The sequence below is a fragment of the Natator depressus genome, chromosome 2, assembly GCF_965152275.1.
Source record: "Natator depressus isolate rNatDep1 chromosome 2, rNatDep2.hap1, whole genome shotgun sequence".
Lineage (NCBI taxonomy): Eukaryota > Metazoa > Chordata > Testudines > Cheloniidae > Natator > Natator depressus.
In genome coordinates this window covers 8,341,424-8,629,781 of record NC_134235.1, presented here as the reverse complement: position 1 = coordinate 8,629,781, position 288,358 = coordinate 8,341,424, and positions in this window count along the sequence as shown.

The following is a 288,358-nucleotide window of genomic DNA, read 5'->3' as shown; positions in this document are numbered from 1 at the left end:
TAGATAATATTCAAGGTGTGGGCATACCATGGATTTATATAGTGGCATTATGAAATATACGGTCTTATTATCCATCCCTTTCCTAACAATCTGTTAGCTTTTTTGGTTGCTTCTGCACATTGAGCAGATGTTGTCAAATGACTATCCACAAAGACTCCAAGATCTCTTAATTGAGTAGTAGCAGCTAATTTAGATCCCATCATTTTGTATGTATAGTTGGGATTATGTTTTCCAGTGTGCATCACTTTGCATTTATCAACATTGATTTTCACCTGCCATTCATCAGTCACCCAATTCTATGAGATTCCTTTGTAATTTCTCACAGTCTGCTTTGCATTTAACTATCCTGAGTAATTTTGTATCATCTGCAAATTTTGCCATCCCACTTTTTACCCCCTTTTCCAGATCACTTATGAATATGTAGAACAGCATTGGTCCCAGTACAGATCCCTGAGGGACACCACTACTTACCACTTTCCATTCTGAAAACTGATCATTTATTCCTACCCTTTGTTTCCTGTCTTTTAATCAGATACTGATCCATGAGAGGACCTTCCCTCTTATCCCATGACTGCTCAATTTGCTTAAGAGCCTTTAGTGAGGGATCTTGTCAAAGGCTTTCTGAGAGTTCAGGTACACTATACACACTGGGTCACCTTTGTCCACATGTTTGCTGACCCCCTCAAAGAATTCTAATAGGTTGGTGACCCACGATTTCCCTTTACAAAAGCTATGTTGACTCTTTACCAACACATTCTGTTTATCTATGTTTCTGATAGTTCTATTCTTTACTATAGTTTCAACCAATTTGCCTGGTACCAAAGTAGACTTACTGGCCTGAAATAGCCAGGATTGCCTGTTTGGTCACATTAGCTCCCCTCCAGTTATTGGTACAGAAGCTGATTTAAGTGATAGTTTACACACCACAGTAAACAGTTCTGCAGTTTCATATTTCAGTTCTTTCTGAATTCTTGGGTGAATACCATCTGGTCCTGGTGATGTGTTACTGTTTAATTTATCAATTTGTTCGAAAACCTCCTCTATTGACACCTCAATCTGTCACAGTTCCTCAGATTTGTCACCTAAAAAGAATGGCTTAGCTCTGAGAATCTCCCTCATATCCTCTGCAGTGAAGTCCGATGCAAAGAATTAATTTAGCTTTTCTGAAATGGCCTTATCTTCCTTAAGTGCACCTTCAGCAACGAGATCGTCCAGGGGCCCCATTGATAGTTTGACAGGCTCTCTGATGCACTTAATTATTTTTTTTGCTGTTAGCTTTTGAGTCTTTTGCTAGTTGCTCTTCAAATTCTTTTTTGGCCTGCCTAATTATACTTTTACACTTGACTTGCCAGAGTTTATGCTTCTTTCTATTTTCCGCAATAGTATTTGATTTTCATTTTCTAAGGGATGCCTTTTTGCCTCTAACTTGCTCCATTTCCCAGATCTGAAGAAGAGCTCTTGAAAGCTTGTCTCTCCCACAAACAGAAGTTGGTCCAATAAAAGATGTTAATTACCTCACCCACCTTGTCTCGCTAATATCCTGCGACTGACATGACTACAACAGCACGGCATAAAATAATTAGGAGTAATTTTGTTTGTACAATATTGTTTTTAAAATCTTTCCTAGAAATGGTGTGCAAAGGAAAAAAGTTTTTTGCTCATTGGTTTGAGCTTCTTATTTTATTTTTGTATCTTCATACAACAAAGAAGTTAACTTGAGATGTGAGGATGTGACCAGCATTAGAGTGTGTGAGAGAAAATATATTAGTTACTAGTAACGACAGTTACAGAAATATGTCTCAACCGTAGTGGCTGAAAAGCCTCAGGCATCTCAAATGTCATACACATTTGGCAGCCCTGCCAAGCCTGTTTGCAGCCTAGCTGAGGTTGTATGCCTCATCCTGGCGTGCAGACAGAGCTGCAGTTGCTCCTCCAAGCCACCAGGGGCTGCAATGGTTTTAGGCTGTGGAGTGGCTTCTCTGCCTCCCCTCTCACTGCTCTCCAGCTGGCACCAGGCCAGCAGAGAATGCCCAGGTCTGCCTGTAATGTTGCTAGCTCAAGGCGGAGGGCTAGCATCTCACGCCCAGGGAGTGGCACAGAAAGGAGCGGGAGGGAAGGTATTAGCTGTTTCTAAGGAACTTATCACTGTGCTGTGCAAGCACTGAGGCCCAGAGTTTTATAGTTATTTATGCATCACTGTGCTCAGTATTGCAATGCCTAATTGATTTAGGAGTTAAAATCTCTTTTTCTACAGGGATTGGGGGCATTTAAGAGCTTAAATTACATGGACTGTCAATGGGGTCCTAAGTGCCTCAGTCCCCTTTGAAAATGAATTTCAGGATCCTAAATCATTTAGGCATTGCAACTCTGAGCCGACAACACCTAAGTACCTTTAAAACTCTGGACCTGTGTCTATAAAATGTGAACTACTCAGCTAACCTGAAAAAAGGTCTAGTCCCATTCTGGGCAGCATACAGAGGTATCATGGATGGAAATGGTAGCTCCTCTCTCTTCAGCCCTGCTGTGACCAAATCTGGAAAAACGTGATCATTTCTGGGCACCTCAGTACCAGAAAGATACTGATGAACTGGGAGGAGTTTAATGAAGAGCAACAAAACCAATCAAAGGGGCTGTCGAGATTGATTTATGAGGAAAGATTGAAAGATAGCTTGGCCAAACAAAGACTAAGTGTATGTCTGTGTCTATGTTGCATAATAACAGTCTATACAGATCTGAAGGGTGGAAACCGCTAGGGGGGAAAAGAATTGTTAATGGTACAAAAAGGGAATGTAGAGTTTGGGTAAAATATGTAACTTTGGCTAAAGCTGGTTCTGGTTCCACATACTGTGTAACTTAATACTTTAATTCATTCTGTTCCATCACAGAATTCATCAGATCCAAACTGCATTTGAATGAATGTCCATGGCCAGCACAAGTAATGAATTTGTGAACATAAAGAGTCAAAATTCAATTTAATTCACTGGATAGGCTGAAATAATGTTTTGCCATGATGCCTACAGAAAGCTTGACAATAGTTAGACAGCTGGTGCGCTGCCACGGCTGTCATGCTGACCAATATTTGCTCATTGTATCCTTGTGCTCCCTGTCTGTCTGTCTGGATCCACTTGGTGTCTCTTGTCTTATACTTGGAGTGTAAACTCTTTGGGGAAGGGGCCATCTTTTTTTTTGTGTGTGTTTGTACAGTACCTAACACAATGAGGTCATTGTCCATGACTGGGCCTTTTAGGTACTACTCTAATACAAGAAATGATAATATTCATCCATTTGTACCTGCCACTTTCAGAGGAGCTTCAATTAAAATGGTTGCTCACAAACTTTAAATTGTGGCCTTTAAGGAAAACACATATAGTTGAACCCCTAAATGTATATGGATCTAACCAAAAAATAGATTCTGTTGCTCCAGAATATGATATAGTCATGCATGTTTATAGGCACTAGAAGGAAAGTTGATGGCAGAAGAACACGAGGCACAAAAATAAGATCTTGGATGGATGATGTGCCATCCTGGGTGGATCAAAAGGTCTGTTCATCCACAAAGAGATTACCAGAAGATCATACAGAATGAGCTACCATGGTTGCAAACCTCCATTAATGGAGATGCCACATAAGAAGAAGATAGTTAAATTTTGCTTTTAACTTAAAGAGGAAGGAAACTTATATGCAAACTTTTTAATGGCACATGCATACAATTTTTGGATATTAAAAATGGGGGAGGAAGGTACAATTGCTCTAATCAGCCTTATCTCTAACTTCTCATCCAATTTCCATTTTGAAAGTCTTTAATGGAGAAGCAAGGCACGTTTAATTAATTGCAATTAAAATCTTCAAAGGAAATGGCAAGATGAAAGTTGTTTCTAATTACTGTATTATGATGTAAGCTTAACGACACACCAGTTCTCCAAATTTTATTTTTATTTTATTAAAATTTGATTTTATTAGAATTTGAGATGAGGAATTAATTGAATTGCTGCATTGATCCATTTTATTTTCCACCCTTTAAAATGTCCAATGACAAAAAAGACTGTTGAGGTGTCGAATAGTAATGAGGGCTTGAGAGAGGAAGTTGAACTGAAGATGAAAGGGCTAATAAAAATAATTTTAAAATACATAATGTGATGTCATGGTGTAGTTATGGCAGTGTATGTAATGGTAATATTCAATTTATCCCTAAATTAATTAGGATAAATGAAGGTTAATTATTCTGTTATTTATTTTTATTATTTTGTCTTCTTTTTCCTCATCTGTCTTGAACACCTCTGTTAACCTTCCCTCCAGGATCTCTTAAATGTAGTAATCACTTTTCTCTTCCCTTATAGTTTTCTTTGGAATATATAGTTGCATTTAATGCTGTCTCTGTATTATTTCTTACGGAGTATCCCATAGCCTGTTCCCTGTAAATCAAGATGGCCACTGTCACAGAGTGAGTAACACACACTGTACTCTCTTGAATAAGTTCTCTGTGTTGATCTCTTTGAATCTAAAAGGAAAAGTCATCAAGATTGAAAGGACATGTTGGCACTTTGTGTAATGTAACATAATGGCAAAGAACCCAACATAGAAAAGGGCTTCCTTATAAAGACAACTGGAAGCCATAAGACAATCATTTAAATGGTAGTGAAAGTGATTCAAAAATAAAGGAAATTGCTCTTGATGTTCTATTTTAAATTATAATTCCTTAGCATGTTGTATTCAGCAAGCTTATGGTTGCTAGTGGAGATGGTTGCCATCTCCACTAACAACAAATTTATTTGATTAATTTCATGATTTTTCTCTGTTCATGAATTGTCTGAAAATAGTAATTTCCCCCTAATTTCTATGTTATTTGGCATTTGCCAAATAATTTCAGTGACTAATTTTTGATCTTTAACATGTTTACCAGTAGCTGATTTGGTATTGGAATATCATGCTGTTGTGACTGACCATATAGTTCCGGTTGTATGGTTGCATTTTTTCATCGGATGAGCATAGCTCTTAGAATCAAGATTTAAAAATTCATGTTGAGGCCATCTCCACTTGTCATGCTAATTTATGCAAATTGGAATATTTTACATATACAAATAGACTGCAGTGATGCCCACTGATACTTTAAACTCCAACAGACTTCAGAGTGAGTTGCGCGTGCTTGAATCAAGGCTGAATTATTATGTTAATACATGGGGCTACAAGACTGATCATGCAGAAATTTGAATGGACAGTCCTAGAGAAGTTAAACAGTATTTAATCTATTTTACCCTTGGCATTTATACCACATTCATCACTAAGTATCGCATGCTAATTTTCCCAATTCCTGTGTTTCCTTTGTAGAGCCAAATCTACAGTTTACAGTCAAGAAGAGACAAATTAGAACCACCAGGCCCCACAGTCTTTGGGAACTTGGATGAAATAGGACTTGAATATGTACCACTCCTCACTGTTGTTTGCAAACCCAAAACCTAGCCAACAAAGTTCTGCAAAACCAAATCTATTCCAGTTAGTGTAATCATAGGGCTTTTGTGGGATCTTTGAATGCTGTGGTACACCAGTCCCTGGCAGCACACCAGGTGTCCCATGACTGAGGCAGGTGCTAAAGGCACTTCAGCTGTTAAGGATCTAAGTGCCCCTTGTTCATCATCTGTATGCATTCCCCCAACTGCTTCATCACCCTGCTTCACCCAAGCCAAACACCCTGGCTCTCCATGACCACTCCTCTGAACAGGCACAGAATCCTCCCTTTTTGCCCCCCTGATCTGGAGACTGCAGGGAAAGAGCAGTGGCAGATTCAGTTGCTACTTAGCATGTTGCAGGTGGACTAATTCACCTGCTATTTTCCCAGCTGGACATTTTAACCCCTTGGCTCCAGGATCTCCTGCCCTGGCCACCCACCAGCTCCTTCACTCCCTCAGGATTTCCAGGGGAGATAAATCCTCCTTGTGTGATGATGGCAGATGTAAGCATGTGGCACAAGCTTGAGGTGGTGAGTCCCGATTTACTCCACATCCCCAGGCATCTGCCTTTGTGGTCAATGTGTTGGTCAGGGCTTGCTTCCCAGGGAGCTGGGCTTCCCAGCCAGGTTGGCTGGGATGACAAATGCAGCTGCTTGTCCAATGTAAGTCGGTGCTTCCTTCCTTCTGCTTGTCCTGTGTCACCCCTTCAATCCCACTGGCTACCAGCTGACTGTGCCTGTCCTGGCCACTTCAAAGCTGGCCCAATTTAAGGCACCTTCCTTCAACTATACTGACATATGGGCCTAGCTAAATCCTAGTCAGCCAAACCAGCTTCATGCCAGCTCGTGGCTGAGCCTGCTTCAGGCTGCTCCACAGGCCTCTATTCGTGGACCCACTCTGATCCTGCGTGTTGCAAGAAACAGCTTACCAGCCACAAGAAAGAGCTGCTGCTAGAACCTCCAAGAGCCTGAGTTGAGCAATATTGTGTATAACACAACCTAGAATAGTCAGCACCAGGCCAGAGGCAGATCACAGTGACAAAAGATAAGGAAGCAGTCAGTGCTGCCTCCCGGTTTGTAACATCTCTCATATATGGAATAAAGATCTGTTACCATAAAGGCTCATGGACTTCTGTGTCTTATTGACAGAGCCAGAATACTGCCCTTGGGCCATTCATCTGCACTACTCCTTGGACATACTCCCTGTCCGGAGCTCTTGTCACATACTTCCCTACCCTGCCCTGCAGGCTCCTGTTGAAGGGCGTGTCCCAGAGCTACACAGGTGGCTGCAGCCAATTGCTTGTGCCCACATGGGCAGGGCTAAGCGAGCTTCTCCTCTGCAGCAGCATTCCTGTCCTCCAGTGAGAAGACCTCCTGGCAGTAGGGAGGCAGGGCGGGATTTTCCGCCAACTTTCCAACAAATTTGGGCTCTGAGGGGTGAAGAAGCCAATTCTTCCCATCTGCCTTCTTTCTAACCAATCAACACTTGAGGCATGACTTGCCACTTCACAGCCATGCTGCTAAAATGTGGAGCTGGAGCCCTACAGGAATAATTCCATTAGCTAGAAGAGGTAATAGGCTGTTATCCTCCATATGGACTCAGTGCTGGAGGCTGTGGTATTTCCCACATTTTAAAAACGTGTTACATTGGCATGGAATAAAACATCACCTGAAGTGAGCTATTTCCCCTCTCTGTTAATTCATGTAATCTAGAGTATAATTCACCAAAAAATTAGGGATTTTTCAAATCTGGGAAGATTATAGAATACACACAATCAGTGAATTGTATCATGGAGACACCTTCATGCATTCCCAAGAGATTAAAGACCATTCTGGATGCCCATATCTAACATTCTACCAATATTTAAAACTCCAACACTAGATTAATATTAATAGCATTTAGGGCATAGTAGTAGTGGAGAAAATAATGCATTAAATGAAAATCCAACAAGGGAGGCAAAATATCAAACAAATATCACAAGAGTAGATTTCCTTTTATTACTTTACAGATGAGGTACATTCACCACCTGTTAAACCACACATGCAATTTTGTTGAGTGTTAAATGAGATGTTGGTGGCAAAAATCCCCAGAAAGAGGAATCATGAACAATAGCAAGAACTGAAGAGAGAAAATGGACTCAAGACATGTCCAAACAACACGTGATAAAATAACAGTGAAGTGTCACATAAATAAGGTTAACTTCATAAATCTTTGCAATGGAAGAGATTGTGCTGATTTGTGTATTGTAGAAATAAATGCGTGGGTCTAGGATGAGTGGTAGTAACCGTGTCTGTCACATCAAAGAGCCACAGATGGTGAATGAACAGGGGCTCACATATGGTTGTACAGAAAGAAAGAAAGAAAGAAAGAAAGAAAGAAAGAAAGAAAGAAGAGCTATGAGTCTTCGTAAGCATAAAATGTGATTACGTCTCATTTATTTACCCTCTGGCTGAGCAAGGAAATGGGATGGAACATACACAGGCTTAATTATCCCCATCTAATCTGCAGTATCAACAGGAAAGGCTGAGCCAGATCCAGGAGAAGAAGGTGGAGGTTTCCCTGGAGGGTCTGCTGGAAGTTTGAGGGGTTTTGATTTTGTTTTGTCCCTAAATGCTTGGTAGTGCATTATCTGTACTGTGCAGTTGTTCCCTCCCTTGCTTCCAACCCACACTACTTGTTTCTAAAGAATCTGTGGAGGGCAGAATCAGAACCAATTCTCTTTGGAAACATAACTGCTCTCACTGGTTGTGCACTCAAAGTGTAGCCATAAAACAGTGTTTTATGAGTTCAGAAATAAATTGCAGTGATAGATCTTATTGCTGAGCATCTGACATGGCATCAAGGAGATGGTGCTAAGTGCAACCTAATGAATTAACCACAGGAGAAGAGCAAAAGTAAACATTGCTTATGAAAGATGGACTTGGGATTTTGGGCTGCAATGTTTCTCTTTGTCCATCCACTGACTACTCCAATGCATTGGCCATTCTCAGCTCACTATCGGACAAATAAGACCTCTTCATCACTTCTCTTGATGCTGAAAGATTCTGCTGAAACCTCCCCATGTTTGGCTAATGTGGGATGGCAAGCGAATTACACATTGGAAGCCTGAATTCCTCTTGGAATTGGAACTTTCCAGGGACTGTTGGCACTGATGTAATCACCTTGCAAATCCTGGGGTGAGTATAACCCCTCTTCTGTGCACTTTTACCAATAGCTTGGTGACCAAGATGAGGAATTCATCAAGGTAGGTGACTAATGGCACCAGCTTGAGCCAGATGCCATTGAGTATTTAAGCCGTGCTGGCTCCCTGTACAAGGTAAATTTCACCCTCTGTCATTGACCGGGACCCACATCGTAGGTAGACATGTTTCATACCGGAACCATTTCCAGGAATTACAGATGGTAGGAATCAGCTCTGGAGGAACCTCAGTCTTCCCATCTTTTCTTTCTATATTTTCTGTGTTGCTCGGCCAAAGAAGTACCGGATACTTGATATGCACATCACCCTTGCCATGTGAAGATGTGCCAAAGTGATTCCTAAATCAGCTCATGTCTTTTGCCACCACCCTTTCAAATGAAGCAGCAATTCCTGCTTTTGGGAAGCACCACGTGGCCAGCACAGGAACAGTGGGACAGTAATTACAGTCGCTCCCATGGATATTTAGCATTCCTCTTATCCAGCATTCGTGCATATTTAAGTGCTACGTGTTTTCTTTTAGGAATACACTGCTAGCTGCTTGCAGTACCCATAAACTGCTGGGAAGTGACAGTGCCAATTAATCTGCTAACAGATTTGTTGTTTAAATATTAACAGAATGTTAACCAAATGTTGGTGGCTGCACATAAATCCATTCACGGCTCCCTCTGCTGCAGTTCTGAGGATTAGTAGGTGTGTGAAGTTGTCACAGACACAGCAAGAGCAGCAGGAAAACATGAAGTAGTGACTTGCACCAACTTGCACCCTTGAGGAGTTTTCAGTTTATATCCCCTCTTTCCCATAGTATCTGAGCACTTCACAAAAGTGGCCAGGAATGGGGAACCGTGGCCAATGGGAGCTGTGGGGGTGGTGCCTGCGGATGGGGTCAGTGTGTGGAGCCACCTGCCCCCCACCCCCGAGGAGCCACTGCTGGACATACTGGCCCCTTCCAGGAGCAGCACAGGGCCCAGGCAGACAGGGAGCTGCCATAGCCCCGCTACGCCGCCACCCGGGAGCCGCCTGAGGTAAGCAGCGGCTGGCTGGAGCCCACAGAGCGAACCTATGCTCTGCTCCAGCCCTGACCCCACTCCTGCACTCCAATCCTCTGCCCAAGGCCTGATCCCCCTAAACCCAGAGCCCCTTCCTGCACCCAAACCCCTCACCCCCATCCCAGAGCCCTGACCCCGTCCCACAACCCACTCTCCTGCCCCAGCTCAGAGCCCCCTCCCACACCCTGAACCCCTCATTCCTGGCCCCACACCACAGCCCTCACCCCCGCAGCCCAACCCTCTGCCCCAGCCCTTAGCCCCTCCCAAACCCCTCATCCCTAGCTCTGCTGTATCACGGGAATGAACAGTTGTCTTCAATTGGGTCACCAGAAAAAAACTTTGAAAACCACTGGACTAGATGATCATAATGGTCCTTTCTGATCTTGCAATCTATGAAGGAATGATCCTGTGAGGTAGGAAAAGACTAAAAAAAAATAAAATAAAATCCTTGTTGTGTGCCTAATTTGTCAACCAGCTCTACAGTTGGGAAAAGACAGAGGGAATGGGAGGTGGAGTGTAAGGAGTTTTTAAAGGCTGCTGTATCCTTAAGGGCAGCTAATCATCACCAGGAGTCCTTACCTAGGGTTCCTCTGTTTTGGCTGTAGTGGGGTTCAGCAGCCTGGGTTCTTAGCTACTAACTGATGGAGCTGCCACATGACTGTTTAAGAGAGTCAGGAGCCCGACCTTACCTCAGTGTGTGGTTTGAACTAGCCCTGACCCGGTACTTATGCCTATGACTAGTCTGATACCTCATACATAAACTCTTCTGACACCTCCATAATGGATGAACCAACAAACAACAAAGACTTTATTTACCAGGGGAAATAGAGAGGAAGCATATGAAGGGAAGGGCCAGATGAATTTGGAGTGGGTGCATCAGTAACACCAGACAACCAGCAAGTAACACAACCCCCAGGGTGGATTTCCCTGAATTCACAAGTCCAGTTTATTGCACACTAGTGGGCTTCGTAATATGGAGGAAACCATGTACCTTCATGAGGTGTTGCAGGCCTGAAGCTGCTGGAGTGTGGTGAGGGGATGAGGCCGCTGAATCTCACAGGGGGCCGACTTCTCTGCAGCCCACTCGGTGTTACTCCAAGTGGAAAAATTCCCCATGGCATAGGGTGCCTTGGAGTTTCCACCCCGAGTAGTTTGGCAAAATCCTTTCAGGGCAAAATAGGCAATGACCCATGCAGGGGAGACAGTCTGGGGATCACCCGCACGCCCCTCAGGCAGGGGGAGACAGTCAGGGGATCGCCCGTATGCCCCTCAGGCAGGGGGAGACAGGGGATCGCCCGCGCGCCCCTCAGCCAGGGAGAGACAGTCAGGGGATCGCCTGCGCTCCCCTCAGGCAGGGGGAGACAGTCAGGTGATCGCCCGCGCTCCCCTCAGGCAGGGGGAGACAGTCAGGGGATCGCCCACACTCCCTCAGGCAGGGGGAGACAGTCTGGGGATCGCCTGCGCGCCCCTCAGGCAGGGGGAGACAGTCTGGGGATCGCCCGCGCACCCCTCAGGCAGGGGGAGATAGTCTGGCGATCGCTCGCGCACCCATCAGGCAGGGGAGACAGTCAGGGGATTGCCTGCACTTGGGTTGCTGCTGCTTTTTCATAAGCAGTTCTTGGCATCCTGTTATGTATTTAATCTTTTCCAGAGTTTCCATTTTCTGCTAGAGTCACTTTCTCAACCTTCCCTTCCACATTTGTAAATTTTTTCTAGCCTGAGCTAATTCTGCATCTTCCCCTTGAGATATTTCAGTAAGGATCTGAACATTTTGGGGGAGGGATAGCTCAGTGGTTTGAGCATTGGCCTGCTAAACCCGGGTTGTGAGTTCAATCCTTGAGGGGGCCATTTAGGGATCCAGGGCAAAAATTGGGGATTGGTCCTGCTTTGAGCAGGAGGTTGGACTAGATGACCTCCTGAGGTTCCTTCCAACCCTGTTATTCTATGATCTCATTTCTTGAGTAAGTCTTCAAGGGGCCTTTGTTGTGTACATATTCCCATTATATATTCAGGAACAGTGAACATGGATTCACCAAGGGCAAGTCATGCCTGATCACCTGATTGCCTTCTATGGTGAGATAACTGTCTCTGTAGACATGGGGAAAGTTGTGGATGTGATATATCTTGACTTTAGCAAAGCTTTTGATATGGTCTCCCACAGTATTCATGCCAGCAAGTTAAAAAAGTATGGATTGGATGAATGGACTATAAGGTGGATAGAAAGCTGGCTAGATTGTCGGGATCAATGGGTAGTGATCAACGGCTCTATGTCTAGTTGGCAGCCGGTATCAAGTGGAGTGCCCCAGGGGTTGGTCCTGGGGCTGGTTTTGTTCAACATCTTTATCAATGATCTGGATGATGGGATTAATTGCACCCTCAGCAAGTTTGCAGATGACACTAAACTGGGGGGAGAGGTAGATATGCTGGAGGGTTGGGATATGGTCCAGAGTGACCTAGACAAATTGGAGGATTGGGCCAAAAGAAATCTGATGAGGTTCAACAAGGACAAGTTCAGAGTCCTGCACTGAGGATGGAAGAATCCCATGCACTGCTACAGGCTGGGGACCGACTGGCTAAGCAGCAGTTCTGCAGAAAAGGACCTGGGAATTACAGTGGATGAGAAGCTGGATATGAGTAAACAGTGTGCCCTTGTTGCCAAGAAGGCTAACAGCATATTGGGCTTGAGACAAAGTTCCTCATCTACCTTGGTGGGTCTTGCACTTATTAGCAGATTTGCTCGCCTCAGAGATTCATGGCAGCCCTCAGTTTGGTCGTTTTCATGAAGCCACAGTCCAGGTCAACTCCTCCTGTGTCTGACCAGGAGTTGGGAGGTTTGGGGGGAACCCGGGCCCACCCTCTACACCAGGTTCCAGCCCAGGGCCCTGTGGAATGCAGATGTCTAGAGTGCCTCCTGGAACAGCTGTGCGACAGCTACAACTCCCTGGGCTACTTTCCCATGGCCTCCTCCCAACGCCTTCTTTGTCCTCAGTCCTCCAACAATACGCGTTCTCACTCTTAGCTCCTCACACGCACACCACAAACTGAAGTGAGCTCCTTTTTAAACCCAGGTGCCCTGATTAGCCTGCCTTAATTGATTCTAGCAGCTTCTTGATTGGCTGCAGGTGTTATAATCAGCCTGTCTGTCTTAATTGTTTCCAGAAAGTTCCTGATTGTTTTGGAACCTTCCCTGTTACCTTACCCAGGGAAAAGGGACCTACTTAACCTGGGGCTAATATATCTGCCTTCTATCACTCTCCTGTAGCCATCTGGCCCGACCCTGTCACAGGCTGTATTAATAGGAGCATTGCCAGCAGATCGAGGGAAGTGATTATTCCCCTCTATTCAGCACTGGGGAGGCCACATCTGGAGTATTGTGCCCAGTTTTGGTCCCCCCACTACAGGAAGGATGTGGACAAATTGGAGAGAACAGAGGGCAACAAAAATGATTAGGGGACTGGGGCACATGACTTATGAGGAGAGGCTGAGGGAACTGGAGTTATTTAGTCTGCAGATGAGAAGAGTGAGAGGGGATTTGATAGCAGCCTTCAACTACCTGAAGGGGCGTTCCAAAGAGGATGGAACTTGGCTGTTCTCAGTGGTGGCAGATGACAGAACAAGGAGCAATGGTCTCAAGTTGCAGTAGGGGAAGTCTAGGTTGGCTATTAGGAAACACTATTTCACTAGGAGGATGGTGAAGCACTGGAATGGGTTACCTAGGGAGGCAATGGAATCTCCATCCTTAGAGGTTTTTAAGGCCCGGCTTGACAAAGTCTTGACTGGGATGATTTATTGGGTGTTGGTCCTGCTTTGAGCTGGAGATTGGATTAGACGACCTCCTGAGGTCTCTTCCAACCCTAATATTCTATGATTCTATTATTCTAAAACTGATCCACATTGTTGAATTCTTTTTGTGCTGAAATCCATATCGATTAGTACATGCTTGCCACTCTATCTCAGTTTCATTAATCCCCCTCCTCTATATTGTATAATAATTAGATCACCCTAGGTAGCCAGGTGTCATCTAGGCCACTGAAGATAAAGATAAAATATTTGATCAAAGGTTTTGAAATATTCTTAGTATATCCAATTGACCCACCATCATATAAATAAGAGCATACTGATCTTTGCTTTGCTACAGCAGTCTGTTAACATATAACATATGCTATAACATATCCTCCTAGATTAGCCCTATGCCAAATCCTTTCCATCCAACCTCTTCTCAAACAGCATATGTACAATGTGCATTGCATACAGAAGGCAAAATGACAAGTTACAAAGTTAAACCAAGATGAAAGATCAGAAAAGTTTAGGAAATGTTGAAAAGAAAGTTCTAGGTTTGGCTTTGACTTGGAATCTGAATGTTGCTGACATAAGAAGGGTTTCAGAACTGAAATTTTGAACCATTGCTACTAAGAACCATTGCTCTGTCCAGGACCTGACAAGGGCATCAATCCAGAGTCACTCCAGACTTAAGTACTCATATTTATGAATGATCTTTATGGTACAGCAAAACTTCCTTTTTCTTAGAAAGAACATGGAGAGCCTCCTCAAAAGCTTTTTTCCTAAATACCTTATTGATCACTGTGCATTGCACCTCTTCAAAAATAATGTATCTGGCTGTTTAGTGTACCCCAGATGGGAGTAATATGGCATAATCATTCCCAGAATGGCTAGCTGGCTAGCATGTGGCTGGCTAGCAGTAATTCCAGGAATGATGTGGCATCACCAGTAGCAACACACCTGCCCTGCTGCCAAGCCACCTAATATGTCTTTGTACAGCGGATGTGCGTACTTTTCTTAACGACAGAACCCATTTGTGAGCAGACACCCACAGTACCTGCTGATGAGTATAGACCTTGTTTGCATCCTGAGGTCCTGATCCTACATCACTGACTTCAACGGATGCAGGATCAGCCCAGTTACATAAAGCAAGATACTAACTTCTTCAATAGTGTATGTGTGTGAGCGTGTGTATGCATGCACATAAATATGTGCATGGTGCATGTGTGTGCCTGCTTTCACATTTACTAATCTAAGATGTGTATATGTATGTATCATATAATCCCACTTTATGTGAAAACCTCAACACAGCTTTAACTATGAAATAGCTATCGTGGCCTCGATGGTATATGCATTTCTTTCTATCTAAAAATCATATTTTATTTAAAAAAATCATTGTACCAAACTTATGTTTGAAATTAAATGAAAGGGAGTTGCTAGCCAGAGATCAAAAAGCCCAGAAGAACAGGACAATGCATAGGTTTCTCTGGGCTAAAAGACAATTTGCCTCAAAAAATACCATAATAAGATATTGATTCCAATTTCTCTTATGAGATTAATATTGACTCAGGTAAAGCTTCAGTAAATAACATCTGAGACTAAAAATTCTCAAGTCTTACTTTCACATTAAGAGTCATAATTACAACTTGGAAGAGTTTATACACAGCTACACCTCTACCCTGATATAAGACAGTCCTTGGAAGGCAAAAAATCTTACCACATTATGTGAAACTGCATTATATCGAACTTGCTTTGGCCTCGAGCATTTCCGTTATTAATAGTCACTTCCCGCCCCCGACTGACCCCTCAGAACTCCTGACCCATCCAACACCCCCTGCTCCTTGTCCCCTGACTACCCCCTCCAGAGACTCCCCGTCCCTAACCACCTGTCCCAAGACCCCACCCCCTATCTAAGCCCCCCTGCTCCTTGTCCCCTGACTGCCGCCTCCAGAGACCCCGCTGTCCCTAATCACCCTCAGGACCTCACCCCCTGCCCAACCCTCCTGCTCCCTGTCCCCTGACTGCCCCAACCCCCATCCACACCCCTGCACCCTGACAGGACCCCCAAGACTCCCACGTCCTATCCAATGCCCCCGTTCCCCATCCCCTGACTGCCCCACCCCCAGAACCTCTGAACCATCCAACCCCCGCCCCCCGCTCCCTGTCCCCTGACCGCCCCCTGAGACCCTCTGCCCCTTATCCAACCCCTTGGCCCCGGCCCGGCACCCTTAACAAGCCACTCAGAGCAGCGTGTCAGAGCCAGACATGCTGACGCACTGATCCGCCAGAGCACGCAGCCCTGCCCCCCAGAGCGCTGCTTTACCACATTATATCTGAATTCATGTTATATCAGGTCGCGTTTATATCGGGGTACAGGTGTAATCATTTTTGTGAGAAAAATATAATTCATTCTGTAAAGAATCGAAGTGACTTATGTTCTTTCCTAGGCCGTCAAAATTTAGATATTTAAAGGAAAATATTAGGCTACATAATTTCCTTCTTTTTATTTTCTTTACATTTGCTCACCACATTTCTATTTTATTATTGTCATTTTGTTCTCCTCTATTTTAACTTGCTTCCAGTGGGAAGAAAATCCTGTCGTGTTATGATATATTGTCTTTGTTTAGAAACTATGCTCAGACATTTATTTTTAAGGGAGATTGTCCAATTTCTATGGAGGGGATTTCCTGAATCTCTTGCAATTGCTGTAACTTGTGATCCTTCAGTTTGCAAGGAACTGGGCAATTCTGACAATGTTTCAGTGGGAAATGAACACTTTGCACATATAAAAACACCTTTATTAATGTGTGCACGTGGCTGTTTGGGCTACGTGAAAAGCCACTGATTTTTATATATGTAGCCACATGTGGATGAATCAAAAACCCAAGGTCCTGACTAGGGATGGCTGAAATTTTTCAGCCAAAAATGTTTCTTAATTTTCATCTGCAAACATTTGGAAGTGTGATGTTCTGCCTGGTTTTTGCCTGTACAATATAAGTGAATGTCCTTTCTGCAGACCTGTTTGGTAATGGTAATATACGGTACCCTGCTGCAACAAAGGGCATTGCAGACTGAAGCCAAGACCCCTGAAAGCAGACAGGGCTCTGAAGAAGCGGTTACTTGATTGATTGTGAGCTATACAAGAAGTTAGCCAACTGAGGCAGGAGAATCTTTACTCTGAGCAACCCAGTCTATGATCTTTGTTGCTAGTCAACAAGCAACTGAAAATACAGATGGTGGTGATTTCCCTTCAGGAAAGCAGAACAGATGGTAGGACTAGGATTGTAGTGCCAAATTTAGAGACAAACACACAGTAGAAAGCTGCTGGCTAGAGAACTGAACTCGGTTGATGTTTGAACCCTGATGAGCTTGAAGGAAAAACAAGGGTTTGTCTTTCCCCATAGACCACTAACAATCTCTTGTCCAGACAGTCTGACTCTGTTGTTAAACTAACTCTTCACTGGCTGCAGTAGGTCTATCTGGAAGAACTTGTCTCCCTGGCTAGAGGCTATCCCAGGAAAATCAGTAGAATGCAACAGCTCTGACTCTGGAGTGCAGGACCACAAGCAAGACATTTACAACTCTCACTCTTAAATGATGGTCCTCACCCAGTCTGCTACCCAGCACACTGTCACAAGGGGGTCCCTGTTGTGTATTTGGTTGTGGTGGTAACAGAACCTTGTCGTTGCTATGGCAACCAAGTTAGATTATTAGGGGCTAGCCCAGCCAGTTTGGGCTGGTTTTTGGTTAGTTTAGTGTGTGGCAATAAATGGCTGCTTTTAAGGTTTACAGCTCTCTGTGTCTCCAGTGATTTTTTCCTAAAACTGTAGCCCCCAAGGCTATACCAACATGGCAACAAGGGTGGGATGTCTGTGCTGCCCCAGCAACAGAAGGAAGTAGAAGTCAAGGTACAAAACCAACCCCCTTTTTGCTGATGGAAGGGGGTGAGAACTAGCTTGTTTGCACTAACTGTGCAAACTGAAACTAAAACCATGGCTACACTTACAGGGCCACTGGAACCTTTTGAGGAGACTATAGTGCAATGGTGTGTATATACTGAGCGTTTTGAGCTTTTTGTTCCTGCAAATGACATTACAGAAGAGAAGAAGGTGCCAATATTCTTAAGTGTTGTAGGGGCTAAGACCTACTCCCTGCTACGCAGCTTACTACACCCAGTTAAGCCAGAGACCAAATCTTACAGAGACAGTGACAGTGTGGAAATCCTGGCGTCCCATTTTTCTCCCAAACCACTGGTAATTGCGGAAAGATATAGGTTCCACAAAAGAGACCAGAAAGAAGATGAAACAGCTTTACAATTTGTAGCAACTTTGAAAAACCTTGCAGAACACTGTGAATATAAGGAGATATTAAATGATGCCCTTCGTGACAGGTTAGTGTGTGGCCTGCATAGTGAAGCTATACGGAAGCGCCTATTCACAGAGGCTCAGCTTACCTTACCGAAGGCTGTGGATATTGCGGTCACCATGGAATTGGCAACAAAGGAGGCGCAATACATCGGTGCATCCCCTAAGGAGCACAAGGTGTCACAAGAACCTTCCAGCAAAACTGTGTGGAGTCAGGAATGTTACCGCTGTGGTAAGCCGGGTTACCAGGCATCAGAATGCTGGTGTCAGGACTTGGTGTGTCAACACTGGGACAAAAAGGGACACATTCAGTGTGCCTGTAAACAAAAGAAAAAGAGGCCTGTGGTCTGGATGACCAAAAAGGGAAATCTGCATACCATAGAGCAGACCCAGGATGACCAAGGTGACACCTCATCACAAGAAGAAGTGCCACTCCACGTTTTGTCTTTGGCAGTGGGCTCACATGAATACTGGGTTGTTGGATGGCAAACCTATACGCATGGAACTGGACACCAGTGCAGCCATCTCGCTGGTCTCCCAGACTGTATAAAGAAAAGCTACAGCATCTTCCACTTAAGGTAACAAAAACAGTTCTGAAGACATATACGGGAGAAGCTGTACCCATGTTGGGCACTACTGATATTAAGGTGGAGCTCAATGGACAGGCTGCTAAATTGCCACTGTTTGTGGTGAGAGGTAATTACCAAGCCTTAACGGGTAGGTCTTGGCTTAGGAAGATCCAGCTGAACTGGGCAGAAGTGCACCGAAAGACTAAAGAAGAAACCAGTCTGCCCGCTATAATAAGGAAACATGCTGCTGTTTTTGGAGAAGATCTGAGAAGTATGAAAGGAATCAATGTGAACATTAAACCTGACATTCAACCAAAATATCTGAAAGCCAGAACTGTGCCATATGCCATGAGGCTAAAGGTTGAAGTGGACCTGGAGTGCCTGGTCACAAATGGAGTCCTAAGACCAGTTACCCATAGCCCACGGGCAACTCCTATCGTTCCAATAGTGAAGAAAGATGGCTCCCTCCAGATTTGGCTCCCTCCAAAGTCACTGTCAACCCAGTGTTGTGTGCAGAGCAATACCTGCTTTGCCGCATCGATGATCTCTTCACAGACCTGGCTAGGGGACAAAAGTTCAGTAAGATTGATCTGAGTCAGCGTATTTACAGATGCACGTCGATGAAAAGTCCCAAGAGCTATTGACTATTGTGACGCATAAGGGGCTTTATTGATACTGTCGTCTACCCTTTGGAATAACGTCTGCTCCTGTTCTGTTCCAGAGGGCTATGGATCAGATCTTGTGTGGCTTGCCATGAGTCCAGTGCTATCTGGACAACATCCTGGTCACTGGAAGGAATGAGGAGGATCACCTAAAGAATTTAGAGGCTACCCTACAAAGACTGGAAGAGTATGGCCTATGAGTCCGCAAAGACAAGTGTGAATTCTTCCAGCCCTCTGTTGAATATTTGGGATGCATCATTGATGCTACAGGTCTTCGTAAGGCCCCTGCAAAAGTTAAGGCTATTGTGGAGGCTCCCCCTCCTCGAAATGTTAGCCAGCTTCGCTCGTTTCTAGGTCTATTAAACTATTATGAAAAGTTCATTTCACAGTTAGCCACACTGCTAAAACCACTTCACGAACTCCTTGGGCAGAACAAGTCCTGGAAGTGGACTGAAGCCTGTGATGTTGCATTTAACAAAGCTAAGGATGCATTGCTAAATTCTGAAGTCCTGACGCACTTTGATCCATCCTTACCTCTACAGTTGGCCTGCGATGCCTCCCCTTATGGAGTGGGAGCAGCCGTGTCACACATTATGCCTTCGGGAGAAGAGAGACCTATTGCTTTTGCTTCACGCACTGTAAGCAAAGCAGAAACTAACTATGCCCAAATCGAATGTGAGGCATTGGGAATGATTTTCAGAAATTCGGAAGTTTCATCAGTACCTGTTTGGATGAAAGTTTACTCTTCTCACAGACCATCGACCTCTGACTTCAGTTTTTGGACCCCACACAGGCATTCCCCCATTAGCTGCTAGTCGTATGCGACATTGGGCATTGTTGCTTTCCGCACACACATATGAAATCAAATATCGGAAATCCACTCTGCACGGCAATGTGGATGGTCTCTCCAGGCTGCCTTTGCCAGTAAAACATCAAGATATTGCCCAGAAGGAAATCTTTTACTTTGAACAGGTAGAGAATACACCCATCATCGCTATTCAGGTAAAGAAGGCAACTCGAGTTGACCCAGTATTGTCCCAATGTATGGACCTGGTGATGCATGGAACATCTCGACGAACCTCTCCGGTCTCACCCAACCTTGTTACTTACATGTCCAGGAGGATGGAGTTATTGATCCAATCTAGTTGTTTGTTGTGGGGGAGACGTGTCATTATTCCACCACCATTGAGATCACAGATGTTAGAACAGCTACATTCCGGTCACTGTGGAATAGTGCACATGAAGGAAATTGCATGAAGTGATTTTGGTGGCCTGGATTGGACAGTGCTATTGAAGAGAAGGCAAGAGCTTGTATGTCATTTCAGGGTGTGAGGAATGCACCCCATTGGGCACCCCTACACCCATGGGACTGGCCTGAAAACCCGTAGCAACGTATTCACGTTGACTTCGCTGGCCCACTTGAAGGAAGCATGTTTTTGGGGGTGGTAGATGCCCATTCTAAATGGCCAGAAGTCTCTATAATGCTGTCTACTACTGCAGAGAGTACTATCCAAAAACTATGGGGATTCTCTAGTCGCTTTGGTCTGCCAGAACAACTTGTGAGTGACAACGGAGAGCAGTTTGTCTCTCAGGAGTTTCAAAATTTTATGAAGGCAAATGGGATACACCACATCATTTCAGCACCATATCATCCATCCACCAATGGATTAGCTGAAGATTTGTGCAGACAATGAAACAAGCTTTGAAGTTGGCAAGGGGACAATTATTCATTCAAAAGTGTCTGGACACCTGCTTACTATTCTACAGAAACATAGCTCATGCTACGACCAAGGCATCCCCGGCCTTTCTAATGATGGGACAACAGCTGTGCACTTGCTTTGATCTGCTGAAACCTTCTGAACCCCAACAAATTGTGCAATGTCAGCAGCAAGATCAAGTCATTCAGCGTGAACCCAGAGCAAAATACCAAACCTTTAGCTTGGGACAGCTGGTTTTGTCTTGGAATTATACTTCTGGAGCTAAATGGGTCCCTGCCACTGTCCTCGCTCAAACAGGGCCTGTTTCCTACACAGTCCAGACTGCAGAGGATCTCACCTGACAGCGACATGTAGATCATCTGCTGCCAGGTCATGCCAGTCCTCAGGGCACATCTTCAGTTCGGTTGCCTGACTTCACCACTTCTGGCGAGACACCGAATCAAGTCACCTGTTCCTGAATTTCCCCCTCCATTACTGCTGGTGGCAGAGATACCCCCCTGCCCAGAATGAGCTGATACCACATACTCACCCATTCGCCCTGCAAACCCTGAGCCCATTGTCAGGCCTGCGCCCAAGACACTTTTGGGAGCAACAACACCAGAAGTCCGCTGTAATCCACCTAGAGACAGAAGGCCTCCTCAAAGGCTGTATCTTTAGCTAGGGTGAACCCATGGTTTTGGGGCAAAATAATCCCCGGGGTTTAACCAGGAACAGAGGCAGTCTACCCTCCTTCTCTAGTTTAGTGTTTGTTTTATTTAGGGGGGAGGAATATGTTGTGTATTTGGTTGTTGTGGTAATAGAACCTTGTTGTTGCTATGGCAACTGAGTTAGATTATTAAGGGATAGCCCAGCCAGTTTTGGGTGGTTTTGGTTAGTTCAGTGTATGGCAATAAATGGCTGCTTTTAAGGTTTACAGCTCTCTGTGTCTCCAGTGATTTCTTCCTAAAGCTGTTGCCCCCAGGGATGTAACACTCCCAGAGACAGACTGTTTGAACCAGTGAGAAAGATCAGAAGACTGAGGGGTCCTGTGTGACATATTTCCACGAGCAACTATTCTTTTCTATCTTATTCTACCTAGGTGTTTATCTCATACTCATCATCATAGTATTTGAATGCCTTCCAGTTGTGCAGTAAGTTGTGTCAGAGAGCCCCTGAGGCAGTGGGGGCTAGATACACTGGAGCTGATGCAGGCATGTGTAAGTCACACTTCTCTTCCTCCTGTGCCCCATTCACCTCTGGAGAGGGCCGGCAGTTATGGACGGGATGTGATGAAGCCGTGCTGCCCTGCCCAAGCACTTTCTGGCCAGCACTGCCCTACATTCCCCGGGTACAAGGGTCACCTAGTGTTCCTGTAACCTCCCCTGTTTCCGAATGGACATTCTACCCCAGGGTCCCATAGGCTACATCTGACCCTCTCTCTTTTAAATATTCCTTCACTTGCTGTTCTGATGTAAAGGGGGTTGCAACTGCAGCCTCTTCAAACAGGGTCAGGCAGGTTTTAAAGTATTTCAAGAGGGAGGGAGAGGTGTGTTCTGAGCACTGGACAAGAAGCAATGCTCTGGATTGGAATCTGACATGGACTTCCAACGTGGGCTCATCTTGCAGGGTTTCCCTCCCCATGGAGGTACTGTTCTGCTGTCTTCTAGGGGTACTATAAGGATTAATCAGTGAATGTTTCTACAACGATTTGAATGTGAGAAATATATAAGGGCTGAGTAGTGAAGTGACACACCCTCAGCAAAAAGAAAAGGAGTAGCTCACGAAAGCTCATGCTCAAATAAATTGGTTAGTCTCTAAGGTGCCACAAGTCCTCCTTTTCTTTTTGCGAATACAGACTAACACGGCTGTTACTCTGACACCCTCAGCAGGATTTGCTGGACCTGATTCTGCTCTCGCCTCAGTGGAAATCAGAAATTGCTCCACTGAGACCAGCAGATTTAGACTGGTGTAAAAGTGGAGTGAGATCAGACACAATGTCATTGTTTCTTTAACTGGATTTAATACCAAACTTTCTGTTCTCTGCAGCATCTGATCTTCTTTAGCAAAAGTTCTGGATCACACTTAAATAATAATCCCACTTAGCACTTGACACATTTTCAAAACACTTGACAAACATGAGCTAATTCGTCTTTGAAAACAAGCGTTGAGTTTGCTGAATCCAGCGCGGCAACAGAAATAACACAGAAGCCACAATCGTCTTAGTGCCAAACATCAGCTCCTCAGGATTAACGCCATTATAGTAAACAACAGACAAAATATCAGGGATTATGCTGTGATTCTAAAGTGTTTTACATTGGGACTAGGAGCAGTATTAGTGTGAAAAAAGACATACGTGGCAATAAAAAACAAGTGATTCCAATTATGTTAACTGCTATGATATAGGGAAGAAACCTGAATTGACCGAGGCATGGGCTAGAATGAGGCTATCTAGACTTCTGAGCATGGAGACCTCTGTTTTGCTTGCCTGCATTTGGGTTCCAAGATCTCACACTTCTGACCACACCACCCTGAAGCAATCCTTTGTACCAATCTTTTGTAAATATACCATCTGGTTAGAGTGGAAGTAATATTCCTCCTCTCTGGTGCTCATGAAAACCAAATGCCTGCATTCTAATGCTCACTGCACTCCTTCGTCTCTCTCCATTTGTACGACTTAAAGAGATACAGGCACTTTACAGGCAGACATAGTGTTATATTGTTATTTGGTGTACCCTGTACCAGTTCATGATGCTTGACAAAACACAGAAAAGATCCAGTCCCTGCACTGTGGAGCTTGCACTGCCACTGCAGAAATGCAATGTGTGAGACAATGGTACAGCTGCAAGGAGGCTGGGGAGACAACACTGGTGAGATCAACAGAGAGAGCTTCATGAAAGGGGCGGATTTGAAGGTAAAGGAGAGAAAGAGTATATGGGGCCTGATCTGAAGCCCACTGAAATTGATGGCTCTTGGTACATGGAGACTCGGGGATGTTCCAAAAGAAGCCATGAAGTTGAAGCTGGGGAAAGGCATCATTTGCCATGCTGACTATGATACAGCTGCTGTTCAAGGAACAAAATGACCATACTTACTCTTCTGCGATTACTACTACTAAGGCCAATACAGAAGTGGTAGAAAGGAAAAGCAAAGAAAGAGCCAGGCCCCTCGTGGCATAAAGCTATCAATATTGGTGGCCAAACAACAATGGATTATACTCTGGAGACTTCTATGAAGCCAGACAAAGCTCCTTAGATTTTTTTTAAAAAAGAAGAGATTTAGGTTCTGATGTTCTCTGCTGCTCATTTTCAAACCTATATATTATTAAACCGGCTCAGAAAATGACCTTTTTGATGCATCTTTCAAAGTAAGCCTAGCATTTTTGTGGGCAACTGTTATGAAAATGGCTGTACTGATGGGTAAGACATCTGATTTTAGAGTTATCGTTAATGAAGCTGCCTAAGGTGCGGATCCACTTTGTCACGAGGAGCTTCCAATAGAAATCTCAGCAAGAGCTCCAAGAGCCAAGAGTATTCTTTCTTTTTCACACATCATTGCTAGTAATAAGGGTCCTTCAAGGCAAGGGGAGGCCTCAGTTGCTATCAGACTATGTCCTCTGTGACACTAGTGCAGTCCCATTGCCTTCATTAGATTTGCACAGGCATAATTGACTGGAGCTTGGTGAGCAAGTCTATTGATGCATGGAAAGGAATAGAATGCAACTCATTCTTGTGAGTGGTGTTGGGGCCATAAGGATGAATTAAAAGGAGAAAAGAATCTGAAGAGACACAAGAAGCAGCTAACAAAGGATTATTCTTATACAGCCATTATCAGTGAGGAAGTTTATTTTAGGCATCATGGTAGAAAGGGTTTCAGTCCTATGAATCATAGAATCATAGAATATCAAGGTTGGAAGGGACCTCAGGAGGTCATCTAGTCCAACCCCCTGCTCAAAGCAGGACCAATCCCCAACTAAATCATCCCAGCCAGGGCTTTGTCAAGCCTGACTTGGGTCATTTCAAATTAACCTGGGCAAAAGGAGGCTGATGGGACTGCAAAGAGAGAATTCAGCACTTTGCAGGGCAAGGACCTGGGTGCTAAGAAATAGAATACCTTTCAACACTAGAAATCCAACCAAAACCCAAAGAGGTTTGGGTGTCATTCTGGAAAGGAGCCTGGGATGTCATAAGAACAACAGAGGAGGGATATTACTAAGTTAGGTATGGAATCCGGTTCATTTTCAGTCAAAGCACTTGCATCATTGTCATAAATATAAAGGGAAGGGTAAACACCTTTAAATCCCTCCTGGCCAGAGGAAAAACCCTTTCACCTGTAAAGGGTTAAGAAGCTAGGATAACCTCGCTGGCACCTGACCAAAATGACCAATGAGGGGACAAGATACTTTCAAAGCTGGAGGGGGAGAGAAACAAAGAGTTCTCTCTGTCTGTGTATTGCTTTTGCCGGGACCAGAGCAGGAATGCAGGTCAGAACCCCTGTAAAGAGTTAATAAGCAATCCAGTTAGATATGCGTTAGAGTCTGTTTTGTTTAAATGGCTGATAAAATAAGTTGTGCTGGATGGAATGTATATTCCTGTTTTTGTGTCTTTTTGTAACTTAAGGTTTTGCCTAGAGGGATTCTCTATGTTTTGAATCTGCCCTGTAAGGTATTTACCATCCTGATTTTACAGAGATGATTCTTTTACTTTTTCTTCAATTAAAATTCTTCTTTTAAGAACCTGATTGCTTTTTCATTGTTCTTAAGATCCAAGGGTTTGGGTCTGTGTTCACCTATGCAAATTGGTGAGGATTTTTATCAAGCCTTCCCCAGGAAAGGGGATGTAGGGTTTGGGACGATTTTGCGGGGGGAAAGACATTTCCAAGCAGGCTCTTTCCCAGTTATGTTTGTTAGACGCTTGGTGGTGGCAGCAGTAAAGTCCAGGGACAAAAGGTAAAATAGCTTGTACCTTCGGTAAGTTTGAACCTAAGCTGGAAAAATAAGCTTAGGGGGTTTTCATGCAGAAAACTAGAGTTCAGAGTGGGGAAGGAACCTTGACAATCATGTTTCTCTGTCACTTTCAAAGATCCCAAAGCAGAATGAGACAGAGAAGTTGGCGTTTCTATAGGGCCATTTTGCTGCTCCTTTAGGGCCTCCTAAGGGAACATTCTGGAGGAGTTTGGTTTGAAAGCATTCAGTTAGACAATTGAAACAGCATAATCTTTCTTCCAGGAACCAGAAATATGTTCCCCTGAAACAAAACAGGCCCTTGCCTCCATCTGGCAAAATATCACAGCTGTCATCCTGATGCCCTGAATTTCATTTATTCTCCTTCTAAACTGCACAGGTATGAGAAAGTGTCAGCAGCAAAGATGCAGGAGTTCAGATGCATACAGGCTGCTTTAGGGCTACCACACACAATTATAGGGTAGTCACAATGGTACACTGGGGAAATGGACATTTAGAAAACTTGGTGGCTTGAGGGGGAGATTTTCCCCATGACATTGAATGTACAGTCATTCTTATTAAGCATCATGGCCATCACACAATTCTGTGTAGGCCTTGTCTGAATTCAACTTTTTTATTTTAATGAACTCGTTCCCAATACGATCTTTTAAAAGTGTCCTTCCTCCAACTAAATGCATCTCTGTAATTATTTGAATGGGCTGGTTCCTGGAAGAAAGACTGTGCTGTTTCAATTGTCTAGCTATATCATTGATGTCTTGCATGGGAAAATCCAGACCCTTGTCCCCACAGCTATAGTGGGAGCTGGCTATCTATTTCCCCATGTCTTCTGGTGTCAGGCTTAAAATGGGAGCCTCTGTGAATGATCTTTTTTGGACTGATTTGGTCACAGACACAAAGGCAGCTGTGGTAGGTGTAAAAAACACAATCATTTTCTCACAAAAAATACATGGAAAAACCTTTGTGTAGAAGATTTATCATGTTTGGACAAAGCTCAGGATAGTTTCTGGGTACCCTTTAATGCATTACAATCTCATTTAGGTTATGAGTTCTGCCTAGAAAATAGGAAAGCTTCTTAGTCAACACAGAAAAAAGAAAAGGAGTACTTGTGGCACCTTAGAGACTAACCAGTTTATTTGAGCATGAGCTTTCGTGAGCTACAGCTCACTTCATCGGATGCATAGCATATAGTGGAAACTGCAGAAGACATTATATACACACAGAGACCATGAAACAAAACTTCCTCCCACCCCACTGTCCTGCTGGTAACAGCTTATCTAAAGTGATCATCAAGGAGGGCCATTTCCAGCACAAATCCAGGTTTTCTCACCCTTCCCCCCCCCCCCCCACAGACACACATACAAACTCACTCTCCTGCTGGTAATAGCCCATCCCTCTTTGAAACCTCTCTTTATAATGCGCATGATAATCAAGGTGGGTCATTTCCAGCACTAATCCAGGTTTTCTCACCCCCCCCACACACACCCCCCTCCTGTGTGTGGTTTTTGGAGGGGTGTGTGTGTGGGGGGGGGGGTGAGAAAACCTGGATTAGTGCTGGAAATGACCCACCTTGATTATCATGCGCATTATAAAGAGAGGTTTCAAAGAGGGATGGGCTATTACCAGCAGGAGAGTGAGTTTGTATGTGTGTCTGTGGGGGGGGGGGAAGGGTGAGAAAACCTGGATTTGTGCTGGAAATGGCCCTCCTTGATGATCACTTTAGATAAGCTGTTACCAGCAGGACAGTGGGGTGGGAGGAAGTTTTGTTTCATGGTCTCTGTGTGTATATAATGTCTTCTGCAGTTTCCACGATATGCTATGCATCCGATGAAGTGAGCTGTAGCTCACGAAAGCTCATGCTCAAATAAACTGGTTAGTCTCTAAGGTGCCACAAGTACTCCTTTTCTTTTTTCTTTTTACGAATACAGACTAACACGGCTGTTACTCTGAAACCTGAAATTAGTCAACACAGACTGCAATGTGATTAGTTTCTGGTCTTTTCAACACTGTAGCGTCCTCGCTGCATACTTAACACATACTACTTTGTTTCCTGATATGGACTAGGAACTGCTTTCAGATAATGCAAGATTCATTTCCAATTCTTTGCTCAAATAACCTTGAGTCTTTCAAATTTCAATGTTCTCCAAAAAAAACCCGCCCCCTCCAGTTCCTTATCTTGGCCTGAGGAGTTAATGGTATACATTTGATTGAAGAAGACAAGTGGATCTTAGTATGATGCATTATGTCATTTAAGAAAAGGCACAGCCTGGTTACAGTTGATAATCTCACTCTGATTTCATTAAGCCCCAATTTAGCACTTGAGAACAACCAGCTAACTGGATGCAGCCAATTCACCCCATTCAAAAATAATTCAGCCAGACAATAAGGTGAGCATAAAATGAGATCAGTTTCAAGGAAACCCACCAGCAGATGCTCAGAAGGACGTATCCTGCACTCTTGTTGCAGCTGTTCTTGAATCTCTCTCTCTAAGCACCTTCCTGTAGCATGACTCTGGTAAATAAATGTATGTATAAGAGCAGATTGTGGAGCTGTGTAGGGGAGCAATCTGTGGGTTCCCATCCACGCCTCACCCAAATACTCCATTATGGACAGCCACTTTGGGAGACTGCAAGTAGGATTGGAAAACACCCCCCCCCCCAGTGCAGTGCCCACCTCCCTCTGTAGTCCAGGAGCAGGATAGAACTGCAATCTGCTCCTATGTGGATCCTGGGGGAAGGGACACTCCACTGTATGTGGGAAGAATTCTGCTTCCCCCTCCATCCTCTTTCTTCTGCAGAGATCCCCAGCGCCCAGCCCAATTACAGGGGCTGCTGTGCCCACTTATGACTGTGTGTGTGAAAGAGTTTCATCACTGGGGCAGACAGCGGGTGTTTGCACCCAGCACGGCTCAGTGCCTTCCGGGGGGGTGAACAGGGAGAGGCAGCTGCTATGCACCCTATTAGAAGGGTGTAGTTTACACTTCTCTGTATGCCTTGCCAGCTTCATTGACCTCTGTGGGAGAGTCATCCCCTTCCTCTTCTCTGCCCTTCTGGGAAAGGCTAGCCCCAATGGAGGTGCTGTCTCTGAGCAGCTCTGGGATTCAGCGGGGCATGGGGGTTGCAGCTCCGGCCAGCCCCTGGACACAAGGGCAGGTTCTTTATGGCTGTTTGACATCAAGGGCATTGGCATCATGCAGCAAAGAGACTTTTCACCAGCTTGGGACTAGGCTCGGGGAGGAGATTGGGGACGAGGAAATAAAGGAGCCAGGTGGCTCCCCTGGAGGGATGAGGGACATGGAAATGGCAGGCAGGGTCCCTCTCTTTCTCCCTTCACTCCCTAGAGGGGAAGGGAACCCGCAGGGGGAACAAATCTTCCCATAAAGGGCTGATGGGGGTCTCCCCTAGCTTAGATATTCCTTCTCCCCTTAGATGTGGATGCTGCTTCACCTACTAGCAGGAAGTCAGGGATCCCAGAAACTCCTCAAGCAGATGCCAGTTCCAAATAAAAAGAACCACAGATGTAGTGCTCTACACTCCTGTTTATCCAAATGGCCTGGGGACATCTGAGACTTTTGGATAACTGGGCATTCAGATTAACAGAAGTGCTATTAACGAACATAGGGCTACATGGGGGACACCCTGTGGATTTGGATAACTAGGATATTCGGCTAAAGGGAATTTGGATAACTGGAATTATACTGTATTTTTACAGTCTCATGATTTTAGAGGCCCTGACTCAGAAGTTTTGAGCATTTAGACAAAGGGAAAGTCCTCTAGAGGTCTGACAATGCAGGCCCTGGTGATGGATGATATGTGCCATAGGGGTTAACAGTGGAGAACACCGGTTCAGAATTTTCCCCTACAATATATTTATTAGTGAATACATTTCTTTCTAAGTTGAGAGAGGCTCTAGCCTCAAAGTATTTATCTGGATTTCAGCTGGGAATTTGATTTGGCCCATTATAAAGACAGGGACTGATTACGATTCAGGTCTGCATTCAGATTTTGAATTAACTGCTCATGCTGAGGGATGTTTGGAGTTGTATTTCCTCCTAAATATAATGATGCTTACCTGGGACAGGAGCTGTCCTTGTGTTGTAGGTTTGTGTAGTGCCTAGGGCCATTGGGCCCTGATCTCTGATTGGGATCCTTAGCCATTAATTCAATAGAAATATAATAATTAATAATAAATACCTACTTAACATGGGTGTTAGGAAGCTAAATTAATTAATTAATGTTTGTTAAACCCTATGAAATTTTAGATTAAAACAGGTAGATGCTATAAATGCAATGCCTTGTTAGGGCCCAAAAACACAGATGACACCTTTGTAATCCAAGCTAAAGGCTATTAACATTCCTCTCATTACCAGATTGCACTTCATGCAGGAACATAAACAAGGCTTCGGCAAGCAACAAAAAGAGCCCAACGCAGCCACAGCGTGGCATGTCTCAATCCCAAGCAATAACCCTGCATTTCCTGAAGACCATTTCTGAGCTATACATAAAACACACAAAAAGCACATGAGCTTTACCTCTCGTTGTCACAAACGCATGAATAATGTATTTGCACAGCAAAGGACCTGGCACACTGAGGGCACGTCTACACTGGCAAAGTTACAGCGCTGGCAGTTACAGCGCCGCTCAAAAAGCACTGAAGGGAAACCACTGTTGTGTGTTCACACTGTCAGCTGCCTGCACAATAGTGTATTCACCCTTGGGGCACTTGCAGTGGTATTTGGAGCGGTGTACTCTGGGCAGCTATCCCACAGAGCACCTCTTTCTCTTCTGCCGCTAAGTCTTATGGGGAGGCGGATGGGGTTGTACGGCATCCTGGGTCCTATCCCAATGCCCCGTGAGGCATTCAACGATTTGTATACTGTGCGTCCTGCCTCTTCGGGCTGCAGGAATGGATCCCGAACTGTTGACCAGTATGAAGGATATAAATCTGATTTAAGTCTTGCGCATCATACTTTCTATTTAAGCAAGAGATACCACACACTACAAACTGGAGGCCAATGTTAAGTGCATTGTCACTTGTTAATCCTGAAGTTGGACACTGGTTCTGAACAAGACTGGCAAATGCTCACTATCTTTCTGAAAAAAACAGGTGACTGTCTAGAAACATGAGGTGCAACAGTGAAAGACTCAGCAGTTGAAAAAGTGAAGAACTCTGTCACCATATTCAAAAAATGTACATACGTGGCTGATGAATGCACCAATGCAAATAGACATCAAGTATTAAAAAGTAATTGTGTACGTTATCTTGATGTCTGTGGTAGGCCAGTAGATGCATTCTAGATGTTCAGGTTATAGAAGACACATCAGCTGCACCTGTGACATCTTAGAAGAGTTAAATGCTTGTAAATTGAACCCCAACCAGGTGGCTTCTTGTGCATTTGATGGAGCTACAAACTTATCTGGAAGACATAGTGGAATACAAGCTTTGCTCAGAGAAAAAATGTAACCCTAATCTCTCCCATACACACTGCAGAGGCTATCTACTCCAGCTAGCACTAGTATGAACTGCAGAATTTTCAAAAGACATTAAAAAGCCATAAATTTAATGGCTTTGTTATACTCTTTTTTTCAGCAAGAGTCCAAAGGACTGAACATTTTGGAAACAAATAGAAGATACACGGGGACTGAAGTTCAAATTAGTTCAACCTGGGAAAATCAGCTGGCTTTCTCATGAGTGATCCTTGGCTGTGTATTGTCTTAAAATTACTGCAACCATTATTACTGGCTTTGGAAGTATCTACCGAGATAGGACAGATCGAAGTAGTAAGGCTGGTGGACTACTTTTGTTACCAAGTTCAGAGAAGACTATTGCCGTTCTGTCTCTTGTAAGTCTACTGTTGAAACCATTTGGTTCATTAAACAATGCCATCCAGGCATCTGCTACAACAGTAGTAGATCTTTGTCTACCCTTGGATAGAAGCTACCCTTGGATCAATCAGAGATATCCATTGAAAATGTACTGGAAGAAGCAAAGACTTCAGTCTGGAAGTTGACTAATGAAGGCAAGTATATTGACTCTTTAAGTGAAGAGGACAAGAAGTGTTTGTTAAGCCAGCTGAAAAAGTACACAGACTTGATTCTTACAATAGCAATTTCTGGATCCTACTCAACCTCTACATAGTTTTTACAGATGCCTGTCTTATAAAACACCTACAATTGAGTGGAGTGAGGCACTACCAGCAATGGATGTGATCTGGACAGAACAGAGAATTTTGAACACAAAGTGGAATATCATACGACGAACGAATGAAGATTTAACTTCAACTTCTTCATTATCATCACTAGTGGTTCAACCCAATCTTTGTGCTATGTTTCCTGGGAAGAAAGAAGTAGGAATTCATCTCTTGCTACTCCCACTCACAACAGCTACAGCTGAACATTCTTTTCCCTCATTGAATAGAATTTTGTGTTCTGAAAGAAGTCGCCTTCTGCCTGATCATGGGCATATCATGAAGGACTGGAAGTAACGGACACACAAGAAGACACCAAAAAGTTGTGCAAAATTACAACAAGAAACTGAGAAGGATGTAAATGTAGTGCTTCACAGTAGGCTTGAGTAGCCAACTTTAATTTCTGGGATGATTTTAAAACATGAGATAAATCTAATAAAATGGTCGTGAAATATTTTTCAGTTTTTACTATGGTACCATACAGCCCACCTTCACCCACATGTCAGCCCTCACCCCCGCCCCCGTATATTCGAACATCCCCCCTAATTTAAATTCTTGGGGAAAACAAGGCCATGGGTGTTACAGGAGTTATACTTAAAAGTGATATAGCTCCATATATGGGAGGTTATGTAGCAAGTTAACAGAGCGCCGTCTACTGGCACAAAAGAATATGTAACTGTTCATAATTTCGTAGGACTACTAAAATGAATTGTTGCTGTGCACTGCAAATGGCTTCCATTGCAGAGCTCTTAACTCTGGGCAAACAGGAGCGGTGACAGCAGGCTTTACAGCACCTTGCAAGCAGGACCACCAATGGAAAGAAGAGGAAGAGAAGTATAAAGATACCATGTGGCCCTTTACCAGGGCTGGGTGAAATACTCACAGCTACATTCAAACTCTGTAAGACTTAAGAATTTCTTTTCAAAATCACAAGTATGGGCCAAATGCATGAACAGTCTGAAAAATGTCATCTTTCTTTCTTTCTTTCTTTCTTTCTTTCTTTCTTTCTTTCTTTCTTTCTTTCTTTCTTTCTTTCTTTCTTTCTTTCTTTCTTTCTTTCTTTCTTCTTTCTTTCTTTCTTTCTTTCTTTCCATAATAGGCAAATCAAAATGCTGGATCTGGAATTGGCAGTTGCAAAATTGGGATCCAAATTTAAACTTTTCCCAAATGTAGGAGGTTTGGCTTCAGCTTATTAGAGACAAAAGTTTCAGCTGTAAAGTTGAATCTGCACCTGACAAGCCTACCTCTACTTTGAAGGATAGTTAGAGCACTAAAGTTAGACTTAAGAGGCCTGTGTTCAAATTCCTGCTCTGGCACAGACTTCCTGTATGACCTTGGGGAAGTCACTTAGCCTTTTTTCTTAAGCTAACTTCCCTTCCTCGCACCTCTCTGTTAAAACACAGCTCCACCTTGCAGCAGTTTCCCTCATCACTGTTTCCAAATCTCTAACCCAGTCATTGTCCTTCCCTCCCAGACAGCATTGACCCAACCAACTTTATTTCCCATGTCATGCTTGTTTGACTTTGATAAAGCTGTTCCCATGACACCAGTAACAAAAATATGACCAGGTTCCTAAAAGGTATGTGTGGTGTTTAGATGTTTTTTGTAATTATTAGAATTGGGAGTACTGGCTGTTGGGACTCTGAAAGGACAGGAAACAGGAAGGAGCTGGGAGGAGTTGGGAGGCTGGAAGAGAGCTACAGAGGATGCAGCAGCAGCTTGGTAAAGAGGTTACCCCTTTGAAAATAAAGTCTTGTTGAAGCTTGTTCGTACCTTGCCTGGTTGATGGAACATTTTGGCGATGGATCTTCTGCCTCTGAACCCACTTGCACCCTTTCTGCAATGCCCAGGTGAGCCTCCAATTGCTTTTACTACGTGGATCCATATTTTTGAGACTTATCTGCTTGCAATCAGTGCTACAGAGATTTCTAGAGTAAGAAAGCATGCTCTGCTAATGCACTGCGTTGGAGCAGAAGGGCAGCATATATTTTACACTTTTCTCCTTGCAGATGATAAATATGAGACTGCACTCACTGCATTAAAGAATTTTTTTGTGCCAAAAGTGAATGTAGTAGCTAATCACTACAGATTTTGCCAGCGTGAGCAGAAACCAGGGGAAACTATAATGGAGTATATTGCTTCCCTGAGGAGTCTGATTGTAATTTGTGACTTTGGGAATATGGCAGATGAGATGATTAGAGACCAGCTCATTGCGAAAACAACCATGCTTCATATAAGAGAATGCTTACTTCTAGAACCACAACTTACACTAGAAAAAGCAATAACCATTGCTACTCAGATTGAGTCAGCTACAGCTGAAGCCAAAATAATGAGCCTGGATACAGGAGGCACAGTCCAGGCTGTGACTCCTTTGCAGAAAAGTTCACCACCACTGCAGACACACAATTGCAAGAGGAAAACTAATGAAAACCCACCTAATCAGCAAATTCATAATACAGTAAAAGCATGCTTTCGCTGTGGATCCCCACAACACCTTGCAAGCTACGGCAAAAGTAGCTCAGTGCAATCACTGGAAATAGATTGGACATTTTGCTAAAGTATGTCGCAGTAGCCAGTTCAATCAACAGGTGCATGCAGTTACAATACCAGATGTTACTGTGCTGAGTGTGGACAAAATCACTACTGCACATATTCCAGAACAGATAAAGTGCACTGTAAATGTTTCTGCCGTACCCTCAGGCAAACCACACTCTATTCAGCTAATGTTGGACACTGGCTCAGCAGTATCTGTATTAGCTGATTCCATCTATCTGCATTACTTTAAAGATGTGCCTCTTACTGAACCCAAACTTCACTTGGTGTGCTATTTGAAAAACCATATGCCAGTACATTGCTGCCTGCCAGTAATAGTTACTTTTGGTGATTGCTGAGTAAGTGCAGAGTTCTACATTGTCCACAAAGGCACTCCTATCCTTGGCAGAGATTTACTGGCTGCTTTAAATCTCAGGGTAGTTAATGGACGAATTGATCTTCCTCAGCAAAGCACTCTTGCCGTACACACACCAGTTTCAGCTGGGACCCAACACCAGGTTGAGGAGAAACTTGGCTGTGCTTATGGGTTTCTGCATAAAGTTAAAATGCGGAATAATGTGATGCCTGTACGACAGAAGTTACAGTGCTTACCATTTTCAGTTAGGGAAGCTGTTTCAGAGGAACTTAGAAAACTTGTTCAAAAGGACATTATGGAAGAGATCGACTCCTCGGAATGGGTTTCACCCATAGTAGTGACGCAGAAGAAGGGGGGAGGCATTCACCTTTGTGTGGACTTAAGGGAGCCAAATAAAGCTATTGTGATTGATAGCCATCCTCTTCCTCACATAGAAGAAGTGTTTGCAGAACTCCGTGAAGCAAAGATGTTTTCTACTCTTGATTTGCAAAGCGCATACCACCAGGTTATGTTGCATGAAGATAGCAGAGACCTCACAGCATTTATTACACATGAGGGACTATTTCGTTTTAAACGTGTTCCGTACGGTCTTGCATCTGCCCCAAGTGCCTTTCAAAAAATGATGTAATTGATTCTGAAGAATCAACATGGAGTTCAGTGCTATCTGGATGGTATTATCGTGTTTGGAAATACTTCTGAGGAGCATGACAATAACCTGCAGTCTGTACTAAACTGCATCAGTGCAGCAGGCCTCCAGCTCAATAGGTCCAAATGCAAATTTAGACAAACTGAACTCTCCTTTCTGGGGCATACAATTTCACAGAGCGGACTAAAACCTGATCCAGATTATATCCTGGCAATTTCAAATGCTCCTCCTCCAACAGATTTGCAAACCTTATGTTCCTTCTGGGGTCTTATCTCCTGGTATGCAAAATTCATTCCCAGTTATGCTTCTGTCATTGAACCGTTATGGGAATTACTATGGAGAAGTTCAACCTTAGTGTGGACAACGGATGCACAAGCTAGTTTCAAAATGGTGAAAGACTTGATTGTACATAGTCCAGTACTTGCACTATTCAGTCCTGCATTGCCCATAATTGTAACTACTGATGCTTCTGATTATGGACTTGAGGCTGTTCTCACACAACTGCATGAGGACAACACAGAGAGGACTGTTGCATTTGCTTCAAGGACACTAAGTAATGCTGAGAGAAAATATTCTACGGTCGAAAAAGAAGCACTTGCTTGTGTCTGGGCTACTGAAAAACGGAGAACTTACCTGTGGGGCCGCACGTTCAGGTTGCGCACAGACCACAGCCCTATGATGATATTGCTCACCACAAAAGGACTGGGAAGAGCAGGATACCGTATTGCTCGATGGTCTGCAAGACTACTCTCTTTCAATTATGAACTGGAATATAAGCCTGGAAACCAAAATGTGGTAGCTGATGGCCTTTCTCGCCTGCCATTGCCTTCACCAGATGGTCCACCGGAGGATGAGGATGTAGCGGTTGCACTTATTAAAAACACTCTCACTGCAGCTACAAGAGAACAATTTCAAGCTGCTTGTTCAGTGTGTCCAATTCAACAAAAACTACTGGAATTTCTGACAAAGAGATGGCCCAGTCACCCTAAAAACCTTGACCCAATTTTGCTGCCTTATTTCAGAGTTCGGGATGAACTTTCTTTGTTTGATGGCTGTGTGCTATGAGGTACACACTGGCTCCTTGTGCCAGAGGAATTACAGTCAAAACTCATACACCTGGCGCACGATTCTCATCAAGGAATTGTCCAAACCAAACAACGACTACGGGATCTGTATTGGTGGCCAGGGATGGACTCTCAAACTGAAGTACTCATAAAATCCTGTGTCACTTGCCAAATGCATGATAAGACAGCAGTGACATGTACCCCTCCATTACAGCCTGTTCCTCTTCCTGAATCTGCATGAGAAAAAGTGGCGATTGACATTGTAGGACCCTTTGGTACTGCTCCAATTGACTGCCGTTATGCCATCACTTTAATAGACTATTTCAGTAAATGGCCTTAGGTAGCGTTTACATCACAAATCTCTTCTGCTACAGTAATTAAGTTCCTCTCTTCAGTTTTTAGCAGGGAAGGTAACCCCAAAGAACTGGTTTCAGATAATGGTAGTCAATTTACTTCCCTGGAGTTTGAAACTTTTCTAGCACAGAGGAACATTTTACACAGAAGGTCATCCCTATATTACCCTCAAGCCAATGGGGAAATCGAACAGTTTAACAGAAGTTTGAAAGAGAGTTTGCAAACGGCTAAACTGGAAGGGCGATTGTGGATACCCTTCGCTACTGATTTCTTGCAAGCATACCAAGCTACACGACATGCCACAATGCAAAGATCACCCCCAGAGTTACTGCATGGGAAACAGATGAATACTAAACTGAACATTGCTTTGGATTGTTAAAGGCATGACCTAATGCCCCAAATGAGGATGATGTGAAAAAAAAACAGTTGAACAGAACCAAGCAAAGTCTAAGGCTTTCACAGACAAGTGGCGGGGTGCTAAGGAACCAAAGTTTGAGTGTGGTTCCCTCATTAGAATATGAAAACCTGGAATTGTACGCAAAGGGGACCATAAACTCACAGCTCCTCTTGAAATCATAGTGAAGAAGGGACCTTACACCTATCGACTTTCTAATGGGCGGGTATGGAATGCTTCTTATCTTGCAGCTGTCTATGCACCAAGAAGAGATTATGCCAACACTCAGTCTGCATTGGATGTCTTCACCGTCGTACCAACACAACAAGACATTGCACTGGAACTGGGGCTTGAGAGACGGCCTGTCAGACCCAGACGACCACCTGTCTGGACTAGAGACTATGTTATGTAGTATCTACAGTGTTTTCAGTGTCATATTTCTGCCAACAGTATAGTGTCTTGTTTCGTATTTGTTCCTGTGGTTAGAACAACAATGTTTATTTTAATTGGGAGAGTTTCTTAAGAGAGGAGGGAATGTGGTGTTTAGATGTTGCTTGTAACTATTAGAATTGGGAGCACTGCCTGTTGGGAGTCTGAAAGGACAGGAAACAGGAAGGAGGGGGAGGAGTTGAGGGGCTGGGAGAGAGCTACAGAGGGTGCAGCGGCAGCTTGGTAAAGAGGTTTCCACTTTGAAAATAAAGTCCTGTTGAAGCTTGTTAGTACCTTGCCTGGTTGATACAACAGTATGATACAAAACCCATTGGAACCAACAGAAGCCATTACATTTACTCCAGCAAGCTTTGGATCAGGCCCAAAGTCATGCTGCAGACAGTGCTCCCCTGGATTCTAGCAGGGTGGCAGTCTCCTTTTTCCCCTGCAGGGGTCAGGGACATGGAGGTGGTAGATGGGGAACAATGGTGGGGTGATGGAAGCTGGTATTGCTGAACCTGCTCTGGGGTTAGAAAAAGAATTTCAATCTCTGGGCCCGTCAGGCCAGCATTTAATGTATGTGAAGAAGCCACTGACATGACTAACAGCACTGAGGAGCCACAAAAGATTTCATAGTGGATAACAGGGATTACACAAGGTGAGACATGAAGAGAAGGAGAGAGGGAAAGACAATGTGCTGAAATGGGGGTAGGAAAGAAGAGTGAGGTAGAAAATGAAATTAAAATCAAATCATTTTTTTTACATATTTTTATTTAGCTGTTAAAAATTCTGCTGCATGGATGAAATTCATCCATGTGGAATGGCCCTGTTCCACACTTAACTCTAGAACTGGGTGTAGGGGGGAAACATTTCGATTTTTTTTTAATTTTGTTCTTGATCTCTAATATTTGTTAAAATAGATATTTGATATTTTGACAATTTTTGATCAGCTCTGTAGTTGGTGGGAGATTATGCAAACAATTAATTGGAATTTTTTATTCCTCTTCAAACTTCAAAATTCTATTGAAATTTCAAACTTGTTACCGGCTTTACTTTATTCCCACTTCAACCCGGTGGCTGCAATCCTGCAAAAACTTAAGTGATGAGGTATTTCCAGTAGAGATAAGGAGGTGTTAGTACCGTTATACAAGGCACTGGTGAGACCTCATCTGGAATACTGTGTGCAGTTCTGGTCTCCCATGTTTAAGAAGGATGACTTCAAACTGGAACAGGTACAGAGAAGGGCTACTAGGATGATCCGAGGAATGGAAAACCTGTCTTATGAAAGGAGACTCAAGGAGCTTGGCTTGTTTAGCCTAACTAAAAGAAGGCTGAGAGGAGATATGATTGCTCTCTATAAATATATCAGAGGGATAAATACCAGAGAGGGAGAAGAATTATTTAAGCTTAGTACCAATGTGGACACAAGAACAAATGGATATAAACTGGCCATCAGGAAGTTTAGACTTGAAATGAGATGAAGGTTTCTTACCATCAGAGGAGTGAATTCTGGAACAGCCTTCCGAAAGAAGCAGTGGGGGCAAAAGACATATCTGGCTTCAAGACAAAGCTTGATAAGTTTATGGAGGAGATGATATGATGGGATAGCCTAATTTTGGCAATTAATTGATCTTTGACTACTAGTGGTAAATATGCCCAATGGTTTGTGATGAGATGTTAAATGGGGTGGGATCTGAGTTACTACAGAGAATTCTTTCCTGGGTGTCTGGCTGGTGAGTCTTGCCCACATGCTCAGGGTTTAGCTGATCGCCATATTTGGGATTGGGAAGGAATTTTCCCCCAGGTCAGATTGGAAGAGGCCCTGGGGGTTTTTCGCCTTCCTCTGCAGCGTCAGGCATGGGTCACTTGCTGGAGGATTCTCTGCACTTTGAAGTCTTTAAACCACCATTTGAGGACTTCAATAGCTCAGACATAATTTAGGGGTTTGTTACAGGCGTTGGTGGCTGAGATTCCGTGGCCTGCATTGTGCAGGTCAGACTAGATGATCATTGTCACGGAGTGCCCGGGCGATGCTCTGGAACTGCTTCCCATGAAGCCAGTCAGGACTCTGGGGCAGTCGCCTTCCGGTGAGCAGCCTGTCCGCAGGGCAAACAGCTCACACGGCTTCCACCTTCCTGGGTCTGACCTCGGAGCATTCAGCATCCTCTGCCCCTCCGTGCGCTTCCCACAGCGAGTCCGCTCAGGCGGGGCTCCTGGGGAAGCCAGAGGGTCCTGCACCCCAACTTCGCAGTCAGATGGGACTCTCAGCCAGCCAGTAACACAGAAGGTTTATTAGACGACAGGAACATGGTCTAACACAGAGCTTGTAGGTGCAGAGAACAGGACCCCTCAGCTGGGTCCATTTTGGAGGGCAGTGAGCCAGACAACCACGTCTGCACTTCACTCCATGTCCTAGCCAGCCCCAAACTGAAACTCCCTCCAGCCCCTCCTCCTCTGGGCTTTGTCTCTTTCCCGGGCCAGGAGGTCACCTGGTTCCTTTGTTCTCCAACCCTTTAGCTCTCACCTTGCAGGGGGGAAGGGCCCAGGCCATCAGTTGCCAGGAAACAGGGTGTCAGCCATTCTCTGTGTCCAGACCCCTGCACACACCTGCCCTCTAGGGCTCTGCAGTGATCATACACCCTTACCCCACCACCTAGATACTTAAGAACTGCATAGGGGAAATTGAGGCACCCCCACAATATTCGGAGGAACCATTAAGAACAGTCCCACTTCGTCACAATCATAATGCTCCCTTCTGACCTTAAAGTCTGTGATTCTATGATTCTATGACTTAAGTTATGCACCTGTTGAGGCCCTGATTCCAGAAAGTAGGTATATTCAAGTCCAAGCAAGTGCTTAAATCCATTCCTATTCAGGAAAACACTTAAACATATGCTTAACTTTAAGCACATGGTTAAGTTCCTTTGACTTCAGTGGGACTGAATGCTTAATTACGTCCTGAATTGGGCCTATATTTTTGGTCTAGTATCGGGCTGAAGGAGATAAATCTGATTTAAGTGGTGGATAAGTCTTGTGCTGGTCCTCTAAAAATGCATGAATTTCTCCTCAGAAGAGTAAAAATCCACTACTGTTTCTCAGTTGTTTCCCTTTCAGGCATTTTCTTTTGCAAGGCTAATAAATAATCATGACTCTTTTTCACCCTCTTGCATTTTCTCTTTTACAAACATGTGGGCATGAAGGAGTTAACGGTCCTTACGGCAGTAGCTTGTCTTTTGCTAAGAAAGACAAATAAACACTCCATTTTAATGTATAATTTGCATAAGGCTTCCTTTAATTTGTTACTTTCATTATGGCAACAGAATGAAAACAACAGATTACACCAATAAAAAAATATACAGCAATGGCAGTACCCAGAGTCATTACACTGTTAACTGAATTGCATCTTCCTCATGGTCATTATTATTATTTATAAAGAGCCTTGTAAAAACCTCCAACTAGCACATTGGGAACGTTTTCAAACTTTACCAAGGAAAGGATAAAATACCAGAATGAAAGAGGACTCCAGGAGGGCTTGGAATTGATAATGAAATGCAAAGCAAAGGATAGGTCAGAAAAGACAGGCCAATGCAGACTACTTGTGTTCTTGTCTATAGTCATCCCACCATTATTGTTACCTGTAGTACTGTAGTGCTTGGAGGTTCCATCTGAGACTGACCCAGTTGCACCAGGTGCTGTACGTATGCATTATAAGACACAGTCCTTGCTTCAAAGAGCTGACAGTCTAGACAGGACAGACAAAGGGTGGGAGAAAGGATGTATAATTGTATAAATGGGGAGCTGTGTCACAGAGGATGAGGGTGAGCCAGGTGTTAGGGCTTTAGCCTGGGAACAGGGAGGCCCAGGTTTAATTCCCTAGTCCTCCAATGGCCTCCTGTGTGACCTTGGACAAGTCACTTAGCCTCTCTGTGCCTAAGTTCCTCATCTATGAAATGAGGATAACAACACAGCCTTACATTGCTATGATTTAAATCAGCAAGCAGGAAACCTCGACTATTTTAAATAATTGATTTTAATCTTGGTTTGCATTTTGTACTTTTCAGTTATTTTACCGAAAGCAAATTTCAATCTCATCAGCTGGTATAACCTTTAAAACATGTTGATTTGCAACTAAATATAGCTTTTAGACATCCTTTGGTACTTCTTTTTGCTAACCAGGAAGATATCATATATCTATACCCATTTATTTAAGCAATTACATAATTAAACATACATTGATTCAGATTCTAAATTTTTACATTTCTTCTTCTTCTTATGGGGCATCTCCATTGCTGGAGGTTGGCAACCATGTTCTATAGGTTTCTCTGCTAATCTCTTTGTGGATGAACAGCCCTTTTGATCCATCCAGGATTGCACATCATCCATCCATAAGAACATAAGAACGGCCATACTGGGTCAGACCAAAGCTCCATGTAGCTCATTATCCTGTCTTCCGACAGTGGCCAATGCCTGGTGTCCCAGAGGGAATGAACAGAACAGGTAATTTCTCCTCAGAAAAATAAAAATCCTCTCCTGTTTCTCAGTTGTTTCCCTTTCAGGCATTTTCTTTTGCAAGGCTAATAAACAACATCCTCTGACAAGGAGTTGCACAGGTTGGCTGTGCATTGTGTGAAAAAACTACTTGCTTTTGTTTTAAACCTACTGCCTATTAATTTCATTTAGTGACCCGTAGTTCCTGTGTTATGAAAAGGAGTAAATAACACTTCTTATTTACTTTCTCCACACCAGTCATGATTTTATAGACCTCTATCATATCCCTCCTTAGTCTTCTCTTTTCCAATCTGAAAAGTCCCAGTCATTAATCGCTCCTAATATGGAAGCCGTTCCATACACCTAATCATTTTTGTTGCCCTTCTCTGTACCTTTTCCAATTTCAGTATACATTTTTTGAGATGGGGCGACCACATCTGCATGCAGTATTCAAGATGTGGGCATACCATGGATTTATAATAGGCAATATGATATTTTCTGTCTTACTATCTATCCCTTTCTTAATGATTTCCAACATTCTGTTTGCTTTTTTGACTGACGCTGCACATTGAGTGGATGTTTTCAGAGAACTATCCACAATGACTCCAAGAATTCTTTCTTGAGTGGTAACAGCTAATTTGGACCCCATCATTTTTTATGTATAATTGGGATTATCTTTTACAATATATATTACTTTGCATTTATCAACACTGAATTTCATCTGCCATTTTGTTGCCCAGTCACGCAGTTTTGTGAGATCCCTTTGTAGCTCTTTGCAGTCTGCTTGGGACCTAACTATCTTGAGAAGTTTTGTATCATCTGCAAATTTTGCCACCTGACTGGCAAGATCCAAGATCTTCTTTTTTTGCCTCATGTTCTTCTGCCATCTACTTTCCCTTCCAGTGCCCATAAACATTCATCTACCGCTGAACCTCTTAAAATGTGTCTGCAAATCAAATCTTTCTTGTCATTAGATCTCTAACTAGCATTTGCTGAGTTCCAATCATCTCCAATATTTTTTTCATTGGTTACACGGTCCATGATATTTTCAGAATGATTCTATAACACAATGATTCAAAGGATTGTAATGTATTTATTATGTTTTGTAATGTTAGAAAATGGTGAATGACACATTTCTTTACCAGATGATAATTTCTTTACTCAGGATTTGTGTCAAGCAGCGTTTGGATGGCTATTGGAATTCAATTAAAAATGTACAAAAACAGCATTTTAAAATAGTTTTTATTAGTTAAAAAACCCTCTCCATTAAAGATGTCATATACATAAGCAAATAAAGTTAAGTTTATCAAAATGTGTTTTTCTTTTAAAACTAAGCTATTTATTAAACAGAGGAAATATGAACTGTAAATGAATTGACAGATTGCTTCTGGTCACCATGGGCCCAATTTTCAAAGGTATTTAAATACCTAAAAATGCAGAATAGAAACTGAAAGTACTTGTATTTGGAAAAATCTAAATAGCAGCATTTGCTCCATTGCAAAGACTGAAAATAATATAGATACTTAATGCAGTGCATGACATCATAACATATTTATAATGCTTGAGATCACCTCAAAAGTTAAATATGCTTTTGCCCTGATGCTGCATAGAATTAAAAAAGGAACTTTTAACTCATTAGAATTTGAGGAGGGCTCCTAGATGCAGCATTATTTATTTAAATTATTTTAATAGATTATCATAAATTAAGACCTTAATATAGGCTGACATAATTTCACATTTAATTTTAAACAAGCCGTATTTAAGGCATTTAATTTAAGTTAAAAAATAAATGTTAAAAAATCATTTGAAAAATAATTACAGATTTTTGTATGCACCCTGCTAAGTGACTTGGCCAAGGTCACCTTGTGATTCTATGGCAGAGCCAGGAATTGAATCCAGATCTGCGGCATCCCAGCCGGTGCCTTAAGGTCCACAAGACCAGGTTTCCTCTCTCCCTGGGCTGTGATATTTTCTATTAGTGTTGCTACTTATCCTTTTGAGATCAAAAGAGGACATTTGTAATGTAACCATCTCAAGTATGTAGACTGTATTATCTAAGTAATAAAAATACTTTGCACTTATATAGTGCTTTCCTTTTGTAGACCTCAAAGCATTTTATGAAGGGTGTTAGGAACGTAGGAATTGTCATGCTAGATCAGACCAGAGGCCCAATTAATCCAATACCTTGTCTCTGACGGTCATAATTACCAGATACTTCAGAGGGAGGCACAAACTCCATATTGCACCTTTAAGGAATAAACTGCCTATCTGGGAAGTTTCTTTCTAGCCCTTGGCTATTAATGCTTACCCTAGTCCCTGAAGCATGAGGAATTACAAACCAATTTTTATGAATTTTTCACCCTATCTAATGTAACAATGGAGATGCTCTTTGTCCATATAAATGTCTAGTCTCCTTTTCAAATCTGCCAAGTGTTTGGCTTTCAGGATGTCTAGTGGCAATGTGTTCTGAAGGTAAAGAATGCACTGTGTAACATACGTATTGTTCTCTCCATTTCACAGAGTGGGGGAGAATGAAGGCCCAGAGAAGTCAAATGAACATAAAAAACATAAGAACAGCCATACTGAGTCAGATCAGTGGTCCATCTAACCCAGTAACCTATCTTCTGACAGTGGCCAGTGCCAGATGCTTCAGAGGAAATGAACAGAACAGGGCAATTATTGAGTGATCCATCCCAGCTTCTGGCAGTCAGAGGCTTAGGGATACCCAGAGAATGGGGTTGCATCACTAACCATCTTGGCTAATAGTCATTGATGGACCCTATCTTCCATGAACATACCTAATTCTTTTTGAACCAAGTTATACTTTTCACCTTCACAACATCCCCTGATTCCACAGGTTGATTCTGTGTTATGTGAAGAACTACTTCCTTATGTTTATTTTAAACCTGCTTCCTATTAATTTCATTGGCTGACCCCTGGTTCTTGTGTTGTGTGAAGAGGAAAATAACACTTCCTTATTCACCACACCATTCATGACTTTATAGACCTCTATCATATCCCCTCGTAGTTGTCTCTTTTCTATGCTGAACAGTCCCAGTCTTTTTAATTTCTCTTCTTCTGGAAGCTGTTCCAGACCCCTAATAATTTTTATTGCCCTTGTGTCCACTTTTTCTAATTCTAATATATCTATTTTGAGATGAGGTGACCAGAACTGCACACAATATTTAAGCTGGGGGCATACTGTGGATTTATATAGTGGCACTATGTTACTTTCTGTCTTATTATCTGTCCCTTTGCTAATGGTTCCTAACATTCTGTTAGCTTTTTACTCTGCCACTGCACACTGACTGGATGTTTTCAGAGAACTATTTACAATGACTCCAAGATCTCTTTCTTGAGTCATAACAGCTAATTTAGACTCCATCATTTTGTATAGGATTATGTTTTCCAATGTGCATTATTTTGCATTTATCAACATTAAATTTCACCTGAAATTTTGTTGCCCAGTCACCCAGTGTTGTGAGATCCCTGACATGACTGCTTACTTTGCTTAAGAGCCTTTGGTGAGGGATATAGTCAAAGGCATTCTGACGGTCCAGGTATACGGGACCACCCTTGTCCACATACTTGTTGATACCCTCAAGGAATTGTATAAGATTGGCGAGGCATGATTTCCCTTTATAAAAGTTGTGTTGATTCTTCCCCAACATATTGTGTTCATCTGTATGTCTGATAATTCTGTTCTTTATTATAGTTTCAATCAATTTGCCTGGTATTGAAATTAGGCTTGCTGGCCTGTAATTGACATGATCACCTCTGGAGCCTTTAAAAAAATCAGCATTATATTAGCTGTCCTCCAGTCATTGGTATACAGGGTGATTTAAGCAATAGGTTACATACAACAGTTAGTAGTTCTGCAATTTCATATTTGATTTCCTTCAAAACTCTTGGGTGAATACCATCTAGTCCTGGTGAGTAATTAATGTTTAATTTATCAATTTGTTCCAAAACCTCTTCTACTGCCACATCAATCTGGGACAGTTCCTCAGATTTTTACCTAAAAAGAATGGCTCAGGTGTGGGAATCTTCCTCATATCCTCTGAAGTGACGACCAATGTAAATAATTCATTTAGCTTCTCTGCAACAGCCTTGCACTTCCTTAAGTACTCCGTTAGCAACTCAGTTCTCCAGTGGCCCCACTCATTGTTTGGTAGGCTTCCTGCTTCAGATGTATTTAATTTTTTTTTTTTTGCTGTTAGTCTTTGAGTCTTTGGCTAGTTGCTCTTCTAATTCTTTTTTGGCCTGCCTAATTATACTTTTACACTTGACTTGCCCAAGTTTATGTTTCTATTTCCTTAATAGAATTTGACTTCCAATTTTTAAAGGGTGTCTTTTTCTCTCTAACTGCCTCTTTTTACTATGTTGTTTAGCCAGGGTGGAAGTTTTTTGGTCCTCTAACTGTTTTTTTTTATTTGGGGGTAGAGGTTTAGTTTAAGCTTCTACTATGGCAGTGGTTCTCAAACTTTTGTACTGGTGACCACTTTCATATAGCAAGCCTCTGACTGTGACGCCCCTTATAAATTAAAAACATCTTTTTATATATTTAACGCCATTACAAATGCTGGAGGCAAAGCGGGGTTTGGGGTGGAGGCTGACAGCTGATGACCCCATGGCCCCCCATGACCTCCCATGTAATAACCTGGTGACCCCCTGAGGTGTTTTGAAAAGTTTCCTTGCAGCTTGCAGGCATTTCACTCTTGTGACTGGTTCTTTTAATTTTCATTTAACTAGCTTCCTCATTTTTGTGTCGTTCCCTTTTTTGAAGTTAAATGTTACTGTGGTGAGTTTCCTTGGTATTTTTCCTCTACAAGGATGTTAAATTTAATTACATTCTGGTCACTATTACCGAGCAGTTCAGTTATATTTATCTTTAGACCAAGAGATTTGCCAAAATTCAGAGGTGCTGTGTCAGCTGGTGTTAATGACAAACAGATCAAGGTAAGGGATGCTAAAGTGAGTGTACATTGGTTTAACTTTTACACCCAGAGGACAGAAGACAGGGATATGAGAAGAAAAGCAGAAAATGATCTTGAGGGATATAGTGAAGTACAAACTAAATATGAGTCAACAATGTAATACCATTGCAAAAATAGCGAGCATAATTCTGGGATGTATTAGCATGAGTGTTGTAAGCAGGATATGAGAAGTAATTCTTCCGCTCTACTCAGCACTGATAAGGTCTCAGCCTGTGTACTGTGTCCAGGTCTGGGCACCACACTTCAGGAAAGATGTGGAGAAATTGGAGAAAGTCCAGAGGAGAGCAACAAAAATGATTAAAGGTCTAGAAAACATGACTTATGAGGAAAGATGGAAAAAATAGGTTTGTTATGTCTGGAGAGGAGAAGACTGAGGGAGACGTGATAACAGTCTTCAGCTATGAAAAAGGTTGCTATAAACAGGAGAGAGATAAATTATTCTCCTTATCCACTGAGAGCAGGTCAAGCAATGGTCTTAAATTGAAGCAATGAAAGGTTGGATTAGACATAAGGAAGAACTTCCTGTCAGGGTAGTTAAGCACCAGAATAAATTGCCTAGGGATGTTGTGGAATCTCCATCATTAGAGGTTTTTAAGAGCAGGTTAGACAAACACCTGTCAGGGATGGTCTATATAATACTTAGTCCTGCCTCAATGCAGGAGACTGGACTGGATGACCTATCGAGGTCTCTTCCAGTCCTACATTTCTATGATTCTAAAGGAGGGTGCAAGCTATCATGGTGATGAGCATGGTATAAATTCTACTGACGATAGATAGATTAGATAGATAGACATTATTTATTTATATTACTGTCATGCCCATGAGCCCTAGTCATGGACTAAAACTTACTGTATGAATTTAGATGGCATAAATGGGCCCAAATTCAAAAGTGATAACTTGACCTTGTCAATGTCCAACATTAAACAGTGTTAGACAAGGTGCAGGGTTTGGTACACTGAGACCTCAGCCTGCTTAGAATCATGGAAAAACAGCATTAAAATTCCTTTAAACCTTTTATTAAAGATTGTGACGGGGTGTGCATACCCCACACTAGGCAAGAAATGGTTAACCCCACTCTATGGGCGGTGGAAGTCCCACCCTTCAGACCGTACTGGGCATGCTCCAGTTGCTGCCTCCGTATAAAAGGGAGCAGCCCAGCTCATTCTAGGCTGACCACTGATGAGGGAGAATGCTTGGTGGAGGCTCCAGCCCAGGAGCCACCTCAGCATCTAAATGTGGGAACTAGAGATTCCCAAGGACCAGACTGGAGACAGCCAGCCAACTGGAGCTGGAATCCCAAAGAGCTAACCACACCAAGGAGCTTGGAGACCCCAATGATGCACAGATCCCAGCTTCTGGACACACGGTAGGAAGTGGCCCAGGGAGGCGGGATGAGTGGTAACTCCCACCCAAGGAAGGTTGGTGTGTTGTGGTAGGATCCCTGATGACTGGGTGGTGATCACACTCGCCAATGACAGGGCCCTGGGCCGGGACCCAGTGGAACAGGAAGGGCCCAGGTCCCCCTACCTGGCTGTCACCACCCCTGGGTGGTGGCCTCTGACCCTGGCCATTAGGCCACACAGCCCTGATCTCCAGGGCAGACCCTGACTCTGAGCACTGGGCCATGCAGTCCTGAACCCAAGGGCAGCCATATTGATTCCAGCCATTGGGCCATGCAGCCCTGAACCCAGGGGGCGGCCACATAGGTGCTGACTCTGTGGTGTTCCAGCCCTGAAGTACACACAGAAAAATATTTGTGGGTGCTTAGCACCCACTGGGAGCCAGCTCTCCTGCATATCCTCCCTCCCAGCACCTCCCGCCTGCCGCAATCAGCTGTTCCACGGCATGCAGGAGGTGCTGGGGGTGGGGGAGGGAAGAGTGGGGGGGTCTTGGGAGGGGGGGCGGAACTGGGTGGGAAGATGTGGGGAAGAGGTGGGACAGGGGCACAGTGGGGGCGGGAAGAGGCAGGTGGGGCCTTGAAGTGGAGTGGGGGCAGGGCCTGGGGTGGAGCTGGGGCAGGAAGAGGTGGGGGTAGGGGCTTGGGGAAAGGGGTAAAGTGGAGTGGGGTGCGGGGCCTGGGGCTGAGCAGGGGTTGAGAACCCCTGGGAAAAAGAGGAAGCCAGTGCCTCTGAGCAGCCATATTGGCTCTGGCTGTTAGGCTGCACAGCCCTTGCCCTAAGGGCAGATATATTGACTCATGCCACTAGGCCGTACACCCCGAATCCCAGGGGCAGCCGCATTGACTTTGGCCATTAGCCCACACCATCCTGATCCCCAAGGCAACCATACTGACTCCAGCCAGTGGGTCATCAGATAGACAGTAACCGCAGTGGTATCACAACCCTGACCTGCCCCAAAAGGAGATGGAGTGTGCATACCCTGTGACAAAGATACAGAAAAGAAGAGGGGAAGGTTAAAGCATTTGAAATGTTAAGTATGAAGTAAGGCTTTCCTTGTAACAACATCCCTTGTTCCCATTCCCTTTAGCTGAAGAAAGTTTTTAAAAGAACCCATCCCCCTGCACCCTTTCCATTTGACAGTATTTCAGATAGCAGTAAAGGTAGTGACAACTGTCCTTCTGGGGAAGAGAAAAAACATTAGCTGAGCTGGGCTGGTCCTGCTGTTGTTGCTGATGCTGTTAAAGTCCATTTCCTAAAAGACAAAACATCTCACAAAAGGGGAAAGCAGAGAACAGCAAAGGTAGAAAATGAAGCTTCTGTCTCTGGTGTTGACTTTCACTTGCAACCTCACAGCTGGAAAAACACAAGCATGGAACATAATCTGATCAGTCGCTCCAAGCTCTGACAAATTCGAAACAGCATCGGGCTGTTTAGGGCATTGCTTTTATGTTCTTCTCTGATCACAGGCTCTCAGCAGCACTGCAAAAGATACAGTGTTGGCCAGCTAAGCCAGACCCTAATTAAAAAGAAGGCAAAATGAGAGGGATAGGAAAGAGAAGAAACAAAGTTGGGGATGAAAGAGGACACACCGGGTGATGGGGAGGGAAATGACAACAGCTCCCATCCCAGATGGTATTTGGGATGTAGCCAGAGCAGGTGGTGGTGCCTGTGATGGGTTGGATCACAAAACCCCCCTTTGGGACTGCCACCTGATGTGCCTAGACTACCTTTGAACCTGTTTTCCCTGCCAGCTTGGGACTTCAGTCCCTTGCCTGGTTTGAGCCAGACACGCCTGCCTGATGCAAACAAGTCTGAACCGCGTCCCCCACAAACTGCAGGCTTAACTGAAAACAGCTTAAGAAGTGTTCCTGTCTCGAGCATTCAGATACCCAACTCCCAATGGGGTCCAAACCCCAAATAAATCAATCATAAATTACTCACCCTCTATAACACTGACAGAAATATGCACAGCTGTTTGCCACCCCCGCCCCAGTATTAATACTTACTCTTGGTTAATTAATAAGTAAAATATATTTTTAATACAAAAAGTAGTGTAAGCAGTGTCAGGATGAGCTCCACCCTGACATCTGGTGGTGAGGTGTGGCAAGTTGTGGAAAAAAAAACTTCAGGGGCCGATCTCATTTGCATAGGTGCACCCACCCCGCCTAGAATGAGGCCATAGCTGCCCAAATGGTCACTTTGGCTGCTGTGGGATCCCCAGTGTCTCTGTTATTGGGGCAGGAAGAATAAATTGTTATTACCCTGATTATGGGAACTGTGCTTGGAACTGTACTTGGCCTTTTGTTATGATGGAGGGACTCACCATCAACTAAGTAGCACTCGCTAGGCAAGGGTCATGGGTTCCAAAACTCTGTGAATTGAGAGAGGCTGGGGACAAGCATTAATACTTGGTGGCATGGGCCTCTTGGTGAGGGCCTTACATGCTAATTGCACTTCCTCCTCTCTCCACTGTGGAATATCAGAGCTAATTTTGATTTCATTAGAAGTCTAGTTACAGGCTGCTGAGCTCACTTTGGGCTAATGGTGCACCAGCACTGAGGCTCCCCTACTACAAGCTGAATTCACCTAAGAGCTGAAATAACTGAGTGTTGTGTTAAGTAGTGGGGGAGCCTGAAGATATATTGCGGAGCAGTTTGCGGGATGGCTGGATTGCCTTGTGGACAGGCTGGTGGAGCAGTTCGTGGGACGGCGGGAGCTGCTTGTGGGCCACGGAGCGGAGCGAAGGAGTTCGTGGGCGGCTGGCGGAGCGGAGCGAAGGCCTATGGAGCTGTGGGGCGCTCAGCTTCAGATCATGTAAGGTGCCTCTTACCCCCGTCCCATCTCCACCCAGGGTGGGAGGTAAAGCTCTGCAGATAAACTTTCGAACTCTAGGGCTGCCCTGACCAGGGACAGAGACTTTTGGGTCATTGGACTTTTGGGACTTTGGGTGATTTGGGGTTGCTGGACTCAAGAACCAAAGGGAAAGGGGCATGCCCCAATTTGCTTGGGGTGGGGTTTTTTTTTGCTCATGGGTTGTGTTATGAATCCTGTTGGTGGTGTTTCCCCAACATAATGCCATATTGTTTCTCTCTGTTATTAAAAGGCTTTTTGCTACACTCAGACTATGTGCTTGCGAGAGGGGAAGTATTGCCTCTTGGAGGCGCCCAGCGGGGGTGGTATATATTTGTCCCAGGTCACTGGGTGGGGGCTCGAGCCGGTTTGCATTGTGTTATTGGATTGGATCCCCTAGATATTGAACCCGGCCCTTGTTGCTGCCAACTCTGACGGGCAGAAGGGTTACAGTAGGATTTAAGCAGTTCCAAGTAATAACAGACAGAACAAAGTGAATTACCAAGCAAAATAAAATAAAACATGCAAGTCTAAGCCTAATAGAGTAAGAAAACTGAATACAGGTAAATCTCACCCTCAGAGATGTTTCAATAGGCTTTTTTCACAGACTGGATGCCTTCCTAGTCTGGGCCCAAACCTTTCCCCTGGTACAGTTCTTGTTCCAGCTCAGGTGGTAGCTAGGGGATTTCTCATGACTGCAGCCCCCTTTGTTCTCTTCCACCCCCTTATATGGCTTTTGCAGAAGGTGGGAATCCTTTATCCCTCTCTGGGTTCCCACCCCTCCTTCTAAATGGAAAAGCACCAGGTTAAAGATGGATTCCAGTTCAGCTGACATGAGCACATGTCCCTGTAAGACTTTATTACCCACTTGCCAGCACACAGGTATACAGGAAGACGTACAAGTAAACAGAGCCATCTACAGTCAATTGTCCTGGTTAATGGGAGCCATCAAGATTCCAAACCACCATTAATGGCCCACACTTTGCATAATTACAGTATGACCTCAGAGTTATATTTCATATTTCTAGTTTCAGATACAAGAACGATACATTCATACAAATAGAATGAATACATGCGGAAGAACATAAACTTTGCCCAGATGTTACATGGCATATCTAGCATAAAACATAATCCAGTTATGTCATATTTACATCCATAAGCATATATCTATAAAGCATTATGGGGTGCAACGTCACAGTGGCGATGTCATTTGGGTCCCCATCTTTGGTCCAGGCTGGTCAGGACATCTTTTGGGATCAGGATGAACAAGGTCCAGCGATGTTACGGTAAATTACAAGGTTCAGGAGACGGTGGGGGTGGCAGCCATGATGGCAAAGCTCAATGCTTCCCCTTCTCTTGTCTTTCGGTCAGACTGCTTGCATCTGTCTGCCCATTTTCCTCCCAAAGTCTCTTTTTTTTAAGGACTCCAAAAGGCAGTGATGGGTGGAATAGCCCATCCCCTCATTTCGTTCACCAGTCTGGCCTGATTTCTATCACACCAATTTTGACTCACTAGTTTCTGGTCGCACAAGGTTCTTGTTTACCAGGCAAAATCTTAGCACAATCTTTGAGTTATATCAATACACCTTTTCATTTGGACTAATCCATTCTGTCTCCCTTTTGTATCTTTTCCCATCAGCATTTGTTGTTATAGGTTATTGTGACTTTTTATGAACTTTCACTCACTATTCACAGTTAAGCTAACAATTAGGGTAAATTTGTAGTCCCAGTTTTCACAACAGACCCCATTATGCTAGGCACTGTACAAACACAGGATATATAGATAGATAGGTAAGGTTTAAAGTAGCCCCATCTTCCACTGAGAGGTTGAAATCCCCAAGCATGGTTGCTTATACTGGTATAAAGGAGCTTATACTGGTATAGTTTATTCCTGTAAGAGAGGAGGAATAACCAAGCCACTATAAAGAAAAGGAGTCCTTGTGGCACCTTAGAGACTAGCCAATTTATTTGAGCATAAGCTTTCATGAGCTACAGTGAGCTACACCTCACTTCATCGGATGCATTCAGTGGAAAATACAGTGAGGAGAACCTCACTGTATTTTCCACTGAATGCATCCGATGAAGTGAGCTGTAGCTCACGAAAGCTTATGCTCAAATAAATTGGTTAGTCTCTAAGGTGCCACAAGGACTCCTTTTCTTTTTGCGAATACAGACTAACACGGCTGCTACTCTGAAACAAGCCAGTATAAGGCACATTTGTACTGGTATAACTGTATAAACTGATATAACTATTTTGATAAAAAGCCACACCCCCACCCAACATAATTATATTGATAAAAAGTCGGTGTGGTCAGGGCTTGTCTGTGATGGTGCTGCACCTGTGCATGCACTGAAGGTGTGAAAAATGTAGATTAGAAGTTAGTTCCAAAGCAGTCTTCTAAAAACAAAGAAACAAACATATGCTCAGTAGGCCCCTGTATTCTGATTGACTCTTTCGATATACTCCCATCTAAATGGTTTCAATGCCCTTTGCGCCTTTTATTTTCTAGGCTGAAGTACCCGGCTTGTGAGAGCTGCTTGGGTCTTTAACTCATTATGTTAACTACTGAGCTGGAAGGATTCATTCGTTGATTACGATAAACTCTAATTAATGTTTGCTGTTGGAGTAATTTACCAAATTCCCAGATACGACCCACCGCCCCCATGCCCACCGGCGTGAGATGATTCATCTTGAAGGGGTAATGACTTGATAAAATATTTAATAAGTGACATTCACAGTAGATGCCCTCACCATGGCTGTTTGCACAACCACTGTAGCTCAGCTGAGGTGGTCTCTGTGTTGTGGCCTTGTAATTTAATAGGGGAAGTCTGATGATATGGAGCAAATATTCATTCAATGCGTCTGAATGAGCAGCCTGGAAGCAGCATGACTCGACTTCAGCGTGGGCCTGGCTCGCTGCTGGGAGGAGAAGGAGCACGCTGAAGGACCTTTTGATCATTTAGGCAGCATGTGCCAGGGCACTGCTGACATGATGGGAAGAGAGCTCTATACTGAGGCCTGGGCAAAAACTGCTCACACAGCAAGGAGGTGCCACAGACCTGATTGAGCACTGCTTGCCCAGCTGGTACAAAGGGGCTGTAGGTTAGTGTCAGACCTCACCGATACAGGAGCTCCTGGCACAGGAGTGTTGCAGAGTGGGGTGGGCCAGAAAAGGGAGGGGACAATCTGGAGGTGGAAAGAGGCTTGGCTGGGGAGGGCCTGTGCCCTTCCATTTCTGCACCCCTGAAATGGGCATTTCCACCTGTACTTTAGCACAGGAAAAACCTGTGGTATCTCAGATGTTGGGGTAACAACTGAGAATCAGTGACGCTTGGGGTTGCCTATTTTGCAGTTATATCCTGTGGCTGGCCTTTGCCAGCTGACTGGAGCTTGCGGGGCTCGGGATAAGGAGCTGTTTAACTGTGGTGTAGACATTTAGGCTTTGACTGCAGCCTGAGCTCTGGGACCCTCCCACCTCACAGAGTCCAAGACCCTGGACTCCAGCCCAAGCCTGAACGTCTATGCCACAGTCAAACAGCCCCTTAGCCTGAGCCGCATGAGCCGGAGTCAGCTGGCATAGGCCAGCCATGGGTTTTTAATTGCGTTCAGAAGCCCTGAGTCAGGCCTCAAAAATCATGAGATTGGCTTAAAATTATGAGATTTTTTAACAAAGCTAATAAATTGGGTTCTTTATCTTTGTCTCTATCCATAAGGGTTAGAAATTGACTTTTTAAATTGAAAGCTGAGATTCCCATGTGATCACATGACTCCAGGAGCTGGGGCTTTAAAAAAACATCAAATAGAACAAGAATTAGCAACACTGTCACTGCCTAATTCCCCTGATCCCACACCTTCTCCTTTGATCGAATAGGGGAACAGACAATTAAATTAATTAGTGGCTTCCTGTTCACTTTGTGTTTCTGTTTAGCAGTGGTGTTTAAGTATCTAGCTGGATACTGCTACCTACGGGCAAGTCGACACCACCGTGCTACATCGATTTAGCTGCACCTCTGTAGTGTGTCTGGTGAAGACTCCCTATGCTGACGGGAGCGTGCTCTCCTGTCGGCATAATCACTCCACTTCAACGAGAGGCTGAAGCTATGCCGGCAGGAGAGCGTCTCCCACCAACATAGCATGTTGTAGACACTGCTTTAAGTCAATATAACTTATGTCGCTCAGGGAGGTGGCTTCTTCACACTTACATTGATTTAAGTGGTAGTGTAGACAAGCCCTAAATGAATCTGTATATCTAGATAGCTGCTGCTTTCTAAACTAATCTATCTGTTTCTCTATGGTGTTTTACCACTCTCATCTCCATAGTTTCTGAGCATCCATCAAATTTTAAAAGAGAAGCACAAGACCTTCTCTCCTTCCTTATGGGGCTGGGGTGGGGGAAGGGGACCAAACCATATTCAGTGTTACACGTGGAATATGTGGGGAGTATCTAGCATAGGTAGGTATCATTCCTCCTCAGAACTCACCTTTTCTGTAATGCATACAGAACATTGCAGCCTGATAATGGCCCTGCAGCTTGTGCATTTGGATTACCACTTGTGATTGGCTAAGAGTGGCACGCAAGCTGTTATTTCTGGTGGCCTGTCACTCACATCTCCATCCTGCCACTTGCTTGTCTCATCCACCTCTTATATCTTTCCTTTTTACAGTGTAAGCTCTTTCAGGCCTGGAATTCCATGGACTATATGTTTATACAGCACCTGGCACAGTGGGACCCCAATTTAGTTGGCCCCTTGTTGCAATAGAAATGTTTCACTATAATGATGATGATGATGATAACCACATGCCTTTGCCATGTGTAACTGCATGCATGGTGCGTGGACATCTGGTGTAACTTATGTCCGTACCTTATGCAAGTCCTTGTTTGCAATAAAGCCGCATTCCATAAGGCAGGTGCTATGATACTGTCAAGCCTGGCATATGTTCATTCTCAGTAGTGGTTATATGTAATGGCAAAACAAGCTCTCCTAAGGTGCTGATGGTTGAACATGTCTCTTGCCGTGAAGTTAGTTTCCTCTAGCCCCAAAGACCTCAGTTTAGCAGGGCACAAATGCAGGCATCTGTCACAGTCGCTGAAAACTGTTACACTGCTGTCTGCCTAGATGGCTTCTTTTCTCATTGATTTTTTTTAACTCCCCCAATTCAAGTTCTACATTTTACAAGTCAGCTGCCCAGCGGTGCCCTGTGGAGAAAAATGCAGCACATTAAATAATGCTATAGGTCACAGTGTGTCTAATGAAACATAGTGAAGGCTAGAGAGAGCGTTCAGAAGAGATTGAAGAGTATTCCCTGTCTGCTTCTGAGCTAGGTGATCAAAACCAGTCAGGCCCTGAGTCACTATACACAGCTGTGCATAAAATATGTCTCAGAACTGAACCCTGCAAGACATTTTATAGAAAGATTGACAGTGACATTCCCATATCCCAGCCCTAAGTCCTCCCATCTGTGTCCAATAGCAGAGGTTAATATCTGTTCTGATACTAAACCAAGAGGATTATCACCTTTGTGCTGAAGTCAGGGTGTTTTACAGATGTGGGAACTGAGGCATAAAGAGGTTAAGTGACAAGCACAAAGCCACGCAGGGAATCAGTGGCAGGGTTAACAGCAGAATCTCTGAGTGAAATCCTGGCTCCAGTGAGGTTAGTGGCAACACTCTCCTTGATTTCAATGGGACAGAATATATTACCCCGTGTTTCTCCTGACTTCCAGCCCTATATCCTGTCCGATGGACCATTCTGCCAAGCACTCCCGTTTGAATTCCCAAGGCCAGTACTGTCACAATCAGTACACTTTTCAAATTAAACAGGACAGGTGGGTGATAATGTTTGGGGGTGACTTCGAACCTCAGAAAGGTCCCATTTGAATAAGCAACTAAAAACTTTAGGCCAAAATCCAACAAGAACATCTTGTGTGATTTCTTTGTTGTCAAATGTTAACCTCAGCCCAGATTCAGTTGTAAACCTCAACCCTTATTTTTCTCCTGTTCTGGAACTACATTTCAGCCCCATCTTCTTGACCCGTTTTTATATATTGATCTGTCTAGGCCCTGACTCAGCAAATAATTTGAACAGGTGAGGAATCCTGCCCCTATACAGTACAAGATTTAAGCACAATGCATGCTTATGCCATACTGCCTTCGAATTGCTGTTTTAAATTGCTGTGTAGTGTTATCGTGTACTGTTAAGCAGCTGCTGCGGTCCTCTCCAGAGGGGTCGGCCTTTCAGTGGTGCTCCTTATTTATCCCTTACCTACCTCACGTAGGTGTTGTGAACCTTAATTGATGTTTGTGAAGTGCTTTGAGATCCACGGATGAAGGTTGGTACTGAAGATTCAAAGTATTGTTAATATTTTTATTTTTAATAAATATTATTTCCTCAAACTACAGTGCACTGAATTCATACAGAAAATATTGTCCTTAATGAAGATCACATTACATAGAATCATAGAATATCAGGGTTGGAAGGGACCCCAGAAGGTCATCTAGTCCAACCCCCTGCTCGAAGCAGGACCAATTCCCAGTTAAATCATCCCAGCCAGGGCTTTGTCAAGCCTGACCTTAAAAACCTCTAAGGAAGGAGATTCTACCACCTCCCTAGGTAACGCATTCCAGTGTTTCACCACCCTCTTAGTGAAAAAGTTTTTCCTAATATCCAATCTAAACCTCCCCCATTGCAACTTGAGACCATTACTCCTCGTTCTGTCATCTGCTACCATTGAGAACAGTCTAGAGCCATCCTCTTTGGAACCCCCTTTCAGGTAGTTGAAAGCAGCTATCAAATCCCCCCTCATTCTTCTCTTCTGCAGACTAAACAATCCCAGCTCCTTCAGCCTCTCCTCATAAGTCATGTGCTCTAGACCCCTAATCATTTTTGTTGCCCTTCGCTGGACTCTCTCCAATTTATCCACATCCTTCTTGTAGTGTGGGGCCCAAAACTGGACACAGTACTCCAGATGAGGCCTCACCAGTGTCGAATAGAGGGGAACGATCACATCCCTCGATCTGCTGGCTATGCCCCTACTTATACATCCCAAAATGCCATTGGCCTTCTTGGCAACAAGGGCACACTGTTGACTCATTCTGTTGACATTCAAACTGTTGACACTGTTGACATTCAAACTCTCACATAGTAACATAAGCTTTAACTCAGAGGATTCTGATGAGACATAGAATGCTACATTCTATACTGAGTGGGAGTTTTAAAATGGAGACTGGGTGTCTTTTTGAAAGATACTCTCAAGGAGAAGCTAAGGGATTCACACAGGAATCACTGGGTGAAAGTCTATGGCTTGTGTGATAACCATAATGGTCCCTTCTAGGCTTAAAGACTAAGAATATGTGATGTAAATAGAGAGTAACTCCGTTGAACTCAAACCCTATGGGACTCCATAAGTGAAATCCTGGCTTTGTTGAAATCAATGGTAAAACTCCCATTGATTCAAAAGAGCAAGGGTTTCAACTCATGTGTAGATACTTTGCCTTATTAACTCCTCCCCTTAGTACAATCTAGCTTTGGCTTTTTGGAACAAAATCATGCTGCATTTCAGAGTTTTTTGTTTTTTATTAGGAAGAGTTAGACAACTTTCCTTCTTGATTCTATGCCTGATGGCTCATTTCTGTAGTGCCATCCGGTGTGCATGATGCTATCTTTTCCAAAGAAAGCAGCAGGAAGAATGACTAATATTCAGGATGGTTTGTTTCTGTGCTGCTCAAGAGCCTGGAGAATAAAAAGTACAAAAGTAAAAGTACAAATAAAAGTAAAAAAAAAAAAAAAAAAAAGAGCAGGGGGTTCAATCAAGTGTCACCTACAAAAAGACACAAGGGATTTTCTTTATTTCTGAGAGCAACTTTACATGAAATCTCATATCCTAGCTGAACGAAGGAGAGAAAAGCGAAGAGGGGGAAATGATTCTAATGAGCTGCAGACAAGAGAAAAGGAACTTTTTCATAAAACATAATTGGTTTTATTGTTCCTTTATAATTAAAAATGAGACAAGGAGGGAGGGATGAAAACCAGAATCTTTTCTTTTTAAAAATGTTTAATTTGAAGCTGGTGTGCTGCCCATAAAAGAACTTTGAAAGCCACCTCCTTCTGCCCCCCAGTTCTTCTTTTGTGTTTCCATGTTAATTCTTGTCTGCTCTCTTTTCTTCCTTGCTCCGTCATCTGCCTCTTTCTCTATATGATAGATGGCAGGTTTTCCACAGACACCCTGTTTTAATGCCTCGCACATTATGGTTAGAAAGCAAAATGAATCCCGTTAACCCAAAGAGCACAGGCTGTTAGCTGGTGTACATCGCGGTGACAATAGGATGAAATTAGGAAGGGGACAATAGAGGCTGAAGATCCTAACAGTGGAATAGCCTCCCCAGGGAAGTGTGGAAATCCCGTTGCTTGGCCCATTTAAAACTAGGCTTGTACAAAGCTCTGGGGAATATATAGTAGGAAGCTGTTCTGCCCTGAAAGAGGATGGGACTGCTTTACCTAATGGGTCTTTCTCGTCTCTAACATCTATGATTCTCATCCTCTGCCTCGGTCTATAAATATAGATCAATTATTAATCAAGTTTATTACAGTAGTGTGAGGAAGCAACCAAGCTCGGGGACAAAAACACAGTCCTGGCCCCAAGTTTACAGTCAAAACTGACAAGACAGATGCAGGGTAAGGGGAAGGATAAAACACACAGAGCAGACAATGGGGTGATAGCAAATGGCATGTGTGATAAATGAAGGAGGTGGGAGTAGCTCCCTTTTATGGACACCCAGCCAGCCAGTAGCTATAAAATCCCCCTTAGTAGCTGTTCTCTAATTGCTCTACCTGTAAAAGGTTAAAAAGTCTGACTGCATGCACAGGTAAAGGGAAGTGAGTGGGCACCTGACCAAAAGAGCCAATGGGAAGGCTAGAACTTTTTAAAATTGAGAAAAGACTCCCCTTTTGTCTGTCTGTTGTTGTTGTTCTCCGGGGAGAAGGGGACAGGGAAGCAGTTATGTTGTAAGAAGCTTGGGCCAGGTATGAAAACCCATCAGTATCATACCTAGAAACTACTCTTTTGAAACCCCAGATATGTAAGTAGATCAGGAAATGTCTAGGAAGACGTGATTAGTTTTATCTCTTTTATTTCTTTATGGCTTGTGGACTCCTCAGTGCTAACCCCAGGTGCTTTTGTTTTGCTTGTAGCCTTTAAGCTGGGCCTCAAAAAAGCTATTCTTGGTGCTTAATCCTTGTAGTTTTTTTTAAATCTAGCAAAAGCCTAAGTTCCCAGATGTATTTTCTTCTTTTTTTTTATTAATAAAATGTACCTTTTTAAAGAACAGAACTGGATTTTTGTGTCTTAAGAGGTTTGTGCACATGTTTAATTAGCTGGTGGCAACAGCTGATTTCCTTTTTTTTTCTTTCTCAGCTCTTCCCCCTGGGGGTGGAGGGTGAAAGGGCTTGAGGGTACTCCACAGGAAAGAATTCCCAAGTGCGCCTTCCTGGGCTCTCAAAGGGGTTCTGCACTTGGGTGGTGGCAGCATCTACCAAGCCAAAGTCAGAGAGAAGCTATGACCTTGGGAGTTTAATACCAGCCTGGAGTGGCCAGTATTAATTTTTAGAATCCTTGCGGGCCCCCACCTTCTGCACTCGAAGTGCCAAAGTGGGGAATCAGCCTTGACAGCATGTTAGTGCCACAGTTTCTGGGGGGAGAGTTAACTGGGAGGGGAATCAGCTAAATGGAAAGGCAAGAGAAGGAGGTGATGGGGCAGGGCAGAGGACAAGAGTGAGGGGAGGAATGTAAGAGGTCAGGTGTGGAGTGAGGCTAAGGTGAAGAGATTGCAAGGACGGAGGTGGGAAAGAATTAGAGGAACAGCTAATCAGCACAGGGCAGAGAAAAACCTGTGAAAACTGTAGAAAATGTTATCTGGTCCATGGACCCCTCCAGCATAAGCAGGGTGCTGGGGGACTGGACAGGGACCCTATTTCACCCCCCTCCCTGCGGTGTAGCAGTAACTGCATGATTCACTTTCTGCAGCTGCTGCCACTGCCTTCAGTCTCAGCCCCTCTGACATCAGTGGGAGTTCGGCAATTGGATCAGTGGAGGCAGGATATCACCCTCCGGCTGTCATGGACACCATAAGCCACTGGACAAAACAAAAAATCCCGTATGATTAACGTACATTGTATGGAATACCCGTCATCCCTGACTTCTCATCCGACAGCATTTCACAACTTATGGGCCAAGTTTCGCCCTGACCTACATACACACTGTAGGTGCGATTACACTTGCGGTGGCATGCAGCCCAAGTATAAAGAGCAGTGTAGGTGTGAGGCACGGCCTAGATGAGCAGAGGAGAGAGCCCTACGTGCCTGAACCCTAGGGTATATACATGCCCAATGAATACCTTCCATGTCTATTGGTATCAGTGTAGTGTACTGTTGCCTCCCCTCTGCCAGAGCCTTTCACTGCCACATGGAGCTACAAGCCACAGTGACAAGTGTGGACACAGACTGCCTTTCATTGCCGCGTGTAGCTACAGTATGGTACCTGTACTCTACACTCCGCCGCAAGTATAGACGCAGCCCGTGTGTTCTCTCTGAAGCCAATGAAAACCAATGCGGTTGCAGAGCATGTAAATCATAGCAGGATCCAGCCCCTAAAAGTCTGGAGGAGCATTGCAGAACAAACGGGTGTCCTAGCGGTGCTTCATCAGCGATGGACACATACCGTCTCTCTGTTTTATGCCTGTTTTGAGCAGGGGAGTATCACCATCTTTCATACGGAGGACCAAATCCTTTCAGTTTGCCTTTAACTCATGACGATCAGCATGTAGCTCTAGCTCAGCCTGGTGCTCCTGAAGAGATGAGCCAAGAATTACTTGGGTAAGAAAGTCAATAAGATGCCAAGCGCTATTTGTTGTTTAAACCTTCCAAATGCCCCACCACATGAAATATTCAGCAGTGAATTATAGTACCTGACATCAAGCAGAATTATTTGTTCTTGTAGCAAGTTGGTTTAAATGGAGTGTAATTTTGCTACTCCTTTTGGAAAGTATGAAGGAAGGCGTCCTACTTACTATTTTCAATGGCCCAAGGATGTAGCGTTCTTGAGAAGAAATAGTAAGTAAATAAATGCAGAAAGTATTTATGGCTATGCCTTTCTTTTTATTTCTTTTTAATAGAAATGTTTTGTTGAGGAAATTTTATCATGAGTTTGCAAGCAGAATTCACACTCTATCTTAATCTGCAACAAATAAGCTTGAAAAGAACACAGTGCTGCTTGGGGCAGAACCTCGGAGATTTACAGTTTGCCAAAATGAAAAAATGCAGAGTTAGAACATCATCTGGAATATTTCAAGGGCAGGAAAATGATGGCATCAGACGGAGATGGAATAATTGGGGTGGGGGAGGGAAGGAACCAATCTCGATTGGGGATAAGTCTGGAATCTTCCAAGGCAGGAGATGATAGAATGTGAATCAATAACTGTAGGGCATGGGATTGGACGTCTCCAGAAAAACACCTGCAGGGACTCTCAGAGCAGTAATGATACTTTCCCCCTTCCACTCTTTTCTAAATGATTCATTTGATCCAGGGCAAATTTATTTGGGACTTTATTATTACCAGAGGGTTTCTTTTCCCCTTTCTGTGACCAGCTGGTGCCAAAGCAGGGTGAGAGTCTTACTTTCCTTTTAACCTCTTACCTCCCATACCTAAGGGAAAGGAAGGTCTTATGGTGGAAGCACTAGACTAAGACACCGAAGATCTGGATTCAGTTCCCAGCACTGCCACAGTTTCCTTGTATGACCTTACTCTCTATGTGCCTCAGTTGCCCATTTGTAACATGGGGATAATACTTCCTTTCTCCATCATGTCTATTTAATTTGTACGCACTTTAGGGCAGGGATTGTCACCTACCCTATGTCTTTACAGCACCGACGCTGATGGATTCCTGGTCTTGGTTGGGATGCACAGGTGCTACCCTAGGCATGGGAACTAGAGGTGCAGGGGGTGCTGCAGGTTTGTCCAGGCCTCCACTCCCCAGCCTGGGGCTTGGGTCCTGACCGCCGGCCCTGCTTGCTGGCCTCATGCCTAGGGCCCTGCGCCTGGGCCCCTCTCCTGGCCCCAGGCCCCGGGCCCGGGACTCCACTCCCTGGCCCTGCGTTCAGGCTCGGATCCCAGCCACTGGCCCCGTGCCCCACTCTCTGGCCGCTAGCCCTGCGCCTGGGGCCCTGCACCCGGGGCCTCGCACCCGGGGCCCCATGCCCAGGCTCTGCTCCCCGACACTGCTCTCAGGGCTCGGGTCCCAGCTGCCGGCCCCGCTTCCCAGCTGCTGGCCCTGTGCCCGGAGCTCCACGACCAGGGCTCTGCTCTTGGGGCACTGGCCCCACTCCCTGGCCACTGGCCCCGTGCCCTGCACCCGGGCCCCTATTGCTGGGGCTCTGCTACTGGCCCTGCATGCGGGGTCCTGCCTGTGGGCCTGTGCCTTGGGCTCTGCTCCTGCCCCATGCCCACCCTGCCTTTGCCCCCTTACCCCTGTCTGGGTCCCCACTCCCAGAGCCACGGCACTGCTCCCGGCCTTAGCTGAGGGAGGCACGGATAGGGATAAGGGGGTTGGCTGTCAGTACCCCCACTATTAAAAGGATTCCAGTGCCACTGGGTGCTACTGAAGTACAAATAATAAGATGAACGTCTGTCTGGGACACATGTTGGAAGCACAAGCTGCAGAAGTGAATTATCAAAATGGAGGCTTTGTCAACCCTTTTCAGGAGACCATGTTTGGAAGCAGAGACTGAGCACAGAATTAGATAAATTCATGAAGGATGTAGGTGAGAGAGCCTGGAGCCTAGGGCCTGGCACAAGACCTGAGGCCTGAACCATAATCAGCAAAGTCAGGCCATGTTGTGAACCAAAAGTCAGGTCATCTATTAAAGCAGATGTTTACAAGTTCACTGTCCAATACATGCATTTGGCAAGGGCTTTGCTAGCATTGCGAAAACACAAGCACTCCCAAGAAGCGATAGTTATCTGGTATGTGTGTGAACACGCTCCAAAAGATTAGCCCAGGTACATCCTGACCTAACACCAGATAAGAGGCTTTAACAGAAGTGATCAGTAGGGATGTTTTGCCCAAGACTTTTGGAGCCAGGTACAAGGGGAAGTAACAAGCAGATTTCATGAGGCACACAAGGTGGTACGTAAGTTGCTTGTCCCAGTCTATAAATGTTGGGGTCCATCACCTTAACCGAGGAGACAGCAGAAGTTCCCGCTGCTGACTGAGCCATTCCTTGCCACGGACACTCATGTGTTAATGTACCTGCAGCTCCTATGGGACGCTAAGAGGGCAATAAACCTGGCTTTTGTCCCTGAACCGTTCCTGTGAGGTTTTTTACGAATTAGCCGGCTGCATTCTCTGCTAGTACTGATAACACTGGAGCTCCGAGAACAGAAGCGCTGAGCAGCCGTAGCTGCATTCTTCAGCAACATTCTTAACAACAGAGGAGAGGTCCATCGATGGCTGCTAGCCAAGATGGTCATGGACACAACTCCACGCTCAGGGTTCCTAAACCTTTGACTGCCAGAAGCTGGGACTAGATGAGAGGAGGTGAATCACTCAGAGTTGCCCTCGCTGTGTATTCCCTCTGAAGCATCTGACACAGGCCACTGTTGGAAGCCAGGGTCTTAGACTAGATGAACTATTGGGCAGCCTCAGTGTGGCTGCTCTTACATTCATAACCCAGGGGTTGGAAAACAAATAAGAATTAACATAATAACTAGCAGCACCTTTCATTGGAGGATGCGATAACATTGTGCAAGCATGATTTCACCCCCATACAAACTCCTGCAAGGTGGGTAAGTATTCACAGCTCCATTGCACCAATGGGGAAACTGAAGCACAAAGCGATCCAGTGACTCTAGGTCATGCAAATAGCCAGTGGCAGATTTGGATAGAGAAGCTGGAGGATTGATTTGCAGTCCTTTGCTCTACATACTAGGCCACACTCCCGAAGGGAGGGGAACAAGGCGAATTGTGTCTAAGGAAAGATTGGGTTACAAATGGAAATAAAGTGGCAATACCCGTGCCCCCAAAACTTGGAATCTCCACTGCATGCACATCACCAACTAAGGGCTGGTCTACACTGGGAATTTACATTGGCATAGCCATGCCTCTCAGGGATGTGAAGAATCCTGGTATAGACAGTGCTAGGTGGACAGAAGAATTCTTCTGTCAGCCTAGCTATTGCCTCTTGGAGAGATGGTTAACTACAGCGATGGGAGAACCCCTCCCGTTGGCGTAGGTAATGTCTACAGTGAAGCCTTGCAGCTGTGCCACTGTAGCATTCTCAGTGCAGGCGTACCTAAACTTCTGCATTATCCTCTGCCTGTGATCCTCCTTCTCCATTCCCTCATTCCTCCTCTTCCCCAGCAGTAATTGTAGGTGTCACTTGTCAGACTGGGTGCAAGCAAATGGCATGCCTTTTGACACAGACAAATGCAAGGTCATAGAATGTAGGCTGCACTTTCAGGGTGGAAGATTATCCTGGAAAGCGATGGCTCTGAATAGAATTTAAGGGTCACGGTGACTAACCAGCTGAACATGAACAATGCAGGGGCTAAGAACACTATCCTTGCATGTATAACCAGGGGAATATTGAATAGGATAGGGAGGTATGTATTAGCTCTGTACACAGTATTTGTGTGACCACTAATGGAATGAAGTGGCTAGTTCTCCTGTCCATACTTCAAAAGGGAGGTTCTAATATGGGAGAGGGCTCAGAGAAGAGCTACAAGGATGATTTAAGGTCTTGAAAATCTGCCTTATGGTGAAAACCTAAAGGAGCTCAGTCTAGTTACATTACCAACAAGAAGGTTAGAGGTGACTTGATTATTACACACACAGTGAGAAGGTATCTGATGCCAGTCCTCCTGCCTGGGTTCACAAGTACAGAACAGACGTTTACAGTTACAAAACAAAACTTACATATTACCCTATAGCATGGGATACAGACATTACAAGTAAGATTAATGCATGCAGCATCTTACACACATTTGATAGCGTCTAAACACTAAACACATCCTTACAAGTCTAACACCCATCTTGAACAATACTCACATACAGGTGAGCTTGTCTTGTTTCCAGCTATGAATCTGTCAGTGCTCAGCTGGGGCCTACAGCCCTGGCAAGAGCATCAACCAGCATCACATACCCACTGAGAACATAAGAAAAACATAAGAACAGCCATTCTAGGTCAGACCAAGGGTCCATCTAGCCCAGTATCCTGTCTTCTGACAGTGACCAATGCCAGGTGCTTCAAAGGGGATGAACTGATTGTCAAGTGATCCATCCCCTATTGCCCATTCCCAGCTTCTGGCAAACAGAGGCTAGGGACACTATCCCTGCCCATCCTGGCTAATAGCCATTGATGGACCTATCCTCCATGAATTTATCTAGTTCTGACAAGCAGCTGTGCCAGCTGAGAAACATGGACGTTTTCATGGAGACTTTGTCTCATGGGCACCTTGCCAGATTTCCTAATCCCAACCCCATGTGCCATCCTACAGCCTCTCGGTGGCAAGAACACCATTTGCTTATGTGCATGCGTAACCCTGGGGACATACCCATGGGTATTTATCTAGGCTTCATGCACGAAGGGTTTTGTTCTCTCTTTTTTTTTTAATCAAACACATGCTGCTTCCTTTTGCCCTTCTCTTCATCCCCCTGGTCCCTGTCTGTCTCCTCCAGGACCCCCTGCCATTGTGTCCTCCTCCCCACTCTCCCCCCATGTTACCCTGATGGCTTGTCCTGCTCTCCTTCTGGTTTCCTTCTCCCATTCCCTGCTGCTCAGCGACCCAGACCTCCTTATCCCCTGAACATACCGTCCAGTGACTATCAAGATTCCAGAGACTGCATATGTGTCTGTGAAGTATGGAATAGCCCCTTGGCAGTGGACCATGATCAAGGGGACATCAGCAAGTTGATCCCCTCTCCTCGCCTGCTGCGTGCTGGCTACTGAATACTGGGGCTGAGGATACTGTTCCTTAGTGACTTTGGTCAACGTGCAACAAAGCACTTGTGCTTTGCCTCATGCCTTATAATTAGGATCCACAGGCCCCAGCTTATCTCATACAGCAGGCATTAGATAGAGGTCAACTGCTAATAAACTTTTTGAGTCACTATGGCCCTGATCTGGCTTCAGATTGGTGGCTTAGGAGTAAAAGGCTCTTTTGCCCAGTTACAATATCTCTGTTTCACTCGTTCCCCACCTTTTAATTAAAATTCCTCCCCACATCACGACATTCTAAGCGCTGCGGGTCAGATTCTGACATCAGTGAGCTAGTGTAAATCTGGAGTAAATTCATAAACTTCAGTGAAACAAAATGGTTTAAGACGAATTCCATATATAGAAACGTCAGTGGAATTATCTGGATTTACAAGGTATTAATGAGAGTAAAATCTGGCTCTTTTCAGGTATTCTTCTATATGAATCATGCATGCTACCGAAGTTAGCTTTCTCCCCTCATTGTTTCCATATAGATCAAAGCCTGTGCTGTACTTACTGTCACCATGTTAAAGCGCTATTTGAAATTTATTTAACCTCTGATTCACTTATCTTATTTAAAGTTAATTATACATGGAATAATTCTTGCAAATTTCCCGTGCTGCTAACAAATGCGGGACTGATTTATTGTAACTCCGAGTTCATTACATCACAAATAATTTTATCTTCTTCAACTTCAGTGGAGGCCTTTCCTGTCAATTAATAAATGTTTTATGGGATCTCAATTGGAAGGGGACTCTGACTTATTTTGTAAGTGTTACAAAGTACCTTTCAAAACTTTTTATGAAAAGGCGACAGGTGCCATTCCCTAGAATCATAAGATGTGACAGATTGCTCCAAAATGACCCTCTTATAGTCAACATCTTTAGTTTAAATTGAAAATCCTTAAACACATTGGGATTACTAATTGCTCATGGCAAGGCTGCCGAAAATGTAAATTTCTAATTAAAATATAAATTAATCCTCACAAATGAATACCTGCTATCTCCAGAATGATGAGCAAAAGTTTTATGCCGCTAATTAATGTTATCGCCTATTAGCTTTATTTACATAAGTAGATATAATTCATGCCACTTTGCTTGTGCTGATATGTAGCACTTTAAAAGTTGTTTTTTTTTTTTAAATAATGACTGATCCTGCCTTGCATATTCTAATCACAGGTTTGTTGGGTTCTCTTTCAACACGCTGGTAAAGTTTTTTGAAGGTATTTTCCCTTGGTTAACTCTATACTTGGTACCAAGAGGTAGGAATGGGTGGGGGGAGTAAACTGGAAATTGCTTTTGAACATCTCTGTATAAAAGAAAGTTAATACTCATTATGTTCAAAGTCTTGATGGAGTAGATAATTATTTACTATTCCTAGTTTTGAATATTTTTTTCTTTAGCCAGTTAAATAGACTATAAATGTTGCATAAAACCCTGTAAAGTTCCTTCTGGATTAATAAATAATTTTCAATGCTCCAGCATTCATCTTATAGATATGAATATGCATAACAATGTGGTCTGCACTTTAGGCTCATTTTCCAAGGAAAAGGTTGACCTTTTGTTACAGTCTCTGTATAATGGTGCCATGTAATAAATAATACAGCATGAATTAGCAACAATAGCAGCAATAAAAGGGAATACAGATCTTATTTATAAATGGGAGCTTTTGGGCTTGTCTCAGTAACTTTTTCCTTATCCACAAAGCACTTAAAAAACTGCACTTTTTCTGCAAATGCATGTGTCCTGGCTAGTATTAGGAAGCACAGTTGTTTTTGCTTCTCACCTGTTCACACCTGCTGAGTGGCTTAGTTTTGGGCTGCAAGCTTTGAATGAACCAAAAACCACCATCCAAATCTCAGTGGAGACGATCACATTTCATCTAGTTTCCACCCAAGAGGGTCCTACCCAAAGCCATAACGTGACCAAAGTCCAAATGGATTTAACCCAGGTTGGAAACTGATTTACAGTCCCTGCCAATTTCATTTTGAAATACAAATCAGAGTGACAAGTGTTTCTTATTTAAGACAGGCCAGAGCTGCAGAATTCAGATCCAGATGTGGATATGGAACACCCAAAACTGAGCAGGATTTGGATCGCAGGTGGTGGTCCAGCCCATTATCATGACAAGGGCCATTTGTAGAATTTGGATCTGGATCTGAGTTTGGGTTTAGTAAGATCCTCAAGAGTCTGGGGAGTTTAGCTGTGCAGGTTGTTATTGTTGGATTGAGCAAAGTATAGACTCAGAGAAATGTAGGGCTGGAAGGGAACTCAAGAGGTTATAATGGTTGAGACTCCTATGGCTTGTAATAATTTGGTCGTGTTTCCTTTGTTTGGTTTAGTGGGTGGATGCTGGGTGGTGCCGGTGACCTGTGATATACAGGAAGTCAGACTAGATGAGTTAGTGATCCCTTCTGGCCTTACACTCTATGACTATATGACTAGTCCAGCCCCCTGGGCTGAGGCAGGACTGAGTATACCTCGCTCATCCCTCACAAGTGTTTGTCCAACCTGTTCTTAAAAACCTCCCATGATGGGGACTCCACAACCTCCCTTGGAAGCCAAATCCAGAGCTTAACTATCTTTAGAGTTAGAAAGTTTTTCCTAACATCTAATCTAAATGGCCTTTTTTGCAGATAAAACCCATTATGGGTCTTGTACCTTGGGTGGACATGGAGAACAATTGATCACAATCCTCTTTATAACAGCCCTTAATGCATTTGAAGACTATTATAAAGTGCCCTCTCAGTCTTCTATTCTCACAACTAAACATGCCCTTTTTTTAAAGCTTTCGTCATAGGTCAGGTTTTCTAAACCTTTCATCATTTTTTTACTCTCCTCTGGATTTTCCCCAATTTGCCATATCTTTCTTAAAGTGTGGCACCAATAACTGGACACAATACTCCATCTGAGGCCCCGCCAGTGCTGAGTAGAGTAGGACAATTACCTTCCATGTCTTACATACGACACTCCTATTAATACATCCCAGAATTATATTGGTCTTCTTAGTAACTACGTCACATTGTTGTCTCATATTCAATTTGTGATCCACTATAAACCTAAATCCTTTTCATCAGTGCTACAGCCAAGCCAGTTATTCTCCATTTTGTGGATGTGCATTTGATTTTTTCTTCCTAAGTGTAGTACTTTGCACTTGTCTTTAATGAATTTTATCTTCTTGATTTCAAACCAATTCTCCAATTTCTCAAGGTCATTTTGAATTCTAATCATGTCCTTCAATGTACTTGCAATCTCTCCCAGGTTAGGGTCATCTGCAAATTTTATAAGCATACTGTCCACTTCATTATCCAAGTAATTAATGAATATATTGAATAGAACCCGGGCCCAGGTCTAATTCCTGTGGTACCCCACTAGATACATCCTCCCAGTTTGACAGTGAACCATTGATAAATACTCTTTGAGTTCAGTCTTTCAACCATTTGTGCACCCCACCTCTAGATCACATTTCCCTAGTTTGCTTATGAGAATGTCATATAGGACTGTGTCAAAAGCCTTACTAAAATCAAGATATGTCTACAGCTTTCCCCCCATCCATTAGGCCAGTAACCCTGTCTAAGAAGAGATTTAGGTTGGTCTGACATGATTTGTTCTTGACAAATCCATGTTGGCTAATACTTATTCTCTAGGTATTTACAAAGTGATTGCTTAATCATTTTTTCCAGTATCTTTCCAGGTATTGAAGTTAGGCTGATTGGTCTATAACTCCCCAGGTGAAGAGTTTTTATTTATTTATTTCCTATAGCCAAAGAGGGAAACTATGGATTTCTAAGAGGAGGTGAGACTTTGGGGAGGCGATGCAGGAAACTATCCAAAGCTAACATTACAAGAGAGGACATCATGAACAATTGACACTATTTAGAAAGGTTCTAATAAGAATGTCTCCCATTCCAAGGGACATTTATGTAGGGATCTGTATGTCCTTTATGCAGCGATACCTATATCCTTTAAAGGTCTGCACATACCATATCCTTGTATTCACCATTTGTAGGCATAGTGCAAACGTACATCATGGTATAAATGCATTTGTGCACCTCTGAATAAAATTGGGGTCCTGATTCTGATCACATGCACAGTGGTGCAAATCTGGATTAACCCTACTGAAGTCAGTGGAGTTACACCAGAACTGCACTGGTGTAAGTTAGATCAGAAAAGGCCCCAGATATCTTTGCATTAGAAGATCACAAAGGAGTTATGTGGGCAGGTGTTCAGTCTGTGGTGTAATCTCAGCCCACTATAATATGTAAAGTCCAAAAGTACCCCACATATTAACAAAGAAATCAGCAATAATCCATCACCAAATTTGGTTCAAAATTTCTGTTTTGATTTGGCTGCTCCTAGGATTCCTCCCTCAGGACTGCTTAGCTCACACACTAGATTCTCTCTTCCCCAGAAACCACCCTCCACCTCCATTATAGACAGTAGGGGTAAGAAATCATTGAGTCAGCAGAAAGAACGCACTTAACTCTTTCCCAGCAAGGTCAACTGCCCACAGGGTGGGGTGTATTAGGCAAACCCTGCTAGCCTCTTACAAGCTCCTATTTTATTCTGTGTTGTGTTTTCACATTGCCATGACTCATGGTGTGTGCTTGTTCCAGAATCCTATTTATGGATCCCATTAACTTTTATGGTATTACAGTGGTAAATGCTTATGACCAGCCTTTGTTGGATTAATCTTTAATGAGGTTTTCACTAAACAAAACCAGAGTGCTCTCTGACCTGCATCCACAGTAGCCCATTTAGACTATAAATGCCATCACTCATGCAAATTTATGACATTGCTACTTAGAGTTCACTCTTTGTGAATGACAGGTATTGCTTTAATGGGCATCTGCAACTTTAGCACTGACAAAACAAAGAGAGTGAGACAAAGAGACATCAAGTTATTTCTGTTCTCCTCTAGTCCAAAACGATGTCGCAGGCAGTTCATCTTACCCCTTCCTCTGTGCTAGAGCAAAGCTGCATTCCCGCTGTACACGTAGATACTTCTAGCCCCAGTGTATTACTCCAGATTCTATCTGACCACACTGCTGATCTTATCCCCTGGGATCCCATCCACTCCTGGTGTAACTCCATTGATTGTAGATGGAAGTTACACCAGGAATGAAATTGGCTGCTGAAGTTTAACATACATTTACCCTTCCCTAATTCCATTCATTACATCTGGCTATACCCCACTTTAACCATCTTAAGTAACCCATCACGATTACTGCTTCTGGTAGTAACACATGGTTATCCGACCTCTCTTCGTCATATTCTCTAGTCTAACCCTAGGGTGCCAGATCCTCAGCTGCTATAAATCAGTGTCGCACCACTGATTGCAATGGACCCATGCCAGTTTACATCATCTGAGGATCCGGCACATTAAATACCTTTAATCTGTGTTAATGGGCCATGCCCTCCAATTCTTTTCTCATTTTCGCTTTATGACTATTTCCCTATGAGACCAACAATCATGGTAGCAAAGGAGAATATTCAGCATAGCTGTCTGTATTTTTACTTACAATCAGATATGCAGGCAGGCCTCATTCCCATTGTAAAAATAAAATAATGGATAAGAGTTTCCTTTCTCTGAAGCACCAGCTACTGGACATTGTCAGAGGCAGGGTACCAGACTGGATCACTGATCTGATCCAGTGTGGCAATTCCTGTGTTCCTGTGTTTACATAGTGCCTTTCATCCCAAAAGATCCCAAAGCACTTTCTAGACTGCATATATATCAGGAAATTCTCCACCCATCTTTGAGGTGCAGTTGCCTCTTGAGTAGAAGGCCACAGATGTGTAACAGTATATAATGGTTTAGGGCAGGAGGTGAAAATTACCATTATTCACAAGAAATTTTAGAAGAAGTTAGGAAGGAAGAATATAACCACCCAGATTAGAATTTGTCCAGGACATTGGGACTAATGCCCCAAATGTTGTTAAAAGTACCATAAGAACATGAGCACATAAGAACGGCCATCTGGGGTCAGATCAAAAGTCCATCTAGCCCAGTATCCTGTCTTCCGACAGTGGCCAAGGCCAGGTGCCCCTGATGGAATGAACAGAATAGATAATCACCAAGTGATCCATCTCCTGTCTCCCATTCCCAGCTTCTGGCAAACAGAGGCTAGGGACACCATCCCTGCCCATCCTGGCTAATAGCCATTGATGGACCTATCCTCCATGAACTTATCTAGTTCTTTTAATATATATATAATATATAATATATATAATATATAATAATATAACCCTGTTATAGTCTTGGCCTTCACGGCATCCTCTGGCAAGGAGTTCCATAGGTTGACTGTGCATTGTGTGAAGAAATACTTCCTTTTGTTTGTTTTAAACCTGCTGCTTACTAATTTCATTTGGTGACCCCTAGTTCTTGTGTTATGAGAAGAAGTAAATAACACTTCCATATTTACTTTCTCCACACCACTCATGATTTTATAGACCTCAATCATATCCCCCCTTAGTTGTTTCTTTTCCAAGCTGAAGAGTCCCAGTCTTATTAACCTCTCCTCATATGGAAGCTGTTTCATACCCCAATAATTTTTGTTGCCCTTTTCTGAACCTTTTCCAATTCCAAGATATCTTTTTTTTGAGACTGGGCGACCACATCTGCATGCAGTATTCAAGGTGTGGTCGTACCATGGATTTTTATAGAGGCAACATGATATTTTCTGTCTTATTATCTATCCCTTTCTTAATGATCCCCAACATTCTGTTCAGTTTTTTGACCAGAGGATCTTTATCAAAATAAACAACCGTTATCAGATCCTTGTTTAGAATTACACTGAGCACCAACCTTGTACCTTCCATCCGAGGATCTCCAAGTGTTCCCAAAGCATGAAGTGGGTGCTTCCTAACACCCCTGCTGTGGACAAGTGGTCAGAGCTTCCATTACATATCGACCTCAAACCTGCAGCTCTGACAGCACCATGCCTGTAGCAACATGCAGGGACATTGGCTCAGGGCTGACTTAGAAGGAAAAGTTCTGCCTACTCAACCATCAGCACCACTCTTTGCAGCACCACTGCTTTCCTTGTCGGCCTCCCAGCCACAGGCTGACTTTAGGGAGCTGTTTCAATTGTGCTTAGTGATAGCTTCTCTCCTATTCCTCTTCTTACATTGCCCTCTTCACCATAGTATCTGAGCGCCTGCATCTCAGCAATAGATGGTGAAGCCGCCCCACAGCATACAAACACACACTCACAATCTCTTTTCTTCATTTACATGCACAGCTTCAAACTATTCCCTGTGGAGCTGCACACCTAGGCTTGGTTCATCCTGTATATACAGATAGACATTAACCTGGTGCAACATGTTATGACATCACAAGGAATCATAGAATCATAGAAGATGAGGGTTGGAAGAGACCTCAGGAAGTCATTTAGTCAAAGGCCCTGCTCAAAGCAGGACCAACCCCAACTAAATCATCCCAGCCAGGCCTGTGTCAAGCCGGGCCTTAAAAACCTCTAAGGATGGAAATTCCACCACCTCCCTAGGTACCCATTCCAGTGTTTCACCACCCTCCTAGTGAAATAGTGTTTCCTAATAGCCAACCTAGACTTCCCCTACTGCAACTTGAGACCATTGCTCCTTGTTCTGTCATCTGCCACCACTGAGAACAGCCGAGCTCCATCCTCTTTGGAACCCCCCTTCAGGTAGTTGAAGGCTGCTATCAAATCTCCCCTCATTCTTCTCTTCTGCAGACTAAATAACCCCAGTTCCCTCAGCCTCTCTTCATAAGTCTTGTGCCCTAGCCCTCTAATCATTTTCGTTGCCCTCTACTGGACTCTCTCCAATTTGTCCACATCCCTTCTGTAGTGGGGGGACCAAAACTGTGCGCAATACTCCAGGTGTGGCCTCACCAGTGCCGAATAGAGGGGAATAATCACTTCCCTCCATCTGCTGGCAATGCTCCTACTAACGCAGCCCAATTTGCCATTGGCCTTCTTGGCAACGAGGGCAAACTGCTGACTCATATCCAGGTTCTCATCCACTGTAATCCACAGGTCCTTTTCTGCAGAACTGCTGCTTAGCCAGTCGCTCCCCAGCCTGTAGCCATGCATGGGATTCTTCCATCCTAAGTGTGGACTCTGCACTTGTCCTTGTAGAATCTCATCAGGAGGAGGGGGGCAAACAAACTCTGCTTGCACAACAACTAATTTTGGAATGACATTTGGAAGGCACGAACAGGAAGCATTTAACATCTGAGATGAACTGATTCTTCAAGCCTCTGGGACATCGGGAGCTCACTGCAGTCCACGTTAGTAGGCCAGTATATGAAGACATGAAGTGTGGAAGAAGGAGTTAGTAGTTCCAAAGGTGCATTTGGGGCCAGGTGACACTGTTCTAACTCAATCATTGGCAGAGCTACTCCACTTGTAGCGAAGGATATTATCTAATAAGAAACAGCTTCCAGTGTAAATGTTGGGGCTGGAGGGATCCCTATACTAAGGATGATGATACGAGTCTAATCTAGGTCATCAGTGTGCAGGCTCCCCTTGTTAACTCAGATTAGCCCTGTTGGTTTTTAGCCGATGCTCCTTCTTTTGAAAACTTCTTTATCTGAATGGCCTCTAAGTACAAAGGGCTCAGTTCTGCCATGCTTCATCTGTTACCATGATTGAAATCAGCAATGTTATTTGCAGAGTAGTGTCTCACTCAGGGTGAGGAAAGGTGGTAGTATCTGGTGCATGGAATATATGAACATTCCATATCAGAACTTTGGAACAACCAAGGGAGAGAAAGTAACCCTTTCTTACTTACCTGTAGAGTCTCCTGTGCCTAGTGGCATATAGATTCATAGATTCATAGATATTTAGGTCAGAAGGGACCATAATGATCATCTAGTCTGACCTCCTGCACAACGCACTCCACAGAATTTCACCCACCTCTCCTGCAAAAAACCTCACACCTATATCTGTGCTATTGAAGTCCTCAAATCGTAGTTTAAAGACTTCAAGGAGCAGAGAATCCTCCAGCAAGTGACCCCTGCCCCATGCTACAGAGGAAGGCGAAAAAACTCCAGGGCCTCTTCCAATCTGCCCTGGAGGAAAATTCCTTCCCGACCCCAAATATGGCGATCAGCTAAACCCTGAGCATATGGGCAAGATTCATCAGCCAGATACTACAGAAAATTTTTTCCTGGGTAACTCGGATCCCACCCCATCTAATATCCCATCACAGGCCATTGGGCCTATTTACCATGAATATTTAATTACCAAAACCATGTTATCCTATCATACCATCTCCTCCATAAACTTATCAAGTTTAATCTTAAAGCCAGATAGATCTTTTGCCCCCACTGCTTCCCTTGGAAGGCTATTCCAAAACTTCACTCCTCTGATGGTTAGAAACCTTCGTCTAATTTCTAGTCTAAATTTCCTGGTGGACAGTTTATATCCATTTGTTCTTGTGTCCACATTGGTACTGAGCTTAAATAATTCTTCTCCCTCTCTGGTATTTATCCCTCTGATATATTTATAGTGAGCAATCATATCTCCCCTCAACCTTCTTTTAGTTAGGCTAAACAAGCCAAGCTCCTTGAGTCTCCTTTCATAAGACAAGTTTTCCATTCCTCGGATCATCCTAGTAGCCCTTCTCTGTACCTGTTCCAGTTTGAATTCATCCTTCTTAAACATGGGAGACCAGAACTGCACACAGTATTCCAGATGAGGTCTCACCAGTGCCTTGTATAACGGTACTAAAACCTCCTTATCTCCACTGGAAATACCTCTCCTGATGCATCCCAAGACAGCATTTGCTTTTTTCATGGCCATATCACATTGGCAGCTCATAGTCATCCTGTGATCAGCCAATACTCCAAGGTCCTTTTCCTCCTCCGTTACTTCTAATTGATGCGTCCCCAGCTTATAACTAAAATTCTTGTTATTAGTCCCTAAATGCATAACCTTACACTTCTCACTCTTAAATTTCATCCTAATACTATTACTCCAGTTTACAAGGTCGTCCAGATCCTCCTGTAGGATATCCCTGTCCTTCTCTAAATTGGCAATACCTCCCAGCTTTGTATCATCCGCAAACTTTACTAGCACACTCCCACTTTTTGTGCTGAGGTCAGTAATAAAAAGATTAAATAAGATTGGTCCCAAAACCGATCCTTGAGGAACTCCACTAGTAACCTCCCTCCAGCCTGACAGTTCACCTTTCAGTAGGACCCGTTGTAGTCTCCCCTTTAACCAATTCCTTATCCACCTTTCAATTTTCCTATTGATCCCCATCTTATCCAATTTAACTAATGATTCCCCATGTGGCACGGTATCAAATGCCTTACTAAAATCTAGGTAAATTAGATCCACTGCGTTTCCTTTGTCTAAAAAATCTGTTACTTTCTCAAAGAGGGAGATCAGGTTGGTTTGGCAGGATCTACCTTTTGTAAAACCATGTTGTATTTTGTCCCATTTACCATTGACTTCAATGTCCTTAACTACCTTCTCCTTCAAAATTTTTTCAAAGACCTTGCATGCTACAGATGTCAAACTAACAGGCCTATAATTACCCAGATCACCTTTTTTCCCTTTCTTAAAAATAGGAACTATGTTAGCAATTCTCCAATCATACGGTACAACCCCTGAGTTTACAGATTCATTAAAAATTCTTGCTAATGGGCTTGCAATTTCATGTGCCAATTCCTTTAATATTCTTGGATGAAGATTATCTGGGCCCCCCGATTTAGTCCCATTAAGCTATTTGAGTTTTGCTTCTACCTCAGATATGGTAATGTCTACCTCCATATCCTCATTCCCATTTGTCATCCTGCCATTATCCCTAAGATCCTCTTTAGTCTTATTAAAGACTGAGGCAATGTATTTGTTTAGATATTGGGCCATGAAGCACTTAATCCTTGCACTGCTGCTTGTCCAGAGCAAAAGGTTTGACTCCATCATAAATTGTCTCCATGATGGCAGCACCTTTTCAATCATCCTATTATAAGTCACCCTTCATCCTCCATGCTTTCTCTCCCCCTGCCCCCCACTCCGGAGAGATCCAGTCTGAGATGTACCTTGTGCTTCCGCCATGGGGTAGCCTGGTGACATGACCAAACCCCAATAACTATCTCTGTCAATTACTGAGTCCGTGGCACAACATTTCCTCACTGATGACACAAGCTCTTCCAATGAATTACCAAGATTCTTCTTAGGCCAGGTCTACATTAGGAAATTAGGTTGGTATAACTACATCACTCAGGGGTGGGAAAAATCCACGCCCCTGAGTGATGCAGTTAAACCGACCTAACCCCCAATATAGACAGCGCTAGGTTGACGGAAAAATTCTCCCATCGACCTAGCTACCACCTCTTGGGGAAATGGCATACCGACGCTGATGGGAGAACCTCCCCTCCTCCAGTGTCTTTTCTGGAAAGGTACAGTGGCATAGCCACACCGGTGCAGCGTTTTAAGTGTAGACTGGCCCTTAAACAAAACATTCAGCTTCCTGTTGCGAACTTTCACCCCTGCCATGTTTCCAGTGCATACTGTAGTTCTGGGAGGACAATAACATTGTACAGTCTCATTTTAGTGTGTAGCTGTATCTTACTCTTCCAAATGTTTCACAGATGGGAAAATGGACCACAGGCTTTGCCCATTCTTCCCTTCACTTCTTTAGTGAGCTGGCCATTAACAGATATTGTATTTCCAAGCTAGACGAAGCCATCAACTCTTTCATACTCTTCTCCATCAATCTTACACATCCACCAGTGTTGACAGCATTCTCTCTTATCTCCCTTATGCATCTGAAGAAGTGGTGTTTAACCACGAAATCTTATGCCCAAATAAATCTGTTAGTCTTTAAGGTGCCACCAGACTCCTTGTTCTCTTATCTCTATGATCTTTGTCTTCTGTGAACTGATATGAAGTCCCTCTTTGGCAACTTCTGCTTTTCTGCTCATAAAGAGTCTTTTCAGTCCAACCAAGCTGGTATCCAACACAGCCAAATCATCTGCAAAATCTAGGGCTTGCAGCTTATCTCTCATCCAAATAATATCAGTGTCCTTGACAGCAGCCGTTACTCTTTTCATCACAAAGGCTATGACAAGCAGAAGAAAAGTGGGAATAATGCATAACCTTGCCATATTCAAGTAACAATCTTAAACCATTCCATGTCTCTGCTCTCTGTCCTGATGCAGCACGGAGATTCATCATGCAAAGTTTTTATCAAAGTTAACAATGTTTGCTGGAATTCCTTTGTGTCTGAAGATCTTCCAGAGAGCTTCTTCTTGGACACTATCAAAAGTTTTCATAAAATCAATGAAGTTAAAAAACATCTTCTATGAGTATTCTGCAGTGAGCCATCTCAGGATGAAAATCTGATCTGATGTGAACACGACCCACGGGCTTGAAATCCAGCCTGTTCTTCCCTGAGTGCTTTGTCAACAGCAGTTTTCATCCTATTCAAAAGGATAATGCAAAACATTTTTGCAGGTGTGTCACCCCCTCTAGTTACCACAAATAAGCTAGTCCCCCAACACACGCTTTCAGGCTTCCAGTCACGTTGTTGTTGCTTTTCCTGGGTATCTGCAGTCTGAACAGTTCCCTCTGTTCACTGTGTTATTCCCAGCAAAAGACAGTCTGCCTATGCAGACCTGCTGGCTTTCTCTTCAGAGATCGATAACCATGTAACTGCCCCCTGTTAAGTTACCACACAACTCTTTCTATGCACGTTTATTTATTCTTGGGGTAAAAGCGTTACAGAGAAAACATATTAAAACCATCAAAGAACCTATATGCAGGCTAACATGCTTACCAGAGATCACCCCAACTCTCACATGGGCTGTCACAGGAGCAGTCCTTCAGAACCTCATAAAGGGTCTCTATTATGGTCACAAGTTCATAACAGCCTCAGCTCACAACTAACACCCAGTCTTATGGGGCCTCAACAGGTCCCTCACGACTGGGACCCTCCATGGACCAGGGGTCCTGTCTGTTTGCTGGACCAGGAAGAAGGCACTGAGTCACCTTAAATTCAGGCTATTTATCCAAAAGTCATTTTTTTGTCTGTTGGTCCCTGGAGAATCCAGACTGGGTCCTTGAACTGTCCTCCTGTGACAGGTGATCAGCAGATAAAAGATCGTCCCCTCATGACAAAGCTTCAAAGACTGAGTCCTTTGGAGAAAAGGTGCAATCCCCTTCTCCCCAGTTCTTCCTGGGAATTCCACTTCGCACATATCATCACCAAAAGTCCTTTGACGTTTCTAATCCTTTCCAGAGATTGCATTAGTCAGTCCCCTAGAGAAGTTACCTACAATAACACATACACAATTGAATTTTTAATACAGTGGGCCCCAAAAGTATTGAACTTAATTCAGTGTTTATCTTAATTCCATAAAGTTTGTCCAGAATATTGTCATATCTGTCCCAATGTCTTCTCTATTCTTTAGGATAGCTCTCCTTTCCCCAAACCATTCTATACAGCCTGCACATGTAATTCACCATCACTTCCTCTCCAGTTTTTAACATTTCAGCATCCATCTTATTATAGCTTGGTGTTTACCACTCTTCAGCTGGTTTATAGGCTTGGTTACTTCCTCAAAGGTGATTACTTCTAGTCATGTAGGTAAGTCCAGGTAAGTTCATGTAAGGGGACTGTTGCCCCCTGACTAACATTTAGTGGGGGTGTTTTAGTTGCTAGCTCCCAGTACTAAAAGTGGGGTCGATGAGAAATCAGGACCCTGAGACTGATAGTCCTCAGGAACAATGGGGAGAGGCCAATACTCCAGGTCAGCCTGAATGACAGGGCGGGCAGGCTAATCAGGGAGTCAGGAGGCCAGGGAGGTCCTGTCTTCCGTGTGAGCTGGAATTGCCTGGGTCAGACAGAGGGGGGCCGAGCTAAAGAGAAAGCAGGGGCCCAAGCTGAGCTGGGGAGCAGAGATGTGCCAGATCCAGCGAGAGCAGACCCTGTCCGGGGAGCAGAGCTGCAGCCCCAAAGCCAGAGGCACAGCCCAGAGAGAGCAGACTTGCTCTGGGAGCAGAGCTGCAGCAACCAGAGCCAGAGAGGCCAGAAAAGCAGCCCAGGAAGCAGGTCAGGGCTGGGAGCAGAGTCACAGAAGCAGCCTGCAGAGCAGACCTGTCCTGGGAGCAGAGCTGCAGCGACCAGAGCCAGAGGGGCCAGGGAAGCAGCCCAGGGAGCTGGAGGCAGAGCAGCAGAGACAGAGTGGTGCAGCTGGGGCTGGCGCAGTCCGGAGCTGGGTGCGGTGAGCAGCTGGGAGAGCGAGGAGGGCCCTGGGCAGCGGGCCCAGCACAGGGAGACACCTCAGCCAAGAGGCTCTGCAGGCCAGGCTTGGATTGTAACTCCAACAGGGTGGGGGCAACGCTGGGAAGAAGGGTCCTACCACTTAGAGCCTGAGAGTGTGTGGTCACCACCAGAGCAAGTGTCCAACCCACAGCATCCCTGCAGCACAGCCAGGGCCTGAGAAGAAGGCCTGGGACTTACTAGGAACAGACTGTGAACTGCCCTGACATTCCAGAGACACTGTTTGTGATGTTCCCTGCCACCGAGCAGGTTGATGTGTTTCCTTTCACCTTTCCCATTTTTCCTTATTCTTTTTAAAATTAGCTGTTGATTAAATAACTTGCATTTGCTTTAACTTGTATGTAATGGTCAGTGGGTCAGAGAAGTGCTCAGTGCAGAGAGAGTACCCCGGAGTGGGGACACCCTAGCCCCTGTCCTAGGTGATCACAGCACGGTTGGGGGTCGAGCCCCCCAGGAATCCTGGGCCCAGCCTTGTTGGGGTTACGAGGACTCTGCCAGACAGGAGAGTGGAAGGGGAGTCCTCAAGGGCAGGGAGGCCACTGGGTAAAGGAAGTGGGAGCGAGGACTCAGGTCCTTTCGCTAGCCCACTTCACCGGGGTAGTGCAGAAGCCAGGAAAGTTCCCCACAATAGCGGGACTATTCCCCCGCTTACGTTCACGTCTCTCAATGTGTGTGAGTGGTTCTGGTTGGTTGACCACAGTTTGGAAATGTTCCATCCAACAGGGTCTCTGCCCTTCCTCGGTGGTTAAAATCGTAGCACCTCGAGCCTTCACAATACCACAAGAGTTTGAGAATTGTGATGTCAGTTGTTTAGATAATAAAAGAAGCTTTTTAGAATCCCATCTCTTCTATGCCTCCTCAGCTTCTTTTGCTTCGTTTTTCCTTCCATTCTCTCTCTTTTGGCCGATCTTTTAACTTCCTTGTCTTTGTCCACATATTCTTTGTTGAAGAATAGCTTTTACTGCCGTCTCATTCTTTGTTGAATTCTCTACTTTAATTGTTTCCTTTCTTCAATAAGCCTCCATGTATCTGGTTGGAGCCATTCTTCTTTTTTAGATCTCCTCACCCCCAACTGCAGTCCTGGGTGCATCCATCCTTGCTCCTTTGAAATACTGCCATTGTTCTTCTCTATCATCTATTATTGTTGTTAACTCTTCAAATCTATTGCTGAGTTGCAGGTTGAAGTCTGCCTTCACGCCTGGATCTGCTATCTTTCTGGTATCACATATACCCTCTGCCTTGCTTATTAGTTTTAGTTTGATTGTCCCAATAACAAGATGGTGGTCACTTATCAGGCTTCTAGGTGAAGCCATCATTTGCTCTCCATGTCAGTTTAGGTCTTTCCTTGTGTGGAAATAGTGTTCCACCAATGCAAAGACTCTATAGGCTGCAGAGTTCAACGAAAGGGTCTCCATTGTCATTCTGTCCTGGGATACCCATAATGTGTCTGCCCATAATGAGTTCATATCCAGTATTATCATAATCAACCTGTGCATTTAGATCTCCCATGGGGATAACAAGGCCATATTTATTAACCTTGTGAAGGGCTCTCGGCAAGCTTTGATCTGTTCATCGTTATCATTTGTTGTCACATAACACTGAACAACTGTGACTTTTGCATGGCTCATGACAAACTGAGTAATCAGTATTCTTGAGTATACAGGTTCCCATTCCTTCAATGCTTTACCAGCTTCGTTGCTCGATAATAAGATTACACCTTACTGGTGTTTGCCATCTTCTCCTCCAGAATGTAAAACAGTCACACCTTCTGATAGTTGGCCTCATCCAATCCATCTCATTTCACTCAGGCAAAGTAAACTTAGGCCAAAGATTTTCATTTCTCTGATCACTTGTGCCAGTCTACCTGTGCTCCAAAGTAAGCTAATGTTCCAACACCCAGTTCTTGTTTTAACCTTAGCTGTGAAGATACCCTGCTTCTGATGAAGAACTTCCTGGCAGCTTTGATTTCCCCATCAGCATGTTGTCAGCTGAATTTGCTTGTTGACCAGTACAAACTTGTCTTCTGTCCATCAGATAGTGGTTCTCCACAGTTGATGTTTGTATTTGCAAATCTGTGACATACTTTTCTTGTTTCAGAAAGTATTTTACACGAACGGGGTGTTAGCCTGACTCAGAACCCCACCAGGAGAACTGGTAGACTGCCTTTAGTCTGGCTCCTACCTGTCTGGCTGGGGTGACCTTACCAGGAGTTATATGCCCACCAACATAGTTCTCAGGGTCATCAGAGCATGCAAACCTTCCCACCACATCAAGGTGCAGTCTACATTCTCTGCTTCCCTGTGGTTAACCTTGCTGTATGCTAGTATTCCATGGTGTGCAGAGAGAGAGAGAGAGAGAGAGAGAGAGATCGAGATCTCTTTTCTCTCTGATCGGAAGGCAGTGTGTTCTAGTAGCCGGTACACTGGGCTAGTTGTCAGGGAATCTGAGTTCTGTTCTTGTAGACCTTCACACCCATACAATAAAGATCTATATAACAGGCCTTTATCACTTTTCTCCTAGTTACTGTAACAGCTAGTGTTGTTCCTTACAAAAAATGCCATCATACTTTGGAAGAGTTTGGATCCAGCTCCAAACTTGGTGGCTGGCCTCTATGTATCATGGGATGTGCATTTAAGCTGGCAACATCTTTAACTAGCACTAAGCTGCCTGTCTAAAATAAATGCACTAGAAAAAAAATCCCCCTTCCCGTGGCCAATGTGTGGGGACAAGCCAGAGGTGGTCATCTTAGACTTTTGAAGGCTGGAAGGCTGTGGGTAAACACAGATAACAGTTCTCTCAGCTGAGTTGGTTATATCCACCAGGCTCAAGGTACTCAGTTCTTAGCAAATTGCAGACCCGCACCAAAAAAAAAAAAAAAAAAAGAAATGTCAGAAGATACAGTGAAGCTCTTTCTATAAGGGACAACGCATTGCACTCTCTTCCCATCCAACCAGCCAAATCCTAATTGGGTCTAACATCGGTGAGATGAAGAAAGGGCCAGACACATCCCCAAGGATGAGGTCTGTGTTTGTGTGCCTGTCAGAAAAGATTTATAACATCCCATGCAATGGTGCCATCATTTCATTTTCAGAGAATTGCAAAACAGGGGAAAAATAAGTGGAAACACGTGATTGCCTGATGCTTGTTTTGTGGTATTTGTAGATTTAGATAAAGTCAGTTTCCACCCTCCCTTGTTATATAATGTCTGGTTGTTAGTAGTGACAGGACCTGATATGAATGGGAAATAACGACACCATAGACTATATTTTCCCCCTCCAAAAGAACACAACTAATAGACAACTGCATTCTGGCAGCTGCTGGAATGGAAGGGTTTTTGAGCCACAAGATGATGTGATCATTTAGCAACTGAAAATAATAAATGGACTGGATCCCCTCAGAAATAAGAACAATGTGGTAGCAATACAGTTTTGTTGGCCTGGTAGGATGCTCTCTCTAAAGGTGTTTAACATTTCTGAACAATAGAAGCTGACCCTTTCTGGAAGGAAGCGGGGACATTAAAAATGTTATTTTTATTTTATTCATGATCTCAAGAGGTGCTCGATGCCTTGAGGGATGAGTACAGGCAGCCTCTCTTAGGAGGCACCTCAGCACCTTGCAGGTAAAGGCTCTTTGAGGGGAAGGGTGGCTTTGTGATAAGGTACAGGACTGGGAGTCAGGAGAGCTGGCTTCTGTTCCCAGCTCTAACGAGGACTTGATGGACAGATTGCTTAGGACACAATTTTCAAACTCTGTTAGCCACCATTAGCAGCTAAATCCCTATTTAAGGGTACAAAGTTGTGCCTGATTTTCAGCAGTGCTGAGAAGCCGCAGTTCCTCCTGACTTCAGTGGGAGCTAAGAACACTCAACAACTGTGTATGTGCTGATCTGGAACACTTTGGCCTTAACCCATCTGTGTTGAAGTTTCTCTGTAGATAATATCTCCTGGCCTTTCTTTCTGGGGTGTTGGGAGTATTAGTTACCTTTGAGATCTTCAGGTGGAAGGTGCTATAAAAGTGTAACCAGAGCCGGTTGAAAAATGGAAACAAGTTAGTGGGAAAGATGTCACTGGAATTTCTTTTCTGTTTTCTGCAGGTGCTTCAAACTTCCTGAAGTTCTGTAATGTGAACTGGCTCTCCAAGTGACTCTGATTTTTGGTTGGTTTCTCTGAGAGGAAAAGAGGACTTGGGGTATGCATATCATGTCTTCTGTGTGGTGAATGTGGTAGAGGTATTTTAAAAATTAAATGAGTACATAAGAGTTTAGGATGACCGAACTGTGCCTCAACTGGTGGAAAGACGTTTCTGGGAAATCCCCAATAAGTCTCGCCCCAGGCTGTCATATGACAACACAAACCACCAGTCAAATGCCAGATTACAAGCACTACATCATCGAGACAAAACTTTCATTGGCTGATCCAACTCACAGGGTGCTACTCTGTTTCTAGCAGAGTCTGAAAGCTGCTATTTCCTAATTAATCCTTTCATGGCTTCCTCATACAACCCAGCAACTCAATAGATGACATACGCAAATATATGGTCATCGTATTCCATCGTCCATTAGACCTCAATACTGCAACGGGACATGAATGGGTGGAGACTCGCACCCACGTGGAGTTCTGTTGAAGTGAATGGGACTCTGAGTAGGTGTTGGGGTCAAGTGACTTGCATCCAATTACAGAACTGGCTTCACTGCTATCACCTTTCCAGGCAGAAAAATTATATGAAATGTTGCCTATGACTGTACACATGCCTCTGTTGTAAACCCTCTTTGAAGTCCATGCTTTACATAAAACCTTTACTTTACAAAAGGAGGAGAGATTCCCCCTCTCCCTCCCCTGTTTAGTTTATCTGTAGATAGGTTTAATGATTTTTCATGCTGCCAAAATAAAGTACTTTTCTATGACAAGATTCTTTTTTTTCCTTACAGCCATGGCATGTTAAAAAAAAAAGTAAAAAACAATCAATGCCAGCTAAAAGATGGATACATTCACTCCCGAGTAAGCAAAGTTACAGCATATTGACAAAAAGTTCTCTGTATTGGATTTTTCATTGGACTCAAGTTGCCAGTTTCCATAAATCAGCATTCTAGACGTCTGCTTAGTCAGTGTTTCCAGATGGCAGCTAAAGAGCATCATACTTTAAGCTGTAATGAAACATGTCAGTGAGCGAGCCTACTCCCAACCTGTGATGGAATCCATCATTATCACAAAGCATCTGTCATACTGCTGTATGGAGAATCATGACATCGAACATGATAGATGCTCCTGTCTCTCCCCAACGAGAAGACCCCAAGCAGAATGAAGAGGGAAGTAGCCTCATTAGCTTCCATGTGGCCTATATGTGAATCATGTAAGTTACCAGGAAAAGGTTCAATTCTCACTTTAAAGTAGAGGTTGGGGGCAGGAGGGGATGAATGAAGGTGACAACCTTCAAGGTGACCTGATAGTGGTTTCGTTCAAAAAGGATTAAATGGTTTTATAAAGTCAGTAGGAATCACCTCTGGGATTAGACACCCTTCCTCTCAGACCAACTACTCTGTCACCTATTATTTATTAGTCTTTCTACTAAAGCAGCTACTAGATATTTCCCAAAGATCAGGGCCTTGTGGTAGGTGCTGTATGTGATGGGTTGGATCACAGAAACCCCCTTGCGACTGCCACCTGAATGTGCTGAGACTACGTCTAACCCCGTTTCCCCCGTCAGCTTGGGACTCCAGTACCTTGCCTGGTTGTGCCAGACATGCTAGCCTGCTACGAACACAGACCCAGGTCTGAACCACATCCCCCAAAAGCTGCAGGCTTAACTGAAAACAGCTTAAGAAGTGCTCCTGTATCCAGCACTCAGATACCCAACTCCCAATAGAGTCCAAACCCCAAATAAATCAATTTTACCCTGTATAAAGCTTATACAGGGTAAACTCATAAATTGTCCACCCTCTATAACACTGATAGAGAGATATGCACAGCTGTTTACCCCCGTAGGTATTAATATATACTCTGGGTTAATTAATAAGTAAAAAGTGATTTTATTAAATACAAAAAGTAGGATTTAAGTGGTTCCAAGTAATAACAGACAGAACAAAGTGAATTACCAAGCAAAATAAAATAAAACACGCAAGTCTAAGCCAAATACAGTAAAACAGTGATTACAGATGAAATCTCACCCTCGGAGATGTTCCAATAAACTTCTTTTACAGACTAATCTCCTTCTAGTCTGGGTCCAGCAATCACTCACACCCCTGTAGTTACTGTCCTTTGTTGCATTTTCTTTCAGGTATCCTTTGGGGGTGGAGAGGCTGCCTCTTGATCCAGCTGAAGACCAAAATGGAGGGGTTTTCCAGGGGTTTATATAGTTTCTCTCTTGTGGGAGGAAATCCCTCTCTCCCCCTGTGTAGAATCCAGCTACAAAATGGAGTTTTGGAGTCACATGGGCAAGTCACATGTCCATGCAAGTTTTCTACAGGACGTTCCCAAGAAAGCTCAGATGTGGATTGGTGTCTATCAAGGTTCATTGTTAACCAAGTACTCCCAATTACTTGAATAACGCCTTCACACTATGTTGACCAAATCTGCCTTAGGTGCTTTCTATAGCAAACACTTTAAATACAAGCATAGAACCATCACTCATAACTTCAGATATAAAAATGATACATGCACACAGATTGGATGAATACATACAGAAGAACATAACCTTTACAAAGATATGTTACATGGCATATCTAGCATAAAACATATACCAGTTATGTCATATTTACACTCATAAGCATATTTCTATAAAGCATTATGGGATGTAACGTCTCACTGTACACACACATAGTAAGCAATAGTCAATATCCTGAAGAGCTTACAATGTAAATAGCTTGCAAATAGACAAAGAGCAGGAGGGGAAACATAGACAAAGGGAGGCGAAGTGACTCCCCCAACATCTCACAGTAAGTCAGTGTCAGAGCTGGGACTGACTCCGGTTTCCGCATTTCTGGGTCAGTGCCTTATCCATTAGACCTTGCTGTCTACTTAGGATGTTGTGATCTCAGCAGTAAGGCCATTGGGGGTTCCCTTCCTCCTCTGAGCATATTCTCTGTGTATTATTCCCTTCCTCCTCTGAGCATATTCACTGTGTATTGTTCCCTTCTTCCTCTGAGCGTATTCACTCTGAGGTGGATGAAACTTTTGTTATGAGTTGAGTTCAAACCCCAGTGAGACTGACAGGTGTGAACTCGGGCTTCAGTTAACACAGCTGTGGGCATAAGCCCCCATCTAAGACAAAAGGTGTGTGAGAAATCCCCCAAAGAGCTTTTGACTGAATATTGTTTTGGGTATGTGTGTGTGAGTGGATGCGGGGGCAAGGAAGAAGAAACAAAAGACTGAAAAAAACAAGGCCAGAGAGAGAGAGAGAGAGAGAGGCAAAAAGCACGAAAGCTTATGCCCAAATAGATGTGTTAGTCTCTAATGCGCCACAAGGACTCCTTGCAGTACTTTGTCAGTGACACATTAAACTACGGGCTGCTGAGGCCGAGGTCTGGTGCAACAATTTTCCGGAGTCAAAATGGAAAAGGGGGCACAGATTATTTTTGCTTCTCCATTCAGCATTGGATGTGTAATATCTGGCCCTTGTGCCCTAGACGGAGGACAATGGGTGACAAGCTTTTTTGCCTTCTGCATGTAGGTGGAGTGAGCCGATGGGCAATATTTTAGTTTCAGCCCAGTACAAGACAGAAGCTAATCCACCATCCTGTTTGGTCCCTCAGAGTTGTCAATCAAAGCTTAGGCCTGAGATGGTTTTGATGCAGTATCTATTAGCCTCTGTTTAATCCAGCTGTGATCCTCTCTCATCATCCCTTGATGGAGAGCAGGTGGCACTATTGTGATATGCCGGAAAACGTCTGGCTTCATTCTAAGCAGACCCTTGGCAATAGCGGCCGTAAAACGCTGCTGCAGACAGGCCAGTTTTGGGCTGCCACATGGGATGCTCAGATTCTGTTTGTCAGCTGGGTTTCTCTAAATCCCTAGGCTGGCATGAACGAGGAGTGCCCTGGAGACAGCGGGCTCAAACCTCTTGCTCGGATGGCTTAGCAATAATTCTTCCACCAGGAGTAGAATTGGCTGGTTTCTGAAGGTGACCCTTGTCTTCTTTAAATAGAAAGATGGTGGCCAGGATATGGTGAACATGAGGGGCTAACTGAACTGGAGGTATTCAGAGTAGTCCATGACACAGTACAGGCCAAAGAGCTGTGTGATATTTTGCTCAAGTGCGTTAAAACACAAAAACCAGCTGGAGGGATTTCACTGATAATTCCTCAGCCCTCCACTCTCCTGCTTGCCGGCCTACCTCTGTATTTAAGCGTGTTATACTGCCACTCAGCACTCTCATCCTCAGAGGCTTCTGTGAGACCCAAAGGCTTGCCTGGTGGTGCCATTGGGCCCCTGCTGAGCTATTGGTAGTGAGCAATTTATTCATAGAATCATAGAATCATAGAATATCAGGGTTGGAAGGGACCTCAGGAGGTCATCTAGTCCAACCCCCTGTTCAAAGCAGGACCAATTCCCAATTAAATCATCCCAGCCAGGGCTTTGTCAAGCCTGACCTTAAAAACTTCTAAGGAAGGAGATTCTACCACCTCCCTAGGTAACACATTCCAGTGTTTCACCACCCTCCTCGTGAAAAAGTTTTTCCTAATATCCAACCTAAACCTCCCCCACTGCAACTTGAGACCATTACTCCTTGTCCTGTCCTCTTCTACCACTGAGAATAGTCTAGAACCATCCTCTCTGGAATCACCTCTCAGGTAGTTGAAAGTAGCTATCAAATCCCCCCTCATTCTTCTCTTCTGCAGACTAAACAATCCCAGTTCCCTCAGCCTCTCCTCATAAGTCATGTGTTCCAGACCCCTAATCATTTTTGTTGCCCTTCGCTGGACTCTCTCCAATTTATCCACATCCCTCTTGTAGTGTGGGGCCCAAAACTGGACACAGTACTCCAGATGAGGCCTCACCAATGTCGAATAGAGGGGAACGATCACGTCCCTCGATCTGCTCGCTATGCCCCTACTTATACATCCCAAAATGCCATTGGCCTTCTTGGCAACAAGGGCACACTGCTGACTCATATCCAGCTTCTCGTCCACTGTCACCCCTAGGTCCTTTTCCGCAGAACTGCTGCCTAGCCATTCGGTCCCTAGTCTGTAGCGGTGCATTGGGTTCTTCCGTCCTAAGTGCAGGACTCTGCACTTATCCTTATTGAACCTCATCAGATTTCTTTTGGCCCAATCCTCTAATTTGTCTAGGTCCCTCTGTATCCTATCCCTGCCCTCCAGCGTATCTACCACTCCTCCTAGTTTAGTATCATCCGCAAATTTGCTGAGGGTGCAATCCACACTATCCTCCAGATCATTTATGAAGATATTGAACAAAACCGGCCCCAGGACCGACCCCTGGGGCACTCCAATTGACACCGGCTGCCAACTAGACATGGAGCCATTGATCACTACCCGCTGAGCCCGACAATCTAGCCAACTTTCTACCCACCTTATAGTGCATTCATCCAGCCCATACTTCTTTAACTTGCTGACAAGAATACTGTGGGAGACCGTGTCAAAAGCTTTGCTAAAGTCAAGAAACAATACACCCACTGCTTTCCCTTCATCCACAGAACCAGTAATCTCATCACAGAAGGCGATTAGATTAGTCAGGCATGACCTTCCCTTGGTGAATCCATGCTGACTGTTCCTGATCACTTTCCTCTCATGTAAGTGCTTCAGGATTGATTCTTTGAGGACCTGCTCCATGATTTTTCCGGGGACTGAGGTGAGGCTGACTGGCCTGTAGTTCCCAGGATCCTCCTTCTTCCCTTTTTTAAAGATTGGCACTACATTAGCCTTTTTCCAGTCATCCGGGACTTCCCCCGTTCGCCATGAGTTTTGAAAGATAATGGCCAGTGGCTCTGCAATCACATCTGCCAATTCCTTTAGCACTCTCGGATGCAACTCGTCCGGCCCCATGGACTTGTGCACGTCCAGCTTTTCTAAATAGTCCCTAACCACCTCTTTCTCCACTGAGGGCTGGCCATCTACTCCCCATGCTGTGACGCCCAGCGCAGCAGTCTGGGAGCTGACCTTGTTCGTGAAGACAGAGGCAAAAAAAGCATTGAGTACATTAGCTTTTTCCACATCCTCTGTCACTAGGTTGCCTCCCTCATTCAGTAAGGGGCCCACACTTTCCTTGGCTTTCTTCTTGTTGCCAACATACCTGAAGAAACCCTTCTTGTTACTCTTGACATCTCTTGCTAGCTGCAGCTCCAGGTGCGATTTGGCCCTCCTGATTTCATTCCTACATGCCCGAGCAATATTTTTATACTCATCCCTGGTCATATGTCCAACCTTCCACTTCTTGTAAGCTTCTTTTTTATGTTTAAGATCCGCTAGGATTTTACCGTTAAGCCAAGCTGGTCGCCTGCCATATTTACTATTCTTTCGACTCATCGGGATGGTTTGTCCCTGTAACCTCAACAGGGATTCCTTGAAATACAGCCAGCTCTCCTGGACTCCTTTCCCCTTCATGTTAGTCCCCTAGGGGATCCTACCCATCCGCTCCCTGAGGGAGTCAAAGTCTGCTTTCCTGAAGTCCAGGGTCCGTATCCTGCTGCTTACCTTTCTTCCCTGCGTCAGGATCCTGAACTCGACCAACTCATGGTCATTGCCCCCCAGATTCCCATCCACTTTTGCTTCCCCCACTAATTCTTCCCGGTTTGTGAGCAGCAGGTCAAGAAAAGCTCCCCCCCCAGTTGGTTCCTCCAGCACTTGCACCAGGAAATTGTCCCCTACGCTTTCCAAAAACTTCCTGGATTGTCTATGCACCACTGTATTGCTCTCCCAGCAGATACCAGGAAAATTAAAGTCACCCATGAGAACCAGGGCGTGCGATCTAGTAGCTTCTGCGAGTTGCCGGAAGAAAGCCTCATCCACCTCATCCCCCTGGTCCGGTGGTCTATAGCAGACTCCCGCCACTACATCACTCTTGTTGCTCACACTTCTAAACCTAATCCATAGACACTCAGGTTTTTCTGTAGTTTCGTACCGGAGCTCTGAGCAGTCATACTGCTCCCTTACATACAGTGCTACTCCCCCACCTTTTCTGCCCTGCCTGTCCTTCCTGAACAGTTTATAACCATCCATGACAGTACTCCAGTCATGTGAGTTATCCCACCAAGTCTCTGTTATTCCAATCACGTCATAATTCCTTGACATCACCAGGACCTCCAGTTCTCCCTGCTTGTTTCCAAAGCTTTGTGCATTCGTGTATAAGCACTTGAGATAACCTGCTGATCGCCCCTCATTCTTAGTATGAGGCAGGAGCCCTCCCCTCACAGACGTTCCTGCCTGTGTTTCCTCCCGGTATCCCGCTTTCCCACTTACCTCAGGGTTTGGTCTCCTTCCCCTGGTGAACCTAGTTTAAAGCCCTCCTCACTAGGTTAGCCAGCCTGCTCGCAAAGATGCTCTTCCCTCTCTTCGTAAGGTGGAGCCCATCTCTGCCCAGCACTCCTCCTTCATGGAACACCATCCCATGGTCAAAAAATCCAAAGCCTTCTCTCCGACACCACCTGCGTAGTCATTCATTGACTTCCACGATTCGACGGTCCCTACCCAGGCCTTTTCCTTCCACGGGGAGGATGGACGAGAACACCACTTGCGCATCAAACTCCTTTATCCTTCTTCCCAGAGCCACGTAGTCCGCAGTGATCCGCTCAAAGTCATTCTTGGCAGTATCATTGGTGCCCACGTGGAGAAGCAGGAAGGGGTAGCGATCCGAGGGCTTGATGAGTCTCGGCAGTCTCTCCGTCACATCGTGAATCTTAGCCCCTGGCAAGCAGCAGACTTCTCGGTTTTCCCGGTCAGGGCGGCAGATAGATGACTCAGTCCCCCGGAGGAGAGAGTCCCCGACCACCACCACCCGCCTCCTTCTCTTGGGAGTGGTGGTCGTGGAACCCCCAACCTCAGGACATCGCATCTCATGCCTTCCAACCAGCAGAGTCTCCTTCTGCTTTCTCCCCCCAGACGTATCATCTGGTACACTCTCCGCAATGGTACCTGTGGAGAGAACATGAAAGCGGTTAGTTACTTGTGTCTGCGTTGCTGGAACCCGGACATTCCCCCTTCTTCTTCTGGAGGTCACACGTTCATATTCCATGAACTTTTCCCTTTATTTCTGTTCAGGAAGAGACTTTGATGGAAAACAAAATTTGTTTTGTCCAGAATAATTCTATGAATGTTTCATGCAAACAAATTTTAGCCTCTGGTCATGTGGCAGCTGCTTTTGCTGATTTTATTTGCTCTTCAATATTCATTACAGCTGTTGCAGCACTGGGGATGGGTGGGTTTAAGACTGCCCATATCTAAAGGCCCCTCCCCTCAGCCTAAGGGAGATGCCACTGGACCCAGGTGTCAAATAAGTTTGGGGACAACAAATGCAAAAACAGGGTTGGGACTGAGGGTCACAGGTATCAACTCAACTCATTTGGTGTTGGTCCTGCTTTGAGCAGGGGGTTGGACTAGATGACCTCCTGAGGTCTCTTCCAACCCTAATATTCTACGACCCAGAGGGGGACACCAAGCAGAGAATCCTGGACAGCACCCAGTGCTCCTTGAAGGTATCCAGAGAACCAGTGGACACGGCCCAGAGAAACTCTCCCTGGAGATGTGACTTGAGGGAGGATTGGAAGTAGTCCCCGCAGTCACAGAGCAAACCCCGTCCCTCTGCCCAGCTTCCTCCTCCCAGTATGGTGGACAGCCGTCTGGGCCAGCACCAAGAGGAGGTTGATGATATTCAATATTCATTACAGCTGCATGATTGGTCACCTTAGACACATGTTAGTTTTTATGTTCCCTGACTGGTTAAGGATAACTGAAATAAGGAGGGCAGGGTGTGATCACACAGCTGGAGTCGTTGCTTCTCTCAGGGATGAAGGCTGGTAGGAGTGGGGAACTTTTAGGGCATTTAAAACGTGTTTTTCCTTTCTAGGCCACTTGAGATAAGCCTTGCGTAAGGGTCATGGATAGAAAATGTAAGGGGCTGTATTAACATAAGAACGACCATACTGAGTCAGACCAATAGTCCATCTAGCCCAGTATCCTGTCTCTGACAGTGGCCAGTGCCAGGTGCTTCAGAGGGAATGAACAAAACAGGGAAATTATTGAGTGATCCATCCCCTGTCATCCACTTCCAGCTTCTGGCAGGCAAAGGTTTAGGGACACCTGGATCATGGGGTTGTGTCCATGACCATGCACCAAACCTCGTCCCTCTCAGATTTTGGAAGGCACTTCAGATTCTTAAACCTTTGGTCGAGTACTGTAGCTATATTTAGAAATCTCACATTGGTGTCTTCTTTACGTTTTCTCAAATCTGTTGTGAAAGTGTTCTTAAAACAAACACGTGCTGGGTCATCATCCAAGACTGCTAAAACATGAAATATATGGCTGAATGCGGGTAAAATAGAACAGGAGACATACAATTCACGCACCCAAGGAGTTCAGTTACAAATGTGATTAACACATTATTTTTTTAACAAGTTGTAGCCAGACAGACAGCCCCCCCCCCCTCAGACCAGCATTGCTGGGAACACATGGGAGCCAAAACAACAGGGCACTTAACATAAATTCCAGCACAGCTTTTAGAAGCACAGGTGTGCTGCTACAATGTGCCTCTGGGAACATATACAACCATTAGGCTCACAGCAGACAGAGAAGCTGTGACAGACATGGCTCTTAGCCCCTACTAAATAGCATGATGCACACACCCCAACATCCTAGGTGGGAAAATATTTACCCTAATAAAAGGAATGTCCAGTAGTCGAAACTTATTGTTTCTCTCCCTTGCAAGTGTAAACTACTCTTGTGAGAGCTGGCGTCGCCCAGACAGACCAGCCCCAATTTGGCATAAGAAAGGAGAAAGAGAATAAAGGAGTACAGAGGTATAAGTATGGGACCTACAGCACCATGATTTTTGAGTGCTTTTCACTATCTATCTGCTGGTCAGATAAGTGACAGCCTCCCAAGGCTTCTGCAGCTAAGAGGGTCCCTAAGCCTTGTCCCTTATTCGTCTTTCCGCGGAATTGAGTGACCGATCCTGGCTTGGCACCGCTGGAATCGAGAGATGCAAGGAGGGTAAGAAGCACCCACACCTGATCTCCTATCTTTAGTGTACACATATTTTGAAATAGAGCTCTATACTTTGTTTTCTTTCTTTGGGATTGTGGCTTCAGTTTTGTAACTTGTTTGTGTGTGTAACATCTCTACATTTAAATAAGTAGGCACTAGCAATTTTGTAACCACATGATTAGAATCTAGTTTAATAAATTTTGGTAACCATTTGTGCATAAGCCTGACTTGTTTCTCTGGTTTACTGTAAAGCAGCCAACACAATTAAAGAACCTCAGCCATTTTGGCTATAAAGCCTGGCCATTAGGTGAGAGTACTAAGAGCCTAGCGTTGAGTTGTGCCGCCTCCGCGGGGCAAACTCTTGGGGCGCCTGTCAGTCAATCCTGACTGCCCGCTGCGAAGGAGCTCTGAGCTCTAGCAGTTAAAGTCACAGGTGTGGAGAGGCTCTTAGTGCTGCCATTGGGGCACCTGTCAGTCAGTGTTGACTGCCCACTGCGAAGGAGCTCTGAGCTCTAGCAGTTAAAGTCACGGGTGTTTAGGACCTTGGGGCATCCGTCAGCCTAGCCCGGGCTGCCCGCCGCAAAGGGACAGTGCGTCCTAGCGGTTAAAGTCACGGATGGTATAAAACGGGCCTAGCTGGCACCTCACCAAACATCCTTGGCCATCGGCTAACACAAGTATCATCAGCAGGAAGTATGTTCTCTGGAATGATGGCCAAAGCATGAAGGGGCATACAAATGTTCAGCATATCTGACACACAAGTACCTTGCAACGCCGGCTACAAAAGTGCCATGCGAACACCTGTTCTCACTTTCAGGTGACATTGTAAATAAGAAGGAGGCAGCAGTATCTCCCGCAAATGTAAACAAACTTGTTTGTCTTAACAATTGGCTGAACGAGAAGTAGGACTGGATGTAATGATCTGGATGATGGGATGGATTGCACCCTCAGCAAGTCTGCGGATGACTCTAAGCCAAGAGGAGAGGTAGATATGCTGGAGGGTAGGGATAGGGTCCAGAGTGACCTAGACAAATTGGAGGATTGGGCCAAAAGAAATCGGATGAGGTTCAACAAGGCCAAGTGCAGAGTCCTGCACTCAGGATGGAAGAATCCCATGCATCACTACAGGCTGGGGACTGACTGGCTATGCAGCAGTTCTGCAGAAAAGGACCTGGGGATTACAGTGGACGAGAAACTGGATACGAGTCAACAGTGTGCCCTTGTTACCAAGAAAGCTAATGGCATATTGAGCTGCATTAGTAGGAGCATTGCCAGCAGACTGAGAGAAGTGATTATTCCCCTCTATTCAGCATGGGTGAGGCCACATCTGGAGTATTGTGTCCAGTTTTAGGACTCCCACTCCAGAAGGGATGTGGACAGATTGCAGAGAGTCCAGCAAATGATCAGGGGGCTTGGGCACATGACTTACGAGGAGAGGCTGAGGGAACTGGGCTTATTTAGTCTGCAGAAGAGAAGAGTGAGGGGGGATTTGATAGCAGCCTTCAACTACCTGAAGGGGGTTCCAAAGCTCGGCTGTTCCCAGTGGTGGCAGATGACAGAACAAGAAGCAATGGTCTCAACTTGCAGTGGGGGAGGTCTAGGTTGGATATTAGGGAAAACTATTTCACTAGGTGTAACAATGCTGGTTCTGGTGGGACCCAATTGAGAGTGCCAATTTAGGACAAATTGCTTAAAGCAGGGCAGTTACAGCCCAAGGCTGGGGTTCCTTTGCACACCAAGGCAAACCAAACCAGCCAAACAGAGAAGACTTCAGTTTTGCCCCACTGGCTAACCACAAGTCACACAAGCAATTCCCTTAGACACTCCAATTTCCCAATATCACCACCAGTGCCCCTTGTTATGGGGATGAATGGTTATGAAAACCAATACCCCAGTAAAAGAAAAAAGGTTCTCCCGATCCCAAAGGACCAAGCCCCAGACCCAGGTCAATATACAAATCAGATCTTACCCACAAATCACGCTGTTGCCAATCCTTTAGAATCTAAAATCTAAAGGTTTATTCATAAAAGGAAAAAGATAGAGATGAGCGCTAGAATTGGTTAAGTGGAATCAATTATATACAGTGATGGCACAGTTCTTGGTTCAGGCTTGTAGCAGTGATGGAATAAACTGCAGGTTCAAATCAAGTCTCTGGAGAACATCCACAGCTGGGAGGGGTCATTCAGTCCTTTGTTTAGAGCGTCAGTGTAGCAAAGTCCCTCCAGAGGTAAGAAGCAGGATTGAAGACCAGATGGGGGAGCTACAGCAGCTTTTTATAGTCCCTTGCCATGTGGTCTCTGATTTCTTTTTCCCAAAGACAAGCTGTCATCACATGGCATGGAAAAACCTCAGAGTCCTGTCCAAAGGCATGTCCCTGCATGCCTTCCTGAGTCACAAGGTGTATCTGCCTTCTCTCAGTGGGTCATTTGTGTAGCTGATGGCCCTTAATGGGCCATCAAGCAGGCTAGGCAGAGCTGACACCAACTTGTCTGGGGTGTCACTCGGAAGTATAGCACAAGTTTGAAATACAGACAGTATAGAGCCAATACTTATATCTTTAAATACAAAAATGATACATGCTTAAAGATAGCATAATCATAACCAGTAAACCATAATCTTGTCTTAGAAATCTTATTTGACCCCCTTTATACAAGATTTGGTGCCACTGCAGGGCCTTGTTTGCAACAATGTTCTATACGGTCCCAGTTCAAGTCAATAACGTCACAATAAGAGGGTGGTGAAGCACTGGAATGGCTTACCTAGGGAGGTGGTGGAATCTCCATCCTTAGAGGTTTTTAAGGCCCGGCTTGACAAAGCCCTGGCTGGGATGATTTAGTTGGTGTTGGTCCTGCTTTGAGCAGGGGGTTGGACTAGATGACCTCCTGAGGTCTCTTCCAGCCCTAATCTTCTATGATTCTATGATTCTATGACTGAGTGGACTTGTAGGTGCTAACGTTTGGATTGTTTTGTTTTTGAGTGCAGTTATGTAACAAAAAAATCTACATTTGTAAGTTGCACTTTCATGATAAAGAGTACTTGTATGAGTGAATTGAAAAATACTAGTTCTTTTGTTTATCATTTTACAGTGTAAATATTTGTAATAAAAATAATAATATAAAGTAAGCAGTGTACACTTCCTATTCTGTGTTGTAATTGAAATCAATATGTTTGAAAATGAAGAAAAACATCCAAAAATATTTAATACGTTTCAATTGGTATTCTGTTATTTAACAGCGTGATTAAAACTGCAATTAATCATGATTCATTTTTTTGAGTTAATTGTGTGAGTTAACTGCGATTAGTCGACAGCCCTACTTTCTGAATAAACCAACAAGGCATTATTTTGAATTTCTGAGAATCCCCTTTTTTTATTCAGCTGCCTCTGTTTGCCATGGTCATTGACACATAACAATGGTAACTTGCATCTCTGTGTACAGTCCAGTTGAGAAGTTTACACTCAGAGGTCTCAGTGGTTTGAGCATTGGCCTGCTAAACTCAGGGTTGTGAGTTCAATCCTTGAGGGGGACATTTAGGGATCCAGGGCAAAAATTGGGGATTGGTCCTGCTTTGAGCAGGGGGTTGGACTAGATATCTCCTGAGGTCCCTTCCAACCCTGATATGCTATGATTCATATATCCTCTGTGTGAGGGCTCTGGCCAGGGGTTTAGGGATAGACTGTTATGCTAATTAAGCCTTGTTTTATTTGTTCCTGCTTGCACTGGTTTCCGATCATGGAATGAGCTAGAAAGCGAAATTGGTCAAAGCGCTGCAAATTTAAATTTTTATTTTATTCTTTTTGACAGAACAACAAAAAGGGGACAAAGTTTTCACAACAGTTTTCCCTTTGCACACCAGTTTTTTTTACCAGCTTTTCCAGAGACAGAAGTGGAAGAAGAGACAAAAGGATCTGCCAATGTGTTCCACGGAGCCCCCAAGCAGATGGCAGGGGGGTGGACTGAATATGGGTATCATCTTCATTGTTTCTTTCTAACAACTAAGTGCTTCTGCTTCTGACATACCTTGGAAATATGCTGCAAAGTGAAAACATTCTTCTCTGGACAAACTGGGAAAACCAGGCGCACTCCTAATGCTGCCCCTGTTTGAAATAGTCACCTCATTACATTAATTTCCCAGTGATATGCACAGGAATAAAACTTCACTTGAATATTTGCAAAATGCAAATATAAAAGGTCTTTATTAATTTTATTAATTGCTATTATTATTTATATTACAATAGCACCTAGGCCTCCTTGTGTTAGCTGCTGTATAGACAATAGGCAGTCCTTGCCCCAAAGAGCTGTGTCAGAGAGGCAATTGGTGGGCCGGGAGGATGAGATAATAGAAGGCAAAGGTTTAGCAGAAGTCACAGCTGACTACTTGCCTAACCAGTGTCAGATGGTAGAGATCTGCAAGCAGCATGGCAGAGGCAGGTTTTCAGAAGGTAGTTTGTGCCATGCAGAAATACTTGTGCACAGAAATGCTTGTGAATAATTTCCCTCTACTATTCACCCCATTCTTGACCCATTTCTTTGTCTCTCCATGGCTTTAATCACCTCCATTCCTGGTCCAGCCAGCTTCCTCCCTCTTTGCTGCTTTTTCAGCCTTCCTTATCTGATCTATCGTATTTCTAGGGCACCCATCACTATCAGGGCTAAACCTCAGCACAGATCATAAGCTTCCCCCTGAGCATAGCAGATTGCTCACTGTGGCTATGTTGGGATAGCCGTGGATAGAGGGCAACTGAAAGCACCAAGGAATCAAGCAGCAGGAGCTGTTTGTATTGATTCTTCTCTTGGCACTGCCACATCACAGAATAGCATCAGCAGTTCAGCATACCTGTGGCAATCATCTGGCCGAACTGGCTGCGACACAACAAAGAAACGGAGATCATCCCAGGAAAGCCCAGAACAGCAGTGACTGCAGCTTTGAGAAGCGAGGCAAACTAGCGGCGTTGAGGATATCCCAGCAAAGATGGATGATTAAAACATACTTTTAAACTCCATAAGGGGGCCCCTATGCTATTAAGTAGGAAGATCACTTAGCTGGGCTAGTTTTCTGATGGTCTTTTTTGATGTGCCAGGATTTCGGCTGTTAAACAAACTCTGGCTGTTGCTGAACTAAAATGCACCTGCAGTTCTGTCCTGGGGAAAATCACCCATTGCCAGCTAGCCCCAGTATGGGGGATCATTTGGAAAAGCTCTAATTAGCCCTGATAGATGGTTTTGAAAGCCCGTTCCAACATGGAAGACTTTCCTGGGTTGCAGAATATGTTAAAGAGAGGCAACTGCATGATCACAGCCCCTTCCATGCAATGATTGCACGATGAGTCAATTCAGCCCAGTGGGTGGCAGGCAAGCCCATTTTAGAGATGAGGAAGTGCAGGCACAATGGCGTTGAGGCCTTCATTTTCAAAAATCGCTTCTAAATTCAAGGGCCCCCATTTTGGGGTGCCCAGCTTTACACACCTGCCCTTCAGGCATGCTGAGCACCCTGACCTCCAGCTGAGGCTTATGGGAGCAACAGATTCTCAGCACCCCTGAAAATCTAGTCCCTATGGCATTTAAAACTAAAACCAGGACACCCCGACTGGGTGAAAACTGGGGCTATTGTGGATTGCTCCGGGCCTTGCACCAAACCCCTGACACAGCCTGGAAAAAGAACTTCACGGCCGCAGGCTGGCAGCCCCGCTCCAGTGGGACTGCAAGGAGAGGGCAGGCGGGTGGGGGTGGTATATGGCTGACTTCCATGTGTGACAAGGACATCGGTTTCCCTTCGTGAACATGGCAGGATGACAGCCCCCAGAGTGATTGGTGCTAACTGTGTCGCGGACATTAGTAGTTGCATCACAGTCACTTCCAGAGGCTGCCGATCATGGATCAGGTCCCTGGTGTGTCAGGTGCGGTACAAACATATAACAAAAAAGGCCATCCTTGCCCAAAGGATCTTACAGTGTAACCAAAGGATTGTGCATGATGGCTGAATATCACAGGGGTAAGAAATACAAAGCATCAGACTTGTCAAGTGACCCTCATTACCCACACACGTATTCATGCTTTTCTTTAGCGCACATTAGGGCCTGATCTGGCTCCCTGATGAATTCAATGGGATTTTTGCCATTACGTTAAATGGATCCATGAGCACGTACTATAAAGGGCTGCCAGGCTGGAGATTATTTACTGAAATAAGCGGAGGGTTTGGAATAACTGATTGCGCTAGCGTGTGGGGGAGCGTAGTCAATCGGTTCTGAGCTATCATCTCCTTACATCTCTTGCCCCTGGGTCCCCTCTGGAGCCTTCCACTCCTGGGCCAGCTCACGATTCCCTGTGGGAGGAGAGCTCACTCCCAGGGCTCTTTCTGAGTCTAATTATCTCCAGTGCCTGGTGCTGCTCCTCAGGTCCAGCTACAGAGCAGGGATGGAGAGCAGCCATCCAGAGCACCCTCAGGGCTGCTGTGTCTGTCGGCCCCAAACAGTGGGGAGAGGGGAAGGGAAGGCTAGTCATTGCCCTAGGCTAGGTTAGGCTCTCAGGGAGCCTCTCCTCATGGTCAATTTAACTCTGTAGCCAGCTTCACCTTTTTAAAGCTTCCCTAGCACATGCTGCCTAATTGGAATGTCCTGAGTGCAGGAAGGCTAGTTCGCTTTGTTGTCAGTGGCATGAGGGCATGTCCCATCATAGGGAGATAGTAAGATGAGCAACAGCCCGGCTTGAATACATGCTGGCCGGTCCGGGGCCTTAACACTTCAACACTGATCGGAGTTCCCTGAAAACGCCCGGGATGTGATTGAGAGACACAGTGATTGGGGAAGTGACACTAGGTACGTCGACACAGGAAGGAAAAACCCGTGGCTGGCCTGTGCCAACAGACTCGGGCTTGTGGGGCTCGGGCTGCAGGGCTGTGTCACTGCTGTGTAGACTTCTGGGCTCGGGCTGGAGCTTGAGTTCTGGGACCCTCCCACCCTGCAGGGGCCTAGAGCACGTGCCCGGAAGTCTGCATAGCAATGAAACAGACCTGCAGCCCCAGTCGGCTGGCCTGGGAACAAGAGTTTCATGCCAGAAGTGCTTGCCTGCTGTTTGCAAAGTTCCAGACATTCTACAAGTGACCAGAAACAGTTCTGGGTGTCTTATGGGACCAGTTACACATCACTGTTATGAACAGTCAAACCCATAGCCACGTGGTTGGCCTCTCCACTGCCCTGTGTAGGCAAATTCCACCATCCTGATCTTGGGGAAGCTATATGCCCAGTTTGCAAATGACTATGCGAGGAGCAAGGCAGTGGAGAAGCAGTTCAAATAAATACTGGGCAAAGAGGCCATAGGCTGAAATAGATTCATCTAAAGTATTTGTCTTTGTTGAATGGCAAATAGAGCTGTCAAAGACAAAGGCTGTGTCAAGCCAAACATTAGGATGTTACAGATATACAGATGATACAGCTGTCTGCCCGTAAAAACCAGTATTTGAGCACCTTGACTTATTTATCCTCACACCACCATGGAGGTTATATTATCCCGATTTCTACAAAAAAGGGACTCAGACAGACTAACTGAGCACTCACAAACACCCAGGAAGCCTGCAACAGAGTCAGGACTTGAACCTGGGTCTATAGAGCCCTAGGCTAACAGCTTACCCCATGGCCCATTCTTCTTCTCTGTTATGGATGAATGGATGTTATAAGCATATTATACACGAGTAGTATGTCTGCCACCGAAAAATGCTCATTACGGTGTATTCACCAGCTCTTCTGGTGCAGACTCATTTCAACCCTCTGGAAAGATCTTTTGCATATTTCTTTCCCTGCCTCTAAATTGCTTTAGACTGCAGAGGGTAACAATGGTGCCTTGAGCCACACACAAGTGCTCAGCAAACTAGTCGTGAGATCAGAATACACCCATGCACTGCAGGAAATGGAAAAAAATAGAGAGGTTTGCTCTGTGTATTGTGACAGGGTCGGGCTAGATGGCTATAGGAGAGTAATAGAAGGCAGATATATTAGCCCCAGGCTAAGTAGGTCCTTTTTCCCTGGGTAAGGTAATAGGGAAGGTTCCAGAACAATCAGGAACCTTCTGGAGACAATTAAGACAGACAGGCTGATTAGAACACCTGCAGCCAATCAAGAAGCTGCTAGAATCAATTAAGGCAGGCTAATCAGGGCACCTGGGTTTAAAAAGGAGCTCACTTCAGTTTGTGGTGTGCATGTAAGGAGCTGGGAGCAAGAGGCACTAGGAGCTGAGAGTGAGAACGCGGACTGTTGGAGGACTGAGGTGTACAAGCATTGTAAGACACCGGGAGGAAGGTCCTGTGGTGAGGATAAAGAAGGTGTTGGGAGGAGGCCATGGGGAAGTAGCCCAGGGAGTTGTAGCTGTCGCACAGCTGTTCCAGGAGGCACTCTAGACAGCTGCATTACACAGGGCCCTGGGCTGGAACCCGGAGTAGAGGGTGGGTCCGGGTTCCCCCCAAATCCTCCCAACTCCTGGTCAGACACAGGAGGAGTCGACCTGGACTGTGGGTTCAGAAAAACGGCCAAACTGAGGACTGCCGTGAAGCTCCAAGGCGAGCAAATCCACCAATAAGCACAAGACCCACCAAGGTAGAGCAGGAACTTTGTCACAGTATGAAGAAAAGCCAGCAGAAAAGAACTGTAATTAGGATTATGTACGCTCTTCAATGGCATGGAGAATAGCAGAGCAAATGGTCATTTCTTCCTGCAATGAGCAAAACAGGGACAACTCTAAAACAAGTCACAAGATTCAACTAACCCAGACAATAGGTGGCTGAAATGTCTACCAGGAAAGGTTGCTGCAAAGAGAGCCAGATTCCCCGGGGTGTAAAACCATACATCTCTATGGATGTTAATGGCTCTATGACGATTTACATCAGCTGAGGCTCGGGGCCAGAATTACTGTCAGCCGACTTTTCGTCTGGAGAAGAGAAGACGGAGGGGGGCATGATAACGGTTTTCAAGTACATAAAAGATTGTTACAAGGAGGAGGGAGAAAAATGGTTCTTCTTAACCTCTGAGGATAGGACAAGAAGCAATGGGCTTAAATTGCAGCAAGGGCAGTTTAGGCTGGACATTAGGAAAAACTTCCTAATTGTCAGAGTGATTAAGCACTGGAATAAATTGCCGAGGGAGGTTATGGACTCTCCATCATTGGGGATTTTTAAGAGCAGGTTGGACAAACACCTGTCAGGGATGGTCCAGATAATACTTAGTCCTGCCTTGAGTGCTGGGGACTGGACTAGATGACCTCTCGAGGTCCCTTCCAGTACTATGATTCTTTGATTCTATATGATTCTATGAAAGTGCCTGGGGTTGCTCCCCCGCCGGCTCTGCCCCAGGCCCCACCCCACCTCTTCCCGCCCCCGCTCTGCCCCACCTCTTCTTGCCCTATTCTGCTCCCTCCCCTGAGTGCACCCTGCCCTTGCTCCTCCCCACTCCCCCCAGCACCTCCTGCACGCTGCGAAACAGCTGGGCCGGAGGCACTGGGAGGGAGCAGGAAGCGCTGATCAGCGGGTCAATCAGCAGGTGGGAGGTGCTGGGGGAAGGGGGAAGGAGCTGATCGGGGGGGGGTGGCGGTGGGTGCTGAGCACCCACCATTTGTTTTCGGTGGGTGCTCCAGCCCTGAAGAACCCACAGAGTCTGCACCTATACTGTCAGCCTTCTATGCCTCTTTACACGCGGACTGGGTTTTCCTCAGTGACCGGCTCTCTTATGCTTTTAAGAGGCGCCTAATGAACAGTTATTGCTCTCCAAATAGCGTGAACGGTTTTAGCACAATAACAAGGGCTGCCAGTGAAGAGCTATTGAAAGGATCAAGAGCAGATGCCTTTGCACTGAGCAAGGCCCTGGCTTAGTAGGGGGTCATCAGAGAGTGTATAATGCGGTTAAGGATACCACCGTTCCAGTGGTGTGAGCCCAAACACAGCGGTGATTGTCATGTTCCAGACAGATATACACAGTAATAGCACAGATTTGCAGAAGTGGGACACAGTTCTGTCTGGGCCTAGGAGTATTATCTTCTAGGAAATATTTTTGAAGTCAGGTGCGATCCAGCTTCCAAGAACAAAATACCTTGTCTCCAGAATATCAGAGGCAGGGATAGTTCCATACCCAGAGAGGGAAATGAACTCCTCTGAGGGAAAGAAAATCCATCCATTCGTCCCCTCCCTTATAGTCCTAACAATGGTTTTATTGGCATTTCTCCGTGTGCTATAGCGCCATCATGTGGCTCCTGAAGGTATCTAACAGGAAGTCGTCCAGAGGGAGCCGTGGAGTCAGACAGAGTTTAGCAGTAGAGCTGCTGGTTGGGAAATGGTTTGGTTTTATTTCCATTGAAAGCTTAGATTATTTTGGCTGAAATGGAAATATTTTGATTTAAAAAGGCTGCATGGTACCTCATGGGAGTTTGCGTCCTAATCTCTTATGTTCTTATTCACATCTACAGACCAGGCTTCCCAGTCAGATTACAGCTCCAATGATACTTTTCAGAGCAGGAATTAGTCTATTACCAGGTGCGTAGCACAATGGGGCTCTGATCACAGTTGGGGGTCTCAAGATATTATTGCATTAGAAGTAAGACACAATAATAATACAGTGTATTATCTAGAGCTTTGTCATCTGCCAGCATGGAGCTGAAGGGGTAAGATGGAGAGCACACTCATGGTACTTCTATAATCACCTGTCAGTTCCAAACACGTGTCTGTACTTTTTATTCCAAAATTTATCTTGCAATGACATGAATGATGAAGTGAAAATGCAATAAGTCTTCTTGCTATTGAATGCCGACAGCTCAGGCCATCCCAATGGCACATCTTTATGCTGAGAGAGAGCGAGAGCATGATTAATTTCTTGTTGGAAGAGTTAGAAACAGAACATTGTCTGAATTGTTCAGTGTTTGCTTTCTCTTTCTCTCTCTCACACACACACACACACACACACACACACACACACAGGATGGCATAGTGTTACTCTCAGTTTTTCCTGACAGACTTAGGGGGTCATGAGAAGTTGAAGAAGTTCTGATTCCAGCTGCATTTATTGAAGAACTGAGGCATGATGGGTAACACTTTTCTAAGATGCCTGAGCCAAAGGCCAAGTTCTAGAGGCTCCCCGGTGCCGCACAGAACAGAGGGGAAGAAAGATGGGTGGAAATGCCCCAGCTGGGAGCCGGGGAAGATCTGCTCTGAGCAGCATGCTCCCTGCCCATGTGGATGAGTGTCTGCACACCATGGGTCACCCCCTCCTGTAGATTGTGGTACGCTTAGATAAGCTAGCCTGGTATATGTGCTGCTAACATCTATCCACAGCTTCTGCCCTCCCTCAGAGAAAGGGCAGCGTGCACAGCCAACGGCGGTTCGAGTGAGCTGTGCTGCCTGAGGGAAGGGGGACCTGGGTTCAAGGGTACAGGGACACTTTATGCAGACGCCCCCTAAATGGGGACAGATCCACATTTCCTCAGGAATCCTTCACTCTGCCAAGTTTCTAGGCCACCCCAGCTGGAAGCTGGTAAACCCCTTCCCACCCAAAGAGGGTATGCCATGGAAAGGCTGCGAGACAACATGGCTACAATTCCCCTCTGTGGGTTTTCCCACAGCACAGGGAGGTATTTAGGCCGGAGTAACTTTTGCTGCTGGCTCCTTTCAAGCTGATTGGCTGTGGCCGCACCTGTTAACGTGCCGTTCGCATGAATGGAATATCAGGGCGCACTTATTGGATTTAGCACCAGGGTAGGTGATGCTCTACGTGGACTCGCCTGTGATGTTTGACAGCCATGCCCTGGAAACACACCAGCTGGACTTCCCTGTTCTTGGAAATTCAATTTGCAAAGCTATGCATTTAATGAAATTGCCGGCACAGGCATGAAACCATGGGTGGCCAACCAGAAAGCTCCATTTGTGCTGAGGTTTTTAAAGCTATTGTAACCAGAGATGGCTCTAGCTGTGAAGTTTGGGTCAGGGTCTAATCCAGATTGAAACTTTCCCAAAGTCTGTGTCTTGTGCAGGAATGGGGGCAGGGGGTGGGACTTGGATCTAGAATTCCATTCATGGTCTTCGCTGATTGTAATATCTTTCATGTTCCTTTCAAAGTGGTTTGGGACAACCATTAAGCAGTGAATGCTTTGCACAGCAATTCCTAATCCATACAAAGGTTGCTTGCTTTTCAGTTACAAATGCGAAACTCAGCACAGATTACTCAAAGGCTTGCTGAAATTTGTCACTTGTTTTGAGCAAATTTGGACCCAGTTTTGAGCAAACTTGAACCTGTTTATGGATCATGCAAAAATCATGATTCTGAATGGTTGGGACTAACACCAGAGGCAATTTGACCATTCTCAGTGAGTTCTGCGCTGCATTTTGGTGGTCATTCAGACTAGGGATGGATCCAAGTTTGATTCGGAGTTTGCAGTCTGAATCGGTCTCTAAAATGGCTGACTCTGAACATTTGGACATTTGGGAGAAGTGAGGTTTGGACTGAATTTTCAAATACACAAGTTCAGGAATATCCAGATCTAAGGTTTTGGTGTGGCCCATTGTGGAGACATGGAGCTCTGATGCACATGGTTGCAAAATCTGGAGAACACTATTGAAGTCACTGGAATCCAGTGTGAGAGCAGAATCAGGCACATGAAATTCAGCTCTAGATCTGCAGTTCAGTCTTGGGTTTTGGACCATCACTGCTTCAAACCCATACAGAGTCATACCAAAGAAACTGTTCACACGATCCCTTAAGAACTGAGACCAACAAGTCTCACTCATCTTTAGCCTCTGCCTTATGGATACCCAAGTGCTCCTGGCCTTCCAAGATGGGCTGGAGAAAGTAATAAAGAACCTTGCCTAAGTGAGCAGAGAAAATTACTTGCAGATGGCCGGCAGTTCCACAGCCTAGGTCTGGGATCTCCACAGCTCTCACAAACTAAGCAGGTGTTGGGCTGAGCAGTGAGTTAATGAGCACTACAACATCGATAACAGAGGATGGGGTTCAGATAGCAAGATGGGCCATGGTTATTTTTCTCCCATTGGACCTTTGCCACTAGTTATTCTCTCAACATAGGCTGCAGTGAAATTCCTTCAGAAGCGCAAGTTCAGCTCAGCTCTTCATCTCAGGTCCTCTCAGACGTGATCCCAGGGTTCCCTTTCAAACAGAAAAGAAACAGATCAATAAGAATTTTCTACAGCATGTTTCATTCTGAAGGATCCCCAAGGGCTGAACAGATACTATACACATGGATCATTCTTACACCCCTAAAATGCAGACACCATTGTGTTTTTACCAGCATCACTACTCAGCAGTTATTAGGAGGGGGTGAATGAGTTTAATTGATTGTTGATTTTCACTAGAACACACCTTTCTCATTGCTAAAGTATAAGCTCTTTGGGGCAGGGTCTTTCACTTACTATGCGTTTGTAGAGCGCCTCACACACTGGGGCCCTGATCTTGTGATGATGGTAGATGCTACCACTGCTGGAATACCATGTCCAGTTCTGGTGCCCACAATTCAAGAAGGATGTTGATATATTGAAGAGGGGTCAGAAAAGAGCTACAAGAATGAGATTAGAAAACATGATAAGAGTCAAAGAGCTCAATCGGTTTAGTTTGACAAATTGAAGGGTAAAGGGTGACTGGATCACAGTCTCTAAGTACCTACAGGAGGAACAGAAACTTAATATCAAAGGACTCTTCAGTCTAGCAGAGAAAGGTCTAATGAGATCCACTGGCTGGAAGTTGAAACTAGACATTGGGACAAGTTACCCAGAGTGTGGCGGATTCTCCATCACTGGCAATTTTTAAATCAAGGCTGCCTGTTTTTCTAAGAGGCCTGCTCTAGTTCAAACAGGAATTAACTCAGGGCAGTTCTCTTGTATGTGTTATGCAGGCCAGACTAGATGATCAGCATGGTCCCTTCTGGCTTTATAATCTATGAATAATCATAATAGTAATAAGTGGCTTACGAGTTCCTTCTCCTTTCAAAGAGCTGACAGCACTCCCAGAGGGGCATGGGGGTTAGTTTTGTGCACTGAGCTCTTTTGAGCATTACTATTAGCATTAGCGTTACAGTTCACCCAGAGGCCCCAAAGAGGATCAGGGCCCCACTGCGCTAGGCACTGTCCAATCACACAGACACAGCCCCTGCCCCAAACAGTTCCTAATCTAATTTGAAACAAGGCCTGACGTGTGAGCACAGCAAAGGGTGGTGTGGTAATGCCTGAGTGCCCAGGCTGTGGAGCTGGCCGGAGAAACACAAGAGACTGGGGGGTTGTAGCTCACCAACCCCCAGTGTCTGCTCATGGCTGAGGCTACCCGCCCGTCCTGACCCCACAACCATCCCTGACTCACGGTAGGTTATAAGGGCTTGTAATTCTCCCCCGCCAGCACGGGTGTAGGGGTGACCATTCTCCGGCCTGAGAGACCACCCCAGTATATGCCAAGGAACCTGAAGCAGCATATGTAAGGAGAGATTCACAGTCAACAAAGAGAAACAAAGACTATCAGAATGAAAGGCAGTCTCTGAAGGGCAAGCGAGGGTGTGAAAGAAGCTAAGGGGCCACACACACACACACACACACAAGATTCATTCCAGTTACTCTGTGCAACAGGAGTTAAAGGTCTAGATTCTTATATGTGCACCACAATGTAGTCTGGCATTTCTAGTCCTAGAGAGAAGGAGAGTAACTGTGAGACAGAGTGACCCCAGACCCTGACTGCAGACACTCAGCGTGATGGACGAGCAACGCATTCATCAGTGCACTTTGGATACAAGAGTGGTGCTGGCTCAGGGATTTTGCTGCACTAAGCAAACTGGAAAAATCTCCCTCTCCCAAGGTCAGCAGCCACTCACACACTAACCAGCCACCGTCCATTCTACTGTCCGTAATATTTTGCTGCTAGAGTAGATCCAGATACTGCACCTCCAATTGAGATTGTCGTAGAAAAGGAGTGGAAAACGAAAGAGGTTTATACCACCTTACCCAGGGGCATGAGACCTGCCAGACTGGATCAGACCAGTCATTCGTTTAGTCCAGTATGCCGTGCTGGCTCGGTGTGGCACTCTGTCTCCCTCTGGTGGCAGCTAGACCAGCTAGAGCTTGATGAGTCTGCTACAGCCTTGATTAATTGACAGGTGTCTTTTAGCCCAGGCAGTAGAGTCTCATGCAGCGCATTCCAGAGCTCCCAGGTTTGATTCCGACTGGTGTCTGTTAACATTACACCTGTCTTCAGAGGTGGCCAGCGCGAGATGCTACAAAGTCCCATAATGGACAGTTATGGGATAACCTGTGTGCCCGCAAGGGCTGGGGGGGGGAAGATACCAGCGAAAGGAGGACACTCAGGCCTAAGAATAGTAAACTATGCTTTTTTGAAGGAAGGAAGAACTTACACTCCAATCTGTGCGGGGAGCCCCTAGGGCGCACGGAGGGGCTGCAGTGGACTCCGGCCGTTCGGGACAGCTGACCAGGCAGGACTCCGCTGGAGGGGAGTCCTCTGTGGCGCTATATTCTCCGCGCTTATCTCGGGGTTACCTGGGGTCAACAGCTGGTTACATTCTTATATATATATAGAATTTATGCTTATTACATAAACTGACTCGTTTACAGGCAAAAATATGCTGAGCTATGCTACAATATCTTTTGGCAGGGTCTGTCGGACAAAGTTCATTGAAACTGCCTGCATCCTCCGCTTACATTCAGTCACATACTCAGTCCACCACTTAGCTCCTCGCCAATCTTCCGCAACCTTGCCCCTACAACCTGCTAATAAAGGACATTTCTCCCTAACTCCAGCCAGAGTCCTCATTGGCTGTACACCCAGTCTGCTTGCCCTGAGTGGTGGGGTCTGAGTGTAGGGCGGGATTCAAAACAGGGGCTGGAGGGAATAGCCCGTAGGCAGATTAAAAGGACAAAATATTTCCAGCATGGCTGAACAATGACTTGATGACTGAGGGGGGTAGGGCTTGAATCATACTAATTACACCTCACATTCATATAAAGCTTTACATCAATAAATCTCAAAGCCTTACAAATTAGGTCAGTATCATTATTCCTATTTTACAGATTGGGAAACTGAGGCATGCCTGATGAGGAAGCTGATGAATACCTGCAAGAATGTGAAGGCTCTAAACACGGGGGCAGGAAAGGAATCATTTCAGGTCGTTATAGGGGCTTATGGGGCAAAACTGAGGAGATATATCAGGCAAAGCTTATAGGGAAATATCAGGATTGGAATATCTATCTGTCATCAGAACAGTCTGTCTAGATAGCAGAACTAGATAGATAGCTGGACTGGGAAGAGCACTCCAGCATGCGCTGTTCAGGAATTATCCTGAGCTGTCAGGGGTTGGACCAGCTGAGAAGTAGTGTCTCTGCTTCCTCGGATTCTTTAATGAAGGCTCCTGTGCAGGAAGTTTCATGGGATGCGTGTCTGGCAGCCATCACTGAGCTTTCGAACTCGTCAACCATTTTTATTTTTAATTCCAGCATTTTGACAAACTGGGACAAATAAACCAGAAACGGTTTTGACTTTTTTTTTTGCAAAGAAACGTTCCCAGTTTCCTGGCTGACTCTTGAGCTGGTTGAGATCTGAGCACATGGGCTAGGGGCAGGAATCTTCCTTGTCTGGTCGCGGTCACCTCCACTGAGGTTGCAGAATTCTATGAAGGACGCTAACCAGTTGATCTGCACAGTTCTGAAACCACCAGCCCTGTTCCCCCCTCCCACCCAGCCCTAGGCAGCCAAGCTCAGGAAAGCCCAGAAGATCTGGGCTCTCTGGCAACAGGGAGTCTGGACTTCCTGCACAGGCTCCTCAAATCCTGCTTTCTCCTACCTGGGTACTGGTTTTGCTGGGGGCAGGGCCCTCTGCAGATGCAGGGAAATGGTCAGGATTTCTCTGAAAGAGCTTGGTTCTAAGGAATCAATCCTGTGAGGCTATTTTCCTATCACTGGAGTTCGCTGGCTATATTGTGCCCGCCCTTCCCCAGGTCTTCAATAGGTATCTTCCTGCCATCATTGCTGGTCCTATTCTGAAGAACAAGCAAGTTCTTCTGCTTCCAGACAATGTCAGAGCAGCATGAGTCAACCTGCTTTCTGCTAAAGACTCCACTTGGCATGGGTGTTGAAGCAATTCACTTTGAGCTGGGATTAAACCATTTTTTAGCAATGCTGGGTTTTTGCGCCTTGAGGAATGTTTCTCAACGTGCGGGTCCAGTGGCTGGAAACTGAAGTGAGATAAATTCAGTCTAGAAATGAAGCGCAAAATGTTAATCGTGAGGGAGATCAACCAAGGCAGCCATTTACTAATGGATGTGGTGGATTCGCCATTGCTTGAAGTGTTTCAGTCAAGATTGGATGTTTTTCTAAAAACACGTGTTATAAGGAGCCCACCAGAAAAAGGGATTTTTATCCCAAGGAAAATTTGGAGTTTTCATTGAAAAATCAAAATCCAAAATATTTCTATTCTGAAATGCCTTTGTGGTGTCTCATGGTGGCTGTAGATCAGATACCTTATGCTCCAATTCTCCTCTACTACATCTCCCATGAGGCACTCTTGCTGCAGAGAGGCAGAATGTCCTGGCAGTCCCATAAGTGTGGTACTTCACTGGTAATGAAGTGGGGAGACCAGCTGGGGAGACAGACTACAAGATGTGGGCTTGATTCAGGTATTACTCAGTAAAACTCTGTGGATGATGTTTGTGATGCAGGAGGCCAGACTAGATGACCACCATGGTCCCTTCTGGCCTTACAATTTATGAATCTGTGGAAGAGAGATATTTAAAGAACCCAGAACTTGGAGAAAGAGTTAAACAAATGAAAAGAAAAATTTCCAGGAATATTTCAATTTAACCATGCTGGTGACTGTTTAGCATTCACTTTCCATGAACATTTGAACTCTTGAACTTGACTTGTGCAAGTACTCAGAAAACTTTAAATTTAAGTGCAAATTGTCACTGCAAACCCATTGTAAATTGTACATGGTATAGTCCTGATTATCTGAATAGCATGGGGGACGTGGATTTTATTCAGATAATTGGGAGTTCAGATAATTGAGAAGGCAGGAGCCATTCAGCAGCAGGGTGGCCTCCCCTGTGGCCAGGGGATTGGTCTTCTTCTGAGTTCTGGCTGGGGGTCTCTGCTCCACATTATCCAAATCCCTTTCTTGCCCCAGCATGAGATACATGTTGCACAAGGCATATACCTCATGTATCTCATGGTGGGGGCCAAGGAAGGCATTCAGATAATGTGGAGCTTCAGATGATAGGGTTTAAGATAAACAGGAGTATACTGCATTCAGTTGGAAAATTCACTATTTGCTTCTGTTGGCTAGTTGCCTAAATCAGTCAATCAAGGAACAGAAACAACACCACCCAAACTACCCAGCAGACTGTGAGTTGTGAATAGCTGCAATTAACGGCTTTTGCCAGCAATCTGCCCATCAGGAATTGCTCAGATTTCAAGCATTTTGTACCCTGCTCTTGGACAACTTCTGGTAAAAAAGGGCAAAATTAGTCAAATAAATTTTTTGTTGAGACTTATTCACTCAGCTCCACTAGTAAGTAAACAAGGTCTTTTTATTTCCCCCGTACAACCCGCACTATGACAATGTAGTGCTTTGTCCCCTCTAGTTGTTAGACCACGTATACGTTTATGTCTGCGACTGTCTCTGAGCAAAGAGCCATAACTCAAGGTGTTGAGGTTCATGATTTTAGATCAACAATCCTGGCGTTCAGTCCCCAGAGGCGAACAGGTGCGTCACTACCCCTGCTCGCCACTGTATATGCTACACCTGCTAACCACCTTTGAAGAGCTTTGGCAACCTGTATTGATCTACTGTCTGTGTAACCCTTCCTCTGCTCAGCTGATGCTGCCGTGCTACTTTTGGCCATTAGAATTCCATGGAAATCAAGGAGCATTAAGCTGATGGAGCAATGGAACAGCATTGCAGATGTGTTCTCCCTGAATGTGCTTAGTATGTTTAGAAATATAGCACATGGCTTCTACCCGTATGTTCTTGGTACTGCATCCGAGCACTATTTGCCACTGGAACGTATCTCGAATAATGGGCACTTCAGCTGGCGTGTTCTCCTTGGGCAGGACATCTGACATCAAGGCCAATAAGTTCCATCTATGACAACCCGAACTGTTAACGCTGCCCACAACGTGCACTGTCACCCCTGGAATATTTGACAGTTCTCCAGAGGTTAAATGGTATGTACAGGAAGCAAAGAAGTAAATATATGTCTGACTATGTATGGCAAGCTGGCAGGATGTATTGCCCACTGTGTTAAAAGACCAAAGGAAAGTTGGAAAGAAGGATGATTTGCATTGTAATGATTGCGCTTCTATAGCCGGTGGCATCAAAACTGTCATCTTGGTTGTGCACGCTACTAAAATTTTAGCAATAATTCTCTCCAGCCTCTCCATGCACAAGCCGTTCCTATGGGTCTGTCCTTCAAGAAAAGAAATACAGTTGCCTTTCATTCCTCCTTGGAGAGGCGTAAAGTGTGCTCTGCTTTGGGACTGGCAGCATGAGTGGATTTAATCTCACGCCAGGGTCACCGTGTGTGCAGGTTTCGTAAGTGACTGGGATGCATCCGTTAGAGGGCGAGAGAGGTGAGCAATGGCTTAGATAAAAGATTTAGAATCCCGCGAGGATGGATTTGAATAGTAAGTGTTTGCCCTTGATCATAGACTTCCCTTGCCTTTGTATAATATTAACCTGGATAAATGTAGACCAAACCTCGACCTGCTCTCCGAAGTAAACATCTCTGTGCTTTTCCAGGTCCAAATGGCATCCATTCACGTAGCGTCTTCCTTCCCGGAGTGTCCTAAAGCACTTTACTGTCCGTGGGCCCCCTTGTCAGACCTGAGGGGCTAAGTCAGGGCACCTTGCTTGGCTTTCGGGTGCCCAAGTCAGCAGTTAGGTATTTAGGCACTGCCAATGAGAGCCAGTTTCAACACTGGATACCTCATTTAGCCTCTGGAGTTTGAAAATACATATAGGAGTGAAGGATTCCTCACCCTGCATCGATGGCAGTGGTTCCTTATCCTCCCAGGCACCTAGGCTATTTGGTGCCCGAATCAAATATCAGATCTGCACAGTGGCCCAAGTTTTGGAGCGATTTTGGCTCATGTATATTCATTGGACCACCCCTAAAGCAGGTTGAGCCTGTAAAGTGGGGCCTTGGGTGCCGAGGGAGGTGTTGATCTGGTTTGGGCTCAATGGTAACAGTGAACACAAAATGAGGCATTAGAAGGATGGGATTCAAGGGCTCGGAAGGATTCTTGTGGGACCAAGAGCCAATGGACTGCATAGCTGGTGGCAACACCTTCTGTCCCCTACCTGAGAAGTGCTGAGCAGCTGTACTTTCTGTGGGTGCTGCAAGGAAAGAGGTGAGTTCACCACTAAGATCAGCAGATTCATAGATTCCAAGACCATTGTGATCATCTAGTCTGACCTCCCATATAGCACAGGCCAGAGAACTTCCCTGGAATAATTCCTAGAGCAGGTCTTTTAGAAAAAACATCCCATCTTGATTTAAAAATAGCCAGTGGGGGAGAATCCAACACAGCCTTTGGTAAGTTGTTCCGATGGTTAATTACCCTGGCTGTTAAAAATGTACACTTTATTTCCTGTCTGAATTTGTCTAGCTTCAACTTCCAGCCATTGGATTCTGTGAGACCTCTCTCTAGTGGACTGCAGAGCCCATTATTAAATATTTGTTCCCCATGTAGATACTTACAGATTGTGATCAAGTCACCTTTAACCTTCTCTTTGTTGAGCTATATAGACTGAGCAATTTGAGTCTGTCACTACAAGGCAGGTGTTCTAATCCATTAATCATTCTCGGGGCTCTTCTTTGAACCCTCTCCAATTTATCAGCATCCTTCTTGAATTGTGGGCACCAGACCGGGACACAGTATTTCAGCAGTGGTTGCACCAGTGCCAAATACTGAGGTAAAATAACCTCTCTGCTCCTACTCCGAAGGCAGTAAAGTTGTTGTAAAGACTGGACAGAAGCCACTAGAAAGGGAGGAAAAGGAGGGGCCTAGAACTTCTCGAAGTCTTAGTTAGGTCTAATCTACTGAGGTCTGATTTGAGAAGACCATATGCCATGGTTACAGGGTTAGCTGCAGCTTTAATCCCTCTCTGGTCTTTCTGAGGGCATCCCCTCAGGTGTCAGGCCTCTTCCCTGCCCCTGTCCTGGGGTGGAATCCCATGGTTCTCCCACTCAGACCGAGTCTCAGCGGCAGCCACCTGATGATGGCTCAGTAGGTCTGACTGGGCTCAGCCTCTGCAGGTCTTCCCTCTGGCAGCCATGACCAGTGGTTAATCCAGTGACCACACGGCTCTCTGAAAACAAAGTATTATTTAATCATAACAGTAGGAGCAGAGCAGAGCATAAGAGAAAAAGGACTTTAGAACAATAAAACAGCCTCCCTGCATGTCTATCTCCCCGGAGACTTACCCTCCCCTTGGAAGCGTATAACAATACCTTGCTCTTATATAGCACTTTTCACCGCGGATCTCAAACCTAGTTATCTAGGTGACTATGTTAACATGCTGAGTGATTCTTGCACCCCGGAGGCCGGTGAACAATAAATAAAAGCTTTTCTTCTTCCTGAGTCGCTGTGGAGATGCAGACTCATCCCAGCTCTGCAATTCCTCTCTCTAACCTCCTGTCCTCTCTCTCACTGGCTCCAGACGCTGGCATTTTGTTTATGAAGGTCTTGATGGGCTTTGATCTTCTCTCAGGAAGGCTCTGCTGTAATTAATCTCAGCTGGAAAGGCTGCAAATCTGATAAAGCAAAGTCATCCATAGCCATAACTTCTATTGACTGGAGGAGATGGGATTGGGATGACGTCTAATGAAGCCATTCTGAAGGGTCTCGTTTGGGACTGTCACTTTTATTGCTTTATAGGCCCAGCTGGTACTGATTGAAAAGCCGACTGCTTCTGATCCACAACAAAATATTTGTTTTAAAATTAGAATATTTGGGTTTTTAAAAAAAATTCTGCAAATCATCCAGGATTTTGTTGGAATAAAACACACCAAAACAAAGCAAAACCTGAAAACAATGTCCATTCCGGCTGTATTTCCCCTCCACCCCACCACAAGTTCTGGAAGATCTTGTCAAAAGCAGAAAGGTTCACGAGAACATTTCTGTCCTGTCGCAAAGCCGCTTACCTTTGAAAAAAGTTTTGATGGAGAATTTTCAACCACTTCTAGCCTCTGCCTTTTGTCTCCTCCCATTACATGTTCAACAGCTGATAACTTCTCACTCCTCTTATATTCTGTCAAGCCCTCCTGATCATTTAAATGTTTTTAAAACCGGGTTGTGAATTTGGGGCTGGAGAATCAGCTCTTTCTATTTGAATGACTATTTGCAAACACTTGATTGCGGCATTTGTCCAGTTCCAGACAATCAGATCCTCCCTTTCTAAAAATGTGAGCCTAACGGCTGTCTGAGCTTATGGAACAGGGGCAGAAGTAGCAGCGTGGAAGTGGTGTGTTTAGTGGATATAGCAACAGACAGGGAATCGGGAGTTTTGAGCTGCAGTCCACGCTCTGCCACTGACTTGGTGTGTGACCTTGGGTGAATCATTTGCCTTCTCCTAGCCTCTGTTTCCCCTCCCATCATTTCTCTATTTTTCTGCTTACATCATGAGTGCTTTATGGCAGGGACTGTGCTTGTATAGCGCCTGGTGCAGTGGGGATGTGCTCTGTCGGGGCTTCGAAGTGCAACTTTTAACAGACATAATAAGTGCTCCTGCAGACAGCCAGGGCAATCCAAAGAGCTGAGTCCTAGAACATCTATGCAACCTTGCCCTGTGTGTGTGTGTGGACTTCTGCCCTCAAGTGGATAAAATCAGTCCGTGCTCCGGGGTACTCATGCCTTCAGGGAACAGAACTAGTTCCCTTAGCTCACTCCCTTCTGGCCTGTGGCTTTGTGTGAATTCTCTCGGTGATGCCGTCTCCATGAATGGCAGATGATCTCACTGAGCGATGGAGAGTCTGTGACCTGTGAAACTCCCTCTGCCATCAGTCGGTCAGGTAGTAGAATGGGTTTTATTTAAAGCTTTCTATATAAATCTGGTAGGTGAGGTGTGCACCTATAATGTATACACCACTGAACAGGTAAGGACTTCAGCTTAGGCCCATGGGTGCTGGTTTGTTTGGAAATATCAATACAACAGCCTCTCAAATGCTATTTCAGCTTCTTCCATACTTTAGACTGGAACCAACTTTGTGTTTTTCAAACGACGCCATTTTTAATAAAAAGGTTCAGAATGAATTTAGTTATGGGCAATAGTTTGAGTTGGTTTGTATTGTAATTAACTACTGTGTGTGTGTGTGTGTGTGTGTGTGTATGTGTGTGAAAGAGAGAGCGCACCACTGCCCTCACCTGCATGGAACCAGAATTTTCCTACGATGTGTCATAGGCCCCATATTTGCTATCAGATAATGGCGATTCTCCTTTAGCCCAAGTGCTAGGGGACTGCGTCTTTGCACAAAGTGGGGTCCGAGTTCCAGCTGATCTTCCATTGTGGAGTTCAGTGTGGCTGCAGTGTGCAACCCACTGATATCTGTAAAGGACTCACTGTCTATGTAGTTGTGACATTATTTTATCCAAACCAATCTGGCTCATCTATAATGCAGAAGTGTAAGATTTGGACACTGAGGTGTTCAACTGTAGCCCATAGGGTTGGCTTGCCCTTACTATATGTACGGCTTTGCCTTCGTTATATTTAGCTGCACATCCATCTACTCACACCATCCCTTGCAGGATGAGAAGGCTACAAACAAGAAAAAAAGGAAGAAAAACCAGTTGAGCATCCAAAGGGAAAAAAAAAATGAAACAACCCCCCAAATGACTGATTTTGTGTAGAGAAACATCAGGACTTTTATAACTCAATCCAGCAGGCTGATGGTCAGTGGCATTAGAATAATCACTGGGCGGAGACACTTTCTCCAGCCATACTCACTCAGGTGGGCAGGTGGGCTGGATGGTAGCCAGCAGCTTCTAGCCTTTGGCTGCAGCTTTTGTTTTATTTTACGTCACTCGCTGTGTGAAATTAGATTTTTTATCACCAAATGAAAGAATGACTCTGGAAAAAACAAGAAACCCAGGAACCCATTCGTCTTCACTCCTCCAAGGAAAATGTTGATTGTCTCCATCTCCCCTTCTTAGCGATTTGCACTGGACAATCTATGTTTTTAGTCAGATCAGGATTCAAAGCCTCTTGCTTTTGTCCTGGATTTGTTCTTGTCCCATCCCCATCATCGCACTCTCCGCCATGTTCTCACATTCATGTAGCGTTGTACACAGAGAATCCAAAGCCACGTCAGCTCTTCCTAAAAAGCATTGAGGCCTTGTGGTGATGGTCTTGGGGGAGTTGCTTTCTGCTGGAATGGGCCTCTTGTGCATTGACACAGTGCTAATGGAGGCATCGCCAGCTATGGGTCACCTGCTGACCTGGGGGAGGAGTGAGCACCTGGACTACAAATGCCTAGCATTGGCTACTTTGAATGATCAGCAATTATAACATGGGAACACAGGGGCTCAAATCTGCTCTCAGTGACAAACATGAAATGCCTCGGGGGCTTAACTAGGGTCGCCTGGCTATGATTTAGGGGTGGGTTTGACCCACAAGGCCAAATGAAATAATTCATAATCCCAACTATACATATAAAATGATGGGGTCTAAATTACCTGTTACCACTCAAGAAAGAGATCTTGGAATCATTGTTAGGGCTACGATTTAGTCACAGGTATTTTTAGTAAAAGTGATGGCCAGGTCACAGTCAATAAACAAAAAGAACAGGAGGACTTGTGGCGCCTTAGAGACTAACCAATTTATTTGAGCATAAGCTTTCGTGAGCTACAGCTCACTTAAGTCACGGCCCGTGACCGGTCCATGAGTTTTACTAAAAATCCCCCTAACTAAATCTGAGGTGCTGGGAGGGGGGTGCTCCCGCAGATGCTGCTGCTCCTGTGGGGGGCACTCTGGGGCCTCGCCTCTGCTGGGGGAGGGCACTCCGGGGCCCCGCTGATGCTGGGGGTAGGGGGGCAGCCTGGGCCCCCGCCACCACTGCTGCTTCAGGTGTGGGAGGCGGCAAGCCCCCCCTGCCGCTGCTGCTTCAGACGGGGGGTGGCCCGGGACCTCACAGCTGCTGCTGGGGTGAGGGTGGGGGTGGCCCGGGGTGCTACTGCTGCTCCCCGACCGCTGCTTCGGGGCAGCACCCAGGACAATTACCTGGGGCCACCTGAGCAGCAGCTGTTGTGGCTGGCTCCGGGCCACACTGACCGGTGCAGGAGTCCCGGAGGTCCTGGAAAGTCCCAGAAACTGTGACTTCTGTGACCTCCGTGAAAGCCTCACAGCCTTAGTCATTGCGGAGAGTTCTCTGAAAACATCCACGCCATGTGCAGCGGCCGTCAAAAAAGCGAATAGAATGTCGGGGATCATTCAGAAAGGGACACCATAGATAATAAGACAGAAAATATCATATTGCCTCTGTATGAATCCATGGTACGTCCACATCTTGAATACTGGGTGCAGGTGTGGTCGCCCCATCTCAGAAAAGCTATATTGGAATTGGAAAAGGTTCAGAAAAGGGCAACAAAATGATTAGGGGTATGGAACGGCTGCCGTATGAGGGGAGATGAATAAGACTGGGATTTTTCAGCTTGGAAAAAGAGACGACTAAGGGGGGCATATGATAGAGGTCTATAAAATCATGACTGGTGTGGAGAAACTAAAAAAGGAAGTGTTATTTACTCCTTCTCATAACACAAGAACCAGGGGTCACCCAATGAAATTAATAGGCAGCAGGTTTAAAACAACCAAAAGGAAGTATTTCTTCACACGACGCACAGTCAGTCTGTGGAACTCTTCGCCAGGGGATGTTGTGAAGGCCAAGACTATAACAGGGGTCAAAAAAGAACTAGATAAGTTCATGGAGGATAGGTCTGTCAATGGCTATTAGCCAGGATGGGCAGGGATGGTGTCCCTAGTCTGTGTTTGCTGGAAGCTGGGAATGGGCGACAGGGGATGGATCACTTGTTTACCTGCACTGTTCATTCCCTTTGGGGCACTTGGCATTGGCCTAGGGTTGCCAGGTGTCCAGTTTTTGGCCGGAACACCCAGTCAAAAAGGGACCCTGGCAGCTCCGGTCAGCAGTGCTGACCGGACTGTTAAAAGTCCGGTCAGCGACGCAGCGGGGCTAAGGCAGGCTCCCTGCCTGCCGTGGCTCTGCACGGCTCCCGGAAGCAGTGGCTTGTCCCCCCTCTGGCTCCTACACATAGGGCCAGGCAGAGGGCTCTGCATGCTACCCCCACCCCCACCCCAGGCACCGGCTCTGGAGCTCCCATTGGCCAGAAACTGCAACCAATGGGAGCTGTGAGGGCAGCGCCTGCGGACAGGGCAGCACGCAGAGGTAAGCACCATCCAGAGCCTGCACCCCTGACATGCCCCCGCACCCCAATCCCTGCCTGAACCCTGATCCCCCTCCCACACTCCAAACCCCTCAGCCCCAGCCCCACTCCAGAGTCCGCACCCCCAGCTGGAGCCCTCACCCCACCCCATTCCCCAACCCCCTGCCCAAGCCCTGATCCCCATCCTGCCCTCTAAACTCCTCGATCCCAGCCCAGAGCACCCTCCTGCACCCCAAATCCCTCATCCCTGGCCCCACACTGGAGCCCTCCCCCCTGCACTCCAACCCCCTTCCACCACCCAGAGCCCCTCGCACACTCTGTACCCCTAATTTCTGGCCCCACCCTAGAACCCCCCCCAGCTCAAAGCCTGTACTCCCTCCCATACTCCAAACCCCTCAGTTCCACCCCCCAGCCCGGGCCTCCCTCCTGCACCCCAAACCCCTCTTCCCCGGCCCCACTCCAGAGCCTGCACCCCCAGCTGGAGACCTCACCCCCTCCTGCACCCCAACTGCCTGAGTCATCCCGATGAAAATGAGCGAGTGAGTGAGAGAGAGAGCGATGCGGGGGAACAAGGGGGGATGAGGGGGAGTGAGCGGGGCGTGGGGGGGTGGAACCTCAGAGAAGGGGCAGGGCCTCGGAGGAGGGACAGGGCAGGGGGTGGGGCAAGGGTGTTCCATTTTGTGTGAGTGGAAAGTTGGCATTGGCCGCTGTCGGAAGACAGGATACTGGGCTGGATGGGCCTTTGGTCTGTGTCCGTTCTTCTGTTCTCACTCCAGTGTAAATCAGGAGTAACTACAATGGTGTGACTGCAGGTATACCAATATCAAACTGGTGGGAGAGGAGCTTAGGGCTGTTGCCTCTATGGACCTGATCCTGCAAGGTGCAGGGCATCTCCTGGAACGTACTCAGCATCCTCCTTAACGCCCATTGATTTCAACGGCCCAGCCCCGCTCAGGATTGGGCCCTAAACACGTGCCCGGCTCCTGTGTTATGTTACAGGTTGCCTCTTCAGGTGCAGTGAGCTGCTAGTGGTGATCAAGGGCAGCGGGCCTTGTCTGGTGGTGACTTTGCCTTGCGGTGCAGTCGAGAACAATGAATCCTTGCCAGGAGATCCCCACATCTGGGTGATACCTGCTGTTGTACACTGATGCTGAATAAAGACAAGGGTGAGATTGCAGCACCCTCGCTCACACGGACAAGTGCCTTCCTCTTCAAGGAGTCCCATTGGCCTCAATGGTGTAAGTTACCAGTCAGCATGAATGGAAGGGTGACAGAATCTGGCATATACGTAGTCAGTCCTTACCTAGGCAAAACGCCCTTTGAAGTCACTGTGAGTTTTCCCCCGGTTAGGAGGGAACTAAAAACTGACGTAGAATCTGACATCCTGTCTGTTGTTCAGTAATACCTTATTGCAAATGGTCCCATTTATTCATGGAGTCAGGCACCATTCAACATAAACAACGGCGACACACACTGACCCTAGGATGTTAGGAATGTCACCCAGCCACGTTTTGGTGTTACATTCAGCTCATAACGTGCACAAAGGTAGCAGTATGGAACGTGACAGCAGCTCTCCGTTTGCTGGTTGTGCTACCTTCCCATCATAGTGCTAAGGGGTCTGATAGTGCATGAGAGACGGGAGTGTCCTATAATCTTGTATATGTGTGTCAAAGACTGTCAGCGCCACCCACACTAATCTCGGCTGCCACTGTAGTGCTGTAATATAGATACGTCCCACATGGACGGAAGGGTTTTACAATCAATGTAGGTAATTCAGCTCCCCAAGCACCCTGCCGCATCTCCACTGGGGTTTAGGGCAGCTTAACTATAGCCCTCGGGGGTGTGTGTGTGTGTGTGAATTTTTCACACCCATTAGCAATGTAGCTAGATCAGTCTAACTTTTAAGTGTAGACAGGGCTCAGATATAGAACAGGTGGAGGGGTAAGGATCTTTCAAATGTCGTTTCGCGAGGATCTATAAGGTATTCTAGAACAGCGGTTCTCACACTTAGTTGCACCGCGACCCCCTTCTGACAACAAAATTACTACATGACCCTGGGGTGAGGGCAAAGCCTGAGCCCCGCCGCCCTGGGTGGGGGAGAGGGGGCCGGAGCCCAAGCCCCATGGTCCCGGTTGGGAGAGGAGCTTGGGCATCAGCTTGAGCCCTGTGTCCCACCAAGTCTAATGCTGGCCCTGGCAACCCCATTCAAATGGGGCTGTGACAAACTTTGGGGTCCCAACCCACCATTTAAAAACTGATGTTCTAGAACATTGGCTCCAACTTTCCTTCCTGATGGCCATTGCTGACGGCGGTAAACACTGAGAGACAGTACCAGCAGCTCTGCCAGGGACAAGAGGTAAATGTGTGTTTGCAATGAATCTTTCTCTCTCCCAAGCACACATACTGGACTCTGCTACAAGGGGCAGCTGGAAGATGTGACCTAGTGCAGTATGTTGCGACTCATATTTTGAACATGCTTCTGCTCCTGGTTTCATCGCTGAGAAGGAAATAACCAGTAAATAAGGGTGAGGTGCACCGAGGGCACTGTGGGATAGGTGTGCTACAGCTTCGGCTGGCTGGAGAGAGGCGGTGTGCTCCTGTGGATGAAAGAGGTGGTGTGGAAGGGGTTACAGCAGTTGCCTGTGACACTGGAGAACCAGGGGCCCAATTCGTCATTGCTGGGCACTTTTGTACAGCCATCGACACCAGGGCAAAGTGGGAGCAGAATGCCACGGTTCAGATTTGGTAGCAGTCACCTCGGACTGGTGTAAATGACAATGGTAACTGTAGAACAATGATCAATCAGTGCCCAGGTTTCAATATTCCACATCCTCTGGATAGTACTGGGCCCAAGCCAGAATCCAGCATCTGAACAACACCCCTGAATGACAAGGGTGACCCATCTCTCTACTGAACCCTGGGTCTCGTCATCCCCAGACATAAAGGCTTTCAGACTCCAGAACTGGATCTGAATTTTGCAGCTCGGGCCCTTCTATGGAGAATATGTAACATTCCTGAGGGTGAAGCTCCACCGGGCTGTGAGAACCACTGCCTGGTCCGAATGGCGAAATCACGGTGTGATTTCATTATTAGCCAATCACAACACGGTGTGATTTCGTTATTAGCCAATCTGAGTTGTTAACCAATCAGGATGCATTTACTATATACATTTACAGGATGCATTTAAATATATATACTAAATATTTTCCCTATCGTACTGTTTAAATATGAATCTATGGTATTATAGTAAACTATGAATTCACACTACTGTGGCTTTTTTGGGTAATGTTGATTGCTAATTTGGCTCCTGAACCATTGAGGTCTGAGTATCACTGCCTTAGGGCACGAAGTTCATCAGAGGTTTCTACCACCCTGTGCTGACCCATTTCTCGAGTGACCACTCCCACCCTCTTACTCCCTTCCCCTAGTGGAACCAGCTGCCAGTGGTAATACAGCATGTGCTGAATCACAGTGTCATTGTAGAGCTACAACAGGGTTGCCAGCTCTCACGATTTTATCACCAGTGGCATGATATTTGGGTTTTCCTTAAAGCCCCAGCTCCTGGAGTCATGGGATTATTTGAGCAGCTCAGCTCTCGTAAAGAAAAAAAGAGAGAGAGAGAGAAGGAAATTTCTAGCCCTCATGGTTTTGGGGAAAGGTGAAAACGCAAATCCTAAAGGCTCAATGCCTCCTCCTCCCCCACAAACATTATATCTTAAAATCTTGTGATTTTTAAGCCAGTCTCATGATTTTGAAGTCTGACTCATGCTTTTTGAATGCTTGGCAATAGCAATACCATTACAGTATCTGTTTTACGGCACCTGGCTGCACTAGGCAGGATTCATTTTGAAGCATTAAAGAGTGAAGTTTAATATGCTGAAAATGAGTTTTAAATTGATTAAAGTTTATGAATAATACAGGCTCCATAATAAGTATGTCACTTGAATGTTTCCATTTTTTAAAAACTTGTTCTTGATGAAAATTAATCTATTTCCCTATGTTTAATTTTTCTGCACCCTTTATATGTTGGCTTGATTGCTGTCAATTTGTTTCTTTAATGTAAGCAATTAAATGGTTGATAGTTTTGCTGGCTTTCAATTATCTTCCTACCAGACAATTGCTCCAGCTGTAACTAATTTTTTTTCTCTATATTCATAATCCAGATCACATCCTGCAGCCATCAGGAATGGCAGGTGTTAGCTGAGGTGAAGGAGGAAGAGTTGCTTTGTGCCCTGAGGGGAGGATGGGGAAGTTGGATTTCCTGAATCCGCCACTAATTCACGGTGTGGCATTTTGCATTGCTCAAGAGTATATCTACACTGCATCTATGAGGTGTAATTCCCAGCTCATGTAGACATACATGTGCTAGATCTGCTCAAGAGAGCACCTAAGAATTGCAATGTGGTTGCAGTGGTGTGGGTGGTGGCTTGGGCTAGCCACCCAAATACAACCTTGTTTGAGAAGCTAGCTATATACTCGGGTGGTGTGACCCAAGGAACTTGATGCCTACTGGCAGAGGGCATAGGGATACATAGGGTAACAGGAATCCCCTGGGTTTACCAAAAGGGGTTATGTAATTTCTCCATGAAAAGCCAGTGTTGCTCTGGTTGTCGTAATCACTGCAAAATGTGTGTTCAGATCATGTGTAAGGAGTTATGTATGTAGACTGAAAATGATGTTCTTCGGGTCCTGTAGCTAAAGGCAGATTGCTGAGAGATAACAGGCACTAACACAGACTTCTCCAGCAGGGAGGGAAGAGACACGCATCTCCCTAGTTGGCCGTTGGCCATTGTGTACTGTGCATCTTACAATGGAAGTCTAGTTGCATATTGAGTTAAATGCCAATGAACAGATTGCAAGAGCTGCAGGAAAAACCAAACCCTGCAGGAGTTATCCCGTTTATGAGAAAAGACAATGAACATTTGGGGGTATAACTGGCGTTACGGAGGCACACAGAGCAGCCTTCCATCTGGGAAGACAAGCTGCCAGTGGTCTTGATCTTATGACAGGTGGTCCTCGGCCATCCTGGTTGAAGGCACTGGAAAAAGGACTTGGGGTATGCTACTCTGTCGGAGAGAGGGGAATGCCTTGTGAGTTAAGTTTAAGCTCTAGACAGCATGTTATGATTTTGTTTTTATACATACCCATTCGTTTCCAATCGCCTCACTGACTGTCATAATAATAGACGTATCCTTGTGTTCACTGTCAATATAGCTCCGGGCTGCGGGTTGAGCGGAGTGGGGGTCCTGGGTGAAATCCAGTCAGCTGGCGTGCATTATCCCTGTGAGGGGAGAGAATCTGAGAGCTCTGTGAGGGGTCAGCGGAAGAGGGGCTGGGCACCCCGAGGGATGCTCGGTGGGTTCCCACGCGCCGAGTCCAGGGCGGATGAGGCCTGCGGAGGCCTGGCAGGGGGTGCTTATGCTGCCAGAGGCTGGTGGTCTCAGGAGGCTGAGCCCCGGCAGGCACAGACAAGACGGCCTCACATTAAGGGCAGGTGGTAGCGAGGTGCCTCGTAAGCCTCGGTCCGCTAGGAAGCGGTACAGGCAGCTAGCCCAAGCTGCTGCAGCCACACTCCCATATTTAGTGAGCTGCCGTGAGCAGAGCTAGCATGTCTACCTGTCCGAGCTGGGAGTTACGCCACCCAGCAGCTGTGTCGCTGCGCCGCAAGAGCACTGAGGCCACGTTGGAGCTGCAGTGAGCCAGCACCCAGGATAGCAGGTGGGCTCTGAGGGTCCTGGCGGTAGCATCTGACAGAAGCCCCCGGGCTCCCCCTGCTAGCGGGAGAGAGACGCTGGCGTGACATGCAGGTAAAGGAAAGAATTGCATTACCTGTGACAGTTCAGTAGGGGGGGGTTTAACAACGTGACGGGTCGAGCGCTGTCCTAAAATCCAACTCCGCGTAGTGGAAAAAGCTCCTCAGCAGCAGCAAAGGGAAAGCGTGGGGAGAGCAAGGATGTTCTGGACGGGACCCCTTCAGAATCCAATCACACCACTCCCTGCCTAGACCAAGGTGCCCTCTTCCCTGGAAGCGATGAGCCTGCTCTGTCCACTGCACTCCCAGCTCCTGGGAACTAGAGACACGCGTGGGGCACCGTGTCTGCACTAGGTTTACTCCCCTATCCCGCCATTGCTTACCACCATTTCAGCTTCCCATGGGAGCACAGTGTTGCGGGCAATTGGTTAGTGTTTTAGGCACCATAACTTTTAACTCTGTTCAGAGCTGATCTACGCCACACGCTGCTTGAGATGTTGGTGGCTGCCTCTGTCTTGCCTAAGGGCTCCTGAAGGGGCAACTGAACTGTCGCAATAGAGTGGAATTTTAGGGCAAGAATTCCTAGCATAGATGAGGCCTAGGTTTCGCACGTGGTCGTGAAGGGCATAACCACTGTGCAAAAGTGAACAGAGAGATTCACATCCACTCAGGGTGGCACTCTGGTCCTTTCTGGTGGCGACTTTGTAACCGATAGAGGGCTTGATTACACTTAAAAAGCTAGCAGCAGCTTCATGGTAGCACTTCAGTGTCGACACTACCTACGCCACTCAGTCCTACAAACAAGCTTGTTTACATTTACGGGAGATACTACTGCCTGCTTCTTATTTACAATGTCACCTGAAAGTGAGAACAGGAGTTCGCATGGCACTTTTGTAGCTGTTGTTGCAAGGTATTTACATGCCAGATATGCTAAACATTCGTATGCCCCTTCATGCTTCGGCCACCATTCCAGAGGACATGCTTCCATGCTGATGATGCTTGATTAAAAAAAAAAAGGGTTAATTAAATTTGTGACTGAACTCCTTGGGGGAGAATTGTATGTCTCCTGTTCTGTTTTATCCGCATTCTACCATATATTTCATGTTCCAGAGTAGCAGCTGTGTTAGTCTGTATCTGCAAAAAGAAAAGGAGGACTTGTGGCACCTTAGAGACTAACACATTTTTTTGAGCATAAGCTTTCGTGAGCTACAGCTCACTTCATCGGATGCATTCAGTGGAAAATACAGTGGGGAGACTTATATACACAGAGAACATGGAACAATGGGTGTTACCATACATGCTGTAAGGAGAGTGATCAGGTAAGGTATTACCAGCCGGAGAGCGGGGGCGGGGGGAAATTTTGTAGTGAAAATCAAGGTGGGCCATTTCCAGCAGTTGACAAGAATGTCTGAGGAACAGTGGGGGGTGGGGGGGGAAGGGGAGTTGGGGGGGAAACATGGGGAAATAGTTTTACTTTGTGTAATGACCCATCCACTCCCAGTCTTTATTCAAGCCTAAGTTAATTGTGTCCAGTTTGCAAATCAATTCCATTTCAGCAGTCTCTCGTTGGAGTCTATTTTTGAAGTTTTTCATTGAAGAATTGCCACTTTTAGGTCTGTAATTGAATGACCAAAGAGATTGAAGTGTTCTCCGACTGGTTTTTGAATGTTATAGTTCTTGACATCTGATTTGTGTCCATTTATTCTTTTACATAGAGACTGTCCAGTTTGGCCAATGTACATGGCAGAGGGGCATTGCTGGCACATATCACATTGGTAGATGTGCAGGTGAGCGAGCCTTTGATAGTGTGGCTGATGTGATTAGGCCCTATGATGGGGTCCCCTGAATAGATATGTGGACACGGTTGGCAATGGGCTTTGTTGCAAGGATAGGTTCCTGGGTTAGTGGTTCTGTTGTGTGGTGTGTGGTTGCTGGTGAGTATTTGCTTCAGGTTGGGGGGCTGTCTGTAAGCAAGGACTGGCCTGTCTCCCAAGATCTGTGAGAGTGATGGGTCATCCTTCAGGATAGGTTGTAGATCCTTGGTGATGCGTTGGAGAGGTTTTAGTTGGGGGCTGAAGGTGATGGCTAGTGGCGTTCTGTTATTTTCTTTGTTGGGCCAGTCCTGTAGTAGGTGACTTCTGGGTCCTCTTCTGGCTCTGTCAATCTGTTTCTTCACTTCAGCAGGTGGGTATTGTAGTTGTAAGAATGCTTGATAGAGATCTTGTAGGTGTTTGTCTCTGTCTGAGGGGTTGGAGCAAATGCGGTTGTATCGTAGAGCTTGGCTGTAGACAATGGATCGTCTGGTTTGGTCTGGATGAAAGCTGGAAGCATGTAGGTAGAAATAGCGGTCAGTAGGTTTCCGGTATAGGGTGGTGTTTATGTGACCATCGCTTATTAGCACCGTAGTGTCCAGGAAGTGGATCTCTTGTGTGGACTGGTCCAGGCTGAGGTTGATGGTGGGATGGAAATTGTTGAAATCATGGTGGAATTCCTCCAGGGCTTCTTTTTCATGGGTCCAGATGATGAAGATGTCATCAATGTAGCACAAATAGAGTAGGGGCATTAGGGGACGAGAGCTGAGGAAGCGTTGTTCTAAGTCAGCCATAAAAATGTTGGCATACTGTGGGGCCATGCGGGTACCCATGGCAGTGCCGCTGATTTGAAGGTATACATTGTCCCCAAATGTGAAATAGTTATGGGTGAGGACAAAGTCACAAAGTTCAGCCACCAGGTTTGCCGTGACATTATCGGGGATAGTGTTCCTGACGGCTTGTAGTCCATCTTTGTGTGGAATGTTGGTGCAGAGGGCTTCTACATCCATAGTGGCCAGGATGGTGTTATCAGGAAGATCGCCGATGGATTGTAGTTTCCTCAGGAAGTCAGTGGTGTCTCAAAGATAGCTGGGAGTGCTGGTAGCATAGGGCCTGAGGAGGGCGTCTACATAGCCAGACAATCCTGCTGTCAGGGTGCCAATGCCTGAGATGATGGGGCGTCCAGGATTTCCAGGTTTATGGATCTTGGGTAGCAGATAGAATACCCCAGGTCGGGGTTCCAGGGGTGTGTCTGTGCGGATTTGTTCTTGTGCTTTTTCAGGGAGTTTCTTGAGCAAATGCCGTAGTTTCTTTTGGTAACCCTCAGTGGGATCAGAGGGTAATGGCTTGTAGAAAATGGTGCTGGAGAGCTGCCTAGCAGCCTCTTGTTCATATTCCAACCTATTCATGATGACGACAGCACCTCCTTTGTCAGCCTTTTTGATTATGATGTCAGAGTTGCTTCTGAGGCTGTGGGTGGCATTGTGTTCTGCACGGCTGAGGTTATGGGGGAAGTGATACTGTTTTACCACAATTTCAGCCCATGCACATCGGCGGAAGCACTCTATGTAGAAGTCCAGTCTCCTGTCTCAACCTTCAGGAGGAGTCCACCTAGAATCCTTCTTTTTGTAGTGTTGGTAGGAAGGTCTCTGTGGATTAGTATGTTGTTCAGAGGTGTGTTGGAAATATTCCTTGAATCGGAGACATTGAAAATAGGATTCTAGGTCACCACAGAACTGTATCATGTTCGTGGGGGTGGAGGGGCAGAAGGAGAGGCCCCAAGATAGGACAGATTCTTCTGCTGGGCTAAGAGTATAGTTGGATAGATTGACAATATTGCTGGGTGGGTTGAGGGAACCACTGTTGTGGCCCCTTGTGGCATGTAGTAGTTTAGATAGTTCAGTGTCCTTTTTCTTTTGTAGAGAAGAAAAGTGTGTGCTGTAAATGGCTTGTCTAGTTTTTGTAAAGTCCAGCCACAGTTACAGTGTGTATGGTAACACCCATTGTTTCATGTTCTCTGTGTATATAAATCTCCCCACCGTTTTCCACTGAATGCATCCGATGAAGTGAGCTGTAGCTCACAAAAGCTTATGCTCAAATAAATTTGTTAGTCTCTAAGGTGCCACAAGTCCTCCTTTTCATATATTTCATGTTACAGCAGTTTCAGATGATGATCCAGCATGTGTTCGTTTTAAGAACACTTTCACAGCAAATTTGACAAAATGCAAAGAAGGTACCAATGTGAGATTTCTAAAAATAGCTACAGTACACAACCCAAGGTTTAAGAATTGGAAGTGCCTTCCAAAATCTGAGACGGATGATGTGAGGAGCATGCTTTCAGAAGTCTTAAAAGAGCAACACTCCGATGTGGAAACTACAGAACCAGAACCACCAAAAAAGAAAATCAACCTTCTGCTGGTGGCATCTGACTCAGATGATGAAAATGAACATGTGTCGGTGTGCTCTGCTTTGGATCATTGTCAAGCAGAACCCGTCATCAGCATGGACGCATGTCCTCTGGAATGGTGGCTGAAGCTTGAAGGGACATATGAATCTTTAGTGCATCTGGCACGTAAATATCTTGCGATGCTGGCTACCACAGTGCCATGCGAAAGCCTGTTCTCACTTTCAGGTGACATTGTAAACAAGAAGTGGGCACCATTATCTCCTGCAAATTGTAACCAAACTTGTTTGTCTGAGTGATTGGCTGAAGTAGGACTGAGTGGACTTGTAGGCTCAAAGTTTTACATTGTTTTATTTTTGAATGCAGATTTTTTTGTACATAATTCTACATTTGTAAGTTTAACTTTCACGATAAAGAGATTGCACTGCAGTACTTTTATTAGGTGAATTAAAAAATACTATTTTGTTTGTTTTTTTACAGTGCAAATATTTGTAATAAAAATAAATATAAAGTGAGCACCGTACACTTTGTATTCTGTGTTGTAACTGAAATCAATATGTTTGAAAATGTAGAAAACATCCAAAATATTAAAATACATGGTATTCTATTATTGTTTAACAGCGCGATTAATCACAATTAGTTTTTTTTTATCATGATTAACTTTTTAAATTGCTTGACAGCCCTACATTTAATCAAAGCAGAATTCACTATAGCACATTCATACTGCTAGGGACAAAGTCAAGATCAGTAGCTTGCTCTGAGACTCCAAGTGCCCTTTCTCTTCCCTGTGACTGTCTTCTAGACTGAACACTGCTCAAAAACAAGAACTGACTTTATTTGTGTCCTGTGCTGCACCTAGCACATTGCTGAGGCTTAATTTCAGTGAATAACAGCAATGACCACGGAAGAGCTGAGAGATGTTTCCTCACAGGACCATTGGCAGACAGGAGTGGCCCACAGAGAAAGAAAAAAGTGACACAGTTCTCCCACTGCCTTCTGACCACCATGTTTGAAAATATTTATGGGCTCCGGCTTGAGTCCAGCTGTGTGGCTGCCCAGGTGAATGAAGGGGTGTACAATATCCTTGCACAGGGCACCGCATTGCCAGATCTTGTTCAGAGGGGGTAGCAGAACCCGGTGGGCTGCTACTCACCATCCTGTGCAGGTGGGTGGGGCCTTAAAACCCAGTTCTTGTATGGCACTTTGCATCAGTAGATCTCAAACCATTTTACAAAGGATGCATGCACCATATATTAGCTTAATCAATTAGATAATGTCTGTACAGTGTTTCGAACACGCTATAAAAACATTAAGTGTCGTTCCAGGTGCCAATTGCTCTCTATTCCCAATCCTCTATATGGCCGAGAGCCCAGGTAGTTCTGTGACCACTTCTCCTTCCCTATGTCACCCTGCTATCTGCTTCACTTGGGCTCCTCAAGCCACCTGCCCCAAGGGTGAAGCTCCAGGAGCAGAGGGTGCTTGGCGGTAGGTCCCCACCTCTGCAATTAGCTCCCATTGGAAATATTTAAGGCTGCTCCTGGCCATCTTAAGAAAATGCTGGAAGATGCACTTCCCTGTACAGGATTTCATAGAATCATAGAATATCAGGGTTGGAAGGGACCTCAGGAGGTCATCTAGTCCAACCCCTTGTTCAAAGGAGGACCATTCCACAATTTTTGCCCCAGATCCCTAAATGGCCCCCTCAAGGATTGAACTCACAAGCCTGGGTTTAGCAGGCCAATGCTCAAACCACTGAGCTACCCCTTCCCCCAGTAATGGCAGACTCTGGAATTCCTGCTATTTAATCTACCGTTGAAGGCCCTAATCCTGCAAACACTTAGGCATGCCCGTAACTTTAAGCAAGTGCGTTGTAACACTGAAATCAGTGGAACTGCTCCAATGCTCAACATTAAGCGCGTGCATTAGGGTTTGCAAGATTGCGCTGACCTTTTCTCCATCTCTGTTTTTTTTTTTTCAAGCATGATTGCAGCTCGAGAGGGTGTGGGTGTGTTTGTTTTAATTACTACTTCTACTGATGAAATGCTACTACTCTTAACACAATCCACACAAGTGGTGGCCCAGAGTCATGGTGCTGGGCACATTACCGATGCCTGTGTGGCAATAGTAACTGCTGTCCAAACAGAGGCTCGGCAGGCCTGTCTGGGACGTACAAACAAATGCATGCCTGGGTACAGAAGCAATTAGGGCAGACACTCACTGGCAGCTGCACCTATGGAGAAGCCAGTTTTCATGGAGCTCATAAAAAATGAAGCACACAAAGAACACAAGCGCTTCTGATAGTTCAGGGAAGGGTTTTCACAGTTGGACTGAACACACACTAACCCCCCATTCAGAGATAGAAACGCCATTAAATGATGGGGGTAAAAAGTAAACAATCCAAAGTGGAATGTCAGGGCGGTGGGAGAAGGGCCATAATAGGATTACACAGCCAGAGAAGTGTCATTAGCCCTGCTTCCCACTAAAGCATGGGGCACGGCAAAGATTCGCTAGCTGTAGGTGGGATCCTCAGGTGCTGTGATGAAAATCTCTCTTGCTCTCGTTTTAAAACAAATGTGAGTGTAATTAGTGTAAAACAATACATCCATTTACCTCGGCCATTAGCAAATTTTGAGCGGTTTGGCATTCCTTATACCAGGTTGATATTTCACATGAAGTCTACACAGTAAAAACAAAGCTGGAGAGGAACAGATGGAAAAATCATAATGGGGAGAAACTAACGAGAGCAGAACCATTTTATCCTAACTGCTCCCTTGGAAAAAAGGGATTCAGCTTGTCTACGCTACTTATACTGACATAGTCAGTGAGGTCTTCTGTGGCATCAGTGCTCAGGCGGGTTGTGTAACCCTAGCCCAGATGGGACGTACCAACCTCTGAGAGATAGCAGAGGGGAACTTGTTCTTATGCTTTGTAGAACTTATCATCCTTGACTTGATTGAAGGAATAAGGTGCACATTTTTAATGGTGAGGGTGATTAACCACTGGAACAAATGCCTAAGAGAAGTGGTGGGTTTTCTATATCTTGAAAAGTTCATATCAAGATTGGCTGCCTTTCTGGAAGATATGCCTTAGGCAAACACCACTTACTGGGCTCAATACAGGAGAGGCTGAGTGAGGATCTCTGGCTGGATCATGCAGGAAATCAAACTAGATGACCTAATGGTCTAGTATGGCCTTAATATTTATGAATGGATATGGTGCATAGGCCTTCTGTTGGCTCTCTGCATAGGGATGAATGGCACACCGTAGGAAAACCGAATGTGTGCAAGGTTTCTGGCAGAAAGCTGCATCTACATTAAAGGAATATTTTGGTAGCTGGTCAGTTATTCAAACAGTTCCTTGCAACACTGAGTTCTCTACAAGGAGCTTGCAGCTGGCAACAGTTTATAAACCCATCAACAGTAGCCAGCAGAAGCACCGTTAATTTCCTGGCCTTTAAAACAGATAGCCGTATAATGCAACATGGCCAGCAAAACAACAAGACAGCCAGTGCCTGTCGGTTCGCTCTAGTTACGTGACAGTAGAAGCTGTGTCTGGATGGCTAACTCCACTCCAAGCCTGTGCCGGTGAAAGGGAACTGCCAAAGATGGGGTCCAAGCAGCAGTGAGCACAAGGCGAATAGCCAGAGTATGTATGGCACACTGCCTGTACTAGGAGACAACACACAGCTAATACACCAGGATGTGAGATATCACTACAGAGAGGCGTAGCTTCAGGGGCAGCAAAAGGCAGACTCAAGGCAGCTGGGAGGCTGTGCTCACTGGCTTAATAGCAAAAAACAGAAATAAATTTGACCCCAATTAGTACAATAAATGAAGAAAGCAACAAAACCCATAAGAACATAAGAATGGTCACGCTGGGTCAGACCAAAGGTCCATCCAGCCCAGTATCCTGTCTACCGACAGTGGCCAATGCCAGGTGCCCCAGAGGGAATGAACCTAACAGGTAATGATCAAGTGATCTCTCTCCTGCCATCCATCTCCACCCTCTGACAAACAGAGGCTAGGGACACCATTCCTTACCCATCCTGGCTAATAGCCATTAATGGACTTAACCTCCATGAATTTATCCAGTTCTCTTTTAAACCCTGTTATAGTCCTAGCCTTCACAACCTCCTCAGGCAAGGAGTTCCACAGGTTGACTGTGTGCTGTGTAAAGAAGAACTTCCTATTATTTGTTTTAAATCTGCTGCCCATGTTTGTTGTAAACCAGCACAAACCTCAGACTTGAGCCCTACAAGGCCTGGCTGGCACTAAATCAAATTCCCAGAGCTGTGGTACCCTTTCATTGCTGTCCTAATTCTCCCAGAATGCCTTGCTTTGGGGAAAAGGCATGCTGACTCAGGCCGAACCAGCCCTGTGTCCCAGGTGCTCCAGCCCTGGCAAAGGCTTTGTGTTAGCATCAGTGCTGGCGGCTGCCAGTTTTGCCACAGAGGCACAACACGCAAGCTGCCAATAGGAAAAGTTTGCATTTAAATATGTAACAGCAGCTGGGATGTATCTGACTGGGTGGGTGAAGTAGGCCCACTGTGGCTTTGCGTCTTGCCACACACAGAGCTGATTTAGAGCACCCAGTATGGTATGTCCTGCACTGCACACTAAGCCCAGCCTCTGACTCAAGTTCAAGCCCAAGCCCTGCTTTTGTCCACACACAAATCAGTCTGACTCGAGCCAGCAAGAACTCAGGACCCTCCTAGGGAGGGTCGGTCAGATCCCGAGTCCTGCTAGGGCTCGGATCCAAGCCCTGTCATTATGAAGTGTGGAATCAAGCCAGAAGGGCTGCGTAGTGCAGTGTAGACATGTTAGCATGGCTGTGAAACCTGAGTCCAGCAATAGTAAACCCAGGTTTGCAATGCAGTGTGGAAGCTCAAGCATGGGCTTGGAAACACCACATCCACAAGTCCGTGTCCCACAGATCCAGGCTTAATGTGCAGTGGAGATGGACCCTTTGGGTCCAGTGGTTAGGGGATGATGCTGGAGGTTGGGGGACCCACATTCAAGTCCTCACTGTGCGATGTCGGGAAAGCCGCTTAACCTGCTGGTGCTCCAATGGTGCTCACTGCTACAATGGGTTTAACAGCACTTTCCAACCTCACGGGGTGTTGCGAGGATAAATGCCTTAACGATAACGAGGTGCTCAGACACTGAGGAGATGGGGGCCATATAACATAGATAGTTAATCTCAGTCTTGTTGGGATTGCATCTCAGCCAGCTGGCTCCCATCCATCCCCTGTCTGTATGGAGGAGCTTTTTCCACTTGATTTCCTGCTTCTCTTCCTCTGATGGCATCACGGTGCCCTCCACTAACCCTGTAAATATGTAAAACAAACAGAACTCTTGCACGGTGCTCATGCCAACATTGATGGCTCTTGTAAGTGATAATCAGAACAAGTGCGGAGGAAAAGAGCCCTCCTAACTGATGACAGGAACACCCGCCGTGGAGAAGGATAAGCTGGCAGCACCACGATCTAATTTAATTTGGCTGAGGAAGATCCTATCAAATAAAAATGTATCTGAATTAGTTTGGAGACAAACTCAGGCTCAGTCAGTTATTGTCGGAGGAGAGCTCAGCAGCATGCTGCATACAGTAGCTGACAGAGCACCTACTCATTTGTACATCGTGGAGACTAAATAAGACATGATATGGCTGCGAAACCAAAAAGAAGTTACATGCCCTGTGATACGCCATCAAACCCGAATGTAAGAATGGGTCTCCTTTTATTTACTTTTTATTGTAATATGGGAGGTCTAACCTTAATCAGATGTATTTTAATGCTGCTGAAATTATTCTAGCTGTGCCAGAAGGTTTCTCATCTCCTACATTTCTTTATTTCCTTTTTTTTCCCACTGTGTGGGACATGCTTAGCTAATGTGACCTCCAGCTGTTTAATATAATGTTAGCTAAAAGTAAAACGTATTCCATGTGTCACACTCCATCTGGTGCATTCAGCCCAAGGAAAGTTTTAAAAAAGGCATTCTAGAGCTCACTTAGTGAGTTTACTGTAAGTGTTTACTGGTTCTTATCTAGTACGTAGCAAAATCTAAACCATGATGGACCAGATTCGTATCTCCGGCACACTGGGGCATATTGCCAGATAGAGCACTTCCTACTATTAAGGTTTCCATCATGGGTGGCTCATAATGAAGGCTGGGAGAGGCTCAGAGCTCCTCCAGCTGGCCAGGGCTGGCAGGCTGGGCCTCTGGGCTGCTCGGCCGAGCCAGCCAAATTCCTTGGTCATGGTGGGGGAACTCGGGGCGCCTCTGGTCCAGGTGGGTGAGAGTGGGGGAGGGGAAAAAGTAGGGGTGGGACCTCAGGCAGAAGGGGTGGGGTAGAAGCAGGGCCTCAGGTGGGAGGGGTGGGGCAGGTGTCTAGTCTCCCCAAACAGGGGTTCACATGTTGCCCATGCTTCCCATTATAAGATCCTGCTTTGAGATGCTTATAACTTTGCTCAACTTTAACTGTTTGGGGCTGAAATTTTCCAAGTCTGGTGTCTGTCTCAGGCTGATTTTGTTTTAAATTCATCCAAAATGGCTCAGCTGTTTCCCAGAACAAGGCTAGGGGAAAAGTTAAAAAATTCTGGTAAGCTTTTTTTTTTTTTTTTTTTTTTGAGAACCCCTAGAAGCCTGGTGCTTGGCACAGACTTAACATTTGGCAAGGAGGTGGCCTTTGTATCATGGATGTGTCTTGTGCCTTACTTGTGAAAATCCACCCAAATTTGGCCAAGTCATAAGCCTTGAAAAACTGTCATTTGTACATGCTTGGCAGAGAGATCGCTTAATTTTAGCAGCTAAATTCCCCAAAGATTCCACCTGCTCCGAGTATGCTCCAGTCTGGGGCTGGGCAGGACTTTTCCTGCAAGTGACCTCCTGAATGGCAAGTCACTAAACACCACCCAGCCACCCCGACCCCAAGCCCAACAAGCAGAATTAGACCAAAGTATTACAGCCCTCTGCAGTCATGATAGTGCCTGTCACTGCTGTGCCATAAACTTCTCCAATAAGCCTGCTGACAAGGGGGTCAAATTGGTGCCCCTAACAATGGCAGCAAAGACACAAGTCCGGAGACATGTGAACCTGTCTTCCCAATGCAGTAGCCAATCTTTCCATGCCCCAGCCTCAGGACTCTATAAGGCGGAACTCGCAGTGAAACACGGATGAAATCCTCTCTCTAGCATCATGGACTCCCATACAGTCTCTAATAGGGCTGCTTGGACAATTTATGTTGAAATGTCTTTTTGGACAGGAAATGGGGTTCTTGGGTGTGTGAACATTTTCCCAGACAGTGTCTGCTTTCCTTGAAATGTTTTTATTTTGCTGTCCGAAAACCAGGAAACTGAATTGTTTTGGCCACAAACTGAAATGGCTTTTGTTTTCATCTGAAAAAGTATAGATTTTGCAGCAGTTGTGGACCAAAAAAAGGGTTTGGTTTTCAGACGTTTTCAGCTGAAAATCTTTTTTTTCCAAACAAAAAGTCAACTTTTTCCACCAGAACCCCCTTCCCCTTTTCTGGACAGCATTAGGAGCTACTACTGATTATTTTCAGAGACAGGATGCTGGGCTAGATGGACCATTGGTCTGATCCAGTTTGACAATGGCTATGTTCCTACAATTAGAGGTTTGCACATACATTCCCAGTGGGTAATCTCTCATCCCCATGAAATCACAGTGATGTAACACTCAGTTAATTAGGGTGCTTTGAGATCCTCGGCTGGACAAATTATTATTTCCTTATTATGTTTGCTTCTCCCATGTAAAGGTTGGTAATAGGGCTGGCCGGGAAATAAGAATTCTGTTTCACAACAAAACAAAAAAAATCGAGTTTTGTTTTTGTTCTGCATCAGAGGGAAAACGAAACCTTTCCAAAATGTCCACAAGAAACACAGAGAGAGAGACAGAAAGAGAGAGATCCACCCAGCTTATCTAGTAACCAGCCCTACTCTGCTTGAATCAGAAGAGTGTCTTTAACCTGACACACAGCCCAGATGAGTGCCCTAACCAGTGGACTATAAAGTCACTGGTGCTCTTTATCCCTATGAATATTTAATTACTTATTGTCACCATGCCTCCGTGGGTCACAACTGAGAATATCAAATTCAGGACAAGTTGCTGGAAAAAAGAGCAGACACCCCCCCACACTGGTGGGTATTCTTCCATGAGCTGTACCAAACCTGCAACAACAGTAAATTTCTGTCTCATCACCAGAAGTCAAAAAATGCAGCCTCCTTAAGTATTCCAGTCCCGGATTCAAAACCCAGACACTATAAGTCCATAGTCCAGAGGTTTGAGCAGGAAAGAGGCAAAATGGGGCTGTTTCCAGGGCCTTTTATAGCTTTTGCGAAGTGAAGGGAAGCCCATTGTTCTCACTGTGGAAAATTACAGGGAACAAGATGGTGTTTGGAGTCACATGGCAAGTCACATGTCCATGCATGCTTCCCTTAGTCATAGTAGCGGTCATCATAGGAAAGTCCATTAAGTGTAGATAGGCGTCTCCCATGGTCCATTGTGAGATAAATGTTCTTTGATGGGCCATTTAACTTGAATAGTCCCCTCAAGATGTGCAGGCTGCATACCTTGTTGTTGTTACCACAGGAAGAAGCATTTGAAATGCAGGTACAGAGTTAATAATCATAACTTCCGAGATGAAGATGATACATGCATACAAACAGCATAATCATATTCACCAAATCATAATCTTCCCATAGACACCTTACTTGACATTGTATAAGATTTGTTGCAATCATATAACAGTGGTAGCAACAATGATCTACATGGGCGTATTTTAATCAGATAACATCACACTTATGCAAAGTGGAACAGCTCCAACAGGAGTGACTGAGAGCAGGTGTGAGAATGACTTACAAGTGTAATGGTTGGAGCCCTCAGCTGTAATTTGGGGGAACCAGGTTCAAAACCCTGCTCTGACTCTGGCAGAGAAAAGCCTTTACCCTAGGTTTCCCACATTCCAGCTGAGAGCCCTATTGGCTATTCTGTGGTGCCGACCTCTCTCTGGTTTTGATGAGAAATTCCATCTTAACCCAGGAGTCCATCCCAACAACATGTGAGTTGAAAACTGATACGTTTCCATGAAAAAATTCAATTTTGACAAATTGGCATTTTCCAGTGAAAATACATTTCACCAAAAAATTCCCAACCAGCTCGAGCTGGTAATTCATCTGCAATATCGATTGCTACACAACGGTTGGTCTCATGTGCTATCACATGATGTGAATTATTGCCCCTCCCCCTGACTCATCTTCAACCCGCTAATTCCCCCAAACTCTGCGCCTGCTAATATGACTTCCTTGGGATTTTTTGGCTCCCGCAGTGCATGTACAAGGACATCAGTCTCCTATGGCTCAGAGGAGCGAGCTGGAGAACGAGAAAGCTGCAGGTGATGAGCAGGGCTGTCAGCTGGCATCAGCGAATGCTAATAAATCTTTATGAATTTAGACTATCCATTTCTTGTTCCATTAGGGGGTGACAATTTAAAGATTTCCGGATTACACCGAGGCGAGTAGCATGTGCCTGGATCCTGCTGACACCCATCTCCCTGTATGTGGCAGAAGACAGTACATAAAAAAATTAACAGCTTAATGCCAACGCTTTCAGGGCCAGCCCCTGATGGGAGTGGATCTTACCCACGGGAAATTAGTAGTAGTTCTGTACATAAGAACGGCTATACTGAGTCAGACCAATGGTCCATCTAGCCCAGTGTCCTGTCTTCTGACAACGGCCAATGCCAGGTGCCCCAGAGGGAATGAACAGAACAGGTAATCATCAAGTGATCCAGCCCCTGCACTCATTCCCAGCTTCTGGCATATAGAGGCTAGGGACACCATCCCTGCCCATTCTGGCTAATAGCCATTGATGAACCTGTCCTCCATGATTTTGTGATTAAATCCAGAATCAGAGACTCTAGCGATAGAACAGAGCCACATGCCTTAGATCGCCCAACGTATATTATTGATTAATTATTACTATCGTTAGCTAAACACCGGGCATGTTCTTAGTGCTGTGCAAAAGGTTGATCCTGAAAGGCATCTCCATTCAGGAAGGGTGCTTGAAGTCAATGGGAATTCAGCGTGCCCTTAAGTGGTGTCCTGAACTGAGGTCACAATTAATAGATTCATAGATTTTATATCAAATTCACCCAGTGCCTAAAAGTAAGCACCTACTTCAGTGCTCTCCTGAATAGGGATGCTTTCCTGAATCAGGGCTGATGGTTGCAATGAAGCTCTGAGAGCAAATAGAAAATGGATTTGTAATTAAACGTACAGTAGGATTTGTCAACCATAATCATTTACCTAAACCCATAGCAGAAAAAGGAAATAGCTGTGGTTAGTTGTCTGTGTACAGGCAGTGTATAGTTCCTAGGTACTTAAGTTCTGTAAATCAAGAGAAAATACATAGTGGCAATGCTAGATGGTCAACAGTAGATTATGTTAAACAAACTATATACAGCTGTGGAATAGACTTTTGACTGATGATCCCTTACATGGCACTAGATAGCTCCCGTAATTTGTGCTCAGTTTAAATCTCTTGTGATTAATTTGAGTAAATTACCAGCTAGAAGTCATTTGTAATTTTAAATTAGTACAAGGCTCCAGACAGTTCTCTGGTGGGATTGTTTCAGGGGCTGGTTCATTGCCATCATCCACATGTTGAAAAAAGTAGACTGCTTGGGTCAAACTCCAACAGTACCTGTGCAGCCATTCACTTGAAAGCCAAGAACAAGATAGGAAAGGAGGGGAAGGACACTAAATTAATCAACAAGATTGTTTTGTTTTAAGGCTTTTGTTTATTTCATTTTTTTTTGCCATGGTGCGAAGAGCTGAGAATAATCCACCTGTGTGAATGATCTAATTACCAGCTCTCCTGGACTGGAGAAAGTGATTACAAGGTGCAGGAGCAGAGGAAGCTGCATGGAAGATTTAACATAATTCAACATGCTTATGTTGGATAAACTCTCTGCTAATTGTCTTTTTTTTTTTACTGAATATGGAGCAGGACAACTTTAAAGAAAAAGACTAAAAAAAAAAGATGGAAACAAACAAACCCCCAAACATACATGGGATTTGTTTCTATCTAATCCACTGGTTCTCCCCCATTTCTATACTAAGCCCCCCTTTTCTGTCCTGTATTCACCTTCTGTCTAACCAAGATGTAATTGGAACAATATGGAAAGGACCACCCCCAGACACCTGTTTGCAACCCCAGGTCGAGAACCCATGATCTAATCTATTTATATCGCACTCATTGCCATGGTATTGGCACAATTACCACCTCTTCTGCTTTTGAAGTGTGTCCATCCCCATTGTATGAAGGGAGGAGAGAATGACAGTGAAACAGGAGAGTGGCAAAGAGCAGAGCCTAAAATAAGTAGAGACGGAAAAAGAAAAGCTGCAAGATGCTGCAAGCCTAGTTCGATGGGGGACAAGATTTGGGGCCAGGTCAGCTAAATAGTTTGCCACCATCATCTCCTCCAGCAAAGATCAATTACCGACTCGCGTCTCAACCTCTCTCCAGACCTTAACAGATGCCTGTGCCCCAGGCTCACACCCAAATCTGCTTTAATGTGAATGAACAAAAGAATCTCAATTTTAATAAATAAACAGCATGCCCATTAGAGAAAAGGATAGCCTTGCAGTTAAGGCCCTGGTTTGAGAGTTGGGAGACCCGGCGTCAATTCCTGGCTCTGCCACAGACCACCTGTGTGATCTTAGGCAAGTCATTTAATCTCTCTTGGTCTCGGTTCCCATCTGTAAAATGGGGGTACTACTGCTTCCTTTGTCTGTCTTGTCTACTTAGATTGCAAGCTCTTCAGGACAGGAGCCTGTCTCTTTCTATGTGTTTATACAGGACCTAGCACAAAGGAGCCCTCACCTTGGTTGAAGAAAAAACATTTTTACAAGTCATGAATGATAAAGTCCCTGAAAAGCAGGAAATTCATAGACTGTATGGCCAGAAGACATCCCGTAGGCTGCAGAGCTTCATCCAGTAACGTGTGCATCCAGCTCGATAATTTTGGGTTGAGCTAGAGTATACGTTTTAGAAAGACATCTGGTTTTGGTTTAAAGACGTCATGTGATGGAGAATTCATCACATCCCTAGCTAAGCTGTTTTGGAGGCTAATTATCCTGTTCTCAGGGTCTCTCCTCTCCGTTTTGTCCTGGTTTTGGTAAACCCACAGAGACTGGCCACATAAAGAGTGGCGCTACAACGGGGCTCCGAGCTCACTTCCTCATAGTTCATTCATGCACTATCAGGAACTAGCAACTTGTGAACTGAGCTATAGAGTCATGGAATGCTCAAAGACCAGTGTATCAACTTTACAGATGTCAGACGTAGCTGTATGAGCTTGCGTTCGTATTGTAGCTCTCTGGCTAGGGGCAGAGGGGGTTACAGTAGTTTCCTGCAGGAACTAAAATCACCAGGGGTAACTAAAGCAAATCCCTAGGCAACTAAACAAGTCTGGAGAACCCTGACCTCCTGGGGGACATTATTTATACTATTTTGTTCTGGTTAAAGAAGGCGGCCAAACAAAGAACTGAATAAAGTGACCACCCTGACACAGGGGAAGAGGTCACGCTTACCTGAGCCAAGAACTGGCACAACAATGTCACTAAGAGAGATAGAGCCTGCAAAAAGGGTCTGAAGGACTTTGAAACCTGCCAGGACCTCCCTGAGAAGATGGACCACTACCTGTTAAGCTAAGACCTGAATGGAAGCTGTATATTTATTTTAGGAGATATTTTCTCTTCAGTGCTTTTGCTCTGAATAAATAGTACTTTGCTTTGTGAAGGCTGGCTGGTCACTGGTTAACGCGGTCGTTGCCCCTGACAACATTTTTTAAGGTCAGGCTTGACAAAGCCCTGGCTGGGATGATTTAATTGGGGATCGGTCCTGCTTTGAGCAGGGGGTTGGACTAGATGACCTCCTTAGGTCCCTTCCAACCCTGATATTCTATGAATCTATGATTCTATGACAGAACAGGACAGCAGGGGCCGAATGAAAGTCAGCCTTGCTAAAATGATCAGAGTGAAGTGAAGTGAAGGAGGAATTGCAGCCGAAGTCCCCAGTTTAGAGGGAGAGAGTCCTGGGACCCCACCCCAAAAAGTGTAGCTCAGCTGTGGTGATGCTTTCAACTGCCGTTGTGTGGCCCGTCAAGGGGTATGGGCTCCAGCTGGCCACAACCACGCTGTGCTGCTAACATAACTGCGCTGTGCGACAATCCAATCCCTCAGTGCAGCACTCCCACCTGAGCTGGGCCAAACGGAGGGCCCCGGGGGTAGAATTAATAAAGCAAAGAGAAATGAAGGCTGGGCATCAGGAAGACTGCCCTGACCGTGAGCTCTAGCATGTTGTGAAACAGTTTCCCAGGGAAGTGGTGGAAGCCCCAAGAGGGGAGAGAACAACCCTGGGGGACTGACTTACGGATCCATAGGTTTTAAGGCCTCCTTATAATCTCGTTTGGCCTCCTGCATAGTTCAGGCCATCAAACCACACCCAGTAATTTTTGCATTTATACGGGACGTGTATATGCAGTAATTTCTGCATTTATAAGGGAGGTGTGCACAGGCTGCATGTGAGAGCTGCGCAGAATATACATGGGTGAGATACAGGTTCACCAACAGGCTGTGCCAGCAGGGACGCCAGCTACACTTTTACATGCCGCCAACCATGAGCGCACCATGGCCAAGCAGGAACCAACACAGGAGAAGAGAAGCAGGGCAACAGAGTAAATACTGGTCTAAACTGCACCTGTACTTAAGTCCCATGCTGCCCTTTGGAAACTAGTTCATACACAGAGATGCAGAAGTGCCCTTAAATCACTGCATGTACAGGCCACACCCAGGTTATACCTACTCCTTGACTATCACTAGCCATTCTGGGCTGCACTGGCCTCCTGTGGGGCTTATGCCAAAAGGAGGTTAATATACCGTACAGTATAGAGATGGCTGTATTATCTTCCAGCACAAGGCGGAAGGGGACCATGGTCTACGAAACTACACTATAGTGTAACTATGTGTGTATGACTTTATTTTACATCTGTGAATTTCTTTCTATTCTCTTTGCCAGAATAAATCAAATATTCTTCCCCAAATCCCTCCCCACCTGATCTGTCGTCCCAGTTACACAGAATTTGATCTGTTCTGGATCACTTCTGTTGTACAGCTCAGTGGGGGTTTGGAGCTGCTCTGTAATCATTTATGAATGCTGCATGTTGGCCTGGTTATTGGGGTGTTTGCTGCATAACTATATTTAGGTTTGGAAAGATCAGGTTTTTGTGGGTAAAAGTTAGTGAATGTCAATTTCACTATACAAACAAACTGATAAAAGAGTGTTTTCATCAATAATAAAAATTTACACGTAGGCAAAGTAAGAAGAATGCTGCTTGAGAATTAGCAGAGTCCAAATCCAATGATCTAGACTTTGAATTAGGCTGGTTACAAATGGATTAGCAAATGAATCGTAAAAACAGGTAGGATTGGATTTAAAGATATTGACTTTGTATATTTTGACATGTGATGTTGACAGTGTGTCTTTTAATGGGTTACAAAGCTTTAACTTTTTGAATCTCAGTGTCTACAGGTATTAAATCATTGTTTGACTCCCCCAATAATGTCCCACAATTGTGAAAATAAAACAGAATTCTGCCAACCCTTAATACATTGGGTTAACTGACTAGAGAGTTGCCTGGGAAAACAGGCAGCAAGGAATAGGAAGCCTCCAGATAGCCACCTCCACAAACACTTAAAGTGGTCAAGGGACAACTCCAGAATGATTAGCTTTGATGGTTTTGCCTCGATCTCCTGTTGAGCCTAAGGGCTGATTTTGACCTGAAGGGTCAACACCGGGAACAGAGAAGAACAAAAGAACTGTGGGATGATTAAACAGAAGCCTGGAGGCTACTGGCATGAATCCCTAGCCCAGGAAGGACTAATGCCACACCAAAGTCTGTTCAGACCCTTCCTTGGGTGGGGAGTTTCATTCTTTAAATACAAAAGTACCACGTGGCTGTTCCCCTGACCAAAGCCAGTTGCAGGGGCCCAGAGACCTTTCCCCTTGCATCTCTCTCCCCTGTTTCGAAGCCACCCACAGGAACCAACTCCCATCCAGCAGCTCCCTGCTCAACTGTGCTCCTTTGACCTTTTCTAGGAATCACCTGGCCCTTCCCAGCTGGGGCAGAGAACCTCCTCTCCCAGGCCAAACACCTGTTCTGAAAAGGACTGTCTCCTCCTGGCCCTTAAAGAAGCAGACCACCTGTTACAGACCATCTCTCAAGAGAGGCAGTAGTTGTGTGGGAGAACTGGACTGAGACCCAAGACCCCGTCTGGGAGTATCTGAAGAAGCTAAGTCTGGTTAGGTTACCACAAGGAGATGGTTAGATTTCAGGTTAGGTAGGCAAGTGTATGGACTATTTGTTATTTCAAAATCCTTTTTTCTGTCAAGCTTTGCTCCTGCTGTTAAATAAACTATTCTTCGGGTTTTAAGAAGGCTCTTGTGTCACTGAATACATGGGCCACAGACTCCCAAAGCGAAGTACTGCTCATGTCTGGTCCCAGTCAGAGCTGCTGTGTAAGCATGGTTGATACACATGGTACTGCAGCCCCAGACCTGATCTCAGAGATGGAGAATGAGAATGCACTGAGAGAGCCCCAAACTGGCCCTGCAAGTGTGACATTGTCACTGGATTCTCCTAGTCTACTGGATTCAGTGGATTCTAGTCTGCTTTTTTCGCTTGCTTTATCTCCTGCATGCTGCTTCCCCCAGCTCAGCTCCGCCAACTCCTTAGCAGTACAAGCCCTTTGAAAACTTAGATGGAACTCCTCCTAGTTAAAACCAAACCAAAATAAAACAAAACCAGCTTCAGACCATTATGTTTCACAGCATAAAACCACAAAGCAATTGCATAAAAACATCCAATACTCTTGCTGGAAATTTACGAGATTACACTATTTTATTCCTTAGAATTCAGAACAATAAACACACAGGCACTAGTAACAGAGAGAAAGAAAGCAGACGGCTCCCTAAAACAGAGAGGCACAATTCACTGCACCTTACTCTGAGCTGGCTGACTGCAGACTTACTACTGCTGCTTCAAGCTTCCTTGCAGAGGCCCTTACCCTACAAGCAGGAGCAGGAGAAGCCCTGAGAATTTAAAGTGATCAACAATTTTAACACAGTTTTCAGTTCACCATACAGGTGGCCTAATGAGCCTATCTGAGAAGTATTATGGGACACAGCGGCACTTCCAGACTCTAACATCTTGTTGATCACTGCTAAGTGAGAGGGATGGTGGAAGCCAAGGGCAAGGACTGGACATGCTTGGCAGCATGAGAGAATGAAGCACGGAATGCATGGATGCAAACCTGTCAGTCTCAATAGTTGAAGAACAATCACTGTGAGACACATTTCATCACTGATCAGGCACAGCATGCTAGTGGAGAAGATTGTTCTTCCAAATAGGGCCTTTTAAAATGTACTTCCCTTGTAGGTTTTATTATTTGCTAAAAGGCAGATTGACTTCCAAATCATTTGGGCTATCTAAAAGCTCCCCACGGAGATTAAACATCCACTGCTTGATGTTATCTATGCACAAACCAGCCGTATGTCAATCCTCTTCTGCTTGGTGCTGCGGTGGAGTATTTTAACCAGATGTCTTTTCAGGTCTCCACTGACAGCTGTCAAAGCGTGCTAGGGGAATAACATGTTTGCAAATGGTTTTCTTACCTTTCTCTTCTCCCTTTCTCTCTCCTCCTAAAATTGCCTGCTACAAAGTGTCTGCTCTTGAAGAAGGAGAGGTAGAAGTACCATGCAAACTGATGGCCGGATGTCTCTGAGGGCCAGCATTTTCATGAAATTGCGCCTCCAGAATTGCTTGCATACATGCTGCCTTTTCAGGATTTTGCCAAGGGACATCAAAATTGTCACCCTTAATCAGACCAATGGGCCATCTTCTCTGGGCCCATATCTGTGACAGTGGCTAGATACACATGGGGAAGGCATAAAACCTTTAGAACGGATGTATTTCCATGCTGTGCCCAAGGGGTAAGTTTCTTTATAACCCCAACATGTGAGTTGTTGGCTTTTGTCCTGGTGCATTGGGATTAATATTATGCATTTTTATCCTAGATATTGTAACTGTGGATGTTCATTGTATTATTCATATAAATGTCTAGTCATTTAAAAAAATATGCTGATCTCTTGACCTCAAGAATAACCTGTGACAAGAAGTTCCACAGGTTAAATATGCATTGTGTGTTTTTTAAAAAAAAGTGTGTGTGAGCAAATTTGGTAGCAGTGTGTTTCACTATCCAACTTTTATACACGTCAAAGTGTCGAAAGGCAGGGTTTGCATGGGCAAAGAGGTACATGTGCAGTTTTGGAGGATATTGTCCAAAATTTGGTCCTTTCTCTGTGGTCACCTTAATTAGCACATTACTTCACCAGCGGTTGCATTGATTTGAGTGGGTCCACTCCAACGGATTTTAATGGGCCTGTACCTGTGGGGTAAGGTACTGTTCAACATGAGTAAGAGTGTCAGAAGCTGGCACTTAATAATAACTAGATATGGATTCCAGTATTAGAAAAGATAAGAAATATAATTTCAGTTCCAAGGCGAAATCCCCTCGTGCATTGCATTTCAGTTGTTATTCCTGCAAGTTTCAGGCACATGAGGAATTCATGATGGAATCAAATGAAATTCTCCCTTCCTAGGAATCAGAGCACAAATGCAAACCATAAATCGTTAGCCATTGCCAGGAGGAATTCTATAAGCACACACATATTGCTTCTGATGGGCTATTTCATCATGACAGAGACAACCCCACACTTCTCTTAGAACATAGATATTCAGGCCTGCCTGTAAAGGCCTATACTTTAAGAATGTAGGTATATGTTTATCATTTAGCTAGTAATAGAGGTATACAAGAAAGAATCTGTGTAAGGACCTTCTCTCTCTGTGACAGTCTGAGGCCCTGTTCTTAGGCCAATGCCTTTGGCTAAGCAGCAGAGGCAGCCATAAGCTGGGAAGCGACCAGTCACATCCTCACATTCCAAACTAGTCAATATGGGGCTGTTAGGAAGGTGATCCGATCTATCACCTCCAGAGAAAGGGAAAAGCCTAGAAGATGTAAAAGGAAATTTAGTTTGGTAGTTTTCTGTCTGGTAAGAACTCACTTATCAATAGACAAAGCTGGGAAACCCTTATATCTTTATAGATGTAGTTGTGAAATCCTCACTTCTGTATTGTTTTGTCATTATAGTTCCCACTTTGCTATTGTTTGTCTGTATAATCTCTGTCTGGTTCTGTGATTGTTCCTGTCTGCTGTATAATTAATTTTGCTGGGTGTAAACTAATTAAGGTGGTGGGATATAATTGGTTAGCTAATCATGTTACAATATATTAGGATTAGTTAGGTAAATTTCGGTAGAATGATTGGTTAAGGTATAGCTAAGAATATTACTATATAAATTAGGGGCAAACAGGAAGTAAGTTGGGATTCAAAAATAAGGAAAAAGGAACTTGGATTTAAGCTTGCTGGAAGTTCACCCCAATAAACATCGCATTGTTTGCACCTTCGGACTTCGGGTGTTGTTGCTCTCTGTTCATGCGAGAAGGACCAGGGAAGTGGGAGAGTGAAGAAATAAGCTCTCTAACAACTTCTGTTTGGGCTTTACTCCCCTCCCGCTTGCCCCTTGCCCACCTCCTTGCATTTTGCAATATGAGATATCACACGTCATGGTTTCAAAACACAGACAAATTATCTGCCAACACTCAGCTCCCTCTCATCTTTTCTGGCACTAAGTGCTGCAGGATTGGACTAATCTCTTCACACTCTCTCTCACACACGCTGCAAATTGAGTTCAAATTATTTGAGGGAATCTAAACCGTGCAGCACAAATTTCATGAATACCTAATTGGCCTAAGGGTAGTTTTGAATGCTGTTTCTCCAGATACTGATCTCACTGTTTGTAGAGTAGTTATCAGAAAGACTAACAACGCATGGAAACCAAATAACACTGATTGCCATGTTATCTCGATACAGTGGCAAGAATTATGCCGATTTGTTCATCCTGACATCTATCTCTTTGTGATTTTGTACCTTTCTCGATGTACAGAGTTGTTTGCAGGAGTGCTGTAGCTGTGTTGGTCCCAGGATACTAGAAAGATGAGGTGGGTGAGAAATATCTTTAATTTGATCAACTTTGATTGGGAAAAGAGACAAGCTTTCGAGCTTACACAAGCTCGAAAGCTTGTCTCTTTTCCCAACAGAAGTTGGTCCAATCAAAGATATTACCACACCCACCCTTTGTCTCTATGGACATAGGCAATAACTGTGTTGCAGTTAGGATAATGCTACTAAACTGTACTTAGGTGAATTAGGAACAAATAAGTGTGTGTTGTCTAGCATCTTTCCCACTTTACAACCAGTTGTAGCTGAGAGTAGCTACCAGGAAATATGGAGGGTATGTCTATAATGCAGTCGTGGCATGTGGATTGCAGCTTCTGTAGACATACCTGATCTAGTTTTAACCTAGCTAGCATAGGTACTGGCAGCATGTGCTTCAGCGCGAACCCTGAGTAATTACCTGGTTTGCTAGCCCACGCTGCTGCAGCTTCACGGCTCCAGTACTTAAGCTAGCCCGAGTAAAGCTAGCTCAGGTGTGTCTATCTGAGCTGCAATCGCACCCCAGGATTTGTGTAAACATACCCAGAGGCAGCCTGCAGGGACTTCCGCCCTGTAATATGGGACTGTCCAGGTACTTACTTACATTGTAAGCTCTTTGAGGGAGGGACTAGCTTTTTGCTCTGGTTTGTACAGTGCCTCAACACTGGAGTCCTGGTGCTAAGACCTAAGCCCTCCTTCAGCACAAATAATGATAATGCAGGACAGGTGCAATCCAGAACTATAGATAGCCAGACTCCTTTCCTTCCTGTTTGATGGTAAGAGCTTTGTGGGAGAGACTGTTACTATGTTTGTAGTCGTGCTGTGGGGCTCTGACCTCTGATGGGACACCTCGTTGCTTTTGTGATACAAATAACGAACAATAATAAGTGGATATTCTTGCACGTTGCTGTCTATTAGTGTTTAAAGGGTTCATTTCTGTTCTCAGCTCTATGCACACAACTCTTGCTGGAAAACATCAAAGGTACCCAGCATGCATATAGTCAAAACGTGGAAGATTTTTGAGCAGCTCTCTTCTATTTCATAGTGAGCAGAAGCATGGCTGGTGTTGCCAATGGTACACAAAGGTCAGCCGAAAGCCAGATAAACTGTGAATGGAAATGAGAGCAGTGACAGTATGCGAAGGGCCAGATGAGGGTATTTCACTGACTAAAGAGAAACTGGAGTGGAAATTGAAATGTATCACATTGCTTCATAAACTCATGCAACCAAATCCCAAGAGGAGAGAGCACTCCCACCTCCCTTTGGCTTCAGCGAGTGCTTTCCAGCACCTCTCAGGGTTGAGCCCATTCGCAAACAGAAGCACGGTTGGGGATATTAAAACTGGCTCTGATTTGAATTCATGCTCACTAAGCTGCAAAGCAAGTTAAAAAGGAATGAGACGTTTGGCAACAAACTCTGCCATTAGTAAAAAGGTGGCAGAAGGAAGGGATTTTCTATTTGTTTATCTGAAATTGAAACTATCAACACTTCCATCTCGAGAGGTGCTGCTCACTGGAAGTGTTCGAATTGTATGCAGGGATTGTAAATAGCGCAGTAATTGGCTGGCAGTCTGTAGGGGACGTGTCTGATTTAATATCAGAGGGGTAGCCCTGTTAGTCTGTATCCACAAAAACAACGAGGAGTCCGGTGGCACCTTAGACGAACAGATTTATTGTTTTTCTGATTTAATAGGGAGCCTTTGTAGCTCTTTACAGGGGCATTGCCGTCTGAAGTGCAGGAACCAGTATTAGCATTCCTGGCTCTGCCTCTGGCTTCTCTGCAATCCCGGAGAATGGTATTTACACTCAATTTGCTCAGTTATAAACCTGGTGTTGTAGTGTAGTCAGCAGTCCACTCCACGACTGTGGAATCCAGGTAGGGTGACCAGACAGCAAGTGTGAAAAATCAGGACAGGGGCTGGGGGGTAATAGGAGCCTATATAAGAAAAAGACCCAAAAACTCAGGACTGTCCCTATAAAATCGCAAAAAGAAAAGGAGTACTTGTGGCACCTTAGAGACTAACCAATTTATTTGAGCATAAGCTTTCGTGAGCTACAGCTCACTTCATCGGATGCTGTAGCTCCCAAAAGCTTATGCTCAAATAAATTGGTTAGTCTCTAAGGTGCCACAAGTACTCCTTTTCTTTTTGCGAATACAGACTAACACGGCTGTTACTCTGAAACCTATAAAATCGGGACATCTGGTCACTCTAAATCCAGGCCAGAATGGGTAGGTCCCATGTGCTGTCAGTAGATAGCATGGGTAATGTTTCCTTTAGTATGGCAGCTAGAGAGCCAGGGAGACCGGTAGGGGTCTCTCTGGGTCCAGCAGCCTCAGGACAGAATCTCCTTACAGTCATCCCTAAGAACTCCTGAGTACCATCTGGCAAAGGGGTCACTGTCCTGCAACAGCAATTCCGATCAGACCTGACAAACTCACTACACCTAACAACCCCCCAAAGGGTTGTCTAATAAAAGCCTATGTGATACTCGTGTTAGCAGCCTTCACAACGCTTCGCAGCACTAAGTTGTTACTGCTGCTGTTCTTGGCACTCCAATGGCAGCTGCACCAGCAGACGGGGCAGCCTGTTAATTCAGCAGACCCTGGTGTTACTCATGTAGGAAGACCACAGGCTCGGTTCGGTGGCAAAGGGACTAGACCAGGTTTACTGTTGACGGAGCACAGTACTAGTGCCATGGCTCAATGATTATCGGTACACTAACACCCGTATGCCCCTAACAATGGTACCTGCTCAGTCGTCACACCAGGGTGCTGTCCCCTTGGCAAGTACAAAGGTACCCCACGTCTGACTTCTCCTTTTATACATTGATACAAGCAAGTTATGTATTACACTCTAGACATTGACAGTTACCACCCTTCTCCTTGTACCTGCTACTTCGGACTGTGACACTGAATGGAAGATGGGAGACGCTGTATGATACTGTTGACACCAATATTATACAATTAAAAAGAGTCAGACCAGATATGCCATGTAAGGTATCTGTGAAAATGATTTCAAAACATGTGCTATGTTTCTGGGGGACACCCCCAGACACATTGGCATTCAGCACTGCCTAGCCTGTTCGATGGCCTGTCAAGGGTCATCAGCTGTAAAATGAACCCATCGAAAGGCCAGAGACTACACCTTATGACTCAGTAAAGCATGCAGAACTGCTAACTGTAGTCCGTAACTGATCATTTAAATCAGCTTCTGTACCAAATGACTGGAGGATAGCTAATGTGATGCCAACTTTTAAAAAGGGCTCCAGAGGTGATCCTGGCAATTACAAGCCTGACTTCAATACCAGGCAAACTGGTTGAAACTATAGTAAAGAACAAAATTGTCAGACACATTGATGACCATATTTTTTGGCAGGTTACAGAGTGGTAGCCGTGTTAGTCTGTATCAGCAAAAAGAATGAGGAGTACTTGTGGCACCTTAGAGACTAACAAAGAGTCAACATGGTTTTTGTAAAGGGAAATCATGCCTCACCAATCTACTAGAATTCTTTGAGGGGGTCAACAAGCATGTGGACAAGGGAGAACAAGTGGATATAGTGTACTTAGATTTTCAGAAAGCCTTTGACAAGGTCCCTCACCAAAGGCTCTTAAGCAAAGTAAGCTGTCATGGGATAAGAGGGAAGGTTCTCTCATGGATTGGTAACTAGATAAAAGATAGGAAACAAAGGGTAGGAATAAATGGTCAGTTTTCAGCATGGAGAGAGGTAAATTGTGGTGTCCCCTAGGAGTCTGTTCTGGGACCAGTCCTATTCAACATATGCATAAATGACCAGGAAAAAGGGGTAAACAGTGAGGTGGCAACATTTGCAGATGATACATAACTACTCAAGGCAGACTGCAAAGAGCTACAAAACGATTTCTCAAAACTGGGTGACTGGGCAAAAAATGGCAGATGAAATTCAATGTTGATAAATGCAAAGTAATGCACATAATCATAATCATAAAATATTAGGGTTGGAAGAGTCCTCAGGAGGTCATCTAGTCCAATCACCTGCTCAAAGCAGGACCAACACCCAATAAATCATCCCAGCCAGGGCTTTGTCAAGCCGGGCCTTAAAAACCTCTAAGGATGGAGATTCAACCACCTCCCTAGGGAACCCATTCCAGTGCTTCACCACCCTCCTAGTGAAATAACATTTCCTAATATCCAACCTAGACCTCCCCCACTCCAACTTGAGACCATTGCTTCTTCTTCTGTCATCTGCCACCACTGAGAACAGCCGAGCTCCATCCTTTTTGGAACCCCCCTTCAGGTAGTTGAAGGCTGCTATCAAATCCCCCCTCACTCTTCTCTTCTGCAAACTAAATAAGCCCAGTTCCCTCAGCCTCTCCTTGTAAGTCATGTGCCCCAACCCCCTAATCATTTTCATTGCCCTCCGCTGGACTCTCTCCAATCTGTCCACATCCCTTCTGTCGTGGGGTGACTAAAACTGGATGCAATACTCCAGGTGTGGCCTCACCAGTGCCAAATAGAGGGGAGTAATCACTTCCCTCAATCTGCTGGCAATGCTCCTACTAATACAGCCCAATATGCCATTGGCCTTCTTGGCAACGAGGGCACACTGCTGACTCATATCCAGCTTCTCGTCCACTGTAATCCCCAGGTCCTTTTCTGCAGAACTGCCGCTTAACCAGTCGGTCCCCAGCCTGTAACTGTGCATGGGATTCTTCCTTCCTAAGTGCAGAACTCTGCACTTGTCCTTGTTGAACCTCATCTGATTTCTTTTGGCCCAATCCTCCAATCTTGTCTAGGTCACTCTGGATCCTATCCGTACCGTCCAGCGTATCTACCTTTCCCCCCAGCTTAGTGTCATCTGCGAATTTTCTGTGGGTGCAATTAATCCCATCACCCAGATCATTAATAAAGATGTTGAACAAAACCGGCCCCAGGACTGACCCCGGGGCACTCCGCTTGATACTGGCTGCCAACTAGACATCAAGTCGTTGATCACTACCCGTTGAGCATGACAATCTAGCCAGCTTTCTATCCACCTTATTGTCCATTCATCCAATCCATACTTTTTTAACTTGCTGGCAAGAATACTGTGGGAGACCATATCAAAAGCTTGCCTAAAGTCAAAATATATCACATCCACTGCTTTCCCCATATCCACAGTGCCAGTTATTTCATCATAGAAGGCAATCAGGTTGGTCAGGCATGATTTGCCCTTGGTGAATCTATGTTGACTGTTCCTGATCACCTTCCTCTCCTCTAAGTGCTTCAAAATTTATTCCTTGAGGACCTGCTCCATGATTTTGCTGGATAATAATAATCCCAACTATACTTATAAAATGAGGGGTCTAAATTACTTGTTATCACTCAAGAAAGAGATTTTGGAGTCATTGTGGACAGTTTTCTGACTCAATGTGCAGCGGCAGTCAAAAAACAAACGGGATGTTGTGAATCATTAAGAAAGGGATAGAAAATAAGACAGAAAATATCATATTGCCTCTATATAAATCCATGGTATGTCCACATCTTGAATACTGCATGCAGATGTTGTCACCCCATCTCAAAAAAAGATATATTGGAATTGGAAAAGGTTCAGAAAAGGGCAACAAAAATGATTAGAGGTATGGAATGGCTGCCATATGAGGAGAGATTAATGAGACCGGGACTTTTCAGTTTAGAAAAGCAACAACTAAGGGGGGATATGATAGAAGTCTATAAAATCATGACTGGTGTGGAGAAAGTAAATAAGGGAAGTGTTATTTACTCCTTCCCATAACACAAGAACTAGGGGTCACCAAATGAAATTAATAGGCTGCAGATTTAAAACAAACAAAAGGAAGTATTTTTTCACACAATGCACAGTCAACCTGTGGAACTCCTTTCCAGAGGAGGTTGTGAAGGTCAAGATTATAACAGGGTTCAAAAATGAACGTGATAAATTCAGGGAGGGTAGGTCCATCAATGGCTATTAGTCAGGATGGGCAGGGATGGTGTCCCTAGCTTCTGTTTGCCAGGAATGGGCGACAGGGGATGGATCACTTGATGTTACCTGTTCTGTTCATTCCCTCTGTGGAACCTGGCATTGGCCACTGTCAGAAGACAGGATACTGGGCTAGATGGACCTTTGGACTGACCCAGTAGTCCGTTCTTATGTTCTTATGTAGGGGCATGCCTATGGACAGAACTCTAAGGCTTTTCCATGCCATGTGGTGTGAAGCTTGTGTTTGGGATAAAGGAAGTACCAGTCACCCCGGTTCACATGGACAATACTTCTTTATCCATTATCCTGTCATCCCATCCTTATTTTATGAGGCATTGGTGTGTGCCTGTATCATATCTTCAGAATGTGTTTATGTAGTTACCTGAGAGATCTGTGTGTTTTTGTACCATCCTCTCAAGTCAGGAATGTGCTTATTTGGTGTTAGATAATACCTAGTGTGTTGTTATTTTGCCAAGACCATGCCTACTCAGGTTCAGAGACTTTGATTCACACAGTTAGTTATGCCTAGGGCTCCAACAAGGCCTACAGTACTGATCTTCATAATCATTGTGAGAGGTGTATATCGATGATACATAATGAGTTGTGTATAGGTACTGAAATATATTTTAGAGTCTGTGTTCCAGGCAGGGTTGACAAAGAGGTTTTACCAGACAAAGGGTTATAGATTCACTTGTCTGCTTAGGTTGATTGATATCTTAATAAATTTGAAAAAAAAATCACAATTTTTCAATCAGCTCTAATATATAATAGTAACCTATTGTTAGAGAGCTTATTCCTTCACTCTCCCACTTCCCTGGTCCTTCTCACATGAACAGAGAGCAACAATACCCGAAGTCCAAAGGTGCAAACAATTCAATGTTTATTGGGGTGAACTTCCAGCAAGCTTAAATCCAAGTTCCTTTTTCCTTATTTTCGAACCCCAACTTACTTCCTGTTTGCCTCTAATTTATATAGTATTATATAGTATATACTATATAAATTATTAATAAAGTATTATATAGTATTATATAGTAATATTCTTAGCTATACCTTAACCAATCATTCTACTGAAATTTAACTAACCAATCCTAATATATTGTAACATGATTAGCTAACCAATTATATCCCACCACCTTAATTAGTTTACACCCAGCAAAATTAATTATACAGCAGACAGAAACAATCACAGAACCAGACAGAGACCATGACAATAAACAATAGCAAAGTGGGAACTATAATGACAAAACAATACATAAGTGAGGATTTCACAACTACATCTATAAAGACATAAGAGTTTCCCAGCTGTGTCTATTGATAAGTGAGTTCTTACCAAACAGAAAACTATCAACCTCAATTTCCTTTTACATCTTCTAGGCACTTCCCTTTCTCTGGAGGTGATAGGCACTATCAGGACAGGATTGTATTCCTAACAGTCCAATAGCACCTTCTTTCAATGTGACTACTTTGGAATGTGAGGATGTGACCGGTCGCTTCCCAGCTTATGGCTGCCTCTGTCGCTTAGCCAAAGGCCTTAGCCTAAGAACAGGGCCTCAAACTGTCACAGTAAGAGAAGGACCTTACACTGGCAGACAGTGATTTTGATTCTTTCTTTTATACCTCTAACTAGCCAAGTGATAAGAATACACCTAAATTCTTAAAGTACAGGCCTTTACAGACAGGTCTGAATATCTATATCCTAACACCTATAATCATTTTTATCATTTGAGGTGTGTCTTAACACAAAGACGACTGCTTAAGGTTACATATGCGTCTCCAGAATTCTTACTCTATCTATCCACTGCTGAGTATATAGCATTGCAGCTGCACAGCAAACATATTGGCCAACTGGTTGCTAAGAGACTATGGAAATATTAAAAACCAAAGTATCAAATTACAATAGGAAACTCTAAAGAGAAGGTAACAAAATAATGAAAATACAATAAACACTCACATGAAGTATTATTAAGACAATCATTTTGCTAAGTGTCCTGCCTATGCAGAAGTGAACAGTCTAATTCTAGGAAAATCTTTATTGGTCTTAAATTATTTTCTTCCTCCTAGGAACATAAGAATGACCCTACTTGGTCAGACCAATGGTCCATCTAGCCCAGTACCCTGGCTTCCAACAATGGTCAATGCCAGAGGCTTCAGAGACAGTTAACAGAAGAAGGCAATTTTTCAAGGGGTCCATCCCCTGTCATCCAATCCAAGCTTCTAGCAGTCAGAGGTTTAGGGACACCCAGAGCATGGGGTTGCATCTGTGGCCATCTTGGCTAATAGCCATTGATGGACCTATGCTCCATGAACTTCTCTAATTCTTTTTTGAATCCAGTTACACTTTTGACCTCCACAACATCCCCTGGCAATGAGTTCTACAGGTTGGTCTTGTGTGAAGAAATACTTCCTTATGTTTGTTTTAAACCTACTGCCTATTAATTTTATTGGGTGACCCCTGGTTCATCTGTTTGCTATGTAAAGGGATTAATAGCATTACCTTATTCACTTCTCCACTCCTCCCTTTTTGGTGAGTAACCCAAACCCCATGAATGACATGTTGCATGCATGTAGATCTGGGTATGAACAGATGCAACTGAACCCTGGTGGCAGGGGACAACTGAAGTTGCCTGTTGAGTTTGTTAGAGGTTTGGCATACTGAATAGTTAGGGCAAGGTGGAAACAAATGAGCCAGACATTTCTGGGACGGGACACACGGAGAAAGAGTCTACTGAATCTTTAAACAGTGCCAAATTATTTTGAAAGCCCGACTCAGAGCTTTTCTTTTGCCGCCTGGTCCATTGGTGAGCCCATGATCTAGCCTAGGTCTCCACTGGGATAAAGCATGTTTGTTCTGATCTGGATGCTCTAAAGGGGGTGGGGGAAGCCCAAGGACTCCAGTGGAGCCCATGTTCTGTCAAAGCCTCACTGAAGGGAAGTCCAGCAGAGCACAGATGATTATATTTGGAACACCTGCTACTACAGTCTACCGTGAGCGCTGCTATCTCATGTTGGTGGCTCATGTGGGTGGAGCTTGGCTTGTAGGTGGAGCTTGGGAGAATGCCACTATTTTTTTCCTTTTCCAGTCCTCATGGTAGAACCCTATCTGGTCACAAACAGGTTTTTAACTGTGGTTCTGCATAGTTTTAAAATGTGGTTTTGTGGCCTGTGTAGACACTGAATTTAATATTTTTCTTGATGGCAGCAGTCAGTGGACTTAATCAAAAGTAGCACGGAGGTTCCTAGGGAGTGCAGACTTGCACCTGATCCTACATACTTAACACATGAATGCCAGTAATAATTACTTTTAGTAGAAGAATAGCATGAAGCCTGTTTTGCACATAGCCACATAAAATAGCTCCACCTAATGATCAGGATGCAGAGCCAATAAGTAAGCATTACAATTGCATCTTGTACCATTGCCCAATATTCTATCAATATGTACCTGAACATTAGCATAGACAGCAACCTCATAAAGTTTTCTCTGGGCTGGGAAAAGATCCCTAGGTTCAACACTGGGTCCTAGTGCAATAGTATAGCAAGGACTACAGAATGTCACAGTGATGGGCTCCCCCCAGGGTGCTACCTGGAACTGGGTACCACGGAGCCCCCTGACCCACCAGCCTGGGCTCCCTTCTACACTCTACTGCTATGACAAGCTGCAAAGCCCTCCAGCCTGCACTTTCACCAGCATACATACAGGTAGGGATACACCCAGCTGCAATATATGCAGGCAGGCTCTTTAACCAGCCCCTGCATGGGAAGGCTTCAGCTAGGGCACCTCCCAGTTCCTCAGGCACGCACCCCCTCTGGAGTATAAACCCAAAATTATACCATCTTGCGCTGCAAAGGGAACTGTACAGCGTAAGCTCATAAAATTCACCCCCTCCCTCAATGTGGAGAGGAATATGCAATAGTTTTCTCCCCCTGAGTTAGGATTCCCACACACTGGTTTTAGATAAAGCAAAAACAAATTGATTAACTACAAAAGATAGATTTTAAATGATTATAAGGGATAGGCAACAGATCAAAACAGATTACCCAGCAAATAAACAAAACACACAAACTAAGCTTAATATACTAAATAGATTGGATATGAATAGCAGATTCTCACCCTTAGTGATGATACAAGCAGGCTGCAGATTCTTAAGGGGCAAGCTGCACTTGCTTACAGCTTAGAATCCCCAGGTGTTCCATTCACAGGCTAAAAATCCCTTTAGCCTGGGTCCAGCACTTCCCCCAGTTCAGTCTTTGTTCCTCAGATGTTTCCAGGAGTCTTCCTGGGTGAGGAGTCAGTGAAGAACCAAGATAATGTCACTCCCCTGCCTTATGTAGCTTTTGCATATGGTGGGAACTCTTTGTTTCAAAGCTTGCTTCCCATGCCAGTCAGTGGAAAAATACTGACACCCGAAGATGGAATCCAGCACCAGGTGACCTGGTCACATGTCCCTATAGTGTCATAGCAGCCATTACTCGGAGGCTGTTTGTAGCATCCTCAAGAAGGCTCCCCAGGTGGGAGGTAGGCATCTCGTAAGGCCTATTGTTCTCTCTAATGGCCCTTCCCCACCCACTATCTAGGCTGAAAACATCTTGTCTAGTGGGCGTTCCCCAGGTGTAAACACATTTGTAATACAGATACATAGTCAATATTCCTAACTTCAAATGCAAAAATGATACATGCATACAAATAGGATAATCATATTCAGCAAATCATAACTTTTCCAATGATCTCTCACATGACCCATCTTGCATAAAATACATCATAACTATGTCATAATCATATCATAATAATACTGCTATGAGGAGTTCAGTGTCACAGTCACTCCAAGCACATTTCAGTAAAGCATTGCAGAGAAAATTACATGGTCTTCTACTCCAAGTCTGTAAAATCGGTGTCTGCATAACTGTCTCAGGACAACAGCAGGCTGGGCCTGTCTAGACTCAAACCACCGGGTTCCCAGTGTTACCAACTATCACAATATTTGGGTGGTTTCTTAAAACCCCAGCTCCTGGAGTCAGGTGATCATATGAAATGCTCAACTTTAAGTTAAAAAAAAAAGAAGGAAAGAAAACCCAAATCCTAAAAGCTCACATATTAAAAGGGAAATGAAAAAACCCTATTTTTCACTCATGATTTTAAGCCAATTTTATGATTTTTCTGGTGGTGAGGCTGACTCCTGGTTTTCAAATCCCTGGAATTTGCAATATTGAGTCTGTTAATTAACACAGGGAAACACCATTTCTATTCTCATGGCCAAAGCCTAGTAGGGGATAAAAATAGTATGGGAGTAATCAGGTTATTGGCAGTTATTGGCACAGGAAATTCCCTTCATACAAGAGGGCAGCATGGATGAGTCATGGCTCTACAGGGGGGATAACGGTTCTTCCTAATTCCCAGAAGCTGTTATGAATTTCTTAGGCACTTTGAGATCTATTGATGAAAAAGTGTGAAATATAAGGGAGGTATTATTATTATTATTGAGGGTCAAATGATCTCTCGTGAGATGTGCCATGCTACCAGGCCATTCCAGCAGCCTAAATCAGGAAAAGAGTGACAAAATGGCTGCTCCCTGCCATACAAAACCAGTTGCCTTAGTAACCAAAACATAGTTCAGTTGTAGAGCACGTGCACAGGAAGACTAATACTGGAGATTCCTGTAGCAAGCTGAGGGGAGCACAGTCACAACTTACTGCTCATGGACAAATATGGCGGAGAGAAGGGTTATATCAATTAAAAGGGGCACATGGTGTGTGTGTGATACAGCAATTATAAGTGTGATTTTTCCAAGAATCAGTGTCTGAATGAACTAACATAACTAGCTCCATTTTTAAACATGTCCAATTCCCTGAAGTTTCTCTTTCTGATTCTAGCAAAATGCACTCGTGTTTTGGTTTTTGAGATGCAAGTAAATCGACATGCATTCTCTGATGCGTGATTTTACCCCTACAGTGCTGTCTTTGGAGTTTTTATACACTTTCCCCACATAAGTACCATTAATCTGTAATTCAGTATTTAATTCTAGACCTGTTTCTAAATAAAGAAAGGGAAAAGAACTGACATTTGATCATGCTAGAAGAGGGTGAGTCATTTAAACAGGCAAGTGAAATGAGACATAATTAAGACCAACATCTTAGTACTCTTTGGCTACTTCAGAGCTCCCACGTATAAATTTATTAATGCAAGGAGCACATCTGCATTAGCACTGCTAAATAGTTAACACCCTGTGAATAGCACGGTTTGTACTGATATCACAACCCTTTATTTGGCTGGCCTTTTTATTTTTAAACTTTTTGTGTGTGTGCAGGTGAAATATTACGATAGAGTGCATGAGTGATTTTTTTAAAGCACATTTCCATGTTTGTCCTTCCAAATTTGAGTTGAGCAAATATTTCTGAGGGTAAATACGTTAAAGATTGTGAGGTATTTAGATGCAGCAATAATGAGGCACAAGGGATAGATAGACAATAAACAAACAAAGTGCATATGTCCAACAAGTAGATTTGTACCTGCCGTTGCTGTTTGCACAGATACATTTGGATTCCTGCACATGCATTGAAAACGTGGAGGCTAGACTGAGGGCCTTTTCAATAGTGCTGGCCTCATGCATTGAAGATCTGTTGAGAAAAAATAAACCCGTGTGATTTTGAGTTGTAGTTGACAATCCTTCCCCTCATTTGTCTGGGCCACTATTTTCTTCAGGGATCTCAGAACACCACTGGATCCCTACTTAGGTTCTTGCCTCTCCCTTCACCCCCTCCATCCCTGTGGCATGTGAGCACTTCACTACACACATGAATTTGTTCATATAACACTCAGGCAAGATAGGAAAGGAGCATTATCCCCCTTTTCCAGAGGGAGGGAGAAATGAAATGATTTACACAGAGGTCAGAGTCTGTGGACGAGCTAGGAACTGAACCCAGTGTGGGTCCCAAACAATAAAACCATTCTTCCTTCCTTCTCAAATGTACTAATCTGACTTTACCTGCAGTAGAGAGTCCACCTGTGGCCCTGTATTAGGAAAGAACCAGACATCACATTTGCAAGCAGCTGGTGCTGTCTACGATCCTGTGGAGACTCTGAACTCACCAGCTGTTCTGTGGATAACTAGATTCACCTGCACCGTGGCTGCTGCATCCCTGTTCATTTTATTTGTACTCTGCATGCCGCCTGTACAGAGACAGATGCACTCTGGAGATTGGTCTTTTGTACCTCCCTGTCAATCTCAATTACCAGTTGGACCTTTATATTGGCTATTTATGACAGATAAGAGGATGTCATTCTGGGCTGTGGGCCCCACAGCAGCAGACCTACCATGAGCCATGCTTTTAGATGTACTTGCAGTGTTGGCTCAGCCGCCATGGGGTCGAATGAGGCTGATAAGATGCTGCTGTTTCTATTCTGTGGTTGCAGGCATCACTTTTCCCCACAGTGCAGCCTCCAGAACAAGAGCATTGCCATGTCTGGAGCTTCTGTTGGCTCACTTCTGGTCTATTTATATTCTCAGCTTGGTGTTTTAGATTCCAGCCAGTGCTCCCCTTGGAGCTGCACAAAGTTTTTTATGCCCAAAGTAAAAGCAGCGGTTGGTTCTTTTCTTTCCCTTTTTGAGGGGGTGGGAGGAGAGGGGCTTGGTCCATTTCCAGTTCAGGGGGTGTGCAGTTTCCCGCATTTTGCTCTCTGGTGTTTGCAAGAGTGAAATACAAATGTTGTGGCTGAAACTGATTTTTCTATCCCGGTACGCTCATGGTCCATTCAGTGAAAGCCCCGGGGGACTTGGTAGCTGCTTTCAACTCCCTGAAAGGGGGGTTCCAAAGAGGATGGATCCAGACTGTTCTCAGTGATGGCAGATGTCAGAACAAGGAGTAATGGTCTCAAGCTGCAGTGGGGGAGGTCTAGGTTGGGTATTAGGAAACATTATTTCACTAGGAGGGTGGTGAAGCACTGGAATGGGTTCCCTAGGGAGGTGGTGGAATCTCCTTCCTTAGAGGTTTTTAAGGTCAGGCTTGACAAAGCCCTGGCTGGGATGATTTAGTTGGGGATTGGTCCTGCTTTGAGCAGGGGGTTGGACTAGATGACCTCCTGAGGTCCCTTCCAACCCGGATATTCTAGGATTCTATGAAAAAGCCTGTGCTGAACTCTCTGTATTCTGCAGTAACAGTCCCAATCTCTGTCAGCCGAGTGCTGCAGTCCATAGAGCGAGGGAGATCCCAGGAGAATCCGCTTGTATTTTCTTTAGACATCCTCATCACCCTTTTTTTCATCCAGCAATCTCAAAGCACCTTGCCAGGGTGACTAAACATTTATTATTGGCAGAGGAAGCGTTGTCTTGTGACTGAGGCCCCGGAGCTGGACCCAACTCTGCCATAAATTCACCACGGGCAAGTCAGCTAGCCCCATTGTGTGTCAATTCCCCACCAGTGGACGCTCACACTTCCTTTCTGATACCCTATTTCATGTCTATTTCATTCATAAACTAGTCAGGAACGGGAGTGTCTCTTGCAGTGTGTAGGCACAGTCCCTGGCATGGTGGGGTCCTTTCAGCACTTCTGCATCTCATTATGTGGATGGACAGTGGAGAGTGTAAGCCACTTCCTGAGGGTCATAGATTCATAGATATTTAGGTCAGAAGGGACCATTATGATCATCTAGTCTGACCTCCTGCACAACGCAGGCCACAGAATTTCACCCACCACTCCTGCAAAAAACCTCTCACCTATGTCTGAGCTTTTGAAGTCCTCAAATCGTGGTTTAAAGACTTCAAGGAGCAGAGAATCTTCCAGCAAGTGACCCGTGCCCCATGCTACAGAGGAAGGCGAAAAACCTCCAGGGCCTCTTCCAATCTGCCCTGGAGGAAAATTCCTTCCCGACCCCAAATATGGCGATCAGCTAAACCCTGAGCATATGGGCAAGATTCACCAGCCAGATACTACAGAAAATTCTTTTCTGGGTAACTCAGATCCCACCCCATCTAATATCCCATCACAGGCCATTGGGCCTATTTACCATGAATATTTAATTACCAAAACCATGTTATCCCATCATACCATCTCCTCCATAAACTTATCGAGTTTAATCTGTGTCATACGGTGAGTCCTAGAGCAGGCAAATAGGACTCAGGTGTCCAACCTCTAACTGCACCTCTGACCCCTCCTCGCCCTGTCAAGTGCAGCCCCCTCAGGTGTCAGGCCTCTGGCTGTGACCAGGCTCTGGGTGGACTCAGAGGATTCTCCCACTCTCAGACCAGGCCCTGCTGGAAGTGCCCTGCTACTAACTGTGATTGCCTCAGCAGGTCTGACAAACTCACATCCTGCAGTTCTGTCTCCTCCTGGGCAAGGATGGTGGCAATCAGTGACCAAACAGTCTCCTCACAGCAAACACATTTAAGAGAAAACAGATCATGAAGAACAATCAAACAGCAGGTACGCATGTCTAGCTCTTCCCTGTGGCTTCCCATTCCTTGGATCTGTGATGACCCAATTCTTTCTCCCTCCACATTCTCTCTCTGTCGGCTTCTGACATGTGACCCCTTCTCCCCCCTTCTTCCTCTGAGAAAGTGCTTTTTGACTGTGTGCTTTTGATCTCCTGTTGTGCATCCTGGCAAAACAACCGTGTCACTTCAGCCTGGATCCTGGAAATATCCCACCGTGCTGCAATTGCTCCCAGTGTTTGCTGGGATGGTCTGATGTGGCGAGCCATTGGATTGCCTTCCTGCACAGTCTCCATTGAATTAAAACATTATAGCTGTGTAGTAAGTATTCACTCCCCCCAGTGTAAGTTAGATCAATGAAGTCAAACAGAAAATTCTAAAAACCCAGCATACAATAATTTCCTTTCACTAATCCGCTCACACAGTGTTCATAAAATTGTCACATCAAAGTACTCAGCTGGGAATAGGACTCATGTTCCCTGTGTCCCAATAAAGTGTCTTACCCCCCGCACCATGCTGCCTCCTTATAAAATATGTTTGTTTTGTTTCTTTCAATTTAGAAAGTGCACCCGGCCTGCCAAACCTGCAAGTGCACAATGAAAGGATATGCAAAACATACAGCCACCTTTCCAAGCGGACAATCAAAATCCTCTACACCCATTACAAGTAACTGCCCTACTGACTGCGCCCACCCAGCTGCCTTCCCTGAAAACTTCTAGGAAGATATAGAAAAGTATCTCAATGTGTCCCAAAGGACAGCAAACCTGGGGTTGTTCTGACCTGGTGTAGGTGTGAGTTCCAGAGTGGAGATCCCTTTAAGAATGCCCTGACATCAGCCCCATTTCCTGTTTATCCTGAGTTTATAAAGATGATACTGCATCACTCAGCTGATCACACACTGTCACAAGTGGAGACAGAGGAGAGGCTGCTCTTCCTCTCATTTGGCCTGCTGACTTCACTTGAGGGACTCTGGATTTACACCAGCAGAACTGAGCTCTGCATCAGGCCTGAGGTCTCTAAAGAAGCCAGGATCCAAAGCGCTCACTGCTTTGCAGGTCAAAGCCAACACTTTTGGATTTCACCTGGAGATGAAGGGGAAGCAGATGCCATGTACAGAGTACCGAGTACAGAGCACGTTCCCCATGGAACCACAGCTGAGTAAGCAGGCCTGCTGCATTAGGCACTGGCTGTGATGCTGTTTATTTACTGTTCTATTTAAGGAGCAAAACACAATTTTTCTTACCATAGCAACGGCACTTGGTGTTTACCGCACACTTCCAAGTTCTCTGAATCATCACGAAAGTAATCATCGTTATGGCCACCAGACTCCAGCAAGCATCTTATTATGCAGAGAGCCCCTGGAATATATTTAGTGTATATTTTCACTTACACTCCTTGCCCCCTTCCATAAAGATCTTGTTGTTTCAGTGGTTTGGTCTAGCTCCATTGGAATTCTTCTTTCAGGGCACTTTTCTCAATCAAGGTAATCACCTGAGCTGTACAGTTCTGAATATGTGAAAATGCCCCATTTGTCATGGGAGCAGGTCCGCTATTTGTACTCTGTAGCAGAGGAGCTCTTACCCGTGGTTCACCTCTGTAGCTTCTCTTGTGTTTTTTCAGTGATGCGTCCAGTTTACTGCGAAATGCACACTCAATCCCTGTTGTTAGAGGTCTTTCCCTTTACCCCCTCCCCTGGTTCTTGTCACGCAGACAGAAAGCAGAAGATCAGAAGTCTGAAGTGCAGGCAATGCGATGTTTATTGGGGATAGTTCCAAGCAAACGTATCCAGAGCTCTACACACCGGCAGAGTCTGTTTCCCAGTGTTCTGTTCCCAGCTCTGAAGCTGCAGAGAGTTTACCCCGTGTCCCCCTTCCCATCTCTGATGCCGCAGATCATTTACCCCGTGTTCTCCTTGCAAGGCTCTGACACCGCAGAGCCTTGCCCTGTGTCCCCATTCACATTCCCATTTCCCACTTCCTCCTTATTAGCAGGCCCAAATATACCTGCAACACATGCCCACAGTCCCACCCCTTGTGTACCCCATGGGAGGGGTAAGGAGTGAGGCTGTGTTGTGGTCAGGGACAGGCATTTCTTTGGTCTTTTAGAGTTTTACACCTTCCCCCAATCCCCCTTTGCCACTCCCGACTGGTTGCTTGACCTTGCCTTGAGTTAGGGGTTGAGGCAATCTTAAAGCATGTTCTTGAGTAACACTTTTACCACTCTTATCTGTTCCCATTGTACTAACAAACCCATCTGACTAGGCAGAAGTAACGTACACAGTCTTTGTCTTTAGTTCACACATATCAGTAAGGATATAAGAGTATTTAAAGGTCAAACCCGAAATTCTATCTCAGGCTGACAAACAGGCTTATGTGCTAACACTGATCAGCTCCTAGGACTGGGTCTCTCTATAAACTCCTATCAAAGTACCTGATGACTTTCACTCCAAATGCCTATCAGGTATTTGGCCTCTGAAGTCACCAGTCATGGCCATTTGACATGTCAGGCTGTCTTTGAAAAGGTCTGAGCCGCTTGGTTCCCTGTACAGCAGGGGCTGTTTTATTTCCCCTACCCAACACACACTCTCTCTCTCTCTCTTTCTCTGTGTCTCTCTCTCCACATGCAGATAAAGGGAGATGGAGCAAAGCTCTGAAATGTTATATGAATGAACCCTCCTTGGGCAGACTCTCTAATGTTTTCACCTGCATTCATGAGACACCCTGCACCGACCTCTCAATCCCAATTCTCGCGCTGGTATTTGCTGAAGAAATGTACCCCATGTTTGCGGCTGAGCTTTGCTGCAGAGAGCTGGGAAAGTGTTAGTAATTGCTGAATGTTATCTAGTGGTTTAGGGACAAGAGTCAGGACTAGTGAATTCTGTTCCTTGCTCTGACGCTGGCTCAGTTCATTGGTCTGTGCCTCTGTTTACCATTTCATAAAACCGGCGTCATTTATAGATTTTAACTTCTGACGAGACGGATATTTTTGCCGATCTCAGTGGGACTGCATGTTTCTTACGCTGCTGCACACCAGGGACTTCATGGCAGCAATGGGGAGAACGCTATGATGCCTGGGCTCCAAAAACCCCGCAACCCCTTGAGCTAAAGGATAATGGCTCTTAGTGGTATGGAATACATGCCATACCATGCAGTTGTGCTGGTCTGATTCCATGCAGCAGAGGGCAGGGGTACCGTGGCAGAGTGGACTCACTCCCACCTACTTTCTAGCCCACAAACGGCTCAGAGACTTTCTTCTGGTCACACACCTCATGTAGTTTATTTGCAGCGTTCTCGTCCACCACTTTGACAGACTATGCAGCCTCACATGAGGCCTCACCCCTTAACCTTCTCTTTGTTAAACTAAATAGATTCAGATCCTTGGGTCTATCACTATAAAGCATGTGATTAAGTCACTTAAGGTTGTCTGCAGTCAAATTCTTTATGAAGCACCACACTGTGAACGTCTTACTCTGGTGAGCAGTTACTGTTTCACGTATCATGTGTTGGGTAATAATATGAGAGGTCTTTATACTTGTAAAACTAAACTGGGCTCTTTATTAAGAGAACTATTTGCAGAGATCTGCAATTGCAGCTAACATTCCAGTCACGTACACACAGACTGACTCCCCAGTGCCTCCTCCAAACTCTTCCTTCACGCAACCTGTGCTTCTCCTGGTCATTTGTCCAATCTTCCACTTCTTGTAAGCTTCTTTTTTGTGTTTAAGATCAGCAAGGATTTCACTGTTAAGCCAAGCTGGTCGCTTGCCATATTTACTATTCTTTCTACACATCGGGATGGTTTGTCCCTGTAACCTCAATAAGGATTCTTTAAAATACAGCCAACTCTCCTGGACTTCTTTCCCCCTCCTTTCTCACAGGGGAGACAGAAATGATAGCAAACTCATGAAAATTTGGTAAAGTGGATGGAGCTAGAGAGGGATGAAACTGAAGATGAGCTCAAAGGAGGCTCTAAAACCACTGGCTACTCCTGGGGAAATTCTGTGCCAAAAAATTAAAAATTCTGTGCCAAAAATTAAAAATTCTGCACACAATATTTTAAAACAATGCAAATTTTATTTGTCAAAATAATAATATATAGTCACACCAATTTCAATTATTTTTGTAATTTATTTCAAATCACCTGTCAGCAAGTATGTCTGTAACAATACAGACACACACACAAATTCCCCCAGAAGTAGAGTTAAAGAAACCCCTACAACAACGCAGTTCCTGTTTCTCTGTTCCCTCCCACCCAGAGCCCAGCCGTGTCCCCCCCAGCTCAGACACTCACACCTCCTACCTCCCCAGAGGCCAGCTGCAGCCCCCTTCCCCCCCCCGCCCGCACCAGCCACTCACCCCCCACCCTCCTAGAGCCCAGGGATCCAGAGGGAGAAAGAGCCTGATGCTGGGTCCCAGGCTTGCACAGGGTTTCCTGTGCAGCACTGCCTCCTTCCTTCAGGGCGTTCTGGGAACTGCAGCTGCTGGGAATCCTTCCATTCCCTCCTCCTCCTTCCAGCCTTGTGTCCTATTTGCGAGCTGGGCTCTGCTGGGTCCAGCGGCCCCTAGTGGCAGCCAACATCTCTGCAACCCATTTTTGTGGGGTGGGGGGGGAAAGAAATTCTGCCCACCCAACATTAATTTCTGCAAAATTCTGCATTGCGCAGCGGTGCAGAATTCTCCCAGGACTAACTGGCAAAAGATGGGAAAGCAAGACCATGTCTAACAATTCCCAGCAAAGTCCCTAACCGTTGGGAATGGGAACTTGAAAGACATTGGTCAGTGCATGGAGGAGCCATCAGTATTTCTGGGAAGGATCTTCCTACTTACTATTAAGGTTGGCCAAACTGGGTTGGACAAAGCCATCGTCATGCCGGCATGACCCCATTTTATCAAATTTAGTTTGCTTTTTAGTTGAACAGGGACTAGACTTCACTGCAAGTTGTGATTGGAGCAGTTTACTCCATGGCTGTTAGCTTGTAATCTTTACCTGGGGCAAGTGCCTTGCTACCCCATTGTGAATGCTACTGCCATATAAACTAATAATCACCTGGTGTTAGCCTGAGCTCTAATCCCTCCTGAGAGCTCATGTCTGGGCTCCATGTGCTATCTAACCAATATGGATCACATAAGGATCCCTAGAGTACCTGAGGTGTTTCTCTGCAGCCACAGACAACTACCCTGCCTACCCTTTTTGCTTTATTGTGCGTTTTCTCTTTCTCCTCTAGGATTCATCCATTTGCTGTTCTTTTAGTATCCTCTATCAGTTTGGTCTCACACCCACTCACCACCTCTACCCAGAACCTGAGCAAGAGGGATTCAACAACTCTTATGCCAAGATATCAACAGTTCTCCACCACTAAGGCCCTGGATCCAGCCAAGCACTTATGCTCATGTGTAACTTGAAGCATGGGAGCAACTCCATTGGATCAGGGCCTAATTAATTAGAATAAGACACCTGTGAGGTAGATAAGTATTATCATACTTATTCCAGAAACATGAAATAATAGGAAACGTGTAAGAAAATCTCTTCTCCTGAGATTTTCAACTGAAGTTTAAACACCCAAGTTTTCAGATAAGCATCAAAATTTGTTTGTGTTTCTCCAACCTGATGCTGAAGATTTTGTTCCCTTTTGGGCCTCCCCGTCATTACATCCCAACCATGAATTTTTTGGATGATGCTAGCTTTATTGATGCAGGTGACCGAGGGCTTAATCCAAAATCCACTGAAATCAATGAGTCTTGATTGATTTCATTGGGCTTTGGATCATGAAAAATAGTCATTATGTATGTTTGGTACACACTGCTCTGAGGATATTTGCATTATTTTTAAACTTTTATTTTATTTCTTTTTTGTATTATGGAACCTTTTAGCAATTCCCATTTCATCAGTAGCTGGAAATGAGAGTCTAAAAGTTCTTCCAAATCTTTCTTGGTTCTTTGGTCGGAATAACTACGCATCTCCCATAACACCACATTGTACTTAGTTTGACTTTGAAAACAATAGTGTTTGTGATTGTGCCATAGAGATATGCAGAAAGCCTCTGATGCCTCCGAGCCTGGCTCACTACCCAACTGCAACCCCCTGTAAATGGGCTTGTTTGTTCTTTTTATTGCAGACATCTCTTTCAAACATGTAAAAGGCTGCTATGAAAAACCCCATTGTGTTCTTGCAGGCCAGATGGCTAAAGGGGCATTACTGCTCTGTCCCCATAAAACTGTCTGCTTCTCTGCAAGCATTAACAAGGCAATATATTTTTAAAGAGCCATTAAATACTTGAGATTTAGGTAGTGGTAGGTATTGCTGTTGTGGGCTTGAAGATGCTTTTAAAGTCCTTCACTTTGTCCTTAAAAACTCTGCTGAAATTAGGTTGCCTCAGGAGACAAATAAAAATAAAAATATCCCTCTAAAACCAAAATTCAGCAAGGCTCCTGAGATCTGCTTTAGCTAGAAACATTATCTTGTCAGTTGTGAAATGCCGTTGAACTTCCTGTGTGAGGTGAAGTTTCAGACTTGGATGGGTACAATAAAGAATCTCTTCCTCCTGTAGTAGCTAGCCTGCTCCCTTATAGGTGCCTTTTCCTGTCACAGTCCAAATGCCTCAGTAGAATTAAGTATCTGAAGCCCAGATATCCCGATTAACAAAGCAAAGGAAGAGAACATAGAAGTCATGGATTCCAAGACCAGAAGGGGCCATTCTGATCAGCAAGGCTGACCTCCTGTATCACACAGCCCAGAGAGTTTCTCCACAATAATTCCTACAGCAGATCTTTTAAAAAAACATCCAGTCTTGATTTTAATATTGTCAGTGATGGAGAATCCACCATGACCCTTGTTAATTGTTCAAATGGTTAATTATTCTCACTGTTAAAAAAAATTACACCTTATATCCGGTCTGAATTTCTCCAGCTTCAACTTGCAGTCATTGGATCGTGTTATACCTTTCTCTGCTAGACTTACAAGTCCATTATAAAATATTTCTTATCCATGTAGATACTTATAGACTGTAATCAAGTCACCCCTTAACCTTCTCTTTGTTAAACTAAATAGATTCAGATCCTTGGGTCTATCACTATAAAGCATGTGATTAAGTCACTTAAGGTTGTCCGTAGTCAAATTCTTTATGAAGCACCACATTGTGAACGTCTTACTCTGGTGAGCAGTTACTGTTTCACGTATCACATGTTGGATAATAATATGAGAGGTCTTTATACTTGTAAAACTAAACTGGGCTCTTTATTAAGAGAACTATTTGCAGAGATCTGCAATTGCAGCTAACATTCCAGTCACGAACACACAGACTGACTCCCCAGTGCCTCCTCCAAACTCTTCCTTCACGCAACCTGTGCTTCTCCTTCCAAGTTCCATGCAGGTTGCAACATCTGCTACAATGTAAGTAGCTGCTCCCCACTTATAATGGGTTCAAAATCTGGCCCTTGAATGTCTATACTAAAGAAGATTGGGCCTGGATTGGAGACCAGAGCTGCCAGTAAATCTTAGGAGCTGCAGGGAAGTGTGGTTGATGATTCAGTAAGTGGCACTCTTCTCCATGTATCTGTATTGAACCAGTGTTCCAGCTGAGGGTTCTGTGTGTATTTTGGATGAAACATAAACCTGAGGTCTTATTTGTGATCCATGAAAATAGGAGCTAAAATTAACCCTGGTGTCTGGCCAAATTTAGTTTGGATAATTGTAAATTTGCTTCAGTGATATTCATGGTTTCCACTATTCATTTTCTGGGGAGAATCATACAAGGAAATTTGCCCCATTGCCTGCAAAAAACATGAACAGAATGAAAAAACACGCCAAATATGTAGAGCAATGTGTATTTGTACAAGACCCGGTAAAAAGAAAATCAGCTAAAACTGTTTCCCAGTGTTTTGTCAAAACTTTTCTTACCAGCTCTTATTCACAGACACATTTGTAGCTGAAATCCATCCCATCCACACACAGCCCAAGAAACTGGGCTCTGCAGAGGTGTGAAATCCACCCACTGGATCCAGGGCTGCTTCCCAGTAGCCACAAGCCCCTTTTTGACGGGTCTTTCTCAGTACTTACATGTCCCTCATTACTCTGGTAACTGAGCAACTCACTAACAATAATGAATTTATCCTCACAACACCCCTAGGAGGAAAATATCATTATCCGCATATTACTGATGGGGAACTGAGGGGCGAAGTAACTTACCTAAGGTCACAGAGTTTGTGTCTGGCACAACTGGGAATCGACCCAAGGTCTTCAGAGTCAGAATCCAACACCTTCACCACAGCATCATCTTTCCTTAATTCCAGTGGCCTCAGTAGCACCTGCGTTCCCAGACACTTCTTTCCTAGGGCTGAAGTGATATGGAGGGCCTTACAGTGGGCCCCAGGAATAGCTAGGAGAGGAAGGCTGATCTCGTGGTTTGGGCATCATTCTGTGACTTGGAAGACCTGGCTTCAGTTCTTTGATCTTCCACAGACTTCATGGGTGATCTTGGGCAAGGCTCTCTGTGTCTCGGTTCCCAATCTGTAAAATGGGGATAATAGCACTGCCCTGCCTTTCAGGAGGGTTGTGAGTGCATTACAGATGAGGAGCTCAGACATGAATGACTTGTCTTCATTTTCCTGGCCCATCATCCCCTCATGGGCTTTTGAGATGTTGATCCCAGTCTTCATGGCCCACTGGTTACATTTTCAAACAAGCACCTTGTGCTTTCTTCCATGCTGCCCCGCAACATGAGAGGAGCTCCATGTAAACATTTGGATCGCCATTTCATTGTCCTCCTTAAAACTCTCCTTTGCCCTGAGGCCTACAAAAAACTTGACCACAGTGAGGCTGCTGCTGTGCCATGAGCCCTGCCTATCGTGCAGACCGATATTGTCTCATTGTTTCTGTGTGCTCCCCCATTTCTTTGTAGCCATCTGTTGTCTTTTGTCTGTTAGTTAGATTGTGAGCTCTTTGGGGCAGGGACTGTTATTTTTGGTCTGTGTTGTATTGGGCCTAACACAATGGGGTCCTGGTCCGTGACTGGGGACCCTAGGTGCTACTGCAATACCAATAAATAATAATGATAATTAATAATACAATTTAATTAACACAACAGTAAAGTAAATATAAGTATCAAAGATTGGGCCTACCTACCTTGGTGAATCTTACACTTTGTACACTTGAAAGTAGTTTTGTGGCATAAACAATATCATGTGACTTACATTGAGCAATTTCACTGCAGGAATAGCAATTTTGAGCTGCAAATGCTCTCAATATTACTGTCAGAAGTCTTGGAGCAATCCATAGGCTGGCACATGTTTGTATTCAAGGAGTTCAAGTCCCAAACAAATACGTAAAAATCCAATGCTGTTAAGTGGATAATTTGCAAAATGGAAAAAGGAGGGTAAATCCTTCTAATAAATTGCTCCCTGCAAATAATTCACCCAGCTCTAATCTGCAGGCATAACAATGGGAATAGAAAAGTCTGCAGACAAATTAAATGGCTTCCTCTAAGCGATGTTGTCATTTTTTCAAGTTCCTGAGTGCAAAAGTCCCTTTTAAAATGATTTCTGGCTTGGGTTTTGACAGCTTCTATTGTCTTTATTTCCTGATATGTGATTGCTGTCTCCTGGTCTTAGTTATTTGAATGTTTTCTGTCCATTAGGGCATCTCAATCAAAATTCAAATTTCGATCACATCATTTCTCTGAGTCTGAGAACAATGGCAAGACCGAGTCAGGGCACCGGGGCCAAAGTGATGAGCCATAATTATTGTCAGTGACACGAAGAGCTCATTGTACTTGGGGATCTGTTTTCACACAGCTTAATGATCTCTCTGTTCCATTACCTATTCCATCAAGCATGTGTTTTTGCAGTATCTATTATTGCTGATGGTTGATTGCACTTTGGTATGATGCTCTTTCAACATTTCACCAACTTTCAGACTTACGTGTCTTTCTTGTCCGGGTCAGAGCAAGTCAAGCTGATTTACATCTGTTTGAATGTGACTCTTTCCTAGTTTGCTTTGGTTTGGTCTGCTGATGGTCCAAGTGGGCCTGGTTACACCCACATACTTTATATCTAAGTTAAATATCCGCAAGGCTAGTTGCTGGGCTGTACCAGCAACCTCTGTGGCACCCACAAGAATTCTGTAATGCAGCAGGACACAGAAGAGCAAGCATAGAGAATCACTGGAATATTAACGTGCCTGAATATCATGGTTTACAGCGTTCCTCTGGCATCTCTCTCTGCAAAGGCTATGTTCAGCAGGCTGGAAACAATACCGTTTTCAGACAAGAATAGAACTCAGTGGGTGCTGCCTACTGCCAAAGAAAACAATGCAGCACAGAGAGCAGTTATTCCCATTCAAGTGACAGTTGAATAAAAATAGCAAATCTATTGAAACTAACTACACTGAGCTTGTCTGCACTCCAGTGACAGCTCAGTGCAGTTGACAAATTGTGGGAGATTATAGGAAAAAAGCTGTGGGCATTTTGGGTTAACCAACAAAACTCCTAATCATTCACATTGGGGAAACTCAAGTGCTTGTTATTTCCTCATGGTTGGCTTTGTTGTGCGTATTTGATGAAGGTTACATTGTAACTCCTTCTAGGTATTTGCTGGCACAGGGGATCAATGCACTAGCTTTTCATATTGTGACACTTGTGGATGTGTTTCTAAAGGATGCTCTTTACTTTAACCACAAGTTATGGGGCACCGCCATATTCACCTGTTTAATAGAGAAGAATGATTCCCTGCACTGCAGGAAATGCTGGGTGAAATTGTATGGCTTGTGTTATGCAGGAGGTCAGACTAGATGATCCCTTCTGGCCTTAAACTCTATGAGATATGGGTTAAAATAAAAGCCCAAGTGAAAACACATTTGTTGCTCTTATTGCAGCCCCTAGTGGGTGCTGGCCACATCACAGACTTACCACCACTACATATTTAGCACCACCGACACGTTTCTGAAGCTCAGAAGAGATCCAGACTCCAGCCATTGAATAGCATGGGATGCTCAAGGTCAGGAGGGTAGCATATAAAGCAGAGGAATGGAAGGCCACACACCTGGAACAGCAAGGGATATTTTGCAGATCAAGAATTAGGGATGTATAGGGGGGTAGGACCACAGTTGCAAGGATAGAGTAGATTATGATCAGGGCATATTGACAAAGCTGTGGGGGATCCCAGGACTGGAATAGTAACTGACGCAGGAATGGCTCGTTGGCACTACTAGAAATAGTAGAAATACTAGAGATAGAAATGAATCATCGGACATATTTTAATAGGTGAAATTAGCTCCTTTTCCTGTCTGTGAATTACCTGTGGCAATATTGTGCTTCAAGCAGACACATGCTCTTTTGGAGTCCTCTATCTTGGCTCTCCCAATCCTCCACCCTCAACAGCGGAGCGTCTGCCGGGGACTGAGTGAGCATGTACAAAAAGGTCCTCCTGGGTTTAAGGATTGTCCATCACCCCCAACTTCCTCGATCTCCAAGTCTCTTGATGCACTGTGAACAGCATGGAAGAATTGATCTTTAAGATGGATGTAAATGTTGACGGGCTGGAGCTTTATGATAACAGGGGACTAGACTCCATTACCCAGAAGGTTCCTTCCAGTCCTATGTCGCTATGTTTTTATGAGCTCAGGTTGGTTGTAGCATGCATAGGTCAACATGGAAGAAGGCAGGGAGTTGATTGCACAAGAAGCTGACAATGGGCTAGCACAGGTGACAAAATGGGTAGACACAGGTGGACAAAATTCTATTCTATTCTACTCTAGTCTGTCTAGTATATTCTATGCATATTCTTATACCGCATTCATCACTGTAATATCTGAGCCTGGTCCAACTGTGCATTTAGTGACATGACCAACATCTGTTAGCCAGATAAAAGGTTTATCTTTCCCACCCATCTCCCAGCCTTCAAAGAACTTTCAAAATGGCCACTGGATTGAGTATCCTAATTTGTATTCAAGCTAATATTGCCAACACTTTTGTATTCCACAAACACTCTTGAAAATAAAAACTCACCACCCAAATTCTGTCCAATAAAATATGGTTTTAAGAGATCCGGGCTATGCTGAGCTGAACTGAAATGTTTCAACTCAGCCCAAGAAATCAAATTGGAACATTTAGCTGCAGGAATGTTAAATTGTTTCATTTTGATTTGAAATGTCAAAATAAAATGTTTCCAATAGAAAATTTTCAGCACTTTCCATTCTGCAAAAACATGTTGATAGTTCAACATTTCATCTCAATTCGGGACAAAAACAAATGTAAAACAAAATTGGAATTTTCCATGGGGAGAGAAATTTTCATTTTGGATCAACCCTAGTCCTAAGTCCTGCTACTCATGCACTTCTTTGGTCTTTAACACAGGATGCCTGTGTATCTCACAAGTTTGCCTGCATATCTCACTTAGGATATTTTGCATAAGGTTAAGCTACGCAACTATCAGCCTAGAAGGAACAAAATCTATAAAAACCCACCTATTTCCCCCCCCAAGAGCCAAAAGCTTCATTACAAGAAAATAACCTTTGTTCTGAGGTGTCTGCAGTGACAAATGAGGTAGATATCAACAGTAATTATGAGTTAGCATCAGTTTCGTGAACTGTTTTGCTTCTTTTTCTTTGGAGAGATACCTTCAACCAAGGTCAGATTTCTCCAATATTCTTATTCTCCGGCAATGTGGGTGATATCCTGTCTCTCCCTATGAACATGCACAGACAACTAGCTTTTGTCACTTATCTGAGGAGCCTTCTGAAAAGTATGTGCGGGGACAGAAAATGACCAAAAAAAGGACTTTTAAATTCAGAAGAGAACAACATGTCAAAATTCTTTAAACCATGATAAATGTACGCAAAGCGTCCCAGCTCTTTCTGAGCAGCACTGAGTGATGGTGATTTACGACTGTGGAGAGTTTTCTTAAGCAAGTGGTTTCCAGAGAAGAAAGAAAGGTCACCGTCGCTTAGGCCTTACATAGTTTATCTTGCTTTCCTGTAGTCTGCTATTCCCTTTGAACTAGTCAATGTCAGAGCAGAGCTGTGGCTTCTGGGGAACTACCATTACAATAATAAAAATGATCATTGTAACAAAAATATATACACACGGATTGTGTTTTGGGGCCACATGACACCACAATATAGATAAAAGTTATGGGTCATGGATGAGCAAACTCATTCCTATCAGGCAAAAATAGCTGATCCCAAAACACGGCAACAATGAGCAAATCAAGGAAGTCAAATGGAACATGCTACCAACGCGCAATCTGCCCTGTTTCAAGCAGATCTGCTGGTCAATCATTTATACTTAATGACAACAACAACAACAAAAGCAAAAGCACTGGTGAAATCTTCCATGGAAGATGAGATTCTAGGTGTAGGTAGGAGGGTTGAAAAACATTTTCAGCAATTGTCCCTTCCCTGTTTGCCATTGATAACAGAATTTCAAGCATTATCTCCCTATGCATCCCTTCAAAGGTGATCTCGCTTGGTTTTTGACGACAGTTGTAGTAGGGGCCAGGAGAAAAATATTTGAGTTTGTTCTGAACTCATCCCTTGGTTTCTTGAAGGCCTATAGGACTGTCCAGTGTGGGAATGTATAGGCTGAGATTTCCACAGCAACCTAGGGCAGAGGTTCTCAACGTGGGGGTTGCAAACGGATGTCAAGATGTTGCAATCAACTTGCCCTTTTACTATGTTGCTAAATTGGAAGTGCTTCTGGCTTGACCGGAGGGGAACTCTAGGGGGTCCTACTATGGAAGAGGGGGTCCCACTATGGAAAAATGTGGGGAATTCTGCTCTAGGAGACTTAGATGCACAACTTCCATTAGATGTAATGAGAATTGTGCATCCAAAGCTCACGAAAGCTTATGCTCAAATAAATTTGTTCGTCTCTAAAGTGCCACAAGTCCTCCTGTTCTGTTTGCAAATCCTTTAGGTCGTGCATCCAAATCCCAAACTCGAGGGGAAATTCACTGTGTACAGAGAGACAGCACAAGCCCTTTGAAATAAAGCTGAATTGGGACCGAATTCTTTTTATGCTGGCCTCATGCACAGGGGTGAATTTCCCCCATAAAGAAATAAACTGTCTGGATAAGTTTCCATTGTGTGAGCTCAAACGCAGCTAACAGATTGAAGCTGAGAGCAAGTGTAAATGACATCAGATTGGTTAGATGTGCTGGTTGGCATTTGACAGGTGCTCTATTTCCTACCCTTGTTAACACTCTGGAAAAAGAGGCACACTCTACACTGAGCTAAGTGTGCAGACAAGGAGGAATTGGCAACACAGCGTGAGACAAGCAAGAAACTGCAGAATGATCTGAAAGTTTCAGAAAGATGGGCCTTTCTCAACAGAATGAGATTCAGTTTAGATAAATGCCAGGCAAAGTATTTTAGGCTTAAGGAAAAATAACCCCCAAGCAGATGGAGGGTGTGCTTCTTAGAAAGGAATGCTGTGGGGAAGGATCTGGGAATTATTATAGATAACAAATTAGACAGGAGAGAGCTGTGCAATGTGCAGGAAGATTTAAGCTGGGATGTATTCCTTGTGGAGATAAATTGAAGAATCAGTACATGGATCTGGATAAGGGTTAGGCCATAGGTTGGAGTTTAGGTTAGAGACCAAGCCAGGGCTGGGATTTAGGTTCAGATTAAATTTGTGAGCAAAGCTTGCAAGGTCTTTGCTGCATCCAGACAATAGCGGAAAAAATTGGATCGGTCCCACCCCCAAAAGTGAAGTGGAAGCGGCTGCCGATGCTATTGACGATTCATCATTATTGTTTTGTTACAAGGCATATGTTAATTTCAGAATGCTTTGCAAACATAATAGAAGCATGCTGTCATGCCCTCAATCAAATCTAAATAAGGCAAATAAACAAAGACAACATTTAACCAGAGGGTGGGTGAATGGATTAGTGACTGTGAAGAAAATTAAGGGTTGCTTGAAGAGGCTGGTTTACGGGAGGTATTTCAAAGAGAGAATGGGTGCTGGAGGACAGAGTCCAATGCAAGGAATCGAATGTTCCAAGCATCGCAGGAAGCACAATGGGAGATGTGAATCTGGGAGTAGGAAAAGAAGTCATGGGACGAAGTGAGTTGAGAGGACTGGGAAGAGGCTAGAGAGTGGGATTGTAGGGGAGTCCTAGAGCAGAGGTAGTAGCAGCCGTTAGAGTATGGTGAGCCTGGTAGGGAAGGTTGGGGAGTAGAATGCACTAGAGCTGGTTGAAAAACTTTCCATAGAACAGTTTTACGTTTGAAAATGCAGCCGTCATCAAACTGGAAACATTTCACAGGAACATGTCAATTTCAATGAAAGTTTCAGTGGAAAAGGGTCAAAACCATTTCATCTTTCCTGTTTTGTTTCCATAATGTTGAAACCTTTCATTTCAATACGGTACACATATTTCATTTTGACTTTATCACTTTAATTTTCTTTTGCTTTTTACTCTATTGTAATATATTTTAAGAGTTTAATTTTATTTATATATGTAGTGAGGCGGTGTGGCCTCCCTCCAAGCCAGAGGTGGAGAAACCACCCTCTATGCCCAAGTGGGCGGAGCCAGGCCTGCCTCGCCCCTCCCACCGGAAGTGGTTAACAGGGACAGAAAGTATAAAAGGCGGGGTCTCCAGCTCAGCTGGAGCTGAGACATCGAGGGAGGCAGACAGATCTTGCTTGCTGCTGGCCGCTGACTCTGCTGCCGAGCCCAGCGGTGCCCTTCCCGCCGGGGAACTTAACGTCTACCACAGAGCTGCCAGGACTGCCGCTGGCCACCTACCCAGAAGAGACGGAGGGCGCACCACTGAGCCAGGTACACCCCAAGGGGAGGAAGTGGCCCAGGGACAGCAGACCTCAGTCTGGCTATAGCTTGGCCTGAGGCACGGTCGGCGTGTTGTGGCTCGAATCCCTGCTGACCCAGTGGAGGACCACTCCACCTCTGTTAGGGCCCTGGGTTGGCGTCCAGTGGAGTAGGGTGGGCCCGGGCCCCACCTGCCATCCACCCCCAGAGTGGCAGCCTCCCCTCACCAGGCCCAGAGGCCTGCCGGAGCTAGGATACCTGACACCTTGGGCTTTTGCTCTGTCTCTGCACTAAGAGTCCAGAGCTAATTGACTACTGGGTTTGCTCTTGCTCCTGCCGAAGGGACCCCAGGCCATAGGCTATGGTGTTTGCTCAGTTCCTGCTTAAAGAGCTCACGGGCTATAGACTGTTGTCTGTTCAGCCCCTGCCTAAGAGCCAGGACATACAGACTCCTGGGAGAACCTGTTTCTGCCTACGAGCCAGAACTCATTGCCTATCTTGGGGTTCAGCCCCATTAGGCTTTAGTGTCCGGACTGGCCTAACTTGCTAATTCCCCGAATATTAGGTGCAGATCCCGACAGCAAAGTGAGGCGGTGTGGTCTCCCTCCGGCCCAGAGGGGGAGGGACAACTACCACCAGACTACAGTATATATTAAATTCGTTTTCATCACTATATGACGTTTAATATTTTATATTCGGTGATCATTGCGACCAGAATAAAACAAAATATGTAGCTGTGGTCTGAATCAATATCTTTTCAGAATTTCCGTTCTATGAAAAATTTCAAAATTTTGCCTTTGCGTTCTGATTTGGAACTAAAACCAATTTCGAAATGCTGGAATTTCCCCATGTATTCTGACCAGCTCTAGAGCAGACACCCAAAAATGGAAAGGGCAGACTTGTGTTACCATGCACTGGACAACACGTAATCCACATGATGTAATCGTTACAGGATGGGAAAAAAGGAGCCTTCAGCAGGTGTTGGGAGTTTGCAGACAATGTATATCTTATATGAACTATATTGACTTCCACTGAAGGCACGAGTAAACCCAGCCCATTTCCTCTGCAAAGTGATTCAGCTGGGATCCTCAATCATCTGGTATATAGTGTCCTTCTCAGGCCCTCGGCTTTGATTGCTGTGCTGACCTGTTGCCTCTTATAGCTGCAGATTTGGTGTTGATCTGTTTACAGTGATGTGCACTGATACAATACAGAAATAAGCTTCAGGCTGAAAAGCAGAGTTTGAGAAGTGGGTATTAAAGGCTCCTGAATGGTGTTGATAATGATCTCCCATCCTGGTGTATGCAGGTGAGTAAACAAAAGCAGACAGGTGAGATGAGATGAAGGAAAGAGGACTGGATTCTCAGCATGGAGATATAATAAGTTTTAACTATATATGTATACATACACACACACACACACAATTTACACATAGGCACCTAGGTATAGTTAGTTAGCTAGTTAGTTACATCAGACAGTGCACTGATATACAGGACTATCAGACAGTACATATCCACAGCTAGGGATATATCTACAGTACATGATGCTATGCAGATACACATAGTTTTCCATAGTCACTTGGCTGTACAACCTCAATGGCATAGCAAGACAGGTGAGAGGTTACATATATATTCACAATTTTAAAGCTGTAAATCCAGACTCCTCAATAGAGCTGAGCAAAATTTTTTGGATGAAACGTTTTTTGTCTGAAAAATGCAAACACATTCCTCAAATGTGTGACAAATTTGCTGAATTGTTTCGATCAGAAAAAAAAATCTAAGCATTTTTTTCTACATTTTCAAAATAAAATGCTTTAATTTTTCAATTTGAAATGACTTTTCATCATCATTATTTCATCATTATAATATTTAGTCCTGCCTTCAGTGTAGGAGACTGGAGTAGATGACCTCTTGAGAGGTCCCTTCCAGTCCTATAATTCTATGATTCATTTCAAATTTTACTTCAATTTTATTACAAAAAGGAAAAGTTAAAAAAACCCTCAAACGCAAAATGAAATGTTTCGTTTTGGGTCAAACAAAATGTTTTCTTCAACTTGAAACTTTTTTTTTTTAAACTTTTCTGGTTGGCCAAAAAAAAGTTAAAAAAAAAAAATCTGAGGACACCCCAAAAGGAATTTTTTCGGTGAGGGAAGATTGGTCAGTAGACTGAAAAATCAGTTATTTTCACAGTGAGGTAAGGTGAGGTGATGTAATTTACCCACTGTCACTCAGCGCCAGAATTTCTGTCTCCCAAGTGCTAGTGGGATACTCTGTCCACTAGGCCACACTGTCTGCCTTAGCAAGAACTCAGAATTCTTAGCCAAAAAGAGGAAAAATCCTTCTTTAGTACCTTAGCAAATGTGTGGTTACTGAAGAACTTCACAGTTGTCACTACGCTCAGTTGTCACTATTGCCAACCCCAAGCATTCAAAAATCATGGTTCAGACCAAAAAAAGTAATGAGATTGGCTTAAAAGACATAATATTTGAAAAAAGTAAGTACATTTTGGGTTCTTTTGATTTGCCTTTTAGTTATTGAGCCTTTACAGGTCTCCTGTTCAGGCTTTTCTTTACAACCACGAGGGCTAGAAATGAAAGCTTTTTCAATTAAAGTTGTGATTCTCATGTAATCATAATCATATGAGTCCAGGAGCTTGGGCCTTACAAAAAACTCCAGATATTTCTAGAGTTAACAAAACTGCAGACCGTGGCAACTCTGAACTTCAAAGCAGCTGTGGGAATGCAACTTGAATTCTCCTTTTAAAAGCACAATTCCGTACAAATTAAGTTTAAGGAGAATCATGGACTGCTGTAGGGGATGGTGGTTTGGGGCATATTCCAGTGGCGATGATTGCGTGATGTTTTTATTTTGCATTATATGAACATTGCTTAAATTAGAGTAGTTTTATATTCGTTTTCTTACTAAAATCTTCAGTTTTTGTTGGGTTTCACCCTAATTTCAAAACACGCCAACCCTAAAATATAGAGGCCCTGCTTCTCATTTATACTACACCCCTTTACATGGCTCTGTCGGTGTGAAGGTGCCTGACAGTGAATGCAAATGTAATAAGGCCCCTTTGTGCTGTTTGTAAAGGGACTTTAGGATAAAAGAAAATCAACCCTAGATAGAGTCAATAAAGTATATTCTAAATAGGTCCAATGTTTCTGATTCTCGCCACCAGAGGGCTGTATGACACATATGTAGTAGCCATGCTTGTTCATTACACTACAACTAAAGGAAATAGTTCCTTTCCCCTGAGCCCTCGCTCATTCAATCTCTCCGAACACACAGCCCTCAGCAGGTCCATCTGAGATTTCTGGTTTGCCAGGAATCTGGGAAAACTGAAATAAGTTCAGCCATTGATATTTATAAGACTGGAATGTTAGAAGAATGGCTGTGTATGCTGTATAAACGTGAATACAGCCAAATCAGTCTGGGCTTAAATAGTTAGTTACTGACATTAATGTCTGTTTAGCTGCATTAGAAAAATGAATGTAACATATCTTCATGCCAGAAGGCTGCTTCACATAATATATTGCTCTGTTGATGGGTTTGAATAGCTTCCTAATATTGATTGGTACAGCGGAGAGAATGGAAAAATAACAACACGGCTCTTCAATAGGTTATAAAAATAGGAAAGAAGGCAGCTCCACCACCGTGTGGAATTGAACTCTTGTCCTCACAAATGATCCTAACAATGTTTTTAAATCACTGGGCCATTTAAGAAAGAGCTGACACTCCAACAAAACAACTAATTTCTTCATCCGCCATATGTCTTCGGCACCACATGCCCTCCCCGAGAGAACAGGCAGGAGAAACAATCAATTTGGAGCCCGTCCCTCCAAGCTGTGCTTTTATATTTTGCCCGCTAGCACATAGGAAAGAACTGAGATAGGCCACAGGGCAAGGTTTGGATGGTTTAAGCTCATCAGCTATCTACTGCATGGCTGAGCTTGCTGTCGGGTTGCCTTGGAGCTTAGCTTGGAAATAAGAGCACTTGGTCTGTTGTCTGCTTTCATGCGAGAAGCAGCCCATTTGAGGACTAATGGAAGCCAGGTCATAAGGCTCCAATTCAATAAAGCACGTGCTCATTATATACTATTATTGGTATATGCTTAAGCACGTGCGTATTGCTATCAACTACGTTTATTATGTAAGTGTCTAAGGGTCAGCCAAGAATGAGGCCCAATTGTGGTAGATGCTGTACAGAGTAGTAGGCAGTCCCTGATCTGAACAGCTGGGGTGGGCAAACTTTTTGGCCCGAGGGCCACATCGGGGTTGCAAAACTGTATGGAGGGCCGGGTAGGGAACGCTGTGCCTCCCCAAACAGCCTGGCCCCCGCCCCCTGACTGCCCCCTTCTGAATCCCCAACCCATCCAACCGTCCCTGCTCCTTGCCCCCTGACCGCCCGCTCCTGGGACCCCCGCCCCTAACCGCCGTCTGGGACGTCACCTCCTATTCAACCCTCCCTGCTCCCTGTCCCCTGACTGCCCCGACCCCTATCCACACCCACACCCCCTGACAGGCCACCCGGGACTCCCACACCTATCCAACCCCCACTGCTCCCTGTCCCCTGACTTCCCCCCCACAGAACCTCCTCCCCATCCAACCGCCCCCTGCTCCCTGTCCCCTGACTGCCCCAACCCCTATCCACACCCCTGCCCCCTGACAGGCCACCCGGGACTCCCACACCTATCCAACCCCCCCGTTCCCCATCCCCTGATCCCCCCTGCCCCATCCAACCACCCCCTGCTCCCTGTCCCCTGACTGCCCGCCGGGACCCCCTGCCCCTTATCCAACCCCCCCTCCCCGCTCCCTTACCATGCCACTCAGAGCTGCAGGAGCTCGCAGCCTCGCCACCCGGCCAGAGCCAGCCATGCCACCACGCTGCCCGGCAGAGGCAGTGAGCCAGAGCGCTGGCGGCGAGCTGAGGCTGCGGGCGTCGGGGGACAGCAGGGAAGGGGATGTGGCCCGCGGGCCGCAGTTTGCCCACCTCTGGTTTACGGTCTGAAGAGACCAGACAGACGCAGGGGAGGGGGAGGGGTGGCACACACCAGCTGAGTGAACAACGGGGTGGTGGCAAACGACAGGTTAGTGCCACAATTTTGGGAGTGGGGTTTCTTAGGAGGGGATCAGCTAATGGGGGAAATAAAGGGAAGGAGGAGAAAGTGTGGAGTGAAGCTGAGCTTTTGGAGGCTGTGAGGGAGGGGGTGGGCTGGAGCAAACGGCCAACCAGTGCAGGGCAGAGGAATTCGGAGAGCACTGTCCAGAGGTCCCTGCGGTGGCTGCTTCTGCCCCTAATGGCTGGGGTCGCTGGCCTTCTCCTCTCTGCAGATTTCCCCCAAGGCCACATGGCAGGGGAGAGGAGGCATCGCCTGGTTCCTTGTGCCCCTAAATTGGGGAAGGGAGGTTTCCCCTGCACAGCACTGGATCCAGAGGGATGCTGCAGACAGGGGATACTTAATCGTAACCTGAGAGTAATGTCAGGGCTTTGCTGAGAAGGGGACCCAAAGTACACACAAATGGGCTGTATCACAGGCCCTAAAGGAGGCAGTGTGGTCTGGTGGAGAGGCCACAGCTCGGGGACCTGGCTTCTAATCCCAGGTCTGCTACTGAGTTGCTGTGTAGAAGTCATTTTTCCTCCTACCCCTTGTCTATTTAGACTATAAACTCTTTGGGACATGGACTATCTGTGTAGCACAATGGGTGATTCCGTAATGTAAACATCCCGCAAGGCCTGTCATCGTGTTTAAGGCCAGAAGGCCCCACCAGATCACCTAGTCTGACCTCCTGTATATCACAGGCTATCAGCACCCCCCAGCGGCCACCTACAAAAGCCAACAACTGAAATTAGACCAAAATGTTACACCCCTCAGGAGACCAGATTGGTAAATGTGCTGCTGGCAGATACTGGGAGGGACTGAGGTGCATCAGTGCTTGAGGCCTCTGCAATGGTAGGGAGTTGATTAATTGAGATATACCGGCCTCCTAATGTCTTTGCTCTTTGAGTAAAGGAATGTGCATGTCTGCAACAGGTCAGGATGGCTTTGAAAAAATGTGGGACTGTTTAGAGCCGGAATGAAAAGATGGGAATTTGAATGGATATTTGTGGGGAAAGGATTCTGGTATTTGCTTAGTGTAGAAGGAAGAGTGCCTGAGACATAAGCCCTTGTATCAGAGGCCTGGCATGAGGCAGGACCTGCTCACAGAATCTGGCAAGAACAGGGCTGATATTTCAGGTTTCAGAGTAACAGCCGTGTTAGTCTGTATTTGCAAAAAGAAAAGGAATACTTGTGGCACCTTAGAGACTAACCAATTTATTTGAGCATAAGCTTTCGTGAGCTACAGCTCACTTCATCAGATGATATTGCAGAAATACCATTCCTAAGAAGTGCTAGTCACAGAGCACTTATGCAAAGACATCCCGATATTAAGTGGTACCAAAATATCCCGATATCAAGGATAGTACAAAAACATTCCCCAAGAATAACAGGTGCACACTGACCCCTCCTAAAAGATAAGGTCAGGATGACAGTACACAATAGAGATGTTTTAATCAAACCAACGTGTACAAGGTTATGGGTGATAACTTGTCATGTCAAGGGGCAGTAACTAACTATGCCAGAAGGGCAGTATGTAACCTGTTTGTATCAGGGTATAAAAATGGATCTCAGAGGAAGTATCTTTGTCTGGCCTAGGGAGGAATGGAAAGTCCTGCCGTTCACTGAGCTGGTCCATTGTTACGGGCATACACATGTTAGTGGTCCTGTAGAGTCTGGGGGATACTAGTACCATGCTTTCTCAACCATAAACCTGGCTGTGTGCCTTCATCCCTTAACAGATCTTGTGGTCATCAAGCAGTTTGCTCGAGGTCCACTGTGCCAGCTGTCTGCGCAGGGCTGGGGCAGCACACAGAGGAAACACACACACACAGCCAAATATCTATCAACATCAAACCACACTTAGCTCCAAGAAGAAAAGATGGAGCACTTTTTAACTGAGTCTCATTCTTGGCCAGCACCCATGCTAATCTTCTCTCATTTGTATCATTCCAGTTTTAGGATTGCATGTATTGGTTACAGTGCACTGAAGAGCTCATAAAAATCCCCCAATCCTGGACAAAATGAGCTGAGCTGTGCCTTCAGCCTCCCATGATCCAACTGCCAGCTTCTCAGTGTTTTTAAAGTACAGAAGAAGGTGCTTGCATCTTAGCCTAAGAATACATTATCTGTTATGATGCCTCTGGCTTTAGATCAAGCAAACTTCAAAAGGTAAGTGTCGCTACACAAAGTAACACCCTCTTTTTATAGTGGTTTGGAGCCAGTTAGGTAAATGTGCAGTGGGGATGTTTGCATAAATGGCTCTCTGGGACCAATTTTGCAGATCAATGGGGATGTTTTTGGCATGCTCCTATGCACTTTTCTTATCCAGCTCATAAAGTACAGGAGGCTCAGTGGGACGTAATTTAAGCCTCACAAATTTGCAATGTATCAACATGACGAAACAGACCATTATGTGCTAATCCCTCAAGTCCAAACTATCTGACCCAACACTCAGAAAAAAAGAACAACTCCCAGCCACTGAGGTAAATAGATGAATGCAGAGGAAAACATGTATTTTTATGTAAGACCGCAGGACAGAATGTAGGTGTGAGGGGATGGCAGGGGCGCAGCTAGTTACCATGGCTATTGTCGTGATGATAGTATATCTTCCTTTGGCACAATAATTCAATCGCTTCCCCTGAGAACACTGATTTCAGGGCTGGATTTATAATTTGCCTTGTAGAAGAACTGGGGCAAGTACGGGCTGAAGATTGATGTGAAAATCAAATCACGCCGTGTGCTCTATGAGGGTGGAGGAAGCTATGCTCCCCTCACACTTTGTTAATTCTGCCTATTCTGGCAGCCAGAGCTGCTGTAGTATCTCAGGCTCGGAAGCGTCATTCACCCTTCATGGACAACTTCTATCTACAGTAGCTGCAGAACAGGCATTTAGGCCCCGATTCAGGGAAGCATGTTTATCCAGGGCAGATTCATAGAGTTCAAGGCCAGAAGGGACCATTCAGTCATCCAGTCTGACCTCACAGGTCATTACATTTCACTCAGTTACCCCTGGACTGAGCCCAATAAGTTGTGTTTGTCTGAGGTCTGGTCTACACTACAGACCTATATCGATATAACTAGGTCGCTCAGGGTGTGAAAAATCCACCCCCCTGAGTGATGTAGTTATACCAACCTCACGCCCCGGGTAGACCGCGCTATGTCAACGGGAGAGCTTCTCCCGCCTCTCCTGGAGGAGGATTCACTAAGCTGACGGAAGAACTCTCTCCCGTCGGCTTAGAGCATCTTCATTAAAGCGCGACAGCAGCGCGGCTGCAAGGGTACAGCTGTGCTGATGTTGTGTTTTAAGTGTAGACTTGCCCTAAAACATAAAGCTTGTTCCCCACTGGAGTCAATATCAGCCGAAGTCAATGGGACTTAAGTCCAAGGGCTTTCCTGAGTCTGGGTCTTGGTGCTCAGCTTCTACAGTGATGAGTTCTCTCAGTACCGATTAGATTGAAGTGGGCACAGCCTGGCCAGTGGCAATGCTTGATTCCACACTATTGTTGTACCCCCCTAAGCTAGCGTGACTCATTCCCAGTGGTGAGAATGTCGTGCATTTCTCCATTCCTTCCTAGAGCTGGGTGCTGCCAGGGCATAGTGGTAGCTGCACAAGGACAGGAGCAGAATGGCTTCAGAGCATGTTCAGACTGCTTAACCAGGATACTATATGGTGCCAATTTCAATGGCGTTCTTTTTTATGCAGACACCTGACAGCGGTCGACCACCATCGACTTATCTCACCCTGGCCCAGGAGCTATTTGCAAACCAGGTAACCTTATTCACATTAGTATTATTTGCATGGCACTCATGTGCTGAGCGCCCATTAGGATCAGGGCCCACTTATGCTGGGTGCTGTAAAATCATGTAGTGCAGAGACAGTCCCCGCCCCAGGACCTGATTCCTATTGAAATCAATGGAACTACTTACAGTGCTTCATCTGCTGATGGGGTTCCTTTCAATCATGTATCCATATGCTACACTGTCCTCAGACTTATCAGTGGAAACTGTATATAGTTGAGGTCTGTTACGGAAATTTCTTTTAATCCAGAACATGTTGCCCCGCTGACACCAGGGCTCAGCAAACAAACAGATGTGGAACAACTGAAAAGTGCTTTAGTTTTCTCAGGATTAGATGATTCCTAATGTTTGTCTTCTGGAGCCCCTGATCACATAATTTCAAAGGGCAGCAGGACGGAGTTTATTCAAAACACAGCGGTTCGCATCTGTAGAGATCCTTCATATTCCCAAGTCTCTGCACTAGGTTCCTGTCAAATTAGATATTGATTTTAGAGTTCTTTTTGTTCCCATTCAAGGACTGAAATCATTATGGGCCATTCTGTCTTGGGGATTTTACCATCTTTCATGGTCCCACCTGAATATTGCACTCTGAGGGTATGTTTACCATGCAATTAGACACCAGCACCTGGCCTGTGCCAGCTGACTCCGGCTCGTGGGGCTCAGGCTAAGCCGCCATTTAACTGCAGTGTAGACGTTCCGGCTCAGGCTGTAGCCCAAGCTCTGGGACCCTCCCACCCTGCAGGGTCCTAGAACGTGGTCACCAGGGTAAGCCCAAATGTCTACATCATAATTATACAGCCACTTAGCCTGAACCCCGTGAGCCCGAGTTGGCTGGCACAGGCCAGCCCTGGGTTTTTAATTACAGTGTAGACATACTCTGACTCATCACATTATTTGGTTTGCCATGGTTCTAAACTTGAGCCAAAGGGAGCCAGGGCATTTTTATGACTATACCCCATCTGTGGAATTGGCAGCCTAATACAATTAGAAGTGCTCTGTTTGTTACATCCTACAAGGCATGGTTAACGTCAGAGAATCAGAGAAATGGGCTGGAAGGGACCTTGAGAAGTCATCAAGTCCAGCCACCTGCACTGAGGCAAAAGGAAGTAAATTTAAACCACCCTTGACAGGGAATTGTCCAACCTGTTCTTACAAACCTCCCGTGATGGGAATTCCACAACTTCCCTTGGAAGCCACTTCCAGAGCTTAACTACCCTTATGTTAGAAAGATTTTCCAAATACAGTATCTATCTAAATCTCTCTTGCTGCAGATTAAACCCATTACTTCTTCTCCTACCTTCAGTGGACGTGGAGAACAACTGATTAGTGTCCTCTTAATAACAGCCCTAATGCATCTGAAGACTGTTACCAGGTCCTCCCTCAGTCTTCTCTTCTCAAGAGTAAAGATGCCCAGTTTTTTAAACCTTTCCTGATAGGTCAGTTTTTCTAAAACTTTATCATTTTTGTTGCTCTCCTCTGGACTCCCTCCACTTTGTCCACATCCTTCCTAAAGTGTGCTGCCCAGAACTGGATACATTACTCCAGCTGAAGCCCCACCAGTGCCGAGTAGAGTGGGACAATTGCCTCCTGTGTCTAACGTACAACCCTCCTTTTAATATACCCCAGAATGTTATCATCCTTTTTTGCAGCTGCATCACATTATGGGCTCATATTCAGTTTATGATCCACTATAACCCCCAGATCCTTTTCAGCAGTACTACCGTCTAGCTTAAATTCCCTATTTAGTAGTGCATTTGATTTTTCCTTCCTAGTACTAAGTGTAGTATTAAGGATTGGTCTTTATTGAATTTAATCTGGTTGACTTCAGACCAATTCTCCAATTTGTCAAGGTTGTTTTGAATTCTAATCCTGTTCTCCAACGTGCTTGCAACCTCTGCCAGCTTGGTGTCATCTGCAAATTTTATAAGCACACTTTCCACTCCATTATCCAAATGATTAATGAAACACTGAGTAGTGCTGGACTCAGGACAGATCCTATGGGAACCCACTAGCTGCACCTTCCCAGTCTGACAGCAAACTGTTGATTACATTTTGAGTACAGTCTTTCAAGCAGCTGTACAATTACCTTATATTCATTTCATTTAGAACAAATTTCCTAGTTTGCTTATGAGAACGTCATCAGAGACGATGTCAAAAGTCTTACTAAAATCAAGATACATCAAACCTACTGCTTCCCCCTATCCACTAGGCCAGTAACCCTGTCCAAAAATATGTTAATAAACTTACAATTAGTGGCACAGATTCTGGATCTAGATTTAGATCCAGAAGTCACAGAGTTTATGAGTATTTGGAAACAGGATATTGCTCAGGTCATTAGAGAGGCACTCAGATATCTTGATGATGGGGACTGCAGAAGTACGTATGATAGATAGATAGATATTCAAAGAAAGGGCCAGTCACAACACCTAGGTCCGAATCCAGATCCAGACTTCTTCAAGGTTTGGACCCGTTTGGTTCAGGCCATCTTTCTTGATAATTCTCCAATGGCTAATTAGATTGTACCCTGAACCTTTGAAGGGCTCTTTATCTATACAAGTTGTCTTTATTCTTGTCTAGCAGCTGAGCTCAAAGAGAATCTTCGTTAGCTGCCAGCAGTACAGAGACCTTTATCTTTTTTTAGGCCAGTAACTAGTGGGTGACATAATCACAAACATCTGATTCCTTTCAATAGAGAATATACATAAACCAATGTATTTGAGCAGCTAGTTTTCTTTGGCTCTCCTGACTCTGAAAGGCTTCTTCCGACGTCCCCTGGAGTCAATGAAAGCCCTTCAATTGAATTTAATGGGCACTGAATTAAGCCCATAGATCACTGGCACTGTAGCTTAGCTGGCTAAAGCAATTACTTATTGAAGACTGTGGGTTAGAGTCCTAGAGTTGCCCTTCTGAGGGATTCAGATACCAAGGTGCTGAACATGATGTAAAAATCTGAATAGAACAGAACAGAGCTGGCAGCTTAGCATGAGTCACTGAAATCTCATACTGTACTTGCAAGCAAAACACATATTAAATCACAATGCAAAGCTATCCTTTGCAATATAAAGCACCTGAAAAGTATGGCTGAAAGTTGTTTTAGAAGCATTACCATTTACCGATTTTACTTATTTATTTAAGATAAAGAAATGGGAATCTATAGGCCTCTTGGCATTCTTATTCAGCACACCACCATGGGTTTTAACAAATACTTATTCTATTCATTTTTCCTCTCCACCACAGAAAACATAAATGACGCATGGCCACTAGCTTCTCAGATGAGAGGTGCTTGCTGCGGAGCCATATAAGGATTGTTCTTGTTTTCCGTCCATGAAGGTTGTAGTTCCAGCTTGGGGGTTTTTTATGCTAGTGCTTGCACTTCTAATATGTGTCCCTTGGATTTATGTGGATCTCAGTGAGCAACTGCACTGAAGCATCTCATAAGCTTCTGGTTTTTTCATTTTATATTTACAATCAGTAATTACACGCTGTGCATATAACAGAGGATCTAAAGTCAATTGTGCACTTTATATTTTGCTGGACACTTATAATTTCAATATCCATCTATCTCATGAAGTGAATTTAATTGGCATTCCATGCGTAAGTAAAAGTATCTTTCTGGGGATGCAACAGTAATCTGTTAGTGACAGTTATGGATACTCTCTCAATGCTAGGTGATACTTTGACCTGAAACAATAAGGAAATATGGAATGATTGATGTTGCACTTTACTGTCTCCTTGGAGAACTGACCTGCAGCCTAAATTTGTTACTTCCACTTCCTACGTTATGAGTCCCAGAGCAACACATTCTCAAATGCTGTTATGCAATCAGATTTGGCTGCACAGCTTATAAAACAAGAATCCCATTAGAATCATAGCATATTACGGTTGGAAGAGACCTCAGGAGGTCATCTAGTCCAATCCCCTACTTACAGCAGGACCAACACCAACTAAATCATCCCAGCCAAGGCTTTATCAAGCCGGGCCTTAAAAACCTCTAAGGATGGAGATTCAACCACCTCCCTAGGTAACCCACTCTAGTGCTTCACCACCCTCCTAGTGAAACAGTGTTTCCTAATAGCCAACCTATGCCACAGACTTTCTTGGTAACCTTGGGCAAGTCATGGCATCTCTCTGCATTCATATCATCTGCAAAATGATATTAATAATACTTCCTTTGTCCTCCTTGTCTCTTTAGATTGTAAATTCTTCAGGGCATTGACTGTCTCTTACTCTGAGGGGATGTCTACACTCATGGCAGTGTATCGAGTACAGACACTGCACGCCCAGCTAGCAGGGGTATAAATAGCAGTGTAGATGGTTTCAGAGTAACAGCCGTGTTAATCTGTATTCACAAAAAGAAAAGGAGGACTTGTGGCATCTTAGAGACTAACCAATTTATTTGAGCATGAGCTTTCGTGAGCTACAGCTCACTTCATCGGATGTAGATGGTGACACACAGCTTAGGTGAGTAGAGTGCCCTACATGCCTGAACCCTAGAGAATATACTCTGCACAGCTCTCTGCACACCCAAGCAGCACCTCCCAAGTTTACACTGCTATGTTTAACAGTACAATGTCCTGCTGCCTCCCTGCTGCTGGAGACTTTCACTGTGGCGTGTCATTACACATGTAGTGTCTGTACTTTACCTGGCGCTCTAAGTGCAGACCTAGTTTGAGTCTGCTCCGCACTTAGCACAATGGGGCCCTGTTCTCAGCTGGAGCTTCTAGGTAATACCATGGTAAAAATAAATAATAGTTATATCTGTGTTCACCCCAATAGCCTCTCCAGTTTGTCTCCCAAAGGATGTAGTGCAGCTCCAACAAGGGGCTTGAGACACGTGAATCTACCCTGGATAAAACACTAGAACAACCAGTGAGTCCCCCCACCTCCAGGACTCAGAACACAACCGTTAGGGATCCCTGCATTGTTCTTCTAAAGTTGTTCATCCTTGTAACAATGAAATTATGCATCTTACTGTTGAATTCATGGTAATACTGTAACGATAGCAAGCTGCTAAAGAACCTCTCTTCCAAAGTGCTAGTCAGATTTCTTAGATTGTAAGTGTGACTCTCTGGTTCAGTGTATTTATATGGGGTCTCCTCTGGTGGCTGGTTCACATAAGAAGATGAGAGTTCTGCTGCTAGGTAATGAAGTTAGCTTAAGTGCTAGAGGTTCATGTTCTAGTGCTGAAGTTTAACCCCCACTGATGATCCATGGTGAGGGATCATTGCATAAGATCTACATGGCAGGGAGCAAGCCTTCTTCTGTGTTTATACAATTCCCAGCACAATGGGGCCCTGATTTGACTGGGGCCTCTGGGTGCTACTGTCCTATACCTCAAATATTAAATAATAATAAGCAACATCTTGCTGTAATATTCCATATGAAAATGTTTTTAAGGATTTGAGATGGGGTACATAAAACCACACACTGGTGACAAAGGGGTTAAGAGTTGCTGTGGGCAGGGCTGGCCCCACCCCTCTGGCCTTGCCAGTCATGTCAGGGGTGAAGTAAGGGTTTAAAAGCAGGAAGTTCCAGGCAATTGAGGGTCAGCTCTCGGAGAGAGCAGGCAGCAGCTCGACAGCTCCCAAGAGGAACTCCTGGAAAGCTTCAGGGAAACTGCCCTCAAGAAGGTCGCACACTGATCCTGCAAAGAGGCAGCAGACGCTGGTATACTGGCCAGGCAGGATAGGTTTGGCAAGCACCAAAGCAAGCCATTGAGCGGTTGGTACCGCTATCTACAACCCTTCCTGGGGTTGGGGAATCCGGGACTATACTGAAAAGACTTGGGAAGTGAGACCCAGGAGCCCCACGCCCTTCATATGCAGTCAGACTATTCAGCTCAATTTAGTATCACAAGGTATGTCTATACAGCAGCTGGCTCGTGTCAGCTGACTTGGGCTCGCGGGGCTCATGCTGTGGGGCTGTAAAATGGTGGTGAGATGGTTGGGCTCAGGCTGGAGCCCGAGCGCTGGGACCCTGCCCCATCCTGGGGTTCCAAAGCTCGGGCTCCAGCCTGAGCCTAAACATCTACTACACCACAGTTCTACAGACCCACAGCCCAAGCCCCGCGAGCCCGAGTCGGCTGACACAGGCCAGCTGCGGGTGTTTCACTGCAGTATAGACATACCCACTGTGAGTCCTGTTTAGGCAGACAGGGGCACCCTATGTGTTTTGCAGCATCCTGACAACAGGAGGTGCCCGCCTGTCATCCAAGAACTGTGGCAGGTTTACACTGATAAGGCTGTCGGTTTGGGATTCAAGGCAAAGATCCTCTCTACCAGGGAGGGAAGAAGAGCAAAATCCACATCATGAGGTGCACTAGGATTCTTGCTCCATAGCCCTAATATATATCGGAAATGTTCAGATAACCCCAAGGATAGATTCTGATTCCCTTATTGGGCTCAGCAGTGCCTTACTCCAGGCTCGCTGAAGGGAACGAAACTGCTTTTGAAATAAGGTGCTTCTCCATTCCGTTTATCTAAATCAAAAATGTATCTGAGTATGTCACAATCATGGATGTATTTATCATCATAATACTGCTGGGAAGAAGGAAAGTGCTAATAACCCCATTTTACAGACACGGGGGTATGTCTACACTACAAGCGCTACACCAGCACAGCTGTAGATCTGCAGCCATGCCTCTATAGTGTAGATAGACACTTACTACAGTGTCGGAAGGGGTTTTTCCATTGCTGTGGTAAATCCACACCCTCGGGAGGTGGTAGCTAGGTCGGTGGGAGAATTCTTCTGTCCACCTAGTTGCATCTACAGAGAGTGTTAGGTTGACCTAACTATGTTGCACAGGGCATAATATATTTTACAGACCTGAGCAATGTAGCTAGGTCAATCTAATTTTTAGGTGTAGAACCGGCTGAAGTGACTTTCCCTAAAGTCACATGGAGAATCTATGCCACAGCAGGGAACTGAACCCAGATTTTCCAAGTAACAGATTAACATGCTAACCACTGTACCACCCTTCTTCTGCATTAAAATAGGGCCACCAGAATGTGGCTCTAAAATAGACAGATAACCCTGGCATTTCCATCTGAGGCTTCTGACTCTCCTGCCCCTGTATGCGTTATGACAGCCTTTAACGGCCCTAGAATCACTGAGTTACAAGGGACCGCAAGGCTCATCTAGTCTGACCCCCTGCCAAGATGCAGGATTTGTTGTGTCTAAGCCACCCAAGACAGATGGCTCTCCAGCCTCCCTTTGAAAACGTCCTGAAAACCTCCAGTAAAGGAGCTTCCACAACCTCAGGCATCTGTTCCATTGCCCTAAAGTTCTTACAGTTAGGAAGTTTTTCCTAAGATTTAATTTGAATCTGCTATGCTGTGGTTTGAACCCATTGCCTCTTGTCCTGCCCTCTGTGGCAGGACAGAACAACTTTTCTCTGTCTTTTTTATGGCAGCCTTTCAAGTATTTGAAGACTGCTATCAATTCCCCCCTTAATTTCCTCCCTCCAAAGGGATAAAAATTTGTCCGATGAAGTGAGCTGTAGCTCACGAAAGCTTATGCTCAAATAAATTGGTTAGTCTCTAAGGTGCCACAAGTCCTCCTTTTCTTTTTTTAATGACAGAAAGTTTTTCTACAATTACATTTGCAAACTGGTGCTGGAGGTACAGGCTGGGTTTTTGCAGTGGATGCAAATACAAAGAGTGGGATGCTGGTAAGATTACTTCCAGATAATTGTTCATAATTTACAGCTCTTTCTCACTCGCTGGTTTTATATTTGCATACTTCAAGCTCTTGAATTCAGTTTACTCGATGGCTTAGGAGAATTTGTTACATGCATTCCAGGGTATTTTGTCCTTAAAGAAATGAAAAATAGGTGACAATCAAAACAAGTTCTGCTTGGGGTTTATTAACTCACATATCAATCAGTCATCCATTAATAATTCTTCTTTGCTTCTCATTCAGCAGAATGAACAAAGATAATTAGTTCCCATCAGCTGTGACCGTATTTTCCCAACATATGTGGAAGATAAGGCAGTAACTGTGGAGTTACACATTATGAGAGCTGGGTTTTTTAGCTGATTAAGGGAAGGGAACATTTCACCTGTGGTATTCCCTGCTGTCAGTTTGTCTGCATACCTTACGGATGAGGAATATTCCCTTACACACAAATTTCCTTTGGGAAATTTCTCAGACGCATTTTTATGGACCATGGCCTATGGCAGGACACCAAGATCCAGGTCTATAAGACAATTGTTGCTTCTACACTCCTCTATGGATGTGAAACCTGGGTGACCTATCAACAGCATCACAAGAGTTTGGAGAGGTATCACCAACGATGCCCCCAGAAGATCCTTTGCGTCAAGTGGCAAGATCGCCGAACTAACGCCTATGGTCAGAGATCCCGTGGTGGTCCTGCCATAGGTCATGAAACGCTGCAAAGACATACTGAAAGCACATCTTAAGAAAACTGATGTGGACATCACAAGCTGGGAAGAGCAAGCCACCAACCGACCCCAATGGCACCATATCCTCCATTAGGAAGTGGCCTGCTTCGAGGAGAAGCTTCTTGCCCTCGAAGCTGAAAAGAGAGAGGGGAGGAAGGAATAAGAAATAACTTTCTCCCGGCAGGCCGCTTGCCTGCCACAAAATGTCTGTATTTACTGTGAGTGGATTTGCGGTTCCAGGATCAGACTTCTGAGTCATCTCAAGAGATACCAGCTTTGCCCGTTACTTTGGGGTTTGCTCATTTATTAGGGTTACTCTTCTGGCGGCGGGGGGGTGGTATCTGTACTTCTATCAATGTACTGCTTGTGTCACTTGTGTTCCCATACGGAACTCAACCTCTCCCTGCTGCAAGTTCCCTCCCAATGAAGCTATCCTGCAGGACCTAGGTTCCCAAGGGGTGGGTTCTTCCAGCACCAGAATCAGATGAACACACACACACACATTAACAGAGTGCATCTGAGAGGACCAGGTCCACCTGGGATCTCTGACCCTGGGTGAGCTGAGCGTAGATGATTTGTTTTGGGAGGCGAGAATCTGGCATCCGCACACAGTGCATCCGAAAAGCACTCCAAAGCTGACCCCTTATATGCCCCTGGACTCAGCAGACTGGGTCGAGCAGCACTTCCAAGCTGCCACTCTCATATGTCCCAGGTTCAGCATGTCCCTATCCCCACTTTCATGTTACAATTGTTCTTGTAGTAACCCACTTGATAAGCAAACCCCACAGGATTTTTGGGCACTGCAGGGATCTTTTAGCTTATGGACGAGGAGTGTTGCTGCAGAGCAAATGAGGAAACCAAAAAAAACCCCATGACGGGGAGAGAGAGAGAGAGAGACGCAACCAGCTTAATCATCAAAGTTATTTATTACCAGGTAATAACCATACAAGGGGATCCAAACAAACAAAACAGTTATAACATTAAATCTAACTTAAATTTTATTATAAAAGTCAGGATTAGAAAACTATAACTGGTCACACAAGTCAGGGTCAGAAGACCTAGAGAGAGAGAGAGAGAGCTGGGTTCTCACCACACTGTGACGCTTGAATCGATCAGGTGTCCCAGATGGTGGTGGTAGCTGAGGGTCTGGAGTGCTGGAGTCAGGCAGAGCTCCCAGCACGGTCAGTCAGGAGAAGATTATGTCCCAATGGAACTGATGCAGATTTTGGATCCAGGCATCAGAACACTTACTTGAGCATGGGTAGGGGTTTTTGTAGAGAAACAACAGTGGTTCAAGGGAGAACACTAGATTGATTTATGTGTAAACTGATGGCTCAAGGGAGTATACCAAAGTTGTTTTGTTCAGGCTAGACCATGGGAACTGATCATTTCTGGCTATGGGCGGTGTTCCTTGGAAGGAGCTCACAATGTAATTAGGGAGCGTCACTATTTTGGATACCAATAAAGGATTTATTACTAGAATTGGTCTGATAACTGCTGAGCTGGGTGTGTGCAGGCATGGGTTCATCAACATCTGGAGCAGAGAGCCCCCATCATGCAGTGCTTCCCTGCTTTTCTGGTCCCAGAGTTCAATGTGGTTCTTGCCTCGAAATCTCTGTTCTCCATTCTGTATGCTAATCGAGATGCCTCCTTGTCCCATCTTCTATGCAAATAATGCTAGGTGAGTTTCCTTAATCCTGTCACCCTTGTCCGGAGAGCTTGAGGTGTGTCTCCCACTGCCTTTTCATTGCTTTTTGTAAGTCTTTCTTCTGTTTGGTTTTGGTTCAAGCAGAGTCGGGTCAGAGTGGCGGGGGGAGGTCTTTCATGAGCCAGACAGTCTGGGTACTGTGCCCTGGCTCCCCAAGAACACAGAGCTGACAGGTAACACAGGACGCATCTATGAATCCGTGGTAGAGATCATCCTCCAATCAAGGGATTGCCAACCATCATCAATCATCCCCTTACAGGCTAAGGGAATAGCCAACCTCTTCAAAGATGTCATTTTGCAATGACAATTCAGAATGCTAACATTTCCATTGATACAAGGCAGGAGAACATCCCTTCATAGCGGACGGGTAGGTGAAGGCATGCGGGATCAAGTCCCCACCAAGATTTCTGCTTGGCCTGCCGGGGAGGAGGGAGAGGGCTCTGTCCTTCTCCCACTGTGTCTGTTCCCCATCACACTCGGCCCCTGTTCTTGGCAGCCAGGCCAGGCAGTGAGCGGAGGGGGTGGGACCAGCCACTTCTCACACCGGCCGCTCCGGGTGGCTGCTCTGTGCAGCGTGGCAGCTGCCTGGGAGAGTCCGGCTTGGGAGGCAGTGACAGTGGGCCACCCCCAGCCTGGGCTTGGCTGCCGGGGACAAGGGCCGAGTGAGCCGGAGTCCCCTCTCCTCTCCCCCAGCACATTTCCTGCTCACTTGGCCCCTGTCCCCGGCAGCCGGGCCTGGGCAGGAAGCGGGCTGCTGCCTCCATCACTCCAGACCCAGAGCAGCCAGCTTCAGTCAGTATGAAAAGCGTCTCTGTCCTGTTCCCCGCCCAGGCCTGGCTGCCAGAGACAGGGGCTGAACATGTCGCAGGGGAGGTGCAGTGGGAGAAGGACAGAGGACTCCCCACCTGCAGGTCACGCTGGTGGGGTGGGGAGAGCGAGGCGGCAGTGGGATAGGCACAGGGCAGAGGGGTTGCTGGGCAGAGGAGACACATGGGGCGGTCTCGTGCCATCCCCTTTGGATTGTGCCCCCCCCAATCAGGAGGCACGAGTCGACTTCTTGTTCCCACTATGCCCCTCGCACCCCCTCACAGTCACCCTCACCCCTCATCCGCCTTACCCCTCCCATCCCCCCTCACAGTCACCCTCACCCCTCATCCACCCTCACCCCTCCCATCCCCCCTCACAGTCACCCTCACCCCTCATCCACCCTTACCCCTCGCACCCCCTCACAGTCACCCTCACCCCTCATCCACCCTCACCCCTCCCATCCCCCCTCACAGTCACCCTCACCCCTCATCCGCCCTTACCCCTCGCACCCCCTCACAGTCACCCTCACCCCTCATCCACCCTCACCCCTCCCATCCCCCCTCACAGTCACCCTCACCCCTCATCCGCCCTTACCCCTCGCACCCCCTCACAGTCACCCTCACCCCTAATCCGCCCTTACCCCTCACACCCCCTCACAGTCACCCTCACTCCTCATCCACCCTCACCCTTTCACAGTCACCCTCACCCCTCATCTGCCCTCACCCCTTCTCACAATCACACTCACCCCTCATCGCCCTCACCCTTCCCATCCCCCTCACAGTCACCCTCACCCCTCATCCACCCTCACCCCTCCCATCCCCCCTCACAGTTACCCTCACCCCTCATCCGCCCTTACCCCTCGCACCCCCTCACAGTCACCCTCACCCCTCATCTGCCCTTACCCCTCGCACCCCCTCACAGTCACCCTCAACCCTAATCCACCCTTACCCCTCACACCCCCTCACAGTCACCCTCACTCCTCATCCACCCTCACCCTCTCACAGTCACCCTCACTCCTCATCTGCCCTCACCCCTTCTCACAGTCACACTCACCCCTCATCCGCCCTCACCCCTCCCATCCCCCTCACAGTCACCCTCACCCCTCATCCGCCCTCATCCCTCCCATCCCCCCTCACAGTCACCCTCACCCTTCATCCGCCCTCACCCCTCGCACCCTCTCACAGTCACCCTCACCCCTCATCCACCCTCACCCTCTCACAGTCACCCTCACCCCTCATCCACCCTTACCCCTCGCACCCCCTCACAGTCACCCTCACCCCTAATCTGCCCTTACCCCACACACCCCCTCACAGTCACCCTCACTCCTCATCCACCCTCACCCTCTCACAGTCACCCTCACCCCTCATCTACCCTCACCCCTTCTCACAGTCACACTCACCCCTCATCCGCCCTCACCCCTCCCATCCCCCTCATAGTCACCCGCACCCTTCATCCGCCCTTATCCCTCGCACCCCCTCACAGTCACCCTCATCCCCCCTCATCCCTCCCATCCCCCTCACAGTCACCCGCACCCCGCATCCGCCCTCACCCCTCCCATCACCCTCACAGTCACCCTCACCCCTATCCGCCCTCACCCCTCCCATCCCCCTCACAGTCACCCGCACCCCGCATCCGCCCTCACCCCTCCCATCCCCCCTCCCAGTCACCCGCACCCCTCATCCGCCCTCACCCTTCCCATCCCCCCTCACAGTCACCCTCACCCCGCATCCGCCCTCACCCCTCCCATCCCCTCTCACATTCACAGTCACTCCCCTTTTGAAAATGGGACTTAGGCACCTAAGTCACTTAGGCACTTTTGAAAATTTGACCCTAAGCTCTTTTGGACAGGGACTGTCACTCACTGCATGCAGAGCCATCGCTTGGGTAGGGTGAATTGGGGTGATCGCTCTGGGTCCCGCTCTTTGGGGGTGCCCTGCGAGCTGGAGCGATTGGCGGGGCGATTGGTCCTGAAAGAGACAAATTCGTCACTTCCACCCCTGGACCTGCAGCTCCCAAGGAACGGCCCTGACTGCATGTAGGTCCAATTGGACCTTCAGCTCAGCTGTGGCCTCTGCGTGCTAAGGTAATACAAAAATAACAGCTACGACTAATTCCCTGTGAGTAAGAATGTCGCAATCTGGCTCCATATTGTTAGTGCTCAGAGAGTCGCAGCGTGCATCTCAAGAGTATGACAAATGCCTTGTTACTTAGCTAGCCAAGCTGGCATTTGTCTCACTGCACTGCGAGGTTCCTGAGGAGCAGATGCTGTACAGGTTCGCTGCCTTTGTTAGAAATCTCCTACACCCACTGCCCTTTGGAAGGAATTGCATTAAGATTATTCATAAAGCTCTTCTGGAGGGTTTCGTTTCAATCCTAATTTGGAAAGGCTGATGGCAGGTTCTTAACAGATCCTGGCTCTGTTGCCTGAAGTGCCGTTTATGTACTTGTCGCTGTGCATAGAGAAGCACAGAGGATATAAATGCATGGATAATACATTCCACACACGCCATTCCACCCCAGCATGGGGCTTTAAAAATTTAGCAACGTTTTATTTTAAAGCTACTTCTGCTTTGACACATATTAAATTTGGAGCTGCTGGTTTCCAGTTGCCTCTGATCATGAAATTTTCTCCCAGTCAGCAGGGGTGGGGGTGGGGGTGGGAATGAAATTGTATTTAAAGTGCTGCAAATTGCATCATCTGAATAAAGAGCCAATGCATGTAATGTTATTTCTGCCTTTGGAAAGCACCTTTCCCTGTCAGCCCTATGACGTCCCTCTGACCGAGCTGGATGCAAGCTTAAATCCGGTTATAACCTTCCCCCTGTACTGGGTGTGTGGGGATTAACAAGGCAACAAAACCAGTCCAGTGATGTCTGGCCAGGGCTCAGAAATCTTTTGGGTGCCATGCCAACCGTCCTCTCTGCTTCCCACGGGTCTTTAGAGAGAAAGCTAACTTTGGTGCATGCACCACAAACAAACCAATCCTGGAGGGAAACTTGAACAAAGTACCATGGCCTGGGGAACTGTGCTGGCCAGTCCCTAGGCTGCCGGCTTGAAACACCTGCAGCCAAAGATTGGGAAAATCAACATAACAGAGAGTCAAACTGGCTTCTACTGGCAGCATATGACAGAGACTTGTCATAGAAAGGCTGGCTGTATTGCAGCCTTGTCTTTGTAGGTCTGCTGGGTGGTGTTTAAAGACAAAGGCAATGGGATGATAGGGAAAGCGGTGTTTAGGATTGAACATGAATAGGCCAGGTGTGCAAGGCAGTGTAATGACTTTGTGGGAGTAATCCTGATTTACAGGAGCCGGAGATCCTGCGAGGTAGGGAAGTAATACCAGCCCCATTTTACAGATGAGTAAAGACAGGCACAGAGCATGGAGTGGAGTGCCTTGCCCATGGCCCACAGAGCCAGGGCTAGACCCCACAACTTCCTGCATGCCCAGCGAGAGCCACCATCAGACCATCCTTTGTAGCATTCACTGCCCTCTAGTGATGCAGTCAGAATTTCTTTTGTAATGACTGCTAGTGAAGGACTCCCTCCAAGGAGAGTCGGCCTGGAGACAGAGTACATCAAGGGAAATTAGGCCCAAGTTGTTAAGAATTCAGGGCTGTCAACATAATACTTTTCACCACCATTAAACATCCAGCTCAAAATAATAAATGCACACACCTGTATAGCTCTGGGAAGGTAATGTTTGCCTTTTTCGACTTATTAAACCACTATGATCAGAGGCGAAGGAGAAGATTTGCTGTGTAGTTGTAGCTGTGTTGTCTCTCTCACCAACAATAAAAGACATTCCCTCACCCACCTTGTCTCTCTGAGGAGAACAGAAGTCTTAGGAAGGAAAGAGATTTCAAATTCCGCTATAGACTTTTCTATTAGGAAAAGGTATCCATAGAACACCACTGATCTTTGGGGGTCCGGATCCAGACTTCATGGCTTGGATCTGTATTTTACTGAAAAGTGAATATGAGATTTAAAGGGGCTCACACACTTATGTGATTAGAACCACTGAAGTCAAGGGGAGTAGCAGCAGGAGCTGAGCCCCTCTTAAAACTGGGCTATTTAGTTAGGAGTGTAAACAGGGATTCAAGTGTCTGACTTCAGCACTAAAGTATGAAATATGTGGGCTTACCCTCCCTGGGCCAGATTCTGCTCTCGTGCAATTCCATTGTCTTCAATGAGTGGCAAAGTCATTGAGAGTAAAATTTATCCACCTTCATCCTGATTCCCCATCATTAAACCAGAGGTAATAAAACTAGATTTGGTTAAAATATTTACCAGGGAAGGTAGATTTTTTATGGTGTCTTTTGAGTTTTCACATGCCTCTCTGGAAGAAGAAACAAGAAAAGAAAACCAGTCAGTTCATAAGAGCAAAAAGTCCTTTGCATGTGAGATCACCAACAAGAAATTGGTGAGAAATATCACTAACAGTTTTGCATACAAAAACCCACAGTGATTTTGGCCAATACTCATTTACCTACCTCAGTGGAGGTGTCCTGAGAATATGCACCCAGCTCCTTCTCTCCTTGGATGGTCTTGCAGTGAAGGTGCCGCATGGTGAGGTGGGATTCAGTTCTCAGTTCTGCCACATTCCTCTGTGACCTTGGGCAAGTGGCTTAACCTCCCTCTGCCTTAGTTCTCCAGGTGTAAATTTGGGATAATAATAATTCTTTTCTCCCACCCTTTGTTTGACTTATATATTTAGAACATAAGCTCTTTGGGGCAGGGCCTGTCTCTTACAATGTGCATGTCCAGCACCTGGCAGAATGAGGCCCTAATCTCAGTTTGGGCCTCTAGTCATTACGGCAATACAAATGTAATTAATAATAATTTAAGTCTTTGGGAGTTATGCCATTGACTTCAAAGGAAGATGCATCAGGTCCTAGCTTAAATTAGTGGAACTGACTAGTTACAGTTCCCCCTGTGTGCCTGATCCACAGAGGATACGAATGTTACACTCCCCTTCCCCATAGCTAGATACCTTTATCTCAAGCTGTAGTGACTTGTGATTTTTGATCTGGAGATCCCCTGTTTGGTTCATGCGGTCAGCCAAGATGGAGGCTATCTCATTAGCATGGTGCTTTGACGGTGAAAAATGCCAAGTGTTACCATAGAAGAAATGCTGGGATACATGTGTATATTCCTATATGACTTTTGGATTTTTTTTCATCTGCTTTGTAATGAATCAAATTAATACAGTGCAGTTCAAATCATTAAAGAAAGAAAATGCCATATCTGTCTGGAAAATCAAACCAAGACTGCGTGCCGTGGCCACAATAATCGTTTTCTAAAAGCATAAAGATGTTTCTGTATTGGACTCTCAGTGCTGATGGCACCAAAAATAGCATTCTGAGGAGACCTAGCTATAACAAATTTCACACCAAGAAGCTTTGAGTGCAATATTTTCACAGCTGACATACAATTTCGCAGCTGCTTCTGCCACACAATGACTTACACTGGGACTTACACTCATCAGTCCTGATACAATTCACATCTATCTCTGGGTGGAAGTGGGACGGATACCTGTGACAGGCTGATTTGGAATTGCTTCTATGGTCCAGGCTGACACACAGCCTCTGGCTTGATTTATACAGTAGATTGTGGTAGCTTGTTTATAACATAATGTCATCCAAAATGATTTCACTTGCATCTTATACAGAGCATTCACCCTCAAAAGCACTGGGAAGCACTTTTCCCCACAAGAGCACATCTGGACAGTTCTCCCCACTGTCACACAACTGTTGATAGATCACTAGATAGATATGAAGGACCTGGTGCTAAAAACACCACAAATTCCATTGTCTCTTAATGCAAAACAGTATTTTAGTCCACATACAGATGCTTCACACCAGAGGTTCCTGCATTGTGGGAAGACTAAAGTCTGGATCCATATATGTGTGGATGAAAGCCCTGAGCTGGAAGGGCATTCAGAAACCGAGAGATTTTGTGAACTGTTGTTCTAAAGAGATTTCCACCCCAGATTTTCTTGTTTTGTTTTTTTAGATAAAAGATGTTGAATGGGGTTCAGATAAACCTCTGAGCTTGCAATTTATCTGAATTGAAGCTTTTGTGGGTCACAGATTATTAATCGGTTTTAAAACAGAGAGATTTCAAGTAACCCACAGGCATTTTCAAACTATTATTTTTAGGAGAGGATTTCCATGCCGTCTGTATGCAATGAGCGAATCTATGCTTTCATCTGGGATGGATTTTGTTGTAGGTTAGAGGAAAATAAGCAAAAGATAGAAGGGAAACATAAATTCTCCTGGAGAGAGGACAGTGTGTGCCTCTCCACTGTAACATGCTGCATTTCTTTGCCTCCCAACATGTAGCTACGCCTGCATACAGTAGACCCTTAGTCGTAGACGTTAAAGAATAATACATAGCTACAAACTGACGGTGCACTTTGGCTTTGATCCTGCAAGTGTTTGTGTGGTAAGGTGTGTAAAGACTTGCACTCCACATAAGTACAGGTGGAGATTACATCTGGGTGCAAGTGAGGTTAAACAATAGACATGGGGTGAAATCCTGCTCCACCGGAGCCAAGATTTCATCCGTTGTCTTTGGCACTGAGCACTAATAAATCTTTATTCACTTCATCTCCCTCAGTTACAAATGCACAGGTTACAGAAATAGACAGGGTTCTCAGGCAACATGGTGGAAATACATAGACAGTGTGAGTGGAGAATTGGTGGGTCATAAGAGATATGATTTTAAACCCAATCCTTCAGCATGCAAATGAGGTTCTGAGCTACACACTCCCTTTTAGGCCTTGCTAATTGACAGTGACACATCAGTGCTCTCGTTAAAGCAGGATCACATTCCCTGCTTGGTGTACTATGGGTAATTCCCTGCACCTGTACTTTGCAGGATCAATGCCTCTATCAAAGGAGACAATAGCAGTCTTTCCACACTGGTTCCCAGCTCACTCTCTGTGCCTCACTTAACCTTTGGCTGAATAGGAGAAATTAGCTGGGTTCCTGGTTCCCAATCTTGGAGAGATTAAAACCTGTTCCAATTATAAGAAAACTTTTTTTCAGCCCCTGACTGTGCCGAATTACACAAGTCAGTGCTAGTTCTCCCACACACCCTCTAACTGCCCTGACAGCTCCGGAGATGGCCTGGCTAGTGACGTCTGTCTTTTTCTTTTTTAATTAAAAATGGGAGAAGCAAATTTAGGAAAAGGAAAAAAAGGTAAAACTCGCTCTGTCTGTCTGAATTTAATATTGGTGACACACGAAAGATCAACAGCCTCCCAGGTGAAAATCCTGGGTCTACAGAATGGGCAGTGGCATAGTAAGTTATTCTCCCACCAGCTTCCCTCACGCTCTTCCCCCAGTGTGTGGGAAACATGCCTTAACCCTGCTTATTTGTGTATTTGTATTACAGTAATGCCTAGAGGCCCAACTCAGATTGGGGGCCCATTGTTCTAGCTGTTGTACATACCCATGGTAAAGGCAGTCTCTGCCCCACACATAGAACAATCCAAACAGACAAAGGATAAGGCAAAAATGAACATTTTCATCCTCATTTTACAGATATGGAACTGAGGCCCAGAGAGATCAAGTGACTTGCTCAAGATCATACAGGAAAATCCCAAAGCTAGGACTTGAACCTATGTCTGTGGAGTCTAAGTACTGTACCTTAACTAGAAGACCAGCTTTCCTGTCTCACATGGAGGGGCAGTGCAGACAAAACTGGGGGCAGGGAGGAGGTGTGAGAATGTACAAAACCAGCAGCTGCATTGAGGAAAGACATCAGCTGTATAGTAAAACATTAGGGGACTTGTCCCTCTTCTTCCCCTCACCAAGTGGTTACCTTCTGCCTGGAGGGACCATCTATAGTAATAACTTTCTAATTCAGCCTCCACAAGCCATTTAGTCCTGGTCCTCTGCAGATACAGGCAAGTTCCCTTGGTGAGGGTGTTTTTGTGATGGGTACACTTCTCGCATAGGAAGTCATCAGAGACCCATAACTCATTACCTATGCCTCTTCCTGAATAACTTACATCTGTCTTGCCTGGAGAACCATTTATAATTGTTTGTTTCCCAGCCACAACTAGTATATTTACTAATCAATCTTCATTTATATTTGCTGATCTGTATTTGCTTCCAGACTAATATTTTTTACTTATATTGTGCTGCTGTTATTATTAATAATAATGATTATTTGAGCAAGATTATTCCCATTAGATGTAAATGCAATTTCCAAATGAGATATGAAGCTAAAAATATCAGCTTCATCAGTTTCTATAATTTACTGTGAAGGCTACACAATGGAGCAGGAACCTATTAGTTCAAATTAAAATATAGGACCCATATTCCAGCATCATTCTTGAGCATAAAACCCCTGTTACTAAATGCCGTGAAACTGACCTGAATACTAACTGGATCACTTTAAGAATAGGTTACTACCTATATGCCGGATCACTATAGCTCTTTGTTATGATATGTGGAATCACAATTCTTCTTGAACTGAAGGTGTTTATTAAAGAAAATAGCTACAACTACAAAAGTAAGCAAACAGGTTTCCACACAGCTCCAGTTCCAGCTGTGTCTCCTGTTATATATCCCCCCCCCCACCCTCTCTGGAACTCCAAACAGCACACAAGAGGCGTCTGGTGGTTGAATGATACACTGCAAGTAAACCTGTAATTAAAGTCTTTGCCCTGGTTTACACTACAGAATAACTTCAGGATAACTACGTCACTCAGGGGTGTGAATAATCCACACTCATGAGCGATGTAGTTATACTGACCTAAGTGCAGGTGTAGACAGCGCTATGTTGGCAGAAGAAGACATGGTTATTGCCTCTTGCGGAGGTGGATTAGCTAAGCCGATAGGAGAAGCTCTCTCCCATTGGCTTAGAGAATCTTCATTAATGTGCGACAGCACTTGCAGGGATGCGATGTTTTAAGTGTAGACCTGCCCTCTAGCTGGTCTGAAGGCAAGGACCACATAGAGACTTCAACTTGTGCAACATACTGTGGCCTTAAGCAGGGAAACCTCTGAGGGCTTGGGCACCCTCCATTTAATTCTGGGTCCTAATCTTTACGGTTTCAACAGGTTAGAGCCTAATTATCTCAGAGACCACTTTTCTATTCATGATTCACTGAGACAGCAGTGCTTGACTGAGATTCTAAGGCCGTTAAGACTTGGGGAGGAGATTTCAGGGGCTGAGGGACAGTCATTTCTGGCAGAGGTTCTTCAAATGGGTAACTAGCTGCAGAAGGAAATTAGAGTGAGCCCAAGCCTGGCTGGCTGGCTGGCTACAGGTATTAGTACCGGGTGGTGTGGGCCCCTTTGTGAGGGCCTGAAACAGGAATTGCACCTCTGTCTCTCTCCACTGTGGAACATCAGAGCTAATTTTGGGTCTATTAGGAGTCTAGCTACAGGTGCTGAGCTGAATTCACTTTGGGCTTATGGTGCACCAGCACTGATGCTCCTACTACTACAAGCTGAAATCACTAAAGAGCTAAAATCACTGAGAGCTGAAATCACTGAGCACTGTGTTAAGTAGTCGGGAGCCTGAAGATCTATTGCAGAGCGGAGCAGTTCGCGGGACGGCTGGAGCGGCTTGTGGACCGGCTGGTGGAGCAGTTCGCGGGACGGCTGGAGCGGCTTGTGGGACAGCAAGTGGAGCGGAGAGGATTGGTTTGTGGGACGGCTGGTGGAGCGGAGCAGAGTGGCTCGTGGAGCGGATTCGAGTGAAGCCCTATGGAGCTGCAGGGCAGTCAGCTTCAGATCATGTAAGGTGCCCCTTACCTCTTCCCCCTCCCCCCCCGACACACACATTTTCACCCAGACTGGGGAGTAACACTCTGCAGATGAACTTTTGAACTCTGGGGCTGGACTTTTGGGTTTTTGGACTTTTGGGACTTTGGGTGATTTTTGGGTTGCTGGACTCAAGAGGCGTTTGGGTTGTGGGACTCAAGAACCCGAGGGAAAGGACATGGCCCAATTTGCTGGGGTGGGTCTTTGCTCATGGTTTGGTTGATGAACCCTAGTTGCGGTGTTTTCCCAATTTAATGCTGATGTCGTTTACCTCATGTTATTAAAGATTCTCTGCTACACCGAGAGTCTGTGCTTGTGAGAGGGGAAGTATTGCCGCTTTGAGGCGCCCAGGGGGTGTGTAGGATTTTCCCAGGTCACTGGGTGGGGGCTCGAGCCAGTTTTGCATTTGCTTTGATGAGAGGGAACCCCTGTGTACTGAACCCGGCCCTTGCTGCTATCAGCTCGGCCTAGCAGAAGGGTTACATGTGCTTAATATTTCATATCAATTGACCAAAAGCAAGTTTAATATTTTCCCTCCCCTGCTGTTGTAGTGTGAAGTTTTATTAAATGTTCAATTAGTCAGATGTTGCACTTCATCAATATGCATTTGTCACCACAGGCATTTGCTACGTCTGGCCCCAAAACACCATGAGGACTCTGATTGTCTAGAGTGTCTTTTAGTCTTGCAGCTGTTTTTTTCTTTGCATAGGAAGCTAGATAAGACACTAGATAAATTGGTTAATTAAAACATAATTCCCAGATGCACAGGAATGGATAGTTGGGCTTGCTGTGTTACTTCTGATTGTTAGTTTAATAAACCACTAAAGATGATATAATTGTATTTCCTGGCATGTGTGGAGGTGAAATGATCTTTTTTTAAAGCAGATTTTTACAGGAATATCACAGCAGAAATACTAATGTTGTTAATGTTTTAAAGTAAACTCATCCCTATTAGCTCAGTCTCTGTGGCACTGAATTTGGCTAGAAGAAACTTTGAATCCCATCTGTCCTTGCATACAGAGCTAGATAATCACTTGTCAGCATGTTTTGATTTAATTTAGTAAACATCTTCATAATTATTTAACAACTGACCGCAACGAAAGTTTTGGCACAAAGAGTGGCTTCTTCACCGTTTGCTTATGGTAATGGTCCCCTTCATGATCTGGCTGTGTCCATCTTCTCCCAGTTGCAATCTGACCAGAATCGTGCTACTCACGTGATTTTTCTCTGTAACAGTATGCAGCACTTCTATAGCACATTATGCATTTAAATAACTGTCACAGACATGAAATAATTAATCCTCCCAAAAACCCCTGTGAGGCAAATGGCAAAGTAGTATTTTTGCCATTTTACATATGAAGGAAACCAAGACAGGAAGATGAAGAGATGTTCCTAAAGTCACATATCAAGTAAATAGCAGAGCAAAGTTTAGAAATCAGGACCGCTTAAGGTCCACCTATGTGTTTATTCCCCCATACCACAGATCCTTCCTCTGTTCCTCATGCCTTCCTCATGTAAACCAACCTGCATGGGTCTTTGATGGTGATCCTTCCCTTGGGAGACCTGTGTTACTGACTCATTTTAGCAATTCAAAGTAAAGCTTAAACCTTTTCGTTGTTCTAATTCCTCGGCTTCTTAATTCCTCTTAGCTCTCTTGTTTCAAATTATGCATCATGTACAGGGCACTGGGGCTTCTTCAGTATGCTTTACTAAAGGCATGTGACAGAACTGAGGCAAGGATATAACCCTTACAACATTCATGTTATGACCAGATTTTTCCATCTGTGCCTGATATGGTAACTGGGTGCATAGGAACCTAGGAATTGCTCTAGTGGATCAGATCTGTTGTCCATCTAGCCCAGTATCCTGCCTCCTTCAGTGGTCAGTGCCCGATGCTTCAGACAGATGTCCATGTGCATATTTTTCAGGGGCATTCTTAGGCATATATCTGTTTGGAAAACGTAGTCCCATAGTAATGTACACAAACACTGAGAGTGAAATCATGGCTCCTTTGGAATCAATGGGTATTTTTCCATTGATGTCAGTGGGGCTTGGGAGGTGTTTGGTTGGAAGCTGAATGGACAAGGTACCAGTGCATTGCATCTAACCTGAGGTCCTTGCTCATTTCAGACTGAGGAAAGCTCCTCAGGAAATGTTGCTTAAGGACTGATTGAAAACCAGTGTCTCAGGATGCCCCCTTTGCTTAATCAGCATTGGAGATATTTCTAAAAGATTCTAAGTGACAAAGACGAGATCATCCTTAAAGATTCTGCTTTTGGAGCCCCCAGCATTTCTCTTGGGGCAAGTTACCACCTCAGTATTTCATTGGTAGAATTATGAGGCAGAGAGGAAGAAGGGTCTTGTGGTTAAGGCCCTGGTCTGCGACTCAGGAAATCTAGGCTCTGGCTCAGCCCCAGACTTCTTGTGTGACATTGGGGCCGGTCACTTCATCTCTCTGGACTTCAGGGGATACCAATATTTCCTTTCTCCCACATTTTGTCTATTTAGATCAGGAGTGGGGAACCTACGGCCCACGGGCTGGATCCGGCCCGTTGCTCAATTTCACCTGGCCCGTGGCAAGTCTTGGTGCCGCAGGCCAGAGGCCCTGAGTCTTGGTGCCCCCCCGTGGGGCTGGAGCTGCAAGCGCCGGCTCACTCCGCTGAGGGCACGAAGCCCTGAGCCTTGGTGCCCTCCTGTGTGGCTGTGTGTGGCCTGCAATTGATTTTTTCTCTGGGTCAATGGACCGTGATAGAAAAAAGGTTCCCCACTCCTGATTTAGATTGTCACCTAGCACAATGGGGCCTCAACCTCACTTGGGACATCTGTGTGCGATTGTAATTCTAGTACTACCAGCAGTTACCACATTGGTGTGTTTCCCCACATAAGGAAAGAAGAGTGTCATATCAGTGGGATTTGTTATATAATCACTTAAGACCCTCCCTTTCACATCCTCACAATGAAATCAACAGGCCTTTTCCTTTCAGAAAGGAAATTCTTCTCGTATCAGAATGATGCAGCCCTAAACTTTTTCATTCTGAAACTAAGGCTCAGGTAACTCCTGTTCAACTGATTCTGTCCCATACTGCCAGCAATTTACAGAGCAGTGTAATTTCAAGATCCCAGTCTGTGTTTGCTGTTAACTCTGGGTCACTTGATTATAGTGCAAGGCATGGCCATTGCTAACCTCAGTCCTGCTCTTGCAGGGCCTGTTGCAGTCTATCTACGGGTGACATTTGTAGTTGTTGGATCAAGGTGGTCAACTGAAAGGCATGCAAATAGGATTTGCTTGCCCACCATCTTGACACATTCTTTTACACCCTGACTTAAATGATCTGGTCTTCCTGTTACTGGTTTGCAGAGCAGTAAAGGCACAGACTGTGTGTAAGCCTGAGTGCACCTGCCTTTGATTTTGGACTCCAGTGACTTTTCTTCTATACGGACGTTAGGTAGGCTCATGGCTTTTGATCTAAGCAAAATATTAAACTCTTTAATTTAGGTCTTTTCTGCCTTAACACTTCCCACATCAAGCCCTTATGCAGGAAAGCATCTTAAATCATAGCAAGGCTTGGAAGGATTAGATTTGTATCAGTAAATGTCAATAAACATCAATTTCACCATACACGGAGAAACAGACGATGTTTCCATCAATAATAATAGAAATTTACAAAGAGGCAAAGTAAGAAAAATACTGCTTGAAGATGGGTTAGAGTTTGATTTAAGGCTAAAATTTTGACGTATGATGTTGACCGTTTGTGTTTTAACAGTTATAAATCTTTAAGTTTTGGAATTTGAATGTCTACAGACGTTAAATAATTATTGCCCACATAATTTCCTGCAACTGTGAAGATTTAAATTGATAAAAATAGAAAAAAATGCTTGAAAATAAACACAGATATTATCCACTGAAATTATAATAATAAAATAAAAATTGAATTCTGCCAAGCCTAATCATAGTTTAATAAAGCTGTTGTTAAAGTGAGCAAGGAAGGGATCCTTTGTTTCGAGGGTTAGTTGGGAAACAATTATATTTCCTATATAATCCTTTGTGTTAAGATTTTGTTTATAAATGGTTTAGAATGGGTTAATAAATGATTAATGTATGTTACAAGCATGTTACAGCCATGAGGAGCATGCATCATAAATGGAGCGGGGTGACATTTTTTTGCACAAAGCTCTTTTCAGTGAAAAATGTTGATTTGGTAACATCTAAATGTTTTGTTAATTCACATCAATTTCAGTGACTTCTTTGCTCAGGGGAAAAAAAACCCTAAATAATGTCTGAAAAAAATCTAAATGTTTCATTTAGACATTTTCAAAATGAAACAGTTTGATTTTTCAGCTTGAAAAGACTTTTTCTTTCAAAATTTCCTTCAGTTTTATTTAAAAAAAAATGTTTAAAAATTATTGACATCAAAACAAAACATTTCAATTTTTGTTGAACCAAAACATTTCATTCAACCCGAAAGGATTTTTTCTCAACTTTTCGAAATAGCCATTCATTATTTGCCCAGCTCTAGTTGTAAACATAACAGCAGAATGAAACATTGATGGTGATAAGCCATGGTTACAAGCAAACTATCAACTTGCTGAACTTCATAACAATTGAGTTCCACCAGGTCCTTTCACACAGGCCATTGAACATCCAGCTTTGAACAGGTAACCAAGAGGCGAAAGCCACATATTCCATTACCAGCCAATCAGCAATCTAATCTGCCACCATAGTTTTCTATTGTGGTGTGCTGTTAAACAGCTGCCGTGTTCCACCCCAGAAGTAGCTGCTTTTCTGTGACAGGTGAAATGACTTACTTATCATGCAAAGCTCTTTGGAATCCTTTGGAGTAAAAGAAGCTGTATGAATGTATCAATTACTGAGATGTACTCACATGTGAGCTCCACCTTAATTAAGTTTTTTTCTGGGAATTAACATATGCATGAGTCTGTGATTATGAGTACTGCTGATTCTGTGCCAACCATTTATTATTATACAACTCCTCCCCCCCCCCGGCCCCCCACACTCTCACACATCTTCTCTTCTACCACACAATAGATGTAGAACAATTCCTGTAGTCTGATGGATGCTGGAGGAATGGAGTGATAGTAGTTCCCTGTGACAGGGTTATTCTCAGCCACTACTTTTCTGATAACCACTTTGAACCCTAAATTACAAACTGTGCTGTGCACAGAAGCCCTGAGGCAGAAAGGGAGATTCTGATGCTCACACTGTTTGCAAGAGGCTGCGGGACAACAAAGCCGTCAACAAATCAGCAGCAGGTTTGTTCCAATTGGCTGGACTTGCTCTGTTTTGTTCTGATTGGCTAATCAGAGTAGGGCTTATTCATGCACGTAAATTGTTTTACAGTATACCGTACTAGCTTCTCATGGACTGAAGTTCTGCAATTGCTAAATGCAAAGGGCTCAGTTCTGCTACAAGAAATATGGGGCCCAATTCACAGTTGCTCCCTCCCTACGCGTGGGGTATGGCTTTAAACCACTTTTGTTACCCCAAGTAGTTTGGCTGAGGCCTCTCTAGCCCTGCGTAGAACTTAGAACAGCCTCAGTGCTGCTGTGACTTTATACTCCACTTCCCATGGCTGACTATGGGCCTGGGAAAGAAGAGAACAGCCTTAGAGCAGTGTTCTCCAGGCACATGCCTTTGGGATTGGGAGCAGTGCGAGAGCTCATGCCAACTCTACATAGGCTGGGAACAGAGGTTACATTTAGGAGGCTATTTTTGTCCACTGTCGAGCTCCATTATACTGCCAGCATGGTGTAAAAAGGCCCTAGTGAATCTAAGAATCAAGCCCATGGATTTCAGGGAGAGCTGCAGTCTCTCAGTCTTGGGGCCGAACACAGGTCTGGGAACCAGGAGTTCTAATCATTCATTTTTATGCACTTCTGTCCTTCTTAGTCATGGAAAGAGATGTGTCCAAAGACAGAGGCTAGCAGTAGATTGCAACAGCGATCACATGAGATAGCCTGTTCTTTCAAGGTTCCTAGACTTATTCTGAAGACTCAAGAGGCTTGACTAATTATTAGCTTAGGATAAACTTTAAAATTGTCAGTTGTTCATTCAATGCAAATCAAACTTCTAAAACCATTGAACACACCATATCTCTGCAAGGCACCGTTGAGTTCATTATCATCCAATTTGACAGGTTTTACCCAGAGGTTTAGGTTTACACTTTCAACAATGTCGAGTCATTATGGATGACTCAAGTTTTCGGTAACCAACCTAAGACAGCTACAGCATGATTTCATAGAATCATAGAATATCAGGGTTGGAAGGGACTTCAGGAGGTCATCTAGTCCAACCCCCTGCTCAAAGCAGGACCAAACCCCAGCAAAATCATCCCAGCCAGGGCTTTGTCAAGCCTGACCTTAAAAATCTCAAAGGAAGGAGATTCCACCACTTCCCTAGGTAACGCATTCCAGTGCTTCACCACCCTCCTAGTGAAAAAGTTTTTCCTAATATCCAACCTAAACGTCCCCCACTGCAACTTGAGACCATTACTCCTTGTTCTGTCATCTGCTACCACTGAGAACAGTCTAGATCCATCCTCTTTGGAATCCCCTTTCAGGTAGTTGAAAGCATCTATCAAATCCCCCCTCATTCTTCTCTTCTGCAGACTAAACAATCCCAGTTCCCTCAGCCTCTCCTCATAAGTCATGTATTCCAGTCCCCTAATCATTTTTGTTGCCCTCCGCTGGATGCTTTCCAATTTTTCCACATCCTTCTTGTAGTGTGGGGCCCAAAACTGGAGACAGTACTCCAGATGAGGCCTCACGTCCCTTAATCTGCTGGCAATGCCACTGGTTCCAGTGTTCTCACTGAACACAATTTATTTCCTAATTAAACTTTGCTGTCAAATTGTCCATCCTATCATTTTTAATTCTGCATCTAATATCCTAGACAACAGAATGTTTAGGCAGAATGCTATATACCGGTGGAGAAGATGAAGAACGATGCCAGTGTGTGTGTCTTAATAAAAGGCAATAGTCTATCAGGGACAATAATTGGTAGACACTTCTTCCTATGACATGCAAAGTGTATAAATCGGCCAGTGTTTGGTGACAATCGTCCGTCTTTCACAGATAAGGGACTGGGAGCAAAATGGCTGCAAACTGGGGATCTGTGCAACTGTGCAAAACTTTTGTAAGAGACCCAGAAAAAAGACAAAAAGCTCACCTGCTTTGGAGTTTGTCTCACATGCAGACTGGATTCTTTGAAAGGTTTGTTGGGCCAAACTGGGATTGAATTTCATGTGGGCTGGGGGTTGGGGGGGGTGGTTTATAGGAGAAAGCATCTACATAATGTTGCCCATTACCATCACATTTGAGTAGCTCACAATACCCCTATGACACAGGGAAGGGCTATTAACTATGCTTTATAGATAGTCCTAGCTATTGGCCCCTTCTTCCCCTCTGAGATTTTGCCCCAAAACTAGACAACTAGAAAACTATTCAGGAGTTTCGTAGGGTTTCCACCAAAGCTCTTGGCTTTGTCCACACCTGAGAGCCACAGCAAAGCACGGGGCAAATGGAGCTGGAAGAAATCAGTGTCGCAAGTCACTGCAGATGGACAATGCCGTGTTTCACTGGAGTCTAACTATTATTATTGTGTGTCCTAAGAGAGTTGTTCCCTGGGAATTGGCCCATAGCCATATAAAGAAGATTAGGTCATTCTCCTTATGACCACACCAGGGAAATGTGCCTTATATAGCTGTTTCAAAGGCAGGTTTACACAGATGAAGAAGCTTATTCCTTTCAAATCCCATCTTAAAACAGCAATTTTTGGTTTGTGAAAAAGGCATTTGAATTTCCACAAATCACCCCCTCACTGCTTTTAAAGCTGGTTTCAAAACCATCTGGGACCCTTAATCAAGTCCTCAGTAGTTTAATTATTACTCGTTTGGGAGGGGTAATATAATTGTAATTAATGATTATACTACAAAGCTCTCCCTAGATCTGTATTTATAGTAGATCTGTATTTAACCCATCCATCCATCACCAGCCTCAGTTTCATCTCCCTGGACCAGCACCATGCAGTCTTCCGTCTGCTAAACAGTGTGACCACAGCCTAGGGGCTACAGTCAATACTGAGGACTGCTGCTGTAAAGACTACAGAAAACCTTGTCAAGGTGAGCGAGAGACACAGATTAGAGACAGTCTCAGCAAATCCATCCCAGGTTTTAACAAAGGCCGGCATGCATTTGGGGCAAGTTTAGGAAGGTCTAAGGTAGCCATCCAGACAGTCAGGATGTACTCATCGAGGGCCTGATCCACAGCCCCTTATGTCAATGGGAATCTGTCTTTTCACTGACAGCAGTGGGCTGTGGTCATGGATCAGGGTCTTTGTTTCTTTCTTTTATTCTGAGTCTCAGGGCTCATTTGTGTCTCTTCAGCCCAGCCCCCGCTGGGGGAGAGACAAAAAAGGAACCTGTTGCCTGAAGCAGGTACAGTGCCTTTTGGAGCTGTAGAAGGGTGTCCTCTCCCCTCTGTGTCTGGCCAGCCCCTTAGTCAAGGCAGTGAGATGTGGGACCATGTTTAAGCCATGTCCCCCTTCCCAACCCTTCCTGCTTAGTTGCAAGTGGCTAGAGCTAACTGTGGGGCTAGCCTCTCCGTGTTGTGCTTGAGGGAATGCACAGGACGGGATTATGTCCAGCAGCTACATGGGTGCACAAGGGAATGGGGCTTCCTCCCTACTTGTGCCTCCAGACAAGGCCAGACACCATCATGTCTCTTCCTGTATTAATTCAGGTCAGTAAACTGTGAAACAACACACCTCCCTGGATGAGGTAGCTGCAAACTTCTCAGAGACATAATGAGCTTTGATTTGGAGGCTGCCTGATTTACAGGCCAGAGGGCACCACAACTTCAGGTAATTACCTGCTCAGTTGCTTTCTGTGCACATATTTTGCTTTATTATATATATTTATATATTTCCTCTTGTATCTATTTAGATCTAGTTATTTTATCCTCCAGATCAGAAGAATGATGCACTCTGCTGTTATTTTACATGTCAAGCCAACATGAAAGCCAGGGAGAGCTTAGATCTGTATCCGTCTAACTAGTGTATGTTGTTGTTCCAATTAGTATCTTCAGGTAAATCCTGCAATATCACCTGACAGAATTAATATCCCCTCAAGTCTCTCAGTGATTAGCATCGCTAGCTTTATTCTGCTGAAGGTGAGCAATAAAAACAAACAAATAAATAAATCAGGATTTCTTTTCCTATAATATCATCCCCCTAAAGTAATTTTGGTAACATGAAATATTGTTTTCCCTCCACTGGAGTCAGCTACATTATCCTTTGTGTCTTCCCCAAGTAAAAATTCTCAATGTCTTTTTCATGCTCCTAAAAACCCCCAAACCTTCCTTGTTTGCCAGCTCAGCATGTTTTGGAACACTGCTTTTCTGTCTCCTAGACTTTGAATATTTGGGCATTGCATTAGAATGCAATGCTCTGGACTAGTCTTTGAAACAAAATCTTTCTCTGGTCCAGGAAGCCATTTCCAGTGAAGATTACAGGACAAATTCAACACTGGTATAACTGCACTGACTTTGGTGGTAGGGGATGGCTGGTCTTGTGGGCCAAGGCATTGGGGTGAGACTCCAGAACACTATATTCAATTCCTATTGTGGCCTTAGGCAAGTCATTTAATCTCCCCATGTCTCTGTCCCCATCTGCAAAAAGAGGTTATTAACATTTGCTGCTATCACATTGATCACTCTGCTTGTACGCTACATTCCTCTGCTCTATCCGTTCTGTCTATTTAGCATGTAAAGTCTTTGGTGCAAAAAACTCTCTACTGCTCTGAGTTTGTAGAGCACCTACCACAAGGGGGCAGTGATCTTGGCGGGTCCCTAAACACTACTGTAATAAACTTTATTAATAGTAAGAATTCTTTCTTCCACCCTTTGTCTCCCATGTCTATATATATCGTAAGCTCTTCCAGGTAGCAAACATATTTTTATACTAGCATTATCAGTTGTGGGCATCTGGGTGTTACTGTATTACAAATAATAATGATCAGTGGAGTTCTGCCAGGGATATATTTAGTTTTCCTCCTTTCTCCAGTACAGTAACTGGAAGTATCTTTTCCCCTCTGCCCGGGAGTTCCAATCCACCTTGAGTTCTCCATGTGGACACGAATTGAACACACTGTAGGGAATGATCCTGCACTGAGGAGTTGCAAAGGAGAATGGACAAGATGAGGCTGTCAGTCTCATCCATCTGATTTCAATGGCTTGGGTGTTTCCCTCCTGTGCATGAGGGAGAACAGAGGAATGCAAACCTCTGAAGCCACACTGGAGCTGCGGGGCCCAACTGTTCTTTCCTCTGTCTGTGGGACCAATGTTGTCAGACTCCAGGAGAACATGTGGGTCGAGGCCTCCAGCAATATGGATTCTAGTCAACTGCATGGAGACATCAGAGGGGGAGGCGGACTCTGTGTTCTTCTGCAGCCCAACCCCATGCATAGCAGCACACCGCGTTCAGCAGCCATGCCATTGACATTCTGCAGGGAAGGGCAGCTCTGCGGGCTCCCCCCATTTGGGCTGGCTCACTTTTCCTAGGGGGGCCGGCAGCTGCCCAGATATTGTGGGAAGATGGGAAGTCTCTATGTAGATAGAAGGGGGTATCCCGTTTAGCCCTCCACATGGGCCCAAAGTGGCTTTCCCTGCAGATTTGTGCCCCTCTGCACTGTACAGGTTGGGAGAGCATGTGGAGCAATGATTCCTTCATCCCCCGTGTCACAAATGCCTTGTGCAGACACAAAAACACACCATCATGGGGGGTGGGGGTGGGGTGGGGTTAGGGTTTTGCTTTTATAGACAAATTAAATATGAATTGTGGTGGCAGTAGGTTAATCCCTGTTCTGTATTTATAAATGATCTGGGCTGAAGGTTACAATATGCCCCTTTGATATCATATCCAGCACAATGTTTCAGGGGAGCACACATTAGACGTCTTCCCTGCTCAGTGAACTCCTACGCCTCAGAGTTGCAAAAAGCACTATACAATGGGTCCAGTATCATTTCTCAGCCTCACGGGAGGGCAAATGCATTAAAGATCATGAAGTACTCTGACACCAGGATGATGGGGACCATAGAAATAACTAAGGAAGAGAGGTACACTTGAATTACATTGCAACAGTGGTAAAACACAGAACACTTTGTTGCAGACTGGAATACGACTGTGTAGCAATGAAAAGACTAGAGCTATTAGTTTAATTTACTTTTGTTTTAATTATCTAGAGAAAATTATTCTGCACTAACAGATTAATTTATTTTCACTCGGGGCTGGTTATGATAATTCACATAAGCTCTGAGTATTAAAACACTGATGCTGTGAATAAGATAATCAGACTTATTAAGAGGGAGAAAATAAACAATAAAAGAGTGAAATTGGGAACGAAAGGAAATATTTGGAAACTTGCAGCAAATGCACAGAGGCAGTTTTGACGCAGCTGGTTTGAAAGACACCGTCGCTGCTTTAAAACAGTCAGCATCCAGCCGTTGGTGTGGATTCCCCTGGTCGCATACTTCTCAGGAGACAGCAAGCAATAAGGCTAATTCTAGGGACCTGCTCAGCTCGGAGTCTGCCTGTCTCCCAAAGACATGCTGCCATCTGACCTCTGGCCCCACTGGAATAAAAAAGGGGGGCTCTCTATCGGGGCCCTTAACTTCAGAGTCACTTCCCTTCCCCTCAGCCCCAAATGACTTGAATCTGTTGGCCTGTGAGACACAATTTTTTAGCCAGGTTTTGGGGAAGAGGCATTTTTAGATTTAAGGATAAAGATCAGCTCAGCAAATGAACTGTCTGGGCCCCCATGGTAGGGAATCTAGGAATTGCTAGGCCAGAGCAGACCCAAGGTCTGTGACAGTGGCCGGAACCAGATGCTTCAGAGGAAGGTGTAAGAACCCCCACAGTAGGCAGAGGTGGGGTAATCTGCCCCCCACATAGGTCTCATCTGATTAGTAGAGACAGGGCTGATACAGGGTTTGTATTCATAGATTTTAAGCTCAGAAGGCACCACTCTGATCATGTAGTTGCACCTCTTATATAACACACACCGCAGCACCTCACCCAGCGAGCCCTGCATCTAGAGCCAGACTTTGAGATGGAGTTGGGTGAGGCTGGTGCAACAACCAGGGTGCATGGGGGTTGGTGGGGGAGGAAGAGTGGCAAAGTGTGGGGTATTATGGTTGGCTGGCTTGTGGCCCCGGGAAGGGTTGAAGAAAGAAGCAGGCTAAGGAGCCAGAGCAGCCACTGAGCCAAGCAGGAGATAGAGAGGCTGGTGCTGAGAGTAGCCTATTAGAACAAATAATCCCCTGCTTCACTTGCTCAAGAATTCCCTTCTGGAAGGGTAGCTGGTGCCTTTACCTACAGCCTTCCATAATATGTGCTGTCTGCACATCACTGTCATAGGAGGCATTGGACTCCAAGAGTTGCCCTTGCTCCCACTTGCTCTACAGGGCAGGAAGTCATTTTTCTGGCGACCCCTTGAAAGGCGGCGTTTTACCGTCCATCACCAAGGCTCTGCCCACTCCCCATCTTGGGCAGAGTGTCCAGACTGAAGTCCTTGCAGGCTGCACTGGACTCAGCCCCCATGTCCAGGTAGCCCTAGTATGGCCATACAAGGGGCGTGGGATGGGACCTTACTCCCTGGCACAGCTGCTTTAGGGGTAGTTAATCTACCTCTAGACTTTTCCCTTTCTTGTTGCAGTTCCTTATAGGAAAATTTGGGGCAGCAGCAGAGAAATGTCCTGGTTCCTGGATAAACCTTTACCTCCTCACTCGTACATCAGGCCCCTAAGGAAAAGGGGCAAGTCTTATTCCTTCACTGCCCCACTACAAATTGGTTATGGCTCATACTTTGCCACGGCACAGACGCAGGTAACATATGCACTGCGGACACGTGGAAGGCAAATGCCCTGCCCCGAGAGTCTACGATCTAAACTGGCGGACTGCAATTAGCCACCTGCCCCCCACTGCCACCCAACGGGAATAGGTATTCATTGGAACCTGAGAGAAGTGTCACGCAGCTCACAGGAGAATGGCTTGAAAGCGCCGTCACCCATAACTTCCCATTGATGGGCATGGCAGTTCTGTTACAATCCTAATGAGCCACAGCTAGTGCCAGTTCTCGCCTCCCACTGAGTTCAATTGAACATCTTGTTTCCTCGGAGGCATTAACTCTCTGGATGCATCCACATTACAGACAGCGGCAGCTCCTGTAACTCCAGAGATAATGATGAAAGGAAAACAAATGAAGGGTGAAATGGGAAATGCCAGAATATGCATCAGATGCATTATTAGTCTTGTGTTAGTTAGCACTGACGGCACACTCAACTCTGTACAAAATACAGAGGAAGACACAGTCCATGGGCCAAGAGCTTTCCATCCCTCCACTGCAGAGCCGTGAGGACAGCTCACTAAAGTCCTAACTCCAGCCTTCTGACCAGGTAATATGAAGGCTGACTTAGTGGATCAGGAGAGGTGGGTTTAAATCCCAGCTCTGCCGAAAAAAAAGAAAAGAAAAAGAAATAATATGTCACCCGAGGCAAGTATTTAATCTTTCTGTGCTTGAATGCCCTGTCTATGAAATGGGGGCAAAAATTCTTCCTGCTTGTTCAGCTCATCAGCTTTCCAGGGCAGGGACTGTTTCTCACTGTGTGTTTGTACAGAGGATGATTAAAGGTCTAAAAAACATGACCTATGAGGGAAGATTGAAAAAATTGGGTTTGTTTAGTCTGGAGAAGAGAAGACTGAGGGGGACACGATAACGGTTTTCAAGTACATAAAAGGTTGTTACAAGGACGAGGGAGAAAAATTGTTCTCTTTAACCTCTGAGGATAGGACAAGAAGCAATGGGCTTAAATTGCAGCAAGGGAGGTTTAGGTTGGACATTAGAAAAAACTTCCTAACTGTCATGGTAGTCAAGCACTGGAATACATTGCCTGGGAAGGTTGTGGAATCTCCATCATTGGAGATTTTTAAGAGCAGGTTGGACAAACACCTGACAGGGATGGTCTAGATAATACTCAGTCCTGCCATGGGTACAGGGGACTGCACTAGATGGTCCCATCCAGTCCCCTGTACCCATGGCAGGACTCGAGGTCCCATCCAGTCCTATGATTCTATGATTGTATGATGATCCAGAACCTTGCTACTGTAATTAAATAATAATAAATTTGACTTAGAGCCACTGTAGGAATTCGCATGTCCAGTATTTTAGATATTTTCACAGGTACTTTCTAAATGTGAGCCCTTTTTCTGTGTCAGGGAACACACAAATACTATAGCCTTTCCAACTCTGAGGGCAATCTGCACCAGATCTTAACCATTATTGTCCAGAGAGGAGACACAGCCTGCTTGCCTGACTCCTTCCGCAGCTGTGATAAATGAGCAGAAGGTTCTAGGGCAGAGTAAACAGCATGGGGAACACACCCAGATAACATCTCTCTGCTTCGGCATGGACCAAGGTCTCCCCCACAGAGCATTCCGTGGATCAACTCACTCTAAGCCCAGCTCCCAGATGGGGAGACATCTATTAAGGTGCTAACCACATAACACACCGGGCATCTCCAAATCTCCAAACACAGAGCCTGATGGTTTTCCCCTGTGGGTGGAGTAGCTGAAAATCTTGTGGCTCCAGGTGAAAGGTAGGATGGGGTTGGGGACATGCCACTTTTGCAGCAGCATCTTTGCCTTGCTAATGTCTCCATAGAAGTCCCACAAGTATAAGGAGGGGATAGGGCTGGTAGGATGGGCGCTATGGGGGGTGCTACCCTCCTCAATCCTTATAAGGGTTTCCTGAGTAACAATGCTGGCCCTTGCTGTGGCTCCCCTGTAGGGTGACCAGAGAGCAAGTGTGAAAAATTGGGTTAGGCGGTGGGGGGACAATGGGTGCTGATACAAGAAAAAGCCCCGAATATTGGGGCTGTCCCTATAAAATTGGGACATCTGGTCACCCTACTCCCCTGTGCCAAGTGACACTTTGCTTGCTGAGTGGAATGATGAAAGTGGGCAGCTGGTGATGAGATCTTATCTACTGCAGTTGCCATGCTGCCATGAAGCTGGGTGGAGGGACAGTACTCTGTGCAGGTGGCCCTGGCCTCTGCAGATCTATCCATGGGTCTGGAGGATGTCCCGGGCCATGGGGTGCTGAACTCCACCCCAATAGGAGATTGCAAAGGAGGCTGTGTGACTCCATACTCTGGAAAGACCACATTGTGATTCTCTCCTATGCAGGTGCACTACATGTGCAAGGACCAATCACAATCACTGTTCCTGAGCGTGGGGGACCAACCATTTACCCCTAGAGGCACAAGCCATTCCAAAATAAGTGGGGCCATGGCACTGCTTCTCCCACCAGCCCACAGAGTACGTATGTGGAGGAACAGGCTGCGAACTATGTATCTTGGAGCTTGGGGAAGGATTTGGCCTCCATGAAGAACAACCCATTCCCTGTCATCCCACTCCCAGCACCCTGGTTCTCTGATACTATGGGGCGACTGGCGCCACTACAGGCCCTAACATAGCTGTCCCTGTGGCCACGTGGTTCTGCACCTTCACCCCTATTCAGAGCAGTACATGTCTGGCACACTGGGGCCTGGATTTTCCACGTCCCATCCCGGCATTAACCCATAGAGGGACAACATCTGTCCCTTGGTTTGTCTTGTCCTCTAGTTTTCCAGTGGGATGAATCACGAGTGCAAAGAGAAATGAATCCAGGGATGTATGACCAGCCTCCACGATGTTTAGCCAGCTGCATGTTTATGAGTGCTACGCCAGCCGCCTGGGATAATCAGGGATCGCACAAAGTACAGGCATCTGGGATCTGCAGGTGTCCATCTAGCTGCATTGTTGCCACTAGCTAGAGGCAAAGCCAACGACTGCACCGGTAGATGACTCTCTTTTTATACCAAGTTTAGCAAACCACTGATAACAGCTTGAAGTGTATGGGGAACTGGAGAATTCTGGACTGTCGCCAAGCAGCTGCATGAGGAAACTCTCCATACCTGGTATCCTTCTATGTATCAAAACCAGTTGAGAGCTGATCTAGCCTTTCAGAGAGGGCCTTCACACCAGGAGAGAAATGAGGGGGGTTGATGGAGGCATGAGAAAAAGGAGAAATGTGATTATCATAGAGTCATAGTGATTAGAAACAAGAAAGACCTATGTGGTCATCCAACCATCTCACTGCCAGACATGGTTATTGACTACAGTCTATTTTCTATAGTGTACTGAGGGGTATAAATGCTCCAAATGAAAGAGAATCCATCCACAAGGGACTGGTGATTTTAGCAGCCTACCTTGAGATGCTTTAAAAGGGTCTGCTTTCCAGAGCGCAGGGGCTCAGCTTGTGCTGAGAATCAGCCTCTTTAAGGTTTCTCAAGTTGGGCACCCAAAAATGGAGCCCTGCCAAATCACTAGTCACTTTTGGAAACCTTGGTCTCCATCAAATCCCTTTATAGGACAGGCCAATAGATCTTTGAAGTCAGCACCAGGTCACACCTGGCAGTAATATTACTATGAGGTAGGGTGTGAATTTAAAACACTACAGCTCCATCAGTATAACTCCTCATGTGGACACTCCAATTCTGCTATAAAAGGGCATTTTCCTGGGTTAGCTCATGTCACTTTGGAAGCGGTTTAAGCTAAGCTGAAAAACGTCATGCTTATTCTGGAATCAGAATGTCCACACAGAGAAGTCAGATCATTACAACTATAGTTCTTTTACTCTACTAGTATCATTATAATGATGTCACTGGAATAATCTCCTGTGTAGAGAAGCCCTGATTCTCCTGTCTAGTCATTCACATCCATGCAATGGGGGTATAAAATTCTACCTTCTGACTTGGCCGTCACTTATACCTGCTGTGCACTGGTGTACGTGACTGCGCAAGGTGCAGGACAATGGAGACTTTGCCCTCTTACCATTAACATTCCCCTTCACATTAACTCTTCTTTCCCTCCCATCACTCCTAGTTACACCTTCTTCAACCCTCTGTGCAGATTTTCTATCCTTTGGTACAATTGGCACCATCAACAAAGGAATGGATATTTACTTCACCTTGGTATTACCTTTCCTGAATGTTTTGTGGAGTTTCCTGGACTTACAATGGGAAGCACTACAACTACCATGGTGCATTGAGCTTTAAAAGTCCCAGATATCTAGTTTTCATGGAGATCACTGCATGTACACCTTTCAGATATGTGGTTACTTACACTCTTCACATTATCATGTCCCTGAGCCATTGGTTAGCCAGATGCTACATTCTCTCAAAGGTCTGTTCCTGTTATCAGGTCCATGCTCATGGGGAGGGGAGGGGTCGGGTGGGATGAGGTGGGGGGAGATCACTGCATGTACACCTTTCAGATATGTGGTTACTTACACTCTTCACATTATCATGTCCCTGAGCCATTGGTTAGCCAGATGCTACATTCTCTCCAAGGTCTGTTCCTGTTATCAGGTCCATGCTCATGGGGAGGGGAGGGGTCGGGTGGGATGAGGTGGGGGGAGATCACTGCATGTACACCTTTCAGATATGTGGTTACTTACACTCTTCACATTATCATGTCCCTGAGCCATTGGTTAGCCAGATGCTACATTCTCTCCAAGGTCTGTTCCTGTTATCAGGTCCATGCTCGTGGGGAGGGGAGGGGTCGGGTGGGGTGGGGTGGGGGGAGGTCCCTAAACCTACTGTTTTCAGTGGGACTTTACACAGATCACAATGCAAGATCAGGACTGAACACTGTCAAATTTGGGTAACTGATAGTTGGCTTCTAAATAAGTACAGTAGAACCTCAGAGTTATGAACACCAGAGTTACGAATGGACCAAGCAACCACACACCTCCTTTGGAACCAGAAGGACACAAACAGGCAGCAGCAAGGACAAACGCAAATAAAAAGAAAAAATACAGTACAGTACTGTGCTAAATGTAAACTACGAATAAAATAAAGGGAAATCAGCATTTTTTTCAGCATAGTAAAGTTTCAAAGCTGTGTTAAGTCAATGTTTGGTTGTAAACTTTTGAAAGAACCACCATAATATTTGGTTCAAAGTTACGAACAACCTCCATTCCCGAGGTGTTCGTAATGCTGAGGGTCTACCGAAGCTGATTTTCCAAGACACTGATCCATCGCATTGACTTCAATGGGAGCTGAAGGTATCTAGCACCTCTGGAAAGCCAGCCACTTATTTAGGTACCTAAATATGAAGTTAGGATCCTGACTTTATTAAAGACCAGGATGTGACCTTTGTGAAGGGCAGATTATCCACATCTGCCTCCTGTCAGGATCTTGCACGTTTCTTCTGAAGTAGCTGGTTCTGACCACTGACAGAGACAGGGTTCTGGCCTAGATGGACCTTGGGTCTGATCCAGTCTGGTGATTCCTCTCTGCCTCTGTTTAAGTACCCAAGATCTGAAAATGTAGCCTCGCATCTTTCATTCTTTTAACCCTTCAGTCCCCAGAGCCAAGACAGATTCCTGTGCGGAAAGGAAAGGCTGCTTTACACACAGCCTGGCTGCTTACTCCATCCTCCTCTCTCTCATCTGAAGGGATATTTTATGTCCGAGACTTTGGATTGCTTCCCATGTTGGTTCACATACAAATGCAAAAATTCACCACTCTACACACATCATTTCACTAAAACAAATATTACAACCTTTAATATTTAAAAAGGCTTAGCAATAGCACAGAGGATGGAAAACACAAAACGGGGAAAAGGCTCAGTGTTTCATAGCTCTACCAGGGCTCGTTTTTCTTTCCCTCGCTTTAACTTTGGTGGTTCTTCACATCATTTCTCTTGGAGACCTCCATGGCCACACGCCATGCAGTGAGAATGGGACAGTGCCCTTCACAGCCTAGCAAGCCCCTGGCTGTTGACCATCACAGCATCAAACACCTTTTCCAAGTTAAGCTGGGAAAACATGGACCAGAGAGAATCGACGCCAGCCCCCAAGATTCCTCACCCCATGACTTCCTTTATGCCAGTGTGAATGGCAAAGTAAAGTAACCACATAACAGTGTTTAGCCCACTGGGGCATCTTCAGTCCATGCATTATGCTTTGCTGGGCTGTTGAGTCAACATCCTCGCCATAAAAAGACAAACCGTGGGGAATGTAGTAGGAAGAGAGCCTGAGACATAAGCCCTTGTATCACAGGCCTGGTATGAGGCCTGAGGCCAGAACTAAACTAGTGGTCAAAACTTTGCTGATATGAAGCAGTCAGGTTGTGAGCAAGAGGCAGGCCCTGCTCACAAAATCTGGCAAGAACAGGGCTGATAGTGCAGAAACACACATTCCTAAGAAGGGCTAGTCACAGAGTGCTCACGCAAACACATCCCGATATCAAGGGTGGTACAAAAACATTCCCCAAGGATAACAGAAACACACTGACCCCTCCTAAAAGATAAGGTCAGGATGACAGTATGTAATAGAGATGTTTTGATCGAACCAACATGTACAAGATGATGGGTGATAACTAGCCATGTCAGGAGGCAGTAACTAACTATGTCAGAGGCAGTACATAGCTTGTTTGTTTTGGTGTATAAAGATGTAACTCAGAGGGAGTGTCTTTGTCCAGCCGAGGGGGGAACGGAAAGTCCTGCCATTCACTGAACTGCATCCATTGTCACGGGCATGCGTGTCTTAGTATCCTTGTAGAGTCTGCCAGGTGCTACCGCTGTGCTTCGTCGGCAATAAACCTGGCAGGGCGCCTTCGCGATTAACTGAGTCTGTGGCTTTACTGGGCAGTTTAATCGAGGTCTGCTATCTCCACTGTCTGGGACAGCACACTGAATGAACACACACCCAGCCAACATCTGACCACAGACACTAACAGTGGCACTTAGACATCCTAATAATAATAGCAATGGTCTCATTCACATCCACCCAATGATCTCAAAGCACTTTATAAAACTGGGTAAATATCATCCCCATGTTACAGCTGGGGAAACTGTGGCACGGAGCGGGGACATGTCTGACACAAAGCAGCAGAGAGAGCTATTGGCAGAGTGGAGAATGGGAGTCAGGTCCCCAGACTGCCAATCCTCTGCCAGACAGAGCTGCCTATCTGATTATACATGTTTGAGTGACCATGTGACTGCGCCAGGACACAAGGTGCTCACCTGGTGTGCCTTGTAATGACATTGCTCGAGATACAGTCCAAAGCATCATAACAACGTATCTGTGCCCAGTAAGAGAAGGTGATGCCTATTAATCTAAACAATCTGTAACTAGATGTGTGCAAATGCACTGACAAATAAGAGGAACACATCCAAATTGACTAGACTTGTGTTTAATGTAGCTCGTTTGACATTCTAAGCTTCCTGCATCTCTGTGCAATAATGAGCTCTGTATATATTGCTTCTGCTGTATCATCTGCCTAGGCAGACAGAGCAGCTACTCTGCATTCAGCAGTCGCGACAGTCATGGGCATTCAAATCTGTTTTACTCAAAGAGGGGATGTTGGCTGGGCAGGGGAAAATATACCGCTGAGATCTTTAGCTACCACCAGGATAACCCTTGCCGGACAAGGGCAAAAGGGAACTTGGTTTACCATCTCGCTGGAAGGACAGCACTTAATTAGTAGTGCAGCATCAGCGCGTCTGTGGGAGACAACATCCTGGGGATGCAGGAGTTATCCACCACAACCCTCTCTCCAGGATGTGAGCAATGCTTGAAGATTTGCTCCTCTGAAACTAGCTGTGGGCCAGATCCCGAGAAGCGATGAGTCCATGCAACTTCAATGGGAGCTGTGAGTGTCTGGCCCATCGTTAGTTACACAGAAGCATCAATCACTTCCTGCCTTTATAGTTCTGAATAGGCAAGCTGCAAGATCTGCTTCCATCTGAGTCCCCCTTTTTCTTCTTCTTCCAGTGAAATCTCCACTAACTTCTGCAGAGGAAATGTTTTTAAAATGTTCTGATTTTGATAAGTTGCACTGTTTTCCTTTACTTAGACAACTCCAGTACCTACAAACTCCAGTCCTTCCCCCCTCCCTCCACGCACACCCACACACCCCATCTTGCTCTAGGGCAATGTTGCAATTTCAAAATTAAATCCACCCAGAGCTGTTCCCCAGATGCAGGGCCAACCGAGGTGGTGTTTTGTCAAGATTGACTGATGGAACTATGTTTCCTCAATATGTCTGACATCACATCCCTGTCCCCTACAGCTCCCAACTCCATCAACCCCCCCACATAACCTGGTTCCCCTTAAGATACCCATTAAAGCCCCTACCCCATTCCATCCATGCCAGACCGCACACAGTTCCATTTCCCAGCATCCTTATGTGGCTTTCTCCATACTTACATATCCACTATATGGTTAGAGGATCACACGGCTTGCTCTCTTACTTCTCAGCTATTGGAGTCTGCAGGATATTATCACCATCCAACTTCTTTCAGTCTGACATTTAGCAGATTTGAGTTCCCAATGCTGCAAGTTAGAAATGTTCATTGTAGTTTCACCATACCATGGTTTAAAAACACCTGACAGGACAGATAACAGAGACATAAACTGGACATTGTGTTATGAGCACCACTGCCCTCTACTGGACGGAATTGGGACTATATAACTGTGTCTTAGCCCTGGTCTACACTAGGAGTTGAGGTCGAATTTAGCAACGTTAAATCGATTTAACCCTGCACCCATCCACATGACGAAGCCCTTTTTTCGACTTAAAGGGCTCTTAAAATTGATTTCCTTACTCCACCCCCGACAAGGGGATTAGCACTGAAATTGGCCTTGCTGGGTCGAATTTGGGGTACTGTGGACACAATTAGATGGTATTGGCCTCCAGGAGCTATCCCAGAGTGCTCCATTGTGACCACTCTGGACAGCACTCTCAACTCAGATTCACTGGCCAGGAAGACAGGAAAAGGCCTGCAAACTTTTGAATTTCAATTTCCTGTTTGGCCAGCATGGCAAGCTGCAGGTGACCATGCAGAGCTCATCAGCAGAGGTGACCGTGCAGAGCTCATCAGCAGAGGTGACCATGATGGAGTCCCAGAATCGCAAAAGAGCTCCAGCATGGACCGAACGGAAGGTATGGGATCTGATCGCTGTATGGGGAGAGGAATCCGTGCTACCAGAACTATGTTCCAGATTTCAAAATGCCAAAACATTTGTCAAAATCTCCCAGGGCATGAAGGACAGAGGCCATAACAGGGACCCGAAGCAGTGCCGTGTGAAACTTAAGGACCTGAGGCAAGCCTACCAGAAAACCAGAGAGGTGAATGGCCGCTCCGGGTCAGAGCCCAAAACATGCCGCTTCTATGAGGAGCTGCATGCCATTTTAGGGGGTTCAGCCACCACTACCCCAGCCATGTTGTTTGACTCCTTCAATGGAGATGGAGGCAACATGGAAGCAGGTTTTGGGGATGAGGAAGATGATGATGATGAGGTTGTCGATAGCTCACAGCAAGCAAATGGGGAAACCAGTTTTCCCGACAGCCAGGAACTGTTTCTCACCCTGGACCTGGAGCCAGTACCCCCTGAACACACCCAAGGTGGCCTCCCAGACCCGCCAGGCAGAGAAGGGACCTCTGGTGAGTGTACCTTTTAAAATACTATACATGGTTTAAAAGCAAGCATGTTTAATGATTAATTTTCCCTGGCATTCATGGCTCTCCTGGATGTACTCCCAAAGCCTTTGTAAAAGGTTTCTGAGGAGGGCAGCCTTATTCCATCCACCATGGTAGGGCACTTTACCACTCCATGCCAGCAGCACGTACTCGGGAATCATTGTACAACAAAGCATTGCAGTGTACATTTGCTGGCATTCAAACAACATCCGTTCTTTATCTCTCTGTGTTATCCTCAGGAGAATCATATCATTCATGGTCACCTGGTTGAAATAGGGTGCTTTTCTTAAGGGGACATTCAGAGGTGCCCCTTCCTGCTGGGCTGTTTGCCTGTGGCTGAACAGAAATGTTCCCCGCTGTTAGCCATGGGGAGGGTGGAGGGGCTAGCCACGCACTGGGGGGAGGCAAAATGTGACCTTGGAACGAAAGCACATGTGCTATGTATGTAATGTTAACAGCAAAGTTTACCGTGAAAGAGTGTACCCATTGTTCTATAAAATGTGTCTTTTTAAATACCACTGTCCCTTTTTTTCCTCCACCAGCTGCATGTGTTTCAAGGATCACAGGATCTTCTCCTTCCCAGAGTCTAGCGAAGATTAGAAGGCGAAAAAAACGCACTCGTGATGAAATGTTCTCTGAGCTCATGCTGTCCTCCCACACTGACAGAGCACAGACGAATGCATGGAGGCAGACAATGTCAGAGTGCAGGAAAGCACAAAATGACCGGGAGGAGAGGTGGCGGGCTGAAAAGAGTAAGTGGTGGGCTGAAGAGAGAGCTGAAGCTGAAAGGTGGTGGCAGCATGATGAGAGGAGGCAGGATTCAATGCTGAGGCTGCTGGAGGATCAAACTAATATGATCCAGCATATGGTTGAGCTGCAGGAAAGGCAGCAGGAGCACAGACCGCCGCTACAGCCCCTGTGTAACCAACTGCCCTCCTCCCCAAGTTCCATAGTCTCCTCACCCAGATGCCCAAGAACGCGGTGGGGGGCCTCTGGCCACCCAGCCACTCCACCCCGGAGGATTGCCCAAGCAACAGAAGGCTGGCATTCAATAAGTTTTAAAGTTTTAAACTTTTAAAGTGCTGTGTGGCCTTGTCCTTCCCTCCTCCACCACCCCTCCTGGTGCTTCTCTCCTCCACCTCCTCTTCTGAGCTACCTTGGTAGTTATCCCCCTATTTGTGTGATGAATTAATAAAGAATGCATGAATATGAAGCAACAATGACTTTATTGCCTCTGCAAACAGTGATCGAAGAGAGGAGGGGAAGGTGGTTAGCTTACAGGGAAGTAGAGTGAACTACGGGGCGGGGGGTTTCATCAAGGAGAAACAAACAGAACTTTCACACCGTAGCCTGGCCAGTCATGAAACTGGTTTTCAAAGCCTCTCTGATGCGCACCACACCCTCCTGTGCTCTTCTAACTGCCCTGGTGTCTGGCTGTGCGTAACCAGCAGCCAGGTGATTTGCCTCAACCTCCCACCCCGCCATAAACCTCTCCCCCTTACTCTCACAGATATTGTGGAGCGCACAGCAAGCAGTAATAACAGTGGGAATATTGGTTTCACTGATGTCTAACTGAGACAGTAAACTGCGCCAGCGCGCTTTTAAACATCCAAATGCACATTCTACCACCATTCTGCACTTGCTCAGCCTGTAGTTGAACAGCTCCTGACTACTGTCCAGGCTGCCTGTGTACGGCTTCATGAGCCATGGCATTAAGGGGTAGGCTGGGTCCCCAAGGATAACTATAGGCATTTCAACATCCCCACTGGTTATTTTCTGGTCTGGGAAGAAAGTCCCTTCCTGCAGCTTTTGAAACAGACCAGAGTTCCTGAAGATGCGAGCGTCATGTACCTTTCCCGGCCATCCAACGTTGATGTTGGTGAAACCTCCCTTGTGATCCACCAGTGCTTGCAGCACTATTGAAAAGTACCCCTTGCGGTTTATGTACTCGCCGGCTTGGTGCTCCGGTGCTAAGATAGGGATATGGGTTCCGTCTATGGCCCCACCACAGTTAGGGAATCCCATTGCAGCAAAGCCATCCACTATGACCTGCACATTTCCCAGGATCACTACCCTTGATATCAGCAGATCTTTGATTGCGTTGGCTACTTGCATCACAGCAGCCTCCACAGTAGATTTGCCCTCTCCAAATTGATTCCCGACTGACCGGTAGCTGTCTGGCATTGCAAGCTTCCACAGGGCTATTGCCACGCGCTTCTCAACTGTGAGGGCTGCTCTCATCTTGGTATTCTGGCGCTTCAGGGCAGGGGAAAGCAAGTCACAAAGTTCCATGAAAGTGCCCTTACACATGCGAAAGTTTTGCAGCCACTGGGAATCATCCCAGACCTGCAACACTATGTGGTCCCACCTGTCTGTGCTTGTTTCCCGGGCCAAGAATTGGTGTTCCACACCGTGAACCTGCCCCATTAGCACCATGATGCCCACATTGCCAGGGCCCGTGCTTTGAGAGAAGTCTGTGTCCATGTCCTCATCACTCTCGTCACCGCGCTGACGTCGCCTACTCACCTGGTTTCGCTTTGCCAGGTTCTGGTGCTGCATATACTGCTGGATAATACGTGTGGTGTTTAATGTGCTCCTAATTGCCAAAGTGATCTGAGTGGGCTCCATGCTTGCCATGGTACGGCATCTGCACAGAAAAAAGGCGCAGAACGATTGTCTGCCATTGCCCTGACGGAGGGAGGGCGACTGATGACATGGCTTACAGGGTTGGCTTACAGGAAATTAAAATCAACAAAGGGGGTGGCTTTGCGAGAAACAGAATGGTCCCCTCAAGGATAGAACTCAAAACTGGGTTTAGCAGGCTGTTGATTTCATGGAGGGAGGGAGGAGAAAATGAATACAAAACAAATCTGGTCTATTTCTTGTTTTGAGCCACTTCATCTATCTTTATACATCTTGCTGGCAACAGACTGTGCAGTACGACTGCTGGCCATCGTCATCTCCTGGGTGCTCAGCAGAAGACGTTGCAGCATGACTGCTGGCCATCATCTTCTGCTGGCTGCTGATTAAAAGACAGTGCACTGCCGGTAGGACTGAATCGTCATGAGATGAAATTTAAAAGGGAAATGACCTGGCTGAGTTACTCCCATATTTTCCCAGGAGCCCCTGACCTCACTGAGGTCGGTTAAAAGAGCACCCAGAACTACATCGATGATGGCTACCAGTCATACTGCACTGTCTGCTGCCAAAAGACAATAAACTTCTGCTGTGTAGCAATGCAGTACCACGTCTGCCAGCACCCAGGAGACATACGGTGACGGTGAGCTGAGCGGGCTCCATGCTTGCCGTGGTATGGCGTCTGCACAGGTAACTCAAGAAAAAAGGCGCAAAACAATTGTCTGCCCTTGCTTTCACGGAGGGAGGGAGGGAACGGGGGCCTGACGATACATACCCAGAACCACCCGCAACAATGTTTTAGCCCCATCAGGCATTGGCATTTCTATCCAGAATTCAAATGGGCGGCGGAGACTGCGGGAACTGTGGGATAGCTACCCACAGTGCAATGCTCCGGAAGTCGACGGTTGCCTCGGTACTGTGGACACACTCCGCCGACTACATGCACTTAGAGCATTTGTGTGGGGACACACTCAATCGACTGTATAAAAACGCTTTCTACAAAACCGACTTCTATAAATTCGACCTAATTTCTTAGTGTAGACATACCCTTAGGCTACATATGACTAAGGTCTTCCTGAGTTTGTGAAATACAGGTCCTGTGTTTTAGGAGCAGGAGAATGCATTGTGTGCTTCAGCTGGGAAGTTTGGATAAGCAGCACAGGGACAATTGTGAAGCTCTCAGTGGCCAGTTTTGTTAGGTATGTATAAATCACACTGCAGTTCTTAGATACAGCCATTTGGGGCCCTGCTGTCATGGAGTTGGCCCACACAGAAGGCAGCTCATAACCTCATATCTCAAACCTCTGCTCTTGCTCCAAGAGACTACCTCATTTCTTAAAACCCTTCTCTCCCTGTCTTCTAGGAGAGGGCCTGTTCTCCTTTTGCCCTCTTGGTGGCAGTCTTGACACAGGAAACTAGCAAGCAACTCTGATTTCCCTTAAGTAAAAACATCAATCACTAACCTACTGCAGGAAAACTAACGTTTTGAAGTCGATACAAAATACATACAAAGTTTATGTACAGAAAGGAAGATGTTTAAAGGATTTGCCAGTGCTCCAGAAGCTCCACGTCGATGATCCACGCTGACCTACTTCAGGGCTTCACCTGTTCTGCAAACCCTTCTGGTGAGATCTGTCAGATCTCCATGAAGCACATACAGTTCTGGATCCGGCCCAATACAGAGGGGCAAGGAGTGCAGAAAATAAACAGGGAGGATACCGTCTGCACGCTTAGCAGCTCGTTTGCTGCTGGTTGGCTCCAGTGGTTCTCAATCTTTTCCAGGACAGGATCCCCCACCACACACTTTCCCATGTAACTGGGACCCCCTTTCCACCCATTTAGCTACAGGAAAGGAAGGACAGCTATGACCTCCTGACTCCTGTTGGTGAGCTCCTGGTTGAGAGCTGATTGTCTATTGACTTGTGGAGTCTAGTTTTCAAGTGAACAACCAAGTGATGGATTTTCCTTCGCCTTACTAGGGAGATCCCTCCAGGGTTTGATAGATCTCACCCTTGGTAAAATCTCAATGTCTAGTTGTCAGCCGGTCTCAAGCGGAGTGCCCCAGGGGTCTGTCTTGGGATCGGTTTTGTTCAACATCTTCATTAATGAATTGGATGATGAGATGGATTGCACCCTCAGCAAATTTGCAGATGACACTAAGCTGGGGGGAGAGGTAGATATGCTGTTAATTGGTTAAGACCTTTCCTGGATCTATAGTAAAACATGGGGAGCTCTGAATGAAGAAATCTTTAAGCTTATTTACCAAATCCATCCCTGGCATAGGTGGGCACAACTCCCACTGACTACTTAAGAGAGGCAGTGGGTCCAGTGGGCAGAGCACTGGTTTATGAGTCAGGAGACCTGGATTCTATCCCTAGCTCCACCACTGGTCTGCTGGACGACCTTGGGCAGTCCCAGCCTCTCTCTCTGCCCCAGTTCTGTAAAATGGGGATAAACACCATCCCTGATAAAGTGCTTTGAGATCTGCAGCTGAAAAGTGCTCCTTAGGAGCTGTGTGTTACTATTACAGCCTCTTTACATGCTATTATAGAAGATCTCAGTATTATTACTGTCACCTTTCTCTTCCCGTCTTCGCCAAGGCCTGCAAACCTACTAAATGTCTGGTTGCTTAGTGTCCCAGTCTTGTCCTAGGAATTTATATGGCCTCCATCTCCATAGTATCTGAGTGCCTTACAATCTTGAGTGCATTTATCTTCCTGTTGCATGCTGGGGAAGTGTAATCCCCATTTTACACATAGGAAACTGAGGCAGAGAGAGAGAGAGAGAGAGAGAGAGAGAGAGTAAGTGACTTGCCCCAGATCACCCAGGAAATCTGTGGCAGAGCATGGTGTTGAACTCAGCTCTCCCAAGTCCTGCATGGAGCACCCGTCCACTCCAGGCCTGGGAGAAGCCGGGGAGACAGCTCTAGCTCAGATAGCAGCAATTCAGTCCACTCCTCTGACTACATTACTCTGCCTTGAGCCTGGTGGTTCATGCACCCAGTAACCAGCCAGTTGTTTTGTCAAATGGACCACCTGCTCCTCTCCCTTCCCTTCTGCTTGGTTTCCATCAGAGGCTCCTGCCCTCCTGTCTCCCTCTCATTAGAATACCACTTTCCCAGGCGGAATTAGAAGCACCAGGTTAAGTATAGCCCTCCCCAAGAAGCTTTCTTTATCTGCACCATGCAGCATGCCTCCTGAGCGCTGGCAGATCTCTGAATGGCCACATAGAATTTGCATCGCTGGGGCCTTTTTAGGCCCAGATACCTGTTTTCACCTCCAGCTTCCCAGAGAAAGACCCACATTCTCTTCCATCCCCATCACGCTTCCCCTTTGCTTGCATGTATCATTGAAGCAATTCAGTGGAGAGATGAAAAACAAAGCCATCCCCTCCATACTCTACCCAGCTTTGCAGCATTCAGAGCCAAAGGAGGAAACCACCAGGAAGAGAGGTTAGGGAGGTAGGCTGGCCTCTCTCTCCATTTCGCTTGCGTGCGGTTGAAATCATTCCATCTCCTTAACTACAGCTTCGCCTTGCAAATTAAACTAGTTCAAAAGCCTCCCAGGCCCTCGCAGAATATCCCAGCGCTCCGGTTTTACAGCAAAAAAATCTCGCAGCGCAGCACAGTGGAGAGAAGGGAAAAGAGCCCCAGGACGGAGCAAATCAGTGCATAAGGCCATGCTGCTGGGTAAATCCAAGGTTGCTTTCGGCGGGGACCTTGCGCCTCCAGCAAATGGGCCCTGTTATGTGCTCGGGGTGATTCACGGAAGCAGAAATCAAGCAAACTGCTCGTTAAAGATTACGACTTAGAATAACAGAATCAAAATACTGCAGTGCCCGAGTCCCGTCATTCCTTGTTTTGTGGCAGCTGCGATGTAAATAAATCCCTGCAAACTGCCAAATCAGACAGATTTCCCTCTCTGTGGGACGTTGATACTGTGCCTCCGGGGACTAGTAATGAGGCATGAGGTTCTTTCCACTGCGGCTGGAAGTTGCCACTTTGAATCCAGCACAGCTGAATGGGAACTGAAAGTCGTTGCCATCTGACGTCACGTGCAGGCTACCAAGTAGCTATGAACTGGTTGGCTCAGTCTGCTTGGGGATTGGGAAACATGTGCACAGTTCCCTGCTCTGCCACCGACTTCCTGTGTGACACTGGGCATGTCACTTAGCCTCTCTGGAACTCATTTCTCCACATCTGTAAACCAGGGCTAATCACGCTGGCCTGCCTCACAGCGGGGCCGTGAGGTTAAATATATTTAGAAGACTGGGAGATGCTCAGAAACTATGGTGATGGGGGGCCAGATAAGTTCCTGAGGCAGAAAGACCCTTCCTGGCAGGCTGTTGTTTGTACCACAATTGGCGTTTGTGAGCACTGCCAGGTGAGAACCTAAGGACGGATGTGTAACCCACCGATCAGTGTCTCCCTCTCTGTGCCCAATCCGCTGAGGATCTGAGTCCGCCACAGCCCCCAGCTAGGAGAACACGGGCCTTTAGTTCAGTCAGCAGAAGGTTCTGCTTTGCTTTGTGGGCCCAATCCCCAGGGGTGACAATGGTGTCAGCTGTTACACAGACTAAAGTGCCCTCCTTCCCCCAAAGTCCCTGTTCCATGTGGTCTCTGTGGTCTCTCCAGTTAAGGTCTGAGGCACAGGTGTGGCGTGTACTATTAGTGTATGTGCTACAGGAGTGGTTCTCAAACTTGTTTTTTCACGGACCACTTGAAAATTGCTGAGGATCTCGGGGGACCACTTAATGATCTTTCCAAATGTTGTCTGTACCGTTAGCTAACTGCTGTAAAGTGCTTTGGATAAAAGCGCTATATTAAAAAACAATAATAATTAACGTTTTTTGGTTCTACAAATAAAAGCACACATCTCATATTTTAATATCAGTAGTCTTACCTTTCTAATGCGATGGATGTGCCCTCTCTCCCCTGCCGGGCAGCCCCCAAGCTGTGCCTGGGAAGGAGGGGGGATCTCTCCCTCTCTCCCTCGCCACGGCAGCCCCCAGGTTGGGGCTGGGAAGGAGGGCCATCTCTCCCCGGTAGCCGCAGCCCTGGAGCTGGGGAAAGTCACCTCTTTCTCTGGCTGCTGCAGCCCTGCACGTCCCAAATTCCCTCCACCCCCTCTTCTCACCCCACTGCCCCCTCCCACCTACCCTCTATTCCACCCAAGGCCACCACCTCACATTACATGTGCGTCTTCTCCAGGGTCCATGTACCTACTGAGTGGAGCCACGCCTGTGCGGCGCAACTAATTGGGTATGTGGCCACCTAGGCGCGCACCTTAGAGGGAAATATCCGTGGACCACCTGAATGGAGCTCACGGACCACTGGTGGTCCGTGGACCACATTTTGAGAACCTCCGTGCTACAGCTATGCTGGGACGTGAGACCATCACCCCTATGGAACATTCACTTTAAAATATGAAACGCCTCCAAGAAGAGAACGGGCAGTGACCCCAGCAAATGCACACACCAATACCTTCGTGCTTAGTTCGTCCCATGGGTGCCCCTCAGAAGCTTCCCCTTGATTGCAGAGGAAGCAGTTTGCTAATTGGATTGAGAATTTGCCATTTAATGCTAGCTAGGGACTCATACAGTCCAGCAGAATGTGCCCATCAGATCCTTGCTCCATGCACATTAGGGCTCTTTTTTTCTTTTCAATTTCTTTTTGCTGTGTGTGAACTTTCAGCTGTAGCATATGGTAAATGAGATCAGAATCACAGGGCTGCCTGCTATTTCTCTTTAAAACCCATCCTTAGAAATTTATCAGATCATTTAACTGTGGGAAATGTGGTCTCTGTAAGGAATCCCACAATGGAGAAAGAAAAAGCCACAATCCCACAATTGAAAAAGAAGGCCACCGTTGTTAAAAACCAAAGTGGCTTAGAGGGGAAGAGAAGGCAGCAATAAAAAAAAAACTACATAACAAACAAGAAAGGGGAAGCTGATAGCAATGAATATAAATCAGAAGATAGGAATTGCAGAAAATGTATAAGGGAAGCAAAAGGACACAAGGTGAAATCAATGGCCAGTAGAGTCAAGGATAATAAGGAGTTTTAAAGTATATTAGCAACAAAAAGAATTCCAACTTTGGTATTGGTCCATTACTAGATGGGAATGGTAGAATTACCAATAATAATGCAGAAAAGGCAGAAGTGTTCAATAGATATTTCTGTTCTGTATTAGGGAAAAAATAGATGATGTACTCATATCATATAAGGATGCTGAAACACTTTATATTCCAATAGAAACCCCAGAGGATGTTACATAGCAGTTACAAAACTATATATTTTCAATTTCATAAGTCTGGATAACTTGCATCCAAGGGTTTTAAAAGAGCTGTCCGAGGAGCTTGTTGGACTATGAATGCTGATGTTCAGTAACTCTTAGTACACTGGGGAAGCTCTAGGAGACTGTAAGAAGCTAATGAGCCAATATTTTAAAAGGAGTAAACAGGAAGACAAGAGCAATTATAGGCCTCTTGGTCTGATATTGATCTCAAGCAAGATAATGGAGTGGACAGTACAGGATTCTGTTAGTAAAGAGTTAAAAGTGGATAATATAATTAATGCTAATCAACATGGATTTATGGTAAATAGAGCCTGTCAAACGAACTCGACTTTTTAAGTGATGTTACAGGTTTGGTTAATAAAGCTAATAGTGTTGTTGTAATAGACTTAGACTCCTGTAATGCCTTTGACTTGGTACCGCATGACATTTTGATTAAAAAACTAGAATGATACAAAATTAACATGGTTCAGATTAAATGGATTAAAAACTGGGTGGTTGACAGATCTCAAAAATAACTGTGAACAAGGAAATCATCACTGAGCAGGTACATTTCTATGTGGTCCTGCAGGGATCAGTTCTTGGCCCTATGCAATTTAACATTTCATCAGTGACCTGGAAGAAAGCTTAAACTCTCATCACTTGGTCAAGTCTGCAAATGACACCAAGATGTGGGCAGTGGTTAATAAAGAGGAGGACAGGTCACTAATACAGAGCGATCTGGATCACTTGGTAAGCTGGGCGCACGCAAACAATATATATTTTAATATGACCAAATGTAAAGTCATACACCTAGGCAGGGCCATACTAACAGGATGGGAGACTCTATCCTGGGAAGCAGTGACCCTGAAAAAAACTTGGGAGTCATGTTGGATAATCAGCTGAACATGAGCTCCCAGTGTGAAGCTGAGGCCAAAATGGCGAATGTGATCTTTAGATGCAGAAACAGGGGAAACTTGAGTTTTTGTAAAGCAATTACATTCACTCTCTATTTGTACTGATAGTGGGATGGCTACTGGAATACTTTGTCCAGTTCTGACAAAGTTTGGACAGTTTGGACAGTTGAAGAAGGATGTTGATAAATTGGAGAGGGATCAGAGAAGAGTCACGAGAATGATTAATGGATTTGAAAGCCCATCTTATAGTGCGAAGACTCAAGGAGCACAATATATTTAGCTTAACAAAGAGTAGAGGTCAGGGGTAACAGGATCATAGTACCTGTATAGGGAACAAATATTTAATAATGGGCTCTCCAATCTAACCCAGAAAGGTACAACAAGATCTAATGCCTAGAAGTTGAAGCTAGACAAATTCAGACTGGAAATAAGGTGTACATTTTAATAGTGAGGGTACTTAACCATTGGAACAGCTTACCCAGGGTGTGGTGGATTCTCCATCACTAGCCATTTTTAAATAAAGACTGGATGTTTTTTTTCTAAAAATCTGCTCTACTTCCTATCAGAATTATTTTGGGGGAAGTTCTCTGGCTTGTGTCATACAGAAGGTCAGCCCAGATGATCACAATGGTCTCTTCTGGCAGTGGAATCTGTGAATTTACAAATACAGTGTTGTCTTTATGTATCTGTTGCAGATATTAATTTAACCGCACAAAAGGCTGGTGGAAGCTGGCTGCAGCTACACCAGACATACTGAGGCACCATATAAATTAACAGCCCATTGCTTTATTGCTCCCGTTGCTCGCTTTGCTTGCTTTTCATTTATGTGGCGCCAGGTTAAAAAAAAGAAAGAAAGAAAAAGAGGAAGCATCCTTGGGAGAAGAGATTTAGTCTGTGGAATGAGTCCTTAAGAGACAGCTCCAAAGTCGAATTAGAAATCAGGTCATTTTTGAAATCTTCACTCTGTTTACATCTGTCCTTCTTTCACTAGCTCCTGTGCTAACTATCTAACGAAGAGGAGCTGGTGCAGATGCCATGAAAGGCAGCAAACTGGAACAGAGCAGTAAGGCTTGAAACAGGACTTGATTTATCCAACCGTGTTAGAGACCAGCCATCCACTCTACCGCCTTTGTGATTCCTACATGTGGAGTTTTATTGCTTTTCATAGTTCAGTATCCAGCTTTGTCCAGCAATCAGATTTCTCAAGTGCTTTGCACTTAGCAACTTTCACACCAGAGTATCAATGCACTTTGCACACATTAGTTATTAAAAGCTAACAACCTTGGGAGGTAGGTAAGGATTGTAATGAAATGGCTAGTTCTGATGTGCACCAGCAGCCCCACATGGGTAGTACTAAAATTACACAATAGTGTGTCATAGAGTTTATACTGCACAAGCAGCTGGGAGAGATTCTCCTCCAGCTCAGGTGATTTTGTATAAGGAGGATCTGAGTTGTATCCCTGATGCTGTAATGAATTTCTGGAGTAGCCACAGTGACAACTGTGAAGTCATCCTAGATGGCAAGGGATTTGTCACAGCATTATCAATCCCATTTTACAGATGGGTAACTTGAGATAGACAAAGATTAAACAATTTATGCAAAGTCCCCCCAGGGTCCAGCCTGCTCCAATCAAAGACCACATACCAATCCTACCAACCAAGAATTTTTGTTATCAGCTGGGGACTCATCAGTTGAAAATAACAGAGGAGGAGAAGGACCTCCCAGTATTGGTTGATCACAGGATGACTTTGAGCTGCCCATGTGATATGGCCCTGAAAAAAGCTAATGCGGTCTTGGGATGCATCAGGCGAGGTATTTCCAGGAGAGATAAGGAGGTGTAAGTACCATTATACAAGGCACTGGTGAGACCTCATCTGGAATACTGTGTGCAGTTCTGGTCTCCCATGTTTAAGAAAGATGAATTCAAACTGGAATAGGTACATAGAAGGGCTACTAGGATGATCCGAGGAATGGAAAACCTGTCTTATGAAAGGAGACTCAAAGAGCTTGGCTTATTTAGCCTAACTAAAAGAAGGCTGAGGGGAGACATGATTGCTCTCTATAAATATATCAGAGGGATAAATACTAGGGAGGGAGAGGAATTATTTAAGCTCAGTACCAATGTGGACACAAGAATGAATGGCTATAAACTGGCCATCAGGATGTTTAGACTTGAAATTAGACGAAGATTTCTAACCATCAGAGGAGTGAAGTTCTGGAACAGACTTCCAAGGGGAGCAGTGGGGGCAAAAGACATATCTGGCTTCAAGACTAAGCTCGATAAATTTATGGAGGGGATGGTATGATGGGATAGCCTAATTTTGGCATTTAATTGATCTTTAAATTGATCTTTGGCATTTAATTGACTATTAGCAGTAAATATGCCCAATGGCTTGTGATGGGATGTTAGATGGAATGGGATCTGAGTTACTACAGAGAATTATTTCCTGGGTGTCTGGCTGGTGAGTCTTGCCCACATGCTCAGGGTTTAGCTGATCACCATACTTTGGGTTGGAAGGAATTTTCCTCCAGGGTATATTGGCAGAGTCCCTGGGGATTTTTCGCCTTCCTCTGCAGCGTGGGGCACGGGTCACTTGCTGGAGGATTCTCTGCACCTTGAAGTCTTTAAACCGTGATTTGAGGACTTCAATAGCTCAGACATAGGTGAGAGGTTTATCGCAGGAGTGGGTGGGTGAGATTCTATGGCCTGCATTGTGCAGGATGTCACACTAGATGATCATAATGCTCCCTTCTGACCTTAAAGTCTATGAGACTGGGATTGTGCTGCATCTCAGAGCTGCTTAAGCTGTTCATTGTGAAACTGTTGGACTTGGCCCCTTTTCCAGTTCAGATCATGAACTTTATGAATCTCATTGTTCAGCCACCAGATTTTACAGACATAGCGGAGCCAGAGTTACGGTTGTCTGTAAACGGTTCTCCATGGGTAGAGTCACATAGTGCAGTTATCCCTGGGCACTTGTCCCCCTTCTTCAAATATCTGGCCATTCCATAAACACCTTGCTCCCTGTTCTGGGGTTGGTTGGACTATGTGCAAAATGTCTTCAGGCAAAGCACCTTCTGCCCAACTCCTTTATTATGTTGGAAACACTGCCCTACTCTTTCTCTGCCTCCTAGCACCATCCCTCCCAAACACCCAAAGACAGTGTAGCTGCATAGTTAGGTAACCACCTTCAGCAGTAAAACTCACAACGTATGGTATTACTACCCCATCATCCAGAGGCCCTGACTGAGTTCCGGGCTTCATTGTGCTTGGTTCTGTACATCCACAGCAAGTCAGTCCCTGACCCAAAGACCTCACAGTCTAAACTATATCATGGGTCGGAGAATAGAAGTTCTGTTACCACCCTTTGACAGATGAGAACCGAGACAAACAGCGATCCAGTGATTTATGCAAGGTCAAACAGGAAGATCTGGGGTTTGAACCCAGATTGATGGTGTCCATTGTGATAACTGGGCCTACACATTTACCCTAATTATGAGCTCAACTGTGAAAAGTGGGTGAGAGTCCATAAAATGTTGCAAAACCCTATAGCAAGAAATGTTGATTGGAAAAGGTATGAAAGGGAAACAGACTGAGTTAGTCCAAACCAAAAAGCCTCCTGATATAACTCAAGGACTGTTAGGATCATGTGTGGTAAACAAGAGGACCAGAAATCAATAAACCAAAGTTGGTGTGTTGGAAATTAGGCCTCTTCAGTGAACAAAATAATGAGGGGATGGGCTATTTCATACATCACTCCCTGTTGGGCTTCTTTAAAAAGGAACACTTTGGGAGGAAAAATACAGACAGACAGAGGCTACCAGCAGTGCTGGCTGACTGAAAGAAAGGGAAGGAGTGAGCATCTCTATCATGGCCCCCACCCCCACTGTCTCCTGGGACCCTTGGACCTTCTTCATCATAATCCTGAAAGGTGTGCAGAGCAGACAGGGCCAGAGAGAGAGACTGAGCTGACCTTGCCACCTCCAGAGGCTTTGGCTAAATCCAGCATACCACGTGGGAGGTGAGACTTTTTCTGCCTTCCCCACTGTGTCCTTTTCCTTCCCTACTGTAATAAGAATCTGGCTTAGCCGACCAGGACTGCATATTTTGCAACATTGCTGTGAGCCTGTGACTCAAAGGCGGTAGCTACAAGAAGTGCCATAAACAGCCTGAAGCTGACACAAGTTTGCTATGTCTTGGAGGCAATGTCTATGCTGCAATGTAAGCCCAGCGTTTGAATTCAGGCTCTAGTCTAACCCCTCTTCTGTCTACACACAAATCACACTAACTCAGGTCTCAGGATCCCAGGACCCCATGAGGGTGGAGGGTCTGAGCTTGAGTCAAGGCGGGACCCAGGGTTCAAGCCCTATTGCTTGGCAGTGTAGATGCAGCCCCACTTGGACTCATGCTCTGGAAGTCCACCAAAAGTATCCCCCAATCCCACAGGCTGATTTTCTTTATCCTCTGGACAGTTGAGTTTGGGGGACAGTCAAGTTTCCCCACGCTGCACCATGAACAAAGGGCGAGAGCAGCCACGGTTTGGGAGGGTGCAGAGAAGTCTTGGATATGGGTGGTTGGACTCAGGCCCGCATAATGCAGATGCTGGAGCCCCAGGTTGGGACCCAGGGTTCAGTTATTCCTAACCTGGACTTACAAATGAGTGTAGATGCTCAAGCCCTAGGTTAACCAACGCAGAGTCTGCTGACCTGTTTTCTCCAAAAACTAGGGTGACCAGATAGAAAGTGTGAAAAACCGGGACACGGGGTGGTGGGTAATAGGTACCTATATAAGAAAAATTCCCAAATATCGGGACTGTCCCTATAAAATCGGGACATCTGGTCACCTAAAACTGGGCTTGCATGGCAGTACAGACAGACCCGCCGTGGCTGAGGAGACCGTGCGCTGAGCCTTTGCTTCTCCAGCAGTGAGGCTGCAAGTGACAGTCGACATCAGAGGCAGAAGCTGCATTTTCTGCTTTTGCTGTTCTCTTCTCGCCCCTGTGTGTGAGTTTGTCTCCTTTTGTCTTCTAGGAAACAGGATTGGACTTTAACAACAGCGACAATGGCAGCTCCTGCCCATCTCAAGTAACATTCCCACCCCCTCCCAAAGGACAGTTATCACCATCTTTAATACCTTCTAAGAGATTGTCAGACACAGGAGTTTTCCTTCTAAAGACTGTCCAGCTAGAGCGAAAGGGAGCAAGGGATGGTGTTAAAAGGAAGGCCTTATTTAATTCTTTACATTTCAGATGCCTTAGCTGGTTTTCCTTCTTTTCTGAATCTTTACTAAAAGGTGAAAAGAATTTTTCCTAGTGGTTTTGCCATGGTACTAAACGGGCTGAGGTCTCTGTATACCAACCCCCAAACCTTCCTTAAAAACTGTTCAATATTGGACAGTGACTGGGTCATGTTAACACTTTTGACCCTTTATGCTCATATATTGCATCTAAATTAATACACATCCCCCTCTAGCATTCTGACCACAAGACCACCTCTCCTTTCTCGGGTTCAGGTTCAAATACCTGTTTCTGGGAACAAATACCCATATTTGCACAAATAAAAGCTCCTCCCTAAAAATCCATACAAGCAAAACACCATCACATGAGTTGCCTCTTAAAGAAAAGTCCCATAGAACTTAATGAGGATGAAACGAATCGGGGATTATAGAAATTATTCTAAAATTTATAGAATTTAATAAACAGTGTGAGTCTTTCTGTAGGTTGTTTAAAATCAACCTACTGTATTTTAGAACAGGGATATAGCCCTCTCCTAAATTCTGATCTCTTGGATAGTTTAAAAACCCTCCTATATACCCACCTTTTCTACTAAATGCCATAGGACTTTTCAGAATGGGTCATCGAAAAGGGTATGTACCTGATTAGATTGAATTGCAATTTGCATTGTGTGAATGTGTTTGTGAATAATATCACTCCACTATTTATCCAGCTCTGTCATGGGTGAATATAGATTTAAACTCCCAATAACTTCCTACATTTGCATTCCCTGGCCTATGAGCTACACATCTGAAAAGCAAAAGATCAATTTTCATGTCTTTGTTAAAAAAAAAACAACAAATCAGTCGAATTGGGTACTGGCCATTCAGTGTTTAGCAAAAGAAAGAAACCTCAGAGAGCATAAATGAAACCTGCCTTTCACACCTGCATCACTGCACTTACTGTGGGTACAAATACACCTATTACCATCTCATTACACTCCATTAAATCAATTAGGTCAGCTGCTGGCAGATTTTTCATTGAGCCAAGGCAGCCAGTTGAGCTATATGGGGAACTGCAGAGAACACCAATAACTCATTTCAAGTGAGGCATAGAGAGATTTTCCCTGTAGTAAAACATTTAAATGTCTGTCATCGTTCTCATTCCAGAAGCGAAAATCACTCAGGATTGCTCTTCCCCTCCCCCACCCCACCAACTATTTCTCTTTTTCTCTCCTGCTGCACCTACAAAGGGAAGCAGCCAAACTCTCTCCTGCACAGCTGCCAAGAAGCATATTTCAGGGATCTTTGGCCCCTCTCCCCAAATCTGCCATTTCTCTCACAATAGACGCAAAGGGGCAGGTGTCAATCACCATAGCTCCATTGACAATGTCTTTGGTGGAGATACCCTGATTTCCACCAGCTGAGGGCTTGTAGGCCAAAGGGATCTCCTCTCTCTGAATCACTGTCTGGCTGGCATTTCAAAAATAACAACGTTGAATGTCATTCACGTTTCTCACATTGCCTGGGAACCTAGAAGAGATGATCATTCATTCCCCAGGCACATTCCGGAAACATTAGCCCCTTTTGCTTTTTCTTCATGCTGACAGCTTGTGTTGTCCAAAACATACACAATATATTAAATGTCTCTACGGTCCCAAGCGCACTCTGTGACATTTCTATCCTCCTTGACTGTGACTGTGATCAGGTCTTCTTCTGCAGGATGGTGATTTGTATTGGCAAGAAAGCCATTTTATCTTGCATTACCATCATTCTCAGCATCTGGCGGCGCCCAGCAAAATGCAGGTTTCTCTGAGGGTCTATGATCTAGCTTGCCGCTGGTATTCTGCTGTGTGTGCGGTGAGCAGTTTGTGTGTGAGCTGAGATGGGAGTTCCATGCCGGATGAGAGACCAGAGTGTTGGAAAATAGCCATCAGAAGACAATCCACCATCCGAAGACTTTTCTTCCTCTGCCGTAGCAACGAGATGCTTATAACATGTGATCCTCTCATAAATGTCATTGCTATTTTATTGCACCTGCTTTACACTGGCTCTGGGACCCTAGTAGATTGCTGAATCACCACATGGTGGATGAGAGCTTGACAGGTACAAATGTCCCCTCAGTCATTTCCTAGCCTGTAACAATCAGTAACAGAAAGGCTGTCCCAGTTCTCCAGAATAATCGTGTCTTTGTTATAGGTTAGGATTAGGGGCTTTGCTGGATCTTCTGGATAACAGGTTGCCGCTTCCTGAGTGGTCCCTCCTGGCCAAAGTTTCCTTTGCAGCAGCTTCCCTCCATTCTTCCTCTTCTGGGCCCTTACACTTGGGGCTGGTTTAATGCCCATAGGCAGGTCCAAACAGTCCCACCAATAAAGTCCATCCAAAAGTTCAGACTTATCTCTGCTGGCTCTTCTGCTGTCCACATGGAGCTCTTCCCCTGCCGTAGCCTGCCCTTCACAGGGTCGCTCCTCATAACTATCTTTCCCTGGGGCTTAGTCCTGTGGCTGTGGGTCTGACCTCCTTCTCTTGCCAGTATCTCCCATGCTCTGAGGGAGAAGGCAGTCTATATACTGTCCTCCTCCAGAGAGCTGCTCCTGATTGGCTGCAAGAGAGTGGAGCCCTGTCTCACCCTACACCCTGGGCCCTTAAAGGAATAGTGTCCTGGGTTCCCCCCGCAGGCCTCCCCATCCAACTCCTAATTCCCTGGGACTGCTTACTCTTTTCTGCAATCAGGCCATTTCCTGGGCCTTTGGTCATTCCAGTGTCCTGGAAGGGGGTCTTCTGGCCTTCTCTAGTGTACCCCGTTATAATCTGCTTCTGGGCCACAGACACCCTTAATGACGTTTGCTAGGCAATATGGTCTTAGTTTCTTCCTGACAAGTTTTCTTTTCTGTCCTTGTCATAACTACACTGCTGCCTTCCTAGTATATCTTTGTCATGACTACTTTTCCAATTCCACACGGCACGTCAGGAGATGGCATCTTTATATCTATGTGCACTGTTGCTTATTCCATAGCTAGGCCTTATGTTCCTTGCAGGGCTGGCTGATCTGGGGGGAAACATTTCCCATGGCCCATCTCCTCCTTTTCCTGTAGGTTTTGCTTCCACTAAATAATTTGCTACATAACGTACATTGACAAAAAATTCTCATGAAGCCTTCAATTAAAAAAAAAAATTTCCTGTGGCAAAGTGACTCACCAGCTGGTGTGCCCCCTTGTGGCTAGGTGAGGTGTTGCTGGATTTCTTCTCTGTAGTCCAGCCACACAGGTGCACTAGTGGTCCCCTTTTGCCTGGTGACTTGGACCGCTGGCCAGCTCCACTTTGGTCTCACCCCTTTCAGGGTAAACCAGGCTTTTCACGCATTAGCCTCAGACCTCAGACCAGGTCGACAGCCCTGGGCCAGGCCCAATAGTGCATCTGGGGTCTTCCTGATAGTCTTCCCAGTAAGTCTGTAGTGTTAGTGGTACTAGGACAGGGGGGTCTAGGCCCTCCTATAACTGAAGGCCTACCGCTTCAGCTAAGTGCGGGGAACCTCTAAGCCCCGCTACAAGTGATTTCTGGTGACAACAAAGGAGAACACAGGAGTGGGAGTGAGGTCAGAGGTTGACTATCAGGGAACCTGAGAGGGACACTGAGCAGAGAGCCCTGAACAGCGCCCACTGCCCCTCAAAGGCATCTAAGGACTCAGTGGGTGCTGCCCAGAGGAACTCTGCTCAGAGATGTGACTGAACAAGGGAATGGAAATAGGCTCCCACAGTTGCACCCTGTCCTACTTCCTCCTTCTGGTGCAACGATGGCCGTCTTGGCCAGTGCTAGGAGGAGGTTGACGAGGAGGTCTCCTGACTTTGCGGGGCCACAGCTGGGGTGTGCATAAATCAGGAGGTGTGGGGAGAAGTGCAGCCAGGACCTCAGTAAGAGGTTCTGGAGGAGCTGGAATTGGCACTGCAACCTGACACACCCTACATAGATGGTCTCCCTCTCACTCCAAAAGGGACAGGTGTCAGGGGAGTTTGTGAATCTTGCCTGGTACGCGCCCATGCTCACACCTCCAGGGAGGAGCCACCAACTGATGTCCCTGGCAGGCCTCCAGTGAGGCTGTAGAGGAACCCGGTCCATCTCTCTTCAGTCCCTCTCTCTTCTTGCTTCAAAGATCCCTGGGCTGGCACCAAGGGACTTTTGAAGCAAGTGGTTAAGGTCTGTCTGGTCATACCTCTTGCATCTGCCCCGGGCTACCACCCAACATTGCCCCCACCTTCTCCTCAGGGGCGTGTATTCTCAGCAAGGGTCTGCCCCAGGGTTAACTCCCTAGTCTCAGTCCTGAAGGAAATAAAGGCAAGGCAACTAAATTAACAGAAATAAAGAGCAGTACCAGCTTCTCTGTCCGACCATGATCCTTCAGCAATCTGTCCTACTGCTCTGTGTTAGCCTAGATCTCTGCTGTGCTCCTCTCTGGGAGCTGAGTAGGAGAGGCCTGTCCACCTCCCCGAGCTGGGCCCTTCTGAATGAGCTGCTCCCCTTTTGAGGCTACTCCTCCAAGACTGTCATGCTTCACAGGTGTGGTGGGGCAGGGGTGCTGGAACCCAAAGCTGCTTTTTAACCCCTTCCTGACAGGTGCAGGGCTTGTACACCCCATCTCACTGCCTCTCTTGTTGCAGAGTCAGTCACGTATCTGGTGTGGATTTAAAACATTCTCATCGCTGAAGCAGAGAAGAAAATAATTAGGCCAAGTTCACGGTTATGTGGGTGTAAATCTGACAACAACCCAATTTTCCATCAAAAAACAGTTCTGATGGAAAATTTTCGAACAGCGTTAATGCTGAATGTCCCCTGCCGTCCCACTCTTTCTTTTCCTATAGCCTACAAAATTGAGGCCTGTGATAGAAATTTCAAGCATTCCCACGGTGAGAATTAGCTACGAAATCAATTCCCATCTCCTCTTTGATTCCGGGTCTCAACCAAAGTTTGAAACTGACTACAGTGATTAACTCTGAAGCAGGAAAAAGAAAATAGAAAGAGTATTAGCAGGACCGTTTGGGTTCATTATATTTTCATTTCCCTTGTTACAGTAGGCTCCATACTGCAGAGTTCTGTGTTTACATAATGAAGCATCTGATATTTAATATTTATTAGTGGGGGGATTTTTGTGTCTGATGCAATCACACACCTTGTCTCTCTCGCTGATACTCTACCAGTATATGCTCCTTTTTCATAATCCTTTCTCAATGCCTGCAAAGTCTATCACTAACAGATATGGACGCCCAGCGTAGCAGCATCGCCACGCCCAAGCCTCGATCACAAGTCAGGACCCCCCCCAAAAATTCATGTGATTATTAAAAAATAATAATTTGGGGTTCTTTTTATTTGCCTTTGGGGTTTTGAGCATGTAGGGATCCTGCTTTCAAGCTTTACTCCACAACCAAGAGGTCTAGAAACTTATTTTTTTAAAAGTTTTTAAATAAAAGCTGAGATTCTCACATAGTCCCATTACTCCAGGAGCTGGGGCATTAATAAACACCAAGTATCACCAGCCTCACTATTCAATTGTGAAAGCTGGCAATGTATGGATCGTTTTATCCCCAAGGAGTTCCCCAAAATGTTCAAGATGCAAAACTAAGGGCTCTGATTCTGTTGCACTTACTCATGTTGACTGGCACTTTACTATGGGTTAGACAGTGACATTTACCTATAACCCCATGTCGGGAGCAGGAGGGCCCTATTAACACAGGGGAGCACCAGGAAGTATTTTGCAATGGAGAGGCCATTGCCTCCAGGAGATCTCAGTTGCACTATAACACCTCTTTTAGGGGTGCAGCATCCTCCCTACAAGCAATGGCCTGGCATGGAGCATGGGCAGTCATGGCTCTGCCTACTCCTCTCCCCTTTCCTCCCTGCCCCATGTCTGGTGGCTGTGTAAGGGGATGCAACAATCTGGCCTACTTGAATTAGAATTCAAGGCCAGAAGGCCCCACCAGATCCTCTAGTCTGACCTCCTGGACATCACAGGCTACCAACACCACCCAGCCCCCACACACTAAACCCAGCGTGTCCTAGGTGAGCAGTCCTATCAATGGGCTTCCTCGCAGAGTAAGAGTGAGTGAAGATGGCAGGTTCGGGCCCCAGCTGACTCCCTAAGGCCTGAAGGCTTTATGGCAAAGTGCGGGGGATAATCCGGGTGCTACAGACCAGAGAGACTAATTCCTTCTAGAAACCTGCACTCAAATCCTGACTCACAGTCCTACGTGAGCTAGGACCTGATCCAAAGGTCACTGAAGTCATTGGAAAGACTCCTGTTGTCTTCAGTGAGCTGTGAAGATGCTGATAAGCTCAGTGAGGCAGAGTCTTTGCCTTGCCCCACTGCCTTTGAGACAGCACAAAGGGAGTATGAACTGACCCCCCAATGCCTTCCTGGGGATTCCCCTGGAGTGGAGGACTCCCCACTTGCAAAGACCAGTGCACGGTGTGCATTGGAGGGAGAAAGAGTTGGACAGGGGGATTAGGCAGAGTGCACTATGCTCCGGCAATCCTCAGATAGAGGACGTTCCCTAGGGAACCACAGTCAGCAGGTGCAGTTTAGAGCAGCCCCTGGATTGCTCTAACCTCCACCCAAGGGCAGGAAGAGAATTGGGGAATGGTAGCCAGCTCCCTGGCAGTCCCTACTGTGCTGGGTGCAGCCAGCAATCTGGCCCAGTGAGTAGTAATTTGTGGGTTCCCTGAAATTCTACTGCCAATCTAACCACTGAAGTTTGAACACTTTGGCCTCCCTGACCTGACAGCTCTTCCTCATCTCTAATTGTTGTGACTCTGTGAACATCCTGACCAAATGCCATTCCCTGTCATATTTATCTCTGGAAAATAGCTGATACCTGTAAGTAAAATAAACTCCCTTTGCAATGAAACAGGCGGCCAGGGCCTTATCTTGAGATGGGAGCACAATTCTGTTAAATAGTGATTTATTTCTGGTGAGCTTAGCAGACATGTTTTTTTATTTCTTGTAAAAGGTTTCTCTGGAGCTTTGCCTGGCTCAGACACATCGGGGGGAAAGGTTAAGATTCTCATAAATGCTGCTCCTTAAAAATAAAGAAGACAAGAATCAATGCTGGGCTGTGTTCTGTGCTCCATCAGACGCTGAGCATTGACACTGCAGCCCGGTGCGACGTTATATCACCTTCCCCAGCTTCTGTGCTGAGGTGGGGGTGGAAACAGCCTCCGGTTTACATCGGAGCAGCCCCAGGGGCTTTAGCTCAGCTGCCTTAGCATTTGCTGAGTGCTAAGGCATTCCCCACTTGTGCTGTCAGCCCTGTGCCTACTCCAGAGCATGGGCAGGCCTCCTGGTCTGCCCCAGGAGGACTCTTCCTGTGTCCTTTTGCCACCTCTTTATGGTACCTTCTACACCATCAGAGTTTCATATTGGGGTCAGGCTGAGGTCCACGATCCCTAGGACCCACTGTACCTATACTCCACACCTAGCACGGTGCAAAGAGACTGTATGGGGACTGTGTATTTATCCCACTGTGTCCCTCTTGAAAGTCTCCCTGTGGTTGATCTCCAGTGCTTCTGTTGGTGAGACTTATATCCGTCAAGGGGTTGTTTTTTTCACACCCCTGACTGACAAAAGTTTTATGTACCCAAGTGCTAGAGAAAGAGAGAGAGAGAGAGAGAGAGAGAGAGAGAGAGCTTCTTGCAACAGCTCTGATTGGTTGCTCTGCTCCAGGAAGCGGGCAAGTGGGGCAAGTAGACAATCAAAGGTTTTTCCCTTAGGCGGGACTCAAATCCACTAGCTTCTTAGGTCATCACTAGACTGGCTCCAGCCCTAGCTATAATCCTGTGAGAGCTGGCAACACCATTAATCTCACCCTAAACTCAGACCCTGAACCTATCCCTGCTACCTACCTGGCTCATCTCCCCTCATAGAATCATAGAATATCAGGGTTGGAAGAGACCTCAGGAGATCATGTAGTCCAATCCCCTGCTCAAAGCAGGACCAACAACAACTAATCATCCCAGCCAGGGCTTTGTCAAGCCGGGCCTTAAAAACCTCGAAGGATGGAGATTCCACCACCTCCCTAGGTAAACCATTTCAGTGTTTCACCACCCTCCTAGTGAAATAATGTTTCCTAATACCCAACCTAAACCTCCCCCACTGCAACTTGAGACCATTGCGTCTTGTTCTGTCATCTGCCACCACTGAGAACAGCTGAGCTCCATCCTCTTTGGAACCCCCCTTCAGGCAGTTGAAGGTTGCTATCAAATCCCCCCTCACTCTTCTCTTCTGCGAGTTCTCTCAGCCTCTCCTCATAAGTCATGTGCCCCAGCCCCCTAATCATTTTCATTGCCGTCCTCTGGACTCTCTCCAATTTGTCCACATCCCTTCTGTAGTGGAGGGACCAAAACTGGACGCAGTAATCCAGGTGTGGCCTCACCAGTGCCAAATAGAGGGGAATAATCACTCATAATGGTGCCCAAGGACTCTCTATGGGATTGGTGCAGGAGTGAGCCTGGAAATGGGCTGAGGGAAAGGCTTAGAGACAGGCCACAGTAGGAAAAAGCCCAGGGAGGAAGCAGGAGGCCTGAGTAGAAAGACATTAGCTGCTTGCTACAGGGTCCCTGGGCTGGAACACAGATTAGAAGGAGGGCCTGGGTTCCCCAACTGGCCCACGGAAGAAGGTGGTGCGAAGACTCCTGGAGACAAAGGTTGAAGGCCTATTGAATCTGGAGTTGGGCTGAAGACCCAGTATAAGGCTGCTGGACAATTGTTTTGTTGGATTCTCGGTTCCCCCGGCACTATACGCTACCTAGCTGGAGGGTCGAATCACAAGAAGAAGTAGACCACAGGGCTGGAGCAGCTTTCAGCAGGGGGCACCAGAGGAGAAGGCCCTGCAATGCCATGTCCAGCCACGCCCAGGCGTGTCCGCCATTGAGTCGCACTTCTGTATGTACCAGTTCTCTGTGTACTAAAACAGCTTTGACTGGGCAAAGGTGAATGATCTCGCCTGAGCCAGGCATAGCCTGGAGGGAGCCGCAGTGCAACGCTCCAGCCTCACTCCTACTCAGCCAAGACAGCAGCTGATCTGAAGCAGCCCCCTGTTCCAGTCTTGAAGCCCCACGCTGCCCGTCAAAGCACCTCAGGCCTGACCTGCCGTGCCATTTGCTTATTTCAACCAATGGGACTGAAAGGTGCAAAGGAACTGGAGGGAAGGAGTGATGATTGGCTGAGTAACCTGTGATGTCACAATGCTCCTCTGCCTGCAGCACCAAATGGGCACTGTATGGAAACCCGCCTTTTTTGGTGTCCCTGGTTGACACCAAATTGCCACCCATTCTTCCCATTGCTACCTATAATGTTCCCTGAAATTTTGGATTGACCAGACGTGGTCTTCAGAAGCTATCATATTACAGAAGAACATACCGAGAAATGCCAATGGGTTAAGTGTAACTCATATTTGGGGTCAGGTAGGAATTTCCCCCCAGCTCAGATTGGCAGAGACCCTGGGGATTTTTCGCCTTCTGCAGCATGGGTCACCTGCTGGTTCAAACTAGAATAAATGGTGGATTCTCTGTAACTGACGTCTTTAGAGCAAATGGACATCAGTAACTCAGCCAGAGGTTATCGGTCTATTACAGGAGTGGGTGGGTGTGGTTCTGTGGCCTGTGATGTGCAGGAGGTCAGACTTGATGATCATGATGGTCCTCTGTGGCCTTAAAGTCTACTTATCTATGAGTGTTAGGTCACATGAGCTGACTGTCAGACCTCTGTCTGTTCAGCCAATTTCGGTGCAATTTTTTCTGTGGATTATATTACATGTGCCATTTGCCTGGTTAGTTATATGGTGCTTAGAGCTGGGCGAATAACACTGGCAATTCCAAAAAGACCAAACATTTTTCGAAATTTTTGGTGACTCAAAACAGTTAAAAAAATGTAAATGGTTTGTGGTCAAACAAGCCATTTTTGTTCAACTTTAAATGAAATGCTTCAATTGTGAGCACTTTCTTTACATTTAAATTGTTTTAAAAATAAAATGAAAGGAAATTTCAACATGAAAAATCATTCTGAGTCAAAAAATTGAACTGTTTTGTTTAGGAAATGTCAAAATGAAATGTTTTGATTTTTTCCAATTTTTAGGATTTCATAGTGAAAAAATTGGGCAAAATCCACACACGTATGCACACGTTTCAGTGTTAAGGAATATGTTTTTTTTTCTGGAACCCCGACCCCCCGCTTCTTTTGAAACATTTTGCCAAGATCTTTGCAGATTGGGGCTTCTCACTCAGCTGATTGTCAGCTAATCACTACACCTCATTTAATCATCTTGCCCCATTGATCTGCTCCAAACGAACTGCAGAATTATTGTCCATATGAAAAGCTCTTCATTGATTTCCTGATTATCCTGTTGATTCACCACTTAATTTGCTGCTGTATTCACTGACTTGCATCCTAATCCTGATTCCCCCTTTACTCATCTTCGGCTCTCCTTGCACCCTCATTACACCCGTGCCCACCTGAGAGGCCCTTTGGGGATATTGGTTGGTAGGACAGGTTGCACAGGCAGCTTGCACTGGGGGACTGGTTCAATGCAGAATTGCCTCGGAAATGGGGGAATGAGAAGGACATGTTTGCACCCCTCAGTGGTACTCAGCACTCCTTGGCAGCAGGAGAGCATATGACCCTTAACCAGACTGAAAGGCTTTGAGATCCTTGGGTGAAATTATAGAAATCATAGTTATTAATTATTGCATGTCACGGTTAGCCTGGGAGTTTTCCTTCTGCATTGTCTCTGTCCCAGGGGATTGGACAGAGAATATTGTCTAGGCAAAGCATTGTCTTTTAGTGTCCTAAAGATATTTCCTCCTTCAGACTCTGTGTGTGTGTATAAGAGAGAGACAGAGAGATTTGATCAGGGGAGGCATCTGGCATTATAGTCACCCTCATATATCTCAGCTCTGCTGAGAGATTGCCCTCTAAAATGGGTTGTACGTCTACCCTTCTCAAATGCACGTTTACCAACAAGTCTCACACTTCAGGGCATACAGTGAGATAACCTCCTGCAGGAGTAACAAAGGTCCCATGTTCAGCAGAGCAAAACTGGCAAGGTGCACGATAGGGGTGAGGAAACCTCCCATAGAGTATCGGGCAGAGACTACTGCCAGAGGCATGTGCTTGGACTGGTCTGTGACGCTGTGACAAATCAGACCTTCCTGTCTCAGTTGAGAAGCTCTTATCCCTGCAAGAGGCCTGCTGACCCCGAGAGTGTCTCACTTGCATCAGGAGTATAATCTGTGCCGGCAGACCTGTCCCGTAAAAATCTTCTCCTCCACTGAGAAAGGGACCCTGCCATGTCTATTAGGAGGTCCTCTCCCCGGGAAGTCTCACTTTTTGGGAGGCAGCCTGTTCTCACAGGGCAAGTGCAAAATCTCATCTCTATTAGCAGGCCTGCCCATGGGGGAAGCCCCATTTCTTACAAGGAGTTAGATCCTTCAGAGGTCACCACCATCCATAGTGGGGCTGGAGATGCTGCCACACCCCCTGGCTTGAAGTGATTTCCATCATATACAGGGCTTGCAGTTTGGTTCAATGGCTCTCAGCACCCCCACTATACAACCTGCACCAGCGCCCCTGCCACCATCAGTAGTGGACCTTGTGGAGGGTGTCTGCTGCCTGGGATCCTGACTTTACAGAGTGACCGTCACTGCTCTGCAGATTGCAATCTTCAGCTGAAAAGCTGGCTGCTCTGGTGACGGGAAAAGGTTTCCCTTTGAGCAGCAGTGCACATGAGGAACTGGGGTGACCTATAACAAAGAGCAGGAATGTGTTCAACAAAACTATTTCGACTCCCATTTTTGCACCTGTCTTTGTAAACTACTCTTGGTGGAATTGTCATTCCTGTTGCAAAATATTTGTGGTGATCAGCGTTTGAAAATCTTCTCCCTCAAAGAAGAAATATTGGATGGATTTCCCTGTCATACAGTCACCTTTTCCTATCACCCTGGCCGAAACTCTCAGGATGCTCAGAAGGGAAAAGGCTGTATTAATATTTCATTGGAATTCATTATCAAGCTCTTCAATAAAGAGGACTGGAGATCTCAGAGTGTTTTTTCCCCCTAAACCTTATACAATGGATGCTAAGAAACCCCTGAGTTTTGTTTAAGATTTTATTATTGCTCTCTTGTATGTGTATTTCTTACTTGTATGTGTATTTTTATAAGCGTAAGCACAGAGCAGGTTCCAAAGTCCTTTCTTAGCTACTTCCTAGCCCTGCCAAATGTTTTAAAACATCATAACAGAGGCTCAAACTAACTGTATACCCCCAAATAAATAATAATAATAATAATAATAATAATAATAATAATAATAAAACAACAGCAAGAGGACCACCCCCCCCCCGGCTTAGGAGCAGAGTCAAAAAGGCAAACATGCATCCCTTAAAAATTGGAAGTCAAATCTGAGTGAGGAAAACAGAAAGGACCATAAAATCTGGCAAGTCAAGTGTACAGATATAATAAGGCAATCTGAGAAAGAATTTGAAGAACAGCTAGATAAAGACCAAAAATCTAATGGCATTTTTTTTAAGTACATCAGAAGCAGAAGCCTGACAAAGGGTCAGTGGGGCAGCTGGATGATCAAGGTGCTAAAAGAGCACTCAAGGAAGATGAGGCAATTGCAGAGAAGTTACATGAATTCTTTGCATCAGTCTTCACTGCAGAGGATGTGGGGGGAGATCCCCACACCTGAGCCACTCTTTTTAGGTGACAAATCTGAAGAACTGTCCCAGATTGATTGGAACAAATTGATAAGTTAAACAGTAACTTGTCATCAAGACCAGATGGGATGCACCCAAGAGTTCTGAAGGAACTCAGATATGCAATTGCAGAATTACTGACTGTGATATGTAACTCATCACCTAAAACAGCCTCTGTACCAGGTGATGGGAGAGTAGCTAATGTAATGACGATTTTAAAAAGAGACTCCAGAGGCAATGTTGGCAATTACAGGCTGTTAATCAAACTTCAGTACTAAGCAAATGGATTGAAACTATAGTAAAGAACAGAATTCTCAGAGGCATACATAAACATGGTACGTTGGGGAAGAGTCAACATGGCTTTTGTAAAGGGAATTCATGCCTCACCAATCTATTAGAATTCTCTGAGGGGATCAACAAGCATGTGGGCAAGGGTGATCCAGTGGCTATAGTGTACTTGGACTTTCAGAAAGCCTTTGGCAAGGTCCATCGCAACCATCTCTTATACAAAGTAAGCAGTCATGGGATAAGAGGGAAGGGCTTCTCACGGATCAATAACTGCTTAAAAAATAGAAAACAAGGCGTAGGAATAAATGGTCAGTTTTCACAAAGGAGAGAGATAAATAGTGGGGTCCCCCAAGGATCTGTACTGGGACCACTGTCATTCAGCCTATTCAGAAATGATCTGGAAAAGGTGATAAACAGTGAGGTAGCAAAAATTTCAGACAATACAAAATTACTGAAGATAGTTAAGGCCTGTGAAGCGTCACAAAGGGATCTCACTAAACTGTGTGACCGGGCAACAAAATAGCAGATGAAATTCAGTGCTGATAAATGCAAAGTAATGCACATTAGCAAAAACTAATCCTGACTATACATACAAAATGATGGGGGTCTGAATTAGCTGTTGCCACTCAAGAATGAGATCTTGGATCGTTCTCTGAAAATATCTGCTCAATGTGCAGCGGCAGTCAAAAAAACAATGAGAATGTTAGGAACCCTTAGGAAAAGGATAGATAATAAGAGAGAAAATGTTATAATGCCACTATATATCTATCTATCCATGGTATGCCCACACCTTGAATACTGCGTGCAGTTCTGGTCACTCCATCTCAAAAAGATACGTATTAGAATTGGAAAAGGTCCAGAGAAAGGCAATGAAAATGATGAGGGGTCTGGAACAGCTTCCATACAAGCAGAGATTAAAAAAGTGGGACTATTCAGTTTAGAAAGGAAACAATTTGGTGGGGAGGAGTAGGGTAGAGGTCTATGAAATTATGAGTGGTGTAGAGAAAGTGCATAGGGAAGTGTTGTTTACTGCTTTCACAGAACTCGGGCCCACCCAGTGAAATGAATAGGCAGCAGGTTTTAAATAAACAAAAGGAAGAATTTCTTCACACAGTGCAAAGTCTCCCCGTGGAAGAGACTGGGTTATATTGGAGGACACCTGGGTTATGCTGGAGGACAAGTCTACCAGTGGCTATGAGCCAAGATGGTCAGGGACACAACCCCATGCTCTGGGTGTCCCTAAACCTCTGCCTGCCTGAAGCTGGGACTGGACAACAGGGGATGGATCACTCAAAATTGTCCTGTTCTGTTTCATTCTCTCTGAAGCACCTGGCACTGACCACCATCAGAAGCCAGGATACTGAGCTAGATGGATTACTGGTCTGACCCAGTGTGCTGTTCTTATATTCTTATACGGTTGATGGTTGGAAAAGAAGCATGAGCTGTCTAACAGAATGGTTCAGGGGTGTGGTGTGGGATATCAGGAAACAGGGTGTCCTTTGAGCAAAACGAAGCCTCTGATTGCCTGTAAGAGGCTGAGGGCTTGATCCTCCATTGCCTTGCAACCTTGTGGCATCATTTACCTCTGTGCAAACCAAGTGCAAAGGGTACGGGGGAGGAATGGTATCACCAGTATGAATGAGTGCAGGATTTGATCTGCGGCCCTGGCTGGAGCAAAAGCAATTTATGCCGTGTGAAGAACTGAACAAGGCTTTTGCCTATTGTGTATGGGACAACAGAAGGTGCAGTGCCCAGGAAGCAGGGAGATTGCAGAGACCCTGCAAATGTGATCTGAGCTGAGAAGGAGCAGGCAGTTTGGCCTGGGGAGACCTTTGCACCTGGATGAGTCACAAGCAAGAGAGGGTTTTGTAAGAGGATGCTAGATGCTGATCTTTGGAGCTGTGCCATTGGTAATATTCCAGTGTCCCCAAATAGTTACAGAGCCTTAGTAACTACAGCTGGTCGACAGTTTTCATTTTTACCTTTTTAATGACCAAAAAAAGCCTTTATTCGAAAATGACAATGTTTGCAGAAAGTTTTTTTTTAATGAAGAAATGAAAACAATTTTTTTTTCAAAACTAAAATCAGCACGTTCTTTTTCTCTTCCAGTTTTTGTCTTTTTTTCCCCCATGTATTCCTCCCTCCCCCGGTTTTCAGTTGCAAAATGGGGAAAAGAAAAACTGAGACTTTTCCTGCAGCCTCCCCTCTGCCAGAGCCTTCCGCTCACACGTGTAGCAGCACACAGCAGGGTGGGCTCAGTCTGCTTTTCTCTAGGGCGTGTACCTCCACGTACACACCATGCCACCAGCAGCAGGGCACAGTATAGACATAGCCAAAGTGTTCATCCGTTTTAAATCCATGTGCGGAAACGTTACCAAGCACTAAAATAGGTGGAAAAGCATTGTTTATGTTGTGCTCGGCTGCCAAGCCCTTCTAACGATGCCCAGCTCCCCGGGACCATGCTGTCGCCTTAGATCTGGGATGCTGGAGTGAAGTCTCTGTTTGCCTGATGCTGGCATGTTCAGCTTGGAGAAATGACCACGCTTTTTTGCCTCCTGTTTAGAAACCTATCAAAGGATCCCAAGAATTAAACTCTGAGATTAGGAAGCCTGCCACCTATAAAATTTGTGGCACTGGCAATTTACTTAAATCCTTGAAGGGGAATTGCCTCTGCATGGATTCACTTGTTTGGATGCTCTGATTGTCTGCAGAAGCAAGGATTGCCTCAGTCCTCTGGATGGAGGGTTGCCCTGGACCCATGCCATGTATTCAAATCCTGCCAAGTCTGGGAGCATTTTAATACTCCTTAGTCCTTTCAGAATGTTTTTTGTGTTCATGGTGCTTTACAAATATCCTCAAATTAATCCTTCCAGCAGCACTGCAAGGAGGGTGTGGAAGTGAATGTTGTGAGCCTGCCTGCAGATGGAACCAAAGCACACAGGTGAAGTGACTCGCCCAATGCCACACACTAAGTCAGAGTTAGAGCTCATGATTTACTGATTCGCAGCCTTGTGCATATACCACCAGCCAGGAGGAAGGACAGCTGTGTGCTTATAACACCTGTCTGGACCTGGGGGTACCTGCTTCTGCCACCAATTATGGGTCAGATCCTGAGTCTGGGTAAATTGATGTAGGTCTATTGACTTCAACAGAACTATACTGATTTACTCCAGCTGTGGGTCTGGCCCTTAGTATGTGACCTTGGCTAAGACACTTCTCTGAACAGAATCCTGCGGATGATCATGCTTCTCTTACCACACGGGCCAGGAATCATTGTTCGTAAGGCACTTGGAGATTATGGGATGGTATGATATATCAATGCAAAGTTATATGTTATTTATTACAGACAGATACCTGTGTCTCGGGATTTGATATATTCTCCTGGGCATAAGGAACTGGCTGAGAAATAGGGCTGGAGGGTACCATAGCAAGATAACCCCTGTGATTAGCAATTAAAACAAAGGGAAGGATGCGGGGCACAGCGGGTGGGGGGGAGGTCAGATTAGAGTGATGCCAATTTGAAAACCAATGAATGATTTCAGTAGCAAAACAATGTAGGAAAGCTGGTACCATGATATGTGCTGTTATTGTATCCAGACCTCCCTCTGCATAGCTGTAGATTCACCAATCAATTTCCATCAATTTAATCTCCTTGTTGTAGAAAACTGGAAAAAAAAAAAAACCTTCCAAAACCCAACATGAAACAACTCATTATTACAAAGGACACAAGAACAAATGTGTCCGAAACTGCAAGCCAGTATGGGATTTTCTTTCTTCTTGGCTACACTGTACATTTTCTGCTCCTATTAAAAACTCTTTCATCTTCTACAAAGTTAGCAGAGCATTCACTGGGCATGCCTAAGACCTGATACCTGCCCGACCCCATAGCAGTAGGGCTGGAGGCAGGCTACTGATAGGTGTGGGGGCAACACAACACCCGCACAATAGACAACATGGGGCAAGTGTGAGAGAGAGAGAGATTGAGCATGAGCAGGAGACAGACAGCGAGAGATGGTTTGGGCTACCAGGGCATGGGCTGCCTAAGTGGCTGACCTGTCTTAGGTGCCTTGCTCCAGCAGAAGCTTCATGGCTGAGGGTCCTGAGCAGAGGGAGGTGCTCAGCTCTGGCCTGTCAGCCAGGCACACCAGGGGAGTCACTTAGGTGCCTATGCCCCTCACCTCTCCTCCTCCCCTCCTAGGCATTTCACTCCTGGCTAGTTAAGGCAGCCCCTGGCTTAGCTAGCTTCTGAGGATCCCTTTCTCAGGGGCCTAAAACTCCTCATGAGGAGCCTGGGCTGAGGATTGCATTAGGCAGCAGGTCACCTGGGTCACCTAAGAGATAGGCATTGCAACGCTGGTTCAGTGGCAAAGTGAAGACTGCAATTAGAAACAAAAAAGCAATATACAACAAATGGAAAATGGGGAAATAAGATACCAATCTAAATCATAGAATCATACAACCATAGAATATCAGGGTTGGAAGGGACCTCAGGAGGTCATCTACTCCAACCCCCTGCTCAAAGCAGGACCAATCCCCAATCAAATCATCCCAGCCAGGGCTTTGTCAAGCCTGACCTTAAAAACTTATAAGGAAGGAGATTCTACCACCTCCCTAGGTAACGCATTCCAGTGTTTCACCACCCTCTTAGTGAAAAAGTTTTTCCTAATATCCAACCTAAACCTCCCCCACTGCAACTTGAGACCATTACTCCTTGTCCTGTCCTCTTCTACCACTGAGAATAGTCTAGAACCATCCTCTTTGGAACCACCTCTCAGGTAGTTGAAAGCAGCTATCAAATCCCCCCTCATTCTTCTCTTCTGCAGACTAAACAATCCCAGTTCCCTCAGCCTCTCCTCATAAGTCATGTGTTCCAGACCCCTAATCATTTTTGTTGCCCTTCGCTGGACTCTCTCCAATTTATCCACATCCTTCTTGTAGTGTGGGGCCCAAAACTGGACGCAGTACTCCAGATGAGGCCTCACCAATGTTGAATAGAGGGGAACGATCACGTCCCTCGATCTGCTCGCTATGCCCCTACTTATACATCCCAAAATGCCATTGGCCTTCTTGGCAACAAGGGCACACTGCTGACTCATATCCAGCTTCTCGTCCACTGTAACCCCTAGGTCCTTTTCCGCAGAACTGCTGCCTAGCCATTCGGTCCCTAGTCTGTAGCTGTGCATTGGGTTCTTCCGTCCTAAGTGCAGGACCCTGCACTTATCCTTATTGAACCTCATCAGATTTCTTTTGGCCCAATCCTCCAATTTGTCTAGGTCCCTCTGTATCCTATCCCTGCCCTCCAGCGTATCTACCACTCCTCCCAGTTTAGTATCATCTGCAAATTTGCTGAGAGTGCAATCCACACCATCCTCCAGATCATTTATGAAGATATTGAACAAAACCGGCCCCAGGACCGACCCCTGGGGCACTCCACTTGACACCGGCTGCCAACTAGACATGGAGCCATTGATCACTACCCGTTGAGCCCGACAATCTAGCCAACTTTCTACCCACCTTATAGTGCATTCATCCAGCCCATACTTCTTTAACTTGCTGACAAGAATACTGTGGGAGACCGTGTCAAAAGCTTTGCTCAAGTCAAGAAACAATACATCCACTGCTTTCCCTTCATCCACAGAACCAGTAATCTCATCATAGAAGGCGATTAGATTAGTCAGGCATGACCTTCCCTTGGTGAATCCATGCTGACTGTTCCTGATCACTTTCCTCTCGTGTAAGTGCTTCAGGATTGATTCCTTGAGGACCTGCTCCATGATTTTTCCGGGGACTGAGGTGAGGCTGACTGGCCTGTAGTTCCCAGGATCCTCCTTCTTCCCTTTTTTAAAAATTGGCACTACATTAGCCTTTTTCCAGTCATCTGGGACTTCCCCCGTTCGCCACGAGTTTTCAAAGATAATGGCCAGTGGCTCTGCAATCACAGCCGCCAATTCCTTTAGCACTCTCGGATGCAACTCGTCCGGCCCCATGGACTTGTGCACGTCCAGCTTTTCTAAATAGTCCCTAACCACCTCTTTCTCCACAGAGGGCTGGCCATCTACTCCCCATGCTGTGATGCCCAGCGCAGCAGTCTGGGAGCTGTCCTTGTTAGTGAAGACAGAGGCAAAAAAAGCATTGAGCACATTAGCTTTTTCCACATCCTCTGTCACTAGGTTGCCTCCCTCATTCAGTAAGGGGCCCACACTTTCCTTGGCTTTCTTCTTGTTGCCAACATACCTGAAGAAACCCTTCTTGTTACTCTTGACATCTCTTGCTAGCTGCAGCTCCAGGTGCGATTTGGCCCTCCTGATTTCATTCCTACATGCCCGAGCAATATTTTTATACTCTTCCCTGGTCATATGTCCAACCTTCCACTTCTTGGAAGCTTCTTTTTTATGTTTAAGATCCGCTAGGATTTCACCGTTAAGCCAAGCTGGTCGCCTGCCATATTTACTATTCTTTCAACTCATCGGGATGGTTTGTCCCTGTAACCTCAACAGGGATTCCTTGAAATACAGCCAGCTCTCCTGGACTCCTTTCCCCTTCGTGTTAGTCCCCCAGGGGATCCTACCCATCCACTCCCTGAGGGAGTCGAAGTCTGCTTTCCTGAAGTCCAGGGTCCGTATCCTGCTGCTTACCTTTCTTCCCTGTTTCAGGATCCTGAACTCAACCAACTCATGGTCACTGCCTCCCAGATTCCCGTCCACTTTTGCTTCCCCCACTAATTCTTCCCTGTTTGTGAGCAGCAGGTCAAGAAAAGCTCCCCCCTTAGTTGGCTCGTCTAGCACTTGCACCAGGAAATTGTCCCCTACATTTTCCAAAAACTTCCTGGATTGTCTATGCACCGCTGTATTGCTCTCCCAGCAAATATCAGGAAAATTAAAGTCACCCATGAGAACCAGGGCGTGCGATCTAGTAGCTTCTGCGAGTTGCCGGAAGAAAGCCTCATCCACCTCATCCCCCTGGTCCGGTGGTCTATAGCAGACTCCCACCACTACATCACTCTTGTTGCTCACACTTCTAAACTTAATCCAGAGACACTCAGGTTTTTCTGCAGTTTCAAATTAGAAGTTATAAAGTGCAGAAAATTGTTAAGGGAAGCTAAAGACATCAGGGCTAGTGGGGTAAGCCTATTAGGAACAAAAGAAATCCTAGCAATGATATACGTCTATTACTAGATACAGATGGTAAAAATTGTTAATAATGATGTAGAAAAGGTAGAAGTATTGAATAAATATTCTGTTCTGTATTTGGAAAGAAGCAGGATGATGGACTTGTATCATATTAGGATGATGAAGTACTTTCTAATACATTCGTAACTAAGCAGGATGTTAAACTACATCTACTAGGGATAAACATTTTTAAATCAGCAGGCCTGTATAGCTTGCGCACAAGTGTCCTAGAAGAGTTGGCTGAGGATATCTTTGGACCTCTGATGTTCATTTTTAACACACCTTGGACTACCAGGTAAATTCCAGAAGACTGGAAGAGTGCTAATCTTGTACCTGTATTCTAAAAGGGGAAACGGGATAACCTGGGTAACTATAGGCCAGTTAGCCTGACATCAATCCCAGGCAAACTAATGGAAACATTGATATGGGATTAAACTGATAAAGATTTAAAGGATAGGAATATAATTAATAACAGTCAACATGGCTTTATGGAAAATAGGTCTTGTCAACCAAACTGGATGTTGTTCATCAATGCGATGATATATTTGGTTGATAAAGGTAACTGCAGAGATGTAATATAGCTCTGTACTGCATTTGACTTAGTACCACAGGACTTTTTGATTAAAAAAGTAGCACTAGACAACGTCAGTAAAGCACAGGTCAAATGGATTAAGAACTGACGAAGTGATAGACCTCAAAAAGTAGTTGTCAGTGGGAACTCATCATCAAATGAGGGTGTTTCTAGAGGAGTTCTGCAGAGCTCAGTACCTGACTTGATGCTATTCAACATTTTAATCAATGCAAAACATGAAAAATGGCTAGTAATACAATTTGCGAATGACAGCAAGACTGGTGAAGCAGTAAATAATGGTGAGGACAGGGCGATGGTACACCGCTATCCGCATCACTTGGTAACCTGGGCCCATTCAAACAAAATTAGTTTAATACAGACAAATTCAAAGTTGTACTTCTATGAACAAAGAACACAGGCCTTACCTATAGAACGGGGGACTGTCTCTTGGAAGCAGTGACTCTAGAAAGGACTTGGGGTCAGAGTGGACAAGAAACTCAGCATGAGCCCTCAGTGTGAATCTATGGCAAAACCGGTGAGTGTGATGGCCAGTGATATAAACAGAAGAGGTGTGAATAGGAGTAGGCAGGTGATTTTACCTCTGTAAATGGCATTTGTGAGACTGATCCTGGAATACCGCATACAGTTCTGCTGTCCACATTCGTAAAAGGATGTTGAGCCATTGGCGAGGATGCAGAAAAGAGCCACGAAGAGGGTTTGAGGGTTAGAGAAAACGCCTTACAGTGAGAGCCTTGAAGAGCTGAATCTGCGGAGTTTCTCACAAAGAAGACCGAGAGCTGATTTGATTACAGTGTATATGTATCTTTATGGGGAGAAAATAGCAGGGACTAACGAGCACTTTCAACTAGCAGAGAAAGGCAGAACAAGAACCAGTGGCTGGGAGTTGAAGCCAGACAAATGCAAGTTAGAAATAAGGCACACTTTTTTAATTGTGAGGGTGATTAACCATTGGAACAAACTACCATGGGGAGTGGTGGATTCACTGTCACTTGAGGTCCTCAAATCAAGACTGGCTGCATTCCTGGAAGACATGCTTTAGTCAAACTCAAGTTATTGTCCTCAATACCAGGGTAACTTGGTAAAATGTAATGGCCTGTTATATACAGAAGGTCAGACTATATGATATCATTGTTCCTTCTGACTTTAAACTCTATGAATCTATAAGCCAACCATGGAGATTTTAGTGGCTTGTAGATGTCAGACAGATTAGGGAAGGGTTAAGATATACACCTGCTTTGGGATAGAAAATAAGCAGTACTTTCTCCTTAGAGCAAGAATCAAGAAACACTCTTTCATTATCATAGAGGCAAGAGAAGGAAAGGAACGATTCTATACATCCATATCCTTGCCGGTGCAAGATTATTTCTGGCAGGACATTTTCTATTGCCTTCTCAACTCTAGTTTTAAAAGTTCCAAGCAAAATTCTCCACCACATCTAAAGACATTCTGAGTTTAGCTGCCAGGTTCGGCAGACCCAAACTTCAACTGATGTTGCTCCATGTTTTGGTGTGAAAATGTTTCACTTTCCTTCTCATACTCCCATCACACTACATTTTATTTCTGCATGGTCCTATGGAATAAGGATGAAGTAGGTATGAGGAGAAGTAGGTTCAATTCGTATCACAGGCATGATCTTTCTGGGTGACCTTGGGAAGTTGCTTAATCTCTCAGAAGTGAAAGACCTTGGGGCAAGGGATGGCAGAATCTGGCCCTTGTTTCTCAGTTCCCCTTCTGTAAAAGGGGGATGATTTGAATGCCAGAAGGGACCAGTCTGACCTCCTGTATAATGCCTGCGAGAGAACATCTCTCAATTAATTCCTCTTTGAACTAGAACAGATCTTTTAGGAAAAAAAACATTCAATCTTGATTTTAAAATTGCCAGTGATGGAGATGATGTACTGTCCTACTTCCCAGGTGCAAGGATAAACTCATCGGTGTATGTGAGGTGTCTAGACACATTTAAGAACCTACAGAGAAATCATATTTGGTGTAAATGCACAGCAGATGGTTATTTGAGCTAGTATGTATGTACGCAATATTCTCATTAAATAAATATTTCAGTGACAACAAACAGAAAGCCCCCAGGCAGGAAAGAACTAGTAACATACAAAGAGACTCTACTTTAACCAAGACATTATCTAAAAGGCGTGACATGAAGCTGCAAGCAAAAAAGTGGTATCTTCTCCTCCCTGGATTCAAAGTATTCCTTTCATGTGCTGCGTGCCAGAGGGCAGTAAAGAGAAAGAAAATGCCAGATGCAGGTAGGCTGGGCTTCATTACACGTTGGGGTCCTGATGTAAATTGTACCAGGAAGGAGACAGAAGGAGAAGCTTAATCAAAGCACCAAATGTGGCTTCCTGTCTAGAATGGCCAGGACAGTGCTGATACCTTGACTTCAATGCCTTACAGTTCAGGGGCGGAGGGTGTGCTCTGTGCCCAGGGCAGTGTGAACTCGCACTGTTGGGGAGCGGGATTCGGAAGTGGGGACTGTCCCTCATAAAGCACAATCCCTCCCTGAGTTCCTTGGCCTTTCGGCGAGTGCGACCTACTGCTCAGCCTTCTCCTGAGCTGGCGTGGAAGGGAGAGATGGAGCCAACCTGTAGGGAGCAAGACTCTGACCTCACCTGGATACAAGGATTACAGTCAGGCCCAGGCCTTTAATAAGGCATGCAAGGATGGGGGCGCTCCGCTCAGCATTTCCCCCTCCCTCATGGAGGATAGATCCATCAGTGGCTATTAGCCAAGATGTCAGGGACACAACCCCATGATCTGGGTGTCCCTAGGCCTCTGACGACAGGGGCACTGGAACAATTTTTACAGTGGGGGTGCTGAAAGCCAATGGTCCCCAAACCTTTTACCTCACCCCCCCCCCGGTTGCCCCTGCCTGTGCCCCCTCTCCTCAGAGCTGGGGCCAGGACTGGGCCATGGTTCCAGGAGGGGAGGGGAAGCGGACAGCGGTAAGGGGGCTGAGTCTGGGACCACAGCTGGGGGGCGGGGCTGGCAGCCGAGACCCCACATGCGAAGCCAGGAACAGAGCCCTGAGCATGGGGGCGGTGGCAGCTAGGACCCCACATGCGGGTTTGGGAGCGGAGCGCCGGCTACGGGTACAGCGGCAGCCAGGACCCTGGATGCGGGGCCAGTTGCGGAGCCCTGGCTGAGGGGCCAGCGGCTGGGACCCCACTCAAAAACTGGAGGTGCTACAGAGCCCCCTGCACCCCTAGTTCCCATGCCTATGTCAAACAGTACTGGACGACAGCAGATGGATCACTCAATAATTGCCCTGTTCGGTTTATTCCCTCTGGGGCACCTGGCACTGGCCACTGTCGGCAGACAGGATACTGGGCTCGATGGACCTTTGGTCTGACCCAGGATGGCCGTTCTTCTGTTCTTCCCTCCCGCACGCACGCAAAGGCCAGTCACCGTCTGACTCTTCTGCGTCCGCCTCAGTCAGCAGCGACTTTGAGCAGTGCCTTCGATCAGGGAGGCTTCGCAAGGAACCGGAAAGGGGCATGTTGCTTTCTGCTCTGCTTTGCGGTAATTGTCGCAGGTGTGGGACTTGAATGTGCCTGGTTTTATGGAAGGTAATTGGACTGGCTGGTTTTTGGGATGGGGGGAAGTGTAGGGTGCTGCAGGCTTTTCTCATGGTGAAGGATAACATAGCTCTGATCAGGGATGGCACCAGCCTCCTGGGTGCAGGTTAGATGGAAACTCATCCCTGAAAAGTGCTACCTGCGGTCGGAGGGGAAGGGGGGGCACAAGGAAAAACTAAGAACCAAATTCCCATGAAGCAGTCACTGAAATCTGTGGAAATGCCCTCCCGATGCCAGTGGGCCCTGGCTTGGGCACCGGAGTCGCGGTGGGGCCAGGGGCAGGCACTGGAGTGACTGAAGGTTAAACGTCCTAAGGGTAAGTCAACACAAAATCTGCTCCCTCAACTTTTTCACTTTTGTAGCACAGGGCCTGGTGCTGGTCTAATGGTGGCTGGGATCTTAGCTGGGTGATACATCAGGGTCCAGCCAGTAGCTGTGTGGTCAGTGTCCCTCAGAAGCCCTGTGAAGTTCTCCAGCCAGGACGCAACACAACTGGGGTTTAGCTGCTCTCCCCTCTCACTTGCACAGGGATGCTGCACTGTGACATAAGTTTCCACCTGTGGAACTCTCTGCCCCATGAAACAGGCTGGAGGGACCCATGTGATCTGGAATTTGCAGGGACTTCCACCCTCTACGTGGGTGTCTCTCAGGAAGGGAACACTTAGGGCTAGAGTCACAAATGGACTCAGGTGCCTAACTGCCACTTCAGGCCCCGAAGTACCAGAATCAGGCCCTGCTGGGATTAATCAAATACCCGCTCCATTGCCACCAAACCCTGTCGGTGCCTAAAGATGTTTGACGCTTACATTTTTGCAGTCAAAAGTTATCATAGAATCATAGAATCATAGAATATCAGGGTTGGAAGGGACCTCAGGAGGTCATCTACTCCAACCCCCTGCTCAAAGCAGGACCAATCCCCAATCAAATCATCCCAGCCAGGGCTTTGTCAAGCCTGACCTTAAAAACTTCTAAGGAAGGAGATTCTACCACCTCCCTAGGTAACGCATTCCAGTGTTTCACCACCCTCCTAGTGAAAAAGTTTTTCCTAATATCCAACCTAAACCTCCCCCACTGCAACTTGAGACCATTACTCCTTGTCCTGTCCTCTTCTACCACTGAGAATAGTCTAGAACCATCCTCTTTGGAACCACCTCTCAGGTAGTTGAAAGCAGCTATCAAATCCCCCCTCATTCTTCTCTTCTGCAGACTAAACAATCCCAGTTCCCTCAGCCTCTCCTCATAAGTCATGTGTTCCAGACCCCTAATCATTTTTGTTGCCCTTCGCTGGACTCTCTCCAATTTATCCACATCCTTCTTGTAGTGTGGGGCCCAAAACTGGACACAGTACTCCAGATGATGCCTCACCAATGTCGAATAGAGGGGAACGATCACGTCCCTTGATCTGCTCGCTATGCCCCTACTTATACATCCCAAAATGCCATTGGCCTTCTTGGCAACAAGGGCACACTGCTGACTCATATCCAGCTTCTCGTCCACTGTAACCCCTAGGTCCTTTTCCGCAGAACTGCTGCCTAGCCATTCGGTCCCTAGTCTGTAGCTGTGCATTGGGTTCTTCCGTCCTAAGTGCAGGACCCTGCACTTATCCTTATTGAACCTCATCAGGTTTCTTTTGGCCCAATCCTCCAATTTGTCTAGGTCCCTCTGTATCCTATCTCTGCCCTCCAACGTATCTACCACTCCTCCCAGTTTAGTATCATCTGCAAATTTGCTGAGAGTGCAATCCACACCATCCTCCAGATCATTTATGAAGATATTGAACAAAACCGGCCCCAGGACCGACCCCTGGGGCACTCCACTTGACACCGGCTGCCAACTAGACATGGAGCCATTGATCACTACCCGTTGAGCCCGACAATCTAGCCAACTTTCTACCCACCTTATAGTACATTCATCCAGCCCATACTTCTTTAACTTGCTGACAAGAATACTGTGGGAGACCGTGTCAAAAGCTTTGCTCAAGTCAAGAAACAATACATCCACTGCTTTCCCTTCATCCACAGAATCAGTAATCTCATCATAGAAGGCGACTAGATTAGTCAGGCATGACCTTCCCTTGGTGAATCCATGCTGACTGTTCCTGATCACTTTCCTCTCGTGTAAGTGCTTCAGGATTGATTCCTTGAGGACCTGCTCCATGATTTTTCCGGGGACTGAGGTGAGGCTGACTGGCCTGTAGTTCCCAGGATCCTCCTTCTTCCCTTTTTTAAAGATTGGCACTACATTAGCCTTTTTCCAGTCATCTGGGACTTCCCCCGTTCGCCACGAGTTTTCATGGCCAATGGCTCTGCAATCACAGCCGCCAATTCCTTCAGCACTCTCGGATGCAACTCGTCCGGCCCCATGGACTTGTGCACGTCCAGCTTTTCTAAATAGTCCCTAACCATCTCTTTCTCCACAGAGGGCTGGCCATCTACTCCCCATGTTGCGATGCCCAGTGCAGCAGTCTGGGAGCTGTCCTTGTTAGTGAAGACAGAGGCAAAAAAAGCATTGAGCACATTAGCTTTTTCCACATCCTCTGTCACTAGGTTGCCTCCCTCATTCAGTAAGGGGCCCACACTTTCCTTGGCTTTCTTCTTGTTGCCAACATACCTGAAGAAACCCTTCTTGTTACTCTTGACATCTCTTGCTAGCTGCAGCTCCAGGTGCGATTTGGCCCTCCTGATTTCATTCCTACATGCCCGAGCAATATTTTTATACTCTTCCCTGGTCATATGTCCAACCTTCCACTTCTTGTAAGCTTCTTTTTTATGTTTAAGATCCGCTAGGATTTCACCATTAAGCCAAGCTGGTCGCCTGCCATATTTACTATTCTTTCGACTCATCGGGATGGTTTGTCCCTGTAACCTCAACAGGGATTCCTTGAAATACAGCCATCTCTCCTGGACTCCTTTCCCCTTCATGTTAGTCCCCCAGGGGATCCTACCCATCCGCTCCCTGAGGGAGTCAAAGTCTGCTTTCCTGAAGTCCAGGGTCCGTATCCTGCTGCTTACCTTCCTTCCCTGTTTCAGGATCCTGAACTCGACCATCTCATGGTCACTGCCTCCCAGATTCCCATCCACTTTTGAAAAGCTTCAAAAAGAGACTCCAACGAGAAATTGCTGAGCTGGAATTAATTTGCAAATTAGAAACCATTAACTTGGGCTTGAATAGAGACTGGGAGTGGCTGGGTCATTACACATATTGAATCTATTTCCCCATGTTAAGTATCCTCACACCTTCTTGTCAACTGTCTGAAATGGGCCATCTTTATTAGCACTACAAAAGTTTTTTTTTCTCCTGCTGATAATAGCTCATCTTAATTAATTAGCCTCTTAGAATTGGTGTGGCAACTTCCACCTTTTCATGTTCTCTGTATGTATATATATCTTCTTACTATATGTTCCATTCTATGCATCTGATGAAGTGGGCTGTAGCCCCCGAAAGCTTATGCTCAAATAAATTTGTTAGTCTCTGAGGTGCCACAAGTACTCCTTTTCTTTTTGCGAATACAGACTAACATGGCTGTTACTCTGAAACCGGAGGAAGAGAAGCATTCCTCCATCTCTCAAGCTGGAAAGCGTGCTCAGAGTTCACCTACCGGATCAGGCCCCTGTAGGCGAGTGTACACAACACAGCAGGAGTGGGAGGCAGCAGATTTCCCTCCTCATTTTTAGCCTACTGGTTAGTTACACACCTGGGATGTAGGAGACCCCTGGTTCAAGCCCCCTCTGCCTGATAGGGAACAGGGATGTGCAGCCTTTCAGGTACATGCCCTAGCCACTGAGCTAGGGGATATTCTGCTGAGGAGAGTCCTCAGCCTCTCCTATTAAAACTGTCCCACTGTGGGTTTAGTAATAAAACAGTCGTGGGGCCAGCGAGGGAGAGCATGAGAATGACTCAGTAGCCTGGTGATTACAGCACTCCTGTGGTCTGGTCCCTGTGCACCAATGACTTTTAAATGTTTTATCCCCAATGCGGAAGCTTGAACCAGACAGAATGAGAGAGGCTCCCCACCCCATCACAATAGCCCTGTCGCACTCCCCACGGAGGTGGCTGACTTCTGTTCAAATCACTCCACGGGCACACCAGGAGAGGGGGCACTCGAACCAGGTGCTCCACTTCCCAGGTGAGTGAACTAACCCCTAGACCACAAGTGAGGAAGGAGCTCTTCCCCCTCCCCCAGAGAGGGTTTGCAGCTGTGGGAATCCCAACCAGAGGCAGGGGCCTGCCCCCACAGCTGAGGCGTTGAACTCTGTGAGGGGGGTGGGGTTCAGCGCACAGACCTTGGCTCGGCATCTCCAGTTGACTAGCTTAGTTGGGGAGCCACTTAGTCTGCTGGCTTTTGTGAATCCCCTTCTCAGGTCCCTTTCCCTCCCCATTCACTGGCTAGGGAACCTAGATGCCGAATGCCAGCTCTGTGAATCCCTGTGATTTTCTAGGTGCCTAAAAGTTAGGCGTGGTGACATGCCTAAATCCCTTTGTGAGTCTGGCCCTTACTCTTCCTGTGGTTTTTTAAAAGGTGCCTAACTCCCATTGGAAGTGAATGAGAGTTAGGCGCCAAAGGGCCATCTGTGCCTTTTAAAGTCTACCCCACTGACTTTGTAGCTCTAAATCTCTTTCAAGAATTAAGCGGCCTCTGCTCGCTCCTGATACATCCCCCCTTGAACACTTGAAGGAAAGACAGCGCACGCTGGCAGATGACTAGAACGCAGCCTATAAATAATGAAATTCTGGTAAAAGTCTGTCAGCTGTGTGATAGCATACTTCAGCTGCTAGGAACTCTTGGCTTTGATTGTCCTTCCAAAAACAAAAGGAGATTTACTTTGATCAAAATGTTACAGAAACCATTTCACTATTAAATCTGACGACTTTGCTTACCAGACAGCAAGAAACAGGGTTTAGAGAGGTGTGAATTTTGCATCCATTTCCAGCTTGTTCTAATATCCCCAGCTCTTTTTGTTGCCTCTAGTCACAAAGTCAAAGTAAATACCAATCACTTTGAAAGCCTCTCTCCTCTGACATTTCCTTTCCCTTGAAATCACAGTTTATTTGCATTTAGGAACCTGGCAATGATGGCATGAAACGTGGGGCAAGACATGCTGGGGAGAAAAAAATCCCTCAGCCTTTATTCATGCCATAAGAAATAAAATAAAACGATTGGCAATCAACTCATTTACACGTAGATGCATGTGTTGCATCTGATTATTGTTTTCCTTTCTCTACATTTGCACTTGCACAGCTGAGGAAAGCAGGAGGAGCAGGGGGTTGGAAGACGGTAACATGACACCACATTTCCACTCCCCTGATTCTAGATCAGCCAGGGGCGAGAATGGACCTAGGTATAATTTAGAGCAGCCTAAGAGCTGCTCTAAATTAGGTCAGCAGTAGTGTTCAAAAAGCTATGACTGACTAAATGGAAAGTGCAATGCAACTCTGATTATAGCATTTGCTGCCACTCCTGCTGTAAAATTCCACGCAAAGGGCTAATGTTAGCACATTGGTACGTTTCTGAGATGAAGTGCAAGAAATTTTATCCCACACTCATCATCACTGTATCTGAGCACTTTCTAGTCATGCATGAAGGAAAATGATTAACATCTGTCACATCGTGGTTCATTCTCTATCTCATTTTCTCCCCGGGAGGAGAATTGTGTGTGCCGTGGAGGGTTTTTTGGGGTGTGTGTGTGTGTGTGTGTGTTTTCAGTCCTTCCCTACACTACACAGTTTTGTCGGCAAAAGGCAGCGTTTGCTGACTGAACAGTGTAGGTGTACATACTTCAGTGCTACTTTAGGTGGCAAAACTCTCCTGTTTTGCTGACAAAAGAAAACGATCTCATAGAGCTTTTTGCAGCAAAATTAAAGCAACAAAGCATCAGTGTAGACGCTGCCGTTCCTTATGTCACTGTAACTGGCCTCCTCCAGTATCCCACCATGCCCACTGCGACCGCTCTGCTCACTGTTTTGAACTCCGCTGCCCTGCATCCAGCCACACAGGCATGCACCCCTCCCCTTTCAAAAACCAGCGAGCTTTGACATTCCTCAGCGTGGAGAGCTCACATAGCGACTGCCCAGCTGAGCATGCCGCTCCCGGCAGCAAACACGCTCTTGCCTGGACTACAGGGGAGGAGTGGGTCATGGGTCTGTGGGTTGTGGGAGAACTCTGTGGGAATCGTTAATGTGCAATCCTGCTCTCCCCGGCACTAGGAACTCAGCGGCAGGAAGGCTGCGGGGGGTGGGAGACTGCTGTGTGGTGCAGAGCCGGGGGGGAGGTGGGGGCTGATGTGTGTGTGTGGGGGGGTGCCCTCCTCACCCTGCCTCAGAACTGGTTGCTTCCAGCTGCTGTCTGAACTTAAAGAGAAAGTGTGCTCTCCCTCAACACACACACTTCCCCAACACACACTCTGTCTCTCTCACATACACACTCATCCCCCCACACACACTCTGCCTCCCCACACAGTCCCTGTCACACACTCTCCCCCCTCACAGCCTTCAGTTGAAAAGCGGCTGGCAATCTGGTAGGATGCCGATGGAAGGGTGGGATTGAGCAACCTGCATCATGTGACGCTGTACCTGCCCCATGAGGCATTGCAAACCCTTCCCAAAGCACCCGCGGCCAGTTGCACAGTGGGATAGCTACCCACAGTGCATTGCTCTGTGTTGATGCAAGAGCTGCTAGTGTGGATGCTCTCTGCTGACACAAGATGCATCGTATGGACACGCAGCAGCGGTTTAATTAAAGCGGAGGCTGTATGTCAGCAAAACTCTGTAGTATAGACAAGGCCTTAATGTACCCATGGCTCTGTGTTTATATTAGCGATGGCAGCTGGGAGAAGTGTGCTCTGAACTGGAAGGGCCAAGGTTTGGGATGGTCCCTAGCTGCTGAAGGAGTTCTTTCCACAGTCTTGGACCAGTCCCTGATCATGTTCTCTCTCCTTGTGACAGAGTGCTGAGAACCAGCAGCTGAACCAGCACTCGGTAAATCCAATTAGTTTCCCTGGAGAAGGGCCTGAGTGAGGGAGGGTGGGGCTGATTACTAGATTAGTCTCAGCTGGGGAGAGCTAAGGAGCTACTTAATCCATTAAGTAGAAGTGTAGAAAGACACAAGTGCATGGAGAGTGAGTGCGAGCACAAGAGTGGGAGAGGTTTGCAAGGCCAGGGTAAAGGGAGATCTCTTCCCTCTCTTTTTTCTGAGAAAGGGGGATGATGTTGGTAAGCCAATGTGTGACGGGGTCCCCTGGGTGAAACTTGGAGTGTGGGACCACTGAGTCCTCCAAACCCACCAGCCTGGGCTGTCCCTCACACTGTGAGGCTGATGTTAAGCTACAAGCTTCTGACAGGCACTGCACTTACACCGCCACCCACAGGCAGGGACACACCCAACTTTGTTACATGAATGCTCTCCCAGCCACTCACCCCAGGACTGTACCGTCTTGCCCTGGTCAGAAGTCTGCCCAGTGAAAGCTCATTACCCGGTTCTCCACTTCTTCACAGGAAAATGGACACGAACCAGCCTTTGTAACGTGAGCTGAGATTCCCCAAGCACTTCAACCAAGACACACTGTTTTAGGTAAAATATAAAGCAGATTTATTAACTACAGAAAGATAGATTTTACGTGATTATAAGTAGCAGGCGTAAAGATCAAAGTTTGGTTATCTAAGAAACAAAAATAAAATTGTAGTCTAAGTCTAATTTGAACAAACTAAGCAAGATTTGAATCAACCAATGTCTCACCCTGACAAGCAAGTTACAGTTCCTTAATACACAGACTGTGGACTACCTTCCAGCCTGGGATCAAACTTCCCCAGTTCAAAGTCTTTGTCCTCCAGACATTCTTCTAGGTGTTGAGATGGAGGGGAGAGAGGGCAATGCTTGATGTCACTGTCTCTCTTTTACACTTTCTTCCAGCTGCTAGAAAGATCCTTGCTGTGACATGAGTTAGCCCATCCCCTTGTGTATGTACCTTCTCTGAGAAGCCTCTGGGTGTTGATGAGCCATTGACGACTGTCTGGCCGGCGATGGCTACTCCTTTGTTGTCACTGAAAGACTGGCCGTGGGCGTTCCCCACCTCACAGCTATTTCAGTAACACATATAGCAATGTTTCAGAGTAGCAGCCGTGTTAGTCTGTATTCGTAAAAAGAAAAGGAGGACTTGTGGCACCTTAGAGACTAACAAGTCTCTAAGGTGCCACAAGTCCTCCTTTTCTTTTTACATAAAGCAATATTTCCCAAGGTGCTATGTTGAGGTGCAGAGTGACTCACACTGTAAATAGAGGTGTTGCACACGACTGAAAAGGGTGGTGGCTGAGCTAACATAAATAAACTACTCATCTGTGTTTACACACTGGAGGTGTTAGAGCCATTTGTACAAGAAGACGGGAGTGGAGGGCCATGCCCTGCCACACTCCTGCACAGATAAGCTTTACCTTTATGGTAGAAAGGTCCATTGTGCCAGAGGGGCAGAGTATTTGACTACAGTCACCATCTGGGAGCTTCTTTTAGCTGTACTGGGCTCAGGCCATGAAGCATCTCAAAGTTAAAATCTGAGATCTTGAACGTGAGTCTTCGTCAAGAGAACAAGCACTGCAATGTTCAGGCTCCAAACACCATCTTAATTGCACCCCTGTGTTTATGCCTTTAAAACATTATCGTTACAACTGCTCATATAACTCAGGTTAACAATGTTTGTTACAGTGTTTTTATATTTTCTACACACAATAATGCCCAAATATGTTTTTTTTTATTACTTGTCTAGTTCCCTTTATTAGTATTATTGCACGGCATTATTATTATAGGTAGTGCTGGTAACACCACCTGTTATTAAGGGGGCCTGACACTTCCCATTATTAGACCCTGCTTTTAGATGATTATAACTTTGCCAAAGTTTAACGTTTTGGGCTGATATTTTTCATGCCAGGTGTCTACCACAGGCTGAACTTTTATGGAAAATATCAGCCAAAACGGTTCAACCATTTCCGTGAACAAGAATAGTGAAAAATATTTCATTTTACCAACATTAAAAAATTCGGGTGAACTATTCTTTTCGTGAAAAGATGTAGTGGCCCCGTGTTTTGGAGCAGAGACCTGAAGTTTGTCCCCAGGGTAGCTTTTGTGTCTGAGCAGTGCCTTTTGCCATCTGTGTGAAAAATCTGCCCAAATTTCGCCAAGCTACAAACCATCACAGTTCACACAAGCTTAGTAAAGACGAACTGGATTTTAGCAGCTAACTTCCTGGAAGATTCCAGCTGCGCTGAGATGCTCCAGCCTGGAGCTGAGTAGGACATGCTATGCAATTGCAGCTTGCTGGGTTCAGGCTAGGGCAACCAGAGAGCAAGTGTGAAAAATCGGGACACTTTTTTATGGGGGAGGGGGGGCGGGACGTCTGGTCACCTTAGTGCAGGCACCTGAACAGAGAGCCAGGAGCCTGTTTTGTCTGTGCTCTCAATGACCCCCCTGCTGAACCCAGGCCGTGTGGAGGAGGAAACAGCCTGATATGAATACAGGAGAGACAAAAGTCAGACATTTAGGGGAGGTGGGGGGAAGAGATTACGACAAGGAGCTGTTGGGAAGAAACAGGAACTAGTAGTTGGAGTCTGGGAGGGACTGGGACAGGCTAAGTGAGGAGACTGGGAATGGAGCAAGGAGCCAGGGGTGGGAAAGAGACAGGACTGGAACAGGGACAGGTTGGAAAGGGAATGGGCAGACAGGGTCACATTGTGGGAGGGAAATGGGCAAGAGAATCACACTCCTCTCCAGAGCTGGGAATGGAACCTAAATTCCTGAGTCTCATTCCTCTATTGTCTGCAAATATCTGTGAAACCCTCTGGCTCAATGTCCAAAAATAGCATGTGATCATGTAATGAAGACTGTATCACAATGCATATGCAGAAGGATGGCAAATTAAGGTTGCACAAGCAACCTTACGTTTGGTATTTCCTTATGTCTAAGTGCTTGACTTTGCAACCTTAACACTGTTCTCTGAACATAGCTTTTTGTGTGTAATTATGATCGATGCTGTTGGCAGACGGTGCAGAGGGAGAGATATGAGTTGATGGACAATGGTTTAGAAGGTTGTCCCCATGTATCCATGCTGCGACATATCCCCTTTGCTCTGTGATGATAAACAGAAAAGGACGTTGTGCCTTTTATCTTCCACTTTCGAATCTTGGCATATGAATAAACACTTTCTTCATGTTAATACCGCCTCATAAATCGACTCCTCAATGGGGGTGACAAGCAGGAAATCAGCAATGCACGGGAACTCTCGAAAGAGCCACGGAAGGGCTGGCACAAAGGGCCAGCACCTCAGTTGATGTACACCGCTATCAATGGGGTCATGCTGATTTACAGCACCTAAAGTTTGCTATTAATATTTGTATTATAGTAGTACCTAGGCCCAGATCCTGGAAGTTGCTTAGGCACTGAAGTCCTGTTGATTTCAATGGAAGAACCCACATCTCTTGACTCTCTGCCCTGTTCTCTAGATCAGGCTGCCGTTCAGATGTGGCTCTGCTCCCTGTGCTTTGACAATTCCTCTCTAAGAACCTGGTCCATTTCTGAGCGCCTCAGAAGATTGGGCACTCAATTGCTTCACGTATGCGCCTGGAATAAATTGCCACTCTAGAGTTGAAACAGTGAGATACCAACCTTCTCCCTTGCTGCAGTGTGATTGGCAGCATGTTGTTTTGGCTTCCATTGAAGGATTGTGCATCCTTATTTCCTTGGGTGAGTCAAGAGCCATGCAGATCTGAGCTATTAAAAATACTGTCACCTTCATTGTGCTGAGCCAGCAACAGCAGGCTTTTGCCAAGCAAACTTGATAAAGGTGACAGCCCTATATTGTATTAGACAGATACACGAGGTGGAAGTTGCTTGACACAATTCAGTATAGTTTACAAGCTGAAGCTGTGAGAAAATATAGTTCTTTAATGTCAAATTTATTCTTTGGCATCAACTCTATTTTCAGAATTACATGTGTCTCAAGGACTTTATGGCTTCACAAATAGTAATACTCAACTCTCACCTAGCACTTAGCATCCATAGAGCTCAAAAAACCTGACAAAGGAAACCCTAATTAACAGCTGGGGAAACTGATACACAGAGAGATGAAACATCTTACTTAAGATCACAGAGCAGAACCAGGCATAGAACCCAAGTGTCCTGATTCCCTGTCCTGTGGCCTATTCACTGAAGCACACAAAGCTTGATGTTTGGGCTACAAATCATAGTTGATATATGACACACCAGCAAAACTGGGACCCTGATTCCTTCTTCTCATTAAACACCCCGAGGCATTTTCCCCAAGGGTAGAGGGGTTGGTTGCAGCTTTTGGGCCCCTTTGCAGTTGGAGTAATTACAGTGACACGTTACGCGTGTGTTTTGCATATAGGCTGAGTGATGAGTGTGCATAGAAGTGGAATCTGTAGCAGCAGAAATGATGATGAGAAGCAACTTATGAGAACTGTATAAAAACCACATAGCAATCCTATAGCAGTTTTTCCTAAATGATTTGCAAAGACAAGTTTTACAGCCAGAGAAACAGACACAGAGAGTACAAGCGATCAAACGGCAAGGCAATAACAGGATGAGAACAGAACCCAGGTGTGACGTTGCACTCCATATATTTATGGAAATATGCTTATGAGTGTGATGTGTTCATCCCATTTGTTTGCATGTATTATTTCTGTGTCTGGAGTTAGGAGAACAAGATATAAACTTGTATTACTGATGTAGACATGTTAAGTGGAAGAAGGGTGCTTCAGAATCAGTTATCTGTAAATGGCTCTGTTACTTGCAAACCTTCCGGGATACATGCCGACCAGCCCTGGAAGAGTGCAGGCTGGGGTCTCATAGGACATGTGACTATGTCACATGATACTGGAATCCATTTTAAACCTGGTGCTTTTCCATTTAGAAGGAGGGGTGGGAACCCAAGGAGACAAAGGATTCCCGCCTTGGGCCAAAGCTATAAAAGGGGATGGAACAGAACAAAGGGGGCTGCCAGTCATGAGAAATCCCCTAAATACCACCTGAGCTGGATCAAGGACTGTATCAGGGAAAGGACTGGGCCCAGACTAGGAAGAAATCTAGTCTGTGTTAAAAGCTTTTTGGAACATCTCTGAGAGTGAGATTTTATCTGTATTCAGCTTCTTACTGTATTAGACTTAGACTTCCGTGTTTTATTTTATTTTGCTTGGTAATTTACTTTGTTCTGTCTGCTATTACTTGGAATTTGGTATTTTTTGTTTCCCCGTCCTCCTTGTAACAGCCTTTTATGTACTTGAAAATTGTTATAATTTCCTCTCTCAGTCTTCTCTTCTCCAGACTAAACAAACCGAATTTTTTCAATCTTCCCTCATAGGTCATGCTTTCTAGACCTTTCATCATTTTTCTTGCTCTCCTCTGGACTTTCTCCAATTTGTCCACATCTTTCCTGAAATGTGGCACCCAGAACTGGACACAATACTCCAGCTGAGGCCGTATCAGCGCGGAGTAGAGCAGAAGAATTACGTCTAGTGTCTTGCTTATAACACTCCTGCTAATACATCCCAGAATGATGTTTGCTCTTTTTACAACAATGTTACACTGTTCACTCATATTTCGTTTGTGATCCAATATAACCCCCCAGATCCTTTTTTGCAGTACTCCTTCCTAGGCAGTCATTTCCCATTTGTATTTGTGCAATTGATTGTTCCTTCCTCAGTGGAGTACTTTGCATTTGTCCTTATTGAATTTCATCCTATTTACATCAGTCCATTTCTCCAGTTTGTCCAGATCATTCTGAATCATAATCCTATCCTCCAAAGCACTTGCAACCCCTCCCAGCTTGGTATCGTCTGCAAACTTTATAAGTGTACTCTTTATGCTATTATCTAAATCATTGATGAAGATACAGTATTGAATAGAACTGGACATAGAACTGATCCCTGCGGGACCCTGCTCATTTTGCCCTTTCAGCATGACTGTGAACCACTGATAACTACTCTCTGGGAATGGTTTTCCAACCAGTTTTGCACCCACCTTATAGTAGCTCCATCTAGGTTGTATTTCCCTAGTTTGTTTAGGAGAAGGTCATGAGAGACAGTATCAAAAGCCTTACTAAAGTCAAGCTACACCACATCTACTGCTTCCCCCCAGCCACAAGGTTTATTACCATGCCAAAGGTCACTTTATCCATGGACTTCCATGAGAGTGGGATTGGGTCCTAAATTAATATTATTGGTCTTTATCTAACCTTCACCCCATATTAAACTCATCTGGATTCCCTTTCCAGTACAATCTTGAGGCTCAGACCAGTCCTTTCAAACCAGCCTGGATGGATTCAGGATTCTGAAACCAGGTGAAATTCAGCTGTTTCACCTGAGTTCCTTTTTGAATTTTTAGGTTCATTTGAGCCCGAAACTCAGAGAAGGAGAACCTAGGTGGACTGAAACCAAAGGGGAAACCCCAGACAACACTGATTTCACACAGTACTGCAAGCAACAGAAATCGGAAATATTAAAGAAGCCAATGCCAGATGATTTAGGAATGGAATAGCCATATCATACAAATCATCTTAAAGAGGTAGCCAGCGTACCTGAATTATTTAAACCAAACCCCACAATGAGGTCAAGTAGAAGACCAGCACCATGGGAGCTCTTCTTCATAGAATCATAGAAGATTAGAGTTGGAAGAGACCTCAGAAGGTCATCTAGTCCAACCTCCTGCTCAAAGCAGGACCAATCCCTAACTAAATCATCCCAGCCAGGGCTTTGTCAAACTGGGCCTTAAAAACTTCAGCTTCTGGATAAACCAACATGAGCCTATTGCATCCAGAAAGTAATATACTGACCGAGCAACACCGCCATCTGTGTGTGCTTTGAAGTCCCCAGAGACAGGAATCCATAAGCATTCAAACAGCACCCTTGGTAGTTTCTCAGAGAAATCAGCCATGGGATCACCACTAGAGGACGGTGATCTCCCCACTAGCAGATCCACACATATTGTTCTTGAACTAATGACAGGAAATCACCAGATGCTTCAGTGAACTTGAGTCTGCCATCAGCCACCCGCAGATCTATCCGGCAAGGTGCTGAGAGCTCCTGTGAGGTGCAGAGAACCTTCGTCTCTCACAGCTGTCAACAGGAGTTCGGGAGCTCATCAGCAC